At 37.2% G+C, this 281171-nt stretch overlaps 3 protein-coding genes across 5 annotated transcripts; all 3 read left to right on the top strand.

Moving 5' to 3' along the window:
* Window positions 1-1535: 1535 nt before the first annotated feature.
* Window positions 1536-100230, top strand: LOC150088640 (cathepsin L-like). The gene is made up of 12 exons (XM_090369601.1): window positions 1536-1805; window positions 4766-4876; window positions 12281-12376; window positions 34660-34759; window positions 45399-45512; window positions 53798-53943; window positions 57060-57156; window positions 70700-70900; window positions 83071-83135; window positions 83774-83867; window positions 88211-88284; window positions 99583-100230. Exons 1-12 carry the CDS (start codon window positions 1617-1619, stop codon window positions 99655-99657), a joined length of 1362 nt encoding a protein of 453 aa, XP_090225727.1. The 5' UTR covers window positions 1536-1616; the 3' UTR covers window positions 99658-100230.
* Window positions 100231-132467: 32237 nt separating this feature from the next.
* LOC150088639 (tyrosine-protein kinase receptor-like) lies at window positions 132468-239014 on the top strand. Its single transcript, XM_090369600.1, has 14 exons — window positions 132468-132950; window positions 181385-181601; window positions 206492-206625; window positions 208446-208574; window positions 219906-220061; window positions 229537-229670; window positions 229854-230026; window positions 230200-230291; window positions 230388-230426; window positions 236155-236199; window positions 236870-237030; window positions 237225-237375; window positions 238618-238632; window positions 238945-239014. The coding sequence occupies exons 1-12, from the start codon at window positions 132767-132769 to the stop codon at window positions 237276-237278; spliced, it is 1518 nt and encodes a 505-aa protein (XP_090225726.1). The 5' UTR covers window positions 132468-132766; the 3' UTR covers window positions 237279-237375; window positions 238618-238632; window positions 238945-239014.
* A 12-nt stretch (window positions 239015-239026) lies between these two features.
* On the top strand, window positions 239027-279656 carry LOC150088638 (ALK tyrosine kinase receptor-like). Of its 3 annotated transcripts, XM_090369598.1 has the most exons (16): window positions 239027-239062; window positions 239245-239412; window positions 239538-239707; window positions 242027-242278; window positions 242378-242497; window positions 243822-244017; window positions 244147-244237; window positions 244399-244463; window positions 248606-248735; window positions 248833-248930; window positions 250542-250634; window positions 251797-251898; window positions 252657-252791; window positions 257542-257632; window positions 262315-262422; window positions 278342-279656. In XM_090369598.1, exons 3-16 carry the CDS (start codon window positions 239551-239553, stop codon window positions 279044-279046), a joined length of 2343 nt encoding a protein of 780 aa, XP_090225724.1. In that variant the 5' UTR covers window positions 239027-239062; window positions 239245-239412; window positions 239538-239550; the 3' UTR covers window positions 279047-279656. The 3 variants fall into 3 exon arrangements, with proteins under 3 accessions (XP_090225724.1, XP_090225723.1, XP_090225725.1); XM_090369597.1 differs by lacking the exon at window positions 239027-239062 and having other exon boundaries at window positions 239238-239412; XM_090369599.1 differs by lacking the exons at window positions 239027-239062; window positions 262315-262422 and having other exon boundaries at window positions 239238-239412.
* Window positions 279657-281171: the final 1515 nt, after the last annotated feature.

Below are 281171 nucleotides of genomic sequence, written 5' to 3'. Positions count from 1 at the left end.
TAGCCGAGTGGGTAAAGTACCTGCCCGGCAACCCAAAGGTCGCGGGTTCGATTCCCGCCTCGGGCTTGGATCAAAGTACTGCAAAAACCTTGGGAGGTGCAATATGGCCACAGAAGCCGATGCGCCAACAACTACCAAATCAAAAAAAAAAAAAAAAAAAAAAAAAACACACACACACACACACACACACACACACACATCGGCTGAGTTTGCAACATCCAAAGGCTTGAGACAAGGATGCTGGATATTACCGACTCGACCCTATTTATGATCTACCTTTATGTAGTACTAGCACATTAGAAAGCTTCATGTGGGCTATGGAAATTGAGATTGGGGATAGTCATTCACTATTATTCGCTGACTTCCATGTGAAAATTGCTCAGGATCGGAATAACATTGACTTCATGATTGGTTGATGTTTATGGGAGGTCTTAAAGTTAATTTTACCAAGACAGAGTATGTGATGGTTAGTGGAAAAGGCAAGAGGCTTAGACCTCTTAGTCTGTAAAGTCAAGACAGTGGATCACTTCAAATATTTGGGATCTATTATTCATAAGTCAGGAACGTGTGAGAAAGATGCAGATGATCGCATTACGCAGGCCCGCACTGTTATTAGGGAGCTGAATAGTGTGTTGTGGAGTTGTGACATTCGAGAGGAAACAAAAAGATGATAGTAGAGAGTGTTTTGACGTACGGTGAAGAAGGATGGACATTAAGTGAGAGGTAGAGGAGTCATATAAGAGCAGTGGAGATTATTATTATTATTATTATTATTATTATTATTATTATTATTACTAGCCATATAGTGCAAGGAAGTTGAGGCTTATGCTGCACCAGCCAAAAAAAAAAATTTCTGAGTTACCCTGAGAGAGAGAGAGAGAGAGAGAGAGAGAGAGAGAGAGAGAGAGAGAGAGAGAGAGAGAGAGAGAGAGAGTCAGTCAAAAGTAGAAGAAAATCACCAAGAAAGAGAAGAATGATGATATCCAGCTCAAGATCCTAGGTGCGCCATGTCCATACTCACCAGATGTGAGCCCCTTTTTTATAGGAGGAATAGAAAGGATGGTAAAGTTTAGTAATCTGACAGCTTCTGAAATCTTGAGGATATAGATGGATGATTTACGACGGAGTCTACGTGTGTCTCGCCTTTAAAGAGTTCGAAATGAGTCCATCATGGAGAGACTGAATTTGCGAGAAAATATGGCGGATCGCCTGGAGCGTCGATGTTTGTAGTGGTATGGGCATGTCCAATGGATGCCCATACCACTGCAAAATGCCCATACCACAATGGAGAAGGGGGACTGCAAGGCGACCGCTAAGCAGTGTAGAAGCCTTCAAAAGAAGATACAGTGAGAAGCGATTTTTTTTATCTCAATAGGTTATCTTTAAGCAATATTTGTTATCTTCCCGTATAGTGTCGTAGTGCTTAAACGGTGGGGCGTGTAATCTTGCCAGCTGCTTTTTGTGCCCCTTGCTCTTGATGTTGTCGTTTTATATGATTAGCATTTTATGGACTTTGTGCAAAATACTATGAACTATAGGTGGCGCAAGCGTACATTGCGCCTATATAAGCATGATGTGACCTGTGGTGTTTACCTTTTTTTTCAGAAGAGTTCAAGATGAGTCGTACTGTTGCTTGTTTCTTAGCTTTTCTGGTTGGTGTCTTCGCTGCTGGTCAGTGGGAAGATGCTGATGTTAATTCCGGCGATGTACAAGAAATTGCCAGATTTGCAGCCGAGAAAGTGAGTCATGAATTTAAGACACAGTACCATGCCAAGATGGTTCTAATCCATAAAGCCAAAAAACAGGTTTGTAAAACTTTTTTTATTGAATTAAATTAAATTTTACCTTAGTTGGTAAGTGTACTAAATAGTTATTTTTAGGAGTAATGCGTGTTATTATATTACTTCAACTGACACACATATAAGCGCGATATGATGGATTTTTTAAAGATTATTAATTAAATACGAGTTTGATTATTCGAAAATTGCATAAAGGATTTAGAACAAAAAATAAAAAAATAATAAGTATAATCTGCAATGCGAATGATGTTGTACAAATGGCAGAAAACGAAAATAATTTGATTTGCAAAGAATGCTACGTTATTTTAATAAAAAAGCAAAAGAAAATAATATGACAAATGCATAGGAAAAGCAAAGAGCTTAACAATACCAAAAGAACCACTCAAATCTGAATTAGAAGAAAAATAGTAAAACAAATAATGGAATTTAACTACCTAGGAATACAGATAAATAGATTAGGATTGTTTGTTTGTTATTTGGTTTTTAGGAGCAATAGCAACTAAGGCCACATTGCTCCATAGTTTAGGAATAACTCATGAAGGATTAGAAGAACAAGCAAGTGAAAGTGAGTGGAATATCGGGATAAATAATATAATCTAGAGCGATCCAAACATCATTCGGGATATGAGAGTTAAAATATATGAAACTATAGTTCCAATCTTTACAGCATATATAAGTTTTGATATCACACCCTCTATCACTTTTGAATGTTATTTATGAAAATCAGAAATAAGAGTAGTCCAAGAACTGATCCTTGAGGATTCCACTTTGGCGTTATGCCAATCTGAAGGATATCCATTAATCATAACCTTCTGTCTTCTGCTCTGCAGCCAACCCATCATCCATCTTAGAATCTAGTCTGTGAACCAACATACAAAATCCAAGTAAACTAGTAGCAGTAACTCCTATTGTATATTACATATTATTGATCTTAAAATCAATATTTAAATTAAAAGGATCATATATGTATTACAAAAATAAAGATATTTATATAGATATTGTTTTGAAATCATTTTTGTTTATAAGAAATGTGTATGAAAATTCTCAAAGAAACTAGTGGACTATGTATGGGAATGTTCATAGGTGCAATACTTGAATTCCCCAAGAACACAGGCCTCTCATTTAGTCCTATATCTGTTTTTCTTTGAGTATGTTGGAAGGGAAAAGTACCTTCATACAAAATTTATTTTGCAGACATGCATAGGGCACGTGTATAGTTTACATTCATGAAAAGGCACTGTTGTATCAAAAATATGCAATACATCTTGTACTTTAGTGAGCACACGATGCTCCTCCTTTTGGGGGGGGGGAAGCACTGGATTTGAGCATTATCATTCAGGCATGCAGAGAGTGTTATTACTGAATTCTTTTTGGTTCCAGCAAGTGCTGTATTTTTCTTTATTCCATTCTTATCCATATTTACAGTATGGAGTGCTGTTTTTAGGAGCATTAGCAACTAAAGCCATATTGCTCCGGGGATGTGCGGTGGTCATTCCCTGACTTTTCCGCATCCTCCGTATTTGGTGGGCACGGGCTCGAACCCTGGTCTAATCAAGAAGCGTGTGCTACGCACTGCTGCTTCTGCCCACCTGGTTACGGAGGTGCCGTATGGGGTGCACTTGACAGTGTTCAGTAAATGCTTTTTGGATAAAGCTGACCAAACCAAACTATATTTTTTGTTACAAAAGTTTTGGTATGGTTCCTATAAAAATCATGGAAGGTACTTGTGAACTAAAGGCATTTTCTCTTCTGAAGTAGTGTCCCTCTATATTAATCCTGTGTTTCTGGAAGTCATTTTCAAGAGTATTGTTCATATACAGTCTGTCACAGCTGTTTGAATGTGCAGAATATTTTCCTCATTTTTATGAAATGTGGGAATAGAAAGAAATTGAATGGGTACAGTTCCATTGAATATGGTGGATGAGGTAAGACAATGACTGTCTTTTAGTCAAAAATCCACAAATTTTTGATAGACATTGTTGGATAGACAGTGATATGTGTGTAAGTGTGTTACCACACAAGATGAACAAATTCCCAAATTTCATTGCAATGAAATTCCCACATTTCATTGTAATGTAGATTTTGTGTTATTAGAATATTTTTATTTTATTTATGATTTTCAAATCAGTGTTACAATTTTTAAATGTTGGACAATTTTACATTCTTTTGATGTAACGTTGTCTACAATGGGATAGGGTATGAAAATCATACCTCCTGTTCAGAACATTATCCACACAGTGTATTTGTTAATAGCATACATAGTATATTAGCCTGGTCAAACCCTATTTTTATGAGAATACCAATATATAAATATATCATAATTTGATATTACAGTTTAATTATTATTATTAGCATACAACTTTGAACATTTTTGTAGATCTATTCCCATTTAGCTTGCTATGGTATCCAACACAGCTTCATAGTAGAGCCACAGTTTTATCCCACTATGAGGAGTAAATATACTTGCTTAGTTTTTTTTCCTCTTTGCTTGATTAAAGAGCAAGCAGTCACCCAAAGTTGGATCACTGGTCCTCAACTGCTTATGGATCTATTGATTTCATTCTTGGGCTTAAGAAAGAAAAAAAAAAAATAATTGTTGAATCATAAGGTTGGGCTTAATCAGGTATATTTGAATATATGTATGTGATATTTGAATATATGTATATTCAAATATAAATAATATTTTCACTTTAAATTACTTTACTTTTTTTTGTTGTACTAACCCCTGGCAACTTGCCGTGATGGGAAATAAAGATTTATTTATTTTTTATTTCTAATTTTCAAATTTATGTTGCAATTTTTAAGTATTGGACAATTTTGTCATGCTAAAGTGAAAGTTTATAGTTAAATGATTTGATTTTGTCAGTTCTCTCTCCCTCATTAAAACAGATGTTCAAAATTGTACAGATATATATGTGGCTGCACAATTATCTTTTCAAAATTTTAAAGGAACTCTAAATTTTTAGGTAGTTGCTGGGCAGAACTTTCGAATAACCATGGAACTTGGTATTACTGTCTGTAAGAAGGAAGAAGTTGCATATGAAGAAGTTGATAACTGTGATCTCCAAGAAGGAATTGTAAGTATTATTAATTTCTTTGGTTTTTAGTGCTTCATCCTTATACTAATTGAATTAACCCTAAAATGCTAGAAAACTATTTCTTGATTAGACCACTTCTTCATAATAATTTGTAGATCCAGCCTTATTTTCATATTAAAGAAACATATACACTCTATTACAAGAAGTATTTGGACCTTGCTCCAAATACGTTGTGTATTTGAATATTGTGTACAATACCAGAAGTCCCCTTGTGTATAGGTGGAGCCACAAGATTTAAGTGGTATGCCTTTTTGCTTGTTATATGAAGCCCAAAAACACATGAATATAAAATCAGCAAGGTCATAGGTATCGCCTAGGATCTTCCTGAATGTGAAAAAAATAAATAAATAAACTCTATGACCATCCAAACACACGGAAACATATTTGGTGAATCATAAAGTGGGTAGCTTTGCACATGTCATTTATAGAAAATATTGCAGAGCAGATACAAGAGGTCACAGGAACATCCATAGTGGCTACATAGCCGTGTGTTTAGTGGCAGGGCAACTAAGCTGAGGCCCAATGTCGCGGTTCCGAATCTAGTGAGAGTGAAATCATTCTCAATACTTGTGGACTTCAGAACAGTGCAGAAGATACTATAGAGTGATAAATCTTGCTACACAATGCAATATTTTGTTCCAGTAGATACGTTTGTGTGTGTGTGGAGATTGCCTGGTTGAGGAGCAATTCCTGTTAGTGTATTATCTTGATCATGATGGTAGAGGCATTCTGATGGCATGGAGACTCTTTCAGCTGATTTGCACTTGGGCTGTTGGTGATAGTGCCTGAATCTGTGAAGTTCATGGCCTACTTTGGACATTTTGGACAATAAATTTTGTGCTACTGATGTTGTCACAATGCTGCAGAAACACGTGTTGACATGATAGTGTTCCCTGTTATAAAGGGCTTATTTGTGGACAGTGACATTGAAAAGGTGAACTAGCTGGCTCAGAGCCCAGACTTCCAACTCCATGTTAGGCTGCAGCCAAAACTGCCTTATTTCAAACCAGCTCTGGCAGCTGCTTTGCAGGAGGAATGGGATCGAACTTCCTACTGGAAGTTGGCAGAAAATATATGCCCAGGAGGGTTGATACTGTCATACAGGTCAAATGTGGCACTTACTACAAATTAGGTTTTTTAATTAAAAGCCCTTTTGCAGTTACTTATTTTTTTTTTTTCAGAATACTTTTGGTACACAGTGCCTCTGCATTTGTCACCACGAGCCCTTTTGCAGTTACTTATTTTTTTTTAGAATACTTTTGGTACACAGTGCTTCTGCATTTGTCACCACAAACATGTGGTCAAGGAAATATGTAAAAAATGTCTCTTTCTAAATACAAAATGACTCCACTCCCAGAACTCTGGTTTTTTTCTAGAGTATAAACAAAAATTATTGTTGAACAGCAGATTTTTTTTTTTTTTCATAATTGGTGTAGGTGCATTGCCTTAATCATTTATTTATTTAAATTGCTCACAATTCCATACTCTCCAAACTTCTTTCTCCCTTACTTCTATTTTTTTAAATGACCTTTCTTCGTATGTATTTATCAATTTTAATTTCTCATCAGTATTTGCTGTTTTTACTAAATGGAATGCAAAAGCACAATAGCTGTCTGTAGACACTGAGATCCATTATTCAACATTGGATTTACATAGAATCTGAATCAAGGAGGTTAGCCAAACAGATGAATTTGCAGGATTTCATCTGGTTTATGTCTGGTGACATAATTTTGTTGTTTATTTCATTTAAGAAAATGATGGCTTTACATATACTTGAATATCTGCTTACAGTTTTTGCCAAGTAGTTTTTGCAATACATAATATTTATTCTGGTGACATAAATATATACCATTCTTCTGTTTGTTTTCAAACTGCAATCTGGAAGATAAATATCAACTTAAGCAAAATAATTATTTAGGTTCATAGGAAGGAGATATATTGGTAATGGTCTTCAACTCTGAAGATTTTCTGGTATTTGTCGATAAAACAATTATAGGTTTAACTTGTGTTCACTTTTATTCCTAGTTCATTTCACAAATATACGTGGTCTCAATTGTAATCTCAACGATATCCATTTCCACTTGCAGTCTGCCAAACCCCATGTACCTTTTCTGACAGAATCTCAGTTATCGGTTGATTCAACTACTGCTCATCTCAGTTGCCCAAATTATTCTCTATATGATTCCTTTTGCCTCAAAGGTGGTACTTGTGCATATGCCCGTTCTGATATTCCCTGTCAGAGATTTGGTAATTTGGAATCTCCTCATTTTGATCTTCTCTGGCTTAAAATATATCTACCTCATTCTGTAAAATTCATCTGTCTTTACTGTTCTCCCAACTCCACTAATCACTCGGAGCTCTTTGACTTCCTCTCCTTGTGATTTGACTTTCTTCAGTCCAACTTTCCTAACAGTGACGTAATTTTCCTTGGTGACTTTAATGTTCACAACTCCAGCTGGCTTCTGTTTTCTAGTCACACTGACCCAGCTGGTAGAGATGCTGAGGATTTTGCAATTACTAATGACCTTGCACAGATTGTTCATTTACCTACAAGAATACCGGACAATCCTAACCATACAGCCAACTTGATTCTCAAAAACAACCCTACTAAGTACACGGCCAAAGTGAGTGGTCCTTTAGGCACCTCAGATCACAATTTGGCGATTGTCTCTTCTCCAATGGAGCCTTTATCTCATTGATATTCCCAACCTCGTATTGTTTGGCATTACAAGAATGCAAAATGAGATGACCTGCAAGATTTCTTTTCTTCCTTTCCTTGGTCGGATTACTGTTTCAAAACTTCTGATGTCAGTGTTTGCTCAGAGCGTGTCAGTGAAATTATTCTTGTAGGAATGCAATCCTTTATTCCACACTCCACTTTAAAATCTTGTCCTCTATCTAAACTTTGGTTCTCCAATAAATGTGCTAAGGCTGTTCAAGAGAAGAACGGTGCATATCGTAATTGTCTTGTTTACAATTCTTCAGTTTAATTTTCTGCCTACATCAAAGCTCGCAACAATTGTAAAGCAGTTATTAATCATTCCACACTAGATTTTGAACAGGCTATGAGAAGAAAATTTGCTTCTGGCCCTAATGGTAGCTGAGCATTCTGGTCTCTTGCCAAAGCTATTGGCTGCAACTTTTGCCCATCTCTGCTCCCACCTCTGTCAAAACCAGATGGTTCTGTTGTCACTTGAGCCAAGGATAAAGCTGACCTGCTAGCATCCCATTTTTCTTCCAACATTATGTATTAATGATCTTGGTAAAACACCTCTCACCATTCCCAACACACTCCATTCAATGCCCCCTGTGGTCTTCTGTCAAAAGCATGTCAGAAGGATATTGACGAATCTTGATGCTAAGAAAGCTCCAGGTCCTGATGGTATTTCTGCACTTGGTCTCAAAACCTGTGCTCCTGAACTTACTCCTGTTCTTTGCCACTTTTTTTTCACTTTCTTATTCCAAAGGTGTTTCTCCTTCTGCTTGAAAATTTGCGCTTATCCAGCCAGTTCCTAAAAAGGGTGACAAATCCCTCCCATCCAATTATCGTCCCATTGCAATTACTTCTACTCTTTCTAAAGTAATGGAGAAATAAATTAACTGCCAACTCTTACAAACTACCTAGAAACCTTCCATCTGATCAATGATCGCCAGTATGGATTCCGACAATGTCGATTTATTGGTGATATTCTGGCTTGTGTTATCCATTTATGGACAAATTCAATGGAAAATTTGTGAAATGCAAGCAGTTTCTCTTGACATTTCAAAGGCTTTCGATCATGTTTGGCATAAAGGTCTTCTAAATAGGCTTCCATCTTATTTATGGTATGCCAACTGTTTTTTGTAATTGGTTATCCAGTTTTCTCTCTGATTGCTCACTGAGGGTGGTGGTAGATGGCTCTCTGTCTTCTAACTTCTTCACTAATGCTGGTGTCTCCCAAGGTTCAGTTCTTTTCCTCTTGTATATTAATGACCTTCTTCATTGACTGGAAATCCTATCCTTAGTTTTGCCGATGATAGCACATTGCACTCCACTTTCCATTTGAGAAGGCCTCCGTAGCCGAGTGGTCAGGAGCGGGAGTGCAGTAGCACACACTCTTTGAGTTGACTGGGCTTCAAGCCCCTGACTGCTGAATACGATCAATCTGCCAACCCACACTGGATCAGCGTGGCAGATTATGGTCCATTTCCCTCAGCATGAATTGTTGAGGAGGCTTCCATCCTGCAGTCGGTTGATAATGGCTGCACTTTACCTTTGTTTTTTTTTTCCATTTTGAGAAACCTTGCCCTGCCCAAACAGCTTCAACCTTTTGAATATCTGCTACCAATTGCTTAAATGCTGATCTTCAGGTAATTCTCCAGTGGGGCAAGGATAACTTAATTGATTTCAATCCTTATAAAACTCAGTCGTGTCTTACATCTCACAAAAAAGGATTCTTCTGCTCGTATGCTTATCTTCGGCAACACTCCGATTTCTAGGCAAAATGATATCTCTTTTGGGGATTACCTTGACTTCTAATCTCTCTTGGCACAAGTACATTACAAATATTGCTTCCTCTGTATCTAAAAACTTGGTTTTCTCTTTCGCTCTCAGCATTACTTTTCTTCCAAACAGCTGTTCACTATGTACAAATTGCAAATCCGCCCTACCATGGAATATTGTTCCCACATCTGGGGTGGTGCCCTCCAAGTCTCTCTCAGGCTTCTAGATTCCATTCAGAAGAGAGCAGTTCGGTTAATTGAATCCTCTCTAACAGTTTCTCCACTCGCTCTCTCATAGGTGTACTGTTTCTGCTGCATGCCTTTTCTACAGATACTTCCACAGTCACTGTTCTTCTTAATTTTCTTCTATAATTTAATTCCTGCTCTTTTCAAAATGTTGCGAACACGTGCCACCACCAGCAGAAATCCATTTGCTGTCCAACTTTTTATCTTCCTTGTGTATTCATTCAACTTCCCTTTTCAGGAACAGCCTTCCTTAATACATATTTCATGAAAATTAACAGTCTACAGAAGTTCAAGTCTAATGTCAACAAATATCTTCTTTCATATTCTCAACCTCCAATCCAAGCATGGTACTAAGTACTGTAGGTTCTAATACCTTTCATGTTTGGAGTTTTCGTTAAAAAAAAAAATTTCCTGATCCATCTGTAAAGTTCAGATGCTGTTATTTTCAGAACTGAAGCCATCCTTGTTAAGAGCTACCCTCAGTTCCCCTCACTGGTCCACTTGTCCCTCTCTGTTCCAGCAGCTCTACATCCTTCCTAAAATGAGGCCTCAAGACCTTTGTGCAGTAATCAAGGTGTTGCCTTCCCTTTGCTTTATGCAATGGGATAATTGCCTCCTTATCCATGCTAGCAAAATTGTGAGCTGGCTTGGCAGGTTATTTGCACTGCTCAGAGAACTTCATATCTGACTATACAGTTACCCCCAGGTCTCATTTCCACTACCCTGAGTTAATACCATACAGTTGGTATAGTACTCTGGGATTACTGCTGCCCATTCACCAATACCCTGCATTTGTCAATGTTAAACTTCAATTCTCATTTCTTAGCCCATTTACCTATTTTTTCTAGATCTTATTGCAGCAGCACACCTTCATTACTGTCATTAGCCATCCTGCCAACCATTGTATCATCTGCAAACTTAAACATTAAGCCTGATAATTAATGATATTGATGAATACCTTCATCAATATCATTAATGAATACAGAAAACAACAACGGGCCCAGCACCAAACTCTGTAACTCCACTAATAACATTAATCCACAAAAAGTAGTGTCCATTGATAACCATTCTGTCTTCTCCCACCCAACCATCCCTTTATCCATAGCAGTAACTTGCCCTTAATGCCACACTCCTCCAATTTGTACATCAGTCTTTTATGTACACTATCAAAAGCTTTACAAGTATTGATATCAAAATTCATTTTTTGCATCCAAAAAAGTACCTTTTGTCACTGCATCATAGTATCCAATCGGATTGGACAGACAAGATCTCTCTGTAACGAACACATGCTACATCTGAAGTATAACTGCATTCCTGTCTAGATGGTCCTGCATCACTTCTTTAGCCAGTGACGCCATTATTTTTCCCTGAAACAGAAGTGAAGCTAACATGTCTGTAATTACTCATGTAATCCTTTGATATTCCTTTGTGACTTGTGGATACATTCGCACATCTCCAGTCCATAGGGACCTTCCCTGAGTCCAAAGATGCTCTCATAATTATGGCTGATGGTTTGCTTACCTTCTTTGCTGCTTCCCTTAATATAATTGGATAGATCCCACCACTCCAGGTGCATTTTTTATGTTCAACTTCAACAATTTTCTTTCTTTGCATCTTGTCTGATGCAAAAGCAATGCACTTTATCCTTGATCTTAAATGCCAAAGGAACCATTAGATTATTGTCCAGAATTAGGCTGAGATTTCGGTTTGAATTACCTTCACAGAATAATCCATTAAGATTAATCTTGATGTTATCCTTTTGCTTTGTGTTGATTTTTCACAGTCTATTTCAACCCAGTGGAATAGCAATACTCCTCAAGTTTAGAAACAAAATTTGAAATGATGATTGCCTGTAAGAATAGCACTGTTGGCAAAAGTAAAATTGACAGGAAGTATTGGCTTCTTTGTTATCCCTCTTCATTGTTTTTTTTATTTTTTTTAAATATAAAATTAGGTGCCACTTTCTGTGATAGTGCTCCAAGGAAGAAGAAAAAATTGTTAATTCTGGAATCAATTTATTGTAGATTTGTGAAATGATGAATCAGTTTTGCTGATTAGAATGGTTAGAAGTGAATAAAATTAATAGTTAAAGATTCAGTTAGAAAGTAATTGAGTCTTCGGAATAGATTTCAGATGGAAACGGACTGTGCTAAGAACAGACTTGAGCTCTCATTTATTTGCAAAGAATTAAAAAATTTGTGAGATACTTCTTCCTACCCATTAACAATATTACCTTTGTAACTGACATACTGTCTTGTTTGTTATCCTTGGACTTAGAATGACCAATTTTGAAATTGAAAATTCACTGATTGTTATATCACTTTTTTATTCCTCCCCCACGATTAATATTTGCCACAGAAGAATTCTATCATATACAGATTGGAAATTCCAGATGAAATTCCATTTACTTTTGCAGTCATTTAATCTTATAGATACAGATTATTTCGATATTTATAGGTAGTATCAGATCTTATAGGTATGATTAAAGAAAATTAAACTTGTACAGTTTTTTTTTTTTTTTTTTTTTTGATTTAGCAATATTAAATTACAAATGGTTTTTTTAAAAAGCATTGTATAGATCTGAATTTTATTTTTTCATCTGTATATAAAATATTTCAAAGTTTTACTTAATTTATTTTTTCTTTATAATTTCAGAACAACAGAAAATGTGACGTGACTGTTTATGATAAGCCCTGGGTTGGACAGCGCAAAATGGTACACTTCTCTTGCATTTTGGCACCCAAGAAACAGGTATAGCGACATCTTGAGCCAGGATAAATGCCAGCATCATCTACTTTATTTTTTGAAAAACGAATTTTATATTAATGAATTCAGCTGTCTTATGTACCAAAAAATACTTGGTTAATATATTAAAATTACTTTAAAAAAATTCATTATGCATGATATGTATGCTGAATTGGTGATATTTATTTATTTTTATTTTTTTTTTTTTATTGTAACTGTTGTACAGATTTCATTGAGTGCTGTGCATTTTGGTTTGTCTTTTGTGACATTCAAATAAAAAATAATATATCAACAAAATTTTTCCAAATTAGTTCTTTAAATAACTGCACAAATTTTGCATCCTTCGTTTCTTGCTTATCATCTGATCATCATTTCTAAATTTTATCATTGCCATTTCATCTTTAATTTAAATACTTTAAACTCCATTATAAACTCTCAAAAATCATGCCTTATCTCAGTCAAGGTTTCTTAAATAGGTAAAAACATTGATATGCCAGCATGTTTTTTTCAGGAATTGGATATACAGTCAGACCTCTATACAGGGTGTCTCAAAAATATTGGTACAAACGTTTAGGGAAGGTAGGTAACATCTAAAGGAATGTGAATCGCGTAGGAACCCATAATCGGCAGGCGCCTCCATAGCCAGGTGGGAAGGAGCAGCAGTGCGTAGCACACGCTTCTTGATTAGACCGGGGTTCGAGCCCGTCACCACCAAATACGGAGGATGCGGAAAAGTCAGGGAATGACCACCGCATATCCTGGAGCAATATGGCCTTAGTTGCTAATGCTCCTAAAAAGTAAATAACAAACAAACAAACAAACCATAATCGGCAACGTCACGGGAAAGTAGTAGCAGAGGCACAAGAAGCAGAAATGACACGACAGTAATTAGTGGCAAACATTTATTTGACATAATATTAACAATGGAGTACGAGATGGATGCATTTCATGATGTTACAACAGATGTTCGAAGGTTCCACCATGATACGTGATGCATGCGTGGATTGGTGGACCTGGAGTTTCTTTGACACTACTGTCAAAGAAACTCCAGGTCGAACAATAGCAGCATTGCAGACGAGTCTCGCCACGAGATCCATTTCCGTCTCCACAGGCAAATTTATACATGATAGATTTGAGGGCCCCCACAGAAATAAATCAAGGCTCGATAAATCAGGTGAGTGTAGGGGCCTGGTAACGGGTCCACCACGGCCAATCCATTGATGCCCAAAACACCTGTTCAAATGGTCACGAACACACCTTCCATAATGGGCAGGCGCCCCATCATGTTGAAACCAAATGTTGCATCTCACATTTCCTGGAACATCGTCAAGTAACCCTGGTAGAACTTGTTCAAGAAAGATCTGATATTTAGTGCAGTTCATGCGGGATGGTAACAGGTATGGGCTGACTAAGCAGTCACCGACCATACCTGCCCACACATTTATTGCGAAGCGATGTGCCGCATGGAGGTGCACACCATGTGGGCCCTCTGCTAATCCATACACTAGTTGCATGTCTGCCAGCTCACAGTTCTCATATCAATGCATACTCTCCGTGTGGCAACTACTGCTTGAATGAGTAAACCAGAAATTTTCCCTCTCCCGAACTGATGAACAGCGCCATGTACTGACTTACAGTGAAGTTTCCGGTTAAGGTTTCCTATGCGATTTACATTCCTTTAGCATTAGTAGAGGCATATGATGCATGAAAGCAAGCTTATGCAGCATCAGCCAAAAAAAAAAAAAAAAAAAAAAAAAAAAACAAAAAAAAAAACTTCCACTTCACCCCCTCCGTTCGTTCGAAATACCTGTCCAGCTGAGCCTTAAATTTATTTAGGCTATCAACTTCTACAACAAATGATGGAAGTCTGTCCCACCAACCAACCACCCGCTGGCTAAAGGCAAATTTCATCTGTCTTTCCTCAATTTGAATTTATGCCCCCTCAGGTGATTATTCTGAGCAAGAGACAGAATCCCATCAACATTGAGCATGCTCAAACCATTTAAGGCCTTATACACGTCTATCAGATCACCTCGCCGATGCCTTGTCTCCAGACACTGTAATTTGCAAAATGTAAGCCTTTCTTCATACGAGCAACCCTTTGTTCCATTCACTAATCTTGTTGCCCTTCTCTGTACTTGTTCCAGCAGCTCTACATCCTTCTTGAAATGAGGCCTCCAGACCTGTGTACAGTACTCAAGGAGTGGCCTGACCATTGCCTTATACAAGGGAATAACCACCTCCTTATCCCTGCTAGAAAAATTCCTGTATATCATTGATAAGACACCATGAGATACACTTGCAGCTCGTCTGCACTGTTCAGAGAACTTCATATCTGCCTGCACAATTACCCCCAGGTCCTTTTCATTCTCTACCACTGTAAGTATAGTACAACAAAGTTGATAAGTTGCTCTGGTGTTGCTGTTTCCCATATGTGGTACTTTACATTTGTTAATGTTAAGCTTCATTTGCCACCTCTCAGCCCATCTGCTCAACCTTTCCAGATCTTGTTGCAGCAGCATAGCGTCAATAGTGTCCTTAACAACCCTGCCAACCTTTGTATCATCTGAAAATTTGGACATTGAGCTTGATATACCATCATCAATATTATTTATAAATACAGAAAACAATAATGGACCCAACACTGAATCCTGAGGGACTCCACTAATAAGATTAGTCCACGATGAGCAGTGTCCATTGATTACCATTCTCTGTCTTCTCCCACTCAACCACCCCTTTATCCCTAGCAGCAATTTGCCTCCAATGCCACACTGCTCCAATTTGTGCAGCAGTCTTTCGTGTGCAACAGTATCAAAAGCCTTTCTAAGATCCAAGTATATAATATCAAAGTTATTCCCTGCATCCAGTTCTTTTGTGACTGCATCATAGTATCAAATCAAATTGGTCAGGCAAGACTTCCCCATAACAAAACCATGCTGTGTCCGAGCTATAACTGAAGTCTTGTCTAGATGATCCTGCAGTGCTCCTTTAACCAGTGCCTCCATTAGTTTTACTGGAACAGAAGTTAAACTAAGAGGCCTATAATTACTTGTGTCAGCCTTTGATCCTCCCTTGTGAATTGGGGTCACATTTGCACATCTCCAGTCCATGGGTACCTCCCCTGAGTCCAAGGAAGCTCTCATAATTATGGCTAAGGGTTTGCTTACTTCCTTTGCTGCCTCCTTTAATATAACTGGATAGATCCCATCCACCCCGGGTGCCTTTCTTGTGTTTATCTTCAACAGTTTCTCCTCCACTTTACTCTCAGTTATTACAAGATTATCTAGCTTGCTGCCAGAGTTGAATACACCTCTGGCATTCCCCTCGCTGAATAACTCCTCATGTGTGAATGTCGATGCAAAATATTCATTTAGTTTGTTAGCTACCTGAGCAGGATCATCAACAGTTGAACAATCGATATCAAGTGGACCAATTTAATTCATCCCTTCTTTCTAGAGTTAACATAAGTAAAGAACTCTTTGCTGTTTTTCTTTGCATCCCTTGCCAAAGATTTCTCGTAATCTGCCTTCGCCTAACTAACCTCCTTTGTAACTTGGTTACAGATCAACTTATATCTATCAAAGCCTAGTAGCTTCCAAGATAAGTTCTTTGAATGTTTCCCATTTTGAATTTGCTGTTGGTAACATCATCAGTTGGTTCCACTGTATAGAATTTAAATACTGTCTCAGACCATCGTAGTTGCCTTTACGAAAGCAATAACCTTTCCCTTTACCCCTGATGGTAGTTACCTCTGTGAGTAAATCCCACTTGAGCATACTGTGATCACTGTCACCTAGTGGTTCCTTTATCTGCAGATTCTTAATGCATATAGAATCACTACTGATAATCAAATCAAGAGTATTACTCCCTCTAGTTGCCTCCTGAACATGCTGATGTAGAAAACAATCATCCAATAAATCCACAAAAGCCTTGCTAGTGTGTGAGTGACCAACCCACAAATTCCAGTCACTATCTGAGAAATTAAAATCCCCCATTATAAGACTCTCTGATTTACTGGCCCACTCTATTTCCCTGTACAGTTTCTTATTATACTCATCAGAATCATTAGGCTTATAGCACACTCCTACTCTCAATTTTGATCTCCTAATGATTATGTCACACATGGCGCCTCCGTAGTCAGGTGGGAAGGAGCAGCAGTGCGTAGCACACGCTTCTTGATTAGACCGGGGTTCGAGCCCGTCACCACCAAACAAGGAGGATGCGGAAAGGTCAGGGAATGACCACTGCATATCCCGGAGCAATACGGCCTTAGTTGGTAATGCTCCTAAAAAAACCAAATAACAAAAATAGCTTATGTCACACCTAACTGACTCGACACTGCACTGTCCAGCGATGTCGACTGGCTTCACTTCCTTGGATTTTATGTATTTCTTAACTAATAGCATAACCCCTCCTCCCTTTCTATCCTTTCTGTAGACGTTGTACTCCCCAAATTCCAGTTCTGCATTCCTTATATCTGTGTATCCCAACATCTAGCATTGGTGTACACGCAAGTATACATGCACCTGTTCTTTTTCTTAGCGACCCTAACACAACCGATGTGTTTACTGGTACCGCAGTGACTCCCAGCAATCTCTGAAATACCTTGCATCTTGTTTTCCAGGCTTCTGCTCATTCCAATAGAAGCAGTGCAAGAATCACTTTCACCTCTGCTAGTGGCTACTGTTAATCTATTAGTCCTTGTATCCCCCCCCCCCAAGCTAGCAGTTTTCCAACCCACCTAACACTGTCTCGATAGCATCAGCAAATATTCTTGCACCCTTTCTATTTAAGTGTATCCCATCCCTGTAGAAGCAGTCTCTTCTGTTAAGAAGTACAGACCAGGCTGAAAAAAATTCTACCCCTTGAGCCTTGCACAATCTTTCCAGGGCCGAATTGATCGACAAGGCTCTCATCAAATACTCCCTCCTATCGTGTCTGGGCAGAATTGCAGACACTTTCAAATTCAACCCTAATTCACAGGTTTTTTTTTTTTTTTTTAGATGTTACCTACTTCCCCTAAACGTTTGTACCAATATTTTTGAGACACCCTGTATAATGAAATTGTTTGTTTGTTTGAAAAATGTTGTTAAACAGAAATTTGGTTATAAAAAAATATGACCATTTCAACAATGAAAAATATTGTAATTCTCAATATTCAGAAATATTGTGAAAGATGGGAATAAATCAGAAATAAGTGGGAATGAATAAATTTTCTAACATTTTAAAACAATTAATTTATAAATACATACATATTAAGAAATAACTACTTACACGATGTGCACAATATATTAGTACATGTTTAAGAATTGTTTTGTAAATTATTTGGTTATTTTTTGTTGTACACTGGATTTTACTGTACACAGTTCATAAAATGTTTGCATTTGTTGAAACACTTAAATATAATTTCTGGCATGTTTTCTTCACACTGAAAGCCTTGATGAAAAGTTTCAATTGCTGCCAACATTTCATGTTTGGAAGATTTAATATTGCCCTAATTTTCAACCAACTCATTGTCAATATTGTCACTAGTTCTTTGAATACTCCAAAATGTTGGAGTCACTCAGGTATTCAGCTGCTGTGATATCATTATCAACTTCTAAAAATTTGTCAAGGACAATTTCCCCACTGATCAAACCTCTCATTTGGAGTTCTTCCCAGGATTGCTCAATATCTCGTAGTAGTTCATCCCTCTCATTGCTGTTAATTGCCATTTTAGTAGAACCTACTTTTGTGAAACAATTCTTAATTGTGGTTTCCGTCACATCCACACTTTCACCAACAACTCTGATGTACACATCCGCAAATCTATAACAGAATCTTTAGGTTGGTCAATTTTTGTTTTCAGTATAAATTTTTTCAGTATGCATCTTTGGTAGTGCATTTTCAAATTCTTGATAATGCCTTGGTCCATTCACTGCAGTCTAGATGAGGTATTCGGAGAAAAGAAACAAGCTTTGAAATTACTGAGTGAAGGTGGGCAAGGTAATTGTCGACAATCAACGTGATTTTTCTGTTTTCTTTTGTAATCTTTCTATTGAAATTTAAAATCCACTCTTCAAAACTTTCACTCATCATCCAAGATTTTTTGTTGTAGTTGTAGGCCAACTCTAACAACTTTACTCCTTTTTAAACATTGGGGTTGTTTACTTTTGCCTATTATCAAAAGCTTCAGTTTTTCATTACCAGCCATATTTGCACCAACCAAGACTCTCTCATTACTATTTTTACCACCTAAACATTTATCACTTTTAAAAGTCAGTGTCTTTTTTGGCACACATTTGAAAAATACACCTGTTTCATCATCATTGAATATGTCTTTGGACTCGTAGTCCTCCATAATTTTTTTGAAAACTTTCTTTCCAGTGGGTACAGTCTTCTTCAATTAAAACTCCACTTTCACCAGAAATAACTTTTTCGAGTAAGGCATGGTGCTTTTTAAATTTATTCAGCCAACAAGAACTAGCTTGGAATGTTTTATGCCCCAGAAAAGTTGCATACTCTATATAATTTTCTTTTATTAATGGCCCTGATATCAGCATGTTTTGGTCTCGAATCAACTTCACCCACTTAAAAAATGGTTTCATTTAAATCTTCATACTAGCATAATTTCAAACACTTTGAACTGGATCCCGTTTCCTCAAGCAGTTTGAAAATCAAATCACAGTTTTACAGAATGGTTGACACACTACTGTGCCTGTGACACAGTATTTTAAAAATTTTAAAGTTTTTTTTCTTTTTTTTATTGCCCCAATCTAAAGTACTAAGCACTTCCACTTTTGTCTAAGAATATATAAATTCATACACCGACCATTGAATATAATTTAAAATTTAATATGACTACAATTTTTACAAAAAAAAAAAAAAAAATACAACAAGTCTGCTGTGGCCGAACATTTTTGGGAGAAGCAGCATCAAATCTCCCCGGAGGATGCTATTATTTTGGATCGTGCACATGGATACTGGGAGCGTAAATGGCTCGAGGGTTTACGGATTAGTTCATCCAGTAGGAATACAATAAACAGAGATAGAGGTATACGTATTAATCCTATCTTTGAAACAATTATATTAAGGTCGGATGAACGATTTTTTTTTTTTTTTTTTTTTTTCTTTGCCACGTTCCCGAGACATTTCCGCTTCCAGTTCTGACCATGTGCCGATTGAACCACGTGGAGAAATACCACGTGTGGAGGTACCGTGAGCCTGCTACTTAAGGAGATGTTGCAGGAAGTTATATCACTGTTGAAGAAGGGAGCTGACGCTCCCGAAAGCTTCAGATTTTTAGCGCTTTTAATGTTTTATATTTTAGCAAATTTTATTGTAAATGACCTTTTTATTACAGTTTTTAGCATTCCGTAATAGTTTATTGTAAATATATATATATATTTTTTTTTTTTTTTTTTTTTTTTGTAAAAATTGTAGTCATATTAAATTTTAAATTTTATTCAATGGTCGGTGTATGAATTTATATATTCTTAGACATGAGTTTTCCCGACCTCAGAGGCCTCTTTCAGGACACTTCCACTTTTTCCACTACACAAGGATTTCCTCTTAGACATTGTAAGGTTACTCACACAGCAGTTAAAGCAAAACTGAAATTTAGTGAAAGGCAATCACAGAAATTTAGTGAAAGTGTGGATGACTCATTTCTGCAAAACAACAGATGAATTTCTTGGATAAAGGTAAACCACTCTCTCCTAATTCTCTAATAGGGTGCTTTCAGTTTGAAAACGGGTTGACCAGAGCCAATGTTTGCATTGGGAATATGCCTCAAACTTTGCCAGTGGCTGTAGACACATAGATAGCAGTTGACCAGCGTGACTTCTCAGGACAGTACGAGCTGTTGTATAGGCTTTATGGGCACCATTAAATTGTGGTATGGTTTAGCTCTTAATTCGTGATCTTCAGAATTAATCCTTTAAGTCTTAAAAGTTGAAGGGATTAATTTTTAATAATTTTAGCTCTTAATTCATGCTTTCTACAGCATCAGCTCTATTGCTTAAAGGTAAAGTGACCAGACATCCCGGATTTCAGTTGTTTGCCCTGCATTGCAAACTGTCCTGGATTGTACAAGTAGCCTCCATACTTAATGGCAAACATAACACAAATGATTTGCATTATGTTTGCCTTAAACCAATGGCACAATAGAAAGAGTTTTTTTGATAGTAAATGAGTTGTGGATGTCAACAAAAACACAGCTGACTGTAGAAATGCTGAAAGCAATACTACAAGTTAAGTGCAAATTTGCTAATTCTTGTGAAGAATTTTATGAAGAAATAGCAAATAATGAATAATTATTAAAAAAAAATTCACTCAGCAGAAAAATATATTTAATTATATTATTAAATTTCTCTTGTTTTTATTGTTAAAAGAAGTATGTATGTATCATTATTATTGCTCTTTTATATTATTTCTCACTGATTGGGGTTTCCACCTCGTAATGGGTAGTGCTACCAAGTACACAGAGTAGTTGTTGTTACGTCTGTTGTTATTATTATTATTATTAGCCATATGGTGCAAGGAAGCGTGAGGCTTATGCTGCACCAGCCAAAAAAAAATTCTGAGTTACCCTGAGAGAGAGAGAGAGAGAGAGAGAGTAGAAGGGAATCACCAAGAAAGAGAAGAACGATGATATTCAGCTCAGGACCCTGGGTCTTGTAGTTGTTCACTGGGAGACTTATTGCTGCTAATCTGTTATGTAGGGTCTTTGGCATCATACCTGTGGTTGACACAATGATCGGGATGATCGTTACCTGTTGCATATGCCACATATCTTTGATCTCCTGTCTTAGGTTTGTGTACCTCCTGATTTTTTCCCCATGCAGCAGTTTTCTGCAGGTTGCCAGTGTTGGGTATTGCTATGTCAATTAGATAGATAGCCTTTTTCTTCTTGTCCGCAAGGGTTATGTCTGGTCCTGTCTTAACCGTTATTATGGTGTGGTCCCAGTACTGGTTGGGGTCTCTATTACTGCCTGGGGTTCGTACTTGAAGTATGGTACACTTTCATTGATCAAATGGTATTTCCTTGCTAGCTTATGATGTATTATCCTGGCTACCTGGTCATGTCTACGAGTGTACCCAGTCTGGGTGATCACCTTGCATCCCGCAGTGATGTGTTGGACGTTTCTGAGGCAAAGTGGCATCGTCAGTGTGTCACCTGACACTCCGGGCTCCTTGGTGATGTATTTTCTATAGTTTATGGCGTTGATTACCTGGTCTTGGATGGCGAGCATAAATCCTTCAGTCTCAGGGAAGAGTGTCCCACTTGTGAGCTATGCATTGGAAGCAATTTTATCTATGTGATCTTGATGGAGCCTTGTGTCTGCCATGGAGTGTCTTCTTTGCCCATCTTTCTAGCTTCATTTGTGCCTTCTGGATGGGAAGGGACTCCTTGCTTAGGTTGAGTGGGCATACCACCTGTCTATCTTCCTTATGGCCTGGTGGAGTGCTGCTATGTGTTTCTGGAAGTAATCCTTCAGGTTAGCAATCACTGTTTTCTGTTGCTCGATAAGGTCTATCAGGCCCCTTTCCTCCTTCTTTCTGAGCAATTGTCAGTCTCTCCATGGCTGACTTCGGGTAGTGTTGGCGGCTCTTGGTCATCATTATCCTTGTCTTTCTCATGATATCCTGCAGCTCAGTGTTAGTCCAATCTATGACCCAGAAGGAGTATGTTAGCACTGGGACTGCATAGGTGTTTATGGCTTTAACTGTGTTCCCTCTGTTCGGCTTTGCTTTCAGCAGGCTTCTGAGTCTCTGATGGTATTGTTTAGTCAGGCAGGCCTTAATTTCCTTGTGCTGTAACTGCTGAGCTTGCATCATCCCCAAGTATTTGTAGGCCTCTCTCACTGCCATGGCTTCGATCTCTTTACCAGTCTGCAACTGGTAGTTTTGGTTGACTAATTTTTCCTGGTGCAGTGTGTGGGTCTTGCATTTGTCTAGACCAAATTCCATCCTAATATCATTGCTGAATTCTTTGGTGATCCAGCGTAGTTGCTGGAGTTGCTTCTCAGTTGCTGTGTAGAGCTTGATGTCATCCATGTACATCAGGTGGGTGAGGGTGTATAGGTACTTCCTTCCTTCTTTGAGGTTATTATGGCTGCCATTATTTTTTACAGAAAAAATCTAACCTTTTTTTTTCACTAAACAAAAATGAAAATTGATTAAAAACATGACCCCTCTAATAAGTGTTTCCCCCCCTCTAATTACAATTATTCTTCTCAGTTCACATCCTTCATGCAACCCTCTATTCGTTACATAGCATAACATGAGGGTACCATATACTGAATATCAGCCTTTCTGTGAGAAAAAAAAAAAAATTATATATATATATATATATATATATATATATATATATATATATATATTTTTTTTTTTTTTTTTTTAAGAAGTTTGACCTTTTATTTGTTAAGTTTAGTTCAAAGAAGTCAAGGTATTTAATTTGTATTTTGTATCAATATTTTTATATATAAAAAATTAAAAAAATGTGTATATTGCTTCTAGGGGGGGGGGTTGAAAATCCCCCCACTAGATGTCCCGCTTTGGAATGCTAAGGATCTGGTCACTTTACCTAAAGGCCAAAGGTACAAACAATATATATCTAGGTCTCTTGAAATCATTTTGTTATATGGAAACTGTTTTCAATGGGGAGATGAAAAAAATTTTGCTATATGGAAGTTTGTGAAGGAGAGGTCCGACTGTATTTAGAAATATTGCTTTTTTATTATTTACTGCATTACAACTCTGTTGTTCAGCTCCGTGATTGTCCATCATTTCTTTTCCTGTCTCTTGAGTGGCAATCACAGAATTTGCATTAAATGACTGTTACTCAGTTCAGTATGAGTAAAAGGAGTCATATTGCAGAAGCTTTATAAATAAATAAATAAAAATCCCAGAATCCGGTTCTTTGTTATTAACACATGTGATGTATGGGGTAATGTTTCTCCAACCATTTTACTGAGCAATGCAAGGAGTGACGCAGACGTTGCTCCACTGTTTCCTTATTTATGTAATTTTTCTTGCTTTTGTCTTTATATTTAACACTTGCACTATGTTTACAAAAGTTTTAAAGTTTTTGTGCCTTAAAAAAATTTGCAATTGCAAACCTCAATGATTTTGTATAGTAGGCCTTCTTTCATCAGCTGTAGACAGAGGATATTTTGACTATCCTGATCTAGCATTTCAGCTCATTTAAAAGATTGTTCATAGCATTCATATCAGGAATGTGCTGGGTAGGCCAGTCCTATAATAATCTGCTAAAACAAGGCATCTGAAAGTCTCATTTTTTGTTCCAAGCATTATCATACTGATATGAAATTCCCATTAAAATTATTAGTCTAGATAGTGCAGAGTTGTTCAGAATATTAATATATGAGGACTGTGAGAATTCTAGGCATTGACCAGTGGTGCTAGACCAAACCATAGACTGCATTCTGTTGTAAAGAAAAAATTTTTTATTGGGAGATTTGAATTTCAGTTAATACTCTTTAAGCCCACACCCAACTGCTCAATCTGAACAGTAGTGCTACATAACCACTTCAAAGAACCTCATTCCAGATGCTAAGGATTCTGCTTTTGGTATCACATTGGAGTTGGGTGTTACAGCTCTACCATAGAATGAAACTCCCTGTGAACCTCAGTTTACAGAAACAACTTCTGGTATGGAGAGTTCTGTAACTATTCCTGAAGTACCAGCCAGATATTTTCTTCACTGTTTCACTCTTTTTTCTCTTCAGCTTGAACTGTATTTTCTCTCCATTTTTTTTAAATGAAAACATGAAAGCTATTAGAACATGTAGTACTTAGCACCATGCATGGGTTGAAGCTTGTTGACATTAGGTGCAGAAAGTTCAGGTGCCCTTGAATTACCAAGATTTTTTTCAGCTTGTGAGCATATACACCGATGAGCCAAAACATTATGACCAGTGAGTTGTTATGCAAATCAAAGCAACTGCAGTGAACTATGGCACATATGCAGGTCGGCACACGGTATAAAAAACACCTGATACTGAGCTCTGTTAATCAGTGTTACTCTTGTCCTTCAGATGGGAAAGGCGGTGGACTTAAGCGAATTTGACAAAGGCCAAATTGTAATTGCCAGATGACTGGGTCAGAGCATATCTGAAATGGTACAGCTGGTGGGATGCTCCTGGTCAGCCATGGTTAGTACTTACAAAAGGTGGTCCGAGGAGGGGAAACCCACGAACCGCCGGCGAGGTGTTGGATGACCATGGCTCATCGATGCTTGAGGTGAGCAAAGGCTCTCCCAGATGGTACGTGGCAACAGAAGGGTGACTGTGGCGCAACTCGCTGGTAATTGGAATGCTTGTGATGGGAGTAATGTGTCACAACACACAGTACATCGAACCCTGCTGAAAATGGGGCTGCGTAGACGCAGGCTGCTTGAAGTGCCTATGCTAACCAGGGTTCACTGGCAACAGTGCCTACAATGGGCATGCAAACATCGAAACTGGACCTTGAGTGATTGGAAGAAGGTTGTCTGGTCCAATGAATCACATTTCTGTTGCACCAAGTGGATGGCCGGGTACATGTGCATCGTTTACCTGGGGAAGTGATGGAGGCTGGATGCACTGTGGGATGAAAACAAGCCAGTGGTGGTGGTGTCATGCTTTGGGCAATTTTCTGCTGGGGGACCCCGGGTCCAGACATCCATGTGCCGGGCACTCTGACATATACCACCTACCTAAACGTCATTGCTGACCAGGTACACCCTTTCATGGCAATGGTCTTCCCCTATGGCCGTGGTGTCTTTAAGCAGAATAACGAGCCCTGTCACACTGCCTGGATTGTTCGAGACTGGTTCGCAGAACATGAGGAAGACTTCCAGGTATTGCCCTGGCCTCCAAATTCCGCAGACATCGGGCCCGTCGAGCATCTGTGATTTGTGTTATTTGTGTTGGAACAGCAACTCCGATCTGTTGTGTCTCAGCCATAGACTTTACAGGAGTTAAAGGATCTGCTGGTTATGTGTTGGTACCAGATACCACAAGACACATTTAGAAATCTTGTAGCATCCATGCCTTGCCCGGTATGAGCTGTTTTGGCTGCACATGGAGGACCAACATCATATTAGGTAGGTGGTCATAATGTTTTGGCTCATTGGTGTATATTTACAGACATAATGCATTATTGCAGTGCATCCTAAGATGTGTTGTCAAAAAAAATTATAGCATAAAAAAAAGTCTGCCTTTTGATAGCTTTGCCATTGGTAGTTGACATTGGGAGGCTAAAACAGATTTCAGGAGCAAGCAAGAGCAAATAACTGATATGGTATCCAACAGTCAAACTTCTTTGAAACCCTTTATGCTCTGCATTATGACTCATAATGGTTATTGCTGATTTGTGGTGCTGCTTGACATTTTTGTAGCTGTGTGTGCGTGTGTGTGCATGTGTGCAAACACACACTTTGCATACCACCAGTTTAACATACTTCATTAGTGTAGGAAAGGCATTCGAGTATTGCTGAGAGAGAGTACTTAAATTCCCTTTTTACCTGTTTTTGACGTTGGTGCTGCTGAAACTTTAATGAAATTTTAGTGGCAGGGGTTGGAATTCGCTATAATAGATTTTTCTGAAGTTATATTTTGCCCTATAAATATTAAAATTTTTACTTGCTAAGAAATCAGAACTAAATTCTCCAATGCAGGAGACTTTCAAGGGCATTTTTATTGTGTAATTGAACTGTAGATTTAAATCTGTGAAGTACTGCATTTTGTTAATGCTACTAAGTGTGTAAGGTGGTTGTGTGTGGCCACGACGAGGTTTTTTTTGGTCTAAATCATTGATGAATTGCCTCTGTCCCTTGTATAAAAGAAAGATGATGGTTAGAAACAAATTTTAAAAAGTTAAATGACAGAGCAGAAGACAGGGTATTTGATGGTCTCTAACTTGATAAAAGCATAATTACTTGGATTGATCCTCTAACAAATAAGCATAAACTTATTGGATGAGACTATTCAGTATTAATAATATTGTTAATTTTTATACAGACACATGTTAATTTTTATACAGACACTTGAAAAAAAAATTTTTTTTTTTTTCATGTCTAAGGCTTCAGTGTCTAAACTCTTCACTTAGGTTTGCCTAGCTGGACCAATATTGGTAGTTTCTAAAACTCCCATCTGTACTAATACTAATAGATTCTTACCATTAGCAGAAAAAATAAAAAAAACTTATCATTAGAAACATATCAAGGAACAAAATTTCAAAATAATTATGTAACAAAGTAAGTTTAAAGTGTGTTGTTGAAGCTAATACTATAAGGATCAGTTTATGTGAATTCTTATGTGTTTTCATGCTTATATTAGTTCTTGTTTAGATGTTAAGAGATTCCTGATCACATTGATCCATGTGAACATTTGGCTTGCTAGAATAAGTTATTGCAGTATTGTTGAAAAAAAAAAAGGGGGGGGGGAAAACTTAGGTATCCATACCTCTAAATTTTCCTTCAGTACCATGTAATGGGAATGTGCTGCAGCCTCAGTGCTGCATAAGTTAACCTCCTCTAATGCTGAATGAGTTAACTTCTTTGCCATTCTATTCATTGAAATATTTGCATGCTTCTCAGTTGTATGGATTAAAACCTGGAATCTAGATGGTGAAGAAGCCTTAGTTATTCGGTCATCTTCAGTTGATGCCACCTTCATACTTTGAATGCACTCAATAAGATCCTTATAGACCTCTTTCCTCTAATTCATTATTCGACTTGCAACTATAAGATAGGGTGCTATCCATGCACATGATCGAATTAGCTGCTACCATTGTCTGAAATAGGAAATAGGAAGTTAGTTCACCACATAGGTTCAACTATGTGGTAAACTAATTATGTATGCAATAAGACCATGAGAATAACTAAGTGTTATAATAGGCTTCCCCTACTAGACAAATGGAACATCTCTGCCATATTTGCTTGTGCCATTAAAAAAAAAAAAAAAAAAAAAAGAAGAAACAATCTGGCATATTGGCAGCAAGGGGATGGATATCTTATGTGGGTAAACAATATTTGTCTCTAATCTATTATGCCTGTAACAAACCACCAGAAGCACTGTGACAAAGACAGATAATTGTATATATTTTGCTTGTTATATAAACATACTCTTTTTCTCTTTACATGACTATTTTTGTCTTATATGGGACTTCCAAACCTAATTGTTTTGCAGTACCTAGTTTTAGAATATTGACTGAATATCACAAATAAAACATAGCATATAAGTGGATTTAGGACTCCTGTTTGTCTTAATTTTCTTTGAACTATGGAATTGTCCAACTTCCTATACTTAAAGCTTCATTTAGCTACATTAGCTAATTTTTCTTGGTGGGAAACTTAAAAAATAGGGTCTGTTTGTGTTATTTAATTCTTATTCAGAGCCCATACCCTGTAGTTTGACACAACTGCAGAAAGTTGAAGAAATATGTTTGGTATCTGGAAAATCTCTCCTTAAGCTTTGAAAACAATATTGGTTGGTCTACAATAGAGCATGTTGAGCCACAAAAAAAGTTGACAATGCATACTTAATCAAGTTCTTTCATACTTTAGCTGGTTTTTCCATGTCATTCATCCAGGATTAATGCTCTGAATAATCTGTTTTTCCTCATACGAGACCTGGTTTCATTTGGTTATTTACATCAGCAGTCACAATAATTAAATATGGTACACTAAAAATCCTTCAGCAATTTTAAAAAAGACCTTTGCACTTGCAAACATTTTGTGTGTGTGTTGTGTAAATAACTAAATAAGATGGGTAGCAATTTAAGAATTTAAGGAGTAAATTCTTGAAAAAAAAAAAAAAGAGATTAGAGAGGATGTTACAATGTGTGTTTGGTAGCTGTGGTATTTTTTTTTTTTGTTTTAGAATTAATACTCTAGTTCACTAACTGTGGTTTCACATAGGGTTTGCTGCTTGATATGTTCCTATTACAATTTATGGGGGGTTGAGAGATCTGCACAATATGTTTCCTGCAAATTACAGGAGAAGAGGTTTAGACTGTATTGTAGGAGGTTTTATTTTGGCCAGCAAGTTGTTGTTTATTGGAACAAGGTTACCTCAGCAGGTAGTTGAAGCTGACAGCTTGGAGAAATTCAAACCTAAATGACAAGGGATGTTATTTTTGATTTATTATTATTATATTTATTATTTATTTCTTGTTTGGCTGGTACAGCACGAGCCTGTGGCTTCCTTGACCTATATTGCTAATGCTTTTAAATTATTTATACTTTAAAAGCAACAGACTGATCAAGTGGCATGTAAATTGTTTTGCATGAAATTAAAATAATATATAAAATTTTTTAAACATGAAATATGACTTGTAGAAAACTGCCCTACTTGTTTTCAATAATTTCAGAAACTAAACTTCTGCTACTTTTAGAGAATATTTAATTTTAATTTAGTTACACTAATGACAGGTCAGAGGAGGTAATGATTCCCAACTTTTAAATAGTCAGTTTCTTCTTTTCTTGTTCTAATATTCTAAAATAAAAAAAAAATAAAAAAAAGCTATTTCTATTATGAAAATGTTATTTTTACTTTTTATTGCTTATAGTTATTGACCAAGGGTGCCAATATTACATGCCACTTGATCGTCTGATGGCTGAAGTATAAAATGTACCAATTCAATTATAAAAGTTGGTTTAGAAAAAAAAAAAAAAAAAAAAAGAACTACTGACATTCTGAAATAGTCTATTTTTGCAGTGTACTTAGTACTGTTGAAATGAACAAATCAATGAGAACCATCTATTCACAGCTATTGTCATTATCTACAAAATGAAGTGTGAAAATTATCCCTTTAGTTACCAAGTTAAAAAAAAATGTTTATTATATTAATTATAATAAATATTTTAGGTTTGCAGTGGCTAGAGTAATATTAGCCAGTATGAGGAATGAATTATGAAAAATGGTTCATACCTGGTCATGTTATAATATACATTCAAATTTGAGTATGTGTGTGCACACACACACACACACCTTACTCATTTCATGAAAGCTGGCATGCTCACTGACATTGTAATCAGTTTATATATTTAAATTTCTTTTCCTTTACAGGATATGATATAATTAACAGTTGAAAACAAAATGGGACTGTGCATTTAAAATCATAATCTTTTAGGATTATGTGGGTTCATTCTAATGTTTAGCATTAGCATTAGCATTAGCATTAGCAGAGGCATATGATGCAAGAAAGCAAGCTAATTCAGCATCAGCCAAAAAAAAAAAAACCCACTCCCATTTCACCCCTCCGTTCGTTCGAAATACCTGTCCAGTTGAGCTTTAAATTTGTTTAGGCTATCAACTTCAACAACAAGTGATGGAAGTCGGTTCCACCAACCAACCACCCGCTGGCCAAAGGCAAATTTCCGCACATCTATCCGACATCCGTCCTTCCTCAATTTGAATTTATGCCCTCTGAGGTGATTATTCTGAGAAAGATGAAGAATCCCATTGGCATTGAGCATGCTCAAACCATTCAAAGCCTTATACACCTCTATCAGATCACCTCGCCGGTGCCTAGCCTCCAAACTCTGTAATTTGCAAAACTTAAGCCTTTCTTCGTAAGAGCAACCCTTTGTTCCATTTACTAATCTTGTTGCCCTTCTCTGTACCCGTTCCAGCAGCTCTACATCCTTCTTGAAATGAGGCCTCCAGACCTGTATACAGTACTCAAGATGTGGCCTTACCATTGCCTTATACAAGGGAATAATCACCTCCTTATCCCTGCTAGAAAAATTCCTGTATATCATTGACAAGACACCATGAGCTACTCTTGCAGCTCGTCTGCACTGCTCAGAGAACTTCATATCTGCCTGCACAATTACCCCCAGGTCCTTTTCATTCTCCACCACTGTCAGTGTAGTACCGCAGAGTTGATACGTTGCTCTGGGGTTACTGTTTCCCATATGCAGCACTTTACATTTGTCGATGTTAAACCTCATTTGCCACCTCTCAGCCCATCTGTTCAACCTTTCCAGATCCTGTTGCAGGAGCATAGCGTCAGTATTGTCCTTAACGACCTTGCCAACCTTTGTATCATCTGCAAACTGGGACATTAAACTTGATATCCCATCATCAATATCATTCATAAACACCGAAAACAACAACGGACCCAACACTGAACCTTGAGGAACTCCACTAATAACATTAGTCCACGTTGAGCAGTGTCCATTGATTACCACTCTCTGTCTTCTGCCACTCAACCATCCCCTTATCCATAGCAGCAATTTGCCTCCAATGCCACACTGCTCCAATTTGTGCAGCAGTCTTCCATGTGCAACAGTATCAAAAGCCTTTCTAAGATCCAAATATATAATATCAAAGTTATTCCCTGCATCCAGTTCTTTTGTGACTACATCATAGTATCCAATCAAATTGGTCAGGCAAGACCTGCCCTTAACAAAACCATGCTGCGTCTGAGCTATAACTGAATTCTTGTCTAGATGATCCTGCAGTGCTTCTTTAACCAGTGCCTCCATTAATTTACCTGGAACAGAAGTTAAACTAACAGGTCTATAATTACTTGTGTCAGCCTTTGATCCTCCTTTGTGAATTGGGGTTACATTTGCACATCTCCAGTCTATGGGTACCTCCCCTGAGTCCAAAGAAGCTCTCATAATTATGGCTAGGGGTTTGCATACTTCCTTTGCTGCCTCCTTTAATATAACTGGATAGATCCCATCCACCCCAGGTGCCTTTTTTATGTTTATCCTCAACAATCTCTCCTCCACTTTCCTCTCAGTTATTACAAAATCATCCAGCTCACTGCCATGTTTACTTTACCTACATCATTCTCCTTCCTGAATAACTCCTCATGCGTGAATGTAGATGCAAAATACTCGTTTAGATTGTTAGCCACCTGAGCAGGATCCTCAACTGTTGAACCATCAATATCCAGTGGACCAATCTGATTCATCCCTTTCCTTTTCGAGTTCAAGTATGTAAAGAACTCTTTTCTGTTTTTCTTTGCATCCTTTGCCAAGGATTTTTCATAGTCTGCCTTTGCCTGCCTAATCTCCTTTGTGACTTGGTTACAGACCAACTTATATCTATCATAGGCTTCCATGTCACCCATTAATTTGTATGTATCCCATGCATTTTTCTTCTCTGCCACATGTCTCATTAGTTCATCTGACAACCATTTAGGCCTAAACCTTGAACAATATTTCTTAGTTGGTATGTAAAGCCTGGTAGCCTCCAAGATTAGTTCCTTGAATGCTTCCCATTTTGAGTTTGCTGTTGGTAACATCATCAGTTGGTCCCACTGTATAGAATTTAAATACTGTCTCAGACCATCATAGTCGCCTTTACGAAAACAAAAACCCTTCCCTTTACCTCTGATTGTAGTTACCTCCTTGAGTAAATCCCACTTCAACACACTGTGATCACTGCCACCTAGTGGTTCATTTATCTGCAGGTTCTTAATGCATGAAGAATCACTACTGATAATCAGATCAAGAGTATTGCTCCCTCTTGTTGCCTCACGAACATGCTGATGTAGAAAACAATCATCCAATAAATCCACAAAAGCCTTGCTAGTGTGCGAGTGACCAACCCACAAATTCCAGTCAATATCTGGGAAATTAAAGTCCCCCATTATAAGACTCTCTGATTTACTGGCCCACTCTATTTCCCTGTACAATATCTTATTATACTCATCAGAGTCATTAGGCCTATAGCACACTCCTACTTTCAATTTTGATTTCCCTATGCTTATGTCACACCAAACTGACTCGACACTGCCCTGTCCATCGATGTCGACTGGCTTCACTTCCTTGGACTTTATGTGTTTCTTAATTAATAGCATAACCCCTCCTGTCCTGTCTATCCTTTCTATACACATTGTATTCCCCAAATTCCAGTTCCGCATTACTTATATCTGTGTGACACCACGTCTCTGATATCCCAACAATATCTGCCTTTGATGTTTTGAGCAATACCTCAAATTCATCAAATTTATTTACCAAACTCCTAGCATTGGTGTACACGCAGGTATACATGCACCTGTTTCTATTCTTAGCTACTCTAACACAACCCATGTGTTTACTTGTACCGCAATGACTACCAGCAGTCTCTGAAATATCCTGCATCTTGTTTTTCAGACTTCTGCTCATTTCAATAGAAGCAGTGCAAGAATCACTTCCACCTCTGCCACTGGCTACTGTTAATCTATTAGTCCTTGTATCCCCCCCAACTAGCAGTTTTCCGACCCACCTAACACTGCCTCGACAGCATCAGCAAAAATTCTTGCACCCTTTCTATTTAAGTGTATCCCATCCCTGTAGAAGCAATCTCTCCTGTTAACAAGTACAGTCCAGGCTGAAAAAAATTCTACCCCTTGAGCCTTGCACAATCCCTCCAGGGCCGAATTGATCGACAAGGCTCTCATCATATACTCCCTCCTATCGTGTCTGGGCAGAATTGCAGACACTTTCAAGTTCAACCCTAATTCACGGCTTTTTTTCAACAGTGACCTGTACTTGCTAAGTAATTCCGCCGGTCTCCTACTCTTAATATCATTTGTGCCAACGTGTACAACTATATCACCTTTTGTGCCGTTAAAAGATGATATCCGCTCTACAACGTCATCAACCTTTGCCCCTGGCAGACATACCCTGGTCCTATTCCACCTATCCTTTTTACAAAGTATGTTCCCCGTTTCCCTGACAATAGAGTCACCAACAACTACTAGTTCCTGTGGGACCAGCGCATTCTGCCTAGGGGGCTGCCTCTGTGTTGCCTGATGACCAAGTGCAAGCTCTGGCGTTGATGTGGGCAGCTGAGAGCTTGATGGGCCCCTCAATTTATTACCTTTGAGGGCATCCACCCTGTCCTTCAAGCTCTCATAAAGGCCCATAACAACGCTGAGTTGTCGCCTGATTTCCTTGCACTCCTTACATCGTGCACACACAAAGACATCCCCCTTGGCAGTATCATGTCCCGTACCCGACTGCTCCGCAAACATCAAGCAAACAGTGCATTTTAATAGACTGTGATTCAGAGGGCAACTGCCCCCCTCAGTTCTCCCCTGAACCACAGCACTCCCATTAGCTTGAGCCTTTTGCTTTGCTGCTGTGGTCAGAGTCATGATTCCGATTTAATTCAATAAAATTCAAAACAAAAATTAAATCCTTAAGTTATATCCCAAAACAGTTATGTTATATATATATTTTTTTCGGTATCTAGTGTTTTCTATGAGTTCCCTTTATAAAACTTCCGTATCACGTGCACCACTATAGTTATGTATTAATTATTTGTTACGATTAAGTCGTTATATATATATATATATATATATATATAGAGTTAAAAGTACAATTTAATTGACAATAAAGTTTATCAAGATTAATAGATTTACTGATTAATTGACAATATTATATTATGCACTATACTACACTAAGCTTATGCTATCGTGTAAAAATGGCGGGAATTCACGAACGGTATTTCTACGGACTCGTAAGTATTGATTAGCTTCCAAATCTCGCTATCTCAATTTAGAATAAACTAAGGATCCTGACTAGGTCTATAATCTACTTATAGAAGATAATTTGATATAACAGTTGGTTAATAAATCGACTAAATTTGGTTTGTGACACGTGGATTTGATACCGTTACCGATACTAAGTAATATCTACAAAATCTCTGTCTAAGTTAAACTTTAAACTAAGTATCGTAACTAGGAATATAAAGCTACTCTAGAAAATAAGTTAATATGACAATTTAAACTAATAAAGCAGAAAATAAATCAGGAAAAACTTCTCTGTTTTTTTCATATTAAACTTTTCTTCTAAGGCAGAATGACAATTTTTCTTCTAAGGTTCAACTGAGAATGTTACCTTCTCAGAAGGTAACATTCTCAGTTCAATTAACATAATAAACTGAATTCTATGATGTATGATGTATCTAATCTGCCATAGCTAAACTCATTCACTAATTCACCCTTAAATAAATTTTATGATAAAACATTTTAAGATATTTCATTTATTTTGTGCATATATTTGAAAAATTTTTTTCATTATTAGTGAAAAAAGCAAGGTTTATTTATGAATTGGTTTATTTGTGATTAAAAGTGACAAAAAGTTTATTTTCATAAATTAATTATAGTTTTATTGCTTTTTGGGCTAGATAAATTGGGCTAGAATAATACAAAAGAAATAACCCATAATGACACCCAGGCCAGAGGTTTCACATTTGAAACTAAGTATTTACACAAATTAGTAACAGAATACTAAATTGAAATATAGTTTTCTTTTACTCTTTTAATGATTTAATTCATTTTTTGTATTTCAGAAAGTTCAGCATCAGAGCACATCTGATGAAGAATATATTGCCAAAACGATGTTTATAGATTTTGTCGAGCTACATAAAAAGCAATATGGTAGTTTACTAGGTAAATGAATTACATTTTTAAAATTTGTTTTTAATGCATTCTCTTTTAAATATAATTTTGTTCCATTTACTTATGGAATAAAATTAAATACGTTAAAAATTTTATGTGGTGTTTAGGACAAATATCATTTAATGAAACATGTGTCTGAATATCTTGACTACCTTAATTATCAGGTGCTAATTAGCAGCATCTTATTAAAGGTTTTTTAATTTAATACATGAGAAGAATTCATTAAGTCTAAAATATCTGTAAATGGATGCCAAATTAGTTTCAGAAATTTAAAAATCTGATTTGATCTCTACTGGGACTTATTTTGGTTTCCTCTAGTTTTAAATCATTTGTTTGCTTGCTTTCTCTTCTCCCTTTGTCCTTTCCTCTTCTCACCTCTCCTTTGACAGACTTTAATTTTCTCTCTCTCATATCCAGATACTCTCTGCAGTTATATAAATTAGGAGCATTTTTTTGTTTAGGTATTTCACTGTTTAGTACCATTGTAAAATTTTTCTTATTGGTTTTAAGTTTTATTATATTCTCAACTGAAGTCCATTATAAAGGAAATCTGGGTAGAGGGTTTGCATTCTCTTCCTTGCTTCACTCAAAGACATGCTTTTCCATGAACTGTGCAATCATTTTTCTGACACCACATGGCATCATTGAACCTGTTTTCTGGGGTTAGTGCCTATAATTCCAAAGGATTGCTTCTGCATTGCTTCCATTCTAGTAGTAGAGCTTCATAATCAAAACACTTTTAGTGAAGCAAGACTTATCATGTTCCTAACATTGCAGTATCATCTGCAGTATATTGTACCTTTCATTCCATATTTATGCATGAATGGAGCGGGATGTGCAAATTGTTCATTGTACTTCCCCCTTGGTGGTGATTTTTGGATGCAAGGAACATACCTGCCAAATTTGCATTTGGCAGGTATGTTCTAATGGAGGAAATCTGCATTTCCTCCATTAGATTGCACTCCAGAGCACTAAATAAAGATACTTTAATTATGGCTGCCTACATTAACTGCCACTTTTAACTGTCTCAGGACTTTTCATCAGATTAACGAATGCCATTATGGATTCAGCCAGTATCAGCCCATAGGGGATATCTTCAGTTATGTTGCTCATCTTTGGATAAATTCTTTGGGAAAGGCTGGAGAAGCATTTCTTATATTAGTCCATCTGAAGAATAACCTTCTACCTCCGATTCATATAAGAATTTTCCCTGTGATTTCAATATGTTCCAAGTTATACAGTAACTCATGTGGCACAGAGTCAAATGCTTTGATGAAATCCAAGTAAACAATGTTGAAATTATTTTCTACATCAACTCATGACTGTCAAAATATCTAATTAGTTTAGTTAAACATGATTTTCTCTGCAAAACCATGATGTGTTTCTTTCAGAATTCCATTTATATTTAAATTTTTTTTTTTTTTTTTTTTATGAAAAACCCCAGACACGAAAGGTATCAAAACCTATAGTACTTAGTACCGTGCATGGGTTGAAGGAGAAGTATGGGTATGCCGGAAACTTTGCTCTAGAGATTAAACATGGGTTTCACCACTTCAAGCCTCCAATAAGCAAAGTGGTGGTATTTCACCGGTTGATGAAAGTCATCTACCACCTACAGTGATCCTCTATTGAACTCTTGATCATTGCCTTCATGATTTTCCCTACCATTGAAGTTAGATTGACTGATCAGTAGTTACAGACTTCATTCTTAGAACTGCTTTTATGAATTGATGATACATTGCACTTCTCCAATCCAAGAGACTCCCTCATAATTAATGTTACTGGTTCAATGCACTCTCTTTGCTACCTTCCTCAAAATTACAGGTTATATGCCAACAACTTCAGGAGCCTTATTCAGCTTTAGGGTTAAAATATTTTTCTAATAATTTACATCCTTCTACATCCTTCTACATCCTTCTACATCGCTCTACATCCTTCTTGAAATGAGGCCTCCAGGCCTGTATACAGTTCTGAAATTTCATTATGGCTAATTTTGTGCTTTCTGATTTCTCTTTATCATGAAGGGTTTTTCTTCTGTAAATATCAATGCAAAGTATCTGTTCAGTTCATTTGCAACATTGGTGTGCTCATTACACAAAGGTCCAATCTAATTCATTCTTCTCTTCTTTGTATTCATATATGTGAAACTCCTTATTCCCACTCTTTGCTCTCTTAACCAGCAGATTTCTCATAATATGCCTTTACCAGTCTACATAAGCTTCAGTACTTTTTATTGCTCTGTAACTTTATCATTCTATCTTTTTCTGCTCTGTTAAACTGGCTAGCTCATTATTCATCCAGCTTGGAATCCTCCTTGTGCTGTATTTTTTCAATGGTATATACATATTCAAGGCATCTGTGACTATAGCTTTAAAGGTATACCATAAGTCTGTTATTTGTAATCTACAAGCTATCCTCTCAGTTGATAGAGGTCATGAAGTACCTTAAGCTGTCATAATCTCCTTTCCTGAAAATCAAACCCACTCCTCTGCTATTAAGAACTGCTGTCTCTCTCTCTCTCTCTCTGTGATTGCTCCCTGCTAATGATTCATGTACTGTCAGCACTATGTGATGTCATTTGATTCATCGGCGATGATCAGGTCTAAAATATTCTTCTCTATTACGTTTCTTGATATTGTGATACAAATTAAATCACTTGGTTGATTTTAAAATTAGCATTAGCATTAGTAGAGGCATTTGATGCAAGAAAGCAAGCTTATGCAGCATCAGCCAAAAAAAAAAATAAAGTAAAATAAATAAATAAAAAATAACCACTTCCACTTCACCCCTCTGTTCGTTCGAAATACCTGTCCAGCCGAGCCTTAAACTTATTTAAGCTATCAACTTCCACGACAAGGGATGGAAGTCTGTTCCACCAACCAACCACCCGCTGGCTAAAGGCAAATTTCCGCACATCTATCCTACATCTGTCTTTCCTCAATTTGAATTTATGCCCTCTCAGGTGATTATTCTGAGCAAGAGGAAGAATCTCATCAGCATTGAGCATGCTCAAACCATTCAAGGCTTTGTACACTTCTATAAGATCACCTCGCTGGTGCCTAGTCTCCAGACACTGTAATTCGCAAAACTTAAGCCTTTCTTCGTAAGAGCACCCCTTTGTTCCATTCACTAATTTTGTTGCCCTTCTCTGTACTTGTTCCAGCAGCTCTACATCCTTCTTGAAATGAGGCCTCCAGGCCTGTATACAGTACTCTAGGTGTGGTGTGGCCTGACCATTGCCTTATACAAGGGAATAATCACCTCCTTATCCCTGCTAGAAAAATTCCTATATATCATTGACAATACACCATGAGCTACTCTTGCAGCCCGTCTGCACTGCTCAGAGAACTTCATATCTGCCTGCACAACCACCCCCAGGTCCCTTTCATTCTCTACCACTGTCAGTGTAGTACCACAGAGTAGATACGTTGCTCTAGGGTTGCTGTTTCCCATATGTAGTACTTTACATTTGTCAATGTTAAACTTCATTTGCCACCTCTCAACCCCATCTGCTCAACCTTTCCAGATCCTGTTGCAGCAGCATACTGTCAGTAGTGTCCTTAACAACCCTGCCAACCTTTGTATCGTCTGCAAACTTGGACATTAAGCTTGATATACCATCATCAATATCATTTATAAATACAGAAAACAATAAAGGACCCAATACTGAACCCTGAGGGACGCCACTAATAACATTAGTCCATGATGAGCAGTGTCCATTAATTACCACTCTGTCTTCTCTCCCTCAACCACCCCTTTATCCATAGCAGCAATTTGCCTCCAATGCCACACTGCTCCAATTTGTGCAGCAGTCTTCCATGTGCAACAGTATCAAAAGCCTTTCTAAGATCCAAGTATATAAAATCAAAGTTATTCCCTGCATCCAGTTCTTTTGTGACTGCATCATAGTATCCATCAAATTGGTCAGGCAAGACTTCCCTTAACAAAACCATGCTGTGTCCGAGCTATAACTGAAGTCTTGTCTAGATGATCCTGCAGTGCTTCTTTAACCAGTGCCTCCATTAATTTTCCAGGAACAGAAGTTAAACTCACAGGTCTATAATTACTTGTGTCAGCCTTTGATCCTCCCTTGTGAATTGGGGTCACATTTGCACATCTCCAGTCCATGGGTACCTCCCCTGAGTCCAAGGAAGCTCTCATAATTATGGCTAAGGGTTTGCTTACTTCCTTTGCTGCCTCCTTTAATATAACTGGATAGATCCCATCCACCCCAGGTGCCTTTCTTGTGTTTATCTTCAACAATTTCTCCTCCACTTTCCTCTCAGTTATTGCAAAATCATCCAGCTCACTGCCAGAGTTTAACTCACATCTGGCATTCCCCTTCCTGAATAACTCCTCATGTGTGAATGTCGATGCAAAATATTCATTTAGTTTGTTAGCTACCTGAGCAGGGTCATCAACAGTTGACCCATCGATATCAAGTGGACCAATCTGATTCATCCCCTTCCTTCTAGAGTTTACATAAGTAAAGAACTCTTTGCTGTTTTTCTTCGCATCCCTTGCCAAGGATCTCTCGTAATCTGCCTTCGCCTGCCTAACCTCCTTTGTAACTTGGCTGCATATCAACTTGTATCTATCATAGGCTTCTGTGTCATGTGTTAATTTGTATGTATCCCATGCATTTTTCTTCTCTGCCATATGCCTCATTAGTTCATCTGACATCCATTTTGGCCTAAACCTTGAACAATATTTCTTAGTTGGTATGTAAAGCCTAGTAGCTTCCAAGATAAGTTCTTTGAATGCTTCCCATTTTGAATTTGCTGTTGGTAACATCATCAGTTGATCCCACTGTATAGAATTTAAATACTGTCTCAGTCCATCGTAGTCGCCTTTACGAAAGCAATACCCCTTCGCTTTACCCCTAATGGTAGTTACCTCTTTGAGTAACTCCCACTTCAGAACACTGTGATCACTGCCACCTAGTGGTTCATTTATCTGCAGATTCTTAATGCATGAAGAATCACTACTGATAATCAAATCAAGAGTATTACTCCCTCTAGTTGCCTCCCGAACATGCTGATGTAGAAAACAATCATCCAATAAATCCACAAAAGCCTTGCTAGTGTGTGAGTGACCAGCCCCCAAATTCCAGTCAATATCTGGGAAATTAAAATCCCCCATTATAAGACTCTCTGATTTACTGGCCCACTCTATTTCTCTGTACAGTTTCTTATTATACTCATCAGAGTCATTAGGCCTATAGCACACTCCTACTCTCAATTTTGATCTCCCAATGCTTATGTCACACCAAACTGACTCGACACTGTACTGTCCAGCGATGTCGACTGGCTTCACTTCCTTGGATTTTATGTGTTTCTTAACTAATAGCATAACCCCTCCTCCCTTCCTATCTTGTCTATCCTTTCTGTAGACATTGTACTCCCCAAATTCCAGTTCTGCATTCCTTATATCTGTGTGACACCACATCTCTGAAATCCGAACAATATCTGCCTTTGATGTTTTGAGCAATACCACAAATTCATCAAATTTATTTACTAAACTCCTAGCATTGGTGTACATGCAAGTATACATGCACCTGCTCTTCCTCTTAGCCACCCTAACACAACCCATGTGTTCACTTGTACCCCCATGATTCCCAGCAGTCTCTGAAATATCCTGCATCTTATTTTCCAGGCTGCTGCTCATTCCAATAGAAGGAGTGCAAGAATCACTTTTTTCTCTGCCAGTGGCTACTGTTAATCTATTAGTCCTTGTATCCCCCCAATCTAGCAGTTTTCCAACCCACCTAACACTGCCTCGATAGCATCAGCAAACATTCTTGCACCCTTTCTATTTAAGTGTATCCCATCCCTGTAGAAGCAGTCTCTCCTGTTAAAAAGTACAGACCAGGCTGAAAAAAATTCTACCCCTTGAGCCCTGCACAATCTTTCCAGGGCCGAATTGATCGACAGGGCTCTCATCATATACTCCCTCCTATCGTGTCTGGGCAGAATTGCAGACACTTTCAAATTCAACCCTAATTCACGGCTTTTTTTCATCAGTGACCTGTACTTGTTAAGTAATTCCGCTGGTCTCCTACTCTTAATATCATTAGTGCCAACGTGTACAACTATATCACCTTTTGTGCCCTTAAAAGATGATATCCGCTCTACAACGTCATCAACCCTTGCCCCTGGCAGACATACCCTGGTCCTGTTCCACGTATCCTTTTTACAAAGCATGTTTCCTGTTTCCCTGACAATAGAGTCACCAACAACTACTAGTTCCTTTGGGACCAGCGCATTCTGCCTTGGGGGTTGCCGCTGTGTTGCGTGATGACCAAGTGCAAGCTTTGGCATTGGTGTGGGCAGCTGAGAGCTTGATGGGCCCCTCACTTGTAATCCTTCGAGGGCATCCACCCTGTCCTTCAAGCTCTCATATATGCCCATAACAATGCTGAGTTGTTGCCTGATTTCCTTACACTCCTTGCATCGCGCACATTCAAAGACAGTATGGCAGTATCATGTCCCATACCTGACTGCTCCGCAAACATCAAGCAAATAGTGCATCTTAAAAGGCTGTGATTCAGAGGGCAACTGCCCCCCCTCAGTTCTCCCCTGAGCCACAGCATTCCCATTAGCTTGAGCCTTTTGCTTTGCTGCTCTGGTTTGAGTCATGATTTCGATTTACTTTCAATAAAATTTCAATTTCAGTACAAAATTAAATCCTAAACTTGTATCCCAACACAGTTATAACGCTATATTTATGTTTCAGTAACAAGTGTTATCTATGAAATCTACGAGTGCTATCTACGAAATATTTATGTTTCAGTAACGATTGTTATCTACGAAATATTTATGTTCCAGTAACGAGTGTTATCTACGAAATCTACGAGTGTTATCTTCGAAATATTTCCGTTTCAGTAACAAGTGTTATCTACGAAATATTTACGTTTCAGTAACGAGTGTTATCTACGAAATATTTATGTTTCAGTAACGAGTGTTATCTACGAAATCTACGAAATATTTATGTTTCAGTAACGAGTGTTATCTACGAAATCCCTTTATATAACTTCCGTATCAAGTTATGTATTAATTATTTATTGTTACTAATTATTTATTTTACGTAACCTAAGTGGTTATATGTATAGTCAAAATTACAATTTAATTGCCAATGAAGTTCGACAAGATTAATAGATTTTACTGATTAATTTTCCCGTAACAATGGCGGCTATTTACGAACGGTAAACACCTGGATTTAATACCCTTTCCGATACTAAGTAATACCTACAAAATCTCTATCTAAGTTACTTTAAACTTAAGTACCGTAAATAGGAATATAAAGCTACTTTAGAAAATAAGTTAATATGTCAATTTAAACTAATAAAGCAGAAAATAAATCAGAAAAAACTTCTCTGTTTCAAGAGCAGCAGAAAGGCACATCCGCACCGGCAACTCTCGTCCTCAGACTCGTTCTCTATGGTTCAGTTTCCCTTCCACTTGCTCCAATCAGTTAGGGACAAATTGAAATCACTTGTAATAATACATTCACACTTGCTTGCCTATTTCATTTGCATGTAGAGGCTCTTTCCATAACTTCACAATCTTTTGGTCTGCAGATTACTCCCACTCTCATTATACCTTTGCTTCCAACTAACTCACACCAGATAGATTCTATATTAGCATGTGTAACTTCCGAATCTAGGAAAGCTTTTTGATAAGAAGCATGACTTCACTATCTCATTATCCCCAATTCTGAGTGGCACCATGTTTCTGTTAGCCCTAATATGTCAATGTTAGTTGCTCTAACCATGAGTTTGAATTCATTCGTTTTATTGACAGAATTCCTGACATTACTGTATACACAGTTAAGGCTAACTGTTCTTGTATATTTTACTACTCTGACACATCCCTTGAATTATTTAAGCTTTTTTTCCCTAGCATTAGGTTCCTACTCATTTGAAACTTCGCTACCTCAGAACATCTTTCCAGTATCAGTTGTTGTAGCAAAAAACAAGAACTCTTGAAATGAAATATCTACAAGCATTATTGATCCATATCATCATATAGATGATATGGATCAATTCCTTTCCTCCCTAACTAACAGTTTTTCTGAGCCCTTAAGGTGTTCTCAATGATACTGGAAAAAACTTTTGCAATGCTTTTGTTCAAATGTATCCTGTCTCCACAAAATAGATACAAGTGTAGGCTAAACTGATTAAAAATTTTCTCCAGAAGCCTTGCAGAGTCCCTCCAGTCTTGAGTTAATCCACAAGGCTTTGCACATAGTACCTCCTATCATGTTTGGGCAGAATTGTAGACACATATACATTGTAATCTGATTTTCAGCATTTTTCAGCATGATCCTGTATTTAAATCATCAGTTCATGTATGCTTAATATTATTACTCCCCACATAAGTAATAATGCTCTTCCCTCCTTCCCCTTTTAAAATCCGACAGTCTATTAGTGACATGATTAGTTAGTGCTCCTAGCAGACACACTGGTTCTAGTTTATTTATCTTTATTATAAAAAAAGTTAACCTGTTTCCCCTACAATGGAATTTCCCAATAGAACTAAATCTTTTAAACTAGAGCAGTACGCACCAATTATTTTGTTCTGGGTCCCAAATCGGCAGTACATCACTTGACAGGTTACTTGAATCTTGAGTCCCTGTTGTACACACCTTATACTGTATTGGGAATAAAGAAAAGCATTGTCATTTGAGCTATGATTATAATTGTAACAACTAGATCAACCTTTGAATAGCTGCCACAGGCTATGCAAGAGATGAACTAGTGATTCATATGAGAATTTACATGGGAATATTGTGATAATATTTTAAATGGTTATTAGAAGGAAAAGCACATTCACATACCAACTTGTTGGTACAACCATTAATAATTTCAGTTAACAATAACATATTGTTATAGCTTGATGCATCATTAAGTTTATAATTTTAGGATTGTCCAGATGAATGGGAGCTTTATTTATTGCTCTTATACAGAATGATTCAGGAGGAATAGTAAATATTTTGGGAGGTTATAGTATCGATTATTCTGAGTAAAAAAGTTCATATAAATATGTGTCCAATTCTCAATGGATACAGAGATACAGCTGTTTGAAACTGGTGTGCACAGCTCTCTGAATCAGATGTGACCAAGAAGCAGTTATAACCTGATGCTGTTTGGTGTTAGACATGTTCTTAAGAATGCCACACATCTTCGCACATGCTGAATATGCTGATATGGTGTTTGTCTATGGTTTTTGTAGTGGAAGTGCTACTGCTGCTTGTAGAGAATACCGTTGAAGGTTTCCTAACCACAGAATACCGGATTCAAGAGCGTTTACTAGTGTTTACACCAAACTGCGTTGAGACTGGTACTCATATTTCAGCTCTCATATTTCTTCTGAACGTGCATATGAACAAAATGTGGATGAAATAGAATATATTCTTCAGTCGGTAGAACGTAGTCCTACTGTTAGCACATGAAGAATTTCTACATGTATTGGTGTTCCACAGACAAGTATGGCGAACATTACATGAGCATGTCTTGTATCCATTTCACATACCGGGGGTGCAACACCTTCAACCAGGAGACGATGCCCAGCGATTGGAATTTTGTCGGTGGGTAAATGCTAATCGCCGATTAATTCCATTAATACTGTTCAGTGATGAAGCTACATTCACCCATGACGGTATTAACAATGCCCGTAACTCTCATAGGTGATCAGACAAAAATCCACATGCCACTGTAGAAACAAATTTTCAGCGTCGCTTCTCTGTAAACATGTGGTGCAGTATCATTGACAATCAGTTTATTAGGCCTGTTGTGTTACAAAATCATTTTAAAGGGCCCATTTACTTAGAATTTCTGCAAAATGAACTTCCACTACTATTGGAGGATGTTCTCCTGGTTACAAGGATTGGTGTGTACTTTCAGCATGATGGAGCATCTGCACATTATACCCCTCTGGTGATCCAATATCTAAATCGAATTTTCCCTGAATGATGGATTGACTGAAGTGGTCCCATTCATTGGCCACCAAGGTCTCCATACCTCACTCTTTTAGATTTTTGTTTGTGGGTTGGATGAAAAGCAAGCTTTTCTTTGTACAAAGTGTACAAAGAAAAGGTGAATACAAGAGATGAATTGCTCACTTGCATTTTGGATACTGCTGCTCTCATAAAGGAATGCCAAGATGACCTCAGAAGAACAACACGTCATATTACCACAAGAGTTGCACAGTTCCTTGAACTGTGCAACTCTTGTGGTATATAAAATTTATCAATTATTTGTGTTTTGTATCATTAAAAAAAGTCAATAAATACAAATAATAAGTCATTTATTGTCATAATGGCTTTGTGCATGCCAGTTTGAAACAGCTGTATCTCCATATTCATCGAGAATTGAACACATGTTTATATGAACTTTTTTACTCTGAATAATCGATACTATAACCTCCCAAAATATTTACTATTCCTCCTGAATCACCCTGTATATGTACCAAATTTATTATGTTAATGTTAGGTTAATCTAATAATTGTTATGTTAATCTAACATGGATTGTTTAATTTTTGTCTTATAAATTTTTCTTCAGTTATAAATTCAGATGATAACTGATACTGTCTAAAGACTAAAGCTATATTATCATTTCTTTGTGTACAGAAAAGCAAGATCGATTCGAAATTTTCAAACAAAATTTGAAAAAGATAAAGCTGCTGAATGATAATGAGCAAGGTTCAGCTAGGTATGGTGTTACAAAATTTGCAGACTTAACAGGTAACTTTCTTGTTTATTTTTTAATGAATGTAATATGGATAATAAATTTTTGTTATGATATACTGAAGTTGATAACTTATTCTTCCATCTTTTCAAATGTGTTCCATTATATTTTCAGCACGTTTAAAATATAAGAAATATCTGTTATCTTTGACAGTTACATATATTTTACAAGAGTTGTAAGATACTAATTTTCCCCTGCTGAATTTAACCAAGAAAATTCTACCTTATGATTAGAGTATTCTCTTTCAGTGAATTAATATTTAAAAATGTGAAAAAAAAAGTAGATAATGTTTATTAAATGAAACTTCTGAATTAGGCACTCGTGGTTGAGCTGGTAACTAGTGATGGGTATAATCAGTTATTTCGACTATAGCAGATCATTTGATTATACTCATATCATTTGAATGATTCCTTTGATTATGAAAAATCATTAAATTATTTTGTTGAAATGATATAATTGAATTACATCATTTGAATTATGAAATAATTTGAATTAAATGAAATTATATTATTTCATTTAATTCAATATATTATATTATTTGAATATAATTTCAAAAGCCAACATGATTTTTACCTTCAAGAACTTAAATGCTGCTTTTAACAAATTTTTATGTGTAGATTTCGAAAATCACCATGATAGTTTCTCATCACATTACAGTTATTAAATACAAGTAGTTCTCGACTTTACGAGTTAATTCATTCCTAGCGTGCGCTTGTAAAGCGGGAATTTATTTCCCATAGACATAATGTTAAAAGTAGGGGTTATGTTATCAACAATGAAATTAGTGTATGTTTAAACAATGATTGATTTATCCAAAGAAATGAAAATGTAGCCTGTAAAATCAAGCAAATTATAAGAAATTATTTATGACTTACGAATGTTAAAGAATGTTTATTCTTCATCATCATCGACTAAATGCACACTCGTTGATCATTCATTATTGGCTTGGCACTCGGTTTGTTGCACAAGGAATCGTTTTCTTCAGAAATGCTTCAAGAGGCTTTTGTTTCTAAGATAATCTTCTCTTTTCTTTATAAATTTCAATAACATGCATAAGCATTTTTTTAACAAAACACACAAATGGCAACTATTGAAATGCAGTATTTACGAGTGTTTAACATTCATTTTTCACAATTAATGTTCATATTTTCAATTTTGTTGATACTTGATACTTGGAAAAAAAAAAAAACTCATAAACCTGGGAACTCGTAAAGCGAGAACTGATTGTATAGAGGCAGGTATATTTTACCAAAATATGCCAATTTTGCATAATCTAGCCATTAATCTATGGCATACTGATTTATTTTAAGAGATATAAGCTAATTCTCTTAATTTTAGCAATTGATTCTAGTCTCGGTTTTCTTGTGATAAACTTAGTAAATTAATAAGAGGAGTTTACCTCAATATAGTACGTGGAACACTTCCGAATGATACCCTCCAGAAAGTTGTCGTTTTTTTGTTTTTTCCGTTTTAATTTCTGGAGGGTATCATTCGGAAGTGTTCCACGTACTATATTGAGGTAAACTCCTCTTATTAATTTACTAATATTATTATCAACGTAGAACATATTGAGTATTACAGCTCTGTTTCATACTATCTAATTAATTTTCAAACTCTTATTGACTATTTCATTCACTTCCTGTCTCTCCAGTAGTATACAATCGATACACACAATTATGGGAGATTTTTTGAATGGCTTGGTACAAAATTACATTAAATCTACACTAAGGTACTCGGCCCAAAATTACCATATTTCTTTCCTAAAATATTGCCTTCAAAACAACATTGTTCCGAAGTTTGCCAGGGTGAATTTAAATCAAAAAATTTCAGGCATAAAACAACTATCACTGGCGACATCACGTAATATTGTTAAGCTTGCCTTAAAATCTCGATATTCGGATAAACAAAAATACCTTTCCCAGGTTAGGAAGCTTCGCGATAAATTAAAAAATTACCTACATCCGAACGATTGGTCTGTATTGAAGACCTCCATAGATTTGCGACGGGAAGCTCAAGCCTCAGAAATAAAAAACAGACACGTTAATAAGTTGCAAACATTATTGAATAGTTCAAGACACGTTTATGCGAATTCTAACACATTGTCGCAAGCTTGCGACCAAGTTCACACGAGTTGGGTGACATCCCCCCCCACAGACACATAACGCACTACCACAGAATATGTCGGCTAGTTCACGAACACCCCCTCACCCTGTATCCAACGAACCGACACATCAACAGGTTACAAATCTTTCCTCATGTACACTATCGCAGGACCAGATTTCACTTTTATCCAAAGGATTAAATTATAATTTACCACCTCGAAAGCTGCCAAAAAAACAATGCGTAATTGATATTGAATTTGGACTTTGTAATGTTCCACAAAAAGATGTATTTATTCAACAAGTTAACCAAGTAGTGAATAACATAAAAGGAACGCGACTTCCTAAATTGAATACACATGACAGTTCAGCTTTACGAGAACTTCGAGAAAATAAGGACATTATTATACAGAGGGCAGATAAAGGAGATACAGTGGTAATACTAAATAAACATGATTATATTAATAAGTTAGATTCAGTTGTGTCTGATACCTCCACTTATCGTGAAGTGGACCCGGCACTGTTTACCAATTTGGTAAATCAATACAATAAAACGTTAACCACATACCGTAAGAACGACTACATTACTATGGTTCAGTTGAAGGAATTGAAGTCCAGAACATACAATATTCCTGCACTTTTTGGTCAGGTAAAATTACACAAGCCTGGATTTCCGATTCGACCTATTGTTTCCTATAAAACCTTTTAGACAGGTTATACAATTTGGGATTAAGAATTACGATACATTATTTAATAATCTTAAAGACTGTAGACTCGGCGACAATGACAATTTATTCTCATTAGATGTTACCTCATTATATACGAATGTAAACGTTGAATACACATTAGATATTATTTGGGATATGTTAAATAAAAACTCGACACCAATTAATTATACGAAGCTGCCTATTAAGGAAATTTTTCACTTAATTAAACTATTAGTTGAGGCTAACTACATCACCTTTCGAGACAAGGTGTACAAACAAATTTTTGGATTACCAATGGGTTTGAGCCTGAGTGGCTTAATGTCAGAGATCTATCTCTCAACGATTGAGCAGATACATTTGACACCTTTTCGTCCCCGTATCACATACTATGGGAGGTATTTAGACGATGTTCTAGTTATTACCAATAGTAGTACTATCCAAGACATTTTACATTCGTTTAATAATATTCATTCTAGACTCAAATTTACATTGGAAAGGGAAGATACGGATACTAAGTCATTAAACTTTCTAAATTTCACGCTTACCCGGGACTCGAACAAAATACAATTTTGCGTCTATCGAAAACCCACAAACACCGGTATGCTTCTACATTATAATAGCTACCACCCGTTCACCTACAAAAGATCGATTATCTTTAATCAATTTCTAAATGCCTATAAATATTCAACGACGGATTCTGCTTTGGACTCAGAAATACAAATATTAACTAGCAGATTCTTGAACAGGGGTTATCCCATTAACACAATAAATTAAATTAGGGTACAAGCTAAGGATAGGATACAAAATACTACACCAATCAACAATGGTAATATCAAAAAATACTTTATTTCGGTCCCATATGTTGAACAGTGGCACAAACAGCTTAACAGATTCTTTAAAGATACCGAATTTAAAATTATAGCTAGGCCTATACGGAAGTTACACACTATACTGAACAATCGCTCGGTTCTTTCCGCGTTCGCAACACAAATTAATGATCTAGTATACAACATTTCTTGCAGTGATTGCGACTCGTCTTACCAAGGTTCGACGCGGTTTTCTCTTAATATTCGTGTAAATCAACACGAAGCCTCAGTTCGTGCTTCTCGTTCAGCAGCGTCAGAATTAGCCTTTCATGCCATTAACGAAAAACATACTTTTTTATTTAACGAGGCCAAAATACTTAACGTTCAACGTAATTATACGCGACTATTAATTGCAGAAACCGTTGAAATTAAATTACACGAGAATTCTGTTAATGTTCGACGGCCATATTTGATCTCCGATGCGTGGACCTTTACGCGCATGCGCGAAGACATATAATCACTATTTAAGTTGCAGGTTTCACCTGATTCGGTAATTTTCATTCCTGTGATCACGACAGTTGGTCGAAAAGCATTGTCAGCTTCAGGAAGGAAAATCGTTTTGAATATTTTCATTAGATTTTTTTAATTGCGTTAATTTGAATTTTAATTGTTTTAAATTGATTTTGAATTGTGTTAAATTGATTATTTAATTATTTATATTTTACTTTAATTATTTATATTTTACTTTAATGTACTGGTAAGTTGTCGATTTTTTTCGTTTTTTCCGTTTTAATTTCTGGAGGGTATCATTCGGAAGTGTTCCACGTACTATATTGAGGTAAACTCCTCTTATTAATTTACTAATATTATTATCAACGTAGAACATATTGAGTATTACAGCTCTGTTTCATACTATCTTGTGATAAACGTAATCAGACTTATGGATATTAGGTTCTGATTCTGATACAACAATTTACAATTTGAAGAGAGCACACTTAGCATTTTTGGTGAGGATTTTTGTAGTCCATGCCAAGGTTTTCCAAGTATTAACTGATTGCGACATGCTCTCAGGGTTGTATGACAAATATATCTGTATGACATATATATCTCGTATGTCTAAAAAAAAAAGCAAACAGGCTATAATATATCCAAATTTACCTTCTGCAATTTGGCCTGTTCCAAACAAGCACGATTTGCCAGTACCAGTGCCCCCCAAAACTTGAAATAACAGTAGTGGAGAAAATAATAGTGATCAAGTTCAAGTTGAGGATTCCCCGGAAGCCTCCACTTCACAAGATGTAGACTACCAGCCAGTAAGTTTAGGTAGTGAGGTATATTTAATTAAACAAGATGAGCTGAATGATTTGGTTCAAGACTTATGAGTCTTTTTCACAACATGGCTGAGTTAGTCATTCTGAGACAAGGATAGCATAGTTTTTTCACATGGAAATTCCGGTTTTTCGCTCAGCCTACAGCAAATCGACCACAGAACACATGAAATTTATAGATATAATATACAGGGTGTCTCAAAACTATTGGTACAAATGTTTAGGGGAGGTAGGTAACATCTAAAGGAATGTGAATCGCATAGGAACCCATAACTGGAAACGTCACCGTAAGTCGGTACCCGGTGCTGTTCATCGGTTCGCGAGAGGGCAAATTTATGGTTTACTCATTAAAGCAGTAGTCGCTGCACGAAGAGCATGCATCGATATACGAACTGTGAGCTGGCAGACATGCACCTAGTGTATGGATTAGCAGAGGACCCACATGGTGTGTGCCCCCATGCGGCACAACATCACTTCGCAATAAATGTGTGGGCAGGTATGGTCGGTGACTGCTTAGTCAGCCCATACCTGTTACCATCCCGCATGAACTTCGCTAAATATCGGATCTTTCTTGAACAAGTTCTACCAGGGTTACGTGACGACGTTCCAGCAAATTTGAGACGCAACATTTGGTCTCAACATGATGGGGCACCTGCCCATTATGGAAGGTATGTTCGTGACCATTTGAACAGGCGTTTTGGGCATCGATGGATTGGCCGTGGTGGACCCGTTGCCTGGCCCCCACGTTCACTTGATTTATCGAGCCTTGATTTCTTTCTGTGGGGGGCCCTCAAATCTGTCGTGTATGAATCACCTGTGGAGATGGAAATGGATCTCGTGGTGAGACTCGTCTGCCCTGCTGCTACTGTCAAAGAAACTCCAGGTGTGTTCAACCGTGTCCGGCAATCCATGCTGCGTCGGTGTCACGCATGCATTGCGTCTCATGGTGGAACCTTCGAACATTTGTTGTAACATCATGAAATGCATCCATCTCGTACTCCATTGTTAATATTATGTCAAATAAATATTTGCCAATAATTACTGTCTTGTGTCATTTCTGCTTCTTGTGCCTCTGCTACTACTTTCCCGTGACGTTTCCGGTTATAGGTTCCTATGCAATTCACATTCCTTTAGATGTTACCTACCTCCTCTAAATGTTTGTACCAATATTTTTGAGACACCCTGTATATGTTGCAATATGGCCTAGGTTGCTAATGTGGTTAAGACCCCACAACAGCCAACCAATAAAAAATGTATACACATTTTATTTGCTCATATTACTAACTTAGCATGCATACTGTAAATTATTTGTCTTGCTTGGGCCAGTCATTATCTTTGATCAGTATGTATGGTATCTTATTTCCTGTGAGTTTGGTTATATATCAGAACATTTGTTCATGAACATTAGATATTATTGCTGAGGCACATTACAGTCAAATCGTACCAACTTCAAATGTAGGAACCGGAAAATATGAACGTAAAATTAAGTGGATTTTATCTTTTGAAAGTTGAAAGTTCAGATTTACTCTGTGAGTACTACAAAATTAATGTGTTCACGCAAAATATGGCATGCGAATATACACTGCTCTACCATTAATATCTGGATACTCCTCCATTGATGGTCACATCCTACTCAAGCATGGTGGGTCAGACACAACTTTTTTTTTTTTTTTTTTTTTGTTAGTTGTTGGCGCATCAGCTTCTATGGCCATATTGCACCTTCCAAAGTTTTTGCATTTTACTGTGATCCAAGCCCGAGGCGGGAATCGAACCCGCGACCTTTGCCAGGCAGGCACTTTACCTAGCTGGCTAGCCCGGTCGGCAGACACAACTATAAAGGTGCCTCCGTAGCCAGGTGGGAAGGAGCAGCAGTGCGTAGCACATGCTTCTTGATTAGACCGGGGTTCGAGCCCATCACAACCAAATACGGAGGATGTGGAAAAGTCAGGAAATGATCACCTGCATATCCCGGAGCAATATGGCCTTAGTTGCTAATGCTCCTAAAAACCAAATAACTAACTAACTAACTAACAACTATAAATATGCTCATAGACCTTCCAGGAGACAGTAGTGTGATTGTGAATGCAAGATGCCATGATCACAGGAATTAACAGACTTCAGTGTGGAATGATAATAGGGTGCCACATAAGCATTTGGTCTGTACGTGACATTTCAGTGGCACTGAATGAAGATCACTAGATCAATGATTGGTGAGGTGATCTGCAAAAAAATGGAAGTTGTCTGTTGCTGAAATCATCACAAAATGACCCTGAAAACTTCTGAAACAGACATAATGTAACAAGAGAGCCCTGCAAAGAATTGTCTTCTCGGAATGCGGGTCCATGTTGTTGCAGCACATGCAGTTCCCTCAGTGAAATGATTGGGACATATGCCAGCACCATTACAGTGCACAAGATGTTGTGTGATATCGATTACCAGGTCATGCAGCCATCCACAAGCTACTAATACCAGATGCTGTCTAGCTTGGTGCAAGGCACACCATTCTTGGACTATAGACCAATAGAAAACTGTGCTTTGGAATGACAAGTCATGGTACATGGTCTACCATCTTATGGTTGTGCCTGGGTGTGTCAGATGCCTGGACTGTATTGACCCAAGAGTGAAGTTTGGCAGCAGCAGCTGGGGCTGTTTTCTGTGGTTTGGCCTGGGATCATTGGTTGATTTGGACAAAACCATGAATGCTGGGGTCTGTCTACATGTCTTGGACAATAATGCTAACATACATTGTAACATGCTGCCACAATGTATGCTAACATACATTGTGGCAGCATGTTAAGGAAGGCCTATACCTCTATCAGCAGGACAACTCTCCATGTCATACTGCTCATGCTACGAGAATGTGAGCATCGAAAAGTTGGACTAGCCAACCTAGACTCTGATCGCAATCCTATAGCGAATTCCTAGGAAATAGAGCTGAACTGGTTGCTGCTTTAAAGGCCAAAAGGCGAAAAATATTGGAGACCATAAAAAAAAATTGGTGGAAAGTCTCCCATGGAGACTAGAGTCAGTCATAAAGGCTAATTGTTTTAGCACATGATATTAGTTTTCCTGTTGTTTGTAGATATGTTATTTATAGTTATACAGGTGTCTGGATATTAATGGTAGAGCAGTTTATAAAGCTGTATTTTCCTACTTAAGACGTGCCATCAACTTTTACTGTGATATCAAGTCAGCAAGGTTTTACTATATTCAAATAGAAGGAAGAATAAAAATTAAACTAATTACATTATGTATCAGTATGTAATGTTAAATTGTATCAGTAATATTTTCTAATTCAAAATAAGGTAATTCAGGTGTTTCTCTGACATTTCGTATTTTAGAGGAAGAATTCAAGAAACATCTTGGGTTCAGGCCAGACCTTGCTCAAGCAGGAGATGAATTACCTTTAGCTGTAATTCCTGAAGGTTCCATCCCTGAATCTTTTGACTGGAGAGATCATAATGCAGTTACTGAAGTGAAAGATCAAGTAAGTAGGCAATCTCCTAAAACAATGAAAACTGGTTGGAGTTTAACAAATTTAAGTAAAAAAACTGTGCTGTTTCTAATTTGAAAGTTTGTCGCATAATGAATGGCATAATTAAGTATCAGATATTTGAAGGTAATTTTTTAAGAATTTTCAAATAAAAATTTATAAAGATTACTGCATTACATGTTTAATATATTTTTCAAAAATAATAATGTTTAATATTATGAAGTACATTTAGTTATACAGAAAACAATCAGTTTTTATAATAAAAGTTATGAAAGTTAGGAGAGACAAGGCAATTTTATATTATAGACTAAATAATCAAAAAATCAGAACTTGTTAGTAATTTTGTGTATCTAGGACCAGTCTTTAATGAAGGTGTAAAATAAGATGTGAAAATAAGCAATAGAATAAGCACAACAAGAAGTGAAACCAATTAAAATCAATTAAACAAATTCATTTGGGCTAAAGGGAATTAGCCAAAAGACAAAAATGAGCTGTTTAACAGTTTAAGCCTATTTTATCCTATGGAGCTTAGAGCTAAGTAAGGAGAATTCATACATATATATACATATTTATATTTATTCATACATGTATGAATAAATATAAATTCATTTTATTGCTCAAAAAAACTAAAATTAGACTACATTCTATTCTAGTACACTTGTATAGAGGAGCTTACAAATAAAAGTTACGCACTGCACAAGCATATGACAATTATATGACACAAGATTATCCAAAAAATGGGGGGAGGGGACAACAGTCACCATAACCAAACCAAGTTAGAGACCAGTCCAATGACATCCAGTGCTATATTCAACAGGACACAATTCAACACATTGACCAACACGTAGTGTCAACTGATCAGCACATGTCACAGAGCTAAGCAATCATTTTCTTTTAAAGAAAACACCTCTGCATGGGTGGCACTTATTCCTAGATAATAATGACCACAATACAGGATTCCCTACACAGCAATTGGCTAAAAAGTTTTCCATTGAATAAAATTCCGTGGACTCATAAAATCATCAATATTGGTCAGAAGATTAAGTGCAGCCTTAGAAAGTTCCACACTGATGGAAAAGTAGACAGCCACCTCATAATCCAGTATTCCAAGCTAAAAGGTAGATGACAACAAAGATAATTCTACAAATAAAATCTCTGAACAGACATGGCTAAAACTTGTAAATCATTAAAAACTAAGCTCACAACACATACAGAAAAAAATACCTTTCTCAAATCCTATGATGACATGTAGATGACATACTAAAACTTCTTACACAAGGCACTAAAATCATCATCTGTCAGCTGAGACTCTGAGCAAGCAATAGCATCTTAATTTTCATTAGACAATAAATCCACTAAAGCAGGAATCTTATTCTTTGCACTTTGTATATTTTGATAAAAAAAACAAAAAAACCTGACATTTACCTCTCAACAACAATGAATTTATATGCACAACATCTGCCTACCTCTACAGTAAAGCCCACACTGACATGCAAAACTAGTTCCTTGTTTTCCTCAGTTATATACCTCTGCATAGGCAAAACTTCAACCTATGGATAATTTCCAGTTTCAATAGACAAGGCACCTGAAACCATGATATGAAAGCAGCCTTTAAATAGATAATCATGGTTCCATACTCTACTAACAACACACAGAATTGCATACCTTGATGAAACTGATACAAAAATGTGACAGACATACCAAATTATTTGCCTTCTGTACTTGTGCTCTATATAAAAATAATGAGTTTTAAGAAAAATTAATATTAGTAAAATAATAAGAGGAGTATACCTCAATATAGTGCGTAGAACCCTGCCGTATGATACCCTCCAGAAATTAAAACGGAAAAAACGAAAAAATCGGCAAACTTACCGGTACATTAGAGTAAAAAATAAAAAATTAAATAATCAATTTAACACAATACAAATCAATTTAAAACAATTAAAAACAATTAAAAATCAAATTAACGCAATTAAAAGAATCAAACGAAAATATTGAGTAGCACAGCTCTGATTCATACTATCTAAGAAAAATTAATGGAAGCAACAGCAAGACCATGTTACAAATTAAGAAATTAGAAAAAAAATTGGGGTGACAAATATCCAATCAAAAATAAGTGAAGCAAACAAGATGGTATTGGCTCGTAGAATGGAATGGGAGAAGGGTAGATTAGCAAAACAAATTTCTCAAGCAAAAATGAATGGTGATCAACCCCCAAGGCAAACAAAGAGGATAGATTAATAGTACAAAGCAAGCAAGCATTAGGTGAAAGAGGGAGGGCTTGCCCTAGCTAGGACTAAAAATATAATAGGAAATAGCATAGCATAGAAGAAAATAGTGACTGGAAGGCTGGTGGTCAGGTGGACCCATTTGTACTACTTTAATGGCCTCTGCACTCATTTGGTATAACAGATTAGGATGTAATAATGATGCATTTAATTAACAGAATATCTCAAACATTCCTGACAGATTAGGATCATCAATAATTCATAAATAACAAATGCTATGTACATGTCAAATGTCCATATAAATAGCTGAGCCTTAAAATTCTTTTTCACATTATTTTTATTTGTGTCCTTAGTGTATATAGTTTAGTTATACAGTGCTAGTTTTTCAACCCACAACATGTAAATTTTCAGCAAGCACACACTTGTACAGGCATAATATATAATAAAAAGATCACAAATAATACAATAGGAGGCGGTGCAATATGACTAACATATTCAGTGTTGCAGTAAAATTCCCATCCAGCCAGCCAACTGACCAACTAAGCAGTAGACTGGAGTTAGGGTTGGGAGCCAGTGACTGGTCAGGATTGACTAAAGTGATAATACAGTTATGCAGTTTGTGAGTTTTCATTATGTTATTTTTGTATCGTTATTACTTCTGTGATATACAGAACAGCTTTGTGGTTACCAAGTTTATAGTCAATTTTAAGAAAGGAAGAAGAAGAAATGTGATTACTTTGTTCAGAGAGGTTAAAATACTGGATTAAAACTTTTTTTTTTTCTCACCAATTTTTCTTTGTGTGTGTGTGTGTGTACACACATAGCAATTATACAAATATTATCTTGCTATTCTTAAAGACAAAATATTTGCATTTCTTTTAGGGTGAATGTGGATCATGTTGGGCTTTCTCTACAACTGGAAATATTGAAGGACAGTGGGCATTAAAAAAAAAGAAGCTTATTTCATTGTCTGAGCAAGGTATTTAGAATTTATATTGTATTTGTAGTATATTCTTACCTGCCAACTTGTCCAGCCTTCTCAGAAGGTGTCAGGAAATTGTGTATTTTAGAGTTTTATGGGAAGTTTACTTTTTTTTTGCCCTAGATTTCAGTCATTTATATTAGTAATATTAGCCAAATGATGTACTATCCAAAAAAATTATTTATTAATTTATTAAATAATAGTAATAAATAAATAATAAAATGAAGTAAAATACCTATTTGAGTTCCTCCTCATTTAGTTACCTATGTACCTATCAGCTTGACTTTTCAATTTCCCCAAGTTCTTAGCCTCAACAACCCATGGAAGGCAGCTCTAAACCTCTTTCCCCATAATTTTAATTTATGGCCAATCGTTCTGGAATCATTTATAACAGTGAGAATTTTGCTCTGCATTCATTTTACATTCTCCTCTCAATGTCTACAAGATTTGTAGTCCACATGTTCAAATTCTCTGCTGATACGGATGCCCTTTGGGACCTTGTCTTTTTTTTAGGTGTGGTCTTATACTTAAACACAGTATTTCAAATGCAGCCTTGTAGTTGCCTTATACAGTGGCATTATAACCTCTTAAATGTTCAATAAATAATTGATAGGACACCTTGCATCCTTTCTTGCTACCTGTCAACATTTGCCCAGAGAACTTCATTTCTGTCTGTTGTAACTCCCAAATCCCTTTCTTCCTCTACTGTTTTTAGTTCAGTCCCATCAAGTGTATAAGTTTAGCATTAGCATTAGCATTAGTAGAGGCATTTGACGCAAGAAAGCAAGCTTATGCAGCATCAGCCAAAACAAAAAAAAAAAAAATAAATAAATAAAAAATAACCACTTCCACTTCACCCCTCTGTTCGTTCGAAATACCTGTCCAGCTGAGCCTTAAACTTATTTAGGCTATCAACTTCCACGACAACGGATGGAAGTCTATTCCACCAACCAACCACCTGCTGGCTAAAGGTAAATTTCCTCACGTCTATCCTACATCTGTCTTTTCTCAATTTGAATTTATGCCCTCTCAGGTGATTATTCTGAGCAAGAGGAAGAATCCCATCAGCATTGAGCATGCTCAAACCATTCAAGGCTTTATACACCTGTATCAGATCACCTCGCCGGTGCCTAGTCTCCAGACACTGTAATTTGCAAAACTTAAGCCTTTCTTCGTAAGAGCACCCCTTTGTTCCATTCACTAATCTTGTTGCCCTTCTCTGTACTCGTTCCAGCATCTCTACATCCTTCTTGAAATGAGGCCTCCAGACCTGTATACAGTACTCTAGGTGTGGTCTGACCATTGCCTTATACAAGGGAATAATCACCTCCTTATCCCTGCTAGAAAAATTCCTATATATCATCGACAATACACCATGAGCTACTCTTGCAGACCGTCTGCACTGCTCAGAAAACTCTGTCAGTGTAGTACCACAGAGTTGATACGTTGCTCTGGGGTTGCTGTTTCCCATATGTAGTACTTTACATTTGTCAATGTTAAACTTCATTAGCCACCTCTCAGCCCATCTGCTCAACCTTTCCAGATCCTGTTGCAGTAGCATAGTGTCAGTAGTGTCTTTGACAACCCAAGCCAACCTTTGTATCGTCTGCAAACTTGGACATTAAGCTTGATATACCATCATCAATATCATTTATAAATACAGAAAACAATAATGGGCCCAATACTGAACCCTGAGGGACTCCACTAATAACATTAGTCCACGATGAGCAGTGTCCATTGATTACCACTCTCTGTCTTCTCCCCCCTCAACTACCCCTTTATCCATAGCAGCAATTTGCCTCCAATGCCACACTGCTCCAATTTGTGCAGCAGTCTTCCATGTATGGTGCCTCCGTAGCCAGGTGGGAAGGAACAGCAGTGCGTAGCACACGCTTCTTGATTAGACCGGGGTTCGAGCCCGTCACCACCAAATACGGAGGATGCGGAAAGGTCAGGGAATGACCACCGCATATCCCGGAGCAATATGGCCTTAGTTGCTAATGCTCCTAAAAAAAAACCAAATAGCAGTCTTCCATGTGCAACAGTATCAAAAGCCTTTCTAAGATCCAAGTATATAATATCAAAGTTATTCCCTGCATCCAGTTCTTTTGTGACTGCATCATAGTATCCAATCAAATTGGTCAGGCAAGACTTCCCCTTAACAAAACCATGCTGTCTGAGCTATAACTGAAGTCTTGTCTAGATGATCCTGCAGTGCTTCTTTAACCGGTGCCTCCATTAATTTTCTAGGAACAGAAGTTAAACTAACAGGTCTATAATTACTTGTGTCGCCCTTCAATCCTCCTTTGTGAATTGGGGTTACATTTGCACATCTCCGGTCCATGGGTACTTCCCCTGAGTCCAAAGAAGCTCTCATAATTATGGCTAAGGGTTTGCTTACTTCCTTTGCTGCCTCCTTTAATATAACTGGATAGATCCCATCCACCCCAGGTGCCTTTCTTGTATTTATCTTCAACAATTTCTCCTCCACTTTACTCTCAGTTATTACAAGATTCTCTAGCTTACTGCCAGAGTTGGATACACCTCTGGCATTCCCCTCGCTGAATAACTCCTCATGTGTGAATGTCGATGCAAAATATTCATTCAGTTTGTTAGCTACCTGAGCAGGATCATCAACAGTTGATCCATTGATATCAAGTGGACCAATCTGATTCATCCCCTTCCTTCTAGAGTTTACATAAGTAAAGAACTCTTTGCTGTTTTTCTTTGCATCCCTTGAAGTTACTTTGGAGTTATTATTCCCACGTGTAAGACATGGGAATAGCAGCCATTTTGCTGCATTACAACACAGCTGCGACTTTTCTGACCATCCGTGATATTCACTCTAAGTCACCCTAAAAAAGCTCTGCTTGGAACTGATCATTAACTACACTACCAATCTTGACATTTTCTGCAAATTTTGACATCCCACCCTTTATTCCCTCTTCAATATCATTTCAAAAAATCAAAAATATTGGTCCTAGTACTGAACTTTGGGGGGGGGAACCCACTTCTTACATTAGCCCAATCTGAAGAGTAACTGTTAATCACAACACTCTGCCTTCTACTTTGTAGCTGCCCAGCAATGCATCTAGGGACTTTCCATGACTCCAACTTGTTTCATGGGGGTGGGGGGATAATAAAAGAATTTTGGAACATATAAATGAAGAAAATAATTTTAAAATATCTTTTATTGCATTTTGTAATGATGTGCATAATTTTCCCTTTGCATCGTGTGGCACTGGAATGTACTGGATCCCTTCTTCCGAATTAATAATAATTTGGAAGAAGGGATCCAGCACTTTTCAGTTCGATCTATATTCAAAGTTATTCAGATAGAGATTTCTAAAAGTTGTAAAGTACAGTCGAACTTCTCTATAACGAATTCTATAAATCCAGCGAAAAAATTCGTTATAGAGAAATTTCGTTATACAGAGAATATCTTTTTTATTAGAAATTGTTATTGGCGAAGGTAAAGAAAGCCTGCACGAGAACGACGAGAAACGTCGGATAACTTACGCGGAAAATTAGTTTGCCGATACGGCACTCTAGTGCTGCTCACTCGGTAAACAGACGGTAGGTGTTAACGGTCTGGAGCAAAGTCGAGAACGATATACTGATTGACAGGTAGGCGTGGCAAACGACGTGCTGATTGGTGCGCGAACACAACACACGATAACATCGGTACTTTGCTCCAGTCCGATAACACCTACCGTCTGTTTACCGAGTGAGCAGCGCTAGAGTGCCGTATCGGCAAACTAATTTACTGCGTAAGTTATCCGACGTTTGTCGTCGTTCTCGTGCAGGCTTTCTTTACCCAAGCCATTGTTATTTAATTAGAAAATGAAAATGAATCTACATTTATTTTTAATGTATTTTATTTCAAAAACACTTATTTAAATTACGCTTACACAATTTTCGCCAGTAAGTATCACAAATTAAAAAAAATCCGTAATTTTCGTTTGCACAGTACAATTAAAAAATTGTCTGATTCTCAAAGAAAACCTCACATTTGTTCAGAGCATTAAAAACATTATCAGGAACATTTTCACAAAACTGTAGACCCATACGAACCGTTATAAAAGCGTTAATCATTTCTTTACGGGTTGTTCTGATGTGTCTTCAGTGTCATCGTTAATTTCTTCGTGATCATGGTCGTGTCTAACACTGTTCAGCAGTATTTCATCTTCATTTGGATGTTCTGTTGTAGTCAGGTCTTGATCTACATAAACATAACTATCCAGTGTTATTTCATTTTCGATGTTTCCGGACGATTCTAATATTTTCCAAAAGTTTTTCAGTTGTGAAAGGGGCAGTTCATCTTGTTCATCCAGTTGATGTTCGACTTCTGCATTCAATGCAAATCCCGCTTTCGAAAAACAATTTTGAATAGTGTATTCAGTGACATCGTTTGTCCAAACTTTTGCCAGTTCAGAGATGCAATCTCTAAGGTTAATTGTAAATTCCAAGTTTCTATTTTCTGATAACGCATTGACAATCTTCATTATTATTCTCTTTCGATAATGAAATTTAAAATTTTTAATTATGCCTTGGTCCATTGGCTGGAGTTTCGACGTCACGTTTGGTGGTAAAAACAATAACTTCACACTTTTAAGTCTGGCAGGATGTGCTGGACAGTTGTCAATTACCAACACGATTTTCCTTTTTTCTTTTGTTATACGCTTGTCTAGTTTTAATATCCAGTCTTCAAAGATATCACTGGTCATCCATGCTTTTTTTATTAAAGGTGTAGTCAACTTCCAAAGATTTTGTGCCTCTAAAACATCTTGGGTTTTTTGATTTTCCGATTACTAAAAGTCTTAATTTTTCACTTCCTGTCATATTTGCTCAAACTAGCACAGTGATTCTTTCTTTGCTTTCCGCCAAAACATTTATCATCTTTAAAAGCAAGAGTTCTATTCGGTAAACATTTAAAGAATAAACCCATTTCGTCAGCATTAAAAACATCCTTAGGTTCATATTCTTCCAAAATCTTCTTTAAGGTATTGTTCCTCCAACTGTTGCAATCTTCTTCACTTACATTAACACTTTCTCCACAAATAACCTTTTCCACAATTCTGTGGCGCTTCTTAAATTTATCTAGCCATCCAGTGCTCGCATTAAATTCTGTATGTCCCAGGGACTGTGCAAATTTCAGAGCTTGTTGCTTAATTATTGGACCCGATATTGGTATATTCTTTTCACGTATCATTTGCACCCATTTTAGAACAGCTTTATCAACATCTTCGTATATACACAACTTAATTCGCTTCTTGTCTACTGCTCCTTCAATTGCATTTAAAATTGATTCTCGATTTTTTAAAATCGTAGATAAGCTGCTTGCAGGTATGCCATATTTCTCCGCAATATCTTTTTTCTTAAAACTCTGGTCAATATCATGAAGAATCTTTACTTTATCATTAATACTTAAACATTTTCTCTTCGACATTTTTTCCCCAAATGTAAAAATCACTGGACTGTAGCTCTTGCCGATACATACACCGCAAACTTCGCTGCGCTGGCCATGTAGTGAATTGTTAGTACAGGTACCGCCTACTCAATGACGTTTGCTTGCCAATTCAACAGTATCACGTGACTTTTCCTATCAATCACTTTGAAGAAATATACGACTTTCATTCATATATAAAATTTACGGTTAATGTATGCTGTATGTTACTTTTCAAAAAAAAAAAAAAAAAAATACCAGAGCATATAGCCTATGTGATTGATGACAGATTGTTCTAAAAGAACTAAATAAAAAAAAATTTTTTTTCATGAAAACCATCTACTAGGAGTCCAGTTAGATGAGAACGGACATATCATCTAATGATTGACAGGAAGGTCACGTGGTACGGTTGAGGTGAGAAGCGAATGTCACTCAGTAGGCGTTCGTTACTAAAAATCGACTATGGCATCATTCTATGTATTGCCGCCGCAGCACGCTAAAGGCTTACCGCAGCGAATTTCGTTTTCCCCTGAGCCAACATCAATTTACAAATCTATCCTATTTATTGTAAAGTTTATGACCACTTTTAAGAAAACCCATTTGGTTTTATAACTGTAACAAAAATGAAACAAAGACCTTCCTACGGGCGTCAATGACCACAAGTATTCACTAAAAGAATGATTAATTCCAGATGCTAATGCGTAATTTCGGAGGGAAGGAGGTCGTATATTTTTAAAAATTCGTTATAGAGAGACTAACACTTCGCTATATGGGGTTAATTTTACATGTAATTTCGTTTCAAGGTGCAATGTTTTGCGAAAAAATTCGTAATATAGAGAAATTCGTTAAATAGAAGTTCGTAATAGAGAAGTTCCACTGTATATGTATATATTGTGATCTCTCAATTAATGAGTCCATGAAATTAATTGGTTATATGAAAAAGATTGTAAACCAAAATGATCATTAATAGAGTATATGAAATATATGTTAATGTGTTAAAGGTTTAATTCATTCCAATACTATCAGAAGTTGAACTATTTTACAGAAAACCATACTTTATAATACCATATTGTACAATGCTAATATTAGCATTAGCATTAGTAGAGGCATTTGATGCAAGAAAGCAAGCTTATGCAGCATCAGCCAAAAAAAAAAAAAAAAAACCCACTGCCACTTCATCCCTCTGTTCGTTCAAAATACCTGTCCAGCTGAGCCTTAAACTTATTTAGGCTATCAACCTCCACCACAAGGGATGGAAGTCTGTTCCGCCAACCAACCAACCACCCACTGGCTAAAGGCAAATTTCCGCACGTCTATCCTACATCTGTCTTTCCTCAATTTGAATTTATGCCCTCTCAGGTGATTTTTCTGAGCTAGAGGAAGAATCCCATCAGCATTGAGCATGCTTAAACCATTCAAGGCTTTATACACCTCTATCAGATCACCTCGCTGGTGCCTAGTCTCCAGACACTGTAATTTGCAAAACTTAGCCTTTCTTCGTAAGAGCACCCCTTTGTTCCATTCACTAATCTTGTTGCCCTTCTCTGTACATCCTTCTATACATTACTCTGTACATTCTTCCAGCATCTCTACATCCTTCTTGAAATGAGGCCTCCAGACCTGTATACAGTACTCTAGGTGTGGCCTGACCATTGCCTTATACAATGGAATAATCACCTCCTTATTCCTGCTGGAAAAATTCCTGTATATCATTGACAATACTCCATGAGCTACTCTTTCAGCCCGTCTGCACTGCTCAGAGAACTTCATATTGCTAAGTACATATAATTGATACTGTAAATTTACTGCTAAAAATGTCTTTAGCTAAAAAGATGAGGTGGGAGTGATTTTAACTTTTGGAAAGTCTCCTTCCATAATAACTTTTGAAGATTTGGCTGTGGGTGAAGCTGAAGCTACATCTGTTTCCAATTCCATTCTTGACCTCTTCCTGGCAAAAAAGTATATCCAGTCTTGTCTGTGTTGCAGTCTTTCTCCTGCTCATTAATAGTTTTTTAAGTAAGACATGAATGTTTTCATACTGGCAGTTCATATGCTCTGTTTGTTCTATGGAGGGATGATCATGCAGCCAATCTCTTCACTTTGTTAAATGATACAGAATTATTGATCTATATTTGTCATATGATTATCCTGTTGACATTCATGTTTGATCAGAGACTCCAACTATTGAAGGTTTTCTGCGGTGAGCTCCCCTTTATGGGACTGAGCTAGGTCTTCAACATTCCTCCTTATCCACTTATAAACCCATTGATTAATCGAGAGAGAGATAATTTATCAATTAATAATAGCCTGATCTTCAATGTCTTGCTGGACGGTTGGAAATTATTGAAGTTAAACATAAGAAAGGCACCTGGGGTGGATGGGATCTATCCACTTATATTAAGGGAGGCAGCGAAGGAAGTAAACAACCCTTTAGCCATAATTATGAGAGCTTCCTTGGATTCAGGGAAGGTCCCTGTGGACTGGAGACGTGCGAACGTATCCCTAATTCATAAAGGGGGATCAAAGGGTGACATGAGTAATTACAGACCTGTTAGTTTAACTCCTGTTCCAGGGAAAATAATGGAGTCACTAGTAAAAGAAGTAATGCAGGATCATCTAGATAAGGCCACAATTATACTTCAGACACAGCATGGGTTTGTTAAGAGAAAATCTTGTTTGACCAATTTTGTTGATACTATGATGTGGTCACAAAGAAACTGGATGCAAAATATAATTTTGATATTTTGTTTGGATTATATTTTACTTGGATTTTATGAAAGCTTTTGATACTGTTGCATGTAAAAGACTGCTGTAGCAGTGAGGCATTAAGGGCAAGTTGCTGTTATGGATAAAGGGATGGTTGAGTGGGAGAAGACAGACAGTGGCAATAAATGGACATTGCTCTTCATGGACTAATGTTATTAGTGGACTTCCTCAGGGTTCAGTGTTAGGCCATTGTTGTTTTCTATGTTTATCAGTGATAAACATATTGATGAAGGCATATCAGACTTAATGTCCAAGTTTGTAGATGATACAGAGGTTGGAAGGATGGTTAATGTCCAAGACTGTATGCTACTGCAACAGGATCTAGAAAAGTTAGCCAGATGGGCTGAGAAATGGCAATCGAAGTTTAACATTGATAAATGCAAATTACTGCATATGGGTAGCAGTAACTGAAGAGTATTGTACCAACTGAATGAAAGATCTGAGTGTAATTGCGCAATTAGATATGACGTTTTCTGAGCAATGCAGACAGGCTGCCAGGAAAGCTCATGGGGTTTTGTCAATGATATACAGGAATTTTATTAGCAGAGATTAGGAAGTGATTATCCCTTTGTACAAGGCCATAGTTAGGCTGCATCTTGAATATAGTTTTCAGGTATGGAAGCATCATTTTAGAAAGGAGAGAGTTGCTGGAACAAGTACAGAGAAAGCCAACAAGATTGATGAGGGCAACAAAGGGGTAATCTTGGCAAGAAAGGCTTCAGTTCTGCAAATTGCAGTGTCCGGACACTAGGCACCTGTGAGGTGATCTGATTGAAGTGTTTAAGGCTTTGAATGGCTTGAGCAAGCTCAGTACTGATGGGATTCTTCCTCTTCTCATCACACACACACACACACACACACACACACACACACACACACACACACACACACACACACACACACACACACACACACACACACACACACACACACACACACACACACACACACACGAGTGCACAAATTCAAATTGAGGTGTGCGGAAGTTTGCCTGTAGCCAGCTGGTGGTTGATTGTATCTGTTTGTGTGGAAGTTGATAGCTTAAATAAATTCAAGGAAGAACTAGACAACAAACTATTGGAAGGAATGAATAGGTGAAATGAGAGGTGTCGTTTTTTTTTTTTGGCTGATGCTTTAAGCTTGCTTTTTTGCATAATTTGCCACTGCTAATTCTAAATACTGGCTACAGAAATTTTCAAGCAGCCAATTGAGTCTTCTTTCCATGCTGCAACAATGCTTCTTACAGCCTTCAGATATTGAAGTTTTCTTCCAGAATTTCTTCAATGTCATGCCATCACCATTTAATGTTGCTTCCCAGGCTTAATCAAGAACATTTTTCATGCATGCTCTTGTATGACAATAGTCTGATAGTAAATACAGATGTCTTACATTTATATTTATGGAATTCTGGTATAACTTCTTTTGAGTGAAGATTCACTGGAATTCCATAAATATAAATTATATTTATGGAATTCTCACATAAATTATTATGTGAGATGTTCACATTGAACTTATCAGACTATTGATTGTATGAGAACATGTGTGAAAAAAAAAAAAGTTCCCGACCCCACGATGGTGATTTAGTATTAGCAGTGGCTACATGGTGCAAGGAAGCCTATGGCTTATGCTGTGCCAGCCGGAAAAAAAAAAAAAAAAAAGAATAAAATAATAATAAGAAAAATTTAAAAAAAAATAAAAGAAAAGGAAATAGACAACCTATGTGTTTCCCTCCACCCATAGATAACTTTCCAGCCGACCTTTGAATTTCCCCAAACTGTCAGCCTCTACAGCCCACATAGATAACTTATTCTAGTAATTTATAACTTGCTGGCTAAAATAAAACTTCCTGCAATCCAATCTAAACATTTCCTCACATAACTTGAATTTATGGCCCCTTGTTCTAGAATAATTTATAACTGTGAAAATTTCATCCTCATTCATTTTAATTATACCTCTCAGAGCCTTAAACACCTCAATCAAGTCTCCTCTAAGGTGCCTAGTTTCCAAGCTCTGCACCCACATATTCGAAGTCTTTCCTCATATGGACGCCCTTTTGCTGATCTCACCAGGTGAGTTACCCATCTTTGGACCTTTTCAAGAAGCTCAATGTCTCAATGTCTCAAAGCTCAATGAACACAGTATTCCAAGTGTGGTCTAATAATAGCCTTATATAATGGGATTATGATGTATCTCTACTAGCAAATGTTTGATAAATTATCGATAGGACACCATGGGCCTTCCTTGCAACTTGCCTACAATTCTTGGAAAATTTAATGTCTGACCGTATCATAATACCCAAGTCTCTTTCTTCCACTTCTAGCTTTAGTTTAACTCCATCAAGTGTATAAGTTATTTTGGGGTTACTGTTCCTCTGGTGTAATACCTTACACTTTGCTGGATTAAAGCATTAGCTGCCATTTTTCTAACTTTAGAGTGAACCCTCTAGGTCACTCTAAAGAAGCTCTGCTTAGAAGTGATTATTAACTACTCTACCAATCTTTACTGCATCTGCAAATTTAGACATCATGCTCTCTATTTCTTCATTGATGTCATTTATGAAAATCAAAAACAACAGTGATGTAAGAAGTGAGGGAACCTCACTTCTTACATCAATCCAATCTGAGGAATAACCATTTATCTCTGCCTCCTGCCCTGAAGCCATCCTGCTATTCAACCTGTTCCAGCTTATAAAGTAACTGCCCATGTCGGACTGAGTAAAATGCTTTGCTGAAATTCAAATAAACAATATCAAAATTATTCCCTAAATCCAGCTCTTGAGTGACCCTGCCAAAATAGCCGACCAGATTTGTTAAACATAATTTTCCCTTTACAAAACCATGCTGAGTATCCTTCGGAATTTGATTTCTATCTAAATGATCCTGAATTCCACCCTTGTTCATTGCCTCCATGATTTTCCCTACTGCAGAAGGTAGACTGACTGTCCTTATGTGTTGGAGATACATTGACACTTTTCCAATCCAATGGAATCACTCCCAAGTCCAGTGATGCTCTTATAATTAGCCTCAATTTTTTTCAATGCACTCACTTGCCATTGAGGCAAGTGAGTGCATTGAACCATTCCCTATAATCCCTTAAGATTATAGGGTATATGCCATCAACCCCAGACTGGCCTGTAGGCTTGAAAGTTTTTTCATTAAATAATCATGAAATTTCAACATCATTAATTACACATTTTTCAACTTCACTCCCATAATTTTTCTTTGACATAAAGGGTTTTTCTTCTGTAAATATAGATGCAAAGTAAATGTTGAGTTCATCTGCAACATCAACTGGGTATTTAATACTATCTGACATCCATTACATAAGGGTCTGATGTGGTTTTTCCTTCTCTTCTTTGCATATATATATGTATGTGAAGAATTCCTTATCACCCCCTTTGCTCTCATTGCCAGCATTTCTCATAATCTGCATTTGCCAACCTAACCTTTTCTGTGGCACTGTTACAGATCAGTTTGTAGCTGTTATAGGAGCACTTTTTATTGCTCTGTAACTTTTCCATGCCGTCTTTTTCTGCTCAAGTAATCTGGCAACTTCATTATTCATCCAGCTTGGAATACTTGTGGAGTAGTTTTTTAATGGTATATATGCATTCAAAGCTTCTGTGATTAATATTTTAAAGGTATACTATAATTCAATTGTATTCACTCTCTGTGCGATATCTGCCCAGTTAATTGAGGTCACGTAGCATCTTAAGGCATTGTAATTTCCTTTCCTGAAATTATAACCCATTCCTTCGCCTATAACTACTTCTATCTCTCTCTTTTCATCGTCCACCATAGAAGTCTGTGATCACTTTCTGCTACTGGTTCCTGTACTGTCAAATTTAAAGCCCCATCTAATTTGTATTAAAGTTTAGCTTGTCCATGAATACAACTCAGCTGTCTTAAAGTTCTGGACTAAGCTATTTTAATTAGTAACCCTTTTTGCATCTTTCTTGAAATTGGTGGTACATCTCAATATTCTGAGATTTGTAATGATTCGGTAGCCATTTTCCATTTAGACTGAGGGAGTGGGATGCAACTTGTTTCTTGGGTGCTAAAATTCAGGATTGCGAGTAATTTTATTGTGTGTGTTACACCCAAGTAGTAATTTAAAAAAAAAAAATAGAATAATGAAGGTAAGTTTCTTCTTATACTTAAAATTGCATATAAAGTGAATCAAATAAATATCCTCAGTTTAATTAGTAAATTTGAAATATAACTAACATAAGGATCATTAAAAATAAGTTCTAGTACTTTCATTTTGAAAAGTGCAAGTGTACAGAATATTCAAGAATTACTAAATAATTTTAGACTTGCTTCCGAGTAATTTTATAATAAAAGTATACCAAAGCTTTCCAAGATAATATAGTCCCCTTACAGCCTTAAAATGTAAAAAGATAATTAAATAGCATTTCATTATAATTAAATTCAGTTTCACTAAGAGGGTAATGTCTGGGTTTATATTTTAAGTTCTTTCAGGCTTTATTTTGGTTTCAATCTTCACTGGATAAGTTTTTTCTTTGATAAAGGTTTGCATAGCATGGAATCGGAAATGGCAGGTTTAGAGGTTATTGAGATGCTGTATCACCTGTTTTTTTTTTTGCAGATGCTAATGAGGTCCAGCAGATGAAATCTTTTTCTCTTCCATTATTTATTTTATTTTCTTATCTTGTTATATTTTAGTTGTTTTTGAAGCTTGTTGGGTCAATAGCTAAAATTGAATAAAAGAAGACTGGTTTGTCTCGGCAAGCTTTGGAAAATTATTTCTTTTAATCTCAACACAGCATAGTATTAAGTGAGTCTATCATACCTTTGAACTGTTTTTATTTTATCATATTTTTTCAAATTCATTGGCTTGCAGATGCTCACAGAACTAAGTTATTCCATTCCAACTTCATTTTGTATCACATTTTTAAAGACTTATTTTTTTTTAAAGGCACTCCTATAACTTATTTGCAGGCTGTACTTAAATATATATATATGCCCATTGCAAGCCTTTGACCTTGTTTTTTTTTTTTTTTTTTTAATCTAGAATTGAATCATCATTCTTGCAGCCTCATTAAATATTAGTAATCTTTGTTTATGTTTTCTTTGTAGATAAGAGGCAACCTACATTGTCATGTAGGTATTTGAAGAGCAGTTTCTTCAAATATTTGGTGAAATTTTTAGAATTTTTTTTTGATATCTGATCATTTTGAATTAGTTATTCTTTAAAGTATTAAAAATTGAAAATAAGTATCATAAATATGTGTGCATGCACACAGAAATATTTATTAAATCTAGTTAAAATATATTTATATGCTGTGTTTTTATTTCTTTTTACCAGAATTAGTTGATTGTGATAAAGTAGATGAAGGATGTGATGGAGGACTGCCAAGCAATGCTTATAAAGAAATAATACGTTTAGGTGGTCTTGAAACAGAAAGTGAATATCCATATGATGGAGAAGATGAAAAATGCAAGTTTGTTAAATCTGAAACCAAGGCTTACATTAATGGAAATGTGGCTATTTCTCAGAATGAAACTGGTAAGTTTAAGAATCATTTTTATTATTATTTTTTTTTGACAGTATTTATAATTGTTTTATGGAGGAAAACACATTTAAGTGAATAGCACTCTAAACTTTTTCCCTGAATGTTACTTTCGTCATTTTACTATTTTAATTTATTTCTATACATTGAGTAATCATTGAATTGTGACATGTTGAGGGGTCCTTGAGGTTGTTGCAGACATTCTCTCAGATATGCCAGATAAGCTGTGCTTGTTACCTGGGAGTCCAAAACACTGATGGAACTGATATTCAGGTGATATGCAAGTCAAGTGGACCCAATTTCGGCGAAGTCCAGACGGGCCGTGACAGCCAAATCCTCTGCTCTTCACGATGGTGGGACTGTTAGTAATCTTGGGTACAACCCCCATGCACAAGCACACTGTGGGTGACCACTCAGGTGTGAACCAACGTAATCAGGGGTCAAAGTGTGGCGCCCACACCACACGGAGGAATGCCGCCCCTCTGTGTTACCAGGCAATACAAGGTGGTAGATGACTCTCATCAACCGGTGCAATACCACCACCTTGCTTATTAGCATTAGCATTAGCATTAGTAGAGGCATTTGATGCAAGAAAGCAAGCTTATTCAGCATCAGCCAAAAAAAAAAAAAACACACCACTCCCATTTCACCCCTCCGTTCGTTCGAAATACCTGTCCAGTTGAGCTTTAAATTTGTTTAGGCTATCAACTTCAACAACAAGTGATGGAAGTCGGTTCCACCAACCAACCACCCGCTGGCCAAAGGCAAATTTCCGCACATCTATCCGACATCCGTCCTTCCTCAATTTGAATTTATGCCCTCTGAGCTGATTATTCTGAGCAAGATGAAGAATCCCATTGGCATTGAGCATGCTCAAACCATTCAAAGCCTTATACACCTCTATCAGATCACCTCTCCGGTGCCTAGTCTCCAGACTCTGTAATTTGCAAAACTTAAGCCTTTCTTCGTAAGAGCAACCCTTTGTTCCATTCACTAATCTTGTTGCCCTTCTCTGTACCCGTTCCAGCAGCTCCACATCCTTCCTGAAATGAGGCCTCCAGACCTGTATACAGTACTCAAGATGTGGCCTAACCATTGCCTTATACAAGGGAATAATCACCTCCTTATCCCTGCTAGAAAAATTCCTCTTTATCATTGACAAGACACCATGAGCTACTCTTGCAGCTCGTCTGCACTGCTCAGAGAACTTCATATCTGCCTGCACAATTATCCCCAGGTCCTTTTCATTCTCCACCACTGTCAGTGTAGTACCGCAGAGTTGATACGTTGCTCTGGGGTTACTGTTTCCCATATGTAGTACTTTACATTTGTCAATGTTAAACTTCATTTGCCACCTCTCAGCCCATCTGTTCAACCTTTCCAGATCCTGTTGCAGCAGCATAGCGTCAGTAGTGTCCTTAACAACCCTGCCAACCTTTGTATCATCTGCAAACTTGGACATTAAACTTGATATCCCATCATCAATATCATTCATAAACACTGAAAACAACAACGGACCCAACACTGAACCCTGAGGAACTCCACTAATAACATTAGTCCACGTTGAGCAGTGTCCATTGATTACCACTCTCTGTCTTCTGCCACTCAACCATCCCCTTATCCATAGCAGCAATTTGCCTCCAATGCCACACTGCTCCAATTTGTGCAGCAGTCTTCCATGTGCAACAGTATCAAAAGCCTTTCTAAGATCCAAATATATAATATCAAAGTTATTCCCTGCATCCAGTTCTTTTGTGACTACATCATAGTATCCAATCAAATTGGTCAGGCAAGACCTGCCCTTAACAAAACCATGCTGCGTCTGAGCTATAACTGAATTCTTGTCTAGATGATCCTGCAGTGCTTCTTTAACCAGTGCCTCCATTAATTTACCTGGAACAGAAGTTAAACTAACAGGTCTATAATTACTTGTGTCAGCCTTTGATCCTCCTTTGTGAATTGGGGTTACATTTGCACATCTCCAGTCTATGGGTACCTCCCCTGAGTCCAAAGAAGCTCTCATAATTATGGCTAGGGGCTTGCTTACTTCCTTTGCTGCCTCCTTTAATATAACTGGATAGATCCCATCCACCCCAGGTGCCTTTTTTATGTTTATCCTCAACAATCTCTCCTCCACTTTCCTCTCAGTTATTACAAAATCATCCAGCTCACTGCCAATGTTTACTTTACCTACATCATTCTCCTTCCTGAATAACTCCTCATGCGTGAATGTAGATGCAAAATACTCGTTTAAATTGTTAGCCACCTGAGCAGGATCCTCAACTGTTGAACCATCAATATCCAGTGGACCAATCTGATTCATCCCTTTCCTTCTTGAGTTTAAATATGTAAAGAACTCTTTTCTGTTTTTCTTTGCATCCTTTGCCAAGGATTTTTCGTAGTCTGCCTTTGCCTGCCTAATCTCCTTTGTGACTTGGTTACAGACCAACTTATATCTATCATAGTCAAGTGGACCCAATTTCGGTGAAGTCCAGACGGGCCGTGAATGCCAAATCCTCTGCTCTTCACGATGGTGGGACTGTTAGTAATCTTGGGTACAACCCCCATGCACAAGCACACTGTGGGTGACCACTCAGGTGTGAACCAACATAATCAGGGGTCAAAGTGTGGCGCCCACACCACACGGAGGAATGCCGCCCCTCTGTGTTACCAGGCAATACAAGGTGGTAGATGACTCTCATCAACCGGTGCAATACCACCACCTTGCTTATTGGAGGATCAAAGTGGTGGAACCGATGTTTATGTATGTATGTATTTGTGTAGGGTGGCACCTGGAATGTTAGTTCATCTCTGCCTCGTTCCACTTTTAAGATATGGGATTCTGCAGAAATGGCCAGAAACGATCTGGCCGTTTGACTACCCGGAATCATCAGGTTGGAAATGTGCTAGCTACCATCATGGGAAGGTAGACCAAGGGCTACCAACTGGCGGCAGCAGAAGAGGGACACCAAGAGCCCAACAAAGTTCGAGCCAAAGACTCTAGCCAAAAATAGTAAAAAAAAAAAAAAAAAGTATCTTATACAACTATACAAAAATTAAATACTGTACGCAAGTTTAACCTCAACAGACTGAGGTAAACAGATGATACTTTGAGGTTTCAAAGTAAATAATGCAACTAATCTCATTAAATTTTTAAAAATTAACATAATTAACAAAAATTAAAGGTTATATACAAGGCCAAAGAAGATAATTAAGGATAATAATCCCCAACAAAAAAAAAAAAAAACCCTAGACCAGTACCATTCAACCAACAAAACTTTACACGAGCATTTTAGCCTAGAACTGGCACAAACCTTATAAAGAGCTTAGGTTAAACCTGGCATCCAGTAAGTCCTGCAGTCATCAGTAGCAAAGCCACAGTCAGTCAGTCACCAATAACAAAGTCACAGTCACTTAACAGCCAGCCGAGCAATTTCAGGAGCATAGGAATTTTCAATTTTCATCATTAAACTGAGTTGTAGTTGTAGGACACTTGTAGAGTTGCAATGCAATGTTTAGTCTCCAGAGCTAAGTTCTGGTCAACCCTTCCCCATCTCTTCCATCATGCAACATGACTTATGTCTTTTGAGGTTATGATGAACACCATAGTGAGATCCAAATTTCCTTACATTTCAAGGGTACAGTTCTAAAACAGTGTTTGCAGGCCGGCCACTATTAGTACACTGGACTGAACCTGTTGGTAACTCTCTAGGAGGCTTCCGGGTCAGCTAGTGTATAATCTTGCTACTCTACTCTGCCAGATAGTGACTGGAGGGAGTCTGAGTAGTGGGTATGCGGGGGGGGGGGTCATTGTCGAGACCATGTTATGTCAAGGATCTGGGTATATTCTTACCATGTGTATGTGTATTCCATATCCAAAAATTTCATTACTTCATACAGCATGTCTCCCCCAACTTTTCTTACTTTTGAATACACCACGAATTGTCAAACTAATAGAGCAAGCTTATCTGCAAAAAGATCTAAACCTCCCAAATGCTTCCTAGTTCATTTCACAAATATAGGTGGTCTCAGTTCTAATCTCAATGATGTCCATTTGCACTTGCAGTCTGCTGAACCCCATGTACTTTTTCTGATAGAATCTCAGTTATCGGTTGATTCAACCACTGCTCATCTCAGTTGTCCAAATTATTCACTGTATAATTCCTTTCTCCTCAAAGGTGGTACTTGTGCCTATGTCCATTCCGATATTCCCTGTCAGAGACTTGGTAATTTGGAACCTCCTCTTTTCGATCTTCTTTGGCTTAAAATCTCTCTACCTTATTCTGTCAAATTCATCTGTTGTCTCTACCATTCTCCCAACTCCACTAACCACTCGGAGCTCTTTGACTTCCTCTCTTTGAAATTTGACTTTCTCCAGTCCAAATTTCCTAACAGTGAGGTAATTTTCCTTGGTGATTTTAATGTTCATAACTCCAGCTGGCTTCTGTTTTCTATTCACACTGACCCAGCTGGTTGAGATGCTGAGGCTTTTGCAATTACTAATGACCTCGCACAGATTGTTCATTTACCTACCAGAATAATGGACAATCCTAACCCTACAGCCAACACGCTTGATCTTTTTCTCAAAAACAACCCTTCTAAGTACACGATCAAAGTGAGTGGTTCTTTAGGCTCCTCAGATCACAACTTGGTGATTGTCTCTTCTCCAATGGAGCCTTTATCTCATGGCTATTCCCAACCTCGTGTTGTTTGGCATTACAAGAAAGCAAAATGGGATGACCTGAAAGATTTCTTTTCTTCTTTTCCTTGGTTGGATTACTGTTTAAAAACTTCTGATATCAACATTTGCTCAAATCGTGTCAGTGAAATTATTCTTGTAGAAATGGGATCCTTTATTCCACACTCCATGTTAAAATCTCGTCCTTTATCTAAACCTTGGTTTTCCAATAAATGTGCTAAGGCTGTTCGAGAGAAGAATGGTGCATATTGTAATTGGCTTGTTTACAATTCTTCAGTTTAATTTTCTGCCTAAGCTCACAACAATTGTAAAGCAGTTATTAATCAGCCCAAACTAGATTTTGAATAGGCTAAGAGTAGAAAATTTGATTCTTGCCCTAATGGTAGCCGAGCATTCTGGTCTCTTGCCAAAACTATTGGCCACAACTTTTGCCCATCTCTGCTCCCACCTCTATCAAAACCAGATGGTTCTGTTGTCACTTTAGCCAAGGATAAAGCTGACCTGCTAGCATCCCATTTTTCTTCCAACTCATGTATTAATGATCTTGGTAAAACACCTTTCAACATTCCCAACACACTCCATTCAATACCTCCTGTGGTCTTCCATCAGAAGGATGTCAGAAGGATTTTGACAAATCTTGATGTTATGAAAGCCCCAGTTCCAGATGGTATTTCTCCACTTGTTCTCAAAACCTGTGTTCACTCCTGTTCTTTGTTGCCTTTTTTCACTTTCTTATTCTAAAGGTGTTCTTCCTTCTGCTTGGAAATTTCCTCATATCCAGCCAGTTCCTAAAGAGGGTGAAAAATTTCTCCCATCCAATTATCGTCCCATTGCAATTACTTCTACTCTTTCTAAAGTAATGGAGAAATCAATTAACCACCAACTCTTAAACTACCTAGAAACCTTCCATCTGATCAACAATCGCCAGTATGGATTCTGTATGATATTTTGGCTAATGTTACCCATTTATTGACAAATTCAATGGAAATGTTTGGTGAAACACAAGCAGTTGCTCTTGACATCTCAAACACTTCCGATCGTGTTTGGCATAAAGGTCTTCTAAACAAGCTTCCATCTTATGGTTTGCCAACTGTTTTTAGTAATTGGTTCTCCAGTTTTTTCTCTCTGACCACTCACTGATGGTAGATATCTCTCTCTGTCTTCTAACTTCTCCACTAAGGCTGGTGTCCCCAAGGTTCAGTTCTTTCCCCCGTTCTTTTCCTATCAATGACCTTCTTCTATTGACCGGAAATCCTTCCCATAGTTTTGCTGATGATAGCACATTGCATTCCACTTTCCAGGTTGAGAAACCTTGCCCTGCTCAATCAGCTTCAACTTCTCGAATATCTGCTACCAATTCCTTAAATGCTGATCTCCAGGTAATTATCCAGTGGGGCAAAGACAACTTAGTTGATTTCAGTCCTTCTAAAACTCAGTCCTGTCTTATATCTAGCAAAAGGATTCTTCTGCTTCTGTGCTTATCTTTGGTGACACTCCGATGTTTAGACAAGATGACATACCTCTTTTGGGGATTATCCTGATTTCTAATCTCTCTTGGCACAAGCACATTACAAATATTGCTTCCTCTGCATCCAAAAAAAACTTGGTTTTCTCTTTTGCTCTCAGTGTTACTTTTCTTTCAAACAGCTGTTCACTCTGTACAAATTGCAAATCTGCTCTACAATGGAATATTGTTCCCACATCTGAGGCGGTGCCCCCAAAACCTCTCTCAGGCTCCTAGATTCCATTCAGAAGAGGCATTTTAGGTTAATTAATGACTCATCTCTAACAGAATCTGTCCGCTCTGTCTCATAGATGTACTGTTTCTGCTGCATGCCTTTTCTGCAGATACTTCCATGGGCACTGTTCTTCTGAATTGGCTTCTATAATTCCTGCTCTCTCTTTCAAAACAGTCTGAACACATGCCACCACCAGCCAAAATCCATTTACTATCCAACTTCAAACTCACAGGACCAACTTTTCATCTTCTCGTTTATTCATTCAACTGCCATTTTCTGGAACAACCTTCCTTCATATGTATTTCCTGAAAATTACAGTCTACAGAAGTTCAAGTCTAATGTTACTTTTCTTTGAAGACAAATATCTATTTCTATACTGATCTAGATTATCTAGAGTTTTAGCATTAGCATTAGCATTAGTAGAGGCATTTGATGCAAGAAAGCAAGCTTATGCAGCATCAGCCCAAAAAAAAAAAAAAACCCACTTCCACTTCACCCCTCTGTTCGTTCAAAATACCTGTCCAGCTGAGCCTTAAACTTATTTAGGCTATCAACCTCCACCACAAGGGATGGAAGTCTGTTCCACCAACCAACCACCCGCTGGCTAAAGGCAAATTTCCGCACGTCTATCCTACATCTGTCTTTCCTCAATTTGAATTTATGCCCTCTCAGGTGATTTTTCTGAGCTAGAGGAAGAATCCCATCAGCATTGAGCATGCTTAAACCATTCAAGGCTTTATACACCTCTATCAGATCACCTCGCTGGTGTCTAGTCTCCAGACACTGTAATTTGCAAAACTTAGCCTTTCTTCGTAAGAGCACCCCTTTGTTCCATTCACTAATCTTGTTGCCCTTCTCTGTACTCGTTCCAGCAGCTCTACATCCTTCTTAAAATGAGGCCTCCAGACCTGTATACAGTACTCTAGGTGTGGCCTGACCATTGCCTTATACAATGGAATAATCACCTCCTGATCCCAGCTGGAAAAATTCCTGTATATCATTGACAATATTCCATGAGCTACTCTTGCAGCCCGTCTGCACTGCTCAGAGAACTTCATATCTGCCTGCACAACCACCCCCAAGTCCCTTTCATTCTCTACCACTGTCAGTGTAGTACCACAGAGTTGATACGTTGCTCTGGGGTTGCTGTTTCCCATGTGTAGTACTTTACATTTGTCAATGTTAAACTTCATTTGCCACCTCTCAGCCCATCTGCTCAACCTTTCCAGATCCTGTTGCAGCAGCATAGTGTCAGTAGTGTCCTTGACAACCCTGCCAACCTTTGTATCGTCTGCAAACTTGGACATTAAGCTTGATATACCATCATCAATATCATTTATAAATACAGAAAACAATAATGGACCCAACACTGAGCCCTGAGGGACTCCACTAATAACATTAGTCCACGATGAGCACTGTCCATTGATTACCACTCTCTCTCTTCTCCCCCTCAACCACCCCTTTATCCATAGCAGCAATTTGCCTCCAATGTCACACTGCTCCAATTTGTGTAGCAGTCTTCCATGTGCAACAGTATCAAAAGCCTTTCTAAGATCCAAGTATATAATATCAAAGTTATTCCCTGCATCCAGTTCTTTTGTGACTGCATCATAGTATCCAATCAAGTTGGTCAGGCAAGACTTTCCCTTAACAAAACCATGCTGTGTCTGAGCTATAACTGAAGTCTTGTCTAAATGATCCTGCAGTGCTTCTTTAACCAGTGCCTCCATTAATTTTCCTGGAACAGAAGTTAAGCTCACAGGTCTATAATTACTTGTGTCAGCCTTTGATCCTCCTTTGTGAATTGGGGTCACATTTGCACATTTCCAGTCTATGGGTACCTCCCCTGAGTCCAAGGAAGCTCTCATAATTATGGCTAAGGGTTTGCTTACTTCCTTTGCTGCCTCCTTTAATATAACTGGATAGATCCCATCCACCCCGGGTGCCTTTCTTGTGTTTATCTTCAACAGTTTCTCCTCCACTTTACTCCCAGTTATTTCAAGATTCTGTAGCTTACTGCTAGAGTTGAATACACCTCTGGCATTCCCCTTGCTGAATAACTCCTCATGTGTGAATGTCGATGCAAAATATTCATTTAGTTTGTTAGCTACCTGAGCAGGATCATCAACAGTTGACCCATCAATATCAAGTGGACCAATCTGATTCATCCCCTTCCTTCTAGAGTTTACATAAGTAAAGAACTCTTTGCTGTTTTTCTTTGCAACCCTTGCCAAGGATTTCTCGTAATCTGCCTTCGCCTGATTAACCTCCTTTGTAACTTGGTTGCATATCAACTTGTATCTATCATAGGCTTCTGTGTCATGTGTTAATTTGTAAGTATCCCATGCATTTTTCTTCTCTGCCATATGCCTCATTAGTTCATCTGACATCCATTTTGGCCTAAACCTTGAACAATATTTCTTAGTTGGTATGTAAAGCCTAGTAGCTTCCAAGATAAGTTCTTTGAATGCTTCCCATTTTGAATTTGCTGTTGGTAACATCATCAGTTGGTCCCACTGTATAGAATTTAAATACTGTCTCAGTCCATCGTAGTCGCCTTTACGGAAGCAATAACCCTTCCCTTTACCCCTTTGAGTAAATTCCTCTTTGAGTAAATTTACCTCTTTTACCTCTGAGTAAATTCCACTTCAGCACACTGTGATCACTGCCACCTAGTGGTTCATTTATCTGCAGATTCTTAATGCATGAAGAATCCCTGCTGATAATCAAATCAAGAGTATTACTCCCTCTAGTTGCCTCCCGAACATGCTGATGTAGAAAACAATCATCCAATAAATCCACAAAAGCCCTGCTAGTGCGTGAGTAACCAGCCCCCAAATTCCAGTCAATATCTGGGAAATTAAAATCTCCCATTATAAGACTCTCTGATTTACTGGCCCACTCTATTTCCCTGTACAGTTCCTTATTATACTCATCAGAGTCATTAGGCCTATAGCACACTCCTACTCTCAATTTTGATCTCCCAATGCTTATGTCACATCAAACTGACTCAACACTGCACTGTCCAGCGATGTCGACTGGCTTCACTTCCTTGGTTTTTATGTGTTTCTTAACTAATAGCATAACCCCTCCCCCCTTCCTATCCTGTCTATCCTTTCTGTAGACGTTGTACTCCCCAAATTGCAGTTCTGCATCCCTTATATCTGTGTGACACCACGTCTCTGATATCCCAACAATATCTGCCTTTGATGTTTTGAGCAATACCTCAAATTCATCAAATTTATTTACTAAACTCCTAGCATTGGTGTACACACAAGTATACCTGCACCTGTTTCTATTCTTAGCTACCCTAACACAACCCATGTGTTTACTTGTACCGCAATGGCTCCCAGCAGTCTCTGAAATACCATGCATCTTGTTTTTCAGGCTTCTGCTCATTCTAATAGAAGCAGTGCAAGAATCTCTTTCACCTCTGCCAGTGGCTACTGTCAATCTATTGGTCTTTGTCTCCCCCCAAGCTAGCAGTTTTCCGACCCACCTAACACTGCCTCGATAGCATCAGCAAATATTCTTGCACCCTTTCTATTTAAGTGTAACCCATCCCTGTAGAAGCAATCTCTCCTGTTAACAAGTACAGTCCAGGCTGAAAAAAATTCTACCCCTTGAGCCTTGCACAATCTTTCCAGGGCCGAATTGATCGACAAGGCTCTCATCATATACTCCCTCCTATCGTGTCTGGGCAGAATTGCAGACACTTTCAAATTCAACCCTAATTCTCGGCTTTTGTTCAGCAGTGATCTGTACTTGTTAAGTAATTCTGCCGGTCTCCTACTCTTAATATTATTTGTGCCAACGTGTACAACTATATCACCTTTTGTGCTCTTAAAAGATGATATTCGCTGTACAACGTCATCAACCTTTGCCCCTGGCAGACATACCCTGGTCCTGTTCCACCTAGCTTTTTTACAAAGCATGTTCCCCGTTTCCCTGACAATAGAGTCACCAACAACTACTAGTTCCTTCGGGACCAGCGCATTCTGCCTTGGGGGTTGCCTCTGTGTCACGCGATGCCCAAGTGCAAGCTCTGGCGTTGATGTGGGTAGCTGAGAGCTTGATGGGCCCCTCAATTTAGTTTCTTCGAGGGCATCCACCCTGTCCTTCAAGCTCTCATATAGGCCCACAAGAACGCCGAGTTGTTGCCTGATATCGATACACTCCTTGCATCGCGCACAGACAAAGACCACCCCCATGGCAGTATCATGTCCCGTACCCAATTGCTCTGCAAACATCAAGCAAACAGTGCATTTTATAAGGCTGTGAGTCAGAGGACAACTGCCCCCCCCCTCAGTTCTGCTCTGAGCCACAGCACTTCCATTAGCTTGAGCCTTTTGCTTTGCTGCTCTGGTCTGAGTCATGATTCTATTAATTAATTATAATTAATTATGTTATGTTATTAATTATGTTAAATATAATTAATTATATTACGTTTGTAATCTAAGTCGTTATATGTATTTACTTAAACGTACAATTTAACTGCTAACGAAGTTCAACTAACGCTATCGTATCACAATGGCGGGAAATTTACGAACGGTAGAGGAGTTGAAACACGTGGAAACCCTTACCGATACTTTTATGCAATTACAAGGCCGAGTAAAGAATAAATACACCAAATTAATCAGAAAATCACAAAATAATGTTATACTACTAAATTTAAATCAAAAGTTTTAGAAAAACAATAATTTCAAATCAATAAATAAGAAAAATCCACTTAGCGGCTTTGAACACAACCGTCTCTAGAACACGACCGTCTTTGAACACGACCGACATCTTTCATCTTCTCCAACCCAAGCATGGTACTAAGTACTATAGGTTCTAATACCTCTCATGTTTGGGGGTTTCATAAAAAACAAAAACAAAAAAACCCTATCTAATACCACGTTGGGCCACCAGTCGCATGGATAACAGCTGTTTTTCGCCTAGTCATTGACTCCACTAAATGTCTCAAGGTGTCTTTAGGGATCTGCAGCCATGCTGCCTGCAAGGCTTTCTTTCCGCAGTGTCCGAATAGATGACTTGTATGTCCATATGCCTTACTTCCCATTACAAAACACCCACAGGTGTTCAATTGGATTGAAGTCAGACGAATTTGGAGGCTAATCAAGATGGGTGATATCTTTGCTGTGCTCCTTGAACCACTTTTGCACTCTGTTGGCCTGATAACTTTCAGCATTATAGTCTTGGAAGATCTTGTTTGGCACCATTCTTTGTAGATCTTAACCACAGTGGGTCAAGAGCAACCAGCAAGACATGCTATTTTCTATATGGAAACACCCGATGCACGAGCTTCCACAATCATGCCCTTTTGAAATTCCGTGATATCTTCACTACATCCCACAACTGCTATTTTATCACTTTGACTTGTATGAGCTGATGCAAATCGTCACTGCTCTAGTGTGTGAAGCTATTAGACTTTTTGTACTGTGACTTATGTGGCATAGTCCATTTACTGATGGGATAGTCACAATTCAGTGATCACTGAGTATATGATTTTAGCAATATAATTGTTTTGGTAATTTCACCCTGTACAGTATGCACATACACTAACACATCTTGAGTAATGAACAAGTCCTGCTCCCTGCATCCAAAAAACGTGCCTAACTTGAATATCATTTTTTTACTTTTTAATAAAGGTAAATTTTATGTAAGTATCTCTGTTAAGCACATAATTTTAGCATTTCTCATTCTTTCATATTTTTTCTGATTTCAGAAATGGCAGCATGGTTAGTAAAGAGTGGCCCAATTTCAATTGGAATTAATGCCAATGCAATGCAGGTGATGTATTCCTTTATTATAAGTACTGTAGTCAATTTGAATTGATAATGGAGATAACTTGTTGTCATTTCAGTTTATTTTTTGGCTGCTCCTAGGTTTAGGTCTTCTGTGTTTAATTTTGCAGTAGCCATGTTAATTTCTGAAACATTGGGCCCAATTTCTTTTCTAACATTTAAACCATATAGTATGGTTATCTTTGTATATTTTACTGGATCTTTCTCACAGAGGTTTTTCCTTCATTGTGGCAATAAATGTGCTAATGGCTGAACTTGTGTATATGGGAAAGTAATTAATTTTTTCTACTGTAGCTTCGATAGCCCTTGCTTGCAAAATATTCCACTGGTGGAATAGTTGCTGCTTGTAAGAGTTAGTGTGATAAAGTGGTTTTTTGGGGGGGAGGGAATCAGCTGTATCATACTTTTTTATATTTTTGAATGGTTTTTTATTTTTTATTTTTTTATTTTTACAAATTTGTTTGCTCCAGAATTTTAAACGTGATTTTTTTTTTTTTGAAATTTAAACTTTTATTGTATGTTGTCTACATAATTATTATACCCTGTATTGTGGATATTCAAAAATGTATAAAAATTAAATTGCTTTAAGTGTTTTTGAATTTTTTTAAAAATTTTTTTGTATAGTTCTATTTTGGTGGCATTTCTCATCCCTGGAAATTTTTATGCAGTCCTGACAATTTGGATCATGGAGTTTTGATTGTTGGGTATGGAGTTCACAGTAAGTGTTTATTAGTATTTCATCTTTAGCAAGTGTGAAATTAATTGGGCTTTAAACCTTTTATGAGTGAGTTTTCAGACCATATGCACACAACCATAAGTTTTTTTTTTTTTTTTTTTCTTGTTTTTTGGAAGCCTGTAAGAATTGAATAGTTATGTACATAATTGCTTTTAAATATGAATTTTTTCTTTTTTTGACTTTACAGCTGAACATCAGAGTGGGATTATTGTCAAAATAAAAGCAAAGTCAAAATTTTGTTTAAAAATTGGAAGCAATCATTAAAAAAAACTCATTACTTTTTTCCCCCTTTCCAGTATTATCATCTATATTTACATATGTATTATTTGAATCAATTTCTGGATTCTTCAATTTTGGCTTGTGTAAGCCAACATTAACATATGAATCTTATTAGAAAGATACATGCTCCTCATGAAGGTTGCATGAAGAGATTTTCACACAGCCCTAATTTTTTATGTTCTTATTTTTACACATGTGGTACAGTGTGTAAATATAAGAGTGGCAACTGTTACTTATAAACACAATTGATAGATGGCAGCATGTCTGTAGAATGTCAAAAGAATCTATACATATATAGATGTAATTTCTGGCTTTTGAAAGAATCTCCTAAATGTATATATAGGGTCATACTCCTTTGGTCTCTCACATGAAAAAATGTGGTGTGTATCCTTGAAAGGGTTAAATAAACTGTTTTTAGTAGAAAGTAATAATGATAAGTGAACAATTATTATTATTATTGTTATTACATGGATGATTGAGCTGAAAGTTGTAATAATTTTAACTTTTATATCTGAAGGAGGGGAGGAGAAAGTCACCCGTTAGCATTTAGCTATGAATTTTGTTGTTTTAATAATCTGGATAGCCCTACTTCAAAAGATTCATTGACTGTTGATTGTGTCAAATATCTCTCTTTCATATGTGAGCGACAATGCAAGTATCTCTTGGGATTTCTTTACTTCGAATGGCTCATTACTTCTTCACCAAGTTAAAGTGTGATATTGATTAAATTTCTCATATTTTCATGTGGAAAAAGTGTCAATATACAAAAAAGAATGACAGAGACCTTTCTTTAAAGTTTGAAATAATACATATATATATATATATATATATATATATTCATATGTATATATGCATATACAAGGTGTGCAATAAAATTCCTGGATTGGTGCAATAAAAAAGAACACAGAGTGAAGGAATTCAAAAACGGTTTTATTTTTATTCAAAGTAATCACTGCCTGATTAAATGTACTTATTACAGTGTTCTAAAAGTTTCTGATATGAATCAGCAAAGGCATGCAAAGAGATAACGGTTTTACGTATATTAAGTAGTAATCTACAGAAACTCTTTATCTAAATTAAAAATAAAAATAACCAGCATAACAATAACTACAAGACTACATATAAAGTACAATATAAAATAACAATTAGGTAAATAAAAAGGCAAACACATCGCTTTTTCGGAGCCTGTAATTCACAGCTGTAATTTTTAAAGGGAGTCAGTGCCCTCTAAGTCTTCTAGTGTTGGGAGAGTAGGGTCGATGGTTGATGGTACAGTGCTATGTTTCCTCAGAATGTCTTTACCCACTAGTGCGGAATCAGCGGGAACATCATGCAACGAGAACCAGCTGCCTTTCTTTCAAAATTGCAGGCTTATTTAGAAAGTGTTTCAGTAGTCTTTGAAGCACCTGTACATAGAATGCAGCATTATTATCTCCTCTTTGAGGCAAATTCCTTGCGAATCACAACACTCTCAAAAAACTGTCATCAGCATAGTCTTGACTTTTTGGGGTCTTTTTGGTGATCATTTTCAAGTCCGCTGTATGCTCTGACGCTTCATCTCTGGGTCATACTGAAATACTAAAACATTCACCTCCACTGACAGCACAGTCGAGGAAATTAGGATTGTCTTGACAGGTCTGGGTGAAGTTGTCGCATGATGACATTGCTTCTGCTCATCTGTGAGGCTGTACAGCACAAATTTCGCACAGACCTTCCTTTCCTCTAAATCTTCATGCAAAATTTGACAAATCGTCTCCTTATTCATATCCAACTTGTCAATCATCATTCTGAGGGTCAGGTGATGATCTCTTCCTACAATTTCCTGAACTCTTGCAATTCTATCCTCCCTTTGAGAGGTTGACTGATGCCCACTTCTTGGGTGTCACGAACACTGCCATGTTCATCTTTGAACTGCTTATACCGTTCAAACACACTAGTATGACTTAAGATTTCATCAGCATAAACAGTTCTTAGTATTTCATATGTTTCTGTTGCAGATTTTCCCAGTTTTAAGCAAAATAGTGACATGGAACATTAACACTATTAATGAAATTGGTTGTTACTTGCAACCTGTCATCCTACTTGACAATCTCTGTATCATCATCTGTTGGAGGAAGTTTTAACCACAAACTTTGTGTGCGCACACACACACACACACACACACACACGGTCATGAAATATACATATTTATACATACATAATGATTGTTGTCATAAAATATCAATAAAACTGTTTCCTTTGTTGACAGAGTCAGTAAGATGGCAACTTTATAGGAGAAAGTGTAGTGTGTATTATGTTATGCAGAACAGAAATCTTTTGTGATCGTGCAACATAATTTTTGTTACAAATACAGAAGAGATCCTGCTGACTGCAAAGCTGTGTCTCTTTATTATAATCAATTTAGAAAAACTGGTAGCATTCAGAACAGAAATTTAACAGGCACACCATGCATGCCAGATACAGCGCCTCCGTAGCCAGGTGGGAATGAGCAGCAGTGCATAGCACGTTTCTTGATTAGACCGGGTTCGAGCCCGTCACCACCAAATACGGAGGATGTGGAAAAGTCAGGGAATGACCACCGCATATCCCGGAGCAATATGGCCTTAGTTGCTAATGCTCCTAAAAACCAAATAACTAACTAACTAACTAGCATGCCAGATGAAGTGGTTGAATGAATCAGACAGTCATGTATACAGAGTCTTAGAAAGTTAGTTTTGTGTCATAGCCTGGCACTCAGATTACCAAAATTTACTATCCAAAAATGTTATGTAAATGGCTGAAACTTCACTGTTACAAAATTCAGCTGAAACATGGAATCAGACCAGGTCATCATCCTTGCTGAGCAGAACACGGAACAGTTCTGTTTCTTGAAAAATTTTATGACAATTCTCATTTTTCGAATTGAATTTTACTTTCTGATGAAGCCACATTTCACGTGACTAGTATGGGAAATCATCACAACTGCCACATATGTGATTCCAAAATTTATGATGTTGTAATAGAACATGTGCACGATAGTCCAAAGGCTAATGTTTGATATGGAAGATTTGTGATTATGTTATGGGGCCTTTCTCTTTTTGTCAAAAAAACAATAACTGGATTGACTTATCTGAACATATTGGACAACAATCATTCCACACATTGCACCCTGCAGCATTTTAGCAAATATGTCCAAACAGGTTAAACGATAAATTTCCAAATCATTTAGATTAGAAGAGGCAAACCAATCTTCTCTTCCCCTTGAAGTCCTGATCTGATCTGATCCCTCCTATGGACTTTTCCAAGGAGGGGAATACAATGAAAATATTGCTTATTCTGTAAAATTCTGTGATTTATAACACCTGAAGGTAAGAATCACCACTGAAGCCATTGCAGCTATTAGAAGAGACTTGCCAGGCCAAGTATGGATAGAAGTTAAATATTGCATCATTGACGTTTTCCAAGGAACAAATGATGTTCATATTGAAGTTTACTGAAGTGTGTGTGTGTGTGTGTGTGTGTGTGTGTGTGTGTGTGTGTGTGTGTGTGTGTGTGTGTGTGTGTGTGTGTGTGTGTGTGTGTGTGTGTGTAGTTATTGCCGTTATGATTATCATATTCACCTCTATTATAACTTGCTAAAAGGCTTTTCTATTTTCTCAATGTGACATTAAGCTATGATGTTTGGAATGATGTAAAGATTTCTACTGTTGAGAATTGTAGTGTTTACTTCTTTTGAGAATTTTGGGATTTTTATCAGTTAAGCTATATAAATGTTGTAACCTGGTTTGATCATTTTGCTGTTGGAATTTATATCAGATGATATAAAGTAGAATGAGTGATCAAATGTTGATATAATGCAAAATTTTCTGATAAATATGAATATGATTCATTTGAGAATTTTATTAATTTTTTAATGTGTTTAATGATAAAACAGGGTGATTAAATATTGATATAATGTATATTATAGATGATAAATAGGCTCTCACATAAGAAGCACATCAATGAGTATTTTTATGTGTAAATATTTAATGTGTTGGTATGTGCTAAATTGTGTCTATTCATTCTAGCTTACCCATTATTTGGAAAGAAGTTGCCATTCTGGATAATTAAGAACAGCTGGGGGAAGAGCTGGGGAGAAGAGGTGAGATTTATAATTTATTTGAATATTGGTATATATATCTCCTATAATTTGATAGGTTATAAATGCATTTTAATGCTAAAAGTATAATTTCATAGCAGAGCAGTCCTAAGAATTTTAATCAAATGAGATGATCCAGTAGTATCCAAGGACTTTAGAGTAATTGGTTTTTGTCTGGCATTTATACTAAAGCAGGTGTAGTGGGTTGTAGGAAAGAATAAGAAACAGATAGTAGAGAGAGAGAAGAGGGTGAACGAAAATAAGACATTATGGCTGTTTTTTTTTTTTTTTTTTAAGTCATATTTCTCTTTCCAGCAGTAGCACCTTGGCTAGCATCTGTGTGTAGTCTTTGGGATAAGTAATTTAAATTTAGTTCTAAAGTTGACAGTGTGGTGTCACTGTCAACTTTATTTTAAAATTAAAATTATTTTAATTTTAATTTATGAACTGGGCAAAACTAAATGGTTTTCTAATATAACTGGAATAATTTTCAATTAATGGAAATTTATTACAACTACTAACTTTTCAGAAAGTTCATGTCTGGCAGATATGTTATAAAAGTTGAAAGACTTTTTTTTTTAGGGGTAGTAGAACCTCTTCCATTTCCTCTGAAAACTTAATAGTTCAGAAGGTTAAAAAAACTAGTAGATAATAGAGAGACATTTAAAAGGTTGAGGAGTAAAGGTATAATTGCCAATAACTTGGGAAATCTTGGGTCCTGTCCTAGAAGCAGTTTGTGTAACATCTTAGAGATAATTGGATTTATACCAACAAGCAATAATACATTAAAATAATTGAAATAAGTAAAACATGTATACTGACACATTATAATATATAAAATAGCTAAAATCATTAAACTGAGTGAAATAATTAAACTGTACGCATCGGCAACCACCAGCTAGGATAATAAACTTATCTTCAGGCATTTGTAAATGTCTCTGAACAACCTATTTACAAAAACTGTATCTTTTAAATGGTGGCTACATCATGGGAACTGATTACTGTATTTGTTTAGAGCACTAATCTGATCATGGCTGGATTATGGATTAACAGTATATGCCTTGGCCAGGAAAGCATTGCACAACATCTCAGCACCATATTAGCACAGTACCAGTGCACTTCAGAAAGCTCTCAGAGTTTTAGAACTTCCCCAGTACAAAACTTATATGTAGAGTTAAATAAATCCCCACTATTTCTCAGTAGATAAATCTTAGGTGTTTATGCAGTGAAAGTACAAAGCCTTCCTACACATCCCAGTTGGAAGTATCTCTCTGTCCCACAGTGGTTTCCTTTTTATGAAGCAAAATTTCAGTGTGCCTCAGCCTGCAGGTCTTCAGTTTAAAGAACTGTTGCATAACTGGAACATCAGTCTGGTAACGTTCACCAGGATGCTATACACCTGATCTGCCATAGAATTATTCCTCATTGCAATGACTTTTTTTTTTACAAAACTGGGTAAGAACATATTGCCACCCCTTAGCTTTCAACATCTATATGCTGCTCATGTCTTGGAGAATTCCGACAAATATAGAATATGCACAGATGCTGTTAAATCTGATTATATTTGTATAGTGACTATATTTCCTTCCTTCACAGATGGCATTTCATTACTTATAGTTTGCAGTGTACTTACCGCAGAGCTAAATGCAATTCATCTAGCCTTGCTTAAAATATTCAGCTTCTCCTCATGGTCCTGGCATAATTTATACAGATTCCCTCACTGCAGCATCTGTGAATAAAAATAATCTTTCCTCTTTCTGAGCTTACCTTCATCATTATCAGAAACACAGTCAAGAAATAACTTTCTGCTGGATATCAGAACATTCTGGTAAATGAGAAAGCAGACTGCTCAGATAAATTATCATTTAATTTGTCCCAGACCTCTACAGTTCCATTCATGGATTTTTAAAAGACTATTCACAAAGTGTGCAGTCGTGAATGAACCTATATATGGAGTGAAGAAGCAATAATAAACTTCACCAGATCATAAATCAGTCACAGATTTAGACAAAGCTCCTAGAGAAACTGAATAGAGGAAGTGATATTAGACATATTGCATATTGGCCTTGCATATCTTACTTGCTTTCATTTACTTATGATACACAACCCACCATTAAACATTTTAATTAGCTGTCCCAGCTACTCAATTATCAGGTCTTCCACCTTTCAGACTCTTTCTAGCTTATAGTATGAACTTTGTCATGTTCGTGGAGAAAGAAAATTTAGTAGAGCTATTTCTCTTCCTTCATCAAATACAGATCTTTCAACATTTAACTACCCATAATATGCTGAAAACCAGCTATCTCTTTGAAAAAAACTATAACCAGCAGGGGCTCATGGTATTTTGATTGCCAAACTGACTTTCTAGAGACAACTGATTGTATTGACCTAAAGTACTGTGTGTTTTAATTTTGTTGCAAATGAATATAGAATTTTTTCAAGTAAATTTAAGATTTAAGCACTTTCTCTAGAAATAATGGCTGCAGCTATGTAGTAAATGCTTAAATCTTAAAGTTATCTGAAAAAATCGTATATTCAGAATTGCAAAAAATCTTAAATATATACAGTACTTTAGATCAGTGTGATCAGTAGTCACTAGAAAGTTTAACAATTGAAATATTATGGGCTTCCATGGGTAACTGCCATTTGTACCTTCTTGAAAAGAAAACTGATAGTTCCCTATGTGTATATTTTAGTTATTTCATCCATTTTAATGATTTTAGTTATTTTAATGTGTTATCATTTGTTGCTACGTATCCAATTATTTCAAAGGCACTACACATACCTCTGTCTGGGACCCACCTTTTGGGACAGGACTATCAACCCCAAATTTCCCAAGTTATTTAGTAATATACCTTTGTCTCTTCATCTCAGATATTTTTCAATTATATACTTCTAGTTTTTTTTTCACACTTCCTGAATTTAATAATATACCTTTGCCTCTTCTCATATGGTGCCTCCGTAGCCAGGTGGGCAGCAGCAGCAGTGCATAGCACACGCTTCTTGATTAGACCGGGGTTCGAGCCCATGCCCACCAAATACGGAGGATGCGGAAAGATCAGAGAATGACCACTGCATATCCCCGGAGCAATATGGCCTTAGTTGCTAATGCTCCTAAAAACCAGATAACAAACAACAACAACAAGCCTCTTCTCATATATCTTTCAATTATATACTTCTAATTTTTTCACCTCCTGAACTAAACTATTATGTTTTTAAGGGAAATAAAGTATTCTACTATCCTATAAAAACTGCTTTTAAACTTTTGTAGCATAAATATTCTACAAGATATTCTAAATATTCTATAAATATTCTACAAATGTTAAAAAAAAAAAAATTGCCAGACAGGAACTTTCTGAAAAGTTAATAGTTGCAATAGATTGGCTAATAATTAAAAATTATTCTAGTTTTTATATAGCAAACCATTTAGTTTTGTCTAGGTGTTCATAAATTGAAAATAAAAAAAAAATAGAATTAAGCAAATTTAAATTGTATATCCCAAATGCTACACACAGAGACTAGCTAAGGCTGTATTATTAGGGATGGGAATGATGAACTAAAAAAAAGAATGTTATATGGGATTGTTCATTTCCAGTATCTTTATACTATCTGTTTCTTACTCTTTCGTTTCTACTTTCTTATACCTCACTTTATTCACCACCAATTGTGGGGGATGGAAGAATTCTTTATTTTATTCTGGGAATAGAATTCAATCTTTATTATTATTAATTATAATTTCTGTTATTAATAAATCTCTTTGAACTTTCAGACCCACCTCTCTTAACTTTGTATTTCCTCGTTTATTTTCCCCCTAATTTTCCCCCCTCCCACATTAACACCTGACTTGTATACTGCACAGAAAATCACAGATTCTGGGGGAATAGAAGTTCGTGTATGTCTCCTCTGGACTGGCTGAGTATTCAGAATGACTCATACTACACTTGATAAACATATACAATATTGTTTATTCACAGTATATACATTAAAAGAATATATCATACATCATCAATTGGGTATTATGTTAATTACTAGCATTATATGTGTGCTACGATGTAATGATAATCACAACTCATATATCATGTCTCTTCATGTCTTTCTGCCTTTTCTCCTTCTGGTTTAGGTTACATCTTATAACATTCTCCTGCCTTCTAACAATTAAACTTCCCAACTGGGATTACAGCAGTGAGCATAACACCTATATGTGTATTTTCCTAGATTTATAAATCCCCACTATAATCTTTCTTTAATTATCCCTTCCAAAATAATTAAATATGCATAGAACATAGTCTCAACTTAAAACATACTAGTCTCGAGTTCATATATCTAAATCTTCCTTGCTTATTAACTTATCTTTGTGATGAAGTACATATATCTATATCTTATGAACTTTCTCCTTCCCTTTATGCTAAACAATATCAAATCAACTATCAACTAATCTAAAATATTCTCTAGAGTCTTTTCTTCAAATCAAGCTTAAACTATTATCTGGTACTTACATAAAGCTTAGGGGATCACTCTTTACACAACCTTTTTCTCAGCTCAGGGGCGGCCATCATCATCAATATAGGGCATCATCAGACTCCTACTGGAATTCGTCATTGGCTAAAGAACTGCTGCTCATCTACAGGAATTCTCCTTCGTTCAGGAGCTCACTCTTTTCTCCATAAATGGGTTGCTCTGGCCCGCTTTGGGCATCTGATCAGCTCGACGATATTGGGGTGCATAATAAAATTATCAGGACTCTCCTTACTGCTCTATCGAGAAGCCAGACTGTATAACTCTTCCTTATCTTTCTATACCAAGACTTTTCGATCCTTATCACTCAGCTCCAGCATATGTGTTGCCATCTTTCATTGGGCATCTCCTTCCTATTTCTACTTTGTGGCTGACTTATCCCAGAACTTGCCTAACAAATTGTCTTTGCGACAAACTGCTTCAATTTCCACTACCACATTCCAGCGATTCTTCCGGCACTTCTCGGGATTTCTTTCCAGCTGCACATCACTCAGGCCCACCCACGGGAACTCTCAAAACTTCCGAAAACTTCCAAACTGTCAAAACCAGTTTTTTGGGTTTTGGGTGGGCCTGAGTGATGTTCGGCTGGAAAGAAATCCCGAGAAGTGCCGGAAGAATCGCCGGAATGTGGTAGTGGAAATTGAAGCAGTTTGTCGCAAAGACAATTCGTTAGGCAAGTTCTGGGAGAGGTCAGCCGCAAAGTAGAAATAGGAAGGAGATGCCCAATGAAAGATGGAAACACGTATGCTGGAGCTGAGTGATAAGGATCGAAAAGTCTTGGTATAGAAAGATAAGGAAGAGTTATACAGTCTGGCTTCTCGATAGAGCAGTAAGGAGAGTCCTGATAATTTTATTATGCACCCCAGTATCGTCCGAGCTGATCAGATGCCCAAAGCGGGCCAGAGCAACCCATTTATGGAGAAAAGAGCGAGTTCCTGAACGAAGGAGAATTCCTGTAGATGAGCAGCAGTTCTTTAGCCAATGACTAATTCCAGTAGGAGTCTGATGATGCCCTATATTGATGATGATGATGGCCGCTCCTGAGCTGAAAAAAAGGTTGTGTAAAGAGTGATCCCCTAAGCTGTTATGTAAGTACCAGATAATAGTTTTAAGCTTGATTTGAAGGAAAGGACTCTAGAGAATGTTTTAGATTAGTTGATAGTTGATTTGATATTGTTTAGCATAAAGGGAAGGAGAAAGTTCATAAGATATAGATATATGTACTTCATCACAAAGATAAGTTAATAAGCAAGGAAGATTTAGATATATGTACTCGAGACTAGTATGTTTTAAGTTGAGACTATGTTCTATGTACATGTAATTATTTTGGAAGGGATAATTAAAGAAAGATTATAGTGGGGATTTATAAATCTAGGAAAATACACATATAGGTGTTATGCTCACTGCTGTAATCCCAGTTGGGAAGTTTAAATTGTTAGAAGACAAGAGAATGTTATGAGATGTAAACTAAACCAGAAGGAGAAAAGGCAGAAAGACATAAAGAGACATGATATATGAATTGTGATTATCTTTACATCTTAGCACACATATAATGCTAGTAATTAACATAATCCCCAAATGATGATGTATGATATATTCTTTTAATGTATATACTGTGAATAAACAATATTGTATATGTTTATTAAGTGTTGTTAAGAGTCATTCTGAATACTCAGCCAGTCCAGAGGAAACATACACGAACTTCTATTCCCCCAGAATCTGTGATCTTCTGTGAAGTATACAAGTCAGGTGTTAATGTGGAGGAAGGTAAATTAGGGGGAAAATAAATGGGGAAATACAAAGTTAAGAGAGGTGGGTCTGAAAGATCAAAGAGATTTATTAATTACAGAAAGGAATTATAATAACATATATTAATTAAGCTTTTATTCCCCACAAAAAATTCATTTTTCACCCCCTACAATTGGCAGACAAAAAAACTACTACACTAGTGTATACTAGCCCTTGGATACTACTGCTTTGTCCCATCTTATTTATCTCTTTAGGACTGCTCTGCTGAATTTACACTTTTACCATAAAAATACACTTAATAACCTATCAAATTAGATATCTATATACAAGACTCAGCGACAGCTGGTGTGGTATTTATTCAACAATCTCAGCAATTGTCCTAACCAACTATCCTTCTGTCTGCTATACTCAAATATCTTCTATAATTACATAGGACGCACAAAAGTAGGCATAGTAGCAAATGCTGTAATTCAGTGAGACCAATAACTTGTTTTGATAGGCTGAAAAATGTAGTTGAGGTATTAGTATGCCTCCGTAGACGAGTGGTCAGGAGCGGGAGTGCAGTAGATTGATTGATTTGGTAGTTGTTGGCGCATCGGCTTCTGTGGCCATATTGCACCTCCCAAGGTTTTTGCAGTACTTTGATCCAAGCCCGAGGCGGGAATCGAACCCGCGACCTTTGGGTTGCCGGGCAGGTACTTTACCCACTCGGCTAGCCCGGTCGGCTGAGTGCAGTAGCACATGCTCTTCGAGTAGACCGGGGTTCAAGCTCCTGACTGCTTAATACGGTCTATCTGCCAACTTGCACTGGACCAGCATGGCAGATTATGGTCCATTTCCCTCAACATGAATTGTTGAGGAGGCTTCCATCCTGCAGTGGGTTGATAATGGCTACAGTTATATTATTTTTTTTACTCCTGTCGTAGGAGTACTAATACCTAAATATAGGATAGAAGTACTAAAATGAGAATTGCATATATATTTGCAAATCTCATTTTAAGAAGGATGTAGACCTGTTGGAAAGGATATAGAAAAAAAGCAACAGGATTGGTTATAGGTACAATGCAATATTGTTTGAGAGAGAGTGATTTTAATTCTGGAAGCGTTAGCATCTGAAAACCAAGCATTTATGTGGCAGCTTGAAGTATTTAGGGCTTTAAAAACAGAAATTAATTCTACCATTAGTAAATGGTAGAATTAATTTCTGTCTCTCCTTGTAGAAGCTAGAAGTTTATCTGAATTTAAAAAGGATTGATTAGTTATTTAGAAGAAATAGTGGCTGTTAAATATTTCTTCTGAATATTTGATCTAGTTCTCAACACTACACACATGTACATACACAGTACTACTGAGAAAACCACTTCAAAATGTTTTCTGAATGATGTTCCTCATTGGCTTGAATGTTCTTAATGAGCTGAGTGAAGGAAGTAAGATATAACTAATTCACAAATTGGCCACAGAATCTTGAAGAAACTATCATCCAGTAATCTTCTTCTATTGTAAATAAAGAATAAAACTTTAGATTTGAAAAGGACATTATGTGGTGTCAACTGTAAATATAATTAAATAAGACTTTTTTTCTACATGACAAAGTTATGGTTTATTTGATTATAAATCATCGTGAAAAAATTTTACAAATTTCATTTGAAATTTCATTAGAAATAAAATTTCAAATTTCATTTTTTGTAACAAAAGGGATAGCCACAAAAGACTTCAGTTAAATTGCAACACTTGGAAATTAGGCACTTGTGAGATCTACTCAATCCATTTAAAGACTTTAAATGGATTGAGTAAACTTAATGGTAATGGTATTCTTACTCTTTTTCAGACAACACACACACACACAAGGAAACATAAACTTAAATTGAAAAAGGATGGCTGCAGGATAGATTTGCAAAAATTTGCTTTCAGCCAAAGAGTAATTGAAATTGATTATTGCAACAAAATACCATTTGGTGTTGTTGGAAGTAGGTAGTTTGAATTAAGTTTAAGAAAGAATTAGATTTATTATTGGAAGGGATAGGCTGGGTAGTGTTTTTTTTTTTTTTTTTTTTTTTTTGATGCTGTATAAGCTTGTTTTCTTACATCATTTGCCACTAATAATAATAAAGAGTATGGATGTTTTGAGATTGTATAATGAATTCTTTCTTTGGTTTGGAATAGTTCTCACATAAATTTAATGAAATGCTTAAATTATTACAAAGTAACAAAAAATATAAAAAAACTGCAGCTTTAAAATTATGACAGTTATAACAATTTCTGGTAATTTCTAATAATTTCTGTGGTATTTTAAATTTTTTACAAGTATGAGGTGTGCTCAGAACAGAAAATTTCAAAATTGCTTATACTAGATTACTTGAAAACATTTTTACCATGTTATCTGACTATAAAGAACGCTTAAGATGTTATAGACCATCTTGACCATCTATCCATCTAGCTGGAAAGTATCCTGGTTTCCTTCACTGTCATTGCTATCCTCATTTCCTTCATTGTCAGCGCTATGATTACCACAGTGTCACTTGATGAAGTAAAGTGGTATCTCAAGGAAGGTATCCGTCAACAAATACATTTGAGGGGCTCAGTACCCATCTCCATGGAGAATGTTTATCAGTCTTTCTGTAGAGAAATTGTACAACATAATGCAAACCTCTTTTCCTCAAAATTTTGTTTACCAGCTTACCCAGTTCTTTAGAGAATATTATATATAAAGCCCATGGACATTGTGGTAATACTAAATTATTCCTCTGGCCATAATCATTCTATCAAAATAGGAATCCAATGTATATTCTCAGGATCCCTGAGAATATACCTATGAACAAAGCTTCAAGATGAGCTTACCTACATCAAAGAGATCACTGCCAGTAATGGATAATCTTTGAACATCATCAGTGAGAACATCAGTAATACTATCCAGAAATTTAACAGCAATCTTACTAAGCAGACAACATACAGTTCTTGTATTTCTGTTTTTTCCCCCTGATATTGGTGAGAGGATGACATGTGTAACAGCAACTTCTTGGATCATATAACTTCAGAAGTTCCATATACCATGTTGGTTATGAATGCAAAGAAATGTATATTGATAAATTTTATCATATACATTTGATAAATGTATATGATAAATTTCAATATAAATTTTATTGATAAATTTTATAAATTTATTGATAAATTTTCTAGCTGCATCCATAAACATTCTAAGGATGCTCAATTTGGAAGTTTGTATAAATCATAGAGCTTTCTGCCCTCTCCAGTATTGGATATACTTGATTTCAAAACTACAGAAGTGTTATCAATGTACTATTGCCATGTGTTCAAGGAGTTCTTCATAAGATGATTTTCCAAAATCATTCATCAGCTAATATTTTATTTTATTATTTTTTAGTTGTTTTTTTTTTTTTCCATTCAGGGTATCAATAGTTCCTTGCAAATAAAATACTTGCTAGTTTCAGCAATACATTCAAGTGATAAATAAGCATTTAATCTTAATTTAGTCATTTTATGATAATGCCACATCTTCTTTTCTTTAATTTAAAATATAATTTTCTTGGAGAACTGCAAAATTTACTTCAAATTTTTATATGCTTTTTATCTTAATGTGTCTTATTATAATTTAAAATTATGAAATTAAAAAAAAAATGTATGGTGAGAAAGGTTGCTGACTCCTGCGTGAACCTTTCATGTTTAAGAGGCACATATCTTCATGAAGACAAAGATTTTCTGCTATAAATGAAGGAAATTCTAACAACTAAAAGTTCATTAGAAATTTTTTAAGTACAGAATAATATTCAATAATGTATAAATAGTATATAATGATTTAATTATTTTAATTAGTTAAGTAATTTAATCATGTGTAGCATATAAAAATTTTGTCTTTGCACACAGAAATTCCTTAGTTCGTTTTTCTTAATTGCTAGTTTTTAGTTCTCTACATTGAAGCTAAAAAGTATGAAAAGAAGATTAATTTTATTATTACATAACATTAATTATAATTTTACTTGCTTTTTTGACTCAGTAATTTTTGTTTTTATATATATATATATATATATATATATATAATGTATTTATAAATGATTGAAGAGACTTTATTTTTCCACTACGTACTTCTCTCGCCTACACAAAGTTTAGCGACTATTTACTGCTACTTTGTAAGTTTATTAATCCTTTCTATCCTGGGATGTACTACTTCATTTGTTTAATTCCGATTTTTTCAAAATACTCTCGTAATTTTAATTTTTTTTAACTTACTGCCTCCGAATTCTGACACACAGGGTCGTTATGGTATGCTGTAAATACTTTGACTTGGCTTTGAATAAATCTCTTTTTGGCTTCACACCTGTGCAATACGGACACTCTCCTCAGTTGGTATACCACCCTGGCTTCAGTAAGTTATTCCTTTTCTCTTTTTCTGCCTATGTTGGGTCAGCCATGAAATATACATATACTTTATTTGTGCTCACCGCTACTTTTTGGCCTTATTTATACTACTGTTAAATTCAAAATTGCTTCTCCATTTCTACCATGTGCTACATATATTTCATGTCAGAAACAGAGGCCTTACTTTTTGCTGTCTTTCCTGTGGTTTAATTGGTCACATATTGTCAGTAGGGTACGTTTCCAATTTGATGATATTTCACACAATTCGGACACCGCTGCTGTTAGGGGTGCCATTAAATTTATTTATAATTGGCTTTCATATTGCTCAGTAATTGACTTCCAAATTCTAAATTATATTAGGAGCATTCCTTCCACAATACTCTCTTCTTCATTACGTTTCCCCCCCTTTTCTTTTCTTTTCTTTATGTATTATTTTATGGTTTTAGTAATTATTTCATTCGACTGGTTTGCCATACTACTGGCATACATTTTACTTTATTTAGTTTTATAGTTTGTATTATGCAACATTTGGTGGAATGTGCATATTTGCTGCCACTGATGTTTGCTTTACAATTTTCATTGTTGTATTTGGTTGTTTTATTATTACTTATATATATACACATGTGTGTGTGTGTATATTAATTATTTTTTCTCTAATTTTAGGGTTATTACCGTGTATATAGAGGTGATGGTACCTGTGGCTTGAATAAAATGGCTACATCATCTCTTATTAACTGAATGCTGAAGCTGAAGGAATTGACCTAGGATGTTAATTTCTGGCCTTACTAAAAACATATCTAAAATTTTACTTGTAATATAAAATGTTCATCACTTAACTATTTTGATATAGTAAGGTTAAAAACATTTTGAATAATATAGTTTTTTAATAATATATAGTATTAAAAACAGTTATTTGTAAAAAAAAAATCCCGTTGAAATATGAGAGTTGTGACATTTTTACTTAGTTTTTAAAACTATATTTTTTTTGTTATTCAAATATAGTATATAAATGATTGTGTAGTGTTTTTTGCTTCTTTTTGATTTAATTTTAATGTATCCTAATCTCAATTGCCTGTGATATATTGAGCTGAAGATATTTTGGATAATTGGAAATGCAGTTAACGTGAAAATCTTAAATCAATAAATTGATATAATTTGGATAATGAATGGAAGAGGTTCCAGAAAAATATTATTAGCTAAAAACCTCTTTATTCTAGTGATTTCCATTAGAATTTGACATACATTCTTAAAATGAATGTCAAATTTTAATGGATAAATTTTTATTTTGGAAGGTAATTAAAAGAAAATACTAATGAATTAAAAAAAAACATACCAGTATATAATCTAATTTATGATAAAATATTAATATATATTATCTACATATTAATATTTAGGGTCACAAGACAAATCCCTCTTCCTTGCGGCTTATTAATTATGTGGTTATATGACACTGTTTTATAAACTTCAGTAAAAGATTAATATATAATGCTTTATGAGGTATATACCTAAAGTAATACTGCATGGTAATAAAAATGTTGAATTTTTTTTTGTATTATAATTACATTTTATATCGCGAAAGATGAATGAAATACTTAAAATCAGACAGTTAAGTACAGTGAACTGAAAATTAACAATCATATAGTACAGTTTGAAGCATAAATAAAACAAAACATTTTCCAAATGTGAAAAACATATATTCAATTTTTCACCCTGCGAGAAGTCATTTCTCCCTTCCCTGATGCCTTAGATGAGAGGAAGATATTTCTCTTCTCCAAGCACCAAATTGCACTGATTCTTGCTATAGATCTTCATATTTATACAACATAACATACAAAAAATATATGCTGAAAACTGACAAAATGTATGCCATTTGGTTTTATTTAATTATATCCCAAAATCTGCTTTTAGAAGTTTATAATTAAGTAATAAAATGCAGGCTCGCATGTACCTATTGTTCCTATATAATATATAAATGTGCAGTACATATAAGTATATTTATTTATGATATGTTAATATTTCAACGTATTGTTATTTCATTTATAATTATATTTACTGCATATACAAAATTTCAAATATTTCAAATTTTGATATTTGTATATAAAATTAGCTCACTAATTTTTAAGTTTCACAGCTTAGAAATTTGTTAAATAAACCTTTATCAAAGGAATCTGTATTTGATATATATAGGTAAATTTTCTGAAATGTCTGTGTAGAATTGGTAAGTTCAGTTACATGCTTAAGAATTAACCAAGTCTTCGTTAATTCTTAAGCATTTAACTGAACTTCAGATAGTTGAGATGTTCTATTATTTTGTTTTATTTACAAATTTCTTTGAACCTGTAATATTTTTTAAGATTGCATTTGTGTTAAAAAAAAAAAAAAAAATTCACGATTGTAATTATATTATATAAAATAATTATACAAAATATGTAAAGTGTATCATATGTTACTGTTAAGGTTTTTTTTTTTCCAAATAGGTTAACATGGCAATAAAAATGTTGAATTTTTCTTTATTGTTATTACATTTTATCTTTTTTTATATCATGAAAGTTGAATGAAATACTTAAAATCAGACAGTTAAATACAGTGAACAGTCAATAAATCATACTGTGGATTTGGACATACTGAAGGATGTTTCAAAAGAAAAATATCTGTAAAATTGTCTTCAGCTTATCATATAGAAAATACAAGCTTTATATTAAGTCTTAATGATGTATCGAAAAAGTTTATTATCCTACAGTTACGCATACTTTTTTTTTTTAAGTTAAAACAGTTCTTTTTTTTCTGATGTAATTTGTAAAGGACATTATAAGGTAATTCATACAAAATGTACTGGAAGGAAAGAACTATTTTACCACATGAAATTATTTATTGATTTTAGTTTAAGACATTTAAATTACACAAACAACATAAAATTTGCTATTTGGATTATGCAATTTTGTTTTTTCTGGTTTCTTACTGAATCCTGCCTTCAGACCAGTATGGGACTAGGGGAGTACCTATAAACTAAATTAATTAATTTCTTATTGACTTCAAAATTTACTATACAATATATATTAAGCTAATAACTGAAATTCCGTAGGTAGTTAATTAATTGCCCATGGAATTTCATTTGCTTTTAACAGAGATGCAATGCCTCGGATATTTGCTAAAGGAAAATTTAGCAAACCATTACAGTTAAAGTCTGTGTTAAATATTTAAAATTGTCATAAGAAACTTTTTAATGTTGTTATGGGGGTTTGATGGCACATAAGCTATTTTAGCTATAATGCGAAACTTTTTAAGTGAAACAACACCCTTTAATTAAATAAATTTCAATAAGTAAAGACACCAATGAAGGGCCCATGGTGTCCTATTAATGATTTATTGAACACTGGGTTGTAGAGAGATAAGGAGGAGGGTGCAATCCCATTGTTGGCAGTGATGGGACTGCCTTGGAATACCATGTCCAACTATGGAGGTTGTACCTTAAAATAAAAAAAAAAAAAAAAAAAAAAAGGCATCAAGCTTCTTTTGAAAAAGCCCAACCTTGGAGGAGACATATGTGGAATGGCTGAATATTATGAGCTACAGTGCTTTAGTAACTAGGTACTTTTTAGGGAAATTGATTGAGATCTAAGATGCTGAGAGGAGTTAGTAAAATGACGGCAAAAATTTCATGGTTATATGTTATACTAGAACTAAGAGACACGAATTCAAATTATTGTGGGATGGAAGAAGAATTAGAATTGTAGGAAGTTTCTCTTAGCCAATAAGTCGTAAATTACTGGAATAAGTTACTTCCATGAGTAGTTGAGGCTCACAGCATGGTAAAATTCAGAGGCGAGTTGGATCAGCACATATGCAAGGAGTGAAACACAAGGATTCATGTTTTTTTTTTTTAAACAGGTATAATTAAGTCTACTGTGAATGAGGGATGTTGAAGCTAGGGGCCCAAATGATAATTGTAATTTCACAGCTGAATATTCCTGGGTTGAAGAATATTCTCAGGAAATGCTGACACATCACTGGGAAAGTTTTTTTTTTTTTTTTTTTTTTAATTGTTTGTAGAGAAAGTGATTGAAAGACTTGGCAGGCCTTCAATTAACTCTGTCTCTTCCCCCCCCCCCCCCCCCCAACACCAAGCAGGTATTTCCTTTTATTTCCTGAAGCTGGCATTCTCAACAAGTGGGTCTCATCCTTTTTCTATGTGGACAATTTATTTTTATTTAGAAAGGGTAAGTTTGCAAACTAACTAAAGCTTATTTTTGTCCACTAGTGTATTTCAGTACTAGTTGGAAGATAATGTAATTTTTTATCTGAGCAGTCTGTTAGGGGTGTCGGGGTCGGGAAACTAAACCATTGAAGAAAATTATTTCAGTCATAAAATAAAAAGTTTTATTCTGTGAGGTATTTACAATTTAAAGTAAAAGCTTCAAGCTGTGGAAATTACACAACCAACTATGAGGTAGTCACTGTACGGTGACGCTTACACATTTAGTGGAATTTCGATTCAGCTGTGTCGCTGATCGCTTCATTCCTTTCAGTTTCCAGGTGCCTGGTACCAGCTCAGCACTATGCTTACTCCTCGTTGATATAGAACATGTAGAATTTAAAGTCTATGCTGGTCTTACATCACCATTTTGGTTCATAGAGTTCTGTATTCTCTTTAGCAGTGTATGTAGTCTTATATACAAAAAAGAATAGTGTAATTGTTGATGGTGATTTGCTAGGAATGTCAAAACCCAAGGCCAAATAAACCTGGTAGAAATATCCTTAGGTTGAAGGATACTGCTGACTTGATGTCATTCAATCCAGGCAAACTTACAGTTAATGTCCATGTTAAAAATGTAATAAGCACCTTTTAAACAAAACAGTCCTTTCACTAGATAAATTTCAGTAAATGTAGACAAACTTATGGACGGAAGTGCATTAGCATTCTAGGATCCACAGAGAGACTGCTGATATTCATAAAGAGATGCAGCCAAGTATGTTAGAAAGGAGACTGACTGATGTTTCACATTGTGTATAAAGGGTCTGGTTTTATCAAAGCTGAATTCTGTGTGGTTGCCAAACAATCACATTCTCTCTCTCTTCTGATAATAGTGGACAAATATCTTCAAGCCAAATGGTATATAGAATCTGTCTGAAGTCTAAATTGAGACTCATGGAATGTTATGCCACTAGTAAATGCAGTAGAAGGTAAATAAATAAAGGCTGCGTGTCATTGTCCACTGTCCTAAGCCTTTTCAACTAAATTAACTTCCTGTGATTGCAGATAGCTGAAAATTGTTGCCTTACTTTTGTTTTATTATTAGGACAAGATAATGAAATTTCTGGTTGAAGCTCCTGCTTCATGGTTGGATAGCTCCTGCACTGGTTTCTTGAAATTGTTTTTGAAATACTGATACCACCTTTCATGACACATTGACCTTTATTGTACAACTGTTTTGCTTCAAAAAATTTAAATCATCAAAATGATGACTTGTCAGTTCTGAGTGAGATTGTCTTAAAATGATTATTGGTTAGTAACCACCACCATCATTTTATTAACTCTTGTTGTGAGGTATGCATTAATTTTTATTGGATAATCATAACTACAGTAATATTTATTTTCACATTCTATTTGCTGTTATAATTAAAATATTTATAAAGCTGTGTGTTAACATCTTATCTATCAATCATAAAATAATACAAAATGCATCTCATTAAGTAAATATATAATTTATTTTGGAAATTGATAGTTTTTGTAGACTAGGAAATTTTATGTGGTAGAGATCTTTACTGACTAAAAAGTTTTGTTCGTGTTTGAATACACTAATGCTCAAAATTTAAGGAACAAGCAGAGAGATGCAAATACATTTTTAAATACAAATAAAAATACAACCAAACAGTGGCGCCTCCGTAGCCAGGTGGGCAGGAGCAGCAGTGCGTAGCACACGCTTCTTGATTAGACTGGGGTTTGAGCCTGTGACCACCAAATACGGAGGACGCGGAAAGTTCAGGGAATTACCACCGCATATCCCCAGAGCAATATAGCCTTAGTTGCTAATGCTCCTAAAAACCAAATAACAACTGTGGAGGTTATTTTGCATTTGTCGCTCACATTATCAACTTCATGAGGCCACCTTTGGTAAAAATGTCACAAAAACATTTGTATGATTCTTTGAGCAATAGGGAGAAGAAGGAAGGAAAACATCAAGCTGAAGTAGCCAGTTCACTGAATATGATGCATCATTGTAAGCAGGCTGTAGAACAAGCGTCCCAAAACATTGACTATCTGTTCAGGGCCACTGTGTATCTCCACATTAGATGACCTTTACCTGGTGTGGAGATACAGAATGCTATAGAGACTTCATAACATGGTAACTTGCTTCAGAGCTTGAGTGATCTACAGATGGGCTTGTACCACATGAGAGGGGTTTTTATTCAGATTCACCAGTTCTCTGTTCCTTTGATCCCAACGCACAACAGAGCATGTTTGAAATGGTGTTGACATCATGTCAGTTGGACTCAGGGAGAGACTGGCTTGGGTGGATAATTTGTGATTGCCACTGGACCAACAGCATTTTTGGCATGTTACTGTTAAAAAGGGGGGGGGGACAAAACTTGTGAGCCCTGGGCTAACTACAGCCAATCTGTCCCTGACTAGACTTGGGAGCATAGGAGTGATGCTCCTTGTTTATGAATAAAGTACAGGCTTCAATATTTTTTCAGCTCCCTTTCTCCTGGAGGAAATATAAAACCAGATTCCATCCTAATATCACAGAAAGAGATGCATTTAGAATTAGTGGTTTATTGGTGTGGACTGGAATTGCTGTCAATGGTCACACAGATTCCTACATAATCCAGTGAGGAACGCTCAGCAAAAAAATGATCAAGATGAAATCCATAATCCTAACACTTGCCCCTTTTCAAAAGGAATTGGTCCGGATTTAATGGCAATAAACCATGTCCTAATTGAACACTTCCATCTTTAGAGGGAGAATATAACCTGTATGGAATGGCTAGCCAGATCGCCAGACCTTAATCCAAGAGAGCATGACTGGGAAGTTTTATGCAGAAAGGAGGGTTACCAGTTGAAAAACATATATCCGCACCCTCTCCAAGCTATCATAATGGCCATGACTAATGTTCCATATTATGTATAAAGTGCTTGGTTCTTATTTCTGTTAAGATGGGACCAAATTATTATGGACTTTATTTATGCTTTGCTCAAATTAATAGGTCTTGTCGTAGCTGTGTTTTAGGAGCATTAGCGACAAGGCCATATTGCTCCCTATATACTTTGTAAATTGCATGTGTTCTGCGGTCGATTTTCTCTTTGCTGGACGAAAAACCCGAGTTTACGGGAAGAAAAATCATGCTATGCTCGTCTGAGACCGACTAACTCAGCCAAGTTGTGAAAAGTCCCATAAAAATTCCGTCATTGACATAACTCGAACACAGGTCTTTTTATACCGTGTCGGGGAGGACGGCGATCCTACCAACTGTGCTACCCATGAGGGCAATAGGTCTTGTGAAAGGATAGCATGGTTTTTTTCTACCAACAATGGATTTTTCATTATTGAAGACCTCCATTGCCATCTCATCACGAATATCCATTTCAACCCAAAGGATCAGGAGCACCTCATACTGCTGGAGGAGGACCATTACCGGGCTCTCTCGCAATTTGCTCAAGAGATGTTTACCAGACTAAGAACCCTACAGCGACTACCCTAGAGCCTACTGTTTAACCCTGAAAAAAGCACAGACACTAGACAAACCATTTGGTTACCCACTAGTGAATTTCAAACACCACCAACTCGCAGGACCCAGAACACCGCACGTAACCACACTCACTAATTACTATAAAAGGATTAAAAGAAGACACCTACATCAAGAAAGAAGAACTGTACTAGAAGACAACATCCCAAACTCAGGCTTGCATCTCAAGGATAAAAAAAAAAAAAATACTGGATTGGACCATGAATGACTGCGGCTACACTGCCCAACGCCAATATTGGCGATCTGAACCGGACTCTTCTGCCGCCCCCTCCTTTCACCTGGTGAGGCATGGACCTGCCTCACTGACTCTCTGGGGTCGCCTTCCCTATCGTCCCCATATTTCTACCTTTTCCTCCCAGCCTTCAATCTCCCCATCCACTCTATCTGTGTGCCAGTGAATACCCTATACTTCCAAATTTAACAACACCCAAATTGCTTCGCCCACAAAACTTTCGGCCCTTTTTTTTTTAGGTCCTTGCCACTGAAGTCTCAGGAAATTAGGTGACAGGACCTGCCAGAGTAATCTTAAAGTACTGGTGTACCTGGTCTGCCTCCACGGGGCGAAGTGTGGGAAACGTCGGGCCTCAGTGGGGTCTGACGGCTAAATGGCCAGAGGAACAATGATACACAACACTACACGTAAACAATACCCATATATTTTAAATCTCCGGCCTTTGCAGTGATCCGTATCACAAGACAATGTATACCACGCGGAGATGGGGGAAACCCCTGGTGCCGTTTGACTCTAAACACACTTTACACATTATTGCATCGGTGCTAAGTTGCTTCAATAAATCATGAAGATATGGATAGAACTTTCTGGTGTCCCAGTTTGTAAAGTCCATGTACTTTCTGGTATTCGAGTTTGTCAAAGTGCAGTAGCATATGCATTTTAATTGACCGTAGTTCTCGGCTGCATGACTATTAAATATGGTTAACAGTTGTATGCATTGTCAAAATGATTAGTTCTAAACTCTGATTTAGTGGTCGTGACAAAGTATAAAGAAAAAATTAATAAAACTAGTCTTTTCACTTAAATATAGTCTGCATTATTTCTTACTGCTGCAGTACCATATTAAAAAAAACACTGGCTTATTTTCGTCATTCATATTACACAAAAGCGAAATGTTTGAATTTTATAATTCTGTAGCAAATCAGCTGGAAATAATTATAAAAATCTCAGCTTTTTTGGTCATCGAATTACAGAACTTGCTTGCATGAACACTCAGTTGTTTCAAGACCTTTAAGACCCTGAATGCAAACAAGAAAATGCAACCTCTTCAAACATAAAAGTCTTAGCGTTAATCCTCCCCCATAAACATGAAAAGGTCTGTTAATTTTGCAAATCCTTAAAGCTGGCTCTTCATGCAGATGCTTTGAAGTTTTTATGTTTACGAGGACCTGCTTAGAAGCGCTTTTATGACAATCTTTGGTATTGGATAAAATGTCCTTGACTCATGTGAGATTTATTGCTGCTCCACATGTAGAATATAATGAATGCTATTGCTTCTCAGGAAAGAACACTACTGAAACCTTAATAGAGCATCGTGCCCTCATGGGTAGCACAGTTGTAGGATCGCCGTCCTCCCCACACCCGGTGGAAAAGACCTCTATTCGAGTCCCGTCGATGACAAGAGGAATTTTTATAGACCTTTTTCACAACGTGACTGAGTTAGTCGGTCTCAGGTGAGGGTAGTGTGGTTTTTCCTCCCGGAAACTCGGGTTTTTCGTCCAACAAACAGAAAATCGGCTTCAGAACTCACGCAATTTACAGACAATTAACATGGAGCAATGTGGCTTAGTCGCCGATGCTCCTAAAACCCAACCACAACAACAACAATAGAACATTGAAAGTCGTGATTATGAGCCTTTTCGACCTGAACTAAAATTTTTGTTTTTATTTTTGAGTATAAAAGGTGTAGAACGATGCGAAAAGAAAACAAGAGAAATACGAAGGGATGTTTTATTCATGGGATCGATCGAGGTTAGCTGTAACGAAATCGATATTCATTTCTCCGCAGGCAAAACCGAAATGACTGAGTGGATAAATGGTGGTCAACTGAGTAAAACAAGTGGAACGTTAAAATTTATGCAACCCTTTCGAAAGAACCGTCCACTCTTTACTTATGTGTGGAGATTTCTTATCTTTAATGTGTCTATTTTCTTGACAATGCTTTAGAGTGGCTGGTGCAGCATGCCTCGGAGGAAATCCATTTATGTGTTCGGGTTACGTGCTCGCTGCATCTTCCTAAAGGAAAATATAGCGTCGGCGAAGAAAAATGAGAGGAAAGAGCATCATCAGGGAATTAGCTACATTCCGAGATTCCATGAAGTCGAGCTATGTATTCCAGGTAAAGAGGTACCCTGACGGCTGAGCTTCTGGTTGCTATAGCAACGCGCTAGGTGATGCGGACTGCTGTATATTCGTGCGATTACAGTGAAAGAATGTAGGAGACAATGGATTGCTGCAATGGTTGTAGCTACAGGCACGTTGGGAGAAAGAGGCTCGAATAGTATGCGCGTGCCATCACGGAAATACAAGAAGTGCTCATAGTTGCCGAGTTGAGAGAGGAATGCGCAGATGATGGCTCGAACGGCCACCTGTCGGGCTATAGCTGAAATGCAATGCTTTTTTCCTTAAGTAAACCCTGGACGCCCATCATTATTTGGTGATCCAAATGAACGGTTAATTGAGTTCAGTGTTTGAATCAGAAATTGTTTATAATAATAATAAACAACCTCTTATGATTTCATAAACAGAAACCTCAATAGTACTGTTGATTAATATTTATCTTTTTCAACGTCTGAGTGTACGACTACATATATTTCACAGCGCAGCAAGAGAGAAAGGGTTAGTTCATAAAAGAAAGGGCAGAAACCGAAAATTTCTATTTAAGCATTCAGTCAAAAAGAAAGGTCTTTTGTTTACCTCTTAAATCTCTTCGCAGAAGAACGTTTAGCGTGACCGTTCTTTCAAGTTAAAATGGTGCTAAGCAAACACTTCTGTTGACACCGAAATGTTTCTCTTTCCTCTCGCATTACCGACTCTTTCGTCGCTACAGCTGTATGACATGCAGTCCCTGAGGACAGAGCTTCTCCGTCCTTGCGCAAGTGCTGACAGATATAAAACTTTCTTCGCTTCTCTCCTTCCCCTTCTGTTGCTTCTCACATTTCAATGACTGAACCTCTGCTCTACATTCACCGATGCTGAAGGAAGAACCCTCAGTTTGTTTCGTTGCGAGAGAAAGAAGGTGCTATTTTTATCCCAATAGGATGACCTGTAACAAAATTTGGAAATAGAAACATGCATCCAGTATTTTTTAAAAATATATTTTAAGGATAAAATTAGAGTTTCACGTTCTAAAAGTAACAAACTGTAACCAATGTGGTGTGGATGTCACTGTCTATCATTAGATAGATCCATTTTAAGGCGTTGATGATGATGATGCATCGGTCTTCCCCAACAACTTTTAAAAGTTATTGATGTATTGTTTATTTTTCTATAGACTGCACACACTGCATCTATATTAGAATGTTTGGCTTTTGCCTGCATTGCAAATTTTACTGTGTTTGTTACACACATTTTTTAACAGTTTACTTGTAATTTTAATAAATTTAAAATTATTCTAATAATCGCTTTTGTTCAACTTTAATTTTACAACTTGGTTTTATCCTACTCCTAACTTCCTCCAACCCGAACAAAATACAAAATTGTAAAAGGGATCGGTCTTATTAGGACCAGCTCATTCCGAACTCAAGTTAGTATTATGTCTGTAAACTGACAGCATTTCATGGTCGATTTTCCTGTTTTTCTGTTTGAAAAACTCGAGCTTCCGCGAGAAAAACCATACAACCCTTGCCTGAAACCGACTAATTCAGCCATGGTATGAAAAATGCTTATAAAAATTTCCTCGAGTCATTGACGGGATTCGAACCCGGGCCTTTACCACCTGGTGTGAGGAGAGGGCGATTATAACCTTATGCTACTAGCATGGACTCGTTAAAGAGGTGGAAGGGGGCTACTCCTTCTCCCAGCAGGGTTTATTCTCATGATATTTCCTCCAAAGCAGTGGTTCCAGCCTTTACCCCCTGCTTTACCAAGTTACATTCTAAGGCTCCTTCGTGGAAATAATCGACCCCAGAACGCAATTTACAGACAATACACACGGAGCAATATGGCCTTAGTCGCTTATGCTGTTGTTATTGTGGTTGGATTTTAGAAGCATCAACGACTAAGGTCTGATCTTGGCGGTCGGTCAAGTTTATGCCTATTCAGTTTCGCCTACGTAACCATGGACGTGGCACTCGAGAAACAGTATGCTGCTCTCAGATTTTGTTTCTGTCTCAAGAAAACATGAGCTTAAGCATATGAAATGTTAAAAGGAGCTTATGGTGAATCTACACTCCCATACAGCACAGCTCGCAAATGGTTTGGAATGTTTAAAGATGGACGTAATTAAATCACAAATATTGGCTGCCCTGGAGCTCCAACCATTGCTGTCACAACAGAAACCATAAACACTGCTTCTGTAATCGTGAGAAAACTCGTCGTATAACAATAAGGCAACTGGCAGAGATGTTGAGAATACCAGTAGGAAGCACACTCGGTATTCTCCATGACCATTTGCATATGGTACGTGTTTGTGTATGCTGGGTTCCAAGACTACTCACACCTGAGCAACAGTAAGTTCGCATGGAGGTTTGTTAGGAGCTGCAAGGGATGGTTCCTGAAGATGATGAGGTTCTGCACAAGGTGATAATGGTGATCATTTCGACTCAGAGAGTAAGCAACGGAGCTCAGTTTGGAAGTCTAAGTCATTACCAACACCGAAAAAGCAAAAGTTGTGGCTTCTGCACGAAAGGTAAGGTTGTGATCCTCTATTTTTTTTGACATTCACAGAATGGCTTACCAGCATGTTGTGGTACGTCGTACGACTGTTACCGGACCTTGGTATAGAACTGTACTGCACACTTTGCGAGATCACATTCGTCGCAAACAACCACAACTGTACGCAGGTGGACGGATGCTACGATGCTTCCAACGCGACGATGCGAGACCTCACATTGCTGTTATCGAATACTTAGCCAGCATTAATGGAAAATGTGTTGAAGAACACATTTTCCATTAATGCTGGCTAAGTACTCGATAATTCATCCGTCCTACAGCCCTGACTTGCACCTTAAGGTTTTTGGTTTTTGTTTATTTACAAAGTTAAAGAAGGAGCTGCGAGGAAAACGTTTCCAGTCATCAGAAGTTGTAAAGACATCGGAAGCGATTCTAAAACGCATGTAAAAAAATGGCCTCCACCACGTTTCTGAAGAATGGCAGAAACGTTGGAGTATATACACTTACTCCAACTGTTCATCAAATGGATCTGCGCGGTAGCACAGTGGTATCATGATCGTTCTCCCCACATCGGGTGGAAAAGGCCCGGATTCGAATCTCGTCGATGACGCGAGGAAGTTTTATGGGCTTTTTTCACTCCGTAGCTGAGCGAGTCGGTCTCAGGCGTAGATAGCAAGGTTTTTCCTCCGGAAAAACTAGGGTTTTTCGACCACTAAAGCAGGAAAATCGACCAGAGAACACACGCAGTTTACCGACACAATATACATGGATAGTTGAAGTGACTTTCTAGGTGACCCTAATATAATAGTTTAATATTATAAGTTACCAAATGGGGACTATTTTAAAAATATGGATGATTAATAAAAGTATGTTGTAACAAAATTTTGATGATTCTTTATTGAACAGCCCTCTTATGATACCGCCTGTCTGTCACTAGGAGCATTTAACCGATCATTCTAGCAGGCTCACCCCATATAGTTGGGACTTAAAGCCAAAAGATCTGCTTTCTCCATGCTAAGAACTCAAGTGAATTCACCAACAGGAATAGAAAACAATTAGACTTACACTGCCTGGCCACTTTATTAGGACCGCATGTCACACCCCTTGGAACAAATTATTATATTAGGGCCACCCGTAATTTCTTACTTATACCCGTTTTAATGTAATATGTCTGTAAATTGTGTGTTCTCTGGTCGATTTGCCTGTTTTCTACGCCTGAGACCGACTAACTCAGCCACGGAGTGAAAAAATCCCATTAAAGTTCCTCGCGTCATCGACAGGATTCAAACCCGGGCCTTTTCTACCCGGTGTGGGGGGGGGGAGGACGGTGACAATACCACTGTGCTACCCTGCGCAGACACTTTATTAGGACCGTGAATGTTTTGGCTATATACAACGGTATGCAAAAATATGTAAATTGAAGAGATCATATGGTGCGTACCTTGTGCAGGAAAGCCTTATGAAGTTATGTTATCCGACTGGTGCCCAAATGAATTCACTAGTGGTGAGAAAGGGGCAGGATCTCACGATCTTATAAAGAGGCATGATTATCATTTCGGGTTTATCAGGTGTTACAGCAGAGAGATCGGCTTCACTTGTCAAATGTTCAAATATTAGTCAAGTAGTCTTTAACGAGTGGTAAAAAAAAAACAAAAACATCCGTGAACTGCAGCCGAAAACGTAAGGTGACTGACAGAGGTTCTCGCCGTCTGAAACGAATTATAGTGTAATCGTCGCAAACAACGGAAAAAATTAACCTCTACATTTAAAGCAGAGGTTAACTTTTACTGATTTACTCTTTTCAGCAGCGATGGACGACTAACGGACGAAACCAAACGAGGCACAGGAACCATTTTACTGTACACCCACAAGTAAGCCGCTTCAAAAGTTGAAGCGGCTTTACTTGTGGAGCACGTTTTCATCGTATATCCTTGGTTGCTGGATGTCACCTTCATATTCAAAGTTCCTTGTTTATCCCATAAGGACTGGAGTTACCCCTCAATGTGAAAATGCAACCATCCGCCTAACGAAATGTGTGAAAGGATGGTTGAGGAGAATTGCGAGCATCTACCCAAATTCTCTGCCAGCGGTACTCAGGAATTGAGGACAGGTTTGTTACATGAATGGTCCAGTAACTCACGCACACAAATTTATTTTATTACAATTTATTTTTTATTATTATTCCTTCAATTAGCTACGTGGTTGTTTTAAAAGTTCTGAGACTAGCCACACTTTGGCGCTGTAAGAAGCTTCATGTGTCTGCGGTCAAGTGTAACCAGTCAGTAACAAAGTTGTATTTCCAATGGTAGAAATTAAATTGCGCCATACCGAAACTACTTCACAGAATCCAGCCTTGTATCCAGGGTGTTTTTGAGCAGTCTTATCAAACTTTGGGACTGTTATAGGGCATAGGGTTGAAAAAAGTTCATAAGGACATAAGTCTGGAAGCACTTTCTTTCCTTTTGCCTGTTTTCTTTTTAAGGACGCTCGTCAATAAGTAAGATGATAGGTAAATTTCAATGATTTGCATATCTGACGTCACTGTTCATGAATGCAAATTTTGTAACGAATCCATCTACTTTTGGGCAAGTATAATGAGGGTTCTGATCTGTCACTTATGGTGCCCATTAACTATTTTAAAAAAACGACTTTGGCAGGCGTACTTACCTTCATGCTATGAAAAAGAGGAAACTGGCTGTAACTCGGAAGTAAAGGATTGCGGGCCTATAACCATATGAGCTTTTCCAGCTCTGTGCTCAGTACAACACACCCATAAAGTTTGACGAGTCCTTTCACACACACACACCCTGTAAGAAGCTAGCTAACTCAGGGAATGCTGGGTAGAAAAATAACTCCTGTTCCATGCTGCTCACCTAATCAGTATTTCCAATGAAAAGCTCCTATCTTAGAAATAATTGTTTTTAGATGTTTTAAGAGAAATATGCGTATGTTACGTCAGCAATAACAAATTTTTAAACTGTGCTTTAGCTTTAGTTGCATCGTTAAGCCAGTAGCCTCAACATTCACTTGAAATCAGATACTTCTAGAAAACATCTCTGGATGCAGGTTTGACCTTTCTTAATCTCCAAGTTTCATTAATTTGCACGTATTTTAAAGGTTTCAATGATGAATGCTATATATGTGTGCCAATTTTAAGTTCGCACTTGCTTGCATTTTATTTTAGTCTTCCCTTATTTGTATGAGGTATTTTGTATTAATAATAAGCATGCGTTTGACGTTAATATAATAAAGATATACTCATATGCATTCGTCATTATCCTCCTGAGCTGTGGATAGCGGGAAAGTGTTTATTTTCTCTCTCTCTCTCTCCAAATGATTGTGAAGCGTTAGATACGCTCTCTTCTGATGAAGGTTAGAAAACAAGTTATTTCGAAACACAGACATCTCTAAACATTACTGAAGATAACACAAGCCCAACAGGTTATCACAGATACAAACAATTTACTGATACCTCATGGCCTTGATTGGTTCTGCTCTTATCTTAAAATAGAAGGTACCGGATACGATTTGTTTGGTGTTGAAACAAGATGGGGAAAAGGTGGATGCCAGTGTTTGCTTTTAGTTGATTCTTCAATAGAACATGAAGGCGCAAGAGAAATAGAAATAAGGGTAAACGGAAATTGAGACATGGATCCATGAGGACCAGAAAATCCTGAAATTAGGATTGGGCAAATTTCTTCTTTCTGAGTTTAGAAATTTCAGTTTATATTTGTCAATACTGTAATCTATTTGAAGCTATTTCGAGCAGTGTGAATAGAAAATAAAGTTTTATAGCTGCTAAAGCTCATTCCCAAAAAATCAGTCCATTGTATGAGAAGCATCCATACCATAATGTTTCCTTTAAACTCCACTGTTGAGTAGTTGTGGTAGGTGGCGTTCAGAATTTTCCAAACCCAAACTCGACAGTCACAAATGAACATTGTAGCTGGATTCTTCACTCCCCGCTTCCCGACCAGGGTCCACGAAGGATGAACAACGAACCATTCCGAAGGAGATTTGACTTTCTTTTGGAGTAGTTCGTTTCCTGTCACTTTTATATTTTTTCTTTATCTACATTCTCATTTTTTACTGTTTTCGGAGGGGATATTCGTATACTCTTGTCAGGATAATGTACAATCCGATAACAACACTTTACTGAGAAATAACCAACACTTATTCATACTTCAATGATAAGTATTTTGTATCCTTTGTGTTAATATGAGGATCAATCAGTCACTTCACATAAATAAATACACAATCTCCAAAAAGAAAGCATCTGTTTATCATTATTTTTGAACAGCCAGTGCTGATGTACGTGTTGTACATGAACAGGATGATAACATCTCTGGTAACAGCATTTATCTCCATGTCCTATTAACGGTTTCAATTGACATTTCCAATATGAACAAAATATGACTCCGACAAGAAGATATTTCGTACGCCACTTTATGTTTCATAAATACTTTCATCCCTCGGGACGACTACTTTTTTATATTACCACCCTTAACTGCTTTTGCACACGGTGTTTTATTGTTAATATCCTGTTTGTGACGATGCTCCACCGTCTGTGGCGCCTTTTGGTCAGCGACAAGCTATTTGGTTTATTACAGACCATCACGTGAGGCTTTCGCGTAGTAGCGTGTGCATAAGAGGGAGTCATGTGACGTTCCCACTTGAATATCTGCCAGCGGTAATAAGGTTTAATGGAGCCCTTCTGGGGGAAATTTAGCGGAACAAAATGTAACTATGAAAAGCTGCGAGCTTCCTACTCTCCTACAGAGACATAATTGGCTTTGCGAGGGGAATCAACAGAGCACCGAGGGGAATTAACATTTCTTGAGAGATTTATACGAACATTTTTTTTATTACTACTTATTGTAGACACTTGTAGCAGTTTTCTGCATGGATATGCAGTGAGGGCGTATTGAGACGTGTTCGTGGTTGTGAAAATCGTCATTCGTTTGCCGGATGTGGGTCGTGTCTTAGAGAACCGCAAGATTAGTGGCTTACTAAAATATCCTCTACTCCACTCAGTTATTGTCATAAGGCTTTAGGCGCATTGGCTAATTAGGCCATACTGCGAAGTATATATATATATATATATTATGTCTATAAATTGCGAGTTTTGTGCTCGGTTTCCTGAACGAAACACCCGAGTTTCCGGTAGCTTGAGACAGACCAACTCAGCTACTTTGTGAAAAAAGCCTATGAGAATTCCTTCTGTCATCGACGGGATTCAAAGGCGGGTCTTTTTCCCCGGGTGTGCAGAGGACTGTGCTACCCCAAAGGACTTCACTCAGTTAATTATTGTCATATGCCAAGGATGTTGTGTGAGAATTAAGACCTTGAGAGTGGTAGCCGATTTTAAAACACGACTACGAAAAAAGATTCAAGTGTTTTTATTGGAATGAGGATAATAACATCTTTTAGCTACATGTTAAGCTTATAGGTAACTCTAGAATATGAAGAAACTCGTAGGTTTGCCTGTTTATCTGGATGAAAATCAGGCTAACCGATGATAGAATACACGCAGTTTGCAGAGATGATGCACTAATGCCTCATAGCTTTATCATTTTTTGGAGTATGAGGCTGCATTACTAACGCGAGTTTAGCCCAAGTTCAGCATGATTCTGGTATCCACCTAGAACAATCCCTTTTAATCTAGTCCAGGGATTTTAATTCTTTCTTCTGACTGCAGAACCCTTTTGCAAAAGGGTTCTTTGGATGAAATATTTCAGTTTATTTTATAATAATCCTGAAGCTCAGTTGTTACAGCTTTCTAAGCTTCAGTTAACGAACAATTGGCAATGACAAAGCTCTCGTCTTGCAAAGTCTTTTTTTTTTATATTCCCAGTCCAATGTCTATCTACTTGGGCGTAGACACTGACCAACTTAATTACAGAAAATAAAATCCAGATTTGTATTTAACTGAACCACTAGAAATGTTTATTTTAAAATGAATAAAATTTCGCTGGATTTTTCTGCAAATTATTTCTACGATTACCGTTGGTAGTTGCAAAATATCACGAATCTTTATTGCGATAAAATTTAAATATATATGTACTTTGTGGAAATATTACAGATAAAAATAGTGCAAGGTATATACAGACACTGAAACTTGTCCAATCACAGTTCCACGAATTTTAAACCAATAAGTAGGTGGCTGACTTAGGCATTTTGTTTTATTGGCGCTATAGGCTTGTAACCTTCTAAGTCTAGTCCGTTCGTGAGATGACTTCGTTGCCAAAGCAAAGCCCTTAATAGTTTGCGAATTGTGCAGTTCTATAAGTCGCGGGTTAGGACACAAATTTTGGATCTACGTGTCAGCCTATAAAGGATCAAAACAGGTTATCGATCACGTTATTCATAACAAAGAAACTAACTCTTTTAAAGAGCAGCTGATTATGCGGAGAGTGCCATTTATCAGGTCAGTTCTGGATGGTAAAACACTTGATCCTTTCACCACTACCAACCATTCTCCAAAACCTTTTTTTAGTTTAGTTAGCTCATTAAAATGCCTGTCACAATCAAACACTTCCCAATATGTATACATAAACACTGTGGTTAGTTGAGCGATCCATAATGATTTTTGAATCCAGCTCAGTTCTTCACCACTGACAACTGAGACACAAACACGTTTCCACGGCAACAATAAAGCAACTACGAAAGTAACAACGAACTCAAGGAATCATGCCTTCGTGGGTACACGAAGGCATGGTTCCTTGAGTAAAATCGCCAATTGTCTTCCCCACACCAGGTGGAAAAGATCTGAGATCTAGTCCCGTCGATGACGTGCGAGGAATTTTTATGGGCTTTTTCACAAAGTCACTGAGTTAGTCGGTCTCAGGCGAGGTAGCATGGCTTTTTCTCCCGGAAACTTGGATGTTTCGTCCAGCAAACAGAAAATCGACCTCCAGAACACCGTATACATGGAGCAATATAGCTTTAATAGCTGGTGCTCCTAAAACCAAACAACAAAGAGTCAAATACGAACTTGCACGAGAAAATGATTTGCGCCAGTGTCTCTTTTGCAGTGTTGTCACAGCTCCGACTTGATCACTTCGAAATTGAACATCTTCATTCTTTCAGATTAAAACTTTCTTAGTCTAGTACTGAACTTCATAATATTTAGTTAAAAATCAATATATATATTAAAACATCAAACCACAGACGTCTACACTGCGTTACCCAAGGTAGTAGAACAATGGGAAATAAACACAGTTTTATAAAACATTTTGCTAATGCAAATATTATAGAGGGCAGTGACGTAGTCCAGAGGCATAAATGAAACAGATATCATTTGTATGTTCATATAATTTTCTGAACGAGCCTGGTGAACGTGGATAGGTGGTTGAAAGCCATATTTCTGGACCAATAAACTGAAATAATAATAATTTAAGAAAAATATCATAATGCACATAGCTCTGGTGGCTAGTTAACTCGTCACACGCCTGCAACTTAAACTAAGACAATAGTTTTTGGGGGTCATAGAAGGACACTGTTATGTTGGCTTTTTATTCTGAAGCATAAACTTCTTTTGGCAGAGCTAATAATTCCGATCCTGGCTATAAACTTCGAAGTTTTATTTCAAAAAAAGGTTTCCAATGATCTATACTACGCGTTACCATTATATTAGCAAACCGGAAGTTCTGTAGAACTTCATTTATGCATAGATTCTCCAGGCACAAGAGATACGATGAAGACTTACTACTCCTAATTTATTATTTACATCCTAACATTCATTTTTCGAGAATGTCCAAAATTGATAAAGTGCTCGTTCGGTCTTCTTAATTGCACGAAAGTAACAAAGAACCCCGAAGTAGTAGAGGATGAACATAGAATTATAAATTTTCTCCATAAAGTAAGTTCTAAGAAACCGAAGTTATTTATGCGTCGTAATCTAGAAAGCCTGCAGGAGAAGAGAAATCGAAGGCAGCGCCCTCTTCGCCAGATAATTATTAGCGCTCATGACTCCTGCAGAAGTGACGAGAAGGTAGGTCATATGGAGAATACGCCGAGCTGTAAGGACCTCCCCCGGGGGAAAGTCTTCGTACGCGCGCATGTGTGTGAGTGCAGCTGGAGATGTTGGCCGCTAGCCCGGGCGTTATTGATCTGCCGCTGTGTCCGGTCTCTAGGCCCTGGGGATCGGGGCTTCAGTTGCATACCTTCAGCCTATAGACATTTGGAACGCAAACATACGATCACGGAGGGGGGTTTGCAGACCCTACGAGGAGGGGATGCATTAAGAAACGTGCAGAAAAAAGGGGTTTGCACGCTAGTTATGGAGGCGATTATCAAAAAGTGCATTTGATCATCTCCACCGTACATCGCACATCTCTGGCGCGCACGTGGGTATTGCAGCAAAGCAACGCTACGCATTGTTCGAAGCCTACTAAGTTTGCGTTGTTCCGCCGCTTGCACGAACTTCGAAAACGCCGATTCCCTGAGCCGTATCCGCTCTCGCGCGGTCGGAATACATGGCTGCGTAATAGGCCGCTGAAGTAGGAAGGCAGAGAGCAAGAAAAGTGCAAATGTCATAGCGTTCTGCAGCGGTCCAAGGTCGTTGGGACGGAGGTTAATGAGCCAAGCTGCAAACTTTCCGTCTGTCTGGAAAGTGTGTGTGCGTGCGCGCGCGAACTCGGCTCCTCCCGTTTAATCTCCAGCACCCAACAGAACTCGAAGTACCGATTGTGTTTCTAGGAATCTGCTGAAGCCTGAAAATATTTCGCTGTTAAAATATTGATAAAACAAAGAAAATGGGTAGTCGTTAAACATTGATACGAAAAGGTGCGAGCAGACGTTCTTGCAAGTATTGGATTTATGCAAAACAAAAAATAATGCGCAGCGAAATTTCTCTTTCAAAGGCCAAACTAATTTTTAATAACAAATTACTCAAATATTTCGAAATTATTTAAAAATTTTATTTAATAAATATTTGTAAATTGAAATCTATAGATAGCAGTGCATTAAAAAGTTTTTTTTTTCTTTTTTGCACAAATATGAAGTCAATATGTGACAACAATAAGTACATTTCTGTAATTAAAATATAAATGGAAACGAAGGTATCCAGCGCCACCTGGAATTTCTGTTTTAATATTTAATATTGATGAATATTAAATTAAAATAGTTTCACTTTCTGAAGTCTCGATTACCAGAAATTATGCGAATCACTGTTTATTTCACTAATAGGCTGTCCCCAAACTACCATCCTTAAATTTATGCAAATAAGTAACTTAAAGGCACAAGGAAAGAGTGGCAGAATTTTAGATACTTGTTTATAATATCAGAAAAAAACTAAATAAATCGCAAAATCAAGTGAAGAGCATGGATAATACATTAATAATAATGAAAATTAAATAGCGGTTATAGAACAAAGAGAAGCATAAGTATTGCACACTCATTCAGCGCCATCTAGTGGAATTGCGAGATGTGTTAATAACATCGTCTGCATTTCTCATTATCGGTTGCATTATACATCCACACATTGGCCCTCTTATTCACGACACTCATGGTTGTAGTTGACAGGATGATGATGACGACAGCATCTTGTGTTGCCGGTTTCTGCTTCGAAGTGCGAGATGAAGTGGTCCTCAAACAGGATGGATGTGAGATAGGTTGGGTTAAGGTAGGCGATGAACGTGACGAATTGTTCTGTGGTGGTTTCAATTAGCAGGTGAACGGGATAAGTGGAGAAGAGTGAGAAAGGATGGCTTAGAAACGATGGCTTCTTGTAACGAAGTAAGGATAATGAACCCAACAAATTACGCACATTCATTAAAGTCTGAGAAACTTCGGTTATTTGACGAAGAAGTTAAATAAGTACTTAAGAAGGGAACGGACTCGAATTGGCAGCAATAAACAGATGGAGAGAAAATAGGAAGCGTATGAAAGAGAAGGATAAAAATGGTGAGATAGATTTAAAGAAGAAAGGGGGATGGTTAGAAAGAGGATAAGAAAGAGAGATAGGAGTGAAAGAAAGAAAGATGAGAGAGAGTGAAAAATAAACAAAAAAAAAAAGAATTCGAAAGAAAAAGATGGCAAGAAATAGCAAGTGACAAAGAAAGATTTATTTTATTAAACTAGTTTGCGTTCTTTAAATTAGTTTGAAAATTTACTGAAATACCTCTTCATTTCTTAAAATTATTAATTAATATGCAAATTTACTCAAACATCTTTTTATTCTTAGCATTAGCAGAGGCATATGATGCAACAAAGCAAGCTCATTCAGCATCAGCAAAAAAAAAAAAAAAAAAAAACCCTTCCCATTTCACTCCAAAAGTTTTTCCACTTCTTCCTTGAATTTAATTAAGCTATCAACTTCCACAACGACAGATGGAAGTTTGTTCCAGCAATTAAACACCCGCTGGCTAAAGGCAAATTTCCCCACATCTATTCGACAACTTTTTCCTCAATTTGAATTTATGCCCCCTCAGGTTGGTAATCTGAGAAAAAGGAAGAATCCCATCAAAACTGAGTCTGCTCAAGCCATTCAAGGCCTTGTACACCTCAATCATATCACTTCGCAGGTGCCTAGTCCCCAGACGTTGCAATTTGCAGATCTTAAGCCTTTCTTGGTAATAGCAACCCTTTGTTCCATTCACCAATCTCGTTGCCCTTCCCTGTACTCGTTCCAGTAGCTCAACATATTTCCTAAAATGAGGCCTCCAGACCTGAAAGCAGTACTCAAGTCACAGCCTGACCATTGCCTTATACAAAGAGATAATCACCACGATATATATAAAATTAGGACTAGGAAAATGAATATACGGGATGAGAGGGTGATGCAAAGACCAATATCAGAGAATAGGAGCTTGAGAAAAAAAGTAGAAAAGGGTATTGAGATAGGAAGGAAGATAAGCGAAAGTGCAGTAAAGAAAAAAGGAATCAGTCGGATTACGCGCCGTACATAGAGAAACGATGAAGGAAACAAAATGAGTGAGAATACTAGACAGAAAGATGGGGGTTAAAAGAGAGAATAAAAATGAGAGCAACACGCACACCACCTTTCTTTCGCGAGCTGTTGTTCAAGAGTTGCAAAAGTTTTCTTTATCACAGCACAAAAAACTTTAATTTTTTTTAATCTGTCTGCTTTTTTTGAACCTTGCAATCTTTTTAATCTTAAAAATTTCTTTAAATCTTATCTTCGCTATTCCTATGCGGATGTGACTCGCTAGATGTGTGATTACTGTTTGCATCTGTAAGTCTCTTTGTTTTATCGAGAGACAGAAGTGTTCCTCTTGTTTGAACTCGAAGAACCCCCATTGTAACTTGTTTTCATCTTTGTATTGAGCTCAACATATCCAGACTAGTTCAAACTGCAAAATAGAGTGGTTTTCACGATTTCACTTCCAATTTCCAGTAGGTGTCGAATCCCACCCATGAGGAAATCATTCGAAGGGCTTCCCATCAGCCACTGCATTGACCCAAAGACTCTTTTCAACCTACAATCAACACGCGCAAAAAAGATCTAGAAACAGTAATGAGCAGTCAAAGAAACATCTCCTAACAACAACAAAAGCACCAGTCAATAGAGGTCGCTGATTATTCTGTATGTGTGCAATTTTAGCTCGGTCTTCTAAAAGGCTCAGTATGAAACACAATTATCCATTTCTTCTCTATTAGCCGTCCTGATTTTACACAGGGTAGTACAATCGGGCCTCCCAGGGTCGGGGGGAAATGCAAATCCACGTTCTAATGAGAAGGAAGCCCGTCAAGTACTGTAATTAATTTAACTCGTGTTTTGTCCTCCTCTGCCTTGCTACGAAGGTGGTTTCCGTAATGTCGCCTTCGCCGCTGCTTCTGCAGATTCTGTCACCGTGACAATCAATCTGATTAAGTACTACGTGCACGCCCTCCTGAACGCATTACGGCAAGTAGCGGCGCAGCGTTCGGCTTTTGGCGCAGAATTTTCGGGACGTGCGGGAAGGAGATGCGTACGTGGTCTCGGCGTGCTGCTTTTGAACTTTCTCGAGGTGGTTTCAGTTCGCGGCTTTATCTTGAGCGCGTGCGCACGCGTGCCACGAGGAGAACTCACGCGACTGATATCACATTTATCGGCTGCCGTGTGATCGTCTGCTTGCCCCACCCTACAGTTGTTGATGGAAATACGTGAAGGAATCGAAGCAACTTCTGTATTAAGGGGGGGGAGAAAACAAAGAATGGACAGACGTATTTCCCCCCACAAGGTTCAAATTCTAAGATGAGGCAGTGAGAACTCTCGAATGCCAAATTGCACTTTTTTTTTTTTTTTATTGAGGTCGAAATTTTTGTAAACCTACTATACATTATGAAAACCATTCTTAAATGTATGTTTATTCACGATATTGGCCTGGAGTTTTCCAGCTACAAAGATAAACCAAATATTATTCGAAAAGCCTCAACCAGGAATCCAGTTTATCATATTAACCAGAATTTAATGAATTAATTTTTAAATTCGAAACTAAGTAACTGATGCGCTTGCGCAAACTGACTGTAAATTAGAATATAAGTACAAAGAAAACAGTTCAATCATTAGTGTAATGGATAAAATAGTTTAGAAAATAATTCTGGAAGCTTAATAATTATTCATCAAAATATCTTACTTTTATCGCGGAAGAATTGATTAAATAACTTGCCATTTTGTTCTTGGTTGTTAGACGCATGCGCAAATGGAAATATCGATAACCAAGAGGCTTCAGTTCGTTGGTATTTTAAAGTCTGGTAGCGACAAAGGTTGGCGTTAAAGATTATATTCCACATGTGGAGGTGACAACGCGTGGAAGGACTCCTGAGACTCCTTTTTAATAATTTCTAAAGGATTTGGAGTTTCAAAACAGTTCCTATTTGAGGATGCTAACGTTGTTTCGAAGGGGGAGGGGGGAACCCGCAGAAGTTATTCACGTTGGTTTCGTGGTATATTAGACCATATTGCGCCAGTTAATTATTTCAGTTAAATATTTACATTTGTAAATATTTAACTGAAATATTTACAAATATACAATATTCATTAATATACAAAAAAAAAAAAAAAACGTTACAATGGAACATCAAATGTTGGACAGTGAAGCACGTGCACGAGGTTAGTGAACGTTATGGAGGCAGTTGTCAATAATTAATTGCATTTGTAGTGACGTAATTGCCTCGCCCTCTTCTCCCATTGGCTCGAATATATATATTACTAGGAGGAAAACTTTTTTAATGTATAGAGAGATACTACAGCGTCTTTCTTATTAATATATACAAATTTGTTAAGACATTTGTTAAGTTCTTTTCTTTATTTTATTTTTTTTAAAGAATATTTACAAAAATTTTATTAAGGATGTTATTAATCACATAAATGGATTAGGTTGTTAGTAATATTAAATCGCAAAAGAACTCATTTATTTACTTAATCTATGTATAAAATCACCTTCGAATTCATTTAATTTAGTTGAATCTAATTGAAATGCAATCTTTTTAAAAATTATTAATTAATATATGTAAATTTACTCAGACACCATTTTTTTGTAGGATGAAATTTATAAAGCTTATATAAGAAATGCCGCGTTATCTGTTTGTTGAGTAGTTAGTAACATTAAACTGCTTCATAATTAAATTGTTGGAGAGTGGGTTGAAATGATAGGGGGGGGTGGCCTATTTTATTCAATGCATAATTTCCACCATTGCTTCTCACTATTGGCAGAGAAATTAAATTAAATTATAATTAAAACGGTCTATTGAAACTAATAGAAGTGAATGTATAGGCTGGTTTCACTAGGTAATATAACGCACCTACTAGAGTTTCATCAGCTCAGCCCACGCACGTATCACAACTAATTAATGAAAGATTATAATTAATAACTTCCGTTTTCTTCCCTAAATAGCATACAGGTGACATCTACAGCATCTCTAAATAGATGTAGACGCAATGGAGGGCACGTTTATTAAAGCATGCAAAATACCAACTTCTCCACTTTCTTCTTCAGCTGGGACAATACATTTAACAGCGCGCATCGCATTAAAAGGCAACAGTAACACTGAGGCGTTATTTAAATGCCAAACGGTTGCCAGAGTAATGTAGGGGATAAGTAAATAATTCATGCGGAAGCTTCGGGTCAATAATGGAAGCAGCTACTCTCGTTTCCGGTACTAAGAAGAAGTATTAGAAAGGAGTAGTTCCGAGATTCATACCGGACTTGCCTATTGTATAATCGGAAAGGTTCGTGAACCTTTCCGTTCCAACGTGATGATCTACTAGCGCCACCTTACGATTGAATATTATTTAAATTAAATGTTAAAAGGTATTGCTTTATTGATTGTGAAATGTATCGAATTTTTTCTTTATTTTGAAGCGCAGTAAAAGTTTTGTTGAAGATTTAATGAGGAATGGGTACTTCCAATATGATAGAGAGGATTCCTGGCAAAATTACGGTTCATTTGAAGCGTGTTTTACTACGATAGCTGACAAGTTTTCAGCCCTTCTCAACTTTCCCATCTCCTTAAGGTTCGTCTTATATAATAAAAGACATCCATTGCACGAGGCTGGTTATCTCTGTCGGGTCACCTGAAAAATGACCCATCATCTATTCTTTCACCAGATAAAAACGAATGTAAAGCATATACACCTCGTGTGTTTGATGACTTTGTTTTTGCCTGGCGGTAACAAACCATACTGGAGGATCCATACACTTTCTCACTTCCCGGGGCGTCCATAAATTCCTTCCTTTAAATAGCATCATCTCAGCCCCGGCTCGATGCCCCACCTCCTCTTGTCGGTAACTGCTGCTTTTCCCGAATGTAATTTATTGTTGCTTTGGGAAGTGCATGGCGCACGAGAAACTTACTCATCTATTATATGAAGTTGTTCGTCCCTCCATGGAGCAGAGATATCTTTGGAATCACCGGGGGAAAATCACTAGGGAGCATCTTCCGCTAGTTATTGTCTGATCTATGTTTGCGTGGGTGGTAATGACGTCATGCCAGAGACGGTCAGCGACTCGTACACAATGGCTTTGAAACATTTTAAAAGGTTCCGTTGTTTACAAGGATACACGCGTTTCGTGGAGCATTCTTTATACTTACTAGCCTGGATCTGAAGATTGTCTAGGTATCGTACTACTTTCAAACAAATTACGTCACCAAAAATCTAGTCTGACAATTGAGGCTATCTGATGAGTGACCAATAAACCCGAAACTGGCCATCATAGCAGCGTTTTGTAAATAATAAACTGGTCTTTGGTGATGGTAATGGCATTTCTTTGAAAGTAGTGCAATGCCTAGGCAACTCGTAATATAGGAGTTCTGCTTTCAGTACCGAGACTATTGCAATATTATCTGCAGTTTAGAATGTGCTGAATATAAAAATGAAACTTTAATGAATTCTTTTGCTACACAGTATACTATGAATCATCTTTTCATAGAGAACTGTATCTTTAAGATGCATACTTTATTGAAGATTGTTTATTTATATTTCGATTTTTCATACTAGAAGTATAAAAAAAATTTTCATTTTGCGTGTATAATATCACGCTATTTAATTTCAAAAATTAATTCTTGCTATACCTTTGCCTTCCTCTGAATATAAATAGTAAATGGGTTGCTTTCAGATAAATTAGTTTCGCATTCAATATTGAAGTGTGTGTTTTGCTAACCCGAATTCGTTTACTGCATGAATCTTTAAAACATTCAGCGTGATGACATTAATGAGATTATGCAACTGTAGATATACAACAGAAGCAATAAACCGGCTTGATCTTTAAGAATATTAAGCATATCAAAGGGCTGTAACAGTGCGCCGGCCATATTGTTGAACCACTGACCAGAATGAAGTTAGCCGGATGTATTTTTATGTTTCGTTTATTCTTATATTGTGTTATATTCTCTTTTATTTAAAATTACTTTTTTACGTTCTGTACTTTTAATTCTCTGTTTCAGTTAGCGTTCTTGTTGGTTCAAAAGTGCAAATTAATTTGTTTTTTTTTTGTGACAGTGTTTTCTATCGCGCAATGGATATTTTCCAACTAAGGACAAAAAATGTGCGCATCAATATTTACCTGGTTAAATGGACTGTTTGCTCGTATGAAATCCAACTTATCTAAACATTTGCTGTGCTGTGCTGTGCTGTGTGTGTGTGTGTGTGCTGTTAAGAATCAGAACACCTCAGATTTCGCACGATAACCAAGACCACAGAATAGATTACCATGCCATTCTCGTGCGTTGTATTATTAAAATAGGAGCAAGATTTCGTATGTAACGACATCTGTTGACCATAACAGTATTAAAAGTATGTGCACGTTCTTTAATCTCTCACATTTATGGTTCAACATATATCACTACACTAAATGTCAGTTTATTAGGTACACTCCTATCATTTAAGGAATCGACAGCTACGTTCAGAGTCACGTGTCTGTACTAGGCTATAATGGGTAGCCACATAGTGAGGAGAGAGTGCGCAGTACAGGAAAGCGATATTGGTTGTTATTGGGTTTTAGGGACATCGGCGACTAAGGCCATGTTGCGCCGTGTTTGTAAATTGCGTGCGTTCTGAGGTCGATTTTCTGTTTGCTGGACAAAAAACCCCGAGTTTCCGGGAGGAAAAACCATGCTACCCTCGCCTGAGACCGACTAACTTAGCCACCGTTGTGAAAAAGTCAGTCCCATAAAAATTCCTCCCATCATCGAAGGAATTCGAACTCAGATCGTTTCCACCTGGTGTGGAGGAGGAGGGCGGTCCTGCCAACTATTCTACCCGCGAGGGCTTAAAGAGTGGAAAATGATTGTCTGGTCCAACGAAGCCCGGTTCCAGCTGTTTGCTACTGGCGGAACGACCATGGTATGGCAACAGAAACTTGAATTGATGGATCTGTCGCCCCAGGTGCCAATGCCGTAACGGTATGGGGAGTTTTCTCGTTAGGTTTCACAATTGATCCATCTGCTGACTGTTATGTCCGACAGAATAATGCGCCTTGTATCAAAGCATGGATTGTTCGCGAATGGTTCCCGGAGTATGAGAGTGATCTTGACATTCTACTTTAGTGGCCTGCTCAGTCACAGTTCATCTCGATCGATGTCTGAGTGATGAGATGAAACGAAGCGTTCGCGGCAAGTTTCTGCTGAGCGTTCAGCGAGATATGATCGAGTCTGCATGGACCAGCATCCATGGTTCATGTAGTCTTTGTGGAGTCCATTCCCCGACTATTTGAGGCGGTTCTACGGGCTAAAAGAGGTGCTACTCGCTATTGGGTCGGTATGCCTAACAAAATGGCCACCGAGTATATAGGTCTCTTGGCATCCAACGAACTGATGGACAGAAGTTAAGATAAACTCTAGTTTGTGCGCTTAACCTTTAAAAAACGAAGCGAAATTGTGCATCATGTAAATACAAAGGAGCGTATGTGCATATTTATGATATGAAACTTTTAAAATATTTTTAAAAATTACAATAAAAAAAAACACTCCTTCTGTTTGGCACTTTATCAACCACTCCCTAAAGATAACCGAGGAAATGTACCCAAATAGAACAACATTCACTACTTAACGAATTTACAAGAAAAGTGAAACATAATAAGCAACAAATATCCATATTTATGAAAATGGTTTATAAGAACATCTGGATAATGGAATTTAATTTTAATTTCTTAACTTTAGCATAACTCTAACCAACATTTCGATATGAGTATACCATTCATATCGAAATTAAGCGTGCAATGATTTGGATCAGCGATCAATGATCAGCGTAGAATGATTTGGATGCGATTCTCCAATGATTTGGTGCTCATGTAGGTGAGTGTTCCCAATACTTTTGCCCGTTCGGTAAAAATCAAGAGTTGTTATTATAGTTGAAACGCTTAACAGGTTTGAAAAGTACTTTCCTTGAAGAAAAGGTAAACATGACCCGGTTGTTATTGAACTACCGTAAATGGGGGATGTTGACACGTTCGTGGCAAGGCTATCCTATCTCATACTGGTGAAAGTTCACGTGAAGGACATCGTGAGAACAGCCATCCTCGCTACTTTAAACGAATAACCGAATGAATCACTGGAGTTGTTTCGTGACTAGAATTGTGTTGACATTCTCCATGCACACGTCCTGCTTCCATAGTTACATCAACGTGTAGCGGTTGGCCAAAAGCGAGGACAGCTCGCAGAGTACGTCGGTGATGTGCGTCACGGAATGAAATGTTTTCTTTTGAATGTCGGACACTTCCTGCAACGCTGTGCCCGAAGCGATGCTTTCAAAGTTCCTCCAGTACACACATAAAGCGAGTGTGGTAAAGAGAAGCCACTTAACTGTCCTCTTGGATTTTCCATTTTGGTTTAATTTTAGATCAACGTAGTAATCTTTGTTGCATTCTTTTTAGTTTAGTCTCTGGAGACTGCAAATCTCACGGATTTAAAATTATGTAAAGCTGAAGAGTTATGTAGGCAACCATCTTGAAATTATTCGGTTTGGTTTGCTTTGAATACCCTCTTCAATCGTGTATCCTGACATTGACGAAAGTTGTTTAATGAAAACCCTAAACGCGAAAGGTATTAAACGTTATAGTATCTGGTTAAAGGGAGAGCAGAAGTTACTTGTTGACAATAAAGTTGAATTTCTGTAGACTCAAATCTTCGGGACTATTTTGAAGGAAAGTTGTCATCCAGTAAACAGAAGTACAAAGGATAAATGAAGAAGACGAAAAGTTGGTTCAGGGAGTTCGTTGAACTAAGGTTTTAGGAGCATCAGCGACTAAGGTCATATTGTTCTGTAAATTGCGTGTGTTCTGTAGTCGATTTTCTGTTTGTTGGACGAAAAACCAAAGTTTCCGGGAGAAAAAACCATGTGACCCTCGCCTGAGACCGAATAACTCAGCCACGTTGTGAAAAAAGTCCCATAAAAATTCATTCCTCACGCCATCGAAGGGACTCGAACTGAGGTCTTTTTTTCACCCGGTGATTGGAAAATTATTTAGAGATTGGCATTTAAGGAATTGGTGCTGTATGTTCGAGAAGATGAAGATGTTTGTGTAGTGCAAGGTTTCTCAAACTGGAAGTTGAATGCAACGTGCTATCGTCAGCGAAACTATGGATAGGATTTACAGTCAGTGGAAGAAGGTCGTTAATACACAAGAGGAAAAGAGTGCGAGAAAGAGTAGAACCTTGAAGAACACCAACATTAGTGGAAAAGTTAGAAGACAGAGCGTCATCTACGATCACCCCCAGTAAGCCGTCAAAGAGAGAACTGGATACCCATTACATAAAACAGTTGGAAAAACATAAGATGGAAGGTTACTTAGAAGACCTTTATGACAAAAGCAGACAAAAAAAAGCCTTTGAAATGTCAAGAGAAACTGCTTGAGTTTCGCCAACTTTTCCATCGAATTTATCCGTAGATGGGTAACATAAGCCAGAATATCATCAGTGGATCGACACTTGCGGAATCCATATTGGCAATCATTGATCAGATGAAGATTCCGAGAGAATTTAAGTTTCCGGTTGATGGATTTTTCCATTACTTTGGAAAGAGTAGAGGTAAGTGCAATGGAAGGATAATTTGATGGGAGGGATTTGTCAACCCTTTTTAGAAAGCGACAAATTTTCAAGCAGAAGGAAAAACACCCGTGTAATAAAAAAGCGTAAAAAAAAGCAAACGGAAGAGTAGCAAACTGAGGAACACATGTTTTGAGAACAAGTTGAAAAATGCCATCGGGACTTGGAGTTTTCTTGGGATTAATGCTGTTCAGAATTCTAACATCTTTCTGTTGGAAGTATGTTTACTGCTTGGAGGAGAGAAGGCGAATGTAAACTCCATTGCTTCATTGAATCGCGTGCCAAATGACATCTTTCTGTCTGTTAGCTACCGGCACCAATTTTATGCTCATAATATAGAGAAAGTTTGGTGTTTGTCACTATTGAGTCCATCTGCATTTCAACAATCTGTGTCTTTTCGGTCTTTATTTATCAGAAACGACTTGCCGGGAGCAAACATGAATACAGAATTGTCCGTTTTCTCATTTAAAAGTAAATGACAAAGTTAATCGTGAAAGTTGCACTGAATTTCTGTCTATACTTGAACCGTTTTCTGACTATTGGCCTGTCCCGGTTTATCTTTTTTTCCCTCTTATAAATGAAAAGTAAAAAAAAAGATAATAAAAACCTTTTTATCCATTGGACTCGTTGATGGATCACTTTAATTACTTGCTTCTGTATTGCACTACGACGTAGGTTACAGAAGGTGGATTTACATTCCTCCAGCCTCTCATCCAGGAAACTTTCACCATCATTTGCTGGATGGTTAAAAAAGACACGTCTGTTGTCACAAGTAAAGTGAGGCAAAAGACATAAACAAACAAAACAATGTCTCCATGACTACTGCATTACACCGATGTTGTTCTAAAAAGATTTTTCACTCGCATTCAAATCCACCGACTTCGATATTGATGTTGCTCGCGCTTCTACAGCTTTTACACGGTTGGCTAATTCAAATCAAAGGTGCTTATCCGTCTCTAAAATTCAAAATGCATTCACGCGCGCACACAGACACCGCTGGGGAGGGAGGGAGGGAATCGACACCACCTTGGGCCATGCAGGCTGCTGCAGCCATCGACGTGTGTGATCCGTGACGTGGACTTTGTGGCACGTGCCAGCTGTGTGTGTGTGTGCAGAACACCCAGGTATTGCTACTGGCAGCGCTGTTGCGGAATGTGTACGGAGCATTCGGCTCGCCAGCGACGACCTGGCGTACAGTGGACACCCGAACACGCAGTTATGCCCTCTTGCCCGGTACTCACTTCTGCCTGTCTGTTCGCTTCCGTTCGCAGCACATTCGTAAACCCTCCGCTTTCCATCGTAGCCATTAGTCGGGGAAGTAGAGCAGCACGCGACTGGCTATCCGGCGCACGTTCTGTTGGCCATACCTATCGGCGAATACACACAGCGGCAGCAGCGTGCAGCGCCATCTGCCGGCGACCTTATCTTTCGCGGCTCTCTCTCGCTTTTCTTCCTGCGTGATGCGAGCGGCCATGTCGCGACGTAACACTGTTTGCCGACTCCGACAGGACGGACTAATATTCGCTGGCCAGTGTACCTAGCTGCGCCTCCCCGAAGGGGGGTTCCTTTTTGGCCGTCGCAATCCGCGTCCGAAAGTTCCCATTTTTTGGACGATCGTTTTTCGCCAACCGAGAGGAATTGGTCGTGTGAGAACAGGCCGTTGCCATGGTTGCAGCCTGACATCATCAGGATGCGGCGGAGCAGCGAGTGAGGAGGTAGCCGCGGTGTGTGGTGTGTAGATATCTCAGAAACGGCGACGGGCTAATCATGAGACGGTGGGACCATCTGCTTGTGTGCTTGTGGTGGCTGGGATGTCTGGGGATGGACTGTGACTTCGAGGGACCGTGCCTGTGGCAAAAGCCGGACGGATCTGTTGTCGTTTCTCCGAACAACGTCACCCGTTCCCGTGAAAGTGACCCACCCTCCGAAGATGGCGACGGCAATCCCCAAGGTAATTCTTTCCTCGTACTAACCGGGTGTAAAATACTGTGGCACTACTTCAAATATCTCTATCGATATTTTTATTTACTTTTTTTTTCGCGCATGTTGCTTCACTTCTTTGCGTTCATCCTTCCTTCCTTCCATCCCTCATTTTTCGTGGTTGGTTATCTTTCGATTCTTGGAACTGTTGCATTAGTTTCATTACAGAAAGCAACTTATTGTATAATATAGCACGAGGCACTGAGCGCTACGAGGCTGTTCTGTGCACAGACTCATCCTAAAGGTTAAAGAGCGCATTAATTTCTTTTTATGTTGCCACATATTTACGTCAATTTTTATGCGCACGCTTAAAATATCTTTGTTTATTTCACTTAGACTGAAAACTACGTCAAATTACGTCATGATTTGAAATGCATCATGCACGTGCAAACATCAGTGAATCCTGTAAACATTACATCACGCAACAATGCATGATTTAGACGTGTTTTTATTATTTACTTCCATTTCATAATGCATTAATATCATTGCGAGCAGAATTCAGCTAATATTCTAAGAAATTGTTTTATTTATTTAAATATTCTTAAGGAATGGTTTTATTTATTTATTTAAATCAGTAACTGTTTTTAAAAATATTGTCCTTAAAAAGTGGATTAGATATAAACAGATTAAAATAACTTTATATTACTTATGGAAAAAAAACACAATTATTAAATCCTTGAGGAATTAATCCAATAGATGTCACTGAAGTAGATTCAACAGGCAGTGACAATGTTAAATGAATTAGCTTAAAAAATTTGTCACCATTGTTTTTTTATTTATTATTATTTTTTTTTATAAGGAGTAAAACTAGGAAGGGGGGGATCTTATTTATATACTAGTTTTTGAGGAATTACTACTTCTTTTAAAATCAGAAATCGCAAAAAGCAATAAAATGCAGATTTTAATCAGATGGTACAGAATCGAATCTGAAAGTTGCAAATCATAGCTGTGGATGCAATGAAGAAATAGTCACACCAGACAGTGCTGAGAGCATTTTGGTACCATGATTTCCATTACAGTTCGCCATTCTCCAAATGAGCCTTTGCTCAATTCATGGAGCTCTTGCGGCTATAGTAATAATAGCAGTCCAGCCCGTGGACAGGATTCGAACCCATTCTGCTTTCACCACGTGAAAAAAGCATGGGTTCGAATCCTGTCCAGATGGGAGAATTTTTATGGACTTCTTTAGAAATCCCGTCAGTCGGTTTCTTCAGGAGAGAGTTGGACGATTTATTTTCAGAAATATTGATTTTTAATCCAGGAAAAAATAGAATGTCTTCACCTCTGCAGGATTGCACAAGCGAAGAAGAAAAAAAAGTGAGGTGTGACTGTTAAAAGATTGGACACAATGATATCCACGAACGAAGCACCTACGTAACTATCATTTGGGCTATGTAAATAGGACCAAGTGATGCGTCTCTCTCTGTCTGTCTCTCTCCATCACTTCTGCTTAATGGAGAAAGATATTTCGTGCCAAACAAAACAGATCATTAGTGTGAAGATGGTGCAAATGCAGTCAGTGGGTCTATATCTGGGGCAATGAACTTGAGCATGAATACATGACAGAGAACACTGGAGAATAAATAAGAGTAACCAGACGACAGCCGTTGCATATGTGAGGACCATAATATCAGATAACATCAGTATTTAAATGCGCGGTTCGTTCTTGCGTGAGAACGTTTTAACGGTATTTTATCCAGGGGTTGTTTTTAATCCGTCGACTGCGTGCGGTTTACGGTTAAAAGTTGAAAGTTGGCGACATGGGAAAACAAAATTGGAAAGGCGAAGCTATCGAATTAAACTAAGCATTTGCCATACTGCAAAGCATCGCCGATAATGTTAACAACTTTCTGTATTGGTAAGGGCGTCGGCCAAATGGTATAAGGATTAATTTATCTGTTCTAGTTGGGGAGCAATTTTTCCCTGATTTAAAGTTCCCGAAATATTTATTTTTCATCCAGGAAATATTAGACTTATTCAAACGTAGACAAACCTCTTGTAATACGTCACATGACTGAAAACAAGAAGCAAGTAAGAAAGATAAATATCCGTTTTGTTTTTTGTATAATCTCTCTCCTTATTGATATTCTTCTACCACCCTTTCGACGAAACTTTAATCCCATCCTCAAAGGTTTTCTTCTCTTCCAAAAATCGTTGAAGGCAGCTGTGAGGTCAAGTTGAAGTTGGAGAAGAGTGGGTTGTTTGGATGGCGCTGGATCAGGCGGTACAACCAATACCCTGCCTTCCATTGTAATGGATATGAACGATAATTTCAGTTGTGGCGATACTTGAAGGTCTTAAAGACCTTGCCTCATCATCAAGGCTATTCGATATCATGGAATCCCGATACCTACCTGTTCATTGTTGCACATGATGGAACATTGCCAATGTTATTTGTCGTATCCCAATATAGGTCTTTTGGTGTTATCCCTTCCTTTATTCGATTAAAATGTAAAGGATGAAACACTTTTCAAGCAACATTTAGGGATTGTAGATCTCCGCTTTCTTATATTGAAAATACCTGTTACCACAATCTCGTGGGTAGCACAGTTGGTAGGATCGCCGTCCTCTCCACCCCGGGTGGAAAAGACCTGAGTTCGAGTCCCGTAGATGACGTGAAGAATTTTTATGGACCTTTTTCACAACGTGACCGAGTTAGTCGGTCTCAGGCGAGGGTAGCATGGTTTTCCTCCCGGAAACTTGTGTTTTTTTTTTTGTTCAGCAAACAGAAAGTCGACCACAGAACACATTTTGGAGAAATCTGTGAAAGCAGGCCAAATGTGAAACTTAGCTCGTATCCATCACTGTTTCCGATTCGTTTTCTTTCAAGAGTCTCTCTCATATAGACGTTTATCACAACCAAGATTCAAATTGGTATTTATCAGAAGCGTAATGCAGAATGAAACAAGTCGTAACATGTACTAACTTGTTTTGCCATGCTGTCTGATCAGCAAGATCAAACAGCAAGAGAAAACAAGTAAATGCATTTAAAAATTCGTCATTTAAGCATTCGTCTGGCCATCATCTTGACATTTGAAAACTACTAATTATTAATTACACAAGAATTTCTAAATGGTAATCTTGTTTCCAAACCTCCAAGAAGGTTTTGAAGATATTGGTTGAACACTGACTTGTATGTAGTATTGTCTACATCTACAAGGAGACAGGACAGTTTCGTAAGTGTATGAGAACGAGAAATTGAGAGAACTGTAAATTCGTGTTGGAGCCGATGCATCTCTTGCATGATAATGCTTCGCCTCACAAATATACATAGAAATCCCTGATTGAAAGTCAATCATCCACCTCTTTCAATTTGAGTTTCTCTTCCTTTTCCTAAAATAGTTAAAATCATAGAAGACATTAATTAAAAGCTGGGTTTAAGAAATTTCGCAAAGTCTCAACAGAAATAGAAAAGCGTGTATGTAGCAACTTACTGCTTATTAAATGACTGCAACTTTTGTTGCTATCTGTCTGGTCCTGGAATTAATTCCCAGCTCTTGTATACACAATACCGTTCTGTCTGAAGATTATTCTCGGTTATTGTGACGTCATTGGAAGTTTTGGATCTTCCGATAACATCTTAGCAGCGTTCCTTAGAATAAGGAAGTCAATTCAGAAAGTCGTACCTTCCATCAATTCTGTTCGATGGAAGGTATCGTGGCCGGTGGTACCAAACGAAACATCTCGAGGACCTACAAGCGAAAATGAACCAAAATAAAAATAAGTCGCCGTGCAGAGGAGGTAGTCCGATATTTAGTGCGCACATGGGGTGAATGAGCTACGGATTACGGATAGAAGCGAAAATATTATCGGAAAGTTAGCAGCTGCGGAGGACGACAAAAAACTGGTTGGGACCTGTGGGTGTCATTAGGATGTTGGCTGTGGTGATGGATAGTAAGCGAACACCATTGGATGGACGCCAAGTTGGGCTTTAAAAATGACGGTTGATCCGATGAAGACTCGCTCTTGTTTCGTCAGTTCGCGTACGGCGTTGAAGTTTGGGCATAAAGGTTAGCGGGTAATCGGGGAAGGGAAAAAATTCAGTTAGAATTTTCGTGGAGATGAAGTTAGGACAGTTGGTGGCCCGTTCTGTTTCCATCAAAATTTTGGACTCTTGCTCCGGTTCTTTTACCATCCAGTGTACTAAATATAGCGACGCAGCATCGAGAAAGTGCGTTTTTGGTTCATTTCGGACAGGGAAGCGTTTTGTGAAAGGTAAAAGCACGTCACTCTCTTGAAGGGAGAGAAATGTGTCGCCAATTTTGTGTCCCATTCGCAGCGACTTCCTCCCGGCAGCGTATCCTTTTGTGTTCATTTAGGGACACGGATGCTCCGAGTGTCACTCGAATCTACATAACAGAAGGAAGAAGAGAAATATTAAGATGTATCCATCATATACGGTCTGTCGGCACGTTGTTAGTTTCGCATTCTCTCTTTCCAGAATAGAAAGAGAATTCCCCTACCCTCTTTGCTAGGGATCGGTGTTAAGTTAAGCATTCATCTCGCCATTGCTTTGTTAAGGGACATTAAACTCGATGCTACTCATCCAGGCAGACGCGTTATATGTCATCCCCCCCTCCCTCTCCACTACGGAACATTTGCGTCACTACATCTGCCACTCTCAGCCATCCTCGCAATGCAGCTTCCTCTCAATAGACACAATTTTCCGCATCACTTTCTTAATCCTTGTTTCCACTCTCTCTTCTTCCCCTAACTACTGCTTTCCCCTCTCTCTTCTGTTTTCTCTTCTTTTACTCCACTCTTCTGTCCCTCTCTCTCTCTCTCTCTCTCTCTCTCCACCCTTTTTCTCTCTTTCTGTTTTCTTTTCTTTTACTCCACTCTTCTGTCCCCCTCTCTCTCCCCACCCTTTTTCCGTCTTTCTGTTTCCCTCCCCCGCTCTATCCTCTTCTTTCTTTCTCTATTTTCGCTCTCTTCTCTCTCTCTCTCTCTCCTTTATTTTTCTATTTCTGTCTTTCTTTCTGTTTTCTTCCTTCTCTCTCCCTTTTCTCTATCTCTGTGTTTTCTCTCTTCTTTCTCATTCTTCTTTCTTCCTCCCTATCTTTTCTTTCTGTTCTTTCTTTCTTTTATTTCTCTCCCTCACTTTTCTTTCTTTCTGTTTCTCCCCTCTCCTTTCTTTCCTTCCTTTTCTCTTTTTCACTTTCTTAGTATTAGCAATGGCCACATGATGCAAGGAAGCCTATGGCTTATGCTGCACCAGCCAAAAAAAAAAAAAAAAAAAAAATATATATAATAATAATGAAATAAAAAATAAAATTCTCTCTTCTTTTTCTCTTTCTCCCTATCTTTTCTTTCTGTTCTTTCTTTCCTTTATTTTTCTTTCTCTCCTTCACTTTTCTTTTTCTGTTCCCTTGTCTCTCTCTCTCTCTCCCTCCTTTCTTTCCTTTTCTCTATTTTCGTTGTTTTCTCCTTTTCACTTCTCTATTTTTCACTTTTTTTCTTCTCTTCTCTCTCTTTTTTTTCCTTTTTTATTTTCTCTTTCTCTCTCCCTTTCTTTTTTTTCTGTTTCCCTCCTTTACTCCCACGCTTTCCTTCTTTCTTTCTGTCCTCTCTCTTTCTCTGTTTCCTTCCTTCCACTCTTTTCTTCTGTCTCGCTCTCTTCTCTTTTTTGTCTGTCTATCTCTCTCTCTCCTTTCTTTCTAATTCTCTTTCCGTTCAATTTCTCCTCCTTTCTCTCTTCTACTTTCCTTTATGTTCAATTGTCTAATATACGCGTGCATATTAAGAAGGTTCTTCAAAAGCATAAATAATTAAGAGCCCATCTAGAAACATTTTCCCTTAACCCTTATTCGGTCCGGCCCTTTTTAATAATTATAATTATCTTACCTTCTCCATTACATTCACAACAGCAACTTAAAATGAAAGCAAAATGTAATCGCTCACTGCTACTTGAATACCAAAAAAATGCACACATACTAAAATTCATCGCATTTCAAATATACGTTTAATTGTGTGTGTGTGTGTGTGTGTGTGTGTGTGTGTGTGTGTGTGTGTGTGTGTGCGCGCGCGTGTTTCGTAACTGGATATGATTTGTTTAGTTTTTGTCACTCCCTCGCCAAAAACTAAACAAATCATGTCCAGATACGAAACTAATTAAAGTAATAATAAAACTAGTCTCTGTTCTCAGCCTGTGTAGTCTCAACATTTCAGATATTTAAGATTTTATGTTCAGTTTTGAACGTCAGTGAGCCTTAAGGGTCAGTGAACCACAGCTCATACCAAATTTAAAAAAAAGAAAAAAAGCTTAATTTTGAGTATTATTATTTGAATTTTTTTTTTTCCTCGGGCTCACTCTACAGGGCACTCAAAATATCCTTACTCCTAGACAAAATATCCTTACAGGAATAAGGATATTTTGTCTAGGGTCCACAAACGAGTTCCTGAGGTACATAATTGCCCTGACTAAATAAAACAATACACAAATTGAATAAATTAATACTATAAATAATTGTTTTATTCAATTACATCGAAGCAGTTACAAGCCACATTCGCATTTTTCTTATTCAAATAACCAGTTCGATTTTAAGAAAGATATGATAAAAACAAGAAAGAAAGATCGAAGAAATCGTTTTATCTGTAATGAATTTAAAGATAGGAAACATTTTGAATATTAAATACGTATGTCTTCATTTAAAATAAAATATTATAATAAACTATTCCACATTTTAGAAATGGGAAGTTAATTAACCACTACGCTTAAAAATGCAGCTGATTGTACATACCCTACTCCCTGTAGGGTAGTGCAATACCGAAGCAACTCGTGAAGCTTCACTGCAATATAAGCACACCGTTGCAAACCTCATTTGCTCACAGCTATTTGCAAACTATGGCTATTGCCCAGAGTTGTGCAATAATATTTTTTACATATTGGCAAAAAATAAATAAATAAAATAAAACAAAAAGTAGCTGTTATGTGCTATGGTTGGAACAACGCGTATTAATACATTATGCAGTTTGTGGTGTGTTGACCCTTTTATCTTTCTTATACTTCCCGACAGCATCACAGTCAACGTTAGCTTCTATGGGAGAAGTTCGGTTGTGTCGCTACGCATGACAATATAGTTACAAGAGCTTTTGAATCTTCTGAGGCGATTTCGAATAAACAATGCCACATTCATAAATATTTGATCGAATAAAACCTTATCTAAACGAAATCGTACGACAAGTTTTGCATACAGCATGAGTAAAAATTATAGAAATGATCGATGCGTAATAAGCTTCTGCGCATTTTTAACATGGCGGCTAGTCCTTCGAATCGCAGCGTGTTAAAAGTTTTCACTAAAGGTGCTAAATTATCGCATCGAGCGAAGCAAATTGTCAACAACGTTTATTTAAACTTTCAGTCGATAATTCCATTGACTCTGTTCGTACACGATGCGATTTTTAATCTGTATTTTAAAACATACATACTTATTAAACTCTAACAGGGATTTTGATGATTTGGATGATATGCAAACCCTTAGCCATAATTATGAGAGCATTCTTGGACTCAGGGAAGCCATGGACTTGAGATGCGTAATGTATCCCCAATTCACAAAGGGGACAAAGGGCGACACAAGTAATTACAGACCAATTAGTTTAACTTCTGTTTCGGGAAAAATAATGGAGTAACTGGTTAAAGAAGAATTGTAGTATCATCTAGACAAGGTTGCAGTAATAATTCAGACACAGCATGGGTTTGTTAAGGGGAAATCTTGTCTGACCAATTTGATCGGATTTTATGATGGGGTCATAAAGGAACTGGATGCAAAAAAAAAAAAAAAAAATGATGTCATACACTTGGATTTCAGGAAATCTTTTGATACTGTTGCACACGCAAGACTGTCGTACAAATTGGAGCAGTGCAGCATTAAGGGCAAGTTACTACAGTGGATGAAAGGGTCGTTGATTGGGAGACGACAGATAGTGGTAATCAAAAGCTCTTTGAACTAATGTTATTAGTGGAGTCCCCCAGGGTTCGGTGTTGGGCCCATTGTTTTGTATATTTATCAATGATATTGATGAAGGTATATCAGGCTTAATGTTGAAGTTTGCAGATGATACAAAGGTTGGAAGGGTTGTTAATGGCAGTGTGCTACTGCAACAGGATCTAGATAATTTGGGCAGATTGGCTGAGAAGTGGCAAATGAAGTTTAACATTGACAAATGCAAAGTACTGCTTATGGGTAGAAGTAACCCCAGAGAAATGTACCAACTGGATGGTGTTACACTCAGGGTACTGGGGAATGAAAGAAACCTGGGGGTAATTGTGCAGTCAGATATGAAGTTTTCTGAGCAGTGCAGACAGCCTGCCAGAGCAGGTCATGGGATATTGTCAATGATATACAGGAATTTTGCTAGTAGGGAAAAGGAGGTGATTATCCCTTTGTATAAGGAAATGGTTTGGCCACGCCTTGAGTACTGCTTACAGGTCTGGAGGCCTCATTTTAGGAAGGATGTAGAATTGCTTGAGCGTGTACAGAGAAGGGCAACAAGATTGGTGGGGGAAGGAAAGGTTGGTCTTACGAAGTTGCAGCTTCTGGAGATTACGCACATGCGAGGTGATCTGATTGAGGTGTATAAGGCCTTGAACGGGTTGAGCAATCTCAATGCTGATGGGATCCATCTGTCGTTCTGGAAGTTGATAGCTTAAATAAATACAAGGAAGAACTGGACAAACGTTTAGAGCAAATGGATGTATCTCATCATATGCCTATACTATTGCTTATATGTAAAAAGAGTACTTAGTTTTGAGTTACTTTGCTACTCTCGGAATTAGGTATAAAATAACAGTTAACAAAAATAACTGCTAACTTCTAATCAAAACTTAAGTAATTTATTCCTGGTTGAAACTTTTCGAATAATATGTGATCTATCCTTGTAGATGCAGCAGTGTTCTGAGAAATCGTTAAATTTTAATCATGTAAAAAAAAATTCACATTATTTTGATCACAAGGGGGTGAAACAAACTTCCTCCCTCCAAACTTTCATCTCTTTATTGGGTTCTTATAACGTAATTGCAACCAGTAGTTCCCGATGTCTCTACAAGAACTTGTAGGTAATAGTATAGCGTGACAATCAGCTATCACCAAAACGTTTCGATAGGACATTATCTGTCTCTTCCGTTTACCTTTCGATAACTTTCGAGTTTAGTTAAGATACCTCTTAATAAGTCGGTGGAAATTTAAAGTTAAAATAAGATGAAAGATGTCACCATGGTTACTAACGAAATGAAGAATTATACGAAGACAAATTTACGAATAAAAGTGACAAAGTTTCCTCAGTAGCAGTGCATGCAATCTAAGATATAGCCATCCGGCAATAAAAGTACATTCTTAGCAGAGCACGTTAAGTCTAAATACTTAACGTGCTCTGCTAAAAATAATATTCAAGTAGAAGAACAGCTTGGCATATTTTTTATTACCCAGATTACGTTGTTGTTATTGGTTTGGAGACTTTTTGGGTGCATCGACCACTTTGGCCATAGTGCGCAGTGGAAAACAGACAACAGGAGCTCCCACTTAAAGTGTACAGCTTGGTGCAAAGTTCAAATCAACAAATATAGTGGCCTGCTTTTAAAATGTGTGAGAAGTTCATCTTACTTTCCATTTTAATCTAATTATTATACGTCGAAACCTGCCTTAAGTGCAATTACTCGTTTTAATAATTAATTGTAATTTATAATTAACGCCGGATTTAGCTCAAATTAATAATAAATAAAAATAATATAGACAAACGATCTTCGTCCATCGTAAAATAACTTAAGAATAAACGTTTAATTAATTTAAAAATTTATAATATATTTATTTAAATACTTATCATTTTTATTTATTTATTTTTGTTGTAAATTTTGTGATTACCTTTGCACGCACGTTACTGAGGGAACTTTCTCAAAAATATCGGTATCTTAATGTACGAAAATATTCGAAAATTCCAGATTAAAATCCCATCAATGACTTGAGATAGTTCCACGGGCTTTTTCACTCCGTGGCTGAGTTAGTCAGTGCTAGGAGTGGACAGCGAGGTTTTTCATCCAGCAAAACAGGCAACTCGACCGGCCATTCTGCTAAATTATTATTATTTGATCACAATTAAGTTAGCAGTTATAATAACCGTAATGCATATATGCTAGGAGGCCTGAGCTATTTTTATATGCTTGTTAGAGATCACGTGATGCAGTTAAATCTGGTTTGGGGTGGGAATTTATAGTTCCCCTCTACACAGACGACGGACAACTTTTTTTATCCTAGGATCCATTTATCGTATCGCTTGGTTTAAATACAATTGTCTTCGATAATTGTATTTAAACTTTTCACTGTCTCAATCATTGTCACTTTTCAGTGAGCCATGCCTGATTCAGACTTACTTTCAAACATCTTCGACGTACAACTTTGTTGCAAAGGCGAGGGAAAACAGTCTACAAAGATGAGGGGAAAGAAAAAATCAAGTCAGATTTGAGCGGCAGATGTCACTTTGTAAAAAAAAAATGTTTGGAATGTTCAAATTATTTAACATGGATTTTCATTCAAGTACGAGAACTTGGCTTTAAGATTGAACCACTGAGTTGCTCAAATTTCAGTTACTAAAGAAATTTAAACCATTGGTAAAGGTTCACCTTGCCTGCTTTCCCATCTCAAATATAAGAGCCAGTATGGTTTTGAAAAGGTAATTTTCTTTGAGTCATAATCAGTTAAAGAATAGACAGAAGGGAAACGAAAATGTATAATTGTGAAGCACATGTAGTAACTTCTTAACGTGTACCACATCAAAAACAAAAAACAAACAAACATGGGGGTACCTCCACCCTTAGGACTGTCTTCACCTAGACTATGACTCCTTCTACCCATAGAAAGAGAACTTTAGGAAAAAGAAAGACTCCTATCCCTCGAATACTCTGGGGTTGGAAGCAAACAAGAGTTAGTCAAGAGGGACCAGATAGGAAAGATGAAAAAAAAGAGGTCTGTCTCAAAGTAAGTTACGGGACCCTGTGAAAGCCACTTACTTACTATCAAGATGATATCCCCCTGGGGCCCTATTGGTCCACTGGTCCTTATTAAATATATTCGTACCACTCCACTATATCTGGTGGGATCCGCCACCAGGAAGATGCGTTCTCTAGGGGTTAGGGTCCTCCGAGAGTGTCACGATCATTTCTCATCGCAAATCAACGCTCAAATCACAGACAAGGCAACTTCCTGTACATTACTATTTATGAGGATGTCAGTATTGTTCCCCTCCCCTATTGTCCTACTTGTGTTGTCTTGTTTGTGTTGGTAACAGACAAAGTATCTTTGATATGATTCAAGGTTGGGGATGGTTTTTGTTGATTATTTCCAGTTTGAGAAATATAAAAAATTGCATCAAATTAGTGTCAAACATATTTGTTGATTGACCAGGCAAAGATACTTTATATCAAGAAAGTCATTAAGGAATTTTATAAAAAGTGAACTCAAAACAGAGTAATTCGAAGGCCCAGTATACCAGCAAATGATAAAATTATTACTTCTGTAACCGAAACAAAGTTTTTTAATTACTTTTACATTTCGCCCGATCATTAAAAAAAATAAAAATTTGCGAGCAGAATTCAGAATAAGATTTTATATTAATAGTAGAGGCATTTGATGCAAGGAAGAAAGCTTATGTATCATCAGCCAAAAAGAAAACCCTAACATTTCACACATCCATATCCTCTAAACGTTTGTTCAGTTCCTCCTTGAATTTATTTAAGCTATCAACTTCCACAACAACAGATAGAAGTTCGTTTATGCCACTTCAGTTTCATAATCTGAGCAAGAGGAATCCCATCACAATTGAGCCTGCTCAATCCATTCGAGGCCTTATGCACCTCAATCAGATTATATCGCAGGTGCCTAGTCTCCAGACGCTGCAATTTGCAAAATTTAAGCATTTCTTTGTAAGAGGACCCCTTCGTTCCCCTCTCCAATCTTGTTGCCCTTCTCTGTACTCGCTCAAGCAACTCTACATCCTTCCTAAAATGAGTCCTCCAGACCTGTACACAGTACTCAAGGCGTGGCCTCACCATTGCCTTATACAAAGGGATTATCATCTCCTTTTCCCTGCTAGCAAAATTCCTGTATATCATTGATAATACCTCGTGACATGCTCTGGCAATCTTTCTCCACTGCTCTGAAAACTTCATACTTGACTCTCCAATTACTCCCAGGTCTTTTTCATTTTCTACCACCCTAAGTGACGCCATAAATTCTTCCTTTTGAATGCATTGGACACCCGTCACAAAATAATTGCACGAAACTTCAATTTCTACTCCTTTCCTTTTCCCAGTGCGATTTATTATAACAGTGAAGCACTGCAACTACCTCTTGCTGGAGAAAAGATTGTAAAATATTATGGATGCCAACGTCGCTATAGTAACAGTGAGTTCTGTCCATAGCCTGTAGATAGCGCTGTGGTCGAACTTGCTGGATATCTTTAATCACCTCTAAAATATAAGACGTTTTCGTCTAATGAGCCCTTATATTATGGGGCGTGGTCTTCAGAAGTAGCGTAAATTATAATGGTAGTTTTGCAGATGCACGTAGGGCTACATTTAATTGTGGCTTGCCACACTCTAATGGCGTACCACACCATTTAAATTAAAAAGTGCTTGGGTATTTTTGCATTTTCCACTGAACGCAGGAATGTCCATAAATACTGCAGCGTTAAAAAAATAAAATAAAAATGGAGATAAACCTGACACGCGTATTCACTCTTTAAAGACTACTCGTTCATCGATTTTTTGTTTAATAATTCACTTCTGAATTCTGAATAAAATCAACTTATAGATTTATTTAATGAATACAGTTTTGGTTTTAAAATAAAGAAATTAATTGTGGCGAATAAATTGATTTTTGTTGTAGTTAATCGAGACTTCTTTTTTGTTTTACGACTGTCTTTAATTTATTTTTGCAAAGAGGGAGAATTAAAGCAAAACAAATTTTTTTTGAAGATTATCTTCCGTGCTAGAAACCTTGTTTTTTTATTTCATTTTTGCGCGTGTTGCTTCACTATTGGCTCTGTGATTTTTATTTCGTTGACCTTATGTATTATTTATTATTCTCTTGGTTTCCAGGATAGTTTAAGGGGTGGAAGAGTTTTATGTTGCAACTTATTCTCAAAGAAACGTTCTTTATCTATAACTAGGTTAGTAGACGAATAAAGACTGATTTTGCAACTTTCTCTACTGTCACGTTATCTTAATCATAAAATACGCAAAATTATATTTTTGATATTGTTTTTATTTGTGGAGTATATTTTCTGCATTTTCATGTGAGTTTGCCATGTAATCTTCGTTGAAGACCAACTGACTTGACCATGAATTTTTATGGAAAAAGCCCATAACTTTTCCTGGCGTGAAGACCAGATGTGAGAGAGGTGCATATTCTATCCTCCACCAACATGCATTGATCCAGATCATTTGAATTGGAATAATCCGATTATTGAAGCAATAATTCCGATTAAAATCTGTCGGGGCTATGCATTAGTCTCATAAATTTCATATCGTTTCAGTCTCATAAATTAATGACGTATTCAGTAAATTTTCTCATCGAAAATAGGGCTTTAATCATATTTTAATTTAATCTAAAGAAATTTGATTAAGAAGATCTCTTTTGAAAAGAAAGTATTGAATCACCCAGTGATTCAATACTTTCTTTTCAAAAGCGATAAAATATAATAAAATATGTTCGCGTTAGGTGATTCAATATTAAATCACCGAAATAGTCTAGGCATCCGATGGACGTACCTTGGTGTGTTTATATGGTTTGGATTTCGCTCACTGATTTTCATGAATGAAACCTTGGCTTCAGCCATCTATTGTGATATCCTGGACAATTTTGCTTTACTTGCATTGTGGAAATTTTTTTTGAAAGGTGGACCATATTTGAATCAGCTCGACAGATGTTCATATCACAAAGAACAGTTAGTAAAAAAGTCGTTTCAAGAGAATTATGTGGTCAGCCCTCGCTGGTAGCAAGTGGATATGACAACCTCCTACCACAGCAGATGGAGGAGGTCTGGGTTCGAGTCTCGTCTATGACGCAAGGAACGTTTATGGATTTTTTCACAACGTGGCTGAATTAGTTGGTCTCAGGCGTAGGTTTCATGTTTTCTGTTCTCCCTGAAACTGGGGTTTTTCGCCCATCAAATAGACCACAGAATATGTCCACCTGGTAGCGTAGTTGGTAGGATCGCTGTCCTCCACACACACCGGGTGGAAAAAGATTCGAGTCCCGTCGATGACGTGAGGAATTTTTATGGGCCTTTTTCACAATAAGGCTGAGTTAGTTGGTCTCAAGTGAGGGTAGATGCTCTTGAAACTCTACTACGAACAATGCGTAATAAATAGATACAATGTACTGATCCCTCATAGCATTAGTTACTTCGGGTAAAAAAACAACACAAACCAGCCAAGAGTCTACATCTGAATACTTTGGGGTTGTTTTGGAACAAGAACCGAGTGCTAGAACAAGATGTTCCAGTTCACTGAGAGAACCAACAGCAGCCTAAAGTACGGAGCTGATCAAGATTCCAATCTCACATACCAAAAACTTATAGAAGCTGTCTTCCGGAAACGACATCGATGTCACTAAAGCCCCTGATGATCATACTGGATATTAAACTTCTATTTAGGGGAGAATAATGGAGTCAGTGGTTAAAGACGTAATGCAGGACCACCTAGACAGGAGTGCGATTATACTGCATTCACAGCATGGATTTCTTAAAGGGCCGTGTCTTTCCAATCTGATTGGATACCATGAAGCAGTAACAAAGGAACTGGATGCAAAAATAATTTTTATATCATATGCTTCGTTTTCAGAAGAGCTTTTACTGTTGCACATAAAATACTGCTGTAAAAATTGGAGCAGTGTGGCTTTAACGGCAAGTTGCTGTGCTGGATAAAGGGATGGTTGAGCCGAAGAAGAATTAGTGGTTACTATTGAGCACTGTCCTTCATAGACTAATGTTATTAGTGGAGTCCTCCAGGGTTCAGTGCTGGGTCCATTGTTGTTTTCTATATTTATCAATGATATTGATGAAAGCATATCAGGCTCTTAGTTTGGAAATATTACAAAAGTTGGCAGGGTTGTTAATGACTCTAATCAAGGTTAGCTACTGCAACAAAATCTAGAAAAATTAAGCAGATAGGCTGAGAAATGGCCATTGAAGTTTAACATTGACAGATGCAAGGAACTCTATACGGGTAGCAGTAATTCCAGATTAACGTACCAAACTGTGCCCTACTGCATTCAGGGTAATGGAGAATGAAAAAGAACTGGTGGTGATTGTGTAGTCAGATATGAAGATCTCTGAGCAGTGCGGATGGACTGTTAAGAGAGTTCGGAGTTTTTGTCAGTAACATAGAGGAATTTTTTCCAGCAATGGTTAGGCCGCATATTGAATACTGCATACAAGTTTGTAGGCATCATTTTAGGAAGGATGTGGATATGCTGAACCGGTGGAGAGAAGGGCAACGAAATTGGCGAAGGGAACAAAAGGGTGGTCTTACTAATAAAGGTTTCAGTTCTGTAAATTGCAGCGTTTGGAGACTAGGCACCCGCGAGGAGACCTGATTGAGGTTTTTAATGCTTTGAATGAATTGAGCGAAGCTCACTGTTGATGGCATTCTTACTCTTGCTCAGACTACACGCATGAGGAGGCATAAATTCAAATTGAGGAAGGATGGTTGCATAGATGTGCGGAAGTTTGCCTTCAGCCAACAAGTAATTGATTGTTGGAACAGTGGGTGGTTTGAATAGTTCAAGGAGGAACTAGACAAATTATTGGTGTGGATGGACAGGTGATGTGGATTTTTTTTTCTTTTGGCTGATATTTTATGTTTGCTTTCTTGTATCCTTTGTCACTTCTATTACTAATACCCCCATCACCCCTTTACTTATGAAATAGATTGCATCTGGTGGTAAACTTGCTTTCAATCTTGTAGCGGTACGAGCTAGTGTGGTACACTACTCTCGCTTGTTGAGTTTTATGCTTCCCAAGAAGTCGGTGTGTGTTTGTTGCAAACTGTCTACACAAGTGAAATTGTGTTGTGTGTAATATACGATAAATAATTTAATTCAGTATTAGGTAAAATTAGTGAAATGTGGGCGTGAAATTAATGAAGTATGAGTGCATTTAATTAATGATATATGGGCGAGACAACTGCAAAAGATTGGAAAAAAACACCGATAAAAATCTAGGATTTCCACTCAGATTGTTTCACAAAGATAATTAAGTTCTCGCACTACTTTAAAGATACCAAAATTAGAAATAATAGATGATGCATATTATGGCTGTGGCTTAGGCAAGAAAGATAATAAAGAACCAATCAGTGGATTCATAATAGCAGCATCAAAGAAAAGGACTTGGTCTTCCATCAAAAAACTGATTGCGCAGAAAGTTGGTGAAGGTTAGAAAAAACGTCACGGTATTGAGTATTAACAGGGATTTCGGTGTAGCCTTTGCCCAATTTTTCTGTTTGGCGGAAGAAAAACTCTAGTTTCCGGGGGCAAAACATTCAATATTTAATAGTGCACTATCTCTCCACCAATTAATTAGCGTACAATTCAACAATTGCATGAGACCGACTAACTCGGCCACATTGCGGGAAAAAAAGCCCACAAAAATGTTTTAAGTCATTAATTAAAAGGATTCGAACTCGGACATTTTCCACCTGGTTTAGCATTAGCATTAGTAGAGGCATATGATGCAAAAAGCAAGCTTATACAGCATCAGCCAAAAAAAAAAAAAAAAAAAAAAACCCTTCCCATTTCACCCATCCATTCGTTCCAAATGTTTGTCCACTTCTTCCTTGAATTTATGTAAAGCTATCAACTTCCACAACGACAGATGGAAGTTTGTTCCACCAACCAACTACCCGCTGGCTAAAGGCAAACTTCCGCACATCTATCCTACAACCGTCTTTCCTCAATTTGAATTTATAACCCCTCAGGTGAGTAATCTGAACAAGTGGAAGAATCCCATCAGAATTAAGCCTGATCAATCCATTCAAGGTCTTATACACCTCAATCAGATCACCTCACAGGTACCTAGTCTCCAGATGCTGCAATTTTCAGAACGTGAGCTTTTCTTCATAAGAGCAACCCTTTGTTCCATTCTGCATTCACCAATCTCGTTGCCCTTCTTTATACTCGTTCCAACAGCTCTCCATCCTTCTTAAAATGAGGCCTCCAGACCTGTATACAGTACTCAAGTCTGACCATTGCCTTATACAAGGGGATAATCACTCCTTATCCCTGCTAGAAAAATTCCTGTTTATCATTAACAAGACCCCATGATCTACTCTGTCAGCCTGTCTGCACTGCTCAGAAAACTTCATATCTGCCTGCACAATTACCCCCAGGTGTTTTTCATTCTCCATTACCCTGAGTGTAGTACCACACCGTTGATATGTTACTTTGGGGTTACTGCTACCCATATGCAGTACTTTACATTTATCAATGTTAAACTTCAGTTGCCACCTCTCAGCCCATCTGTTCATATCCATTACTCTATCTGCGGGGCAAAAATGATCTAAAATATTTTTATTTTGTCTTAAAGATTGACAGAAGACTTGGTTCCCTCCATGAGCGGTTGACAGAGTTTTGCGAAGGGTATCCAGTTTATTTACTTTATTTCAAAGAACAGGTGCGATGGACACTTGTTATGTTGTCTCCCTTCTTGGGAATTAGTCATGTAATAGAGGTTGTGGCTGACTCTGGGACCATAGAATAGGATTGTTTTCAAGCATCTTGAAGAGAAGCAGACTTCAGCGATCTCAAAAGGTTTGGAAGAATTCAGATTCTTGGAGATTTACTCTTGAGAACAGTTTTTCATGATAGTGGGTGTAGTGTGAGTCATTAATTTTCTGAGCTGCTTTGAACTATAGGGGAGGATGTTTTAATTCCTGATAGAATTCTTTTGGTAGTCTTTGGGAAAGTTCCTTAGAGCTGCATATTTCCTGATAGATCTCATTATTTTGATTTTTTTGTGATACTTGCGTTCTAGAGGTAAAAAAACAAGATTTGGTAAGTCCATCAGATATGGCCGATTATTGATCTCATATTGTGGAGGCCCTTACCACGAGTTGACTCGGTATTGTACTATAAATAAAAACACTGCTTCAGAGGAGAAGAATCTTGTATTTTTATTAAAAGGGAATGACTCAGTCCCCAGTTTCGATTCTTATTGAAATCTCATCGATGGGTAAACAGACAATGACCAAACCTAGATTGCTCATTGCTGCGTACGTAAATAACCTATGCCCTACGTGTACAATAATGTTTATTGCTCTTGTAGAATGAGACTTTGTCCTAAATGTACTTGAATATCGAGGTTATTTAAGGTCTGGGTATGAGATTTTTGTAGTGTTTTAGATTTGTTTCCTTTCCTTTCTTGTTGAAGGAAGACAGATGGACAAATAGGTAGATAAAGCTTTTTCTTAAGGCAACAAAGACTTAAAATAAAAGATCCTTCTTTAATTTATCAGTCAATTAATAAGATTATAACTTTATAGAACACTTAATAAAGCTCTATAGTTTACATTCTCTGACCTTAGCTGTCTAATTTAATTACAACTATGCTATATTTATTACTCTTCTCCCGTATACTTTTAAGTCTCTTCTCTCTGTATATATGCATCTCTTAACAAGCCCTCATATTTTGCCGAATTTAAATAGGGTCAGCGTGCAACCCTTTCAGCTTCTTTAATACTTAGGTATACGTGATTTTTTTTGGTGTTATAACTGCTGAGTGGTAAGAGCCAAAATAACATTCACGGTGGTCCAGAAACGTTGACAATTCCCTCGTGATATTTAATATCTTTATCAGCCTTGTAAGGGCACGAAGCTATTTATATAAAAGGGCTGTTACTCTGTTTAGTTCTGAAACAAATTGGAAGTGTTCTACCTGCTTCGCTTTACGTCTTTTTAATCAATTGGTAATTCAGAACAAGGAAGAATGGCGTCCAATTTTTACATAAATAGTGGATCCGGATCGTTTTTTTGCAGAGCGTGGAATGATAATTCTTTGCTTGTTCCATACAACCGTTCGTACACTTCAGATAATAAAAATAAACACCAATGAAGAGCTGAGTTCTGCTGATCGGTCGGGAGGAGAAGGAAATTACCATTCCACCTGATGCAGAATTAATACAAAGTGCTTGACACGTTTTATAATTTTTCTTCTGTTTTATTCATGATCTCTTCATGTCATTTTATTTAGAAGTTAAAAAAAAAATGGCCAGAGTTCCTTTCGCGGCACCCATGAGTTTTAAATTATCGGAAGCACAAACTGAGCAAGCATGCTAGGATTTAATCTTACTCATGCGCATAACAGTTCAAAGAATGAGTATCAAAGCTTAGGGAAATGTTTGCATTTAAGCACGAAATGCAACGTCATCTAGAACTGAATCTCTCAGAACGTGGTGGGGCAGCAGGAAGAAGGGGGAGAACTTCATTTCCACCTGGAGCTGTGGGGAGGAATGGACACAATAACCAGACATGATTCAGCAATCCAACGATCTGCAGATTGCCTCGAGCTTTCTACAGTGTTTGTAAAAACGCTGCATTAGGGAAATTGTATCAGATTACTACGCGTGTATCCATGTAACCTTTATGAAAGTCAGATCAACAACTACCCGCAAATGTATAATCAAAGAAATACTCCGCAGAAACACCCTGAAGCGGAAATACTACTAGAACAGCAACATATCTTTGACAGTTAAGTTCCAGGACTGAAGCAATTTAAAGAAAACCAGTTGTTAGAAGGAAAAACGGTTTTAATATTTTTAAAAGTAATCTTCTTGAGGCATACACTTGTGTGATCGCTCGTACAGATGTTCGAAATATTTTTTTGAAGGTATTATAACGGCTGCAAAAAAAAAATTCATTCGTGGCATTTTTTTAATGTCTTTTACATCGCCAAATTATTGTCCTTTCAGTAGATTTTTTTTTTTGGATAATGCGATGGCTCTAATAGAACTGCTTGCGAACGACTTACGATATGCAAATTATCGTAAGTCGTTCGCAAGCAGCATACTGCATTATGGTCTTACGTGCGCATGCGTGTAGTGGACCCGGTCTGGGAACTTCATTTTTATTCACTGGCATACTGGAAGACTTCAGAGACGGCAATCTTTCCTCCTGATCTCTGATGAGACTTAAAATAAAGCCGAAGCACGTGGAAGTGACGGAATGGTTGTAGAAGGGGGCGAAAGTGTCCTCTTATGAGTCTGATCTGCTGATGTTTTAAACTTAAAATACGTTGGAATTTGGGGTTTGATTCTTGTAAGATTTCGGAGACTTAGCTTTAGTAGAGGCATATGATGCAAGAAAGCAAGCTTATTCAGCATCAGCCAAAAAATTGCAATTTGCAGAACTTAAGCCTTCTTCGTAAGAGCAACCCCTTGTTCCGTTCACTAATCTTGTTGCCCTTCTTTGTACTCGTTCCAACAGATCTACATCCTTCTTGAAATGAGTCCTCCAGACCTGTATACAGTACTCAAGGTGTGGCCTTATACAAGGGGATAATCATTTCCTTATCACTACTAGCAAAATTCCTGTATATCATTGACAAGACTCCATGAGTTACTCCTTGCAGCCTGTCTGCACTGTCAGAAAACTTCATATCTGACTGCACAATTGCCCAGGAATTTTTCATTTTCCCCTACCCTGATTGTAGTACCGCACAGTTGGTACGTTACTCTCGGGTTATTGCTACCCATACGCTGTACTTTGCATTTGTCAATGTTAAACTTCAGTTACCACTTTTCAGCCCGTCTGCTCAACTGTTCCAGATCTTGTTGCTAGCGTACTGTCATTAGTGTCATTAACAACCCTGCCAACCTTCGTATCGTCTGCAAACTTGGACATTAAGCCTGATGTACCTTCATCAGGATGTTTTCTGTATTCATTGATGAATACAGAAAACAACGATGGACCCAACACTGAATCCTGGGAGACTCCACTAATAACATTAGTCCATGAAGAGCAGTGTCCATTGATTACCACTCTCTGTCTGCTCCAACTCAATCACAATTTTATCCATTGTAGCAATTTTCATTTAATACCATACTGCTCCAACTTGTACAGTAGTTTTCCATGTGCAACAGTACCAAAACTATAAACAAGCCTTTTTTATAAAAAGAGCACGACTCACCTGCTGTTTTATTTCTCGAAATTACTTCCATCAACAGTTGCTGTCTAAGGTGGTACTTTTGCTATATTTACCAATTTCGATTTAGAAAGAAGATAGTCCATATTTTTCTTCTGAAGAGTACAAGAGCTTTGTATTAAACTGTTTGCAGTTATGCTAGCTGGTGTTCGATCTCTCTCCAGTTGCCTTCGTGGGTAGTACAGCTGGTAGGATCGCCGTCCTCCCCACACCGGATCGAGTCCCGTCGATGACGTGAGGAAATTTTTATGCTCCTTTTTGACAAAATTGCTGAGGTAGTCGGTCTCAGGTGACGGTAACATGATTTTTCCTCCCGGAAACTCTGCTTTTTTGTCCCACAAAACAGAAAATCGACCTCAGAACACGCAATTTACAGACAATGCATTTTTAAATTCAGAATTTAAGTCATGGATTTCGGGATCTTTTATAAATACGATTCGCAAGGGTGGACAAGGTATTCTGGTTTTTTTTTCTTTTTTTCACTGTGATGGTGGAATATTTATTCCTGCTGCAGTCAGGGGCGGCTCGTCCATATATGCAACCTAAGCAGTCGACTAGAATGCCGAATAAGAAAATATTGTTTGCCAAGGGTGCCGATTGCGTGGTTTACCTAGGATGCTAGTTACTATAAGCTGTGTAGCGCCGCCCCTGGATGCAGTAAGGTACAAAAACAAGTGAGTTAATGTACGCAGTGCTGCCAGTGCGTTACATCTCAGGCGCGTTAGCAAACAGTAAATAATTCGTGAGTATAACTAAAAAAGTTAACTAATTGACATGAAAATTTGTTACAAACATTCTTAAAATATTCTAAGTAAGCATTGAACTTTTGAAATGGATCGGAGCTCCTGTTCCACATTTATAGAACACTGGTATGCGAAATTTAAGGATCAGTCAGGTTTTCATCTGTAGCTTCTCATAGGAGTGGCCTGGATATGGGAAAAGCATATTAAAGGAACCTCGTGAGGTACAGAAATGATGAAGGAAACAATACTGTACAGAGGGACTTTATTCAAAAATGGCAACATAGCACTGGCTTCCATGATACAGATGCATCACTGCCAAAGATGGAACATAGGGAAGAGGTGGTTCTCAGTAGGCGATATGGCCACCCCTAATGTCGATGCAGGCTTTCCACTGCCTGTCCATACTTAGAACAATGTTGTTGATAAGCTCTTGCGCTAACATCGTCCATTTCTCTGTCAGCGCCATCTTCAGCTGGTGAACATTTTCTGGTGGGTGTGAACGTGCTGCTAGGCATCTCCCCAGAGCGTCCTATATGTGTTCGATGGGATTTAGATCGCCGCAACGGGCAGGAAAATCCATACGAACAATGTCCTCACTTTCCAAAAGCATATTACAGCTGCAGTGCGATGTGGTGTGGCTTTATCATCCATAAACACGAACTCGGGGCCAATGGCACCTCGAAACAGACGCACATGGGGGAGGATTACCTCAGTACAGTAGCGTGCACCGGTAACAGTACCGCCTTCCAGTATCTGGAGTTGTGTACGATCCCTTTCAGTGATGTTTGTGGGGTGATATCATATGCCAACCTCTCTTCAGATTAGATGACCTCCAGAATCGCTGTTGAGACTGAATCTACGCTCATCAGTAAAGAGTACCTTAAATAAAGATTTTGTGGTTGTACATTTTAGAAATAGAGTTGGTCCTTAAGTTTTGCGCACCAGTGTAGTATTTCTATGTGGGAAAACTCGAGAGGGAATGCTACGAAATCGGAATCGAACTTAGAACAAAACAAAGGACCAATATAATATATGTTGAAAATTTGGTAGCAATCTGTATTCTTTGCATTAAACGATTAGTGTGAAAACATTTTCATTTATGCAAATTTTTGTGAAGGGCGAGGAAGGGAACGAAGACTATGGAATTTTAACAGGACCTGAAATTTTTTCAAGGACCATAATGTTGAAAAATTTGCCTCGATCGAATTTTCGTACTTGAGTAATAAGCGAAATATTCATTCATTTTTTTGAATAGATTTCTGTGGTAGGAGTTAGTAGGAGTTAGGGGTAAGGGAAGCTGATTGATTTTAAAAGCTTTCCAGGGAACCAACGCAACACGCTGAAAATGTGATATCGATTGAACATTTTTTTGATTTTTTTTTATTAAGTAATGGCTAAATATCTGATAACATACTTCCATTTCAAGTTTGGTAATGTACAATGCGTTACATTTCAGGCGCAGGTCTATTTTTTTCTTAAAATTAATTGAATTCTTTTTCTGTGTTTAATATATGTGAAAAGTAAATATTTCCTTATCAATTAATTACTAAGATTATACCTTTTATAGAAGACTTAATAAAAGTCTATAGTTTTACATTCTAGAAACTTAGCCGTTCAGTTTAATTACAACTGCATAATATTTATTACTCTTCTCCCGTATACTTTTTTTTAAGTCTCTTTTTTTTCCATACAAAATGTATGAAGGAAAAAAAAAAAATTCTGGATTTTTATTTGTCCGATTGTATTTGTCCGTCCAGAAGGACGGACAAGAAATTAACTCCTTAAAACAAATAATTTATTTGTATCTTGACTAAACTTAAAACAAATATTTATAGTTTAAGTTATAACAGGATTGGGCAGAGAAATGGGTGATTTAAAAACTGTTTTATGGGTACCGTTGGTGGAGAGGACTGAGTCATTTGCCATACCCTGGTCCATATGATACTATTTAGCAATGGCAGAACAGCGCGGTTTAGCACGTTGGCATGCACTGTAATTGAATTTATCCAATAGGAGTGTAAGCGTACAACGAATATTGCATCAGGACTTAAATTGCCATCCTTACAAGGTACAGAGACTGCAAGAATTGAAACATTTTTTGACGATGATTATGATTTAATATGATCGCAACTGTTATGACTGATGAACTACCCACTAGGTTTCTTCAAGCTAACGAGGCCAGTTCGTTTCAACAGCAAGACGTCTCATACCGCTTGAGGTGTCCAAGGACGCCGTACGACTGCTTTTTCATAACCACATCATCTCCAGGAATGGTGACATTTCTTGGCCTCCCAGATCCTCAGATCTGTCAGCGTGCGACTTTTTAAGGAGGCGCTTAAAAAAGCAAGATGTAATCTCATCGCCTATACAGTACTGAAGAACTGAAAGAAAGAATTCGTGAAGAAATTGCCGGAATTCCTTTGGAGATGCTATCCTCCATCATGCAGTGTAGCATCCATCGCACTGTAATGTAAAGATTTTGATATTGTAGAATGAATAAATAAATACATTTTCTGTTTATACTCCAGATCACATTTCATAGTCTTCAATGGCTACTAGGTGGCTGAATTTTTCGAACCTTAATCATTATTATTATTATTATTATTCAGTTTATTAAGCTTGATTTCATCCCCTATCCAACCTGTACAGTTGGTTGGCTAGAAGGATGTACATAGAATTATAAGTGAAAAATACGTACATTAAAAGGACAATAGATAACATTTGACAATGCGCTTGCCTGGATACATATTTACAAGAGGAAGAAAACTTAATTTGAATTTACATATATACAGAGGATTAATTAAATTTACAATATAAACTCAATCTATTAAATGACAACCAAAGTCTTGAACTTCAGATTATTTTATGCGTCTGTCGATGGCATGGGATGGACTGGTAGATGGAGTGACTTTGTCGTGTTTGTCGAGATTCACTGGAGGTCGGTGCTTCGATGCAAGTCTTTCAGGATATCCTTCCTGTATTTCTTGTCATCTAATAGTTTGTTGGGGTTAATTTTCAGATTATTGAAATGTTCCACAATGTTTGCTGGGAACGTATCTCTAAGGTGAACAAAGCTGGTAAGAGCCGACCTGCATGGATGGGTACTTGAGACTAAGATGATTTCTTGCACGTTGGAAGAATCAATCCTATTAGTTAATAGTTTGGCAAGAGTGATGAGGTTCTTTTCCAGAAATTTGACCTTCCATGATGTCATGTTCATGTTCGCATGTAGAATAGATCTAGAGATGTTGAACAGGTTCCCATGGATCCTATTCAACCACCTCAGAACCCAATATTAAATTGTCAGGTATTTCTTTAAAATACTTGATGGGGCTGAGGACCATAGCTCAGACGCATATAAAGCGATGGGAGTGAACCAACAAGCTCCTACCGTATCGCCAGAAGGCTGCATATGTTTTCCTTTTTTGTATCTATGAAATGGTCCTGGAAAGTAAGGTTTTCGTCCAAGGTGAGACCAAGGTCTGTGTGAGTTGAAACCTTTGTGATCTTACTGCCATTTATTAGAGCTTAGATATCATTTTTGTTCCGCTTCTTGGTTATAGATATTTGGGATGACTTTCTCTGATTTAGTTGGAGCCCTGCCATATCTAAGTAGTCAACAAGTTGATTAATTTGAGTAGCAGTTTATTAGATACCAGGAATATCCCCTTATGAAAAGCGCCAATTCTAACTTTCAAATCCACAAAAAACTTTGAACAGGTTACTGAGTTGGTAGCGCCGCGGCCTATCAGTGGACTTGTTTTGTAGTCCGAATTCCAGGAATGTCAATTCAATCTGATAACGAACAGCCAGTGGAACATATTTGTAACATAATGCGGGCTCAAACCACCTACTTGAACCTGCAAGTTATCAAAAGGCTTTTACCGGCCAAATAATTAATAAAAAAATATATTTAACTATTAACTACATTCTTTTCTCATGTTCAAGCTATGAAGAAAGTAATCCTTCAAAAAATATAATCGGATCAACTCCAACCTCGTAGTAAGATGTATCGGTGGAATAATCCTACTCGAGAGTGTACTACGTCAAAATGAGATGTTGTGCCCTTTTAAAAGTGACGGATAAAGCACCTTACCTTACCGGGACCACAAACAGGTCTCATAGTTAATTTTTAATGACAGGGGAGCAGCACTTCTACTCATTAAAAATTAACTTGATGCCGTGTATGACATTGTGTTTACATGAATCTGAAAAGACACGAAGATGTGTGTAAAACCAAATACAATACAATGAAGACAAAGATTCCTAAAGAATCGTGAAAAGTTAAATAATCTTTGACTTGGAACATCACGAAAGAACCTTGGTTTGCTCTATTTGACCTTCTTTTGTCCACGATCTTTTTATCGAATGTATTTTCTGCAGCAGAAACCCTCTGATCTATTGTTCGTATAGATTTCTAGAGTAGCCCTAGTCTAAAATCTTTTTGTAAATCTTCGAGAAGAAATAATCTTTGACTTGGAACATCACGAAATACTGTTGCGAATCTTTTTCTTCTCAAAGAAAAAGATTCGCAACAGTAGTAGCTCATCTAAAATATTTAAATTCTATTACTTATTGTAATATTACTAAAGAATTTTTAATTAAGGAAATGAATAAATTAATTTAGACAACCGGTATTCGCGATATCCCAGTTTTTTCCCCATTAAAATTGCCCATTCACTGCACGTCAAATACCTCAGTTAATCTGCATTTATATCCGATAAACCACTACTATATTTGCCGTAAAATTATATTTATTCATTTTATAACGTAATAACTGACTAATATCGATTATTTTGTCACCGTTAATACTAATGGAAAAGTCAGTCGCCATTCGTGGAACTCAGTTCTCTGGATTATCGACATTACAGACATTTAAGAAAACAAAGGGTTGATTACAAACAATTGTTGGATATCATCAGCGAAGATTATCTATTGTCTGTTTCGGGTATATTTTTGAAGTCGCTCTTAATGGCTAGGGTTTTCCACCCACCTGACTTTGAATAAGAAATCCTTCACGCGGACAGTTAACGTAGTTGTTTCACAAGGCGAAGTTCCCTCTGCCGAAGTTCCCTCTACCGGCATTTACTGCCGATAGAAGCTCCTCTATTGGACACGCGAGACCGACACACCAGATACAGCATCCGAGTCTATCGTCAACAGCCTTCAAAATCTGATCTCATACCTCTCGCAGTTCTCCCTAAAAAGAAATCCAACGAAATCTGCACTAATGATATTCTCTCTAAAAACACATCCAACACAGCTGAATCTGGAAATCCTTGGAATGCCCATCCCACCAATCACCAAGCACAGAGATCTCGGGGTCATTTTTGACTCTCACTTTCCAACACAATGTCGCAGATATCCACAAGGTTTGCAGATGGCTTTCCAATCAAAACCTTCATATGACCGAGTATAAGAACACTTCAATACATATAGTTTGTCAGCCACCATCACTTATGGGACTGAAATCTGGATGTCGGCGATGAAAACCATGCTGAAAACTATCTATTCTGATGAGTACTGGCTGCTTCGTTGGATCTTGTACGAGTAGAAACTTCCACTCCTCGCACATACATCATAAATAATGGAACTGCAAAATTTTAGAAGAGTTTCAGAGTTTCTTCGTCTTCCGCTAAACAAGCCTAGTTTCTGGTAGCTACATCAATGGAGAATATTCCCCCTCCGCTATCTCTAAAAACCCTCCCATCTCTTTGGCCCGTGGCATGGAGGCTTAAGAAAGTTGACAGGTTATGCCCATGGAAGTGTTCCAATATGTTCAATAGATTGATGCTGATTTCAAGAAGTTTATTGAGGACAAAACCTAACGAAGACGTGTCATCAAGGAGAAGTTCTCACCATAAGCTGAGTGATTATACGTATATTGACAGTCAATTACCATTTGTACAACTAAACAATGTTAGAACACTTTTGTGATTCGTTAAACATCAATTTAAATGAAAATGGATTTGCTTGAATCTACTCCCATCTTCACCACCTTCAAATTAACAAGTTGAATAGCATTTTCAAGCTCAATCCGGAAGTTATATATCATGTGACAGATTAAGTTAAAAACATACACGGTAGTTTTAAACACCTAACGTACGTAGTTTTAAAGTTCCAAAGCAGGTTAGCAATTTTTTGTTGTAGAAACAGAACACGGAAAGAACGCAAAGAAAATGCAAATAGAATTACAATGGTTGAACCGAGACAGAAAAATTTCAGTAAAAAAAAAAAACTTCAACGTTTCTGAAATTAAATTCTTGTTGTAATTTTGATTTTAGTGCAAGTTTTAAAACAGAACTGTTTGTTTATTTTCCAGGAACTGTAGTGGATATATTCGGTTTGTTGGTGACATGATTTTTTTAAGGAATATGAGGAAGCGTAGGTGGGCTGGTTTTCGTTTTATTTGATTAAGTTAATGAGCCTTCTAAATCAATTAAACTCTGTCTGCCGAATGTTTAAAGATATCCTTCAGTTTCTAATAATTGGTTAATTAGTTGATTGGTTAATTAGTTAATTAACGACTCATCTCTAACAGTCTCTCAGTCTCACAGACGCTCTGTTGGCTTTACATTTCGACATCTTAGCAAAAGGATTATAAATATATTAAATATTTTTTTACAAAAAGGAAAAGGAAGATATATTGTAATTTTAAGATTTTATGCATTGAGAGAAAGGCATACATGTTTTCCTTTACTGGTAAATTTAAACGCAGCTTGTGACACTTCATGTTGCTGTTGTTTTTGTAAATTATCTCAGGCACGATGTTCGTAAGTCAGGTGTTCGTAACTCGGGAGTAAACGGTAGGTTAACGTCGCTTGTGTTTTTTCGATATGTGTTGCTTCGATTAGTTGAAATTACACGAATTTAACACTCATATGCAAAGCAAATAGGCTATTTTGATTTTATCACATGACTCAAAGAGGAAGTTATCTGCTTAAACATGTCGAGGTCTGCTACGGGCTGAATGAACTTACATGTAACCTTTTTTTTTTTTTTAATATAGCAAGATGCATAGTATACTGTTCATCCCTCAAACCTTACTTTCCCTCGGGTTCAGTACCAGATAGATTCTTCCCTGAGATCATTCCTGTTCCCTCGTGGTTCGAATGGCCTTTCAACTGTAAAGATCTTTGTACAGTATAGTAAACTCTGTAAAATCCAAAATCTGGCTCATTAAATCCGGATTTATTTAAAATCCAGCACACTAACAAAAAAATCACCATTTTACAATCCAGAAATAATAAGAAAGTAATTCGACATTTATATCAACGATCGCATTTATCTTTAAGAATCCCTGCAAAAATGGTAACATTTCTTTCTTTCTTTAGAAGATTCTTGGACTATCTTTCCCATTAAACTAGTTTCAAGACCAGCAGGATTTAAAATGTGTGTATGCGTAATGTAATTGTCTTAATTCTCACAGAAAAACAAAACTTGCTTTTACAAAGAGTTATCGTGGTATTGCACTTCTTTCAAACAATTGCTCGTCGATAAGTTAATTGGCCATTTATTTAAAAGGCCGCTATGACAGGCTAACTGGTCTCTCATGAGACAGTGGGGGGAGGGGAGGTTCTAGTGACAGTGTGCAGACAAAACAGTTGTAAAGAAGTTGTTCAATGTGAACTGTCATGGGGTATACGAAATAAGCGTTTTCAAAGCTGTGATATAGCTGAAACTGTCTGTTGAAAGTAGTGCAATACCAGGGAAACTCATTACAAAGACAAGTTTGTTGTGCTGTGAGAAGGCCATTGCGCCATCCTTTCAGTTTAAATCATACTCGCAAAAACAAATGAAAGGACAAGATAGTCATTATAAATGTTTACAGATGTAACTGAGTTCAGTTGTTTGTACTTAATGTTCATTGAAATGAATCCTCTAAAACTGCTCAACCACCAGATTTTAGAGAGGTCTCTGGTAGACCTCTCTAAAATCTGGTGGTTCTAGAGGCGTAGACCTCTCTAAAATCCAGAAAATTTTAAACTCCAGCACCTCTCAATCCCCGAGGGTGTTGGATTTTAAACAGTTTACTGTTCATATTCAACTCATCTGCAGCCCCTGCTGGTTTTTTTATATACTTTTTCACTTCGATTAAATAAGGGGCAATCTCATTCGATCCCTTCCTTTTTTCTCTATTGTCTAAATGATTTATCTTACTCAGCTTTCGCCTATCTTACCTCATCACTGCATTTGATACCGTATATTCTTATAGTGCTCATATATGTCGATGTCTTGGCCTATGTTTTTCTCTTTTGCTCAGTTAAACATTTAATCCCCTTTGTTATCAAAATTTTTATCTTTCTTTTGCGGAACGAATGAGTAGCCTTCATAGCTAACAGAATTCAAGAAACACTTCAGTCCACAGTAGTCTCCCTCAGATGCTATTGAAGCTTATCCTTTTTCCTATTAGGTAACGTTTTAGGGACCTTGCCGGAACCCATCATCAGACCATACTTGACTGTACTAAAGAACAGAAAATAAATTGTTACGATTAATTAATTTATGCTTTACTACAAACATCAAATTATCTATAATTTCTAAGTTTTATACAAATAAAGGCAAAAAGAAAGTTGATACTGAGTTACCTGTTAACTCAGTATCAACTATGGAGTGGCCTCGGCTACGGAGGCCAGTCCATAGCCGAGTGGTCAGGAGCGAGAGTGCAATAGCACACGCTCCTTGAGTAGACCGGGGTTCAAGCCCCTGACTGCTAAATACGGTCGATCTGCCAACCCGCACTGAACCAGCGTGGCGATTTATGATCCATTTCCCTCAAGAATTGTTGAGGAGGCTTCCATCCTGCAGTGGGTTGATAATGGCTGCAGTTACCTTTTTTTATTTTACCTGTTAACACCTGTTGTCTTGCCAAATGACTAAGTATCCTCATTCAATCAAGGGGCGTTATTAACAACTCAATTTTACCTATGTCAGGCTTTGGGCTGAATGTTGATATCTAATTAATTGGCCAAAGGTAGGTTGCCAGGTCGGTTATCTTGGAGCCTAATGCTTATTTTTGTAATGGGCCTCGGAGTTGATTTTTTTTTTCAGAACGGTTAGCTAAGCTTCACTCCCAAAACTTCCTAGGTTGTGGTTATGCTAGTCTTGGACCTATGGGGGCTGGGGAAGGGTTGGCTGTCTTTCTTATCTCGAATTTTTTTTTTTTAGGCCTTCTTTTATCGCCACTTTAAGGATGTTGAAATATTGTTAATCGAATTCCATACCTTGTTTTTTGCTTATGGAGTCGGGCCCGATAATTTTTATAAAGAATGATTCTTTAAATGTTTTTAAGTTGTACTGTTGGTCAGTTGAAAGGACTGTAGGTTTGCTAATGCAAATATCTGCGCGTTGGAATGCATGGAAGGTGGTGTCGGATTTGTTTATTCTCTCTTAGCTTTTAGCTGGAACTTTTCTATAAGGATACTTTATTCTTCTGTCCTTTAGTGCAGCCAAGTATGGTCTGATGATGGGTTCCGGCAAGGTTCCCGAAACGTTACCTAATTGTATAGTACATTTATCAATAAAGTTAAATAAACTAACTTTAAAAAAACCAACTTGATATAAGAGTGATTATTTAGAGAGAAAAATTTAATGGAAAATCACCACGTAACGTCATTGCCTAATTATATCAGTTTATGACATTGTGGTCACTACTTTCTATTGGTTCTTGTATTGTCAAGTTTTTGGAGAAGTTTGGATCTTTTGTGAGAACCAAGTCGAGGATATTAGAGCCTCTTGCACGAGTACCTTTTTAAGGCATTTTGAAATAAATAACAATCGACCAGGTGGTTCAAAAGTTTGTTTCCACATGCTGTTAGTGCCAGTAGAAGTTGCCCATAATGAGGCAATCACACTTGGCCAGCCACTCATTCAAGTTGCCTATAGAGATTTTTGTCGTACTCCTCAGAATCGTTTCGTTTGTAATATACCCCGCCTATCATCTTCTACCACACAGACTCAGCGTCTGTCCGAACTTGATTTGATTCTAGTTACAGTCTGGTCGCATTCAGAGACTATTCGATAAGAAGCATGACTCCCTTTCTCCTTCGATCCTCCCTATTCCTCCTGAGCACGCTATACACGCCATAATGAAATTCTTCATACCCTATATCTGGATGGCACCATGTCTTCGTTAGTCCTTTTATATCAACAGAGGTTGATTTAATCAATAGCCCAAATTCGTTTACAGCACGCCTGGCATTACTGTATAGGCAAATCAAGTTTGTATTATATTGCTTTTACAACCTGATACATCCCTTACAGATGTTTAAACACGTTTTTTCCTCTGTTTTCCTGAGTGCTAATGGCATCTGCGCTTATTTCAATGTCTCGTGCATAATGTAATCAGAGGTTGCACACAGGTACTCTCGAAGAGGATTGAAGTATAATTGGCCGGGTTAATTATCTGCGTCAATCCTACAATTCCATCATCCCTCGAAATAGCAGTTTCCCTGAACCCTTATAACTTCTTCCTGACATTAGCAAAAGCCCTTACATCATCTCTGTCAGAATTATATCGTAATCATAAACTTAAATATCCTTTCACTCTAAAAATATAGTGTGTACTGTTTGGAAAGCAGTCTGTGAGACAGAAACTGACTACACGCCCATATATTTTTTTTTTTACTCAGCTGGCAAAATTTATTGAGAGATTTTTCCTACTTCTGCCGGATGCACACGTTATAATATTTCTCTCTGCGTCACCAAGCTGCAACTGCATGTAAAGCCAGGGCGAAAATCGGTTGACAGACTTACAATCAAATTCGAATCGATGGATTTGATTGTGATTTTTTGGACACTTAGCCAAAAGAGAATGCAAAAGTTCTCATACTATACTGCTTAATATTAATAGACTATCAGAACTCTAAAAATGGTGATAGAGGAAATATTTCCGGGGGAAAGAATCCGTTAATGCTACTTTATTTCTGTGTTTATTTTATTGAAATTTAAAATAAAAACTTCTATGGTTAGAAAGACTTCAACTGTTCAAATACAAAGTCTCTTTGGTAATGAATCTGATTTTTTATCCCGGTATAGAAAAAAGAACAGATATTCTATGAATGTATTTTCATTAGTTAATCTTTGAGCAATAATCTTTGAGCATTATGGGCTTGAGTATAATCTTTGAGAAGATATTTTCCTAAAGTCATATTTTTGACTTTTTTATATGCACCTTCCGACTAGCATACTCGCCTGACCTTGCTCCATGCAACGTTTCCATGTTTCACAACTGAAAAATTCCTCCAAAGTATTTCATTAATGAATTCCTTCAGGCTGTTGGACTTGCGTTGAAGGGGAGGGGAGTGTCCTTCACTAAACCTATGGGGACATTTTACTCCCAAAATATGATAATACACTTTAAGCATAAATATTCCAAAAATACTTTATTAAATATGTCCGATTCATAGGTTATGAAATATTCGATAACATTTACCATCAAGTTTCTACCTGCTAGATGCAGCGGAGGTTAAAACTGGTAGCCAGTGAAAATAGCATCATTACAGTGACCTCAAAGTCCACCTGTTTTTTAGATGGGCTTTGAGGTCATTCACAGCTCCCAACCTTAAGCATGTCCTATGACAAAGGACATTATCATCCATGAAACGAATCTTTCTCCAATTGCTGCAGCAAGGACTCAAGATTTCGCCATATACCTCTGAACTGTTCTTGAAGGTTAACTTGGGAAGTGGTATCATAACTTCTTCCTTGTAAAAATAAAACCCAGAGGTACTCTTATGGTCCCACAATGATTGATATTATTCTTTTCCCATTGTTTTATGAAATCTCAAACTTTATTTTTATAGCTGGACAATTGTGATGGTGTCTAAGTTTTCCGGAGTTTGGTTTATAAACACAGTCCTTCGGATATCTTTCTTCGTGAAGATGATTATTTTAAGAATGGAATACACGAAGTTATATTTGATGACTTACTACATAGGAAAAAGAGCTCTGATAATCGAGAACATTTGGAAATTCGAAATATAAACAAAGTACCTCTTTGATGAATTAGGCCTAGGCTTTAATTTATGCTTCCAATTTGATTTTTGTTATATTACCTGGAAAGAGAGAAAGAGTTAGAAGAGAAAAGCTGCAAAAGAGTGGTAAAAAATGTTCAACTTCCTGCATGGAAGAATTTTTGAATATATTTATTTGTAAATTTTTTACTCAAAATAATTGACTGCATCACCGTACGCCAAAATACATGTCTGTAAGTGGAAGTACTCCCTTGTTGCTCACAAAAGGCTAAATACGTATGAAATTGGGAATTCCTTGATTACTTGATGACCCACTTTTCTCACCGCTACTTGTTGGCAATGGCAGTGTTTTGCCTGGTGCTCTTAGACATGGTCCAACTAATTCATAACAGGAATGCAGTCAAGTGTAGCCAAAAACGTCTACTGGAACTGAAGAAAGTCTTTGAAAACATTTTTGTATGAGGAGTTCAACGAACTAGTGGTTTCTGAAAAGTCTGTTTATTTGCAGAGAATTGTCTGTTCTATATTGAAGAGTAGCATTGTTTTAGCTGAGAGGCCAGAGTAAGTCTAGAATGACGTCATTTAGACTATCACGACGTCATCTAGGCACCTGCGAGGTGATGATTGAGTTGTTTAAGACCTTGAATGGACTGAGCAAGCTTAATGCTGATGGTATTCTTCCTCTTGCCCAGACTACACACATATGAGGGGCCATAAATTCAAACCGAGGAAGGATGGTTGCAGGATATTTGATGGATGGTTGATTATTTGGAACAGGCTTCCAAAACTATTGTTTCCTTCTCATACCCGCATAAACTTGTACTCCTTTAGCAGTTTTAATGGTAATTACAAATACTCAGAGTAATTTATTCACAGTACAGTGTGATCATTTCAAATGGGAGCCCACGAATACGCGAATAACTTCGAATAAAAGAATGCTACAGATACGAAGTTTACAAGTAATATTCTTTATTTTGTGATGTTACTTAAGTTGTCATATAAAGAATGAAAGTTATCACCATCCTGATCACAACGTGTTTGAAAACGCTGCAAATGATGTTGAATGTTGCTTTTCAGTTTTTCCAGAGTGTGTGGATTATTGTTTCAGGCTTTGTCTCTGCCTTCAGAAATCACGTTGGGCAGTTTTAAGCGACTTTTTTCAGGTTATGTTCCACCACGAATGCACTCACACACACTCCTCTGTGCTGAACACCATTTTCATACGCCGCTTAAACTGCGTATGCGCATTCTTAGTTTTACAAATTATCGACAGATGGTGATGTTGCGCATAGAATAAAGGATGTTACCTGTAAATTTTATGTCTCTAGCACCTTTTACTCGAAGTTATTCGTATTTTCATGTTTAAAAGGAGAGAGAGAGAGAGAGAGAGAGAGAGAGAGAGAGAGAGAGAGAGAGAGAGAGAGAGAGAGAGAGAGAGAGAAGATACTCATCATTCGATTTGAATGTCTAAAGCTTAACTTTCGTGAATGCATAAGTAGAATTATCCAGATTGCGAAGGAACAATCTCTTTCCGAAAAATGTAGTGGGATTATAAAAAAAAGAGAGCAATAAATCTCACTGAATCAAATGAGTGCCATCGCTGTACAGTTTCAGAGTGAGCGACTTTCCTGTAGTTGCAAACAGCACCGCAAATGTCCAGGAATATTGATCAGAAATCCACGAGTCCTTCGGAAGTCAAATTACTTTCTGAATTCATTATTATGCAACACAACACCAAGCATCATAAAAGAGAAGAAAAATGAGAAAATTACGGCCTCCACTCGCCCATCTTTCTAGATAGTTGTGTTGCGTTACTCTTCCGGTAAATCGGCAGCCATTTTGTTGTTAAACGCGCAACCTAATTTCGTGGAAAGAGTTCATAAATTACGGGCGAATGCCCAGGGATAGCCTCGCCATTAGATGGAGTATTCTCGCGACCAGATGTGCATTCAGTTAGCATCGTCTCGGTATCGGCATTTGCAGAATCCTCTGTTAAGTGACACAAACGATCGGTCGGCTGTGAAGCAACGGCCAGGACCGTCCTGCAGACTCGCGATGTGTCAGATCAATAACAGGCAGGAAAGAAGAGCTGCGTGCAGATGGCGTGATTGATTGACCAGAAGCATTCGGCCTTGACCCGCTGCTTCTGCCGTATTCGCAAATCAGGTGCACGGAATTTGTGCGGTTGGAAGCACCGAAAGGGGCAAAAGGATTCGGCGATTTGTAGAGCTGCTCTGCTTTTGATGCAGAGTCGCATGCAAGTTTGCAGAAAAACTTTCATTTAATGAATGCAGTCTGTTGAGAAACCCTCGAGATTTATGCATCGTGGATGAGAATAAATCGCGCTAGTTAATCTCAGATAAGCCAGCTTATGCGCATATTTTGCTTAATATATACATTCCCTGGTTATCTTATTAGGTCCATGAAGGTCTGGGCATATATGCAATAGTATATGCGTGGATATGAGGACCCAAAGATCCTTCATGAATATGGGGGTATCAAGGGGGTGCAAGGAATTCGTCGATCTGATAGAGCATCTGTGAGATGAACTGGAAAGGCATGTTCATCCGCACAATCATGTGTCCACGTCACTCCAGGAACTGGGGTTTTCTTTCACGAGTTATCCAGTATTATTTATCGCATCCCTCTTCAACACCTTGTTGTATGACACGCAGTGTCAGAGCAGTAAGGGCCAATGGCTGCTAAACACACTCGTGGTCCTAATAATTTGGGTACTTGGTGTTGTCTGACCGTTAAGAGGTTTACAGAAGCAAGGTAGCAAATATATTCAATGAAAAATGATTGTAGGCATATAATGGCGCCTCATTGGCTTAATTGCTGTGGCGGTTAACACGCATCTAACTTGGTTGTCAGCAATATTGTGAATGGCAAAAAATCACTCCTTTCTGACGCCTCCATGATATCCATGTAATTAAGGATGGATTGCACACTTTCTCCTAATTGTAGAGCACACAGCGGGAAAGAATCAGCAAATGATGTTAATTATCGAGAAGAAACAAATACAATAACAAGCTACATTGTTTCTTACACAGGGGAGAAAAGAATACAAGATTACAATAGGAAATTAATTAAATGAAAATAAAAAAACAAATTAGGCAAAGATTTGTTTTTACAAAGCGACGTACACAAGCATGGAGGAAATTATTTACAACGCGAAGAAATTAAAAGCCACTCTACTGCTCACCCTGCAAAGATAATCAAATGTATCCTTTATGCCACGTGCCAAAGGAAACTTGTACAAGCTGATAATCGACAACACCTGTGGATAAGAAAACATTTACGGTAGAATCATTTTCACAATTGAAGAATTTTCATGAGAAACGCAGTATATACTCGCGAAAATTAATTACTTAGTGGTGATAAACAAACATTCTTTGTTTTCCAAAATACTAAGAGCAATCAAACGAATGCGTTTTTATAATTAGATAAAATAATATTACACAATTTTACATTACACAACTTTCATCCTTCTCGGTAGCAGAGTTGGTAAGATTGGCGTCCTCCCCACACCGGGTGGAAAAGACCCGAGTTCCAGTCCCGTCGATGAGATGAGGAACTTATGGGCCTTTTTCACAACGTGGCTAAGGTTTTTCTCTTGGAAACTCGGGTTTTTCGTCCAGCAAACAGAAAATGGACCCCAGAACTCACGCAATTTAGATACAATACATGGAATTAGATACAATGCATGGAGCAGTATGGCCTTAGTCGCTGATGCTCGTAAAACCCAACAACAAATAACTCTCATTGTTCTGTTTCAGACTTTTCGCTTGTTAAAACAGAACTGATCTTCCAGAGAATACCCTTTGTGGGTGAGTGAATTTGTCACCCGTCACTTGTACAAAAAGGTTTCTTTTCGATTTGTCTGTGACCGGAGAGATTCATTGAATTCAAGGGGAGTTTAGTTTTACTCTTTCTGGAAGAGGTGTAAGATTTTTTTCGATAATATCCACTGCCATTTTTCATCCAGGAAACAGATCACACTTCAAACGCATCATTTAGAGAAATTGGACCTTCATAGCCACAGTCGCCTTTGGAATTAATTTAAATAGCAAAAATCTTTGGGTATTTATCTGCACGTAATTTTCACCTATTCCATCTCCACAATATTTCTGCCGCATTTTTTGTCCATCTTGCTTGGTCGTATTAATGGAATCTATAAATTTATATTATTTTTTTTATCTTTTACCAGTCTTATTAAGATAAATAGTTTGGAGATTGCTGGTAGACACAACAAACTTGGGTGGAAACCAATTCCTTAACATTGCGTGCCTGCGAGAGAGAAAGAGAGAGACTAATTTCCATGTTTTTTTTTTGTGTGTAATCCCAGAACACACACTGCTGGACAGGTTGAAGAGTTTAATATCCTTTTCAGTCTGTTACTCTATTAAAAATTGTAAATGATTCTACATATATTAAATTTATTCTTGGACTCTTTTCGACAGAGGAAATAGTCCCTAATTTTGAAAAACAAAGTTGTAAAAATCTGAAGTTTTCCGTATACTGTATTTATTTCCAGATTCCTTTTAGTAGGAAGAATTCTTTACTTTATTTCTAAGACCAAACTTAATTAAGAAATTATAAGACTTTTTCGGACGTTTCACGAAAATTAAAATAATAAAACTCATAATTAACTATAAGTTAAAAATAGTGAAATGTTAAGTGTATTTTATTATATTAATAAATTTAAGCTTTTGCTATTTTTGAATTTAATTAATAATTGCTTAAATTCAGATATATTTTGACACTTCTTTTTTCTAAGGGGGCGCTGCTAAACTGGAAATATTGTTATTAACGATATGTCTCTGATCCTCAATTTGTTGTTTTGAAACTCTTCAAACCAACAAAAACTGTTGCAAGCATTATTTGTTTTGCGATTTTTTTAAACACAAGAGGTTTTTCATGATTTTTTTTTGTCGGATTGGATTTTTTTTTCTGAGTTTTTTTTTTTTTTTGGCGGAATGAGAAAGTTTTAGTAAAAGAAACTGTTTCGAAAGGAATTTTTTGTCGTTGAAAAAAGCAATTTTTATATATTTATGTAAACACCATATGCACATGAGTTAAAGATGTTCAGCCTCTGAACGAGATTACAAAAATGGAGAGCGGGGTTATTACAGTAAAAGCAGCATCAATGATCTAGCATGCAGATAAACTGAGGACACAGTGAAGCGTAAACTTAGAAAGGATACGAAGTAATGAGCCATTTTCAATAGAAAAGAGTTATGGGAGAGAGGGTTTCGTGGACATAACAAGAACAGTCCAACTGGTGTAAATTAATGGGTCCATTGCGAAATACATTTCTCACGTTTCCTAATTCCGGAACTATTCTTTTATCTCTATCTCCCCCTCCCAGAAAAAAATTGTTTGTTTAATTTTAGACATGAAAGAAAACGTTTTCTGATTTTTATACTTGAAGAAAACGGTTTTCCCTAATTTTAGATCAGACTAAAACAGTTCCCGCTAATTTTAGACCGGAAGAAACCGTGTTCCCTAATCTTACAAAAAACTTTTTTCCCTAATTTTACACTTAAAAGAAAACAATTACCTTAATTTTAGTCCAGAATAAAACAGTTTTCCCTAACCTTCCACTCAAAGAAAACAATTTTTCCTAATTTTATACCGGAATAAAATTTTCCCTAATTTTTATATATAGGAATAAAATTTTCCCTAATTTTTATATATCGGAATAAAATTTTCCCCTAATTTTATATATCGGAAGAAAACAGTTTTCCCTAATTTTATATATATCGGAAGAAAAAAATTTCCCTAATTTTAGTCCAGACTAAAACAGTTTTTCCCTAACCTTACACTTCAAGAAAACAATTTCCCTAATTTTAGGCAGACTTCAACTGCTTTCCCTAACCATACACTCGAAGAAAACCGTTTTTCCGAGGCTTACACGTGAAGAAAATAAAACAGTTTTCCCTAACCTTACACTTGAATAAAACCGCTTCTCTAATCTAATACATGAAGAAAATAGTTTATCCTAATTTTAGATTTAAAGAAAACCATTTTTTTTCAATTTAGGTCTAAATTTAGACCTGAAAGAAGTGAAAAAAATTCGCTAATTTTCCTAATTTTAGATCTGGAAAAAAAAGAGGGAAAAATTCGCCAATTTCCCTAATTTTAGAAGTGGAGTAAACAATTTCCCTAATCGCAAAAAAATCTCTTCTTAGGATATTTTCCCTAATTACACGCTCTGTTTAGTCTTTGACATACGTATTCAAATGACACGTTGGTATGGATTTCCCTACACCAATAATCTCTGAATTCTGTAGTGGCGTCTGTGAATAATTGCGTCTCACTCATTTTCACATTTATCCTTCGCGCACGAATTTCTAATGATTGCTGAAAGCTGTAAAAAGAGCACGAGGGAGGACTGAGCTTTTATATCCAATATTGCGGTGATGTAATACTGGATTTCTTTTAAAAAATTTGAGAAAAGCATTAAATGGAATTTTGTAGAAATTAGAAGGAAGATATTTGTCGTCGAATTGCAGCGTTCTGTGTCCGAGTGTCCTCATTTGACAACGCAACACCGTCGCTAATGATGTCTTTAAACGATGCGCTTGTTTTATCCCCGCCATCGCTGATCGGCCGTAAAAGTTTCACTTTTAATGATTTCAGCGGGCGGCTGAAGATTTCTCTGCCTTTTTCGCTTCGAACCGGGTAGCGATTATTACTCGCCGTCCCTTAGGTATTATTAACGAATAACGACGCTTTTTTCTTTTCTTTTTTTTTGTGCGGAGCATTAAGCGGAAATCAATTAGAGGAACTAGTAAATAGCGGAGAAGCTTGAATTACGCGAAGCTGTTTGGATTAGAAGGGGCATTTGTTAAGGGGCGGCGGGCTTCGGTTTCTTACGAGAGATGCGGTAGCGTGAAAGTTGTAAACGCACGCATCAAGGAGATGCGTAGTGTTCCGCTACAGAAAATAAATCCGATCCTCGCTTGTAAAGAAATAAGACACGATAGAAATACGCTGTGTACACTAAGCTGAAAAAAGTTAGAGAAAGAGGAAAGACGGATAGAGCGATCACGTTAAAACGGTACATCTCGTGGCTTGAGCTGCCTACGCACTAAGCGAACATAAATGAACAAACAAAAAGCAAAATATAGTCCCGTTCCTTTAAATACTAAAGCGGCGTGGTGGAACATCTTTTTCAATTTACTTCTGCCCATACAATTGGTCGTATGACGTGTGTTTGTTAGACGTAGATGAGAAGGGGTGCAATTGTTGGAGAAGAAACAGATAGTGAATGACCTCTCCCCGCCTATACAGATTTTTTGTACTACAGTAGAGGAAAAGAGAGAAGGAAGCAGAAGATTGTGTTAGTAGCTTTGGCATGAAAACACACAAAACTAAACTATTAATTAATTGAGTCATTTCAAAAATATCATTCACCAAAATCAGAGAGTACCTCTAGTAAGTCTCTCTCTCTCTCTCTCTCTTTTACAGTTTCTTTCTCTTTCTGTCTGTCTCTCTCTCTCTCTCTGTCTGTCGCTGCCTCTCTCTATTTTGCACTCTTTTTTTCTCTCTCTCTCTCTTTCCCCGCTCTTTCACCCTATCTTTTTGTTATTCTCTCTCTTTCACTCTTTTTCTCTCTCGTTTTCTCACTCTATCACCCTTTATCTCTTTCTCTTTCTCTTTTTTCCTTTCACACATTTTTCTTTCTTTTTACTTTCACTCTTTCCCTCTCACTGTCATCGTCTGTCTTATTTTCGTCCTCTCTATCTTCCTTTCTCTCACTCTTTCTTTGTAACACCCTTTCTCTTTCATTCGTTCTCTCTCTATTTCTGTTTCCCTCTCTTCGTTATTCTCTCTTCCTTTCTTCCCTTTATACTTTCTCTTCCCTCCTATCTCTCTCTCTTTTACTGTTTCTCTCCCTCTGTTTCTTTCTCTTCTTCACTCTTTTCCCTCTCTCTTTGTCCCTCGCCCTTTCTCCTTTCTATCTTTCTTTTTCTCTCTCTTGCTATCTGTTTATCTCCCTTACTTTCTTTCACTTTCCATTGCCTTTCTCTTCCCTTTTCGTTCTCTCTCTCTCTCTCTCTCTCTCTCTCTCTCTCTCTCTCTCTCTCACTCCCCTCTCTCTTTCCTTTACACACACTCTCTCATTTTTCTCTGTATTTCTTTGTTTTTCAATATTTCCTCTCTCTACTTCCCTTTCGCACTTTCCCTCTCTCTACCTTCATTTCCCTCTCTCTCTCGTTTTCTCTCTATCACCCTTTATCTCTTTGATTCCTTTTCTCTTGATATTTCACTCTGTTCCTTTCTCTCTTCGTTATTCTCTTTTTATATTCTCTCTCTCTCTCTCTCTGTCTTTTTACTGTTTATCTCCCTTTCTTCCGTTTTCTTTCTCTTCTTCACTGTTTTTCCTTCTTTGTCTCTCGCACTTTGTCCCTCTCGTTCTTTATATCTTCCTTTCTCTCTCTCTCTCTCTCTCTCCCCTCTGTATTTCTCATTGTTTTTCATTATTTCCTCTCTCTACTCCCCTTTCGCACTTTCCCTCTCTCTCTACCTTCATTTCTCTCTCTCTCTCTCTCTCTCTCTCCTTTACACACATTCTCTCATTTTTCTCTGTATTTCTTTGTTTTTCAATATTTTCTCTCTCTAATCCCCTTTCTCACTTTCCCTCTCTCTCTACCTTCATTTCTCTCTCTCTTTCACCCTTTATCTCTTTGATTCCTTTTCTCTTGATCTTTCACTCTGTTCCTTTCTCTCTTTTATATTCTCTCTCTCTCTCTCTCTGTCTTTTTACTGTTTATCTCCCTTTCTTCCGTTTTCTTTCTCTTCTTCACTGTTTTTCCTTCTTTGTCTCTCGCACTTTGTCCCTCTCGTTCTTTATATCTTCCTTTCTCTCTCTCTCTCTTCTCTGTATTTCTCATTGTTTTTCATTATTTCCTCTCTCTATCTCTACCCCCCCTCCCTTTCACAATTTCTTTCTCTGTTTGTACTTTCTCTTTATTTTTCTTTCGGTCTTTTGCTCTTTCTCTCTTCCTATCTGTCTGTCTATTTTAATGTTTCCCCCCTTCCATCATCTTCGTGTAATGCGCAATGGAACGAAGGCTGGAGACAACTAATGGATAGCCGAAGGTGATATTTACGTGTTCGAACAGTGTTCGGGTCATTACGGACATCGGTGAGCCCGAGAAACTCACTGTGCCCGCTCGCCCGGGGCGTTGTGCTTAATAATAAATAAGCGAGACGTGTCGCACACTCTCCGTGTTCACGTGCACGACCCTTCCGATACCCGGCAACCATTCGATAATGAAATCGTGCAAAGGCGGTGCAGTGCACGCGAGTCCCGTCCGCTACGAGGTGCGTAGAAATGCGGCTCAGTTCGGCAAGTGTGTCGCAACGTCGGTTTCTTTTAACGTCGAGTGGTTTCCGTCGGTGTTTTTCTTTTCGTTCTCTCGCTGGCGCCGTGCCAGCAATGATTTGCGCTCGCAATTATTCTCTTCAGCGGGCATAATTACGCAACAGAGAGCGCTCCGCGACGAAAACACAACATTTATTAACGAATTACCCCGAGATAAACATCCTGGCCGCGTCTACTTCCATCTGTCCATTTAATAAACGAGTGTTTTCGCGATATAATTGTTCGGTCGTCTCAAAATGTCTTTTGTCTTAAGAAAGCCTCGCACTATTTTTTTCGGCGTAGTTTACATTCTTAGTTAAACATTATTACAGGGAAGCAATTTCTCGCATGAGGGCGCCACAGGTCATATAACAACAATATAGTACATAACCTTTCTCAAGCTTATACATTAGTGTAGAATATGGAGGATAGGGTTGAGAAATTTCTAGTTTTTGACCACATTTTTGTATTTTTTTATTTTTTCATTGTTCGATTCCTTTTAAATGAACCTTTTTTAATCACTCTGAAGTAGTTCTTCGGATCCTATAAACATCAGAATATTATTAATATCTTGATTAATTCCTTAAAGTATTGTGCCTACAGATATAATCTTTGCATAAATTGGTTTGGGATTGTAAGGCGACAGCCTTTTCAACTACCAGGGGATGCAACGCGTCCCTGTAAATGTCACTACACTGCACTACACACACGCTCTCCAGCGCTTATATGGGTAAGGAAGCCACAGAAGCTGTGGCTTCCTTGCCCATAAATAAATAATAAAATAAAAAACATAAATAATAATAAAAGTGAAAATAAATATGTGTAAAAAAGAAAATAAACAACCGATGTGTTTCCTCGCAGTGCTCCTTAAGTAAGCATTTATGCTGAACTATGAATTCCCAAGTTGTCAGCCTCAACTACCCACGGAAGTAACTTATTTCAGTAATTAAAAAATCGTTCGCTAAAAGAGAACTTGCTACAGTCCACCAATCTCTGCAATGATGGTCCCACTCTGGAATCATTCTACTATTCCATCTCAGGCCCTTATAGACTTCAATCAGGTCCCATCTGAGGAGTCTGGTTTAGCTCTGCAGCCCATACGGATAACCTTTCGAGGATATCAACAAGTGGGTTGTCTGTCTTAGGACTCTTTCAAGAAGCTAGATGTGTTATTTTAGGTGCGATCTCATCTCCATAGTTGGGCACACTATTCTGAATGCTGGCTTAATTTTTTTATGTAGTGGTTTGATAACTTCCAAATACCTTTCTTCCTCTGTTTTAATTCAACCCCTGAAAGTATATAAGTTATTTAGGGGTTTCAATTCGCCAAAATGCAACCTTGCATCTTGCTGCATTAAATCATAGCTGCTACTTTTTTTGATCTTTCTCGAAGCCCTAAGTTGCCTTGAAGGAGTGCTGGTTGGCGCTGATCATTAATTAGTCTCCCAATCTTCACATCATCTGCAAATTTTGACATCACGCCCTCTATACCTTCATCGATTCCATTTAAGAAAATGAGAAACGATTCTTGGGGACTCTCCACTTCTAACGTTAGCCCAGTCTGAAAAATAAACATTAATCATAATTTTCTGCCTTCTGCCCTGCAGCCACCTTGTAAACCTTCTTCGAATCTTACTCGCGATTTGGAAGTCTGAATTGGATTCCTAAAAACAAACAAACTGCCAATGTAAATCAATTTTCAGCTTGCTGAGAGGCACTCCAAAACACACGAAGTATTTTTTAATCTAATGAAACCAACCTGTAATTAGATAAGAAAAGGAGGGGTGAATTACATTCAAATTTGAAATTAAAATGAGTTAACCAGGTGGAGTACCTATTTTTCTAGAGCTGAACGTGTTTATGGCCAGTAGTTAAAGCAGAATAAATTGCAAGATTAAATTCTAAGACTTATCTAGGTGTGTACACCCATTATTAGGTTTAACTTATTCTAAGAACTATTAGTATGCCTGTGTCCGAGACGAATTAATTTTTAAAAGATTTCTCCTTCTATAACCATATATTTTTTTCTTCTTTCACTTATGTTATCGAGGCTGTTGTCTAATTGATCAGCAGTAGACGAGTAAAAACAAAATTATACCAAAGCCTAATGACAGTTAACAATTAGGTTAAGAGGTAAACTTCAATTTACACAAATACCCATATTACTTACTAAATAAATAAATTTTTCATAATTATATACTCCCTAAAGACATAAAGGTTGACCTAATTTATTTATTTTTTTTAATAGCTTCGTTTTTCAATTTCTGTAAAAGGGTTAGTTCACTCTAATTTTCGCCACTTTTGCTAATCGCCAGCAAACGAGTTAATCCAAAAGTATGTCATCATTTAAGTCTAAATATTGAACAGCCTGCTGTAAACGCCCGTTATATACGTTTAATAATTTCAAAAGAAAAAAGTAATTTATTAAAAGCCAGCGAATGTATATAATATGGAACAGCATGATGCCTGTAGTCTTGAATTTTTAATAGGCCTAAAACAACGTATTGTTTTAACAACGTAATTGAGTGTTTCATTTATAATTCTTTATTGTGAAATAGAGGGTGTTTCGTAATTAAGGGAAGAGAAGCGTTCCTCTTCCGAAAACAAGTACAGCAGCAAACATGAACATATATCCGTGTTTTTGTTCCTCTTTTATCAATACATTTTATTGACATAGACATCATTCAATACAGTTTTGTCTGTGCCTGTCTGTGCCTTCTTTTTGTTGCCTGGACCTCTAATCCTAATTTTAATATGAATGGCAAATGCCTCGAGCTTCTTAGGAATGAAAAATTTAAAAATCATCAGATACGATAATCATATAATCCGAATATGGTTGATTTGAATTCCACTTGTTGGAATTTTTATGCTTACAGTAAAACGGTTTTCCGTTTCACAACGAATTGCCTTGGTATTGCACTACAAAAAATAGGAATCCCCAAATGATTAATGGCCATTAATTTTACAGCTATTTCGGCACTTGCATCAAATGTCAAGTTTCCCACCTCTAAAGACTAATTTAATAAAAATATATTTATTTAATTTTTGTGTTTGACCCAAAAATACTCTTATATAAAAAGACTTGTTTTCTGTCATTTTATATTTTATTGTTAACTGTTTAGCTGCACCTGCGCTTTGTTTCCTGTCAAATAAGTATAAAATGTCGTTGCCAACATAATGCAATACGTTGGTACTTAGACATATAAGTGAAAATAAAAAGTGGATTCATTACGTGGAACAGTGCCAGTAACTTTTAGCTCGCGTTATCTGCATTCTTATTTCTTTGGGTTCCAGCGCTAGTAATTTCCTAGTTTCTTATTGTTCTTGGCATATATTTTTACTTGATTTCCGGTCTAATTTAAGAACTATCTCAGGAGCTTCAAGTTTTCGTAGTCAATCTAAGACCAAAGAGTAGTTATTTCCGATGTCATTAAACCAGGCTACCAGATATATACAAATCGGGCACTGTTCGTGTTGTTTGTGAGCTATTGGACAAAGACACTCATGCTGTCCACTGGATTTTATCCATGCTTTTATATTCCTTGCTACTTTTATAACGCTTAATAGTCGGGATCAAAAAAACTGATGACCTAATTGGAGCGATTTAAAACATCCATCTCCATGAAACATTTACTTTATGCAGAGCATTGATAGCGATACCACTCTTGCTGCCAGACTTAGTGCCGGCCGATAGCCCGTTGACCTTTTCGTTGAACCGTGAACGCTGAAAGATTACAAGCGCCGTTACTGTCAGGTTACTGCTTGTTTGCGTCTGTAAGGAGCGACCAAAATGAGTTTCTACAAGGCCTTGACTTTATACTTTTCATCTACAATCTAGTAAAAATGGTCAAATGACAATATCACATTGTAACTGTTTGAATTTTGTAGATTTTTCTTAAGGATTTTTCACACACCAAAAATATTTAATTATTTCCCATAAAACAGTGGGCAGTTTTGTAATATTTATAATTTTATTAGTCTTTAGAATTTAGGTGATCCACTTCCTCGCTTATTACCTTATATTTTAAGTACTTCATTCCCAGAGCAATTTCTTATGAGGGTGAACAGAGTTCTGTATGAGTGATCCATGTCATAAAAAACCCCCTTTTTTTTATAAGTACTTCCTTACTGAGATGGGGAAGTAATTATTCGTGGTACCTCGACTCAATGACAATTTATGAAGTCATTAATGTTACCTAAGATAAATATGAGAGTTACTTACGATATATTTTTAATTCTGAAATTAAAACACAACAAACAAACAAAAGGCAACTGCTTTATGGGTGGACCGAGAAAATTTCCTTTCCTGGTATACGCCACATTGCCCAATTCATTCCTCCAATCAACACATGGCAACAAACATAATACCAGTGCTATGTATGATTTCACATAGGCTGTCAATATTTCTATTGGTCTGATTTTGATAAAGTTTGATTTATCGAGCCTAGGAAGGCTTGCCAAATGGTTCTAAAAGAGCGAAATATAAAATTTAATGAAAATCCATCTACTGAGAATCGTGTTATTACTTGAGTACAGAGAAGGGACATGGTGAAGACAATAAAAACTGCAACTTCGTAGGATTGGCAAAATAATCAATTTGGCAATCAATCTCGGAGATAGAAAATTAGTCTTCGATTGAAAACTGGACAGTTGGCAACAGTGCCACAGAGGAAACTTTTAGAAAATTATAGATTTTTAACAAATAGTTCGCATTACCTTATAGAGTACTGCGTGCTGTTATTACCATAAGATTTCTCTCACATGGGAGTCTCATAACAACCAGAACTCAATAACATCTGCCTGTCTCTATCTTCTTGGGTCTACGATACCCTCCAGTCTTTATCAATTCACCAGTTTTTCTTTCTCCCAGTCTTTTGTCTTATTTTCTGAAAAAGTTTCGATATATTAACAATTACAAATTTCTAATATAGTAAAATGTCTTCTATGAGAACACATGTTGAGAATTGCACATAAATCCAATAGTATAAACAAATATACGCGGATTCAGTTTTATCTGTTTATATTTTGTAAGATATAGAGGGGCAGTTTCTTTTAAAACTTTTTAACAATTATCTTGATAACGAGTATATTTAATAAACTATCAGAGTATTCTTTACATTTTCAGGACACTACTTATACTACGGTGTCACGAGTGGAAATAACCCCAGTCACCCAATAGAAATTGTCAGTCCATGGTTCGAAGCTGGAAGCGAAAAGACTTGTTCTATAGAAGTAGCGTTTCACATGAACAACATGCTGGACAGCACGTTACAGGTGATTGTCAAAACATCCGCTGTTTCCTGGCCAGCCGGAAAGAGTTTTAAAGGAAATAATCGAAGGACGTAAGGAATTTTATTATTATTTTTTTTTCATCGTGGTATCCTTCACATAAATTGAACGTGGATCCCCTCAAGCTTAACACCTAGCGTGTAAAAGCTAAAGGCGATCCTTACTAGTTTATCAAGTTAATTAATATATTAGTTTAAAATGTATTTTTAAATTTTTGTACGTAGATTAACTTGATTTCCTATTAAAATCATACGTGCTAAGCCTAACGTAAATTCATAGGTATTAAATTTGTGAATGGTATAAATACTACAAAATAAATATAAATCTTAACTTTATTTTCTTGTTTTCCTCTTAATAATAGCAATTATATCTAACGTAGTAAAATAAATAATAATAATAATAATATAACGCACCAGTTATAAGATCCTGAAGAAAATTTTCTACTGCAATTTTCTGCTGTCAACTGCGCTGAGTGCATTGCCATCTGGTGGTAGAAATGTGACACAGCAGCTAAATTATAGTGACTCAAAGAAATGTTACTGTAAGTCTGTGATTAGACCGTCAGCTCATTAGATGCTCTGTTTGTCACAAAATAATGAACTCATTAGTGGGAGCTGGGGACAGCTACAGGCTTATAGCTAGCACGGTTATCTCCTGCAGCTGATGAGGGATTGGTAAGTGAAGCGGTTAATTTGTCAGTAGGCTCATTAGCTGCAAACTGGTGAACATATTTGACCGGCAAAGTGGGATTTTCGATTATAGAGCGGAAGCCGTTACGCTTTTATTTGTCTTAAGCTAAGACTATTTCTATTTTTTTAGGTATTTTGTATTCTAAGATTTCACTTTAACCTCTAAACAAGCTTGATCCATACTTAGGGTATCCATTTTCAAGTTGTAATTTTGAATGAAACGTACCCATTTAAAATTCCAGTGCTTTCGTGTCTTTTTGGGATGAAAAGCCACTCAATGGAATTCTAACCCAGCGAAGTTAAAAATAAATAAATCAAAATCATAAAAGTTGCGTACCATTAAGAGTGATTCGTTGTAATTTTATTTATGAAGAATAAGAAAATATATACTCATTGGATAAAAAAATTAGAAACCTTTATTTATTGTCTATTAAGGCTCTCTTTTGCCAGCATTAGCATAGGCACATGGTGCAAGAAAGCAAAGGGTTGCTGTTACCAAGAAAGGCTTAAGTTTTGCAAATTGCAGCGGCTGGAGACTAGGCACCTGCGAGGTGATCTAATTGAGGGGAAAAAAACCTTCCCATTTCACTAATCCATTCATTCCAAATGTTTGTCTAGTTCTGCTTTGAATTTATTTAAGCTATCAACTGCCACAACAACAGATGGAAGTTTGTTCCAGCATTCAACTACCCGCTGGCTAAAGGAAAACTTCCGCACATCTATTCTACAACTGTCTTTCCTCAGTTTGAATCTATGCCCCCTCAGGTTTGTAATCTGAGCAAGAGGAAGAATCCCAGCATTGAGTCTGCTCAATCCATTCAAGGCCTTATACATACACCTCAAACAGATCGCCTTGCAGGTACCTAGTCTCCAGAAACTGCAATTTGCAGAACCTACACCCCGTACAGGCCACAGCGTGGATTCCGCTAAGTGTCAGAGGAAATCTGCCCCAGATTTGATCATTCGTCCATGAGGATATTTGTCAGCTTCTGTGTTGTGGTCGGTAGAGAACTTCAAAGCCGAACTGCTCTTTTTAACATAACTCGATTAGATTCAGATCTGGACAGTTATGCGGCCAGGATGATGTTGGGAATGTTCCGCGAACCATTAAGATAAAATTTTTGCACGATTAATAGTTGCCTTGAAGGAATCCATCTTAAAAAGCATTGCAGGGTGAAGTTTTGTCCTATACGAGAGAAAGATGTCATTGGAGAAAACCAGACTTTCTAAAGGTATGAGCGAGAGACAGTCTGGATGCATAGCTTCATAAGGTTCAACGCCACACTTTCACACTACCATTGGTGTAAAAAAGTAAATCGAAACTCGTCAGACCACATGATCTTTTTCCGCTGTTCCACAGTTTAGTATTGGCGTTAGATTAAAAAATCTAAAGATTAGACTTTAGTCTAATCTTTAGATTTTTTACAGAAAGAAGTAGCTTTCGTATAGGCGCACAACTTTACAAGAATCCTGGATTCTTCAAACCCCGCCGTATAGCTCGCTTGGAAATGGATCTTCCTTTGCCTAAATTGAAATTTTCAATCATTTTCTGCACACTGGATCTTTTGTTCTGACGCACAATTCGCTTTAAATTCCTGCAGTACTCTTGGAACACGGACTTTCTGGTGCATTTTTTCCTTTTTGAGATACATTATTTATCTAATACCAAGGAGTTTGTGATTATGTGATAGCTTATATCCCCATACTGTACGTTTAATTCTTGTTGACGTAATTATGAAGAATATTTCTTATTTATTGGCCAGTGAGTGTACGAACTACAACGAGAAAATTGCCAATGCTAGATAAGTTGAGTACAATATGCAATTTAATAATAAGAGAGATTACATGAAATTAATTATATAAACTGTGACATTAAAGTTTAACAAGTGTTTACAATTTTACATCAATAAACACACCATACACCTAAAAGAGGTAAAAATGGGAATACTATTTAAAAGAAACAAAAAAATTCATGAAAGTTATCAATATAAGAGCTTATTCGTCTGTTAATTGTCGCTATGCAACAAAAAACACCAAAGGGATTCTGAAACAGCATAAAAACGTTCATTTTCTAGATGTACTCTTGAGCTGAGATCCAGTAGTCCTTTAAACCAGGCCAGGAGACTTGCATTGGATTTGTCCAGATCCAGGGAACTCAATAAGTCACTTTCTTACTAAGTCATTCATTTCTTACTAATTAAGAAAACGAAGTACTTTACTTGAACAGAGTTCTGAGGCGTAAATCCTCTTCACCAGATTCATCATCTAATTCTGAAGACTCCTATCTGAAAGGTGAACTGGGAATTGGAAGATATGGGTGGACCTGTCAGTTCCCAATTCGTTATACTTTTGCATGGTATAACCACCATAAAAAGGTGGCAGTCTTCATGATGGTTTGTGAGCTATTTCCATATTCGAGGCATAGACAAAGACGTAAACTTATAATTAAAATGAGTTGTCCATAACTTGTCTTTCGAAGGCATTTCAAGGTAGGCTCCAGATGCATTGGAAAACATTGGTCGCCCAACAATGGTTGTTTCAGCTGCTTTGGGCTAATACAAATACTACAGACAGTATTGTATATTAATTACATATCACATGATTGGTATGTGCTTATGTAATACATATACAGCGTATTGGAACAATTGGAGTTGTTTCTATGCTTGTTTTATCGATCGGGTAATTTCTGGACCCAGCACACACTAAAGCACACTAGGCTGCTGGCTGTGAACCAATAGCACAATGGATGTTACCCTGTTTTCTCTTGATCATAAAAGGGACATTCTGTTTCTTCTTTCTTTCCCAATACGTTTTCATCTATTCCCTTGTGTAAAGAACTTTTGTAATATTCCGAAAACTGCTGTTCTCACTATTGGCAATTTCTTCTACTTTTTTTTATCTGTTTTTCTTGCAGAAGGGTGTAGTAAGATGAAGAAGGGGTGGGCGAAGCAGGGTTCGTTGCTGAGATTTTGGGAAAATATCCAAAAGGAACCCATTCCCTCTTTCTTTCCAAATAGAGTAGGGTGTCCAGATTTTAAAATATTAAAAACGGGACACACTAATGAGATTATGTAATGCCCATGGGAATTACGAACACACTTGACTGTCTCTTAAGTTATTTTAAAAACGTACAGTTACTATCCCAGATGACTATGGCCTTTGGCATTACTTTACAAAGTTGTGTTTGTTGGATACATAATAAATCAATAATGTTCACTGATTCTTTATCTGTTGGACATAGATAACGAAAAGTTCTTTCCTTGAGTTAGTCGACCAGCAGGTGATTGGTTTAGTTGTAGCAAGGCTGTTAGATGCATCAGTGACTTAGACCACATTGCGCCGTACATAACATGTCTGTAAATTGCATGTTTTTTCTGTGGTCGATTGCTAGACGAAAACCTCGAGTTTCCAACAGTAAAAACCATGTTGCCCTCACCTAGGACCGCCTAAGTCAGCAACTTTGTGAAAAGGACCTTAAATATTCCATCCCATCACTGCCCGATGTAGGAAGGACGGCGATTATACCAGCTGTGCTACCTACGAGGGCCGGGAAGATGGAAGATACACAAGGAATATTAGACACACTTAAAGGAGTGTCTCCTAACAGCTATACTCGTACATTATAGATTCAAAATTTTACCATTTGACCATAAGGTTTCGAATTTTTTAGGATAAAATTAAAACATACGTAAATGTATATCCTCTAATATTTGGAAACCAGTTAATTATAATAATGATTTTTAACAAAAAAGAGCAAAAAATCAACGAAGTTTATGCGCGAACCGAGAACATTTCCTTTCTTCGTATCCACCACATTGCCCATTCATTCCTTCAACTAGCGCTTGGCAACAAACAATATCCATTTCTTTAGCTACAATATACGGTCTATGTGATATTTATGAACAAAAGAATAAGAGCCGGATTTACATTAGTCCGATTTTTTTGGAATGGCTCGACAAATATTTTTAAAAGGCCCAAATAATCCGTCCAATGGAAGTTGAGTTGTCATAGGCGGACGGATATGGTGAAGAAAATGGATGCTTTACGCATAATATGCCAACGCATCTAAAAATATTCGGAAGCATGGGCCGTATTAAAACAAATTATCTCCTTTCAACTCCATCTTAATGTTGGACAATAAACTATTCACGAACCCACTAATTGTTCTGAATGCTCCCTACTAATCACTGTAAAAGATCATCCATAAAACGTGTCCAAATACGAATAGAATGGGGGTTATATAGTATATGCAATTTTAACTCCTCTATCACTATATTGGCAACGGATTATATGAAAACCAGTCAGGGACGAAAAAGGGATTTTTCAGAACTTGATGGATGCTTTATTTATGTAGTCCTACGACTGCAATATTCTTAGTTTAAAATGATTAGTCTTTATTTTAGCTGCAGTAACAGAACAAGGAAATTCAAGCTCTATTCCACCACAATATAATCTTCTCTTGGTGAAGCGGGGTCTTCAATGTGTGCGGTACAGGTTTCCAGGATGGTAACCACCGATGTGGTTGATTGGTGTTGCTGAAATGAGCTATTTTACTGAAGCGTCAAATGACTCTGCGTCACTTGTACTTCCAAGTACATCGATGGTTAATCGCTATCGTCTGATACATGGTTTTTTCTCCCGGAAACTCGGGTTTTTCGTCCAGAAAACAAAAAATCGACCTCAGAACACACGCAATTTACAGACAATGTACACGAAGCAATATGATCTTAGTCGCCAGTGCTCCTAAAACCCTACCACCACAACAACAACAATCGCTATCATGGCTTCTACATATTTTTTTTCCGAATGCTAACCTTTAAAAACCGTATGAGCTTTTATGGTCACTTAACTGTCTTCTTTGGTATCTGTTTATGTAAAACTTTCATAATATAGCAACGCCACAATGTCTTCTGTCCCGTCTCGAGTTCCCAATAAAGCTATATCAGGAGATTTTTTTATGAATCAAGAAACACGAAAGATATTAGAATCTATAGTACTTAGTATCGTGCTTGAGTTGAAGTTTCAGAAGACAGAAGAGTCGTGTAGACTCGAATTTCTGTAATTTTCAGGAAACACACGTGAAGGAAATTTGATCCAGACAACAGAAGTGAGATAAATGATGAAGATGAAAAGTTGGAGTATTGAGTTTAGAGATAGACAATGAAATGATGATGGCTGGTTGCGGCATGGGTTCAGACTAGTTTGGAAGAGAGTGGGGAAACTACAGATGCTAATTCAGAAGAACAGTGCCCATGGTTGACTTTTAGGCAGGGCGCAAATATAGAAATAACTAAACGGGATATTTTAAAAAATACTCCTCATTCCAAGGCTAATTGACTCGCAATGTCAAAAATCAACCCTAGAAGTATAAGACGGAAACTGTTTGTTTTCGTTACTACGGAAACTGTTTCATACAAGTTGGCGTTAGAGCGAGTACAACGGAATGTGGAAATAAATATGAAAGCTGTACGAGGTGAGAGCTGCATGTCACATGATTTTGAATTGGAAACTCCTTGTGTTGTTGGGGAACAACTCGCGGAAGGTATAACATCCCCACTTGCAGGTTCAACTCACATAGTTGGTACTGAACTTCGTACCTCGCTCTGAACCGGATGAAAACCGTTTAGGGGGTCAGAACATATCACGGAAGGAATAGCATATGAACACACAAAGCGGGAATCTTGTGATTGCGCAAAGGCGAATCAAGAAAACATTGAAGGTATTCCTACGGTTAAACATGGCTAAGTTTGTTTATGTTCTGTGACCGGGGTCACTGGAATTATTTGATGAAGGAATTGAAATAAACCGTAGGGCTATAGCAGAAATCCTTTCAAGGTGGGGTGAATTTGAAAAATGGTAGTTGAATTGAGAGCTCATAATGAGAGTCAAAAGGAAAAATTGTTTGGATCGAATGGTTGAGGGATATCATTCTCAAATAAGAGAATTACAGAGTATGATCAGTGAAACAAGATGAAACTGCGGGTCTACGAAGCAATAACATCTTTTATACTGATGCAGTCAAGGGTCTTGGCTTTAGGGACAATGCTGCTAAAAAGAATCCTAGGACAAGTTCAGGGAACAATACTGTGGAAAATAATGATCTGTTAAGGAACAAAGGGGATAAATTGTAATGCTCTTGTTATTAAGGCTAAGGATGAATCTCACATTAAAAATGACGTTCAGAAAGCTGTCGGCAGAGTTTTGACAGGTATGTTAAAGTTCGTAAGAATACATAAGGCGAGGAAAACGGCGGGGAAAGTTATTGTCTTGGAGTTAGAAAATGAAGGCGACATTGATCGCATAAAACAGAATGAGAGAATTAAGCGGCTGGGGATTCTCTTTTCAAAACAAAGAAGACCAGGCCCAAAATGAATAAAAATGACTTTATGAATACAATTTAAGTTACATGAAGATGACAAAGATGGAAATGGAAAGCGAAATTTTAATCCGCTTCAACAGCATTAAAGTTAAGACAGGTATAAATTGGATAATGGAGGTGTTAGAGCGTGTCTACAACTATTTATTACGACAAGATGGATATACGCAGAATGGTGTCCTACAGAGTAAATCCATTTCATCTGGTAACCATCTGTTACAATTGTCAATCGTTGGGCACACTTCGAAAACGTGTAGACGTTGTCAACCAGCCTGCAGTCATTGCAGTAATAATAGACATTCATACCACAATTTACCTAACATTCGCAAACTGCTCTCATGTGCGAATTACATATCGAGAGAGAGAGAATAGATCGAGCCACTTGATGAGAGATAAAGTGTCCGGATTATGAAAAGGCGCGGAAACTTATAATTGAACAAACGAATTACTCCTTACTCAATAATGTATCGGTGGAATAAACGTAAGAGTAAGACGTAGGAATATACGACATTTTGGTACTCAGCAATCTATAGCACAAAATGGAGTGACAAAAAATTAGGGGATTGTTAACATAATAGAACTTAAGGGGCAAAGATCTAGAAGCGTTGCGAATAGCCTGCAACCGTGAAAGAATTGATCTTGCCTGTATTCAGAAGGAGTCATGGGCACTGAGCACCAAAATTGCCTCGTGTAATTAGAGCAATTTACGTAAAGCAATTCTTTTTATTCGCAACTTGTCCGTCACATCAAGGGTATAATATCGTCCTCCATCGATATTATACCCTTGATGTGGTTTGCATTTGCATTGAAACTGAGGAGATAATTTTATTTGAGGAGCATTTATTTTCATCATGATGGTGACATTGCACAACACTTGAATTACATTGAAAGCTTTCTGGACCGTTGCAAAGTGAGAGGTTTATCTGCATGGCGTCTAACTCGATTATGGTTCAGTAGAGTTACTAATGGACGGTTGATGGTGGAGTTAATTACTCTGCATGAATTGTTCGTTCACGACCGGCGATCTGAACACAGTATCTACCATCAGCATTTACCATCAGAAAATTTTTTTCTGTTGGTAAATGCTAATACTAAATACTGGGCAACTTGGTTAACCCCGATCTCCATACATCTTATCATTTTGCTGAACATGGTTCCTTTTTTGCAAAGCTAAGGGGAATTTGAAATCACAGAGTGTAATTTAAGTACTGTACTTGTGGACTCGCCGAACGTGGGAACCATCTTTCATATGTTGAGTATTGTGACTTGAAGGGACAATTAATCGAAGAAGCTCTTAATCTCCACTATCTTATCTTATTCCTGAATGTTAGTTAGTGTGTTTAGTGTCAAACGGCACCAGGGGTTTCCCCCATCTCCTAACTAACAACTGTTAGTAAAAAATACTTTTATGCACTTCGAAATTTTATGGGCCAACTATTGAGAAGGAGAATCTTGTTGCAGCTGGCAGAGAATGAGCCAGATACTGAATTACAGTTAAAAAGGGTATGACTTGCTATATTTGAACGGATTATTATTATGTTAGGCAGAGTGGATACAGGATGAATGATGCCGTTCTTATTATACGTTGGAGTCAACAATATGAACACTACATCTTCTAAAGAATCTCATGATACAATATCCAGATACCTCTTTTACAAAGATGGTTCAGAGCAGTTAGCATTAGCATTAGTAGAGGCATTTGATGCAAGAAAGCAAGCTTATGCAGCATCAGCCAAAAAAAAAAAAAAAACCCACTTCCACTTCACCCCTCTGTTCGTTCAAAATACCTGTCCAGCTGAGCCTTAAACTTATTTAGGCTATAAACCTCCACCACAAGGGATGGAAGTCTGTTCCACCAACCAACCACCCGCTGGCTAAAGGCAAATTTCCGCACGTCTATCCTACATCTGTCTTTCCTCAATTTGAATTTATGCCCTCTCAGGTGATTTTTCTGAGCTAGAGGAAGAATCCAATCAGCATTGAGCATGCTCAAACCATTCAAGGCTTTATACACCTCTATCAGATCACCTCGCTGGTGCCTAGTCTCCAGACACTGTAATTTGCAAAACTTAAGCCTTTCTTCGTAAGAGCACCCCTTTGTTCCATTCACTAATCTTGTTGCCCTTCTCTGTACTCGTTCCAGCAGCTCCACATCCTTCTTGAAATGAGGCCTCCAGACCTGTATACAGTACTCTAGGTGTGGCCTGACCATTGCCTTATACAATGGAATAATCACCTCCTTATCCCTGCTGGAAAAATTCCTGTATATCATTGACAATACTCCATGAGCTACTCTTGCAGCCCGTCTGCACTGTCAGAGAACTTCATATCTGCCTGCACAATCACCCCCAAGTCCCTTTCATTCTCTACCACTGTCAGTGTAGTACCGCAGAGTTGATACGTTGCTCTGGGGTTGCTGTTTCCCATGTGTAGTACTTTACATTTGTCAATGTTAAACTTCATTTGCCACCTCTCAGCCCATCTGCTCAACCTTTCCAGATCCTGTTGCAGCAGCATAGTGTCAGTAGTGTCCTTGACAACCCTGCCAACCTTTGTATCATCTGCAAACTTGGACATTAAGCTTGATATACCATCATCAATATCATTTATAAATACAGAAAACAATAATGGACCCAACACTGAGCCCTGAGGGACTCCACTAATAACATTAGTCCACGATGAGCAGTGTCCATTGATTACCACTCTCTGTCTTCTCCCCCTCAACCACCCCTTTATCCATAGCAGCAATTTGCCTCCAATGTCACACTGCTCCAATTTGTGTAGCAGTCTTCCATGTGCAACAGTATCAAAAGCCTTTCTAAGATCGAAGTATATAATATCAAAGTTATTCCCTGCATCCAGTTCTTTTGTGACTGCATCATAGTATCCAATCAAGTTGGTCAGGCAAGACTTCCCCTTAACAAAACCATGCTGTGTCTGAGCTATAACTGAAGTCTTGTCTAGATGATCCTGCAGTGCTTCTTTAACCAGTGCCTCCATTAATTTTCCTGGAACAGAAGTTAAGCTCACAGGTCTATAATTACTTGTGTCAGTCTTTGATCCTCCTTTGTGAATTGGGGTCACATTTGCACATTCCCAGTCTATGGGTACCTCCCCTGAGTCCAAGGAAGCTCTCATAATTATGGCTAAGGGTTTGCTTACTTCCTTTGCTGCCTCCTTTAATATAACTGGATAGATCCCATCCACCCCGGGCGCCTTTCTTGTGTTTATCTTCAACAGTTTCTCCTCCACTTTACTTTCAGTTATTAGAAGATTCTCTAGCTTACTGCTAGAGTTGAATACTCCTCTGGCATTCCCCTCGCTGAATAACTCCTCATGTGTGAATGTCGATGCAAAATATTCATTTAGTTTGTTAGCTACCTGAGCAGGATCATCAACACTTGACCCATCGATATCAAGTGGACCAATCTGATTCATCCCCTTCCTTCTAGAATTTACATAAGTAAAGAACTTTTTGCTGTTTTTCTTTGCATCCCTTGCCAAGGATTTCTCGTAATCTGCCTTCGCCTGCCTAACCTCCTTTGTAACTTGGTTGCATATCAACTTGTATCTATCATAGGCTTCTGTGTCACGTGTTAATTTGTAAGTATCCCATGCATTTTTCTCCTCTGCCATATGTCTCATTAGTTCATCTGACATCCATTTTGGCCTAAACCTTGAACAATATTTCTTAGTTGGTATGTAAAGCCTAGTAGCTTCCAAGATAAATTCTTTGAATGCTTCCCATTTTGAATTTGCTGTTGGTAACATCATCAGTTGGTCCCACTGTATAGAATTTAAATACTGTCTCAGTCCATCGTAGTCGCCTTTACGGAAGCAATAACCCTTCCCTTTACCCCTAATGGTAGTTACCTCTTTGAGTAAATCCCACTTCAGCACACTGTGATCACTGCCACCTAGTGGTTCATTTATCTGCAGATTCTTAATGCATGAAGAATCACTGCTGATAATCAAATCAAGAGTATTACTCCCTCTAGTTGCCTCCCGAACATGCTGATGTGGAAAACAATCATCCAATAAATCCACAAAAGCCCTGCTAGTGTGTGAGTAACCAGCCCCCAAATTCCAGTCAATATCTGGGAAATTAAAATCTCCCATTATAAGACTCTCTGATTTACTGGCCCACTCTATTTCCCTGTACAGTTCCTTATTATACTCATCAGAGTCATTAGGCCTATAGCACACTCCTACTCTCAATTTTGATCTCCCAATGCTTATGTCACACCAAACTGACTCAACACTGCACTGTCCAGCGATGTCGACTGGCTTCACTTCCTTGGTTTTTATGTGTTTCTTAACTAATAGCATAACCCCTCCCCCCCTTCCTATCCTGTCTATCCTTTCTGTAGACGTTGTACTCCCCAAATTGCAGTTCTGCGTCCCTTATATCTGTGTGACGCCACGTCTCTGATATCCCAACAATATCTGCCTTTGATGTTTTGAGCAATACCTCAAATTCATCAAATTTATTTACTAAACTCCTAGCATTGGTGTACACGCAAGTATACCTGCACCTGTTTCTATTCTTAGCTACCCTAACACAACCCATGTGTTTACTTGTACCGCAATGGCTCCCAGCAGTCTCTGAAATACCATGCATCTTGTTTTTCAGGCTTCTGCTCATTCTTTTGTTGATGAGATTCAGTTGTTGATGAGACTGCTAACGCTTTTCTGGCAGGAGAAATTGTGGCTCTAGTGTAGTGTTAGACCATCACGACCAGCCTGCTGGATTGCATTGTAGTTGCTTCCTCGACGTTGGGGTGTTATTGTGGTTACAGGGACAGTAAAAATGTTACAGGGACAGTAAGAATGAAAAATGTTAAAACGCTTTTAATGATGATTTTGAAATAGCTCGATACGAAAGGTAAAGTAGCTCTCAAGCCTTAGAAGATTATCTCTCAGAGTTCACTGAGAATAGCCATAAGGATATATGTGTCCGTGTCATGGGTGGCTCCCAGGTTCCACTGGGAGCCACCCATGACACTCCGAAAAAAGAAACGGCCTGAAAGTATATCTTATTATCTTACTGTGCTAAAGCACAAAATCCCGCATCCACCGGAGGAACTGCTATACCGGTAGGTGCCAGCAGTCCCGATCCCAGTGTGCCTAACCTGGGAGCCAGCAAAAAAAAAAAAAAAAAAAAAAAAAAAAAATAGTGGATAAATCACATTCTAAATTTACCTTAGGTTTAATGATCTGTTATAAGGCTTATCCAATGTTTGTGCCACCGACAAACAGTTACACAGAACTCTTATACATTAAATCTCATCTGATTAAGATAATTACTTTCATTACCAAAACTAAGATCTTCAATATGTAACAATAACTTTCCTCTTTGTTCAGAGTACAAATTACACTCGTATAAAATATGGTACCATGTCTCAGGCCAACCACACCTACACAAAGGAGAATTTACGAAGCCAAAATGGTATAACTTAAAATTCAAGGACCCATGACCACCAGTCAGGACATATGACAATTCCATTACTGGAAAAAACCCATTTGTTATCAAAAGTAAAAGTGACCCTGGGAATAAACAATATCGTCACCTCCCCAGTGTCACTTATATCCCACCGCTGTTGCCATTTCATAACCAATTGATTTAAAATATCCTTCTTGGAATTAGTCAAATCAGTAGCATAATCAAAAGTAATATTCATAAAAGAAACAACTGTACCTTTTTCGTTATAGTAGCAAAGGACCCTATATACAATGTATAAGTCCAATGGTAAGTGGTCTGCCAACACCTGCGTTACATTAGTTGAAACTCTCCTGCATACATCTAAAATAACTAAAAGCATAGACTTCTGGATCGAAAGTACTTTTTGTTTAAACTTAACATTTACAACTCAATGATAGCATACTGAGGCAGCATAGGTTACATTGGGTAAAAACACTGCGTTGTAATATAAATTAAGCACCCTTCTTTTCAGACCCCATTCAGATCCAGTTAATCTAAGCTGTTGGTTAACTTTGTCATGTAAGTAATTTAAGTGGGAGAGAAAGGACAATTTGTAGTCTAATCTGAACTTAAATAATTTTAGCCTTAGGTGGTCGTTCATAATTTAATTTCCCTTTAAGAAGCATCATAACGGTTTTAGAAGTAGAAATCGCTAACTTATGCAAATGAGCCCATGTCTCCAAATTTTTTAAAACCCGTGTCACTTCTGTCTCAACTACAAATTCAGATTTCTCCATGACACAAAACCAAATCATCAGCATACGCTACCTTATGCAACTCAGGAATCTGTTGTTCAAGCACAAGGTTCCAAAATAGTGGGACTAATACAGACCCTTGTGGACAACCGCTCGAAATATTTCTTTCAAACTTTAAATGCTCTGATTTTAACATAATTTTTCTACCATTTAAATAGCTTTGAATTGTTTGATACAGTAACTGTGGATTTCAGTCTCTTTAACGCCATCAAAATACTATCATGCCATACCACATCAAAAGCTCCGGTGAAATTAATAAAAACAGCTAAAACGTACTTATCTGAAGCCTCTGTTACAAAAGACATGAGGTCATTGACATCTCAACAGAATGACCTTTCTTAAATCCATATTGATACGGTTAAGTTAACCTACTCACATCCAACACCTGATTCAATCTTAAAAGAAGTAGTCTCTCAAAAAATTTGTCTAGAGTAGCCAGCAAAGAAACCGCCAATATCCCCTAGGATCATTTGACTGTTTGACTGGTTTCTGTAACAATTTTACTAACCGCACCTTTCATATCCCAGGAAATGTTCGTTGAAGCAAACATTTATTGTATAAATTAACCAAAATATCTGGATAAATCTCAACCATTTTAAGAATAGCAACATTTTCCACTAAATCAACCCCAGGGGATTTGGAACAATTAACTTGTCTAGAGATAAATTCAAAATCTTCCACAGATCAATGTCATCAGAACCAACATACAATGAATTGGACATTCTGATGGAGCGTGCTCCATTGTTTCCTCCCCACCTTCTCGATCATTCGGAATTAACTCAGAAGTAATTGCCTTAACTGTAGAAACCCAGTCAGAAGTTTCTACACCATTTACAGACACTGTTCATAATATCCCCAGACCTGAGTTTATTTTGACTTAGTTTATATATTAATCCCCAGGAATCTATACTGTCCACATTAGTAACCAAATTCCTCCATTCTTTCAGTTTACACTCATAAATGGCCTTAAAGTAAGCTTTCCTTTTACTTCTATAAAGTGCCTGATAATATAATGCTTCATGAGTCCCCCAGTGCCTAAGCCTTTGGTAAAATTTTCTACTTGCAAATACCTGTTTCCTTAAACTAATTAGATCTGATGTCCACCAATTAATAATTTTCCTCTTAAGATTCTGCATTTTGGTTGCACAGCACAAGGCTCTAAATAGCGCACTTTGAACATAGAATGCTTATTCATTGGCATTTAAAATATTTAGAGATAACATATCATCTGAAAAATCTAAATCTAAACACCGGACAAAAGTTGACCATTTTATCTTTCTATAATTAAATCTAATTAATTCCATATTATCATTATGCCCACTTCTGGGTAAATCCTCTAAACTAATACAAAACAACAGAACTATATGATCACTATTTGTATAATTAGTTTGAACCACACCAAAGACAGACTCTCCTTAAAAGCCCTTGAGTTACCAGGGTTAAATCAAAATTTGATCTTCCATGCACATTGTTAAAGGTCTGGTCTATTAGCAACACCTAAATGCTTTTTGTACTCTGAACAATCCAAACTTCTTACTGAATGATCATGAACTACTTCCACGTTTACAATTCACACAGCTAGGATCTTTTTCTTGTTTGGGCAATCTACAAATAATGACCACCCTGTGCGCAGTGACCGCATGACACAGTCTTGTGTGCAGTACTGTGCCGAGTGGCCATACCCAAGACATTTAAAACATTTAGAAACAATTGTAAAACGTCTAAACTTATGGGAGGTATAACCAATATACAGCCTGTCAGTACTCATCAAATCATTCGATATTTTAGAAGCTACCCGAACGATCCAATTATTATACTTTTGCTTTGAGGTTGTGCTAAATTTAAACACACCCCTTCTTTAATTTCCTTCTCCTCGTAACCAAAGTCTTGTAGGTTTTTCTTATACAAGTCTCTAATAATATCATCCTGGGTTAATCCTTCGCCACATCGTAGACCAAAATTGTTGGATTCTGTAGCCTTACTTTATCTTGTTTTATGCCCTATGGGCAAAAGACTCAGACTGTACCAACTTATTTAAATCCTTGACATTATCCGTCTCAACCAATACCCCCTTATTTCGAATAGTTCTCAAGTTTCTGATTTTGAGCTCTTGAAATCATCTTCCACAAATTGCCCTAATGTGAATTTTCAGTTCTACTAGCCTGAGAATAAATACCAACACTACCAGATACCCCAGGATTTGTACTCTAATTAGCTGCACTCATTACACCTACCACACCACTACTTCTATACTACCTGGCTTAATATTTTTACCTCTGATAAACTTATCTGTAATCTTCTTAACAGTTTCAGTACTATGCAACCTTGGAACTCTAGAAGGAAGGGGGATGCACCAATCTCCTCTTCATTTCCCCCTTCTTTACTGGTTGTTGTTCAATGGGTTTGTCGTCGTCGGTGGTGACTCCGTCCATAGATTGGCAAGGAGGAAATCTGGCTAATCAGCCAGGATTTCGGTGTAGGTCCGATTCCGGTCCATGCAGGTGATGTCATTCGTTGTTTCAGTTCTCTCATGGGATCAATGTCCCGTCCATGGATCAATATTTAGAAGTGAGGTTTAGTCACAGCTGATTGGTGCAGCTTTCTCTTGGTGCATCAGGTTGTTGTGAAATTCGAGGTGGTCTCCAGTATTCATTCTTGCGGCATATGTTCTTTTGAGTTTTGTTAGGGCTTATTGCGCTTCTGTTCGCTCAGTTTGTAGGCTATCACTAAGTCCGTGGGGCTTCAGTTTCAGTATGTATGTATGCTGTTTTATTCTGGTTGTTCTGGGTTGGGTGGCATAGGTAGAGTCTGTCGTCTTGCAAATAAGCACTGTGCAAAGTTAGTGAGGGCATTGTAGGTTGCCTCGTCTTCTAGTAGGTAGCGCTCTTGGTTTTTAGCATTGAAGCGGACTCGTGTGATGAAGTGACCCCGAAGATCTTCATACAACTCACACTCGTGCAGCAGGTGGTCCCAGGTTTCAAGGGAGCCACACGCAGGTTTCATGCATCGTGGATTTCTTTTAGTTCGAGGAGGTTAAGCTTATAGCGGATGGCTCCATGTCCAGTGAGAAGGTAGGTGAAATGGAGACCAGGGCAGAGCCATGACGGATATTTTGGGTATACTCGTTGCAAGTTCGGGAGGAACCTTCGGGTGACGTCTCCTTTGTCAGACATCGTCCAGCGTTGTTGCTATATTGATGTTAAGTAGGTTTGCAGCCTGTGCCATAAGGTTAATAGATTTCTTAGAAGAATCGTAGTTTAGGTTTGATACCATAGCAACTAAGGCTATGAGACGTTAATTTATTGATATTGGCCCTCGCGAGTTGGAAGTATCGCCATCCTCCCCACTCAGTGTAAAAAAGAACTGAGTTCGAATCCCGTCAATGACGCGACGAATGTTTGAGGGTCTTTCTCACAACGTGGCAGAGTTAGTCGGTTTCAGGCGAGGGTAGCGTGATATTTTTCTCCCAGAAACTCTGGCTTTTTATCCAGCAAACAGAACATCGACCACAGAACCCACGCAATTTACAGAACAGACATTATATACCGTGCAATATGGCCTAAGTTGCTGATACGCCTAAAACCCTATAACAACCAACAACCTTCGAACCGAGGGGTGTTTCTAAATAGGCGCGTATCCATTTTCTTTAAGACGATCCATGTCTTCAAACATTTTTCTATCGGGAGGCAATGATTCTGGAAATTGTCGTCTGGTAGAGAAACACGACTTCCCTGTCTTTATTATTTTCTCAGCCATACACTGAATGCGTGCCCTCCACTTCTGTACAATATATATAAGAGGATCTTTATTCAGATAAAATACAAATCAGTTGAAGAAGTAAACACTGTTTACGATATCACCAACATGAGAGTCTCGACATGGCTGTGACTCTGTAAGGAAGCATTTTTGGACTTGAGTTCATAGGAACAACTTTTTCTTTTTCGGTTGAATAGAACTTACAGTAGACTTCATCTCCTTTCAGGAATCGAAACCTTAAGAAAAACATATAAACCACGATAACTCTCCAGATCTTTGAAGTGCTTTTAAATGTAAAGAACTTTATTTTTAATGCGTTATTTTTTGAAATGAAAGCCAAATATACAATAAAGTTATATTAAAAAAATAAAAAGGTGTTCTTAATTTAACATATTTTACTTAAAATGTTAAATATTTTGTAGAATAATAAAAATTTTCAAGGAATTATTAAAAGCTATTTTATAATTAAGTTACTAACATAGAATAAATTACTATTCGATATTCGCTTATAATATTTGAATATACTGATCATGCTTTAGCTTTATTTTCATTTATTGTGTTTTTATGTTTTATTTTCACGTGGATTGCCCACATTTTTCTAAATTGTTTTTTTGTTACATCAAATCCTTTATTACCCATATAAAGGTAATAAAGGAATTCAGATCTTTTCCAATCTTTTCCAAAAAATGACTTTTTTCACAACGGCTGAGTTAGTCGCTCTCAGGAGAGGGTAGCATGGTTTGGCGTCCCAGAAATCCGACCTCAAAACACGCAATTTGCAGACAATATACAAGGAGCAATATGGCCTTAGTTGCCGATGCTCCTAAATTAGTGTTTTGTCCAATAATAGAATTACAAATTCTTTGTACCATCTCATTCATTATATATACCATTCAATCAAAACAGTTCCCTCCTCCCTCTACACTTCTGCATTCACGCTGTAAGCAATGGCCACAAGCTTTGACAGAATTGTACGTATTTAATAAACAGGCTGGACATAAATTATCTTTATAACTCCATTACTAAATATATGGACAGAGAAAACTATTCAATGCCATTCTTTAGAGAACCCAGACGTTTAAAAACATTTTACAAGCGCATTCTGAGCAACCTAATCGATATCAGACCTGATTCGTGTAAACATACCAGCATCAACAGCCTTAATTGCTTCGATAATACTGTCTTCAAGGAATTGATGTTTGTTGCTGAAATTGGTGAGCGGTGTCCTTGCACGATGCATGAAACCTGCCTTTGGAATGTCTAACGTTATTGCTTCGGAGACCGTCTCCGCCTGGTTACTTCAAATTAATAAAACTTAATCAAAATAGTTCAAGTTACTTACGTTTCAAGATCCCAGGAAATTACAACTCTCCTACATGCTAAATAACTGTGACACAATGACAGTTTCGATTAAGGATTTAGGTGTAACTGTTATATATAGTAGGTATGTATATACAATGGTTAAAATATATACATATATTTTAACTTTAAATAAATCAATATATATATAAATAAATTCACTGAATTATAACCACATACCATTGACTCCATTAGATGTCTGAAAACGGCAGCACATGCTGTCTGCGAGGCATTCCGCAGTGTCGAAATAGATCACGGTTGCGTGTCCATACCACTCACTTCTCGTTCCAAAACATCCCACAGGTGTTGTTGTATAAGGATTTTAGGAGCATCAGTGACTGAGGCCATATTGCTTCGTGTTTATTGTCTGTAAATTACGTGTGTTGTGCGGTCGATTTTCTGTTTGCTTGACGAAAAACCATGCTTCTCATCGCCCGAGACTGACTACCTCAGCCATGTTATGAAAAAGGCCCACAAAAATTCCCCACGTCATCGACGGGGCGTGAACCCAGACCTTTTTCGCCCGGTGTGGGGAGGACGGCGATTCTACCAACTGTGCTACCACGAGGGCACCCACAGGTGTTCAATTGGATTGAGGCCAATCAAGATGGGCGATATCTTCACTGTGTTCCACTCGCGCGCAGTGTTGGCCAGATGACACGCATTATTTCCTTGAAGATCCCATTTCTGTTCGGCGAAAAATGCAATGCGGCAGGGGGCACATGGTCTTCTAAGAACTGCCGGAAGACCTCACTAGTTGGTCCATACACACCAGGAGTCCTAGTTCTAGCCAGCAAAACGTGCCCCATTTTAAACAACCACCTCCGCCAGCCAGGATAGTGGACACCATATACGATGGGTTCATGGACTCGTGTTGCTTGCGCCACACACGAAGGCATCGATCAGTATGTTGCACCAGGTATTTGGACTCATCCGACCAGCACACACGTTTCCAATCCTTCAGTCCATCCTTGCAGACCATATGCATCCCTTCATGGTCATCGTGCACCCACAGGGCAAGGGACTCTTCCAGCAGGACAATGCACCTCTCCATAGAGCCGTGGTGACTAGAACATGGTTCGAAGAGCATTCTGCAGATTTTACCGATTCAATGGCAATTATTGTGATTCAATGGTAATTATTCTGTAATTATTATGAACATAATTTTTTTGTAAACAATAGCATACTAAGAAATCTATAAATAATTTTGTACTAAACGTATACGTAGTAATAACCCTACCTAAACTATTTTTTCATATAGTCACAATGATATTAAGAAATAAAAGGTGTTTTGTAATTTGTAACATATTTTGTCCAAGTTTTAAGTATTTTTATTTAAAATAAATATAAGTTTTTATATTTATTTTATTTAAAATATAATAAAAGATGAAAACTGCATTTAATATAAATTTAATTTACGTGATCACCAGACAGCAACTTATAAATGATATAAACTCCCTGCGTCCATCTAGTACAGCAGGCAGAATAAGATACCTTATTTCATCATTAAGTGCTTTGGCCTGGATCCATTGCTCTCAATCTACAACTCAGACCTTTCCACACTACATCTTCCAGCCTTAAGAGAACAGCTCATGCTACAGAAACGGAAACAGTTCCACTTCGCAGTTGCAAATAGATCATCCCTAACAAACTTCATGGGTACAGACATCCATCCTTCAGACCTTCGAAATAAAATCGTGATTAGCTATTACGCACGCTGATATTGAAGCTACTTCTGACAGCCTAGACATCACAGCCCTTCTCAGTCTTCTGTAATCCTTCTTCAGAATTAATGGCGATCTACTACCTTTCTTCACTGCTTTATTGAGGAATAGAAGTTTCCACTTCATTATGAAGAAGTCTCACTTTATTCGGAAGATCACAGCAGGAGTCCCACAAGGTGGAGTCCTTTCTGGCCTCCTGTTCTCAGCCATTCTTATTCCTTTTACGTGTAACCTAACTTTTTTAATCACGTGTATTGTATTATTGTTCCCAGTACTTGTACCGCACTTAGCAGCAATAAAGATAAGTTATTATTTATTTATTAATAAATCTCTTTCTATGAGATTTATCAGTAAATTACATCAAAATTTGTATCTTGGATAACCAAGGTATAAACTTATTATTTATATATTTTTTACTGTTGCAGTAAATAAAAACGTAATAAATCTACACACCTTTCATATAAAAAATGTGTAATGTGAGATATAGAAATGTGTAGAGGCAAACTCACACGCACTAACAGAGGATTCTAATAAAAGATGTAGAATGATCAATGGAGAAGACACGCATAGTATGTTGAGTAGCGATAAAGAAGTCAGTGAACTGAGCCGAAAAGCTGCACTATCCAGTGACACGTGACCAAACACTCTCAGCGCCTGCGAGGATGCTGACACTGCACATTTTTCTCAGGTTTAACAATTCGCGCAGAAACATCTCGGCGAAATTCTTAACTTAAAAGAAACTACGACACGCTGTTTGTTAATTGGTCCTCCACAATCTTGAGGGGTGGGGGGAGCCTCGTATTCCGAGAAGACAGAGAGGGGAATTGAGAACAACAAAGGAGAAGCAGTGAGCGTAAAATGAATGGAATTTCGTTATCAGCAAAAGTAGGATTTTACCACACTGGTTAAGTCCACCTGACTTCGTGTGTTACACGAGAAGGTCGCTATCACCTAATTAGATCTTCGTGTTCAACATTCTTCTTCCCTGTGGGTAGGTTTAGAGAGAAAATACGTTTAGAAAGAGAGAGAGAAATAAATAAAAGGGAATCTCCATGAAGGAGAAAAGGATTAAAAAAATAAATAATAGAAGACGAAAGGAATCTCTGTATCCTGATTTAATCTCATACCCGATTTACAGATAAGGCGTCAATTAAAGCTTAGCCGCTAATGTTAAGAACAAAATAAATGTGACAATACATACATCGAACAAGATATAGATACATGACATTGGGTAAATCGGTTTTCATTAACGATTTATTTTTATACAGTTATTTTTATTCATCAAAAAGTAGCGCAACCTTTCTGTGTGCTATACTTTGATTACAACTCGTAACAGCACCTTTTCCGGATCCTTGATCGCTTGCAAGCTCCATTAAAGGACTGAAATTTAATAGAGTCCCCAAAGAGACAAACTATACTCCCCGCCGTGACTTATGAAAGTGAAACTTGGGCATTCGCCAAAAGAATGGAAGAGAACCTGAGAACTACACAGCGAGGAATGGAACGAATTATATTGGGAATCGGACTGTTAGATAAGAAGAGAAACACATGGATTAGACAGCAAACTCAAGTAAAGGACATTCTTATCAAAACTAAACTGAAATGGACTTCGGCAGGACACATAGATCGAAGACGTGATAACAGAATGGTAACCAAGAGGAGCTAAAAGAAAATCTGGAAGAGAACAACGGAGATGGACAAATGAAATTCAAGAGTTCGTGGGTAGTAAATGGATGGCCAGTGCTCAAAACAGAAGGAACTGGAAAGTTGCTGGAGAGGCCTTCATCCTGCAGTGGATTGAAAATAGCTCATGATGAAAGAGCCCTGTGATGTGAAAGAATAGTTCCAGAATATTCCCAGAATATTCTTAATATTCTGGAATATTCAAGATTAATTCCAGGATATTCAAGAGATCAAAAGCCCAAAGGCAGATCAAAAGCAGCGCATCTACCATCAGGACCATAGCTGGTTTATTGGTTTCGGGAAAACTTTTATTCTCGAGTCCCTTTGCCAACTATCAGTATTTAGCTTTAACTCAGAATATGCAAATTATTTTAAAATTTTGCTCGTTTAATTTTTAAATCATATACTTTTTTACTGTACTGACCAATAAAACGAAATAGTTTCTCGCAGAAGTGGCACGTGTCTGACATTAGGAAAGTATCAAGTTTCTATAACAACAAAATGGAAGTGTTGCAAACTGAATGTTAAACATAATCATGATAATACTTATGAAAAGCATAAACGTAGCGCAGCCTTTTACAAAAACAAAAGAAAAAGGTTGGTCACAGTTGAGCCACAGATAAATTGCAGAGTTCAACCGGCAAAACCCACGAAAAAGAATCTTCCTTTATACCAACAAATACAAGATGTATTAGAAATATGTGTCCCAGTTTACAAGAAATTTTCATACAAATTGCTACAATTAAGACTTATTTCTCTATCTCTCACTCTGGGATGAATACAGCGTACTCATTTTTATCGATACAAAAACAGGGACGACAAAAGCTAGCACATTTTCACTTTACTTTTCGAGAATCTGAAAAAGAAAAATTGAATTCCCAGGTTAGGCATTGAACTAAAGATTTCTCATTTCCATAAATGAATAATATATAGACGCCTACAACTACATTTATCATTTTATCTCTAAATGTTTAACCTCCAAAAAATAGCCTTTCCTTCTTTTATGTTGAACAGCAAAAATCTGTCGTACAAAATATTCCAGAAAAAAACGCTGGCAAAAAAAAAAAAATTACTTCCCTGTTTTTAAATTTCTTTCCTTTTCATCTATAAATATCTCCTAGTAAACAAAAATAAATTATTTATGGTAATAAAGTCTTCAAACAGAAATTCCTCGTAAATCTAAGTAAAGTAAGAGATCTACGCTATTTTAGCTGTCTGTGACCAGCTAAATACGTCATAAAGACGTACAATGTAGCTTTGGGCCATTTTTCTTTAACGCATGCGCAATAACGAACACGCATCACGCGGCGAGTGTAGAAAAGCCATTTTATCAGCTATGAAGACGATCTCTAGAGGAAAGTTTTGGCTTTTATGAAAGAGCTTTTAGAGGGAGATATTAAGTGAAAATAATAAGTTATTTTAAAACTACAAGTTCGTTTAATTTCTATAATAGTTTGCAGCTCTTTTTGCTATTTTTAAAAAAGTAAATTAAATGTATAATTCTGTTTGTAATATAAATTAGGATACATTGTTTTCAAAGTTGAAAACGAGGCTGCTGTTAAGTTGAAAGAGAAAATATCGGAGAGCTGGATTATCGCATTTATTTCCAAGCCATTTAGCGAGATTTGTGGCCTTCGCTATTTTCTCGTGCCAGATAACTAGCCTTTGTGTAAATATTGGCTTGGCCAATATGAGATAAAGAGCAACTTAAAAGATACCCGCGCAGCGCAGATGAAGTGAGGGGACGTATAAAGCTGTCAAGGGCTAATTTAGTGGCTGACACTTAGCGAGAGATGTTTATGTATACGCTCCAAATCACACCACACCCTCTCCTGTGATGGCGAAATAAGGGAAGGATTATAAATGGACATTTTTGTTTGGTCATACGTTTCGCTTTCGAAAAATATTTTGTGTAAAAACACAGAGGTTGCTATATTTATCCGAAAATGCAGAAATGGCTGAGGAAGGCTGTTTAAGAGGTCTAACACAACCCCTTTAACTGACTCTGATGAAGAGGCTCCAGAATTGGAAAGGACTTCGGGGCAGCAGTAATACGTTGTCAAGGGCATGATTTACGAGGAAATGTAAAAGATAGGGCTGTGTGTTTCTGTAGGGGTTTATCGGCTGAATAAACGAATTCTCTTCAGCCTTTTAAGGCCCAACTGGCAACGCGAATGTTTCGTTACCAATTAAGTTCCAGGATGGAGTCATTTTTAAAGAAAACCAGATGTTAGAATGAAAAAATGAACTTTGACTATTACGTAAAATTGTTGCAGTTAGCAGCAGTGGTTCTCGCACTTGTATAAAAGTGTTAATTTTAATTTGGTTAATCGATAACTTTTAATATTTTTAAAAGTAATCTCATCCTTGTGAGCTACAAATGACATTTCTCATAGAGCTGTTGGAAACAATTGTAACACAATAACGATACGCTGAGCAACAAAATAGCTCTAACACGACTGAGCGAGAACGACTTACGATATGCGCATAACCCTGTAGAGGGAAGTAGTCATATGGATGAACTGGGACCTTTACATCGTGGTCCTCCGTGGATTCAGCCCTACACTTAATTACCAAACTATGTATAAGGCATTTTTCATCTTTGTGAGTTGCATTTGGTACTTCAGCACTTCAAATTCCTTTCTTTTTTTCTTTTCTTTTTCTACACAGCCTTTACTCTCACAATAAACTACCTTCTTACCCTTTCTGTCTATACAGTATAGTAATTTTCGGGTTTTAATTTAATAAGACTGTAGTATTTATTAGGATTATTATTATTACTTTTATTCATTGATAGATTCGATTGCTTTTCACATCACAGTCTCGAAAAATAATCGGCTTTAAATCCCTTGCGTTTTCGCAAGGGTATTTAAAGCAGCCAAGTGGAAGTAACATGACTTTCCTTTGATCTACCAGACTTTCGATTCAATTCCTATTGAAGCAGTAAGCTGTTTCTGCATGGCCACTGCGTCCTTGTTCAATGCTGACTTCGTGCTCTCTTGTCCTATTACCCATGCTTCTTAAATCAATTTTCTTTACAAATTAATTTAATTTTTAGCTTTTTTCTTCTTTAAAATCCATCCCTTTAATACCCTCATCTTCCTTTTTTTTTGTTTCAGGTGGGAGACGCATCGGCAGTTGATTGGACAAGTAACTCAGCCATTTGTTCTTATTATAGAAATCTTAATTCCTCCTTCAGTTCGTTACAGGCACGTGGCGATGGACAACATAAGAGTTCTTGACTGTGCTGAAAGTAAGTTCTTTCACAGTTTTTAGTAACCCTGCACAGCTCAAGAACATTATTAAAACTATTATTCAATGAGGTTTAAGTCAACTTGTTCATTATATTAATGCCAAAATTTCATGAAAATCCATCGACTGGGAATGAAATAAATAATAATAATTTATAGATTGGTTTCAGTTTAATGAAATTTGGAATGGCTGGACATATCTTTTTAAAACGCCCAAATATAGAATTTCGTGAAAAGTAGTCCACTGGGAGTTGACTTATTACATGCGGACGGATGGATAGGGTGAAGACAATAGGCTCATTATGCATATATGGCAATACGCCTTGAAACAAAAACCTGAGTATTGATATTCATCAAAATTAGTATCGGAAGAAATTGAAACAACCGGAAAATCTTTCTTGGGCAAAAGAGTTAAGGGATTTAATAAAAGGGATTATTAAATCCCTTACCACGAATTTATTTCTAGAATTTGCGACTATTGTATAGAGTTAATATCTAATATGGAGTTCAGATAAAAATAAATAAATTTATAAAAATAATAAAGGTATTTTATTTTCCGATAGAATCAGAATATAGTTTTGAACTAATGAGGATATTTAGTAAATGCACCCACATTTGCATTTAACATATTTTTCAATCTTTTAAACTAATTTCCTTTTCACTCTATTCATCTTCTTTCCTTAGAACAGATGTCTTTATTCAAATTGCGCACTGAAATCCCGAGTTCACGCATCCATCCCATAGAATATTTCTTTCCTACGCTAACATAAGGCCATTTTGTGTTCAGATATTAGGAATTCTACTGATGCTGTCCATTAAACATGCGCACATTACTTCTGGTTTTTCTTCTCCCTTTTTTTTTTTTCACTAAACGAACGGTGCCCATCACCACACACAACAGAGAATGGATATTAATGCACCAAAATCATCTAACACGTCGCTAGTTTTTGCATTTTCCAGCGCTACCCCGTCCATCAAACAAAAACATTAATTCTAAAGAAATATTTTCTAGAAGTTTAACTCATGAGATTCGATATTTCTTTCCTTTCTTTCTTCTATTGTGGAGCGCGAACGGTTTTAAGATATCCTTCAGATGCAAATGGCCACCATTAAAAAGATTTGTATCTTAATATTTATGGCACGTAATCAGTTTTAAAGATATAATTTTACGTCCTTTTTTTTAAGTAGATGCGCAAATTACCAAAAAAAGAAGCAATCTTTTATAAAGAGAACAAATAATCATTTCCAATCATTTATAATCAACTTATGAAACTCGGTATTGGTAACCTAGCAACAACTGGCTATAATAATAAATATTTGTATTTTTAATACTTAGAAAATTATTTGTTTTAACCAGGGGGCGCTGTTACAAACAGGACTTTATGAAGAAAACATTTATTTTGATAACAATGCAAAAGCGCCCACAAAATAGAGGACATTAAAGCGATTTTAGGATAATATAATAAATTTCATAGAAAATTCATTTAATCGGTATGCAAATTTTTGATAACAGCAGTCACTCGAGGAAAAATATGTATAAAAACATTGCGTGATGCCAATATTATTAAATATAAAATTTTGCAAGAGTTGGATCAAGAAATGAAAAGAAATGTTTAGGATATTGTTGATATTATCCCATCTGGGAGCAACATACAAAATGTGGTCGGTTGAGTAATCTCTTAGTAATGTATGCATTATATTTTTTTGTAAATAAGTGAAAGGTGCCCATGGAAAGAACATAATAACAATTTGGCGTATAGAGATTTATTTAAAATTTAAGTTGGATGCGATGTTTTTAACCTTGTAATTGTTAATTTTCTAGGACAGCCATGGGAAGATGTGTGTGGCAAGAAGCAGTTCCAATGTTCAAACAACAAGTGCATAGCGAGGCATCAGATCTGTGACATCACTAAAGACTGTGTGGATAATGAAGATGAAGATTTGGACTGTGGTAGGTAGTGAGATAAATAATTATATAAGAAGGCGCTCGCATTCCTTGCATGTTTCTCTTTTGAATGTTGTTAATATGAGCAATCGCTTACACCCCCCTAATTCCTAAGAATATTTCAATTAATGCAACCGAATCTGGATCAAAAGTTGACACGACATATTACGGATTCTAGAAGCTTGGACGAACCTTTGAAAAGATACTGAAGTACCATAAGCTTGGAGTTCAAGAATGCTAAAATGGTGAAATACGGGGAAGAGTGGGTTATTAAAGAGTTGTGCATTTCCTGGCCGATCTATTAGACCCCAGTCCACTCAAAGAGCGCGTGCTTCTGCACTCACGCTCCTGACCACTCGGTTGCGTCAGGCCTAGGACTATTTGATTGCCATTGGCACGAATCACTGCTCCAGCGACCGGCATGTAATCAAAAAGGGGTTGAAAAAGGACAAAAAGAAGACTGGATCATTCATGCAACAAAACTGTCCTCAATTCCTCGAGTGGCAGTTTTCTTGTATGAATGATCCAGAGGATTGTGCCGACGAACTTTCTAGTTCGTACAGAGGTTTGTGAATTTCCAGTTCGTTCCACAGAAGATCAATGGGATTGAGATCTGATGAATGGGCACATTTTTGAAGTTGTTTTCTTATCCCTCCAAACACTCTTTCACACATTTGGCTCGATGGATAGTTGTGGATATGTGTTTTTGTGAGGGGTGGCTCCTAGAACTCTGAGAACAGAATCAACTGTAAAGAGCCAGAAATGTGTTGATGTAAGTTTGTGTGTGTGTGTGTGTTCTGTTGTTTTGTTCTGACCTCTTGGCTACACAGAAGCATCAATCACCTTGAGAGATGATTCTGGGTACTCGTCCACACTACGGGAAGATAGACCAGTCCCAATGGAGCTCGTACTGTCTCAATTAAAGACTCTGATCCACCTGATGTTGCGAAAAGGTGGGCCAGATTTCTCTGGGGCTCACTCCAGAAAAAAAATAATAATAAAAATCCCGCGGTGTAAAAAAAAATAAAAATTAAATTTAAAAAAATTGTAACAATAAATAAGAAATCAAAAATCTCGTGGTGAAAAAAAAAAGTTCTTTTAGCTACACGAAAGTGCAGAGCACGTGATACACGTGACTGAAAGTAAAAAAAAAAAAAATTGCAAGCTTCAAAAGAGTACAAAAAGTGAGAGAAAAGAGAGTTTAAAAAATAAAATATAATAAAAAAATAAAATAAAATTCATCCCGCACTGGGGTTCGGCCACAGTAACAAACACCACCGCCTATGTGTAGGAGAAAGAAAAAAAAAAATTTTAGCCGGCGGCCAGGTTTCTGTCTGCTGGTGGGGTTCTGTATCTTGTTCTACGTGAGAAGACTCCGGCTGCGAAGATTTGTAGTGGCGGAAGATTGTTAGGATTTTTGGAGGAATTGGTCCAGGTCATTCTCAGAGATTTACGTAGCGTTGATAAAGTTCTGTCGAAGGTCGTCATAGAGGGGGCATTGAAAGAGCAGGTGTAGCCAGTACTCTCTACTGCCACAGTGGCAGAGATCCGTGGGATAGAGTCCCAATTGGTGCAATTTGCCATTCATTGAACAGTGGCCGGTTAGTAGGTATGTGGTCTCAAGTGATGGAGAAAACCATTTCTGCACGGATTTCGAAGCAAAGTAGGTAATTTCAGGTAAAAATCTTCTGGTAACGGCCCCAAGGGTTGTGGTGTCCCAGCGGGTATGCCAGATGTTGACAAGTTGGTTGTAGCATCGTTTCATTTCTGCTTTGAGCTTCGTCGAGGTCAGTTCAATGTCTAAGATTTTGGTCAGTATTCTCATGCGTATCCTGAAGGTTAACACCGGAAAGCTATACATAAGTCGAGTGATAGTGTCCCAGAAATTACCTGGATGGCTGGTGTGGAAACAGTATGGCAGATCCTGCAGTTGCTCGCCACCTGTATGGGTCCTAATACCGTTGTATGGGTCCTAATTTTTCGCATATCTTCACAAGGCTGACCTTATGAAACCAGGCGCCCGCCGCATGTCACAATCGGGGGGAATACCGCCTTGTAGTACAGGAGCAGGGAACTTTTGGACAGTCCCCACTCATTTATGGTTATCCTAATAACTGATTCTGAAAGTTCTTTGATATTTTATTGCTAAGGTGTATTAAGTGCTGAAGGAAACTTAGCTTGTGATCTATGTCGATTTCCAGGACTTAGGAGACTATTGGAAGTCGTAAGTTGGATATTTTCACTTGCGGCGGCCGCCTGAGATCCAGCTTATTTCTAAACAACGTCATCTTTGCTTTAGTAGTGTTTATGCGTAACTTGTTGAGGGTAGCCCATTCTGATGGGTCGGCCAGGATGTGGTTTACTCTGTCTTTGATGATTTTTCGAGAGTGGCTGGATACTGTGATTGTTAAATCATCCGCAAATGCGATGATCTTTACTTTCTCAAAGGTGCGCGTGGGGCAGACCTGCCCGACCATGTTCCACACCAAGGCCCAGGATGGAACCTTATGGGCACCCCCGGTTGATTTGTCTAAAAACCTGGTAGTGCTTAGATTTTAAGATGATCTCCCTTTCAGAGAAATAACTTTGAAAAAATAATCTATAAAGTTGCTTGGAGCGGGAGGCTGCCCGTAGGTAGGCCAGGGTGCTATCCCACCAGATGTAGTCAAAAGCGCCCTCCAAATCTACAAATATAGCCATCTCAAATTTTGCCGTAGAGTTTTCAATGTGTAGTACGAGGTTGAATAGAGCGTCCCCACAGGACCATCCAGGGGTGAATCCATACTGGCATGGTGCAAACAGGTTCTGTGATTGAAATAATGCCATGACTCGAAGAGTTATCAATCGCTCTAGGACCTTTCCAAGGTTGTCAAGCAGGGTAATTGGGCGAAAGCAGCGTGGATCGGTTGCAGGCTTGTGAGGTTTTTAATTAAACGTAGGAATGCTGATTTCCAGACCCTGGGGAATCAGCCCTCCTTCAGACATTTGTTATACAGGAGTAGTACGTGCTGAGGGCACAACTTGTGTACTCGGAGGATAAAGATGTAATCCAACGTCAAGACCTGGGCATTCTTAGGATTATTGTTGAGTACTGTGACGAGCTCGTCTAGAGTAAAAGGATCAGTGCTGTCAATGTGGCCCTTGCGGTAGCATAGTTGTTATGCTTACTGTCTTCCCGCACTGGAAAGGGCCTCCGTTCGAATTCCGCCACTGACGAGAGGAATTTTTATTGGCCTTTTTCGCATGGCTGAGCTTGTTCACGCGCCTGAATTAGTCTCAAATGACTAATTCAGCCGCGTCGATATTTTCTGGGAATCCGCCGGAGGACGAAGAACGGAATATCCAGCAAGTGTAGCAACCCTCTCTGCTGTAGTGCTTTCTAAATGATAATCTCTTTGGAAATCAGCGATATCTTGTACCTTCCTCATTGCCGATGAACTGATTTGAACACTGGTCTGGTCACGCGGTTCGATGGCCACTAAAACACCATGTGATCTCTTATAATTGAATAGCCTAAACCTCCACGTTCCTTATAAAGTGTCCAGGTAGTGTAGTAGAATTTAAAGTCGATGCATCATGATAAGGTAAAAGCATATATTGAAGTGTACGTCATCGAGGATTTTGAGGACAATCCTGATTGGAACTATTGAAATTTCAATAGTTTCAATCTTCTATGGAACTGAAATTATTGGAATTTCAGCAGTTCTATTATCTGGAACTGGAGATCAGCATTTAAGGAATCGGTGGCGGATATTCAAAAAGTTTACGCCGTTTGTGCAGGGCAAGGTTTCTCAAACTGACAGGTGGAATGCAATGTTATATTATCAGCAAAATTATGTAGAGCTCCACTCAGTGAAAGAAGGTTAGCGCGGGAGAAAGAACGGAACATCAGAATTAGTGAGGAAGTTAGACAGAGAGCAGTCTCTCTCTGAAGGTAGACAGGAAGCCGTCTACCCTCACCCACAGCGAACGGTTATTTTGATATTGATATTTATTAGTTAACCACAACGAACGGTTAAAGAAAAAATTTGATATCCAATTAAAAAAAAAAGTCGGCAATACATAATATGGAAGATTGTTTAGAGGATCTTTATGCCAAGTGCGAGCCTTAGAAATGCATAAAGCAACTGCTTGAGTTTCACCAAACTTTTCCATTGAATTTGTTCATAGGTAGGTAAGCCAATATATCATCAGTGGATCGTCACTGAAGGAATCCATATTGGCGATCATTGATCAGATGGAAGGTTTACAGATAGTTTTGGTGTTGGTGGTTAAGAAATTTCTGTATTACTTCGAAAAGAGTAGAGATAATCGCAATGAGACGATAATTGGACGGTATTGATTTTTTATCCTTTTTCGGGAATTGGTTGGATATGAGCAAATTTTCAAGCAGAAAGAAAAACAACAGTGGAATAAGAAAGTGTAAAAAGGCTATACAAAACAGGGGCAATCTCAGTACAGGTTTTGAGAACATGAAAAACACCATCAGGACATGGAGAATTCTGAAAAAATCTTGATGCCAAGATTTTTCAGAATTCTTCTGATATTATTCTGTTGGAAGGCCACCGGAGATTTTGAGTGGAGATTATGATAGGAGGTTGGTTAGCAAGATCATCAATTATACAACAGTTAGAAGCAAAGTAGAATGTCATAGCTGAGTATGCAATAGAACCGTCTGGTTGTAACAGAGGTGAGAATGTATTGATGGACAGATATTGCGGTCAATAAATTTGGTAAGAGACTAGAATTCTCGAGTACCATTTGGACAAGAAAAAAGTTTTCTAATCTTAGACTGTTCAAAATAAAGTTTGGACTGATTAATAGCTGTTTTAAAATTGTCACCATGTATTACTTATATCGGAATTACCCTCTGTTCTTCACTAGAAGGAAGAAATTGAATTCCATCTCATCTAGGCGTTATATTAGCTTTAAGCTCATGAATAGATTATTAAATTTTTTAATAACTCGTGTTATGACACTCAGGATTGAGATTAAGCTGTATGGACCCGATCGCTACTTCAGCGTGTAGTAGTAATAGTTGGCAAAGACGTTTTTAATGTGCTCTCTGTTAAACGATGCGCCCATCTTTAGAAGTAATGAAATATTTGACACATGCTTCATATTCCAAATGAAGTTCTTGCAGGACTTCGGAGTGAAGTTCGTGCTGCAGAATGAAGTCAAAGTAATGTTGGTAATCTCGGAGCTACAGATATTTGCATGCAAATTGCTTTAGATGTAGTAAGTTCAATGATTGCACTAGCGAATCAGGCCGGCAAGATTTGATTGTAGTTGAAGAACATTGACGGAACAGCGCTGTAATGTTAACATTTGCATTGACCATGTCTGCGGCAAGTTGATGTTTCGAAAGTAATCCCTGATGGCGCTCCAGGTTTCTTTTATTGATTCTCTCATTTTCAGATTCCTCTAGTGATGTTAATGGTCAGTCCATTTCTGAAGGCAGAGAATTCATGTCCGATCCTATTAAAGAAAGAAAAAAAGCACCATTTAATTTACTCGAACACAGACTTCCTCTTAGTGCTGGAGGTTAAACGTCGCAGATAAGCTCGCTACGTCATCCAGGTAACAAAACCAATCCCAGCCTAACAGCCTCCTTTTTATGTGTGCATCAATCACGTCCTTGCAGGAGTCTCTTTAGAAGTCCGTTGCCACGACAACCGTTTCAAAGCAAACGGTTGCATCTAGATAAAGAGATGTGATACGTTTAGTGCTGCCAACGAGCACGCCTGGAAGAAGAAGATGAGGATATAGTTTCAGACGTTCGTTGTCTAAGATCTTTCACTTAAAAAAAAAAGCAACTCTTTGTTGTAAGAATTACAAGGGAATAAGATACCGAAGATAAGTGATATTCCTTTGAAAGGTTGTTTGTTGAAAAAGTGTTCAGTGACTGTCGTAGAATAAAATGACAACACTTAGACAAGCTAAGAAACAGAATCTTTGATGCAGCGAGATCTGTTTGCTGTTTTGTTCTGGTGCTTGCGAAACAGACCAAGGCATGACCCAATTCTCCTTCATTGCACCGAAAATAAAGGTAGGCGATTGCAAAACACGCATAAAAGGCTGGAGTGGTAAAGCGGAGGAGTAACATGACGAGGCTTACTTTTACTAATCTCAAAACACCCACAATTTGTTTTGAGTATACATAGTCCATCCTTAGTCTTGTCTACATGCCATAAGGCGGGATATTTAATCCGAGAGGTCTCCTTGATTCTAGAAACGCCTCTAAAAGGATTAATCTTCGTTAAACTTCTGACCTGACTGCGGAGCGTAGACCACCCACGCATTTCCCAAAAGGGTTTTGTGTTATCACTCACACGCATGCTTGAAATATTAGGAAATTGGGAGGTGGGCATAAAACAGTAAATGGTCAACTACAAACGCCGGATTCAGGCCCTATCAGACATCCTCTAAATACCCAACAGCAATTATTCAAACTCAATCGTTAGGGACTGATAAGGAAATATACGAGACTCGGTTAGCAAGTGCTTTGGCCAGATTAGAAACTTGCAATTAATAACGGAAAAGGCTAATTAGGTGAATAGTTTTCGTCCATTGTGAAGAACAGGCTTAGAGTTAAAAGGAGTGGTTGCCATTGTAGCGTTGTTTCGAGGTAGTTGAAGACGTAATGAAAGATAGAGGGAGCTTCTAGTCAAATGCCATTTTTGTTGACAGTTGTGAAGGGTGCTGGTAGCTCCTTAGTGTGGTATCGCTTAACGAATTTTTGTATTAACGTAGTTGATAAATTAGCCAAATCAGGAACATGAAATTTATACTATAATTCATGTTTTAGGAGTTACAGACGGATTATATTTCTGGTTATATTCTAGAAGTCACGTGAAGAGATTAAAAAAAAATTATATTAGGATCACCCGAAGATTACCCCATCTACCCATGTGTTTGTTCTCTGGTCGGTTTGCCTGTTTTTCTGGATTTAAAACCTAAGTTTCCGGAGAGAAAAAATCTGTTTGCTCTTAAGTCCAACATAAAAGTTCCTCTCATTGACGGAATTCGAACCCCGTCCCTTTTCCGTCCTTTGTGGGGAGAAAGATGATTACAAACAATTTGTGTAATCCACAAAGTTTTTGGTTTTTTATGGCCCAAATACAACTATGGCTATAATGCGCCAAGTTAACCCTCAAAGAGACGTTAAGAACTTCATGGTTACAGATCAATCGAGGTGTAAACAACTTACGCTTTCATTTGGAGCTGTAAAACCTTCCCGTGTAGCCAGTGGTTATAATCACCGTCTTCCATACCGGGTTGGAAAGGACAGAGTTCGAATCCCGTCTATACCTCATTGCCTTAGCTTTTTAATTCTTGACACATACACTGAGATGTAGGTTATACTCGTATATCCATTATGTTGTTGTAAATAATGTACAAAGATCGAAAGGATTTTTTATTTACATTGTATTTTCAGCCAAAATTTATTTATGAAGTGGTTTATAAAAACACACGAATACTTTTCAAAATTTTATTTGGAAAAGTATATAATACGAAACTTCCAATTAAATTTAACGTTTAAGTAATCCCAATGAAATAAGTGCAAAGCACAAATAACTATAAAATATAAAATAGAAAATGAAGTTGATTTAAAAACACTAGATTATACATTATCGAAATCGTTATATTGGACTGCATATTTCATTTCACCAATCGAGTTGAATTTCTTGCATCCTAATTGCTCTCCCATCGGAACGAACATATGAAAATCGCATGGTATAAAAATTAGATCCATAAAATTCAGAGTCAGTTAAATATATGTGGAGGGATGTTTTCATGAGGGAAAACAAAGGCGCCGTGGCTCCTTCCATAGGCGATCAAAATACAAGTTTTAATCGATACTAATTTTACGGCTTTTTTTAGGAAATCGGCATGATTCCTTGTTTGCTGAGGACACGCTTTTAAATTTTGTTTCCTGCCCGTGAATTGTATTCTCCATTCCATACTGGAATAGTTGTCCTCTAAGTCACTTGATATACCTCTGTCTCATCTGTGGCCACCATGCGATTCAAAAAGTAATCTCCTTCTGAAACCATTCATTTAGACTCGAAGTTTTGTTGGGGGGGGGTTTCATTAAAGATTATATGTATTTTATTTATTTATATATTATATCCTTTTGTTTTTTGTTTCCCCTATTTAAATATATCCCCTCTTGCGCATCTGACTATTGCTTCACAGAAAATTCTAAGCTCAAGGGGGAAAGCTCCTTAATGTGTTTAATTCCCTTTGGATAGGCTTGTGCCCAGAACAACAAAAGACACACACAAATATTGTATAAAAAAATCAGTTTATTAGACATATTTACATGAGCATAATTAAACCAAATAATAATTAAATTCATACATATGACAACATGATTTGGTCTCACCTACATGTGTGTATATATATCATATTCATACATCAGTAAAAATCATTAACAAGCTAATATCAATCCCTTCCTTTGTTAATATATTTTATCCTGCATCCTCTAAATACCATTAGTAAAAAAATATCCATTCCATTCTATACCCTTCTACATATGTTTAATACTGCATCAGTTAAATACCATTAACAAGATCAATTCCATTCCATTCCTTTCTACATATACTTAATACTGCGTCATTTAATTACCATTAATAAGAACCATCAATTCCATTCTATTCCTTTCTACATATATTTAGTACTGCACTAATTAAATACTATTAACAAGAAATATCAGTTCCATTCCATTCCTTCCTACATATATTTAATACTGCATCAATTAAATACCATTAATAAGAAACATTAATTCCATACTATTCCTTTCTACATTATCATATATCCAGCATTCTAAATATCCTATATCTAATAAATTTCTCCCTTTTTAATGTTCTTCCTTCCTGATTCTTCCCTAAACTATCTTTACCATTAGGTATTTCTAAAGTCCTGCTGACCAATTTACTGGGTTTCTACAGTTCTTGGTGTGTGTGAAGGTACTACTACAATCTAGCCACTTACTTGTAGAACTCGGCGGGGTGTCATCTTTCATCCTTCCTATCATGTACAGCTTATCTTCACTATCTGGGGCGGCGTCTTACTATTCTTGAAGAATTAGGCACTGGTAGTAGGGCTGCCAGGTAGGTTTCGGTTCCATTTTATTCAGGCCGCTTGATGCACTTCTCCTGTTTCGGAATGGCTACTCTCATGTCGGTTGGCGTTCCGATTCCATCCGATTCCTGCACTTTGCTTTCCAAGAAAAGTCTTTAATGGCAGATTCGATTTCACCTCTTTCTTGTGAGAGACTCGTTTTTATCTTTCACATATTTCTTCCCAACTCCTAGACTTTTCCAAAGAGCCAACATTGACTATGTTCCACTCAAAAAAAGAACTATGACTTTCTCAACGACTAACCCATTCTCACTAGCACCGACCAAAAATTTAAACTATGTGTCTGACTAACCCATTCTTACTCACACAGACAAAATCTCAACTTTGTGTCCTTAAACCATTTCATCCACACCGCCAAAATCTCAACTTAGTGTCATTGCCACTCCTTCACTGCCTTTTTCCTACCTCTTACTGCCGATTTCGCCACGCCCATTTCCCAGTGACTTCTACCAATCTTACATTTACTTTCGGATTCTATCTCATTCCATTTGTTGGAAAACCCCTTATTCCGCGGCCCAGTAGCACGTGATCAATACTCCCCTTTTTTTTTACAACCTGTTGGATCGGCGGCCATCCGGTATGCCGTTTAAAGGTGCCGATTGTCCAAAAACAACTATATCCCTCTCATATAACGCCTTGTCTCCATAGCATTTTAAAACCACAAAAAGTGACATTAGTGACCACAGCATCTATTTTTGGAAACTTGTGTGTGCGTTTAAGAACCGATTTCCGGTCTAGCGACTGAAGTAAATTGCCCCTACTATATTGACCTTGCATAAACATTAACTTGTTTGTTTCGCAAAACCACTTGCTGCTTTTGCCGTAGTATTCACCGTCTATTCCCTGCTTGTTATGGTAATGGCTCTGTTTTCATTTCTACTACCCACTAATTTTACAATTCTTACTGAATAATTCTTGTTATTGAAACTTCGGATATTACCATATTATCCTACTAACGGCAAGAATCCAAAAAGGAAAACAAACTTCCAAAGTCTAAAAAAAATATTTTATTTTTGTAAGATTTTCAAATCTTACAGTTTGAACTTTCATCGCCTTTTGTTCTGGTGACAACTATTTGGGCACTCAGATGCTGACTTTGCCAAATTTCAAGTTGTTACAATGCTGGCACTTCCAACTCTAATATTAAGTTTCAACGCTAATGCACTCACTCGCTCGTACTCTTCTCTTACACCGTTTGAATTTGTCAACAATTTGAATGCCACGTTTTTAGCCTTTTCTTTGTGCGCTTCTTTCGTCATTGGTTTGTGACCCTCTTGAATGATTTGTGTCAGCAAAATACTGAACTCGGAATAGACAAAGATTTTTCACACTTAAATCGAAACTTTCGATGAATTTCGGACCCTCATGTCTTTTTTGAAGAGGAACTTCATGACAGTAAGCCATCTTATTTGGTGTTGACGTTCGCACTACCATTTGAGCAATGCTTTGTCAAAGTCAGAGCTGAAACCCTTGCAGCATCTGGACAGTCAAGAGTTTGTTAGCGATAAGACGTTACTAACCAAACTATATTCAAAATGCTTGGTACCAATACCAGTGTATGATGTCAGCATCTAGTCAACTACTCTAAAATCACACATAAAGAGGCATTGATCTTCGAATATTGGATCATGAGGTGACTTAATCGGGTTAGTGGTCATCCCCTGACAATATCCAAATATTTTCAACTCAACCTTGAAAACAACTCCGTGGAAAAGCCAATTGTTTATTGAAAGAAAGCTTATCGTCCTCTGCAAAGTCATCATCGGATTAATTGGTGGCCTCAAAGTAAACAAGTTTGCAACCAAGATTTTAAAGAACTTCAGAACCAGGGGAATGGATGCCAACACATTGAAAGCTTCACAACCAAGTTGTTATGACAACTAAGCGACTGCTTAGTTGTCATAACAACCGACGATTACTTAATTGTAATAATCCTCGATAAATTGACGTGGGTTGCTATGGCAACCAAGCCACCGTTTTGTTGTCATAGCAACCGACGTTGATCACTTCAAATAACAAAATTTCTACGCGTTTCATTTAATACATTATAAGTTAATGTACGAGTTTTAATGAACTGAGTGAAATATGTGGTTTTAAAAAGATTAAGGTCATAGTACTTTGGAAGTTAACCTAAACTATTGGAAAACAACATTCAAAATTAAAATTTTTGTTTTCTTTCCTGTCTTATAGATCAGGTGCCGGAATTTGCACGATGTACTTTCGAAAATGGAACCTGCGGGTGGACAACAACTAAATTCGGCGAAAGTAAATGGATCAGACACAACGGGTCAACTCCTGCCGAAAACAGTGGACCCAGTTTCGATCATACCTACCAGAATATTAGTGGTGAGTTTAAAGTACGACTAACGATCGATATTTGTATACTGGAATTTATCATTACACAAATGTACACGATCACACTGGCCTCCAGGTGGAGTTGATATTCGTTTTGAAAAATTAAGTTCTGCAAGTTGAAATTCACGATTGCCAAGTGACAGAACAAGCTGGTCAGTCATGCAAAATGACAAACTCAACGCGTAGTTCGGGATGTTCCTGAATTTTGAAAATCGAGCATCCTTCCTTGCTGTTGACGGATGTCACGAGCACGCCTTGTTAAAACAGGGCCCCGCGAACGGAAGGAGACGACGTATTTCATAACTGACTTATTCTGTTGGGTCGTGGATCTCTGCTTCCTGTGTGTTCATTCCGATTTATTATCAACTGATTTGCTTCCGCGATATTTTTTTAGATAATATCATAACTATTCGGGACATCGGTTGATAAATGATGGAACGTACGTGGGAATAACTAGAGTGACTAAATTATTATTGGACACAAAAATGAAAATATATATTACCTAAAAAATTACTCTATTCATAATTACTAGTTGTGTTTTTCTTTAGAACCTGTTTTGGTTAGATTTTGCCTGTAAATTTGCAAGCTGTTTGTAGAATCACTTTCAGTGTGGAGACTTTCATTCAGTTTCGCTCTTCTATAAATTAAAATGAAATACTATTTCCACATGCATGATGGAGAGGAAGTAAAAAAAAAAAAAAGAAAAAGAAGATATTGGCACACTTCTGAATATTTCTCTATTTCATCAATTTCTTTTAAAGAACAGTGCCCATTTTTCTTTGAAATTGAGCCCAGATCCCAATATTGAACAGCCACAAAGACCTTGCAGTTTATTTTCAACCCAAAGCTAAGATTTCATCATCATATTGAGCCCATAGTTACAAAAATGAGTAACCTTTGATGGTACAAATCCTTCTGTACATAAATGACATAAGAATGATGAATAAAATATCCAGGCTGTAATTTAGTTTCCTGTGTGCTATTGCAGAAGAAATCTGAGCTTCAGCAGGTCTGGCAATAAACGTAAAAATCTATGCCGAAGAGTACTGGCTGTTCAAGTGGACCCTTGATAACCACCACATTCCTCCACGAGTACGGACCACCAAAATGGCCGGTCAGATAGATCTACCTAGGCCTATCAACCCACCATAAATAGCAGAAGGGATCTCTTTCTGCTGTTTATGGTGGGATCCTCTAGAATCTCCATAATCAGCGCATCCCAGGACTGCTGTCTCAATGCTGCTGCCAAAATTACGTAGCCGGGCGTTATTTTCTGTTAGGCCTTGTGCATGGGCCTACAAAGTTTTTATGACCTACGCAAAAACAGGCCCCCCACCCCAAAATATAATTCAAACAGAAGTCAACGATTTTTATTGCAACAGTAAAATTCTTAAAAATTCATTAGCAACATCAGTGATCATATTGCGAGCAAATTATTTTAATTGGTGGTGTAGTTTAATTTGTTTAAAAATGTCTAGTCACTCCAGCAATTAAAAATATCTCTTCATTTCGAATATTCGAATACGGTTTCATATATATGAAGAGAAATAGATAGATATAAGTAAAATATTAAATAAAACCACTGAATTATAAAATAGGTGTATATCTTCTCTTCTTCAGTAATTACTCTCTTCATCTTTTATTATTATTTTTATTCTATCAGCCGTTTTCTTAGTTTATTAATATTAGTAAAATAAGTTTTTGAAAGTGAAATAATGTCACGTTAGCGCTTAATTATAAAAAAAACAACAGAAAAACACAGAAGTGTAAAATAAAATCAGAATTAATCGCACAAGATTAACCAATTGAGAACAAAACCTGCGTGTAGTTAATAAATATTAAATTAATTTATTAAATCTATGTTTCAAAAAGAACTTAATAAAATTGTACATATTTTAATCAGTAGATTTTATTATTATTTCTCCCTGATTGGGGGTTCCACCTCGTGACGGGTACTGCTACCAAGTACACAGGGTGGGTGGTTGTTGTTATGTCTGGTGTTACTGTTGGTCGAAGAACTCTCTGACTATCCTACAGGTGTTTATGGCTTTAACTGTGTTCCCTTCGTTCAGCTTTGCTTTCAGCAGGCTTCTGAGTCTCTGATGGTATTTTTCGGTCAGGCAGGCCTTAATTTCCTTGTGCTGTAACTGCTGAGCCTGCATCATCGCCAGGTTGGCCTCTCCCTCTATCATGGCTTTGATCCCTTTACCAGTCTGTAGCTGGTAGTTTCGGTTGACTAATTTTCCGTGACGCAATTATTATTATTAATTATTTATTATGGATTTCATAATTCATAGTTTATGTTTATACATAAAATATGTTCGATTCGTGTCCTACATGAGGGAGGATACGAAACTAAATAATTTAGTTTTGTATCCTGCTGTATGCGCTAACTGCTTCCTTTTAGTTTACTGAGCATTGTAATAAAACACCTATCACGCTAATCTTTTAAAAGAAAGAGCAGAAATAGTCTTAATGCAGATTTTACTGTAATGCATACTACACGAGATGAGAAAAATAACTGAAAAAAGGAAGGTGGGAGTTGAGGGGAGATTTTTTGCTATCCGGGCTGTAACCTAAGCACTAGTCTGCCTTACCTGGACATAATCCGAACTTGTATCAGACGTTTCAGACGTAGTTTATTGAGTAATGTTAAGGGCCCTACTTCTGTTATTGCAAAAAGTAAGATAGTAGGGATGAGATATCGTGTGCAGTGCCAGGATTGTGGCGGTTAATTACTTTACATAGAGGACATTTGTCACACAGCATAGATGAACGCCGTATCGCAATATAGGCGAACCGATCGGTCTTATTGGGAGGAAACACGTCAAGTGACCCCCCACGATTTGTGTACACTAGTAGAGCACACAGGTGGCTCGAGAGAAATTGGACAAAAAGCCTTTTTATTAGGGTATGACAGAGTACACGATTGATCGAGATGTTAGCATGTATATACGTACATCCCACAGTGGAGAACGCAGTTCTAAGACGCGCCGTTATTGGCAAGATGCCAACCAACATTCTCCGGTGACCAAACACGAGATTTCGTTACCACACATCCAAGTGGTAATAACATACTGTCGTGTAATTAATGCTCTGATGGTCTTGGCTGTGTTAATTACCAACCAGTTTGTGTGGTTAATTTACTGAATCGTTTAAGAGTGTCTGTGGTTCTAGTTATTTACTCGGATTTTATATCGTGGGACATTCTTGATTATTTGGACAAGCTTCATCACGATTTCTTGTGAATATATTTTTATTTAAATATTGGTAATTTTATTTTTACTTTTTCTCTCAATTTATTGATTGAGAACATCTTTGGCGGCACCAATTAAATTTTCAGGCTGAAGTAAAACCGACTGGTAACGAAAACGCGAGACGGAATTGACGCAAATGACGTCACTTCCTAAATGACGCTAAGTCCCTAACGTTGATTTCACAGAGTAAGTGGCGTGCGTGAGCATGAAACGTTACATCGTTCATAACATTGGTTCTAGCTGTTCGATTTTAAAAATTTAAACGGTTTTGATTTTCATTCGCCGTCCACTATCGAATTGTGAAAAGTGTTGTAAATACAATTTCAAGTGTACGTTTCCCAAGGATGTTTTCACATAAAATAAAACATTTTTCGTGCATTCAGGGTACATGCTGTTATTTTGGTCTTATGCGCAAATTAAAGCGCTATATTATTTATTGTTTTTTATATTGAGCAACCAAAGTAACAGAAAATCTATCTTCGATAATAGATTTTCAGACATGCCCTGTTTTAAGTTTTTATAGGTGCTCATTTTGTTAGAATTTTTGTCAGTGCTTTATTGTAGTTGTCCTAGAACTTACTGATGAATCTTGCAGCTTCTAATAGATGTAAGCAACCAGGAAGTCGATCTTCTCTTCTACAAAAAAAAAAAGAAAAGAGATTTTAAATCGCTGTAGAAAGAAAAGTAGGGATGATTAATTTTCTCACAATACGGACATAAATTCTGCTTTACATATCACAAGACAGTGGTGATTATTGTGTAGGGCACTGAATAGATTTTTGAAGAAGTTACATAAGAATCCTTATAAAATAAGTCCTCTGATTTATGGCTTCTTTTTGCGGAGGCGTTTCTGCTGGGGCGCCCTCAGCTAAAAAGGTGTGTTTTTCACTTTTAATGGAATGGTGCGTTAACATCATTAGTCATCTGGAACTTAAAGTGGACTTGCAATGTAATTTATTCTCCTCCGGCCTTTAAGAAAATGCGAGAAATTTAAGACAGCGTTAAAAATATGTACAAGAAAAGCTTAACTGTACGGATTAGCAGTCTTTGCAGTGAAATCTGATTCTGCTTACGGTTTTGCTGAAAATATGGACAAAATTGCTAGCCTCTTTCCATATCTTGCTAATTCTGTTGACCTCATTGGTTAATGAGATCGTCAATTAACCGATTAAGATCATACCAGTTCGTTTAACAAATAAATGTTTTGTTTGTACTTTGGCATTGGGTCAGAGAAGTTTACAATTATACCAGATTGTAGATGGAGGAGTTTATACCAGATTGTAGATGTAGATTGTAGACAGAGGCGTTTATATTAGGTAAGAGGAGTTTATTCTAGGTCAGAAGAGTTTACAATTATACTAGATTAGATTATACTGCAGGAGTTTATAGTAGCTTGTAGATAGAGGAGTTTAGAGTAGGTCAGAAGAGTTTACCTAGTATAAAACTCTTCTATTTACAATCTAGTATAAACTCCACTATCTACAACTGCACTCTACTATAGTAGAATGTAGATAAAGGAGTTTACAGTATAGTAGATTGTAGATAGAGGAGTTTAGTTCATACTAGATTGCAGATAAAGGAGTTTATTGAAGATGGAGGATTATACTAGATTGTAGATAGAGGAGTTTACTAGATTGTAGATAGAGGAGTTTACTAGATTGTAGATAGAGCAGTTTATTGAAGATAGAGAAGTTTATACTAGAAGAGTTTACAGTTATACTAGATTAGATTATACTACAGGAGATTATTGTAGATAGAGGAGTTTAGAGTAGGTCAGAGGAATTTATACTAGATAGCAGATAGAGGAGTTTATCGACGATAGAGGTGTTTATACTAGATTGTAGATAAAGGAGTTTTTTGAAGATAGAGGATTATTCTAGATTGTAGATAGAGGAGTTTATACTACATTGTAGATAGAGGAGTTTATACTAGATTGTAGATAGAGGAGTTTATACTAGATTGTAGATAGAGGAGTTTATTGACGATAGAGGAGTTTATACTAGATTGTAGATAGAAGAGTTTATTGACGATAGAGGAGTTTATACTAGATTGTAGATAGAGGAGTTTATACTAGATTGTAGATAGAGGAGTTTATTGGCGATAGAGGAGTTTATACTAGATTGTAGATAGACGAGTTTATTGAAAATATAGGATTATAGTAGATTGTAGATAGAGGAGTTTATACTAGATTGAAGAGTGGAAATAAATACAAATTATCAAAAAATCACAAGAAACATACATAGGAGATGTCCGCAGGGGTCTGTCTTGGGTCCTCTCATTTGGAACGTGGTCTTGGACGATTTCCTGTGCCAGGACTTGGGGCTGGCTGAGGCCCAGGCCTTTGCGGACGATCTCATTGTTACTATTGAGGCAGATTCCAGAGTCCAACTGGAAAACATCGGTAATCAGGCAATGCAGAAATTATAATACTGGACCACAAAAAAACAGCTAAAAATTGCACCGACGAAAACCATATCCATCTTGCTGAAAGGAACTCTTCAGGTACAGCGTCCGCCCCAAATAAAAATAAATGGCCTAACCATCAAACTCACCAAGCAAATGAAGTACTTAGGAGTTATCTTAGATAATAGCCTATCCTTCATACCTCACCTGAAACACATAAGAATGAAAATAAGAAGGTACTCAGCCCTAGTCTCTAGGATTACGAGGAAGGATTGGAGACTGAAAAAACGAACTCTAATGCTATATTATAAGTCAACCTTCATCCCAGCAATAAACTACGCAGCTGCAGTATGGTACACCAAAACATCACTGGTAACCAACAAGAAAATCCTGGATATGACACATAGGACCATCCTATTGACAACTACAGAGCTTGCCGCACGGTAAGCACACCTGCACTGCAGGTGCTTGCTGGAGCGCTACCCCTGGATTTAGAAGCTGTGAAAGCAGGACTGCTCTACCTGCACTCAAAGGGAGTGGCCGCAAATCATCAGGACTTCACAATCAACCCAGCAAGCAGTCAAAAAATGGAAAGAGCATGGCTACAGACCTACCTCCTTCAGGAGTGGCAACAAAGATGGACAGAGACGACAAAGGGCGAGATCACTCGTAATTTTTTTCCAGAACTGAACAAAATATACCCAAGGCAACCGGGCTGGTTCTTCCCGGGCTTGCACCTGACCTCGTTACCCACAGGACATGGACCCTTCAACCAGAAACTGTTCAGCTTCTGCCTCGTCGATGACCCAAATTGCACGTGCCGGGAGGTCGAAAGCTGGGACCACCTGCTTTACGACTGCCCACAATACGAAGACCTCAGATGCACCCTCATCACGAAAATCCATTTCCTCCCCAAAGGACTTGAACATCATTTCATTGACACGGAAGAGGAGTACCGCGCGCTCTCCCAGTATGCACAGGACCTCTTCACAAGGAGAAGGGTGTTAATTGCCATACACCGAGACTGATAGTACAGTAACATAAATCGCATAAGACAGAGACAACTCCTGGAAAAGAAAACTGTGGAAGAAAAGAAAATGAATGGAAAAGAAAGGAATAAAGAAAAGAAGGGAAAAAGAAGAAGAAAAGAGAATCAACGAAAAAAAAAAAAAAAAAAAAAAAGGACAGGGATTGCCTCATGAGTGTCCCAATCTGAATCAAGTGGACAAGAATAGAGACAACAGACAACAAACTGCAGCCTAGCTCCCAAAGCCTCATGGCAGCCTGAAGAGGGCACCCTAGCCCCCTTCACCTTTAAACCCTACTCCCCCGGGGAGACGATTCTCTCGTCGCCCCCCCTCATTTCTACTCTGGTGGGGCATGGGCATGCCACACTGAAACTTGGGGCTGTCTTCCCTATTGGCTCCATACTTCTGTCTTTCTCCCCACAGTCTTCAGCCTCCCCCCTCTCTATCTTCACGCTAGCGAAGCCCCACACACCTAAATTTAAATACATCCAAAATATCTTCACCCACGTTCTGGCCCAACTCAAGCGACGTCAACCCCACGATTGACGTTGGCACATGTATGATGTACATATATGCATGTGTGTATATATGTGCTTGTATGCACGCATATATGCATGCAATAAAAATACAATAAATTTTTTTTTTTTTTTTTTTTTTTTAGGTCCTAGCCACTGAAATCTTAGGAAATTAGGTGGCAGGACCTGCCAGAGTAACTTAAGCCTACTGAGTTCCTGGTCTGTCTCCACGGGGCAAAGGTGGGGCAACGTTGGGCCTCAGCAGGGGTCCAGCGGCTAAACGACCAGATGAACAACGGTACATGGGACTACACATACAATATCCATACACTTTTAAATCTCTGGCATTTCCAGTGAACTGGTACACCCACAATGAAAACTACGCGGAGATGGGGGAAACCCCTGGTGCCGTCTGACACTAAATACACCTTACACCTTACTAGATTGCAGATAGAGGAGTTTATACTAGATTCTAGATAGAGGATTTATTAGGTCAGAAGAGTTTACAATTATACTAGTTTCGATTATACTAGAGGAGTTTATAGTCGCTTGTAGATAGAGCATGGCGCCTTCGTAGCCAGGTGGGCAGGAGCAGCAGTGCGTAGCACACGCTTCTTGATTAGACCTGGTTTCGAGCCCGTGACCACCAAATATGGAGGATGCGGAAAGGTCAGGGAATGACCACCGCATATCTCTGGAGCAATATGGCCTTAGTTGCTAATGCTCCTACCAAAATAACAAACAAACAAAGAGATAGAGGAGTTTAGAGTAGGTTAGAGGAGTTTACCTAGTATAAAACTCTTCTATTTACAATCTAGTATAAACTCCTCTATCTACAATCTACTATAGTAGAGTGTAGATAGAGGAGTTTATTGAAGATAGAGGAGTTTATTGACGATACTGGAGTTTATACTAGATTGTAGATAGAGGAGTTTATTGAAAAAAGAGGATTATACTAGATTGTAGATGGAGGAATTTGTTGAAGATAGAGGATTATACTATATTGTAGATAGAGGATTATTCTAGATTGTAGAAAGTGGAGTTTATTGTAGATTGTAGATAGAGGGGTTTATACTAGATTGTAGATAGGGGAGTTTATAGCAGATTGTAGGTAGAGGAGTTTATACTAGGCCAGAGGAGTTTACAGTTAATCATTTTCACAATTAATACAATCATTAACTGTATTTAGCATTAGCAGCCATGGAACCTTGAACCAAAGTCTACTGAAACGCGTGTGCTACCGCACTATCGTGCTTTACTGCTCAGCTTTAGTCGATATGGAGTTGTTCTCTGTTTCTAACTGGAGGAGCCATATTTTAACCATGATAAACAGACAAGCCGTACTTTAGAATGCACTACGTTTTCAGACACAATGGGCAAAATGCATCATAGCCTTATAACTAAAGAACTTTTTTGGAATAATTGAATATCGTAATGGCACCAAGCGGACGTCCATACTTTGACTTAGTATCCCATGAATCTGTGCGCTACTGTTCTGGCCCATATTTACCTTTCGCTAAATGACAGCGCCACAATATTACAAACATGTCCACCGTTTGTGCATATTCATAGCAGTGGTTGGGTTCCCTGTTAGAGCGTGTTACAATGCGTTCCCTTTCACTCTCGCTACCATCTCCGAGTGACGATAGAGCCCCGTTATTGCGTTACCTAGCAACGATACGTTTGTCTTCCTATCTGGAAAGGTGATTGCTTTCGCGGCTGTGGCAACAAAATTTCTATCATCGCTATGGCTTTTGCACACAACCATCAGCTATCCCACCTTACGTTGCTCGCTCATTCGTGACATGTAAGGGAGTGATGTCCAGCGCGTGCTGATACAGAATACGTAATAAATCGTCGGCACGAGCCGGATATCAGTGCTGCGGCATTTAGCTCATTTCATAAGAGGGAGGTTTAGCGACATCGAGTACGAAGCGATATTACTAGACGGATACGCTCCCGTAATTTCAACTTTAAAAGGCATTATGGGACATGTACAGGCCTTCCAGAGTTTAGGTACAATAATAAGATGCCGCAGATAAATCCTAAAATAATTTCAAAAGTAAGGAAACATCAGTTTTATTATAAACTGAAATGCTTCGCAAACTTTTACTAAAGTGAAAATATTCAGCTGATAGATCTGACCAAATTCTTTCTGAGTTACAGCCAATAAATTCTATTCAAGAAATTGTAATACAAAATTTATTAAAAGGATAATCCTGATATTTTCTATCCTAATTTTATTTTTCTGTTCTATTTTCAGGTGTTTATATGTTGGCGCATTTCGTACTGGACAGTTTAGCATTTGGACCCGAGGTGTCGTTGAATAGCGAAACGTTTAATCCACCTCCACTCTACCACAGTAATTCCAATTCGCAATACTTCAACAGCTGTCAGGTAGGTAGAGGCGCTTTCAAAATCCCCCGTTGCATCTAAAACAAAGTATTACAAATAAGAAAGACAGAAGTGTTATTAATAAAGAAAAAAGAGAATTATAATCATTTAAACGTTGGTTTATTCGTATTTAATTTGGCTTCCTTTTTGTCGGTGGTTCTGACTCGGCTTTTTTGATGTTTTCAGGTTCGCTTCTATTACCACAAATTTGGCAAACATGCTGGAGAATTGCAACTAAACTCCATTGAGTTTGATCCTAATTTCGGTAACGGGAAGCGGGTTGAACTATGGCGAAGTTTTGGAAATAAAGGCGACAAATGGAAGAAGGCCGTTGTTTCTTTACCAAGTATCAAATACAAGTAATGATTTTTTAAATATTTTTGGGTTAAAACGTATAGCTGAAATACTCAAATTGATGGTATACTTTATTTAATTTTAGCTGGCGAAGCCTAGATTAAGAACTGATGCGTATAATAAAGTAAGGGCAATAAAATATATAAAGAACTGGAAAATATTTCTTTTTTCTTCATAGATATTATCTTCAGTTCAGCGCCTCCAAGGGTTTCCGACACACAGAAATCGCCATTGATGATGTCACATTGAGTCCAGAGTGTTTTGGGATTGGTAGGTGTCGCGTTACTACTTTTTGTTTTGTTATTAAAGCGTGAATACTTAGGAAGCCTCAGAATACGAGCTGATCATAATTTCTTTCTTTTTTAGGTGTTCCAGAGAACGAAACAAAATGGCTGCCAACAACAGGTAAATGATGATAATGTCAGTGTTGCTTTTTAATGTTCGTAATCCTTGTTATGGTCTTTTAATTAGTGATTCGAGGAAAATATAAAAGTGGAAAAGTCACAAGGATTGATATCGATTATTTATTCGGATTTTGGAACAATTTAATTAGCGATTATTAAGGAGACTTCGAGTTATTTTTGATAATTAGCGTATAATTTCCAAAATGGTCTCTTATTTAAATTTTCCTCATTTAATTCACCATCGTAAAGCCATGTTGGGAAGTCGTCGAACAATAGAGACCCCTTTGTAGCATTTACCCTATGAATAGCTCCGCTTGTGTGGGTGGATGATAATTGAGCTCCTTAATGAGTTGTGTTGTTTTACCAATTTAACTTCATTGTGATACGAGTGCTTTACTGTTTGACTCTTCCGTTGGAGAAATAATTGTGCGAAAGAACAAAGGCATATTATGAACAGTAATGGAGCCAATTTTATATATTTAAATATTTATGTACAAGGAACAGCCCACACTTATTAATTAAAGACAGCTTCCTCGGAATTAACCGAGTTTGCCTGTGACAGGCGGTTAGCACGTGCTGTAACTGAGTGTCCACTGAAAAGAGTTGAGACATGAGTCCATTACGTATGCTTGTGAACAAAATAAAGAAAGAAAAAGAAAGAAAGGAAGAGCGATTTATTTAAGTTGCAGAAGGCAAACTGAGGCTCTTTCAATAAAGAACTGTCCATCTTATTAAGTTACACGACAGCTATTGAAGAGCAGCATCGGCTGTGTGATTATTTCTTTCGAATTACATGTGTATCTGATGTTCCTAATCGTTGCTAGGGGCAACCAGTAAGAGTTCTTTGCTTACGAATTTGTTGGAAGTTCTCTGCTCTTCTCTTCTCTTCTCTCCCTCCATACTTTTCAGGTTTACGAATGTGTTGGAGCGAGAATTCTCCATTTAGACATTTCCTGGAGTTAGTTCCCATGACAACGACAGTATCTTTCTTCCGGTTGACAGTCCTCATTTGACCTTTGAATTTTTCCACCTTTGGTATTTTTCCTGTCCCACGAGAACATGGATAAGACGGTTAACAAGAAGAATTATTTAACAAGTAAATATGGCTGTTGGCCATTATACTGTTTATCTATTTTTATTTTACTTAAAAAGTTTTTTTTTTATTTTTCCTTTCTGGAATTAAGGTGAATAAAAATGGATCGGTGTAAACTATTGTTTATGTATTTGTCAGTTCATCATCGAGAAGAAGCCAATGATCCAGGACTAAGTTCCATACCAGGACCCTTGAATAGAACCTGGGTTGACTGTGCCAAATCCTTTTTCATGTTTCTGCTTTGATAACCTGCTTTGAAACTGTTGGATACAAGTTGGTGTAAGTTAGAGTACTGCCGGTTAAGATTTAAAATAACACCTTGTGTTGAGTCAGTTTGGTAATAAATGCTTTTGAAAGTCGGCTATATTTAAAAGATATACGAGGAAAAAAACTTGAAAGATATTCATATTATTTGAGGATGCGTTAAATGTAGAATTCTGTGATCAACTTCTCTGTGATATTTGATCTCAGAATACCATGGAGGCTGGTTATAAAGGTCAAATGTAAGGCTCCTGTTTAACATTCAGTGGTTAGTTTATTTAATCAGTAAATTCCCTTCTCGTGGTCGCATTCTTTTTGCTCTTTGATCAATGTACTCGAAGTAATAAAAACGTACTTTTACTATTGTTCAACTGTTGTTGCTTATAATATCCTGATCTACGATATCAGTTAGTCATTTATGTAAAAGCTTTAATTTCCTATTTAAAAATTAACTCATTGAAATCTGATTAATATCATAAACTGTTCTTGGTTGAAACTTTTCGATTGATTATGATTTACTTTGAAATCTCTCTAAGAAAAAACAAAATTCGTTTATTTTTTTTACTCGTAAAAAGAATGAGATATTCCACTTTCCTACTTGCACAAAGGAGCACGTAGAACTCTGATGTAATTCGATTTACAGCAATTACTAGCGACTACACAGTTGTATTCTGTCTGGAACCTCATCCACATTAATGCATCGATTAACAATTATTCTTCAGTAATTAAAAACGCCATTTTCTATTCTCCTACTTCGTTTCGAAACTAACTGCAGCCTTATGAGAAAACTTTGTTTATATAATCTTCTAATTTTCGCGATTAATTAGCCAGAGAGGGATGCCTTAAATCATTTCCTAATTAAGCAAAAGTTAAGTGGACTATAATGTATTCTCTCTTGAGTACATTTAAAGAAATTAAAAAATCAATTTTCCTTAAACTAAAAATCATGTGTTTCATTTTCAATCAAGAGGTAGTTTTGTATAAATAATGAAAATGTTTTTGGTATTCTTTATTTTATCCATTTTTTTGAGATAATGATAACTTCATTACACTGTTCACTATTCACATGTGAAAAAATTTAGTTTACGTTGGTTGTTATTTTAATTAAAAAATATATTTTTATTTAAATATTTTAAGCGCGCATCTGCTGAAAGTTGAGAGAATGAAAGAAGATACTTGTAGATATTAGAAGTGAATTTCTGTAGATTATAATTTTCAGGAAATACGTACGAAGGAAGGTTGTTTCAGAAACCGGAAGTTGAATGAATAAATGAGGAAGAAGAAAAGTTGGTTCTGCTAGTTTGTAATTGGACAGTAAAAGGATGTTCAGTGGTTGGGGCACGTGTTGGGACTTCTTTGGATGAATTAAATATGAAATAAATGGAAAAAAAAGAAAACTTAAAACAAGAAAATATGAAAAAATTCTTAGTTAAAATTTTAATAATAATTTTTATAGAATTATTTGAAAAATGAAACTTAGGTTCATATTTCTTATGATTTTTATCTTTTTTATTATTATTCAAAACAATACCTGTTCAGCGGTTTTTTACATTTCAGAAATTGGTTATTTTTCTTTTATGGCTGGAGTAAATCTAAAATACTCAAGGAGCTATGGACCGTGAATTTTCTGGGTATTGATGCATGACGCATGATGCTTTGGGGTGCCACTACTCCACCCCTGTGGTGGGGGGAAGATATCAGATCCACGAAAATTCTTTCAAGTGATCTAGATCCGTTAATGCGAGGACCCTTTCACTGCGATATATTCCCAAAAACCGTATAATGTTTCTATGAGGTTCTTGTCATATTTTATAGTGCTAGACACAGAGAAAACACATTAAGGGCAACCACTAAAATTCTTTATGTAACTGGTTAAAAGGAAATACAAAGCCGGATCAACAACTAAACGCTGTCCCAGTAGCATTAGAGTCTATTTCCAGAATCTTTATCAAGTTCTCCCCTTGTAGGAACCGAGGAAGGGTATGAAATCTGAATGGAGCCTAAATCTTCCCAGAAATTCAAGGAGTGAATTTGTTAAAAAAATATATGAACCATGTAGATACAAATAAAAGATTCTAAACTGTAGATCATAAGGTTATTCCCTGCAGTAGAATGATTAGAATATTTTACAGTAAGGGATTTATACGTATTTTATAATGTCGGTTTTATTTAAAAATCTTATTTATTTTTTTTGCTGAAGAAATCACCCTCAAAATCTGTGGATATTATTTTTCAATCATAAGACGAAAAATTTTAAGCAAGTCATATGATATTTTCTATTGGTCCGACTGCAATGAAATTTGTCATGGCCCGACAAACTTTCTAAAATATTCAAATATAAATTTCCTGGTGATCCATCCACTAAGTGTTGAATTGTTACATGTTGACGGATAGACTTGCTGAAAATAATAGGCGCTTAACGCATTTGTGAATTCCCAAGAGCTTATGAATGTATTAAATTCATTTTGATTAATAACCGATTATTTATTAATATTTTACAAAGTTTCTTGTATTTTGATATTAATCAATTATACAAGTATATTTTCTTAGAAATAAAAAACAAAAAATTGATGTTGACTCACATTTGTTGATTACACTGATCAACGTGTAAAATGTTACGAAAACGAAAATACCCAATCTTGACTAATTTCATGCTGTTCAACGCGAAAATCACAGTTTGTTGATTGGCTCTTGTTTTCGAATTACAGTTGAGGTCTCATATTAGCGAGTTACTTTACATTATCAACTACGGCTCTCGGCAAAATGCATGACAACCCAAATATATCATCTGCAACTCGTTCCGTGCCTCATGGTGACGTACTACCTTTCCCAAACTACCCGACCATTTTCTGTATACTCTGATGAAGATGAAGATGAAGACATTGATGAACATCAACTCGATATACACGAAGTACAACCGCCGTCGACGTCAAGGGAACCACCGTTTTGCCCAAACTTTTATCCTTCTGAACACCACATAAGGTCACAGAAAGTGAGCTTAATGACCTCATCAAGGATTTCGAACTGCCGAAGAATAAGGCAGATCTTTTGACCACGAGGTTACAACAGTGGAACCTTCTAGATCATTCTGTAAAAGTGACAACATTTCGTACTCGAAATAAAGACTGATAAATTCTATCAAACAGAAGGTGAACTCACTGTTTGTAAGGATGTTGATGGTCTAATGGCAGCAATGAACATGAGGCACGTTCCCGAAGAATGGCGACTATTTATAGAGGCTTCTAAGGTTAGCCTTAAGGCCTCGCTATTACACAACGGAAATATGTTGTCCACAAAAAAGAAACATACGCAAACATGGAGAACATCCTCTTAGGTGTACACTGTCAGACGTATGAGTGGCAGTTATGTGGTGATTTAAAGGTAATCGCCATTTTATTAGGACTACTACAAAAGAGTTAAAATTGTTGCTTTCTCTGCGAGTGAGTTAGTCGTGCCAAGAATATGCACTACGAGAAGAGGAGTCGGCCTCAACGAAAATCATTAACACCTGGAATGAAGAACGTAGCATTTGAACCTCTGGTAGATCCAAATAAAGTTTTGCTTCCACCACTCCACATCAAACTGGGGCTCATGAAAAATTTCGTGAAGGCTTTGGAAGTGACGGTCCCTGCATTCACATACTTTCAACAGAAATTCCCAAGACTTAGCACAAAGAAGATTAAGGGAGACGCTTTCATTGGTCTACAAATAAGGCAACTTTTCAAAGACGAACAGTTCGAATGTGTCCTTAGATAACGAGAAATCAGCATCGAAATCCTTTCGAAATATTTCGACTGGTTTTCTAGGAAATATTAAAGCCGGAAACTACAGGCAGCTTATGGAAGATCTCATTACTTCTTACGAAAAACGGGGGGTGCAACAAGTCATTGAAGATGCATTTTCTTGGAATCACACTTGGATTTCTTCCCTGTTGCGCCATCAGCGACGAATATGGTGAGCGCTTCCATCAAGACATCGCAGCTGTGGAACAAAGATTCAAAAGCAAATGGATTGCCACCATATTTGCCGATTACTGTTGGATGGTGAAAAGGGATCTCCCGAAGCTGAATACAAGCGAAAGGCGAAGAGGTCCCGTGTTTGATACAGGTATGTTCGTAGCTACATCTTACTGCCATGTAAATAAAAAAAATACCTTGTATAAATATAAAAAAAACTACTTTTTTTCGAAAACAAGAGCCAATCTGCCATTTTAAGCCCTATTTCCATGTTTAGCACACCAAAATCTATCAAGTAAACTTACTTTCATGCCCGTAACACAATATGACCCAAAATTTGTTGTTCAGTGCTATTTAACAGAATAACATAGTCTATTTGTTTGTTTGTCACTAATTTCAAATGTTTCTATCCCAAACAGGAGAATTTGAAGGACTGAATCAGAATCCGGGAGTGAAAGCTGATAGTAAGACTTCCTCTCATTCTATCGTGATGATTATTTGCATGTTCTGTTATAATATTCAGTAATTTTAATTAATTAATTAGCTAGTGAAGCACGGTAAGAATGTTTCTATAAATTCAAAATGTAAATATTATAATTATAATTATAGATATTGTATTTTAATAAAATGTAAAATAAAATAAAATGTAAATATAAAATTTGCTAATATAAACGATAATCAATGTTTACTATTTAGTTTAATTATTATATTTTTATGTTTAATAATTAAATAAATACAAATATGTTTTAATATTAGATTTTTGACGGATCGATATCAATGTTCATGGACAATTATATAAATACTGAATAATGTAAATCATCATAAGGTAATAATAGAGAAAAAATCGAATCTATTACGAAAAGTAGAAACTACTTTAACCTTCCACTTGTTTGGAAAGGTCAGACGTTAAAATCCCGTTGGGATTTATGAAGATACCCCACCCTCCACCAACAAGATGGACTGAACTGTCCCAGTGGTCAGCCTCTTTAACAACTTTCTCATGAAAACGAGCAAATAAGTTTAAAATAATTAAATCTATTCTGATATGATTCATTTAACTGTGCGAATAACAAACTTAAACTGTGTTAAAAGATGTGGCGAAATTCTTCATTAATTGGGAACCTTTCATTTTAGGATACTCCTTCAGTACCTGTAGAAGCAGAGGTCGTATAGGTCCGACCATGACTCAGTGTTCCTTGGCTTACGAAAATAGCCCAGTTCAGGTTGCCATCTCTACCGATAACACCATGGCAGGCATACAAATGATGGACTGTTCCAGAAGATGGAATATACACGTAATCATCTCTATCCATACTCGATTGCTTGCAATTTTCAAAGTTTTATCTTAACTTATGTTAACCCTACGTATTACCATTGATTGTCTCTTGAAATCCTGTTTATTTAATTGCCTGGATTTTGGCAACAAATAGCTGTTACTTAAGCCAACTTACACTTGTTTGTTATAGCAACTACGTAATCTAATTTTTAGGGTTTTTGCCAAAGGAGCAGGAGGTGGAGGAGCGTCGATTCGAAATGGCGGTAAAAGTCGCGGAGCTGTTGTTCGTGCGACCTTCAACTGGACTGGTGGAGAAACAATCTACTTCCTCATTGGACAACAAGGATCTGGTGCATGCTCAGAGGTATGGATGTCTTTCTAGATCATCACCCCAAGAACTGATAGCAATAAATATGACGGTGTAAGCAAAATTAAAATTTTATGTAAATATCCAAATATTAAAGAAATAAAGTGAGGCCATCCGTGAGTTTCCGCTCCTCGAAGCAAACTTAATAAAGAAGGCCATAACCACGCTTCAATCTGAATATCATAAAAGTAATTTAAATAGAAGGGCTCTCTACATGCAAACGATATTAATATATTCTTCATGTTTAATAATGCAAACGGTTAAGAGACAGCAGAGAGAGAACATTTTTCATGGATACACTGTGCTTTCCTTCCATGTCGAAGGCTTTTTGAGAGAGCGTACGTTCATATTTTAATGTTAATAACTCTCTATGGAAGGTAGCTTATATTCATATCAGGATTTAGTGACAGGACAACAATAGTCAAAGATGGCGATTGTGCTAGCTGAATGCAAAGATTAATAAACAAAATAAAATGAAATAATAATAGAATAAAACGAATGATGTTCCTTTGAAAAGATGGCGGGGTTTGTGAGCTCCCTCTCTTTATTTAAGGCTACTTTTCGCTGATGAACCCACCGATAAGTCGCCAATATTATTGCGTACTCGACCGCATGTGCAATTACCAATGTCCGTTCAATGGAGACGCTTAATCCTTTGCACCAACCATTTTAACGATAAGAAGATCTTAGCTCCAAAATATTTTTTGTATTTCAAAAATTAAAGATAATAAATTACCGAAATCAATTATTTTTATTGTAATGAAGTTATATTTATTTTAATTTTCACGTTCTTTTATGCAAAATAGTTGAAATATTAAATTCATAATGTAAGTTTAAACTTATAAATTCGCGCAATGTAATTTGTATGAATCAAAGCAGCGAGATGGGGTTGAAAACAATACTTGGAACAGCCTCATAGTGATCAGATTTCCGGTACTTCGACTGGCTTCCCGGAAGTGAAACTAGTCTTCATTTTTGTCACTGTATTTTTGATATTCTTGGCTTGATATTATGGGAAAATATCTATGATCGATAGTTAGAAATTGATTATAGAATAAATATGAAATATTTTGTAAAATATGTTGGAATATAGGCTCGGTAGCATTAAAATAAATATAAAAATCAGCATAATCGTAAATATAACTTATAAAGCAACTGTAATAAATTGTACAATTATTTATTATATAAGCACTTTGCAAATTCAATACATCTCATTTATTTATTTATTTTTTTATCTAGGACACTCCTAAACTGGTAAGTCTCATATGATCTCTTTATTTTTAAATAAAATGATGCTTTATAAGTAAAGGAATTTAATTAAAATAAAATATAACAATAAAGTAAAGATAATAATATAGATAAATACAATAAAATGCTAAAAACAGATTTAATTATAAAGTCTTTCAACAAAAAGATAATAAATGGTTACTTTCCAATATAAACAGTTTAAATATTTTTGATGCTCTCCTGCGCATGCTTAGTGGAGAACAACTTTCATAAAATATAAAAGTGTTTATTCATTTATTTTATTTTATTTTTTCAACTTAAAATAATTTAAAATTTTAGGCCAGAAGCAGGTGTCAGAATAGAATGAAGAGAGACATATTTGCGTTGAGGGGAAGCATCAAAAACCAGGGCGGAGGTGGGGGGTGGTGGTGGTGGTGGAGGCACTTTTGTTTTTAAGGTAAAAAATGTGGTTTTTGATTTACATTATTTTTTTTAATTGATAAAAAATAATAGAATTGAAGACAACTTGAGTTTTATTAATTTAATTTATGACCTTCTCTCTATTCCTTCGTAGTATTACATAAGCGTCTGCTCAGATTTTATCAATGGTGATAGCCATCTTTTTTTTTCCTTTATTAGTTTAATCCTCAAACCAATACCAAAATACCAATACTAATTGCTGGAGGTGGTGGAGGACTTTTCTGCACTTCGAAACGATGATCGCAAAAACAGCGATTGACCCACACGGGCAAGGATGGAATATTACAACAATTCCTGGCAATGGTAGGACGTCTCCTAAAGGTGCAGGTAAGTTGGATTTGTTATTTGTTTTGTCGCGAACGTTCCAGTGTGATCTTACCGAATGTAAATTCAGTGTAATTACATTGGTTGTTGCTGTCATTAGATGGTAAATGTTTTTTGTTTTGTAATAGGTGGAGGTGGTGGATGGAATGGTTCTGTCTCACAGAGGATTTCTGGCCAATCGCTACTGGAAGGAGGACAAGGTGGAGAGCCTTGTATGGCTCTATGTTTGATACATACGGTGGATTTGGAGGTGGTGGTGGTGCCTGTGCTGCTGGAGGAGGGGGAGGTGGTTTCAAAGGTATGAAACTGCTTCATGAATAATTCGCTATATCTTATGTATACTTTCACGCATTGTATAAATTATGCTGATCATGCAGGGACATATGATGATCTTGTTAGGCCAAATTTTCAATTTGTTTATTACAATTTAACTTTCCCTCTGCTGGCATGGAGTCTGAAAGATGCCACTTTTTTAACTTTTCCTTTAGTTTTTCAATCTGAAAATAAATACTGTTTTAGGTCACAAGAAAAGAATTTGCGTATTCTTGTGTACAGGTATTTTTAGATTCCTCATTCTGCAAATTATTTTTGTGATTTTGTAGACTGACGCCATTTTGTGGTGTATATTGAATTTACACCACACAAAATGGCGCCAGTCCAAACTATTGACATTGCTAGAACTTTCTTGGATTTTAGGGATTCTGAAATGATGGTCTCTTTGGCATTATACTATTCTGGTCTTGTGGAAGGGTGTAATTTGAATTAATTTAAGTAAGAACTAGGCTAATTATTAGAGGGGGATGAAAATATGAGGCGAGTTAGGATTTTTTTTTTCCTGTTGCTGTATAAGCTTTCTTCCTTACATAATTTGTCAGTGCTGCCTACTAATAATACTATTCTCAACTCTTTGGATGAACTATTTTATCTGAATCAAACGGAACCACCGCCCTCCCACACTGGATATAAAAGGCCCGGACTCGAGTCCCATTAATGACACGGCGAACGTTTGATGGGCTTTTTTTTCACTCAGTGACTGAATTAATCAGTCTCATGAGGGGATAGCAAAGTTTTATCCTCAGGAAACTCGGGTTTTTCGTCCAACAAAACAGACAAATTGACCAAAGAACACACTCAAAGAACTACACATGGGCAGAGGAGTTGGCTTCTTGGGTAGCCCTAATATGACAATTGTTTATAATATTTTACTGTAATCGCGGGTATTACAGTGGTTATAAATCGCAATCCTCCCCACACCGGGTGGAAAAGACTTGAGTTCGAACTCCGTCAATGACGTGAGGAATTTTTATGGGCATTTTTCACAACGTCGCTGAGTTAGTGGGCTCAGGGAAGGACATCGCGATTTTTTCGCCCGGATTCTGTGGTTTTTTTCCGAAGCAAACTGACTAGAGAACAAATGCAAGTTACTAACATACACACACATGGGTGGGTGAGATTGTTCTCGCGGGTAACCCTACTATGAAATATAAATAATAAATGTGTCTTTTGCTAAGCTCTTTGTGGCAGAGTATTCGGCACAATTCCTCGCCGTCTGCTACTCTTTTGGAGGAAGTCAGGGTTCGATTTCTGTCGACTACTGAAGAAATTTTCTCAAATCCTCTTCAGTGAGGCTGTAGTGTTAATCTCAGGCAGAAGTGTGGAATTTTTCTCCTTAAGATATTTCGGATTTTCATCCCGCAAAACATGCAAATCGGTCCTTTATTTTATCATTCCATATATTAATCACCATAGAAACGTGAAATACGTTTATTTTTCGACTGTTGTTAAAATCCAGGAGTTTAAAAATAAAATGGTGGGTGAATATTGCGTTGTGTGTGGTATAACGCAGTGATGTGAAAATAATTATATTTATATATTATGAATTGTTAATTAGCAATCAACTGGTAACAAGATAATTAATACTTTACATTTCTGTTAATCACAGAAAAAGAAAAATTCAATTAATTTAACAAATAAAAATCCAATAAAATCCTAAAATATAACGCGCTGTATTTAACTAGCATGTTTATCAGATTACTAAATATATAATCATGAATTATTAATATTTATTTACTATATTAATCACACCGGAAACGTGAAATACAAGTTATATTTTAATTGTTATCAAAATCCAAAAGGAAATAAATAAAGTGCATTACGAAAATGTTGACTGCATTTATACTACTATCTGAGGAACGTGTTGCTATTTATTTATTTTAATAAATCAGAGAAGATCCATCAAATACGCACTGCATTTCAATTTTTATTAAATATCCAGGAGAAAAAAAATTAAAGTATTACAAAAAGTGGAATGGAACCTGAGTTCGAGTCCCATCGATGACGTGTGGAATTTTTATGTGCTTTTTCACAATGGCTCAGTTAGTCGATCTCAGGCGAAGGTAGCATGATTTTTTCTCCAGGAAACTCTGGTTTTTCGTCCAGCAAACAGAAAATCGACCACCTCAGAACACACGCAATTTATAGGCAATATGGCCTTAGTCGCTGATGGTCCTAAATGAAGTTTTAAAAGCTAAAATAAATTCTTTTGATTTTGAATTATCATTTAGAGATATTACACAGAGAGTTTCCTGTTAAATTCGTTTCGCTTCGTCTATTTCAGGAGGAGATGCTGTGATTCAAGATAACGAAACGGCGAACGGACAGGGTGGAACATCATATTTGATCGACATCGCAATGCTTCCTTTAGTGGAATCTGGTGTCAACAGTGGAGATGGAAGTGTGGATGTTTTATCTGCTCGAAAGGGTTGCGGTTGTCAATATTTATGCGTTCAGCTTTACCTGGAGAACCAGACATTCCACTGCATCTGCCCCATGGGCCACAGTCTGGATAAAAGCGGATTCCGTTGCACAGGTAAGTCATACTTGATGATTTCCTATCGTGTTTCACTAACTGGATTGCGACATTAAACGTCATCGACTGTCCACTGACCATTAATGTATTTCTTGCTAGCCGGACCTGACATCACCAGTACTGTGGGAATCTACAGTCTATCCACTCGCTATATCGTGGTCATCATTATGTGTGTGTTGGTCACCTTGGCTGTCCTTACCTTCATATTGATTCTTGCATGTAAGTTCCCTCCTAAGAAAGTTTTTCTGAATATTTTCCTATCGATTTTAAAATCTAGAATATATTCTCAAATGGTTTTATGAGTTAAATGGTAAATTTTGAAACCAGATGCCAATCAGACAATTAAAGATATTTTTGATTATCGTGAACCGAATCCACAGAAAGTGAATAATCCCAGGATTTAGATGTCAGAGAGGACGTTTATGTTTGTCATGTCTTCAAGAGGTATTGCCTGTTCTGATGACCTCTTCTAGAGGTCACTAAAATATTCTCCTCAATAATTTGATTGTTCGTTACTTCCTCTTCCTGACACTGCCGCACGGATTTCCTGTTTTCAACAATTAAGCATTTCCGGTCTGAATTAAATCAGAGTTTTTTAACTTTTCAGAGGAAATTCCACAAAATACAAATGTTAGTATTTGCATTCCTGGAACCATTTATCAATCACACGTGTATTCGTACATTTAATAGCTGAAACTGTGCTCTTATTATGAATTAATGATTTCTAAAACAAATATTTTGGCTGATCCGAATGAATTCGGCTGACTAACTCAGCAATGGTGCGAGAAAGAAGAAAAAAAATAATAATAAATAAAAATTATTTCGTGTTGACTGGATTTGAACCTCATTCTTCAGGACAGGATAATGGTTGAGTTGTCAGCGTACAGTACAGACGGGGCAGTATTACAGGAGTGTCAAAATGAATACAGTATTATTGTGACCTTTTAACCTACTGATGAGGGTGATATTTTCTCGTCGCATTAGGCAGCTTAAAAGCCTTGACGCGGCCCTGACCACAGAGCTACTCACATCTTATGTCCGAATCCAAGTGATACCACATAAATATGGTAATGTTCCTTTATCCTAATTTCCTGGTCGTCTATTATAAACAGAATACTGTTATATAATCACTGTTCTCTCCACACTGGTGGAAAAGACCTGAGTTCGAATCCCGGAGAAGACTATAGGAATTTTTATGGGATTTTTTTTCACACCGTGGCTGAGTTTGTCAGACCGGTGAGGGTTGCATGGTTTTTCGTCCATCAAACAGGCAAATCGACCACAGAATACGTGCAAATTTACTCACATATACATACGCAGTCAGTTAGATGGCTCGAGCATCTGAATACAAACTGTACTCAGTTTCAAAAAGTAGGGAGAAAAACAGCTGACGGCTCGTGGTCACTATGCTCTGCGCTATGGAATGTTTGAACCACCTGTTGTTTTTCTTTCTGCTATAGTGTTTAGTATAGTAGATTACGCTTAATGTGCGTGTGTGTGTTTTTCTCTCGACTAATTCTGTTTTCTTTGCTCTCCCCAACAGATAATCGATATCGCAAGAAGCAAGCACGTGACCTAAGCCACGAGCCATTGAACAACCCAGAACTTCAACTGAGTCGCCTTCGCCAAGCGACAGGGGGAATGGTGACGGAGTATAATCCCAACTACGAATTTGGTGGCAGCACTTGTACCGTGCAAGACTTGAGGGAAATTCCTCGTGAAAACCTGACTTTGGTAAAGTAAGTTGGATTTAAGTACCTTGTCTGAAAGGCGTCATTCTTATTCGCTTACAGTTGCCTTGTTTTAAATTCCAACGTAAATCATTTTACTATGGTAATACTGTTTCTCATAATCACCACGCATTTTAGGGCTTTGGGTCAAGGTGCCTTTGGAGAAGTGTATCAAGGCTACGTGACGAATAATTCGAATGGAACCGGGGAGATGCCAGTTGCTGTGAAGGTAAGAGAAAGTCGAAAAACTTTGTAGTTAAAAGAATGAGACGCAAAACTAATATTGCTGATTTAAAAGAACCTATTATTTCTTCACCGAACAACGATGCACTTAACTTTATTTCATTACTCTTACCACCTTTCTAATCTTGAAATCAAAATTTATTTCAGACATTGCCAGAGTTATCATCTAATCAAGCCGAGATGGATTTTCTGATGGAGGCTTTAATAATGAGGTAAGTAGTCTGTTATGAAAACTGTTATTTATGTGCACTGTGACATGGATGAACCCTATTAAGCAATCCCCAGAAACAGTTACATGTACAAGGAAGTACTTAACATTATCGTAATAAAGAGGCATATACACTGCCCTACCATTAATATCCGGACTCCCCTCCATGGATGAGGCAACAGGTCCTACGCATGCAACACGTCGCAGAACCTGCTATAAATATGCACGCTGGGCTTCGAACAGACAATTGCAAAAGTGAGCATGCAAGATGACACGTTCGACAGTATTACCTAAACAGTTCAACAGAATTGATCACCTCAACAAAGGCTAGACGAAGATTAACATGGTGTAAGGAGCGCGAATCTTGGACTGTAGAGCAGTGGAAAACAGTCCTATGGACAGACGAGTCGAGGTTCGCGCTCTACCAGTCTGATGGCCGTTCTTGAGTGTGGCGAATGCCAGGGGATAAATTCCTTCCTGATTGTATCCTCCCAACAATGAAGTTTGGTGGAGGCAGTGTCATGGTATGGAGCTCCTTTCATGGTTTGGCTTGGACCCATTAGTCGTTATCGACAAAACCATGAATGCTGTGCAATACCAGGACAGCCTGGACAATTTTGCACTTCCAGCATTGTGGCAATACTTCGGGGAAGGCCCATACCTGTATCAGCAAGACAATGCGCCAGGACATACTGCTCGGGTCTTAACAGAGTGGTTTGAGGACATGGGTGTGAAAAAGTTGGATTGGCCAGCCCAGAATACTGATCTGAACCCTATCGAGCATCTTTGGGATCTATTGGATCGTCGGGTACGTGAACGTCGAGATCGCCCAAAGAACAAGGCCGAACTGGTGGCTGCGTTAAAGAGTGGTCGAGTGGAGGAACATATCACCTGACATTTATAAAAGGCTGGTTGAGAGTAAGCCGCGAAGATTGAAGGCCGTCATAAAAGCAAAATGTTTCAGTACAAAATATTAAATGACACAATAAAAACTTTTGTTTAAAGGCAGGTGTCCGGATATTAATGGTAGGACAGTGTATAAGCATATACGCTCAGTGATCACTGAATTGTGACCACCCTATCAGTAATGGACTATGCTGCATAGTTCGAAGTATAAAATGCTGAACAGCTTCGTATGATAGAGCAATGGCAATTTGCATCTGGTCATGAAAGTAAAGTGATAAAGTAGCAGTTATGGACGTAGTCAAGATATCACGGTGTTTCAAAAAGGCATGATTGTGAAAACTAGTGCGTCAGCTGCTTTCATATCGGGTCAAACCACAATGCTTCCAATGGGTCAAACAACGAACCAACTCCGCCGACAGAATTATAAAAGCTTACACAGAGTGGACGCTCGTGGTGAGCGAAGAGTGCAGCGCGTTGTACGGGCTAAACGGCAGGTTACTGTGCGATGGTGGAAATCGCAATACATATGGGGAATGCAAGGACAATATACAAAATGACATGATGCGCTGCACACTGAGATGGATAGGATTCTATGGCAAACAATCAAAGAGACACCTTGTCCTCATCGCTGATTATTGTCGACGGCAAATGTGGTGTGAACATCACGCTGGTTGGACACGTTTTGCTGGAAGAATTGGAATCCCTGGTGCATATGAACCAATATTTAATTGGCGAGGTCTATCGGCAGCTTTTAGGAAACCATGTGCACCCTTCCATGTTGCATTTTTTTTTCGGACAGAAACTGGATCTTTCAAGAGGTAATGTGTGGGCCCGCACTGTGCACTAGTGGTTCGAGGAACACAGTGAACAAGTGTTTCCTATTAGGAGTTGATGACATGGGCTGCAGATAACCCAAATATATCCATCAATCTGTCACTAGCGTGAAGTAATTTCACAGTGAGTGGTGGTATCACTATGAATGAAAACGGGTGTGGGCCCCGAGATACAAGAACGATTTGGTACATATTATTGAATTTTTTTGCAGGATTTGCCCTTGAGGTACAAATCCTCCCTCTCAAAAATGTTTGCTTTTAGTAGAAAAGGGTTACGTTCTCTAATGCATGTTTCGCTTACTAGAAGACAACAGTCGGTCAAAGTGACATCCGGGACCTTGTGCATGAGATCTACGGCTGCCCTTTAAGCACAAGAAAGATTTCCTTGTACATAAGGTTAATGATTTTCCTATTTCTTTCAGCAGTTTTTGTGTTATTATATTTATTATGGATGATACTCAATTTCGATTAGAAAATACGAGGATGAGTCAATAGATAAGATGAGCTTTCATTCTTTGAAAAGACGCTGGTCCATAACAGAAATTATCCTGCAGCAGACGATATTCATCCCCCATATTGATAGTTCAAAGCTTTCAGTTGAAATATGTGACCCTATAAGATCTGGTATACTGTTATAATCTTGTACCTTTTGATATTTTCTCATTTGTGGAATAAAAAACTTATAACGCTATACCGAAATTCAACGTGTTTATTGACTCAACCTCTCAACTAAATAAACGTATTATACAAGGTGTGGCTATTAAATAACGTGCTACATACCAAGCGCCACCTGTGAAACAAGGACACAACAGTTGACATTCACCCTTTCCCTAGTTGTCTTCTCAGTCACGTTCCAATACGTCCATTCGCTTTGCAGTGAGACAGGTTTTTACTATCTTGTGTTTTTGCAGTTGTCCGGAAAAATGACAAAAAAAAAAAAAAAAAAAAGAATCGAACAACGAATCAACCTCAAATTTTTAACGAAACCAAAGTAAACACCAACTGAAAGTTATCAGTTGTTATGTCAAGTTTATGGGGAAGATATTATGTCAAGGGTTCGAATGTTTGAATGGCATAAGAGAGTTTTAGAAGGAAGAGAGAATGTGAAAGACGATGAACGTCCAGGCCGTCCGGCGTTCCATGAAAACTGATGAAAATGTGAACCGGGGTAAGGACATTCATTAGACGTGATCGTCGTTTAAGCGTTAGAATGGTTGCTTCAGAACTCAATATGGACAAAGAAACAGTTAGACAATTTTTAATTAGAAATTTAGGCATGAGAAAAGTGTCCGCTGAGATAGTGCCAAAATTTTTGAATCAAAGAATCAGAAAACTCTAAGTTTGTGGAGAAGTTTTGAAAAAAAAAATTGAAGATCCAGGCTTTCTGAGTACTTACTTATGATGAAAGTTGAATGTTCCAGTACCACCAAGAAACTAAAAGACAGTCAATGTAAATGAAAGACAAAACAATCCTCAGCCAAAAAAAAAAAAAAAACAGGAAATCCAAAATGAAAACCATACTTCTTGTTTTCTTCGATATTAAAGGAATTATTACGGCTGAATACATCCCACCAAATCAAACTGTCAATCAAACATACTACACTGAAATTCTAACAAGGCTGCGTGAAAAAATTCGAAGGACGAAACCTGAATTGTGGGAGGATGGTTAGCTCCATCAAGACAATATTTCAGCACACAACGAACTCTCTGTTCGCCATTTTCTGTCTGCGCGAGTAGCACAGTGGAATCGTCACCGTCCACCCCACACCTGATGGAAAAGGCCCGGGTTCGAATCCCGTCGGTGAGGCTAGGAATTTTCGGTTTTTTTCACTCCGTGGCTGAGTTAGTCGGTCTCGGGAGTAGATGACAAGGTTTTTCTCCTAGGAACTGAGGTTTTTCGTCCAGCAAAACAGACAAATCGACCATAGAACACACGCAATTAACAGACATAATATAAGTATATATGTCATCTTATCAAAAAACAAACTTTGTTTTTGTTGTTCGCCATTTTCTGGCCAAAAAACAAATCCATATGTATGTGAACATGCACCCTACTCGCTAGATTTAACTCTTTGTGACTCTTTTCTCTTCCTTAAACTGAAAAGTTTACTTAAGGGAACCCATTTTTAGTCCATTGAAGACATTCAGAAAAAAAAACGACCAAAGTGTTAAAAGGGCTAACAGAAGATTAATCCCAGAAATGTTTCTGTGCTTGGAAGAAATGTATGGAACATTGTGCTCAAGGTCCAAGCCCAATTACTTGTAAACTATGAAATATTTCATTACATTTTGTGTATTGCAGCAGTCTCATTATTTTATAGCCCCACCTCGTGTGTGCGTTTTTAAAATCTAACAGAAAAAAAAATCAACTCTGTATTTCATCTTTTTTTATTTTCACCTATTTTAGCAAATTCAACCATCCCAATATCGTCGGATTCATTGGAGTCTGTTTTGAAAAATTACCTCGCTTTATCGTTCTTGAACTGCTACCCGGTGGTGATTTAAAATCCTTTTTAAGGGAGTCCAGACCAAAGCCAGTAAGTATCAATGCTCATATTAACAGAACGTGTCTTTGGAATTTTTTGATTTAAAAGCTTTAGTGCACTTCTGATATACCACGTTTTATTTCCACAGCACAAATCCTCTACTCTTACCTTAATGGATCTGTTGAATTTAGCACTGGATGTCGGAAAGGGTTGCCATTACTTGGAAGAGAGTCATTTCATCCACAGGTAAAATCAAATATTAGTAATATTGTAAAGAATTATTTAAAATACTTTTGTTAACGTTGACTAAATTTAATTTATTATTTTATACATTTTCACAGTCATAAAGAAACGTTACCATTTTCAACAATGCATAGAAATTGCATTCAGTATAATTTAAAATTGTCCATCATATCAGCAAAATCATGCTGATACCTTTATTACGAATAAGAATTCTAAATTATCCTCCGGAGTATTTTCATTTGTTACAACTATTTGGATACCTTTTTAAAATCTTAAGAGAATGGTCAGAATTGCAAATTTTAATGTAACAAGAGGTATCTATCGCTAGGCATTCAACAGACCATAAAATAGACGTATAACAAATAAACAATAATCAAATAACTTGTATATACTAGATGTTTTTGAAGTTCCATCCAGAGTTTGAAGGGCTTTACCAACTGTGCATTGCCAGACGTTGTTTAAATTTAATAACAGGGTCAGAATACTTGAAAAACGTACTTAGAGCATCTTCAGAAAGATGGCAGGATATTTATATAGTAGAATACAGTACTTGCATGACAATGGTAGATTATTAAAGTAAAGAAGGCAGGATATTTATATAGTAGAATACAGTACTTGCATGACAATGGTAGATTATTAAAGTAAAGAAGGCATGATATTTATACAGATGCACACATATATGATGTACAGTTCGAATCCAACGGGAATAAGAAATTAATCGAAGCCTCTAGAAGAAGAAAAACATGAAAATACACCAAACAGATGGTAAGGCAGAGGAAGAGCCATTTTGTGTATAGGAGTTGAGTCAAGGGAGTATAACTGTAATTGTAACTTAAAAAGCACAGTTGAATTCAGTGCTAGATCAAGAAATATTCCTAACAAAAAGGACTAAAGATTACATAACAAGTCCAGAGCTATGCAGGCTCATTTTTTGGAACGAATGAGTGGCTTAAATGTGTCCACACAGAATTAGTTTATGAGTCTGGCATATCTGAGCTACGCTTCATTAAAAACTGGTCCTTGAACCGAAACAACGTTAAGGATATCGGTACATAAAGTGAAGATGCAGGGATAGATTATCCCTACATTTCCACCTCCAGCAAGCAGCAGTTGTGGGTATTTTCCCCTTTTCATACAACAGTTCTTGAAAGTGGAATATATTTGCCCTGCTGTTTACGATCTCACGAACACAAACTAAAGATTTCCGTGCGAAAAATGTGAACCCTTACATCTTAATCTTAAACTCATAATGAATTCTCGAACTTGTTGGTTATGGTAATTGCGGCTTAGTTACTTTAAGATTATGCGAATCTATGAAATCTTATTTTATGTATTGCCTTGGACAGGTCCATTTTTTATTCGATCATAGGCCCCCTAACATTGATAACCTTTATGGCCCTTTGATAAGCTTAGCGCAGGTCAGCCGAAAAAATTGGAAACAATATCGTACACTGCTCTAGTTCCCAATCCATAAAAGGTCAAAACTGAAAAACCAATAGGATTGCTTCTAAAGTAAAATGAAATATAAAATGTTAACTACTTAGAATATTAACGAAGTTAATTATTTCTTTCGTATTCATAAAAGTAAAAGATCACTGACTTTTCTTATTTTAGGGATATTGCAGCTAGAAACTGTCTCCTTACTACCAAAGGTCCAGGAAGAGTGGTAAAAATAGCTGATTTTGGTATGGCAAGAGACATTTATCGGTAGGTGCACAACGCAGTTCTTTTAAATAATTCGCAATTCAGATTTATAATATACAATCCAAAAATTATATGAATTAATAGTTTCAAATCTACATTGCAGAGAAATAATATTAGAAGGATTATAAATATAGCTATAATGAGCTGGAACACATCGTGGTGGTGGATTCAGGAGATTACGAAATGCATCCAGAAATATGGTCATCCCGAACAGTTCTGCATACGATCACTAATAGTGGGCTCCAGCCGGCTGATGCGAAGTGAGTAAGATTCGAAAGAGCTGTCCTGGTGAAGTCTTAGGTAGAACCGTGGATAAGAGTTTGCCTCTAAGTTAGACATAAGATCAATCTTTAACGAGTTCTTGGTGTTATTGAGTTGCATCGGATGTATTTCCTCATTTTGTTTTCGAAACACGCTGTGTCTGTGTGATTCTTGGTACCAATACAATATCTTTCTCTAGTTATTGTCTGCCCAATCGCGATGTTCTTTGCACTGCGCAAGTGACATTTTCGTAGTGCTTAGTAAGTGGATGTAGATTTAAAGGTCTATTATACCCCACTTTGTAGGATACGTCGCCAGGTGGTTTTTTTCGGTCGATTTGCTGGAGAAAAAAAACATGCAACCCCCTACTTTAGACCAACTAGAGCATCCATTTTGTGAAAAAATTCCATAACAATTCTTGGAGTCATTTATGGGATTCATACTCTGGACTTTTTTTTCCACTCGGTGTGGGAGGACAATGATTATAACCACTGCTCCCTGGGAATACTGGAATACGACGCATTGTCCAGCAGGAATGGGTCTGGACTTGTTGTGGTCTGAAGTGTTTACTGTCACTGGTCTATCGGCATGTTTTTAACCAGCCAGACATCACATCATTTAGGATGGCTGGATATCTTGCCTGGGAATTTCCGTCCGTGTGTGTGCATCTTCCATGCCATAGTTAAGGTACAGCCCACTAGAAGAGTTCTTTCGACGAAGATAGAGGAAAATATTTATCTTCAGTTGCTGTCTATTTATTCTCGGTGGCTCAGCATGTGACTTTTTCCAAAGTAACCGGTTATGTTTAATGTGCGTGTCTTTCTCTAAACAGCAAAAATATATCGTACTGTTTAGCATTAATATTCAATTTATATAATTAATATAATTTTCTTACCATTTTCAGGGCAGATTACTACAGGAAGGGTGGCAAAGCTATGCTACCTGTTAAGTGGATGCCTCCCGAAGCCTTCTTGGATGGCATATTCACTTCAAAAACCGATGTATGGTAAGTAAATACATCTTATATCTGACTTAATATATAATTATTGCTTTTTCAACAAGAATGTGTTTTTCTTATTGGGAATAAGAATGCAAGTGACGTTGAATTAATCCAGAAATTGGAATTATTCAGCACGATCGATAATCCATAATGTGTTAGGGAAAGACAGGAGAGTATTCCTTAAGTAGAAAATGATGATTGACTAAAACGGCTGTTGGGAATCGATTAGGGTTCATCTAGAAAGATTGCGATGGCTCAATGCAGTACTCGAAAACAGATGAGATGGGAGTATCGTGAAGATTTATATTCTTCTACGAGTGACTGTTAAGACTGGTTATCACACTTGGACTGAGCTTTTAGACTTCGATTCTAAAAGCTCTTTGGGTAAGTGGTCATCAGTGAGCGCTAGCATAAACCATAGTGGACAAATAAGGTTTGTTTAGGTCCTTACATATAAATCGTGTGGGTGTTCTACTTCCTAGTAAAAGATTTGCCAACTGCTGGTATCAAAATCCTGCTAGCTGCTGCAGAAATATACGGACTTATGCAAGTGCTATATTTATAATTTTAATTTATTTTTTAATTTTAAATAATAAATAATCCATTTTATAAATATTTTAATATGTTAATTTAATTTTTTAAAGTTTTTAATTAATAAATACCTTTTTATAAATATATAAAAAACATTTTTCGATGGCATCATTCCTTTAAGGAAGGGACGAAACCATCGTACTGGGGAAATAACATTCCATTTTCATTTTCAGGTCCTTCGGAGTGCTGTTGTGGGAGGTGATGTCACTGGGTTACATGCCATATCCTGGCCGAGGAAATCAAGAAGTCATGCAGCTAGTAACATCTGGTGGGAGACTGGAGCCACCTGCAAATTGTCCAACTCCTGTGTAAGTAGAATCTTAACGTCGTGGACACTATAAGGAAGTTCACTTTGACACCAGTTTATACCATTCGGATTACCATGTTCTCAATAAATACAATTATGGCGATTAATATTGTTGTTCAGCTTCAATGATCGAGATGGTCGTTACTTGTTGCATATGCCACATCTCTTTGATCTCCTCTCTTAGGTTGGTTGGTGTACTTCCTGATCGTTTCCTCGTGAGTTTTCTGGAGATTGTCAGTGTTGGGCACCGTTATGTTAATCAGATAGGTAGCCTTTTCCTTCTTGTCCACAACGGTTATGTTCGGTCTGTTGTGCGGGACTGTTTTTGGTATTATGGCGAGGTCCCAGTACAACTTGTGGGTTGTAGTCTCTAGTACTGCCTGGGGTTCATGCTTGTAATACGGTATACTTTCTTTGATCAAATGGTATTTCCTTGCTAGCTTCTGATGTATTACCCTTGCTACCTGGTTGTGTCTACAATTGTACTCCGTCTGAGTGATCACCTTGCATCCTGTGGTGATGTGTTGGATCGTTTCTGAGGCCAGATGGCATCGTCTACATGTCATCTGACACTCCGGACTCCTTGGTGATGTATTTTGTATAGTTTCTGGTGTTGATTACCTGGTATTGGTCCCGGTCGTAGTCATTGTAGTGTCTGCCCACTCCGTGGCTGAGTTAGTCAGTGTCAGGCGTAGATAGCAACGTTTGCCCCCTCCAGAAACGGGTTTTTCGTCCAGCAAAATAGACAAACCACCATAGAACACGCACAATTCCACCTGATCATCGAGCAACAGAAAACAGCGTTAGCTGTTTTCTGTTGCTCAATGATCGGGTGGAAGGAGCCTGATGAGGTCTATCAGGACTGCATAAGTATTATGGCTTTAACTGCGTTTTTATTATTTAATAATGTGTTTTATTATTAAATAATTAATATAATTATTTAATAATAATAACACTACTTAGTGCATAACAATTAAGTACCAAATTTGCTAATAATTATAACTTGTTGACATAGTTCTAACTACTCCTTATCAAATTATTCTTTATTTTGTAAAATTTATTATTTGTATAATAATTTGATGGTTTTTCTCTGAGCTTTAAGAAGTTTCGTGGGTCTGCTTGGAACTGTTAATTTGTACTCGCACGTTACTCTTTCTCAGAAATAATATAATTATCACTGTAGAAGAGTCGTACGCTTCATTAAATTTGGAAGTAAATCACGTTAACTGTCAATTTATTTCTGCAGTTTTTATTGCTGAATACGTCAGTTAAATTTATTTTCCATCGTGCACTCTATCGGTTAATCAATGAAGAGTACGTTACTCGTAACCTAGTTTGCGCAAGAGACAGCAGCATAGAATGGTACCGCCATCTAGTGACCAATAAGTGAAACAATTTCCCCAAAGATATACCGTACTATATTTTGTGATTTTTATTTATTGTATTTAAATAAATTAAAATAACAATATACAATATATGAAATATTAATTTTTACGTTCTGTTAGAAGTGCGTTAATATTTTGATAAATTTAAACTGTGAAGAATTTGCATTCTCGTTAGATATGCCAAGTTTTTTTTTTTTTTTCCAATAAGTTGAGCAATTATTTTATTTTAATAAAATCAGTTGCGATGTCATTTGTGTTATCTGCAGTTTGTAATATGTACGTTGACCTTTTAATTAAACCCAAATTTCGGTCAAATCACTGCCTATTCTGAATCGAATAGGCAGTGATTTGACTGAAATGTCATCTGGCAGTTCCCTAGTCACGACTTGTCAATTCTGGTAATTTAATTAAAATTAATCTATAGTTATACCGGAAGTTATTTATTTATAATCTTAGAATTATTTAGGGAATTAAGTCTCAGAAAGTTGCGAACACTATTTAGTATCACAAGAAGGATTTTAAAATCCTTTCTACGTTCATCCGATTTGATTTGATAAATTCCATTCACTTGTCATGTTAATAATCTATTCAAATAGCAAATCACACACACAACAGATAGCCGAACATTGTATATTGTCTTATGCAAAGCAGTTGAGCTAGGAAAGGGTTAACGGGCTACCATCTGGATAATGCAGTTGCCACCAAAGAACGCTGACCTCATTTTAAGATTGTGGTCATGGGACTAATTAAAATACTGGATTCCTGTACGCTCAAGATGACCTACTTGCATTGCTGGAATTCATGGCTTCTTTGAAGGAAGACTGACGCACCATACCACATGTTATTATTATTATTTCTACCTGATTGGGGAATTCCACTCCGCGACGGGTACTGCTACCAAGTACACAGGGTGGTTGTAATGTCTGTTGTTACTGTTGGTCGAGGAAATCTCTTACTATCCTACAGGTGTTCAGGATTGCCACTTTTTGGAGTTCCTTGTAGGTGTTCTAGGCTGCTATGTAGGGTGTTTGGCACCATAAAAAAAAAAAAAAACCGGTGGTTGACACGATGATCGGGATGGTTGATACTTCTTGCATATGCCACATCTCTTTGACCTCATGTCTCAGGTTCGTGTACTTCCTAATTTTTTCCTCATGGGTTTTCTGGACATTGCTAGTGTTGGGCACCGCTATGTCAATCAGGTAGGTAGCCTTTTCCATCTTGTCCACAAGGGTTATGTCCGGTCTGTTGTGCGGGATGGTTTTATCCGTTATTATGGCGCGATCCCAGTACAGCTTGGGGGTTCGGGTCTCTAGTACTGCCTTGGGTTCGTACTTGTAGTATGGTACACTTTCTTTGGTCAACTGGTATTTCATCGCTAGTTTCTGATGTATTATCCTGGCTACCTGGTCGTGTCTATGATTGTACTCAGACTGGGTGATCACCTTGCACCCCGCGGTGATGTGTTGGATCGTTTCTGAGGCCAGGTGGCATCTTCGACATGTGTCATCTGACATTCCGAGCTCCTTTGCGATGTATTTTCTATAGTTTCTGGTATTGATTACTTGGTCTTGGATGGCCAGCATAAATCCTTCAGTCTCGGGGAAGAGCGTCCCGCTTGTGAGCCATGCATTGGAAGCAATGGCATCGATGTGATCTTGATGGAGGTCATTGTAGTGTCTGCCATTGAGTGTTTTCTTTGCCCACCTTTCTGACTTCTTTCTTGAGCCGTCTGGGCGGGAGGGGGTTCCTCGCTAAGGTTGAGTGGGGTATACCACTTATCTATCTTCCTTATGACCTGTTGGAGTGGTGCTGTGTTGTTCTCGAAGTAAACCTCCAGGTTAACTATCGCTGTTTTCTGTTGCTCTATCAAGTCTATCAGGCCCCTTCCCCCTTCTTTCCGAGGTATTGTTAGTCTCTCCACTGCTGAATTCGGGTGGTGTTGGCGGCTCTTGGTCATCATTACCCTTGTCTTTCTCATGATATCTTCTAGCTCGGTGTTAGTCCAATCTATGACCCCAAAGGTGTATGTTAGTACTGGAGCTGCATAGGTATTTATGGCTTTAACTGCGTTCGCTCCGTTCAGTTTTGCTTTCAGCAGGCTTCTGAGTCTCTGATGATATTTTTCGGTCAGGCACTTCTTGATTTCCTTGTGCTCTAACTGCTGAGCCTACATCATCACTAGGTATTTGTAGGTCTCTCCTTCTGTCATAGCTTCGATCTCTTTACCAGTCAGCAGCTGGTAGTTTCGGCCAACTAATTTTCCCTGGTGCAGTGTGTGGGTCTTGCATTTGTCTAGGTTATTATTATTATTATTATTGCTCTTATATTATTTCTACTTGATTGGGGGGGCACCCCTTGACAGGTACTGCTACCAAGTACGCAGGGCGGTTGTTATATCTGATGTTGCTGTTGGTCGAGGAACTCTCTGACTATCCTACAAGTGTTCAGAATTGCGACTTCCTGGAGTTCCTTGTAGGTGTTCTCTGGGAGACTTATTGCTGGTATGCTCTTCTGTCTCTGGCACATTACCGGTGGTTGACGCGATGATCAGGATGGTCGTTATTTGTTGCATATCCCACATCTCTTTGATCTCCTATCTTAGGTTTATGTATTTCTTGTTCTTTTCCTCATGGGTTTTCTGGAGATTGCCAGTGTTGGGCACTGCTATGTTAATAAGATAAGCCTGGTCTGTTGTGCGGGATTGTCTTGTCCGTTATTATGGTGATGTCCCAGTACACTTTGTGGGTTGGGTCTCTAGTACTGTCTGTGGGTTCGTACTTGTAACACGGTATACTTTCTTTGATCAACTGGGTTTATTAAAGAAAGTTGATCAATTATTATTATTTTAATATTATCCTAATTAATTAGTAGTAGCCACATAGTGCAAAGAAGCCACAGGCTATTGCTGCCCCCCAAAGGTGGATAAGAAAATACAAATTATGCGGCTTCCGTCCTCATGTAGGTAACTAACTAGGTGATCTTTGAATTTCTCCAACCTGTCAGCCTCAACCTTAATTTGAATTTATGGTCTCTATTTCTCGAATTCTTTATAAGGGTGAAAATTCCGCTTTCATTCATTTTACTAACTCCTCCCAGAACCTTATAAACCTCAATCAGGTCTCCTCTAAGGTTGCCAAGCTCTGTAGCCCACATAATTGAAGTCTTTCCATGCAAGAAGCCCATCTTTGGACCCTTGCAAGAAGCTCAATGACGAATTGGTGGAAGGTCTTCCACAACATATTCACACAGTCGCTAAAGGCAAAAGTGGGAAAATATTGTATTAATTTTAATTTTCTTCTCAAATTGTTTCTTAAGCTGCAGTGTACTGAATTAACTAATCTGAATTTAAATGATACGTTACAGCTACCAGATTATGATGCAGTGCTGGCACCCTATTCCAGATGAAAGACCCACCTTTACAAGAATCATTGAACGTCTTGGATATTGTTTACAGGTAAGATCCAGAAATTAGTTGATCATAAACTTTAGTTTTGGATCAAGTTTTTACAAGAGTTCCAAATATCGAAAAAAATCTACGTCTTCAGATAGATCTTTAAGCATGTTTTGAAGTGAAATTTTATGCAGAATGCTAACAAACAATAGAATGCTATAAATAACAATATAAGTTAGTATTAAATCATAACATTTGATATATTTTGTACACTTCAATATAATATATATTTAAAAACAAAATGAATTCTTTTTTCTCATTTGATGAAGAAATTATTTATATTTATGCTGTAAGAGGAGCAGAATGTTTGTATGTAGCCCACAGAATAGCACAGTAGATACAATCACCATCCTTCCACTTGGAGGAAAATGCTTGGTTGGTTCGAATCCGTCAGTGGTAGGAGCAATTTTTATCGGCTTTTTTTTTTTTTTTTTTACAACGTGGCTGAGTTAGTTGGTCTCTGACGAGAGTTACATGCTTCTTTTTCCCCCGAAAACTCGAGTTTCTGGTCCGGCAAACAGGCAAATTGACCACTGAATACACAAAATTTACAGACACAAATATACTGGTGCCTCATAGTCTTAGTTGCTTGGCGCTTAAGTCTGTGTGTATGTATATATGTATGCTTATAACTAAAGAACGAGATATTTGATACCCATTAAATCCAGGGGAAAAGGAGAGAATTTATCGGACGAAATTTTAGGCAACATTTTATTTTGATCTGCCATCTTGAAACAAAAGAGCGGCCATTTTTATTTTTCAAAGCTATAAATATACTTCAAGTATCAACAATTTTCAACAGTATTTTACAATAGTAGTCCTCAAGGAAACACGTTTCGATTGTATACATCTTCCGTTATTTTGAAACAAAATGGTCGCTAGTTTTATTTTTGAAACTGTGTCTTCTGTGCTTATCAACCCGGTCAAACTAAATTTAGTTCAATTGCAGGTAATGGGTTCTGCTCTTGTTCAGACACAATTTGGCCTCAGTATTCTCGATCTTGTACGATCTTCTCGCACGTTATGTAGTCTTTCTGGAGTATAAACAGAAAAAAATGTTTATTATATGCTAATTGAACAATGAAAAGCGAATAATACACCTAAGGGATCGAGGTAATTTACTAAAATATTATTTTATCCTAGATATTAGATTTGACAGATTTGATATTATTATATATCAAATATTATTTGATATATTATCCTAGATAACATATCAAACAGCAAAATGTAAATTTTATGCAGTTATTTGAGGAAATATTAAATAATGTGCAAATGGAACACGAACACTATTTTCGCTATTTTAGAACACTATTTTAGTTTCATTTTTCGCTTAAGAATCAGAGAAAGAAGACAAAAATAAATAATACAATGAATTTTTCGCTTAAGAATCAGAGAAAGAAGACAAAAATAAATAATACAATGAATTTTTCGCTGATGCTGTGTGAAGATTTTCTTCCAGCAAACTGCAAAGTAACTAAAGAATAAGCACAATTACAGATACAATATATTATGGATCTGTTATTATGTTTATCCTGTTTCAAAGAAAGATTGACATCTACTTAAAGGATAGGCCACGGTAAATTGCGTCCAAAAATTCTTATGGCTGACAAGAAATGCGGGTAACAACTGTCACAACTACCGTCCTCCCACAACTGCTGGAAAAGGATTCAGTTCGAATCCCATTGGCGACTTTCGGCTTTTTTTTAACATGGCCTAATTAGTCGGTCTCGGACGAGGGCTGTATGATTTTTTTCCAGCAAATTGTAAACTAGCTAAAGAATAAGCACAATTACAGATACTGTATACTGACTGATGACTCATAGCGTTAGTTGCTTTGTCGCTGAACACCTAACCTAACAGAAATTATGCCTACATTCTCCTAAGGTCTCTATATGGTGCCCCACTATTTTTATTGGTCTATATATATATATTTTAGAACAGTTATAAGCAGGCCTTTGCATATTGTTGATAAGGAAATCTATAGATAAATAATAGAACGTATCATTTGCTGTATTCCTTCGGCCCTCGGGGTAGCACAGTTGGTAGGATCGTCGTCTTCCCCCACAGCGGATGGAAAAGACCTGAATTCGAGCCAGTTGATGAGAGGAGGAATTTTTATGGGCCTTTTTCACAACGTAGTTGAGTTAGTCGGTCTCAGGTGATGGTGGCATGGTTTTTTCTATAGGAAACTCGGGTTTTTCATCCAGCAAACAGAAAATCGACTACAGAACACACGCAATTTACAGATAACATACACGGAGCAATATGGTCTTATTCGTTGATGCTCCTAAAACTCTTCTACAAACCATATTCCTTCATTAATGTTGAATTTGGAATTTCATTTTGTAACCAAGCGCAGATGGATTTCATTTTACTAATACTTTTCATCAACAGAACTCACTTTTTTCCCTGTTCACCCCCTGACATCCCCAACCTCTTATTTCAGAAGCGATTGTTTAGTGTTTACTGATTTTCCTGGAAAGGTGTGCGACTTGGTTTAATTATGAACAATCTGACTATGAACAGTCTGACTATTTCAACACCCATGAAAGCGGAGAAGGAAGTCCTGAAACTTGTAAAATGAATATTCAAAAAAATAATTTTTGATTTCTATAAAAGGCCATAAGACAACGTCTGTGGTTTTGGCTCACGGAGGATTTCTTTTTGTCTTTGAATAAAATAAAAGTAAATTGTAAATAATGAAATGGCGATTGGGAACAAAAAAATAAAAATAATAGTAGGATTCTTTATTAATTTGAATCTGATACATTAATATTTCCTGAATGAAGATTAGAAATTATCAAATTCGTTTTATAAATTGAATTCTTTCGTTGTAATGATTGTTTTCGCTATAAAGGAACATTATTTGCGATCACGATTCAAAGTTTACCATGACGCTTCTAAAAAACTTTTACATTCTCAGATGAATGTTTATAGAAGAGTTTTACAGTCAATAACCAAAGCTCCCTTTCTCTTAGAAGTCTTAAATTAATGAATAGAGAATTTCTAAGTATTATAACTGATGTAATGGAAATCAATATTCATATAGATCGTTTTGCATTCTGCCATCATGGTTCCCAAGATTACGAATAGAATAGAATGTCTGAGTTAATTGACTTCAGTTTTTAAATGACCACTTAGTTCTTTCTCATTTCATAGTTAATAAATTTTATAGGTAACTTAAGATATGGAGGAAAGGAGATTTTAGTAATTTAAGCAACAGGATTTAAACGGAATTTTCGAACGCTACAACCACAGAATGCGATTATTGGAATGATGCAATTTTCTTATGTCATTAACGTAAGGTTTGTCAATAACACTGTTTTAATATTGGTTCAGAGGTGATCCTACCTAATAGACTATTTAGTTTGTTGCCTAGGCTAAGGCATCTTAATTAAAGCTGTGGGTTATTATGTGTACCTATATGAATATATTGAATTTATATCGCACACATAAAATATAATATTTCCCAACCCGTGGGCTTTGGGAGAAGACTACTTGCTGGCAGCTAGTCTAGCTCCACTCTGATTACAACTGCTAATTTTTGGTTGCTGTGTAGTTATCGATCGGAAGTTTTTATCAATGCCCTTCAAGAAGCTGATAAACTTTTAACGGATTATTAACAGTTTCTTATGTTTAGAGATAAAGAGGAATGGTGACAAAATTAACAGAAGAACAGGAGGCTTTTCTCCTTGTTGGTTTCGATTTATTGTTCGATTTAAACTTGTTTTTTAAGTTTAGTTATTTTATTCGAGATACTGGCTATATGCTGCTGCCTTGCATTTGGAGGAACTTATTAGTTCCAACAAGCGATATGCATTCTTTACCTAACCCCTAGCCTCTTTATCTAACCACTAACCTCTGAATCACGACCGACCCACTTGTGTACAAAATAATATGAATTGCTAGATGATTAAAACTCAACGAAGCTCACAAGTTCTAAGCATGAATGGTAGAATAGTAAAATCTGTTTACACTGATTTTACTACAGAATAATTTCGAAAGGACCTTGGCGACCATGATCACAAAACCTTACTTTACTTGACTTTTCCCTATTGGGAGGGGATGGCTGATGGAACATCTTTAAATAAAACAATCTCCAAGCCCTGTGGATTTACAGGATAACATTACCGAGTCTGTTAATCCACCAATCCATGCTTCATAGTGTTGCAGAGAAAATGATCAATTTTAACGTTCCAAAATAGTGTATATAAAATTTTGGCTATAAATCAAATTTACTATTCCTATGTCTGTCGAATTTCCTATTTATAGGAAAAATCAGGGTTACCCAGCTAAAGAATCACAATGTACGATTAAGAAGTTAAGAATCCAAGAATATCGTTAACTTTATTTTGTTAAGGATCTCATTAATTCTGTTCTACAATGAATGTTTGAAATAACTAAGTATACCCTGCATTTGTGTTTAACCTTTAAAAATGTTCTGATTAACAAATTTGTTTGGACAAGTACTTCAGCGCCTCTTCAGATGATTCAAATAACATCATCTGCATTTTAAAAAGACAAATATGGTTAATCGTGTTTGTTCAACAATATTTACGCCATCTCAACAGTATTCGCTCTCCTCTTGTATAAATAATCATTATATAAACAAGCGTGTGATGTCAGAGAAATAGTAAATATATGTTCTTCTTAGGCCATGCAGTAACTGTTCTTTCTCGTGGCAGGACCCAGATGTCACCAGTGCTACTTTGCCAGTATTTCACAGGCCACCTTCCATGGAAAGAGATGCTACAGTCATGAGACCTCCGGAATCCGAAAACAGTTGTCTGCAGGTGAGCTACAGTTTTGTATACAATCTCCAGAAGAGCGTTTTTACCCTATTTTCGCTTTGAGAAATAGTTCTTTTTTTGTAGATTTTAAAAGGCTGATTTAGTTTTTAATTAAGTTGCTGTATTTTGAAAAAGACCTATAAACTTGGTCTTATAGCCAATATAAAACAAACCATTATTGGAAGTTGGTTGTTGTAGGGATTAGGCGCATCAGCACCTTATGCCATGTTGCACCGTGTATAATATATCTGTAAATTGTGTTCTGTGGTCGATTTACTGTTTTTTGAGCGAAAAAACAGTTTCCGGGAAAAAAAACCATGCTACCCTCTCCTGAGATCGACTAACTTAGCCACGTTGTAAAAAAAGACTTATAACAATTCGAACTCAGTTCTTTTCCACTCACCCGGTGTGGGGAAGAGAGTGATTATACCAACTGTGCTAAGCACCAGAGCTATCATTATTGGAAATTAAAGACATTTGAATTAAAAAGGAGAGTCACTGAGAGTCGTAGGGGGGTAGTGGTAAAAATGCTGTCCTTTTGGGTATCCTGCTAAAATCATTCCTTCACATGTGACTGAAAATTTTTTCGGCTATTTAAACCCAAAATTAGCAGTCAGAATTTTCTTTTAGACTCGGAAAATAATCTAAAAGCAAAATTCCGAATCTGTAGGTCAAGTGAGAATACTCAAGGATTTAACTGAACGTCATACTATATATTTTTTAATTTTATTTTAATATAGATGATGTAATTCTACTCCTGTCGTTAATTTCAGGAATCTTATGTAGTCCTCTTGGGCAGCACATTTGGTAGAAACACAGTCCTCCCCACACCGAGTGTAAAAGATTAGAGTTCGAATCCCGTCAATGACGTGAGGAATTTTTATGGGCCTTTTTCACAACGTGGCTGAGTTAGTCGGTCTCAGGTGTGGGTTATATTGTTTTTTTCTCCCGAAAACTCGGATTTTGCGTCCAACAAACAGAAAATCGAGTGAAAATGAGATTTGCAGTCATAAAACCCTAAAATATATATGACGCAATATGGCCTAAGTTGCTGATACGCTTAAACCCTCTAACAATGACAATATAACAAAAGAATCTATACACTGAGTGATCACTGAATTATGACCACCCCTATGAAAACTGAACTCGACCCGTTGACTAGGTGTGGTGAGGTATGAGAGTGCGCAGTTAGTCGACCTACGTAGCATAGATAAAGTGTCAGTGGTTCAGTAGGTAGTAAAATTCCTAGCGTGATGGGTACATGGAAGGATTTTTCGGACTTTGATAAAGGACAGATTGTGGACGTTCGACGAGCTGGCGCCTCGATTTCCCAAAAGAAATCGAGGCACCATCTAACCTTCGTTAGAAGGTTTAACAGCTGAACTGGTGGGGTGTTCGAGAGCCGCCGTAGTTAAAGTGTAGCAGGACTGGCGTCAAAATGGTCAAACAACGACCCGACGGCAAAACTGCAAAGGTCAGCAAAAGGTTGAAGTTAGAGGTGAGAACCGGGTCCGACGACTCGTACTGGCGCAGCACTGTTGGAGTTGACTACCCAGTACAACATGGGCCAAACCGAAACAATATCTGGCATGACCATGCGTCCCACGCTCGCACGTATAGGCTATACCAGCAGATGACCCCTATTGCATCCTCTTCTAACCAAGGTTCATCGGCGTAAAAGACTCGCCTGGTGAAAAGAGCATGCAAGTTGGACGTTAGAAGACTGGAAGAAGGTGTGCTGGTCGGATGAGTCACGTTATTTACTCCACACAGTGGATGGTCGTGTACGGATTTGTCGTCAACAACATGAGGCTCTTGATCCATCATGCATGGTATCAGAAGTGCAGACCGGTGGAGGCGGTTGTATGGTGTGGGGCATGTTTCACTGGCAGGAACTTGGACCCCTGGTGCATATGGAACAACGTATTACTGATCTCCGCTATTGTCAACTGCTTGCTGACTGTGTGCACCTCGTTACGTTACACTTTTTCCCGAATGGCGATGGCATCTTTCAAGATGACAATGAGCCGAGCCATCGGGCACTTGATGTGCAGGAATGGTTTGAGGAACACAGTTCTGACTTCCAGCATATCGATTGGCCTCCGAACTCCCCCGATATCGATCCCATAGAGCACCTGTGGGACACTATGGAAAAACATATCAGCAATCTGGATACACCAATCACCTCCATACCTGCTAATGCGGCTAGCATTAGCAGGTATTAGTGCCAAATCGAATAGCTGCTGTACTGAGAGAAAAAGGAGGAGAGGACCTACGAAATATTAGGTAGGTTGTCATAATTCAATGATCACGCAGTGTATAATACAAGCTTGATAAACTTCCATCGAATCCCTGCAATTCTTTATATAAGACTATCTGTTTTATTCTGTGATCGAGTTGCGTGATCATTAAAAATAAATAATAATTGGACGTAACAGTCCCTCCAAGCGCTTGGTACCGATACCCGTAATGGGATGGAAATTCCTTTTATTAATCTTTCTAATCTTTAGAACGTAATAATAAATTGATATGAAGAATTCTAATGCTATTCCAGTGGGGATCATTTTACTGGCTTTTATTTTCTTGTAGTAGCTAAATTGTTTAAACTTAGAAACATTATCACACCACTAAATTCGAATTTATTGTAGGGTAATAGTGTTTATGAGTTTAATTTCTACATGAATAACCCCTTGACAAAAATGATTCCTTTAAAGACATGATTAAAATAATTATTCAACGGGTGAAAGTAGTTGGATTCGTTTAAAATTTTCGCCAAGATTCTTCAACGATGCCCAGTATATGATATCAATAAATTGCATGCATTTTATGATCACGTTTTGTCTGTCTCGTTTTATTAAAACATGCACTCGTCTGAGACCTAAGTTTGCCCAATTCTGAAAAATGCCCTGTATAAGTTTCCTCCTTCCAGGAAGTATTCTCGGGTTTGTTGGACGACCCTACAGTGTGAGAAAGCCTTCTACTATGTAACTAACGAGAACAGTTCAGAAATATGCCTAATTTATCGCAATTAGAGATAAATATCAGTGGTTTATTATTTTGAGGTCCAAGGATGAAACACTCAAAATGTTATCTGATATTTTAGATATTTCTTTATAGTTTAAATTGTTTATATGAAAATGTTCCGTTTGCCATAGCATTTTCACGGAGGAAGAGATACTTGAATGATGGAATGTCTTTTGTTCAGATTTATTATATATGAATTCGTTGCTATTTGTTGAGGTCATCAACCGCCATTTTGAATTATTGGTTTCCATAAAATTTCTTTGTTAATGACTAAACGGTTACATTATTATAAATATCTTATTTGCATACATCCAAGGGTCGTATTTCATCATATCACGACAATTAACATTTTGATTGCACATGAGAACAAAGAAATTCGTTCAAAATACAATATTTCAAACGATTTTCATCCCGTTTGTGAACTACGAATGTCTAAAATGCTGCAACATTACTGAAATAAAGAATATTGCAATAACCGACAAACAGGGTGTCAAGTTAAGTAGGATGTACATCCTTGTTATGCAGCGATTGAAGTTATACAGTGTATTTGTATAATTGAAAGTTAATCCCTCTCTTCTTTCCTTTTGCTTGCCGTGTTATTATTCTTTCGACACAAGAAATAACGTTCCTCATTCTGTGACATTATTTTAATCACTCGCGAATTTTCGCTGTAACTGAGGCCTCAATACTTGCAATAGCAAGCCAGGACATTCATACACTCATAAGTGGTTAATACAAGGGTGGTTATGGATGCGACATGTTTATAAAACATTTTTTACAATGTTCCTGGAGTTTAAAATACTATGAGAAAGCAGGATGATTTCAAGACGATAATTGCAGTTACAATTCGAATTTTTGATCATTTCCTTTTTGTATTTTACAATAAAAAAATGTGGTCAAGAGGAATTATTTTGGAGAGATCAAAGAGGTCAAATATAAAAGTTCATGTACGGAATATGAAGCCCTAATTTTATAAGAAATCAATAAATTCTCTTAAGTTGTACTATTTCAATAATCTTTCAGAATCGCGCTTATTAATAAAATAAATTTTAATTCATTATATAACCGAATATCTACATATACTGTGCTACGAAAATCAGTTGTTTTAAAAGCACCAAAATTTAAATAATCTTTGTCTCCTCTAGTGATTTGCGCGGGTGACTGTGGTTATAATCACCGTCCTCCCACACCGATGGAAAAGGCTCGGATTCAATCGCGTCAATGACGTGAGGAGTTTTTATGGTTTTTTTTCACTTCGTGGCTGAATTAGTCGGTGTCAAGTGAGAATAGAAAGTTGTTGTAATAGGTTTTAGGAGCGTCAACGACTTAGGCCATATTGTTTCGTATATATTGTACTTTCTGTAATTGCGTGTGTTCTGTGGTCGAGTTTCTGTTTGCTAGACGAAACACTCGAGTTTCCGGGAGGAAAAACCATGCCTACCCCGTTTGAGTCCAACTAACTCAACCACGTTTTTAAAAAAGGCCATAAAAACTCCTCACGTCATCGACGGAATTCGAACTCGGGCTTTTTCCACCCTGTGTGGGAAGGACAGAGATTCTACCAACGGTGTTACCCACGAAGGCTGAAAACCTGAGACAATATAGATAAGAGTAGATGAGGTAACTCTCGGGTGGCCTTAAGATGAAATATTTTTTGTTGCATTTAGCATTTTTATTATTTTTCACTTGTTCTAATGCATGATCAAGGATTTTTAAAGGTATGCACAACCGAGTATTTTCATATGCAGTAGCAGCGTTTGGTAAGTTCAATTGGTAGTGCTAAAGTAAAATTATTTTTCGCTAGAACATCTTTTTCACAATATTTAAATCAGGTAGATGTCGACCCAGTATTTTAATTTTAAGTTTAGCATCTTATGACAGTGACAAAAAGTTTTTTTTTATTTAAATAAATTAATTATAATATAAAGACACACTTTGAGTACCATTTGAGACTATATTTCTTAATTGGTAGCTAAACAGTTACGTTCTTATAATTCTTTTACATAAATATTCTTATTACATCACAATTACTGTTTATGTTCCATATTTTATAGTCATTTTATAGTCAGCTGCCACTGCTTATGTGTAATATCACTTGGGATGTTTAAAAGACTAATTGTCCACCAAATTTTTGAAATATTTTTTATACATTTTCATAATTTAAAGAAATATCTTTGAATGCTATTTATGTAAATCAGTATGTATGCATTGAGAAATATATAAAGTGTAAAGAACATGAACTTGACTGATTTTAGATGCACTGTCAACAGGGTGGTTGATCTTCCTTAATTGCTGTGTTCTGGCTTGTTCTATCATACATTAGCCATATTCATGCAAGAATTACATTAGTCTACTTTGAAAAATTTTAAATTTATCACTTGGTTTTAAACAAACTGTTAAAATCTTAGCTACTAAACATTAAATTCTCATTACTGAAGTAAAAGATTTCAAGGTTATCCATTTACATAAAGGTTGCAAGATTGATGTTATAGTTCATACCATTCACTGGTATGTAAAATGCAAAAAAACTGGACAAAAGTAAAATTGCAAGCAGTGCATTCTACAATAAAGGATCAATTAGAAAATATTGTTTTGTCATGGGGCATCCTTTGACATGTAAACGATATAGCTGCCAATCCCACTGATTTATGATGGAGAATCCATCTTTTTCACTCATTTTGAGCCTTCTCCATTTCATTGTCCTAATATAGTTGGTGAAAAAGAGGTTCTTTGTCTTTTTATTTTCACAAAAACTATAAGACTAAGCGAATTTCTGCTTATTTTCATAAAAAAATTGCCTTAGGTGTGCCAGTCTACATCGCAAAATAGAAACACATGATAATAGTATTGTACTCTGTAATGCATGATTATTTCACCATACTTGTGTGGTGCAAAGCTAAGTAACAATGTATTTTAGTAAAATGACAAAGAAATATGACTTAATTTAAAGACATAAAATCAGACATTTTCCAACAAATAAGCATAACAACAGTGTGAACTGCTTAGAAAGAAATGCAAAAGTGGATGTTGCATTTCGTGTTGATAATTTTTTCATATGTGCCAAATGTTTATTTACATCTTTTATCAAAGAACATAATCTGCCTCTGAGTTGTGCTGATAAGGCAGATACATTGTTCAATAATATTCATTGTTCAACAATGAGTCCCTCAGGGCTCAGTGTTGGGTCCATTATTGTTTTCTGTATTTATAAATGATATTGATGATGGTATATCAAGCTTAATGTCCAAGTTTGCAGATGATACAAAGGTTGGCAGGGTTGTCAAGGACACTACTGACACTATGCTGCTGCAACAGGATCTGGAAAGGTTGAGCAGATGGGCTGAGAGGTGGCAAATGAAGTTTAACATTGACAAATGTAAAGTACTACACATGGGAAACAGCAACCCCAGAGCAACGTATCAACTCTGTGGTACTACACTGACAGTGGTAGAGAATGAAAGGGACTTGGAGGTGGTTGTACAGGCAGATATGAAGTTCTCTGAGCAGTGCAGACGGGCTGCAAGAGTAGCTCATGGAGTATTGTCAATGATATACAGGAATTTTTCCAGCAGGGATAAGGAGGTGATTATTCCATTGTATAAGGCAATGGTCAGGCCACACCTAGAGTACTGTATACAGGTCTGGAGGCCTCATTTCAAGAAGGATGTAGAGCTGCTGACAGTGGTAGAGCTGGAGACTACGCACCAGCGAGGTGATCTGGTAGAGGTGTATAAAGCCTTGAATGGTTTAAGCATGCTCAATGCTGATGGGATTCTTCCTCTAGCTCAGAAAAATCACCTGAGAGGGCATAAATTCAAATTGAGGAAAGACAGATGTAGGATAGACGTGCGGAAATTTGCCTTTAGCCAGCGAGTGGTTGGTTGGTGGAACAGACTTCCATCCCTTGTCGTGGAAGTTGATAGCCTAAATAAGTTTAAGGCTCAGCTGGACAGGTATTTTGAACGAACAGAGGGGTGAAGTGGCAGTGGGTTTTTTTTTTTTTTTGGCTGATGCTGCATAAGCTTGCTTTCTTGCATCAAATGCCTCTACTAATGCTAATGCTAATGCTAAACGCTCTCCAAGAAAGTGGCAAGTGATGCTAGTTTATAAAGGCCACTTTATTTATTCCACACCCAATTCTGAAAAATTACTTATTTTTGCTTCAGTATCTTTATAAATTAATTTAAATGCTTATTAGTTTTTAGGAAATCCCCTGCTGTTATTTAACTGTTATTGTAAGGCGTAGGTCTTTTACCTTTATGCAAATGTACCGTTGACTTTCTTATAAAGCAAATATTTTGCTTTGCACGTACTGGAGTTGTACAGTGGTGCTCAAAAAAAACTGGAAACATCACTTGCAAAATTCACAGAATTTCTGAAATTTGGCAATATGTATCATATATGTTTTGTAATGGCATTACTCTATTGCGTCAGCCATCTCTAGCAAGTCCCCTTAGATGATGTCACGTGGCATACATGATTGCATCATCCTAGCTGCAGTATAAATACAGAGCATATGCCACGAACTTCTCAGCATCGGCTAAGGTTTCACAATTAACACCAGGTAGGAAAAGTGCTGCTGCTGCTGCTGCTGCGTTGTATGCAAGAGGGGCTATCCATCTACGAATGAATAGCTAAAAGGATTAGTTCTTCTGCAGCGCAGCACAGATTTCCGTGTCCGAAACAGAAGATCCCCATGAACAGATCTCAAAACAGCATGGGAGTAAGAGGAGGAGAAGGAGGATATACGAGTAAAGGCAGTACTGCTACTTTTTCTCATCAGGATCAGTAACGCGTAGCCCAAGCCACTTTTCACGTAAAAAATGAAAGAGCATGCTGGTTGGTCTGGGGATCAGTGGAAATGTGTTCTTTTCTCTGATGAATCAAAATTCAATATGCGTGGTTCGGACGGCCAGCAGACCGTTAAACGAAGAAGAGAAGAATTTCATCCCGACTGTGTCATCTCCACAGTGAAACATTCAAATGACGAAGGGCTGTATTTCAAATAGAGGAATTGGTCTCTTGAATTTGTGAACTCTGCAGTGAATGCTGAGGTGTACAAGGACATTCTTGAGATAAAATTACGTCCTACAATTAGATATTACTATGGGGATGTTGCCAATTGCATTTTTCATGATGGCTCTGCTCAATGTCATAGAGGCAAATATTGCTATCTTTTCTTATCAGGATTAGTAAGGCATTTATTACTTCATAAAATTAGCAAACGTTTTAAATTAATGAAACATTGCGCTCTTATTGCTAAATAAATTACATTTAAATAAATGCAATTTATTTAGCTGTTTTTACTATCCACAGATGCAAAAATGGTTGAAGGATAAATCATTTCGTACAATAACATATTCCGGGAACAGTTCAGACCTCAATCCACTTGAAAATTATTGGAACAAAATGGGTGTTTCAGTAATACAAAAGAAACCAAAAACACTTAGAAAGCTGCAGGAGATATCAATCCGTGTATTTCCCAGGAATACACTCAGAACCTTATCCAGTTGATGCCACGAAGATGTGCAGCGGTTATCAAAACAACGGGGTCGGCCAACGAAATATTAGTGTGCATTTTGTTGTATTTTTTGCTTATATAGCTGCCTGTCATCCTAGTATGAGCAAAGTAATGAGAAAAAAATTGCTGCATTCATAAAAGTTCTGTTATTATATGATACTTAAGTAATATGCTGTTATTTTGGATAAAAATACTTATTTCATTGTATTTTTATTCATAAAGCATAAAAGGAACTTTTTGTACAATTAATTCCATATGTGTTTTGTTATTACTCTTATTTATGTTCTTTCAGCTATTTCTAAAAAATTAGCTGCCACTATAAGGACAAAAAAACCTAAAAAATGAGGTGATTCAATTTTTTCAGCACCACTGTATTTCTAGTGCAATTATTACCAGATTATGCCTCATAATGGAGCTATTAATAGTTTAATTAAATTATAGATATATTTTTATAAAATAAAAAAATCCTTTCATTAAATGATTCATCTATGATGCTACTAAAACACTGACTCAAATCAAAAAAATGCCTTTATTAAACAAAAACGAAAAATAAAAGAAAAATACATATACTGACTGTATAAACTGTATATTAAAATAAAATTAAAATGAAATAAATAAAGTGGTATATAACAAGAATAAAATGCGATAAAATATAAAATTAAAAGCTCTAAAAAGATGTTTAAAATCACTAAACACCACTAAAACAGAAGCTATATATGTACACATATACGCCCCAGCAAGTCCGCGACACGAACTATGGCACCTGCGCATGGTCCACTTTTCTTGCGTTGGAACTGGAAATGGAACGAACCACTCTAAACCGTTCGTCTCTCTGTCCTTAGGATAAGGGCTTCAAAGAGTGGATGAATGCGACAGCCCTTATCCCTGTTAAGACTATAGCGTCCAGACGAACATGTCCTTAAACTCTCTAGCCATTTCCGGTTCCAAAAGCCATGCGCTCTATCCACGATCACGGCTTCTTTAGCTGTAATGCCATGCCCAGTTTCCCAGGCATGTTCAGCTACGCTGAACCCACGTAATTGGCTGTCTTGAGGGCCCTATCAGCGGCAAATGATGCAAGAAAGCAAGTTTATACAGCATCAGCCCAAAAAACAAAAAAAACGACACCTTCCATTTCACCTATTCATTCCCTGCAGCACTTTATCTATTCCTCCTTGAATTTATTTAAACTATCAACTTCCACAACAGATGGAAGTTTGTTCCAGCAATCAACCACCCGCTGGCTTAAACTATTCTGCAAATCTCGTTGCCCTCCTTTGTTCTCGTTCCAGCAGCTCCATATCCTTTCTAAAATAAGGCTTCCATACCTGAACACAATACTCAAGATGTGGCCCACTATGGCCTCGTACAAAGGGATAATCACCTTATCCTGCTAGTAAAATTCCTATATATCATTCACTAAACCCCATGAGCTGGCCTGGCAGCCTGTCCGCTTTGCTCAGAGAACTTCATATCTGTCTGCACTAGGTCTTTTACCTCTAGGTCTTTTTAATTTTACACTACCCTCTGGGGTTACTGCTACCCATATTCAGTACCTTGCATTTGTCAATGTTAAACGTCAACTGCTATTTCTCAGCCCATCTGCCTAACTTTTCTAGATCCTGTTGCAAATAGCATACTTTCATGACTGTCGTTAACAGGATATAGAACAGTTAGGCAGATGGGCTGAGAAATGGCAGTGGACGTTTAACATTGACAAATTGATAAATATGAAAACATCAATGGGCCCAACAATGAACCATGGGGGGGCTCCACTAATAACATTAGTCCAAGAAGAGCAATTCCATTGATTACCACTCTGTCTTCTCCCACTCAACTGTCCCTTTATTCTGAGAAGTAACTTACCCTTAATGCAACACTGCTACAATTCGTACAGCAGTCTTTTATGTGCAACCGTATCAAAAGCTTTCCTGAAATCCGAGTATATGATATCAAAATTATTTTTTGCATCTAGTTCCTTTGTGACCACATCATAGTACCCAATCAAATTTTTCAAACAAGATTTCCTCTTAACTTTATTCATTATCCAGATACTACTCAGCAGTAAATCCTGAAAATCAATGTTAAACATAAACCAAATATGGAAGTTTAAAAATCGCTGTTTGCACCATTAGAAGAATAGTTCTTATATCAAAAACAAGATGACTTCAGAAAATTAGTTACCTTCTAAAGAGGTGACTACACTTTCTGAAGTGATTGCAGTTAACCTTGAAATCTTACACAAATAGAAAATTTATAGGTAATAAACTTAGAAGTTCTATAAACTCAAGTGTTTTTTTTTTTTTTCATTCTTTTACTCGTACTTATGAATTCATTAGCCATGGTTTAATCACTATTAATCTACTGTGGTAAAAGTCTTTATGCAGTATTCTGTTCATAACAAGATCTTGATAATGAAGAAGAAAGTGAGAATTTCCTTCAAGTTCACTTTGATAACATATTGTGAGAGAAAAATAAGAGTATTGTCAAAATATTGAATTATTAATATTTTTTAAAGTTGTTAAGGGAATAAAGTTTCAACATTAATGAAAGCGTTGCAAATATAAATCATTGCCCTTTTTATTATTAATTATAACATCACTTTTTCTCACATCATGGCATTCTTAACACAATCCTCTTAATTTCAAACGGGTTGTTTATTCTTCGATTTTTCCTAAGAAAGAGATCATAAGAATATCAAATAATCTTTATACCAGAAGCCTTCTGGACTTGACAGTATTTCTCCGGTTATTCTAAAATTCTGTACTCTGTTTTATACATTGCCTTTCTTATCTATCTTATCCCATTTTTCTTATTCAGAGTTGAAATTTTGGGCATATCCAGCTTAATTTTTTTTAAAGTTAAAATCTTTGCCGTTGAGTTATTATCATATTGATCTTAGTTAAACACTTTGCAAAGTAATGGAAAAATCCATTCACAGCCAACTTTTATATTACTCTTCAAAGCAATATTACTCTAGGAGAATGCGACGGTATTTGTAATTGGTAGCCATTTTCTGCAGGTTAATTCCAAGACGCAGCAGTGTCTGTATTTTAGGGAGTGCTTGGGTAGGTAGGAAACGATTACAAAGTTTCAGACGGTTGTATTTGAGGATTAGCGTGGGATCGGACTTCCAGGATTGCGGAGGGTTGTGTTACTGACAGAAATCCCAGATGTTCGGGGCGTTTATCACCCCTGTGAACATTTTTACCGTAGCCATTAAACGCCTGATGTCAATTAATCTTGGAAGCCTGGTTACATTTAGCTGCTCAGCCATGTCACTGGTTCCAATTAAGGGGGTTGCTGATGCTTATTTGTGGCCCCTTTCGGGGTCCAGTATTCACATACGAACACCGATTTTTGCAGCGAAGCCGAAGCAGTGTATAAAATAACTGGATAAACAGTGATCTGAAGGTGTTTGTGACACCGTTGGAATGAAGTAAGTGTTGTTTCGCTCTCCAGCGTATGGTGATAAATCGCTTCCAGAGGTATTCTGTGTGCGCATCAAATCTTCCATTAACTAGTCAGTGATACAAATACCTTCATTAACTATCCAAAGGCAAGCTTGTTATTTGTATTAACAACAGATAAGAAGATTTAAGATTTCCTATGGGTCTATGATGGTCGATTATTAATATAAATAAATTGATGAAAAAATTAATATGCCACAGAGATTTTATAGGAGAACGTTGTCTGTTCTTCATAGGATTATGCAGCTCTTGCAGAATAATTATCAGTGTATCTCTACTACAAGGTTCTATTGATCTATGTCCAGTGTATTTCCTCCTTTTTATAAATCATATTACAAATCGGGACATACAGCAACATTTATGTAGCACTTATGCAATAACTTTTCATATTGCGCTTATGCCGAAGCTTTTTTATCTCAAACGGTCCCATTTGAATAATGTTATAACCTTCCCAACGAAGCCAGTACTGATAAAATACGTACTCGTGTTAAAACCTCAAAATAAAATGAAGTTTAATTTCTATGCATTAAAAAAGAAATAAATGCAACGTGTTTTAATGTGATGATAGAATGCAGTAATAACATAATAGTTGGTAATTAATAATTATTATGTTATTAACAATTATTCCAACTAATCTATATTATATTCCAACCCCTTAATGAAATGTGATATCCAAGTACAAAAAAAAAAAAAAAAAAAAAAGAAAACAGAATTTTTACTGTATTTTTTATGTTTGAGAAATGCATTACAACCTGCAGCATACACAGCTTTAAGCTGAAAGGAAAGTACTTTCGTTCCATAGTGTACGAAACTGTTGATCTATAAAATAATAAATTGTGTTTAATTAATTAATTATTTTTTTTTTATCCAGCTAATTTTGTCTTATGTGAAACTAAAGAAAAGCGAAATGACAATTATTATTGATCGACGCCATCGTGTTTCAGATTTCCTATGCGAGTGTGGCTCCATCTCGTGAATTCAATAGTTACTATAGAAATAAAGGTCAATATTTATAGCAAGGAATTTAATCCTGCTGTGTGGCACAAAATTCTTTTCACTGTTAGATAATGTTCAACATAAATACAATTTTAGAGGCAAACCTGACCAATAAAAGTTTATTTATATTGCATTTCTGTCTACTGAATATATTTAAGTTATCCTAGCGTTTTCATTTCGTAAAATATTGGAGAAGATACTGAATATTTAAAAAATATGTCATGAAAATCTCTCTGTATATGTATCTTTGTTTTTTATATTATATAAAATATAAATATTGGATAATATTTTTAAAAAAATTAAATATTCAGCTGAAATCACCCTACACAGTTAGAAAATCATTAATTACAGAATGCCTATAGCCTTTAACTAGCGTTGAATGACTGAAAAGCTCTGATATGAATTTTTTTCTTGAAATTCAAGAGTTCATTGGTATCTGTCAATTTTTAGTGTTCTTTTTTGTGAAACGTTCGTTTAAATAAATAAATCTTTGTTATTCTATATCAAGCTATCAAGCAATATTGATTCTGAATACATAATTTTTTAACAATATAATTCGCCTTTATATTCATATTATAATGAATGCTATCTTTGGAAAGACGACTTGGTCTTGGCGCATTATAGCCTCCGTAGCTAATGCGCCAATAAAAACAAAACAAAACAAACAAACAAATCTTTGGAAAGTACTTTAAATGATTTTCAGAGGTGATATCTTTAAATTCTAAAATTAATACGTAAATGAAATTATCAATTATTACCCTGCACGGCCTGCACAAATGAAACTATTCAGCTTAGTTTGTTGATGAAATATTAGTTAATGGAAATATTAATTAGCCAAAAATATTAACTAAATTACTGATTATTCAAAGTATTGATTAATCAAAAAAAAAAAAAACAAAAAAAAACAGGGATATTCCAATGTTATTTTAATGAAACCTATAAACTTTGCATTACTATAGAGTAGTAGACAGCAGAATTCACACGTGTCACGATAATAGCTATATTTTGAATTCATTTTACTAATTATATCAGAAAGAATTCAAAATAATTTAAGGCTGTTGATTTAAGGCACTATTAAAAATAAGGAAATGATACTAGATGGCCACGAGGTAAGTTAATTACCGTTGCTTTTATATTCATGTTAATATTAGATATTAATAATTTATCCCTCACAATGTCATCGTCTTAAGTCTCCTCTTCCCTCTTTCCCCACACAATTAAATTGTTTGATACTACATTCCGTAGACATAGGTAAATATTTTTTTTAATAAACCATGATTAATAAATGCAAGAAATTTCAGAATTTCAGACGTTGAAGAGACATTTTTAGTGACCAGAGGTGGAATTTCATAGCATATGTATGCCTTTCATTTATTCCTATATTAGCTCATAACAAAGTTACATACACTGAGTGATCACTGAATTATGATCACCTACCTAATACTTCGTAGGTCCTCCTTTTGCCCTCAGTACAGCAGCTATCCGACGTGGCATTGATTCAACAAGATGTCGGAAGCGTTCAGGAGGTATGGCCAACCAAGATGTGTGTAATGCGACGAGCAGCAAGTTTTGGAGGTGATTGGTGTATCCAGATGCTTGATCTGTCTTTCCATATTGTCCCACAAGTGTTCTATGGGATTGATATCGAGGGAGTTCGGAGGCCAATCGATATGCTGGAAGTCAGAACTGTATTCCTCAAACCATTCCTGCACATCAAGTGCCCGATGGCTCGGCTCATTGTCATCTTGGAAGACACCATCGCCATTCGCGAAAAAGTGTAACATAGCGGGGTGTACACAGTCAGCAAGCAGTTGACGATAACGGAGACCACTGATACGTTGTTCCACATGTACCAGGGGTCCAAGTTCCTGCCAGTGAAACGTGCCCCACACCCTACACTCCACCGCCCTGCACTTTTGATACCATGCATGATGGATCAAGAGCCTCATGTTGTTGAAGCCAAATCCGTACACGACTATCCACGGTGTGGAGTAAATAACGTGACTCATCCGACCAGCCCACCTTCTTCCAGTCTTCTAACGTCCAACTTGCATGCTCTTTGCACCAGACGAGTCTTTTACGCCAATGAACCTTGATTACGAGAGGATGCTGTAGTGGTTGTCTGCTGGTATAGCCCATACGTGCGAGCGTGCGACGCATGGTCATGACAGATATTGTTTCGGGTTGGCCCATGTTGTATTGGGTAGTCAACTCTTCAACAGTGCAGCGCCTGTTCGCCTGTAAGAGTCGTCGGACCCGGTTCTCACCTCTAACAGCAACCTTTCGCTGACCTTTGCAGTTTTGCCGTCAGGTCGTTGTTTGACCATTTTGACGCCAGTCCTGGTACACTTTAACACGGCGGCTTTCGAACACCCCACCAGTTCAGCCGTTTGGGAAATCGTGGCGCCAGCTCGTCGAGCACCCACAATCTGTCCTTTATCAAAATCTGATAAATCCTTCCTTTTATCCATCACGCTCGGAATTTTATTCCCTACTGAACCACTGACACCTTATCTATGCTACGTAAGTCGACTAACCGCGCACTCTCGTACCTCACCTCACATGGTCAACGGGTCGCATTCAGTTTTCATAGGGGTGATCATAATTCAGTGATCACTCAGTGTACGTTAATCTCCAGCCTTCTGTTCTTGGGTAAACTTGTCACGTAAAGTTTTGTATAGCATGCACAATAACATTTATATTACTGAAATTATATCAGATTAGGAATGTTTTGTAATGATCATGTAATCTGTTTGGAAACTCACTTTTCTGAGGAAAAAAGAATTCGATATTTATAACATATTCATAAACGCCTACTTTGTAGTTAATAATTCTGGAACTTTTAAGGGTGGATTTCTTGACGAAAATTAAGAACTCTTTTTTTTTTTTTTTTTTTTTTTTTACTTTACAGGTTAACCGTCCTGACAGAGACCTATTATCTCCAGGATCTGAGGATTACCTTATCCCAATGCCTCCTTCTATCTACAGCCTGGCTACCGAAAAGACGGATCTACAATCCAGTCCTAGCCAGGGATCTGTGGATCAGTTATTAGAGTTGGATGACAAAAATGGCACATCTTCATCTCAACCAGCTGTAACCTGGGAAACCAACTTCATGCAGCCGGAAACTCCAGGAATCGGTAAAACAGTTCCAGAAGTAGCTAATGGGGAATGGAAAAATAGTAGCTCTGGATTTTCTTCAGTCAAGACCAGACCAGGAGGGTATACACAGGTTCCTACCCAGGACGATACGCCCCCTAGTGGGGGTGCTCAAAACTGGGATTCTCTACAACTAGCCGTACGGGTATCTAGTCTTCAATCCTTAGACTCCCTTCCAATAGCACCAGGAGTCAGCGCTGCATCGAATGCCAATGACGCCAACAAAGTTACTTCGACCTTTCCACAAAGTCAGCAACAGCAGCCTAGTGTGTCGTTAGATGCTGGAGCTTTGAATCGCCAGGTGAACAACAACCCTGTTCGTTATGTCAATGTCGATGTTAACTGTAACAGTGGAAGTGGCTCTCTGTCACTAGCGCGGACCAATTCATACGATCAAAACGTGGCTAACCAAAACATCCACTACGATGGATGTGCGGGTGTGAATCCGGTTGCTTGAACTGATGCTTCTGGGCGAAGACAGGGCTGTGATACAAAGGCGGGAAACAGAGTGGTAAGGGCTGACTTCATTGTATGTCACGCTTCGTGTTTTGAAGTATACTGAGTTAACATCTAGCAAATTTAAGAATTTTTTTCCCCAGTCAACCCCATCCAGTCATCGTTGACTCATTATGAGACTGTGTTACACTCTCTTCGATGACCCTGATGCCATTATTAAAACTCTATTTAAAACAGTCACTATTGGCAAGAGGTGTTAACGTGTGTCGATATTTTGCTGGCATATTTTAAAAGACATTTAGGCAGTCAATACTAAAGGTATGAACAACTCATCAGAGTAGAAACCGGGCTTTCTGTATAGTAGATCTAGTCTCATTGAATGCAAGCAGTGTTTAAAGACTAATCATATTATGATAAGGCTAGTCAAGAAACGCAGCCATCCTCTTGATGTTAATATCTTACTCCCCCCCTTAGTGACACTGATAAACTTGTTAATGCATTGTAGTGTAATATGCCAACAGAGGGCACTAGTAGGCCACTGTTCAAAGTGAAATAGCGCTAATATGTTGGTTGCTATGATACGATCTTCCGGTAACACAACTAGCAAAAAAAAAAAAAAAAAAAACAATTTTGCGTTTTTTTTTTGTTTTCCAATTACCTGTTACCTTTTTACTCGCAAGATTTATCCTACAGCACCGTTTTGATATTTAAAAAATTTCCGTTTTATATTTTAAGTCAATTTTAAAGAAAACTTTTCCTTTTTTTTTTTTTTTTCCTAATTTTTTTCATATGTATTCTTGAGGAAATGTTTTTCGTCCATTTTTTGAGTGATATAGTAAGCTATGGTCAGCCAGTTGAGGATCAAGTGATAAAAGCTAGCAGTTTGAGAAAAAAATATATAAATAAAGAGAAAAAAATAAAATAAAATGGTCCGATGCTAGATGACAATAAAGAAACATATCTCATAAACAGTACTTGTGTTACTGTTTTACGTTTCGAAGAATATAATGGCCGAAACTTTTATATATTTTAATTTATTTATTTTTTTTTTCAGAAGTTGGAGTATTCTGTATATATTAATTAAAAAAATATATTAAGGTTATCAATGAAGCGAATTATCAGATAACTGAAAATAAAAGAGCTTAATATAATTAACGTAATTTGTGGATTATGTTTAGTGTAAATATATGCCGAAAAATGAAAGGAAGTGTAAGTTTTGTAAACACGCCTCGGATTATGCTAAAATTTGATAATATACATCGCTGTAAGTTGTATAAAGTTCCTGGTATGAGAATGAAGGTCTCCAAGCTCGATAACATATATTCAAAGTGACGAATGTTTTCTTGTAGTTCTTATGCAGAAAAAACGTTATTTTCAAATATACTATTTTAGTAGATATGAAGTTTTTCATTGTGTGTAAGGCCTGACGTCATAATCACGTGGTACATGTTTACGTGTTGTGTAAAGTATAATTTATGTCATGTTCTACATCCAGCGACATCTGCAATTATTTGTACTTTTTAACGCAACTTATTATTTATTAAATTGATTGAAAAGTTAAGTGTTAAGGGAAAATACAAAGTGGTGCGAAAGTATATGGTGCAGCCAGAGATAATATCTAAGTAATAATATACCGTAATAGGAAATTTGCGTTTTAGAATTTTTTTGATGTTTAGTATAGTAATAGTTATAAAAGATAGAATCGTACTGTGTCTTGTACTGATGTCCTGTTTACTCACATACTATAATTTACACTTTTTTTTTTCTAGTGACAACTCTTATTTTAGGTGTTGTATAGTTAGATGTAAGGTTTTCTACTCTGTTGGATGATAAAATGAATGAATCAAATGGTATAGTCACAATTACCGAAATTGAAATAAAATATTCATAGTAAGATCAAATACTTCAAAGTTTATGTCCCTCAAGTAATTGCCAAAGACGAAATGTGTGCATAGATATTAGGAAAATGTAACTGTATAAAATGTAATATATTTCACAGAATTGTTTACTGGTTGATAAAAAAAAATCTATTTATAATTCATAACATTCAACTACTACTCATCACATAATTTTGCTTAAATAGGTTAGGAATGGTTTCATTATAAAATAACAGAAATAATTGTCTC

This window comes from Mastigoproctus giganteus, chromosome 3 (genome assembly GCF_048544385.1).
Source record: "Mastigoproctus giganteus isolate SK-2022 chromosome 3, ASM4854438v1, whole genome shotgun sequence".
In the NCBI taxonomy this organism is placed as follows: Eukaryota; Metazoa; Arthropoda; class Arachnida; order Uropygi; family Thelyphonidae; genus Mastigoproctus; species Mastigoproctus giganteus.
This window is presented reverse-complemented; position numbering and strand designations above follow the sequence as displayed.

What these genes read in the sequence shown, in the direction of transcription:
- LOC150088640 (XM_090369601.1), top strand. Translation starts at nt 1,617, where the DNA reads ATGAGTCGTACTGTTGCTTGTTTCTTAGCTTTTCTGGTTGGTGTCTTC. An exon ending in TATTTCATTGTCTGAGCAAG is followed by an intron (nt 57,157 to 70,699) that starts GTATTTAGAATT and finishes TCTTTTTACCAG; the next exon opens with AATTAGTTGATTGTGATAAA. An exon ending in TATTTCTCAGAATGAAACTG is followed by an intron (nt 70,901 to 83,070) that starts GTAAGTTTAAGA and finishes TTCTGATTTCAG; the next exon opens with AAATGGCAGCATGGTTAGTA.
- LOC150088638 (XM_090369598.1), top strand. Translation starts at nt 239,551, where the DNA reads ATGGAATGGTTCTGTCTCACAGAGGATTTCTGGCCAATCGCTACTGGA. An exon ending in AGGGGGAGGTGGTTTCAAAG is followed by an intron (nt 239,708 to 242,026) that starts GTATGAAACTGC and finishes CGTCTATTTCAG; the next exon opens with GAGGAGATGCTGTGATTCAA. An exon ending in ACTTCAAAAACCGATGTATG is followed by an intron (nt 251,899 to 252,656) that starts GTAAGTAAATAC and finishes TTTCATTTTCAG; the next exon opens with GTCCTTCGGAGTGCTGTTGT.
- LOC150088639 (XM_090369600.1), top strand. Translation starts at nt 132,767, where the DNA reads ATGAGACGGTGGGACCATCTGCTTGTGTGCTTGTGGTGGCTGGGATGT. An exon ending in TGGCGACGGCAATCCCCAAG is followed by an intron (nt 132,951 to 181,384) that starts GTAATTCTTTCC and finishes TTACATTTTCAG; the next exon opens with GACACTACTTATACTACGGT. An exon ending in TCCGGGAGTGAAAGCTGATA is followed by an intron (nt 236,200 to 236,869) that starts GTAAGACTTCCT and finishes CTTTCATTTTAG; the next exon opens with GATACTCCTTCAGTACCTGT.